The sequence below is a fragment of the Gigantopelta aegis genome, chromosome 10, assembly GCF_016097555.1.
Source record: "Gigantopelta aegis isolate Gae_Host chromosome 10, Gae_host_genome, whole genome shotgun sequence".
NCBI classification, from domain to species: domain Eukaryota; kingdom Metazoa; phylum Mollusca; class Gastropoda; order Neomphalida; family Peltospiridae; genus Gigantopelta; species Gigantopelta aegis.
In genome coordinates this window covers 45,836,626-46,124,983 of record NC_054708.1, presented here as the reverse complement: position 1 = coordinate 46,124,983, position 288,358 = coordinate 45,836,626, and the positions used below count along the sequence as shown (strand labels likewise).

The following is a 288,358-nucleotide window of genomic DNA, read 5'->3' as shown; positions in this document are numbered from 1 at the left end:
ACTAGCTGACGATTCCTATAGAATGAATTGTTTTAATTATATGATTTAAAAACATCTTATTAAATTAACAAAACTACATTTTCGAAATTAAACATTTCAATCCCATAATGTCCTAAAATACATCTCGGAGGTCCCAACCTTTTACACACTAACCTTATTTCCAGCAGGCTATATGTTATTTCTTATCACACACATATTTTTTTTTACCTGCAATTTAAAAAAAAAATCTATATATATATATAGCAGGTCATATTTTACTTCGTTGTTTCAAGCCTTGCCTTTGTCAGATTTGATATTAAACTCTTTTTTTTTTTTTTGCAATGAACAAATTATAATGTTCTTGTAGTGTCATCCTAGTTAATAACATTACAGTCTAGTATTAGACTTGGGTGGTGTTTAAATTACAGATTGTGGTTGAACGAAATTTGAAAATTAGAAAATTATTAATCATTCTGATTAGAATATGTATTGTAACACAAAGAAACGGCTTTTAAAATAATAATCTGTAATACTATTCAGCAAATATTATCTCGAAAATGGGGTGGGTGAGGTTTAAAAAAAAAAAAAAAAGTTTTCTCTTCCTACCTACAGTACCCTATTTTTTAATATTCGTTTATTATTATTATGATTATTATGATTATTATTATGATTTTTTTTTTTTTTTGGAGGGGGGCATGTAACAGGAACCAAACATTTTTTTTCAACTTGGCCTGTATAATATTAATATAACCATTATGATCATCTACATTATTAGTATTACTACTACTATTATTAGCACTTCTAGCATTTAAAGAAGAATTCATTATTATAATTTATGAAACAATAACTAGATCATTGATAAACGTCCACATGAATTATGTCAGTCATCAACTATTTCCCGATAAAATTATCAAAATACATGCATAATTTTAACACACTCAGTCTAGGTATTATGTTTCTTTGTGAACATGTTTTACCAAGTCTATATAATATTATTAGATGCCATATCTGATAACATGTAAATGTTGGCAATCTAATTAAAATTAGCTCCACTATTACATGTGGATCTAACACCAACCAGTTGGAGCTCATGTCCACCAATCAAAACCGTACTTGCAGAATCCTGCCAATGATTTAAAAATAATTTGAAAACATTCCGAATTATCCTGAGGGTATACGATATATGTTTCATGTGAATTACGAATGCCTTATTTAGACCAGTAGAACTAATTTTAATCGGATTGCTAACAACACTGCGTAGTCCCCAATGTCCAGGTAACATTTCGTCTGTAAATAATAATTTAAATATTGACCAATCACACTTCGCCTTTTATAACGTTATTTGGGAGCATACAAATTCAAAAAATATCGGGCGAGTCCATTTTAGTGGCCGCAGTACAGCGAACTATACCAATACGTACGGGGTGGGTTATCAGTCTTCAATTTTACATTAAAATTTATTTATTTATTTATAAAGAAAAACTAACTAAATCAGTCTTCAGTTTTACATTACAAATTATTTATTTTATAAAATAAAACATGTTTTAAGGCATTCGTAATTCACACGAAACATATCGTATACCCTCAGGATAATTCGGAATGTTTTCAAATTATTTTTAAATCACTGGCAGGATTCTGCAAGTAAGGTTTTGATTGGTGGACATGAGCTCCAACTGGCTGGTGTTAGATCCACATGTAATAGTGGAGCTAATTTTAATTAGATTGAAATGTTGGTAGATTTGTTTTAATTTTTGTATCGATAAAAAAATTAAAACAAAACTACCAATATTTACATACATATATATATGGTGTGTGTGTGTGTGTGTGTGTGTGTGTGTGTGTGTGTGTGTGTGTGTGTGTGTGTGTGTGACATTTTATCACAAGGTGGTTTGCACCATCGGATTCCTTGAAAAAACTAAACAATTTAGAATGAACATCAGAAATCAAGTGAACACTTTCCTAAAGAGACCAACTCTGAAACTGACTATTGGACAAGTGGAAAACAATTGGTTGCGTGATTATTATATAGTGGCAACCTATTTAACAGCGACATACACATTTCCAGTAGCTTGTTAGCAAGGTTGTCCACCTAGGTTGTGCTCCTAGATATACTAGTATGTAGATATGAGTTTTGGTGGAAAACCTTTTACAGCACGCCGGGTCAATCTTTCAAGGGAAAAAACGGTTTTTGCTCCTGGGTAATTACTGCCAAATAGTTATAGGCCTATATATGGTTGCAAACGAACCACAACGCATTTTAGCATGGATTAAATTATTACAACTAATATTGTGGGTATGATAGAAATACATGGTAAAAAGGTTTCAGGCAAGCTAAGTTTGCCCGAATATCTCTATATGTTTGCCCTAATATCTCTGTTTGTTTGCCCGAATTTGGGAATTTGCTCCAGCACGGTGTGTGTGTGCGTGCGCGCGTGCGCGTGTGGGTGTGGGTGGGGTTGGTGGGCGGGGTGTCAGATGCCCCCATGCCCCGTTTCGTACGCTTGTACGTCGCCTACTACAAATTAATTAACGTGGTTTGTGATAGAGGAGATAAGTGTGATTCAACGCCAAAGTAGTAATTTTCATAGTAATGTCCCTTAAATTAATTGTCATAAAACATTTGATAAAATGATAATAGTAGTTTTGTTTTTAGCTATTATATAACTTTGGAAAAAACAAGTCTTATTGTTTACTTCATTTGATATTATACATTCTTTCTAATTTCCATGTAGATTGATAGATTGTAATTGTAGATTGTAATTGTAGATTGTAATGTTTTCACACCCGGACCTAATGGTCTGATGACGCATACAATTTGCAATCTGATCTATTTCTTTCAACATTTTTCGACGAATTGATATACAGTGGACTCTGTCTAAACCGGATTCTGTGTAATCCAGATCTCTGCGTAAACCGGTCCATTTCTAAAGCCCCTTCCTGCTAATGTTTATCTCCGGTGTAAACGAAAAAGAAAGAAAGACATGTTTTATTTAACGACGCACTCAACACATTTTATTTACGGTTATATGGCGTCAGACATATGGTTAAGAACCACACAGATATAGAGAGAGGAAACCCGCTGTCGCCACTACATGGGCTACTCTTTCCGATTAGCAGCAAGGGATCTTTTATTTGCGCTTCCCACAGGCAGGATAGCACAAACCATGGCCTTTGTTGAACCAGTTATGGATCACTGGTCGGTGCAAGTGGTTTATACCTACCCATTGAGCCTTGCGGAGCACTCACTCAGGATTTGGAGTCGATATCTGGATTAAAAAGCTCATGCCTCAACTGGGATCCGAACCCAGTACCTACCAGCCTGTAGACCGATGGCCTAACCACGACGCCACCGAGGCCGGTGGTGTAAACGGAATGCAAGTCCGTAGGAACAGTGGTCTGCCCGGACTTAATCTCCTAGGAATGCAGGTCCTAGATCTAATATACCTAGGAATGCAAGTCCTAGGACTTAAGTTCCTTAGGAATACTGGTCTGACTGCCAGGATATCAAGTCAGGGCCGGACTTGCATTCCTGGACATTCAAAATTTAAGTCCAGCCGTACACATAAAAATTAAATTATAAATGTAAACAAAACGATAAAACAGTTTCCTTTTTGGTTGATTTAATTAACTTAGGATACTAGCGCCTCTCTTTGTTTAAATATTTTCTATTTATTCCAACTTAAAAATAAACCAGGAATGAAAGTCCAGGTAGGACTATGGTTCCTAGGCTATGGAGGTCCGATAGGACTACAGTTCCTACGAACCTCGGTTCCTACGGAACTGCGTTCCTTTTACACTGGTCCTCTATGTAAACCGGACTATTTCGATGGTACGAAGCGAGTTTGGTTTAGATAGAGTATACTAAACGACCATGCCTGTCATACCATTTTTATGAAATAAGAGTGAACGGTTTTGGTATCTGACGAGCGAAAGCGAGTTAGATGCCAACACTGTTCACGAGTTTCATAAAAATGGTATAACAGGCAAGCTAGTTTAGTATTTTATTTATTACAAACCAACTGCAAACAAGCCGCAACGCGGAAGTAAGCAGATGTCGGGACCTACTACACGTATTTTTTCTGCGAATTGGGTCAGCAAGTGATCTACGTCACCTCACGTCACGCCTATATTACACTAATTAGATACTGAGTGATTGTTATGACATGAGCAATATCTTACACTGGTGAGTAATAAAATGTACCTTCACATGTTTTGTTTTCTTTAAATAATAAATTATAGCAAAATTGTATTTATCGTATCGATAAATACAATTAGAAGGTAAATGTAAAATATACGTTTGATGTTAATTACGATTATAAGGCGTCGGACCTATGGTTAAGGACCATACAATTAAAAAATATGAAACTCGCTGCCACCACGCAATGGGCAACTATTTGTGATTAGCAGCAAGGTATCGTTTATATGCAACATCCCACAGGTAGTACACACCACGGCCTTTCTTACACCAGTTGTGAAGCACTGGCTAGGGCGAGAAATAACCCAATGAGCCCACCGACGCGGATCGATCCTTGACAGACTGCACATCAGGCGCGCGTTTTATCACTGGGCTGCGTGCCGCCCCTGGGAACCAATAAACTGTTATAACAAAATATAGACATGATAGGTCACTGTAATGTTAAAAGACCGTGATATGTGCTGCCCTGTCTACGGGAGAGTGCATATAAAAATTCCCTTGCTACTAATTGAAACATTTATCAAAAGTTTGAAATCGAATAGCCGATGATTAATAAACAATACAAACTTTAACTTTAACTTTGTAGCAATTATTGGAAGAACTGTTGTCGATGCATTTCCGTGTGGGACCTATGAACGATTTTAATCATAAACTTTTCAGGCCCGTAGGAACGACTTTGGGAGTTGGGGGCACTGACGGATCGGGTACAAACTCTATATCAGATTTTGGTTACAATGGCAAAAATTAATGAGCCGATTGTTTTATAAATGGCACACACAAAAATGGTAATGTTTTGTTATTTTCAAAACATTTTTAAATTTTTTCTTAGTCAAACCAAACTGAAATTATTTACAAAAGACATTTTTGTAGGAGGATGGGGCAGACTATAGTTAATGGTATAAAGTTAAAACCTAAAACGATCTGCCGTTTTACATCTCTGTCATTTCAATACCAACTAATTCCAATGGTTTGTTTATGATTCATTTAATTCAGTTGCAATTGGCGTCAACAAGCATGGACTCTTTAATGTACGATTTACTCTGCTACTGTTTTAGTGTCTCCATCACGTGAGTGTGATTTGGTTATACGTAGAGCTCTCTTGATTTAACAGTTGCTTTTCGGTTTCAAACGGAATTTGTATAAAACTGCATGCACATCACATACACATTATACACATCTGTGACGTTCGTGGTAAAATAATAGTTATTATCTACATAGTTCACGATATACAGGGAAACATAATCAGGATGACACACGTGCATCATACAAATTCCGCAATCAATTTGATGATTTGCAGATGATGCATTGACCTGAATAAATAAGTATGTCATTGTTGGTAGCAATTTGAACATGTCAAAGTAGATATTGAAAGCTATTCATTTTAAATACATCTTATTTTCTATTAAGTTATTGAATTTTAATGTGAAGTTTTATGAATTGTTTTGGTTTATTTTGACTGGCATAATTTATGGAAGAAGAAGAAGAAGATTGTGTTTTGTTTAACGACACCACTAGAATACATTGGTTTATTAATCATCAGCTATTGAATGTCAAACATTTGGTAAGTTTGACATATAATTCTTAGAGAGGAAACCCGCTGCATTGGTAGCAGGGGATCTTTTATATGCACCATCCCATAGATAGCATAGCACATACCACGGCATAATTTATGGAAACATTTACCAAGTGTGAAACATTAATAGAACGGTCTTTCGGTAACCTGTCAACTGATTGACTAAGTTTATTTGAGAGAGAGAGAGAGAGAGAGAGAGAGAGAGAGAGAGAGAGAGAGAGAGAGAGAGAGAGAGAGAGAGAGAGAGAGAGCGCTATTTGTACGTGCCCATATACCACGAAGGTTTCCGGCATGCCTATCTCGGGCTAAACCTTTGACTTTCGCCAATGACTAAGTCCGGGATAGAAGAGGAGGGGTGAAGTTTGAGTTGAGGTGGGCGGAATTTGGGAAATCAATTTAGTAGTAGGTCAAAGACCTAAAGTCAAAATGAGAACTGAAAATTCTACTCATATCTGGAAGAAAAAAAAACCCTTAAGATTTGTATTCATTAGGAGCTGGATGAGAGGGACATCGCACGTGAAGTCTTATCTAAACAGAAATCCACCTAAAGTTGATCTTAGGAGAGTTTTAAACAACTGTTTATATTAGGGTATACTCAGTTTAACATTTTTATTACTAAATTTACAAGGAAAAGTGAAAGTAAAAAATATACAACATTTTAAACATTTATTAATAAAAAAAACAACAACAAACCCACAAAGAAGGATTCATTATTATAATTTCCATATAAAACTTCCACATGAATTATGTCAATCATCAACTATTTTCCGACTCTACTCAAAAGAATTTAAGGGTCAAAAATGTATAACCAAATAAATTTCAGAGTGTATTAGATTGATGATGTAAACTACACCAAAAATTTAATTTATTGTTCCATATTTATAAAAACCCACAAATAAACGTCACAAGAAAGTCACATGACATGCTGTCAAAGTTGAAGGTTGTCAAACATGGATTTTACACATTAGAACATTCGTTTAATAGTGTGTGAATCCACCCCTGGCGCGAATACACTCGACACATCGTTGCCTCGTGCTGTTGATCAGACGTCTGAAGAACTCTTGGGGAATGGCCTGCCACTCTGCCATAAGAAGTTGACCCAGATCATGAAGGTTGGCCGGAGGGGCATGGTTATCCCGAACTCTCCTGCCTAATTCGTCCCAGGCGTGCTCTATTGGGGCCAAGTCAGGCGAATATGCTGGCCAATCCATCCTGGCGATACCTTGTTGTCTGAGAAAATCCGTTACCACCCTGGCGCGGTGGAGTCTGGCATTGTCATCCTGCAGAACTTCCCCGCCGCCAATCTGCTGAAGGCCTGGGAGAACCAACGACCGGATAATCTCATTCAGATAGCGGATTCCATTCAGATTGCCATCCACCACACTGAGGGGGGTCCTGTGGTGGATAGAGATGCCGCCCCACACCATGACGCTGCCACCACCGAACCGGTGACGTTGTCTAACGTTAACGTCAGCGAAGCGCTCCCCAGGACGTCTGTAAACACGAACCCGACCGTCGTTGAACTGGAGACTAAACCTGGACTCATCAGTGAACATCACTCGACCCCACTGAACACGTTGCCACCGCAGATGATGTGTGCACCAGTGACGTCTGGCCGTTCTGTGACGTGGTAGGAGTGGTGGTCGAACAGCCTGGCGACGGCAGCGTAGATTATTGGCTCTCAGACGATTGCGTATGGTTTGATCAGACACTCGAGTTCCAGTCGCAGTCCGCAGATTGTCACGTAATCGGCGTGCAGTGGTTATGCGTTGACGTAGAGCCATATTGGTGATGTAGCGGTCCTCTCTATTTGTAGTGCTTCGGGGTCTTCCCGAACGTGGACGATTTCGAACAGAATTCGTTGCTTGGTACCGTTGCCACAGTCGGCCAACGACACTCTGACTGACACCAAGTCTCAGAGCAACATTTCTTTGCGTATTGCCATCCTGAAGCCAAGCAATAGCCCTTCCTCGATCTTCGATAGTCAGTTGATGTCGTACCATTGTCGAATTTGGAGTGTGCACCGTACACGAACGCAAGCTCCAATTATACAGAAATTCAGCATTGGGAACATGGAATACACATGCAAAGCGTGCAAATGAAGCGCTTTGTGAAAAAGCAAGTTATGGGCACTTAGCAGACCTTTCGCTTTCGCCCTAATTTATGTGCAAATGTAAGCATGTTTTCGCCATTAGAACTAGTCGACAGTGTCAATGACAGTGGATTTTAATTCATTTATGGGTTGCTTAGACCCACTTTCGTCAAAATGGAACAATACCATGCGTAACATTATGGTCTAGCTAATATAATTGACATTCAGAAAATAATGTCGAAAATATCGTCTGACCCTTAAATTCTTTTGAGTAGTATATATATTTTTAACATACTCTGTCTAGGTATCCTGTTTCTGCGCGTGAATAATATTATTAGATGCCATATCTAATAACATTCTTCTATTTGTGACTGCCTTATTGGGTCATTTTCAGCTGGTATATCAAAGGCCAAAATATGTTTTATCCTGTCTGGGGGATAGTGCTTATAAAAGATCCATTACTAATAATGGAAAAGAAGTTTGTTTGTTTTGTTTAATGATACCACTAGAGCCAAAATGGCCGACATGACAATTTCCCCATATAAAGGCATGGGAAAAATAAACCTAAATAATATTTTGTCATTTTATGTTTAACTATTTCCATGAATGAACATCTAGAATTAAAAAAACAAATACATAAATAGAAAATTGACCTTAGATGACATTAGGGGTCGTTTCAGTGTCATAACTGTGACAATTTATACATTCCTAATGATGTTCTATCAAATTTGTTAATGTGATTTCCCACCAAATGTGGGGTTTATTTGATTTAATTTAATTTGTTTTGAAATGTGAATATATTTTATACCTTAATACAAACACATAAAACAGTATAATAAATAATTCATTTACTAGCAAAAAGTATTAACTTTATTAGACCAACAGATCACATAATGTCAGTTATTGGGTAGTACTGTACATATGATCAGTTAATTTTTAATTTTTAATTTGTAAACTGTTACAAATATGTAATTTAAAATTAGTGCAATATGATACTTACAACTGCAATTATACACCATTAATGATTAAAGGGACATTCCTGAGTTTGCTGCATTGTAAGATGTTTCTGACTAATAAAATATTTCTACGATTAAACTTACATATTAAATATATTTTCTTGTTTAGAATATCAGTGTCTGTATATTCAATGTGTTTCTGGTCTTCTTAATATTTGTTAGAAGCCCAAACTGGATTTTATCTACAAATAATTTGAGCAAATAAAATGAAATTTAACCTAGTACAAATAGAACGATCAGAAGCACGTTTATATACAGCCACTAATATTTTATGCAGAAAAAAAATATTTGATACGCAATTACAATCATTAAAACGTATCTGTTAGTCGAAAACATCTTTAAAATTGTAGCAAACTCAGGAATGTCCCTTTAATATATTACTTTTTTATGTAAAAGCCTGTGTTAATGTGCATATTAGATGAAGCGAATTTTACATAAATTTCCCATTAATCACACTCACCACACTAAGTTTTTTTGTGTTACTGTGCTTGTATGCATCTGCAATGTCCTCTGCAGCTGTGTTAATGTTATCCATTTCACCTGCCACTCAACAGTTCTTTCGTGCTATGGCTAGGTATGTTTGGTATACCACACGAAGAACATGTTGTTGGACTAGTCCATCCTGTATTAATATAATATTGTCTATTCCTAATGCCTTTTCGTGTGAACATAACTTTGCTGGCTCTTGTTGCACTATCGTCTGCTCTTCCTTGGTCATACATACCTTTAATGTACCTCTGAACTGATGTTTACAGTCAGTACATCGTTCAGACTATCTGCTGTTTGGCATTCTGTGCTCATACTCCAATATGTAAATGGCTTGAATCACAATTTTATGTAAGGTAGGTTTGACAAGCCTACTTTATGTAAAAAGTGGTGCTGATTCCACAAATGGCAGTCTTAATGACCCTACTAAAGACAAACTTGCCATTTTGGACATTTTCTTTTTGCAAAAATGGCAAACATCATATATTTGTTATATGATTGGTCAGGCGTTACCATATGCTAATAAGCCTCTGAATATTTTATAGTTATATATTGGTGTCTAGAGCTCGCCAGATAATAACAATCTCATCAATCTGGCCAGTTGTTGGCCACATTTAGCCCATGTGTGGCCTAAAATGGTTATTTACCACAGGAAAACTAATTGTATTGTACAGTATAAACAGTATGTAAAAAGTCAACAAAAATCACATTTAAAAAGTGTTGCTGATTCATAAAATAGCAGTTTTAAAACAAAAGTACAATTTTTGCCATTTCTGGATCAAATTTTGCCAAGATCAGCTAACGATACAGACGGTCTAGTGTTGTATTTAATAAGCTTCAGAATATTTTACAGTACAATTTTGTGGTCAAGGTCTGGCCAAAGAATAACAATCTCATCAGTGCAGCCACCTTTTGGCCACATGTGGCTAAAACCATGCAGCTATTTTACATAGGAACAGTCAAGGAATTGTACTCCACATGAAGAATAGCGGTAAAATTCCATGAATAAATCAAATTCATGAAGCCAAATTTATGAAGCCAAATACAAACAGAAACTACAAAATGGCATGTTATGGTTTTTAAAATTATTTTTTTAACCAAAATATTGTGCAAAGAGCACATAGAAAAACGATATGAAATGCATACTCATCATCATGCACATGCCATCATGCTTATCGCCATTATTCTGTTCCATGGTATGAGACAACACGCCAAGCATCTAACTGCTGGTAAACCAGTGGTAAAATAAAAACCTGTATTAGCTAAAACAAATTCTAGCCATGATCTGTGTTTGTTTGTCGAATCATATCTATTAGATGAAAAGAAACACGATTCTTTCTTAAGTGTGAGGAACATTGCATGGCGACGACCTATATATTGACTATGGTCAAGCCAGCTTCTCAACTGCAGGACAATATATAAGCTAAGTATAAGAATATCTCTGTTATATGTTTCACCATCTGTTAGCTGTTTTGGGTACCTCTTAGACAGGTCAGGAACAGCCCTTATTGTCTTTCTGTCAGTCAAATACTAAAACCAGGCAAACTTTCGCTGCCATGAGTATGGTTTTATATCTCAATAATTTGTGCACAACAGGCATTTTGTCTGTTCTGAGAACATTAAGGACTTTTAATGCAGTAATGTTAACAATAGCTGGTAAAGAGTTGTACATACATTCAGAAATGCATTTCAAGTTATTTTTTAATCTAATTACGGCTTAACATTCCATTGATTTTGAGGTAAAATGTGTTGAGGTTGGCTTGTTTGTACATAATTTGGGCTTGCTTATTTTAGGCATACTTATTTTGACACACCCTTCATCGCCTCAGCTTTGGTACAATCTAAAGCACTGTATGAGTGTTGAACATATGGAATCACTCTTGATACTAGAAGTGACAAATGCTAGCTATACGTATGTGGTTTAACCCCTGGATTTTGTCCCAAAATCACTGTCAACAGAGTGGATGAAATATTTGGCATATTTAACATCCATGATGACCTATGAAGGTTTCTGTAATAACAGCAGTGCTGGAAAGCACGACATTAATGCACACCTCTGGGGGACTAAATTGATATGGGTGGTGTCTACGTCGTTTCATTAATAGGGCTGTATCATCAAACATGTGTGGTGGGGTTTCAGCTCTATGCTTGGTAAAACAAATGACATTTTCTTTACTTGAAATCACTACAGTCATGTACACACAGTGTGTGCTTGTACTATTTCAGACATTTTAATCTGGATGTCACCAATGTTGATATTGGTCAACTCTTGTGACCGATACCAATGTACATGAAACTTAAATACATGTATACTTTTTCTGTTACAGTTATATGTGAAAGGCATAGAAACAAATGTTACAATTACACGGGTAGACGCATTATATCCTAAACAATTCAGATATGCCCTAAAATGGTTTATTATTATTATTTAATTAATACGATCAATTCGGTACCTATTGTAACACAAAACGTTATATTTGCCTTCAAGATCTGCGTCTTCTCTATAAAACAGCTGTATTGGGATACGTAGAACGCAATGGGGGACCTGAGTATGTAGTGTCACGTGTAGAGACTGATGCACACCAGGTGTACTATCTCAGTGTGCTGTCAAAACACCAGGACATAATGATGTTGACATTAACGTCATCCTTCTGGATTAGTTCTCGTATCGAAACTTCAGTATGTGAATGGATTTCAAACTTTTGCGATACTATTACAATAGAAAAGTATAGGTAGCTTGGTGCAGTTGTTTCCAATGTATTGCCAGAATTTGATGATCTGACAGGATCTGATTATATGACACTTTCTTCATTCCTCAAAAAGGAAAAGGTCAATAACTCAGCAGTCTTGGAGAGAACACCATCATTGTTGGTAGCAAGCTTAAGAGTGTTGTGGAAAAAAAGATATCTTTTGACTTCTTGCTTTTGTGAATGAGATCAGGTTAAAAAAATATTCCTACAGAAATTTAAACCCAGTCGTGCAAATTTTCAACATACAACAAAGTGCAGATGTTAACACGTGCAATTATATGGTACATCTAAGTGGTCTACAAGAGGACATTCAAACCACATAGCATGGTTAGAAAGAGGCTAATGGAGTTTTTCTACCACCCGGGTTTATAAGTTTTTGACAGCATGGAACCTCAAGATGTTGCGGTTGGGGATGATGATGATGATGGTGGTGGTGGTGGTGGTGATGATGATGATGATGATGATGATGACGATAGCAGTACTGATGTTGATTTAAACATTAAAGATAATACTGATAATGACAGTTCTGCACGACTAAAACCAGTTGTTTTAAGACGCTTTTTAAATATAAGATTTGCTTACTGTATATGTAACTTGTTTTGAATAATCTATGGCTCAAATTTAACACTGATAGTCATACAATGTCAGACTGTAATTTTCATTTGTATTTAGCTGTATAAATGAGATTTTTAAACGATCTTTTACATACTATTCATATCTAGTACAATATAATTAATATCACTATGGCAAATAACCATTTTGGGCCACACGTGGGCCAAATGTATCTAAATACGAGGAGAGAGAGGCGAGTTTTCGCTAATGCAGACTATTTATTTACTTACAACATCACCCATTCCAATCAATGAGTTGGCGACACGCGATAGCGATCGTGGACATTGGGTAGACGCCCACATTGACTGTTTCACTCCGTTATTGGCTGAGGTAGGTGGTGTGTGTGCTCGCGTCTTTTAGACGCACGACGCTTATACTAATAAATGATGTAGAAGTACAAGAAATACCCATTCGTTGTTTGGTTTAAAAACGGAAAAACGCCGATGCGTTTGAAGGAAGAGATATAAGAAGTGCACTGCCAGAAGACCAGTTGTCACATAGTTCTAGTTGTCCCGTTGTTCAAGAACTGTTGGTTCTAGTTGTCACGTTGTTCAAAAACTGTTGGTTCTAGTTGTCACGTAGTTTCAGAACTGTTGGTCTATAAAATAGAAGACATTTCGGTATGGATTCCTTGATTTGCCTTTTCGTTCATCTCGCTCTACTAAGCACGAGTTTCGGTTCACAGGTAACTTCTTACGGTAAACGATAGCCAAGCATGCTAAGTTATATAAAAACTGACGACTGGTTAAATAGTACATGCACATCTGTTATGATGTTAGGTTGTGGATTTTGTGAAATACACTGAATATTAAAAACTGAAGCTTCTTAAAATGTTAGGTTGTTATTTTTCAATTTGTAAAACATACTGAATATTAGAAAACATATACATGTATGTAGATATACGTATGCATGCATTTCACTATGTGTATATAAATATCAAATTAGGACTGTCTGATCCTGGAAGGTGGCGCTGGACCTTTCACTTTATTCTACCTAAGTAGGCCTATGATAGAAAAGCAACCTTAAATGTACCACGATGCGATTTAGAAGCTTAACCACTTTTTCATCATTACAGAACTGTTCCTAGGAGGAGCGAGGGAGGGGGATGGTCAGTTACACACCTAGACAAATATGACAAAGTTTTTTTGTTGTTTTTTGTTTATCGTTCAAGTGTCTTTCATACACCCTCTATTATTGTGTCCCTTTTAACATTATACTGCCACTCTACTTAGTTTAGACTAGGTACTGCCGTGCATTATTTATATGTATGCCCCTTTCCTCCGTCAGGCTTGATTTTAAAAATATGTAAACTGCGAAATATAAAAATATGTACGGACCACAGTTTGCACCTTGATGCATTGTGTCTTATTATGCTGTTGAAATGTCTATTTGTAAATTGTTGTACACATGAAAACAAAAACTGAAGTAAATATGTAACACTGAGAGTGCTGTTATTAGTCGTCTAAATTCTAGAAAGACAAGCACCCATTTAGATCAAACTGCATGATGTAATAGAAAGTCAAATTGTAAACGTTTCGGCCATTTTGTGCTACAGTTTTAAAACTATTATTATAGAACATTTCTTAAATCCAATTAATCATGAATATTATATTATGTTGTATTATTATTATGTATAATCATGGATCAATTTAGACAATTTGGGGGCAAAGGATAGAGACACTACGTCAAAAAATTTACTATTGGCATTATGTCAAATAAGGTTTAGCACTAGGTGGCACTATATCTGAAAATACTCCGGGACTCAAATACTATATGCATGCAAAGTGGCACAATTCTATCACAAAACGCACAATTTTCGTTCTTATCCGCCCCACTAATACTGATGGAAAAAAATTAGGGAACATATGGAATTATCGACCAAATTTAAATTACTACTAGCGGAATAAAGTCCGTATTTCATACACAGATGTCAAATGGTATTGAATGTCAGTAGTATCGAATTAATTTCCTGTAACACAGTCAATGTTTGACATTATATATGTATTGATAGGTTTGGTTGCAGTCGCTATTTGCCGTTACCAATTGTGTGACCCCCTCCCCTTATATTTTTCCATTAGTATATTGATCTATTAATTACTGACTACAGGCCCTATATCTTTAATTTTGCAAATTTGATTTAAAAAAAAAAAAAAAAATTATTATTATTTTTTAATGTTTGCATGTTTTCTAATAACACAAAATTAAACAGTAGTGTGTACCTGTATATAAAGAAGTTTGTTTTGTTTAACGACACCACTAGAGCACATTAATTAATCATCGGCTATTGGATGTCAATCATTTGGTAATTCTGACTCGTAGTCAACAGAGGAAACCCGTTACATTTTTCCTAATGCAGCAAGGGATCTTTTATATGCACTTTTTCACAGACAGGAAAACATATACCACGGCCTTTGATATAACAGTCGTGATGCACTGGCTGAAACGAGAAAGAGCCCAATGTGGATCCCAGACCAACCGCGCATCAAGCGAGCGCTTTACCACTGGGCTACGTCGGTTATATGGCGTCAGACATATGGTTAAGGACCACACAGATTTTGCGAGGAAACCTGCTGTTGCCACTACATGGGCTACTCTTGGACAGCCAAGAGAAATGGTATGTGTTCCCAGGAATACGTGTTTGCAATTTAATTGAATATCAGCACGGATGTATGTGTAACACATGGGCAGAAACGAAGCTGCATAATGACCAAATATATTTATTAATTTTTCATGTCACTGTATATATGTGAAATATACTGATATACTGCAAATCAACTTTGGATAGAATTCCGTATTTTCGTCTCTTTTGTGGTATTGAATTATTGTATTTATCGCACTGTTACATTAACTAAAAGCACTACAAACGACGTGGTGCTACGGTATATAACTAACCCTGACCTAACCCTAACTTAACCTAACTTAACCTAACTCCAACAAATATCTTTCAAATTTGTTTGGGGTGGCAGTATAAGGACGTTTTGCGCCAACGTTCCTATTGTCAGCTCGTCTTGTCACCAAACACACTCAACACTTTCTTGTGTTTCTTCAACTTTTCAAACGCCTGTTTGGAGAGTGGAACGTCATTGTGTAATATATTGGCAATGATGAAGGTCAAGGTTTCTAGTTGATCCGTTATAATGTGTTTCAAAAGAAGATTTAACAGTTTTGTCGGTTTTCTATACAACAGGAACTGAAGAAAATATAGGCTCTCGTTGATACCTTTTGACATGTGATGTGGATTTAAAATGTGGGGAATATCCTAGTTCTCAGTCTCAGCTTCTCGTCGGCATGGGATGACATATCCACCACAAAATAATTAAAAGAGGTCTTCATGGCATCTCTGTATGCCTTCACCATTACACTAGCATGACCAGGAAACAACTGACGGCTCAACGACATAATCTGATATGTATCTTTTTTTAAAAGAACGAGATACCACGTGCTGAGAGCAATGCTTCTAGCAGACTGTCCCTGTCCTTAAAGGTTCTGAATAATGAATGAGAGGCTCAATCTTTTTTTGATAACATCCTGAGGTGCTATCCCTTTGTGATATAATACTTGATACATGAGATCATCCAAGATGATGAGTCCATGTATATTGGCAAAGTCTTCTATTTCCACTTGTGTATGTAACTCCGAATAAAATTTCAGATTGGATAGTCTTTTCCATCTCGTCACAAAGTGTTTGGTACACTCCATAGCAATACATGATTTTCTTTGAAGGATATTTGACATACACCTATTAAGTCTCTTCATCACTCATCGGACCAGACACGAACATACTCGAACAAGATTCAAACTCTGCGTTTTCCACTACTGCCTCTGGACTCCATGAAATAGTACTTTTGGGTAGCATGGACTTTAGTGTTTCAAATGTCTCATTTTTTAACCATGACACTCTTTGTTCCAACTTGTGCAGCAAATACTTCGCCTGACATCCAGACACGAGACAATCTTTTCTAACACAACCCATAGTGATGAATAGTCTGTAATACTAAACAACTTTACACATCACAACTCTTTCTATAGTGTCTGACCGTCAGTATGGCCCTGCGTGACCTTGAGTATGGCCCTGTGGCTCCGAGTATAGCCCTGTGGCTACGAGTATGGCCCTGAATGGCTCTGAGTTTGGATATGAGCGGCTCCGAGTAAGGCCCTAAGTATGACCATGTGACCCTGAGTATGGCCTGAGAGAACATATTTATATTATTTACAGTTTGGAGAGCACGCTCTTCTTTTCCAGCAAACTATACCGAACTTATTTTCTCTTGTCACAATGAGCCAATAACAAAGAGGTCAAAATTATCCCCTTTTTATACTCTGGCCTGAATAGGTCGGGACTACAGTAGGACGAGGTTGGGTCAGTAGGACGAGGCCAACGCTCCCCCCACCCCGTGTCAAACTAGGTCACGGTCACGGGAGAGTAGGTCAAGGTCACAGAATGTAAGTCATGACATCCGGTAGGCCTTTTCAAAAAGAAAATATGTTACAGAGTTGCAACAGAATAATACAGTATTCAGAAATTGCTCTTGTTTTCTTAAATTATTACGTGTCTTTTTTCCCGGGACAACCGGAAATGGAGATAACTAATCATATTATGACATGTTACGATATATTGTATTCAATATCTAAGCCACGAACGAGAGTTATTTTACAATTTATTTGTTAGGCAATATAATAGTATTGAAAGAGTTGTGAAACTTGATTACCCATTTATAATTACCATATCTAATATATGCGATTGATTGTATGCTTGGCATTAACATAAACAACCAGATGGTTATTAATTACCTGTTTGTCTACCCATCTATAATAGACTTGAAAGATTCCGTAATGGGAAACAACAGCAGTCACAGTAATTATTTTTACCATGCGTTAATACAGGATTATTTTAAATTGTGTTTGTCGTTTTTTTAATACTTAGTAAACAGGTAATATGGGATATTTATATGTAAATAATTGTTATGTGTCTTTTTTTTTCGTCTTTTTTTTTAATTATTTTTTTATTATTTTTATTTTTATTATTGGATACTTATTATGCTGGTATCAAATATAATATTCCACATGTAGGACTATCGTTGCATATATATATATATATATATATATATGTATATACGAACAGAAAATCCTTCTGTGTTGCTGGCACCTCTCTTCTAAAGTAGCAAGGGGGCTTGAGATAAAATATGTTATATAAAGAAAAAGTCAAGAAGCCTCCTTTAAAAGTCATATATCCCTCTTTAATTCAAATTTTCGCCTATTCGGGCTTCATCAGGGAAATTTTAAAACTAAACTAAAAGAAGTCAAACCATCCTGCATGAAAACATGGATTGAATAAATGAAATAAACCCAAGTCACCCATTCCTCTCTAACGTATTCGTAGTAAAGATTAAATTGTTAGGCTATACAATATTTCAGTGAATCTGAACAAGACCGTAATACATGGTCAGGGCCGTATCTCTTCACAGTGCAGAGTCGGATGGGCATATGATAAAATAGTCGTTGATTCTATGAATCTGTATCTAGTGCCTCATTAATATATATATAATCTTGAATGAGCTTGCAAAATCATTTTCCGTTTCTGCCTTATTAGCCTGTATTTGTTTTATTGTTTTGTTTCTCACAGGAAACTCAACAGTGTCCATTAGATACGCCATGTGTCATACTGGTTGGAAACAATATTCGAAATGGCAACATCCAACAAAGATACTGGTCGCACGCGTGTACTTGTGGTGATGGTGTGAGGTGCCCGGTGGAGTGGGGTGAGGACCCCGAGAAAACCGTCAGACTGTACCTGCATACTAATAGTAAGTCCTATGACGGAAAGTATGTGATTAGTTATTCAGTATGAAGTGGCCATTGCAGAAGACTCAATTCTTTATTCACCGTAAGCATAGCGGCTCATTGGTATTTAAGGACAGTAATTATACCAATAAATCTGAAAGACAAAACCGCGTAATACATGATCAGGGCCGTATCTGTGCACAATGCAGAGTCGAATAGGCATTTGACAAAATAGTGGTTGATTCCATGAATCTCTATCTAGTTCATTGTCTATAGTCACAAATGTCTTACGATAACCGGAAAAAACATTAACTCAATACATACTAAATCATATGCATATTTGATAAATACCTACTGTCTAATTATAGAACACACAGAAAACTTTATTGCGTCTCTTTTTTTTTCTGTTTCCTTTATTCTTTCTTCTTTTTTCTGTTTCCTTTATTCTTTCTTCTTTTTTTCTGTTTCCTTTATTCTTTCTTCTTTTTCTTTTTTTCAATAATATTTATTTCTGTTCATATTTAAAGTTGTGTAACTTGTACCTAATTCATTTGTACTTTAAAAAGCAATAAAATATGTTTCAATCAATCAACAAATACCGTATACGTAAATAAATGTGACTGAATATTAATTGTTCAAATGTCTTAGCTTTTTTTTGTTGTCATTTCACTGTCAGCAACATCGAATCACTTGTTGGTTGTTGTTTTTGTGTGGTTTTTTGTTCTTCCTTGTACATGCTTTTATTCTATTCAATAATATCCAGTGAATTATAGTTTGTGGTGTATTTCTCCTGTCTGCATTCATTTTCACTATTCGTAGTAGTATTCTAAGTCCCTTCACCGCCAGTTGTAACTAATTACTGGCAATGCAATACTGGTTTGGCTCATTTAAACTTAATACACCAGATATTGCTAGAAAGCTCCATTATTCTTACATTTATTTATTTATGTATTTATTTATATAAATAAATACCCATACATATTACATTATTATACATACGGCCTCCCATTTTTGTAGAGGAAGAATGACTTGCCCGAATTAAACGAAAATGCACGAATATTTATTCATATTAGCATTACGAAAACGAATCACTACGCATTTTAACATCGATTCCAACTAATAATGTTGGTGGAATGATAAAAATTACATGACAAAAAGGTCACAGGCAAGGTAATTCTGTCCGAATTTCTAGGCAAAACGAACGAGCGCTGTACTTTCTTGTAGTGACGTATAGGGGCGTCGAATTCCTTCGTGTAGCATTGGTACTGATTAACAACATGTAAGTTTAATGTCATGATTGGACTCGAGAATAATCAAACTAAAGCTTTGTGGCATCAGATTTAGAAAACAATGTGTATTTTACACACAGTAGCTTGCGGTCATTTGGTTGTCGACGATTGCCAAAGCAATACATATAACAGTTTCCTCTAGGCTTTCCCTACATATCAATATCAGTAATGGGAGGGCTGGAGGTGACTCGGAACTGACCACAACCATACCACCCAATAAGTTAAAGTTACATTCTCTGGTTACCATATTATAACATCATGTACAAATGTGAAATACAAGCTCAAATGCACTTTTAAAAAAGCCGTATGTGTTCGCTTGATTCGTCGCCTGTGCCGCCATAGCTCGGCAAAACACAAACGACAGCCTGTTGTCAGTTTCAGTTAACACGTGCGTTTGCCGATTTCAAATTGTAGGGTTCGTCTCAAAAAATTAAAAGAGAAATCTTCCGCTGTACGAAGAACGTTAGGTTGAGGATACGGTACTAGAGTCTTAAGTTAAAACCGGTTTGATCTTGACAGTCGTATCTTCCTATTTCAGAATTGATATTTTATAAAGTGTTAGTAGAACTTTCAAAGTTTAGTTTGTATACTAGTAACACATTTATCATGTATATATTTTTAAAATAAAATATACTAAAGTAAACAATGAACGTTTTCACTTCTTAATTTCACGTGTTAAAATCGACAAATTCAAATAAATATTATTTCGTTTGGAAAGGGTAAAGTTGGGGGGGGGGGGTTGGTTAACGACATCAAAGATAAAGCATATTGATTTAATAATCATCCGACCCCATACAACCGTAAATAAAATGTGTTGAGTGCGTCGTTAAATAAAACATATCCTATCCTTCCTTCCATCTGCTGTTGGATGTCTAACATTTGGTAATTTTGACATATAATCTTAGAGAGGAATCGGGTGCATGTGCAGGGGGAGGGTATTGGAGGTCGAAACCCTTACTTGCCCAAGCTTAAAAAAAATTGAAATGTATTTTTTTGGGGGGAGCATGGCCCCATATAAACTTCGCTCAACACAGTCTATAACCCCAACCCCGCTGAAATCCCTGCACACGCGCCTTAGAAACCCGCTACATTTTTTTTTAGCAAGGGATCGTTTATATGTACCACCCCACAGACAGGATATCACATACCATGGTCTTTTTGTATACCCGCCGATGGGGATCGATCCTAGACTGACCGCGCATTTAAAAAACCCACCTTTTTAGGTCTAAGTAATCAATAAAAATAGCATGTAGTCTTGAAAAATGTTACGTAAATCGAACACAGTACCCTCTTCCTCTACCCCTAGAGCGTTACGTAATTCGTAACACCCCCTTACGTGTAACGTGTATGCCAACAGCTGGCCACTGTCAAAATTTCAAGGCAAATCCCCCACTCACCGACCCCTGGAAAGACGTTGTACCATACCTCTATGGATATAAATATGTTTTGGAGATATGAGACGACCCCTCAATCAAGACAGTTAAATTTGTTCAAAAATCAAAAAATCTCACGTGATCTCTTGTTGGGGAATTCTATACTTGTGATAAACCAATGAAAACCGAGATCGGTACGAGCCCGTCAAAAGTGTCCCACTTTCAAAATACTGGCTTTGTTTTTGACCTGGATAAGCCAGCGTAGTGAAACCAATGCGGAGTGCGGTGTCATATATGCACTAAACGTAATTGGATTTTCTGTTCTATATGCTTAAATAATAAAAATATTCCAGGGAATGTAGTTTTAAGGACGATTGAAATCGATTACCTGAGACGTGTTTAAACTAACTGATTGCGCTGTGACGTGTACGTTAACTGCCTCTCGAGTGCCGTAAATAACTTTAATTGAAAAAGATGTTTAAATTTATTTTAAACCTGGTTTTATTTTTAGGAATTTGTACAAATATTCTTTATGTCATATGTTTGAGTTGAACAAGAAATGCGAGTATCTAAGATAAACTGATCCTTCTTTGGATTAACTTAATCAATGAACGAAACTAGCAATAAGAAAATGTATTTAATTTGTTTGGTACATCATCGAATATGCTCTATTGTTCGAAAACATTTTACAATGGATGTAAACTCGGGACTGTCCCTTTAAGATGTATTTATGTTTTGTTTTGTTTTTATTTATTTATTTTTATTTTTAATTATTTATTTTAAAGATGCAGTTCGAGCAATAGTAATAGAAATGAAGTTCTGCTACCAAGTGCAGTCCCGGGCGATGTGCAGTCCCAACCAGGTGGCGGTTAGTCTGAAGGGATACTCCGTTCTCCCACACCAGCTCAAAAACATCAACTGCCGCTGTCCGGGAAACGCCCCGCTACACGTCCAGAAAGTCTGGTTCGAGAGATTCATGGAACGACACCAGAACTTTGTCTGCAGCATAGTAAGTTTACTTAGTTCCCTTATAACCCCGTCACACCGCAGCTACGTCAATGACGATCTCGCTGCGTCCATGAAAAAAGGCCAGAACGCAGTGGAAACTCCTAGAACCTACCGAGAAAGCAGTGGGAACTTTTATTGACGTGACATGGTCTCCGTGGTCTCTGGAGACCGATTTTCTGCTACGTGGACTTTGAACATGTTCAAAATCTACGCAGCACCAACGCGATCTGAACAAGACGCAGTAAGGGCCTTCTTAGGACCTACTAACAGCGCCATAGACGTAGCATAAACGTAACGGACACGTCATATTGACGGTTAGAACGTAGCAACAACTCGGTGACAACTCCGTCCATGTCTACTGCGCGTCCACTACGCCTATTCTGTTAAGAAGTGAATTTGAAAGAGAGGCTGTTATCCCTTGACAGGAGAATACGTCGAAGATTAGATGTACCTACTGTGACCCGATTCTTATTTTTTTAAATTACTATTGCACCTAGTCCCCAATTGTTGTAGGCTACAATTATGGACTAATGAACTACATGCAGAGCTACGCCTTTCAATGTTTAATAGGCCATTTATGTATCAGTTATATGTTCTGAGAATGAGAAATGGGTGATTATTTAATTTGAAACATAAAACAAAGAAAAACCCAAGAAAAAACACACAAAACAACAACAGTAACAAAAATTAAACAATAACAAAACAATAAAAATAATGCCATTAATCCATAAAACTCCAGTTTCACAGGTCCACAGATTATTAGTATTTAGATATTACAAAATGTCCCGTCCGTCTGTTCTGTTTAATTAAATAAGTACTACTAGTAATTATTAACCTATATATATTATACTTTTACGATATTTTATTAGTAGCACGTCATATAGTTTGACAAACGTGACTTTTCATTATAAAAACTCCCATCTGGCTACCCCACCAGCTCTGACAACAATGTTCTCGTCCAGTGATCTGCTCTGATACAGTTTAGACGTATCATCTCTAACAAAATATTCCAGCTTCCTTATAGGTTAATTACATTTTGTTTTCTAGCTGTGCATACTAGTGGCAGGATCATGTCTGGGTTCCCTCAGCTCTATGTTCCCTCAGCTAACTCTAACCCTATCCCTAACCCTGAGAGAACATAGAGCTGAGGAATCCTAACCCTAACCCTGAGGGAACAAAGAGCTGAGGAATCCTAACCCTAACTCTGAGGGAATATAGAGCTGAGGAACCCTAACCCTGAGGGAACATAGAGCTGAGGAACCCTAACCCTAACCCTAACTCTAACCCTATCCCTAACCCTGAGAGAACATAGAGCTGAGGAATCCTAACCCTAACCCTGAGGGAACAAAGAGCTGAGGAATCCTAACCCTAACTCTGAGGGAATATAGAGCTGAGGAACCCTAACCCTGAGGGAACATAGAGCTGAGGAACCCTAACCCTAACTCTGAGGGAATATAGAGCTGAGGAACCCTAACCCTGAGGGAACATAGAGCTGAGGAATCCTAACCCTAACTCTGAGGGAATATAGAGCTGAGGAACCCTAACCCTGAGGGAACATAGAGCTGAGGAACCCTAACCCTAACCCTAACCCTAAGGGAACATAGAGCTAAGAAACCCTAACCCTAACCCTGAGGGAACATAGAGCTGAGGAACCCTAACCCTAAACCCTGAGGGAACATAGAGCTAAGGAACCCTAACCCTAACCCTAAGGGAACATAGAGCTAAGGAACCGTAACCCTAACCCTGAGGGAACATAGAGCTGAGGAACCCTAACCCTAACCCTGAGGGAACATAGAGCTGAGTAACCCTAATCCTACGGAAACATAGAGCTGGGGAACCCTAACCCTGGGGGAACATAGAGCTGAGGAACCCTAACCCTAACCCTGGGGGAGCATAGAGCTGAGGAACCCTAACCCTAACCCTGGGGGAACATAGATCTGAGGAACCCTAACCCTAATCCTGGGGGAGCATAGAGCTGAGGAACCCTAACCCTAACCCTGGGGGTAACATAGAGCTGAGGAACCCTAACCCTAACCCTGGGGGAACATAGATCTGAGGAACCCTAACCCTAATCCTGGGGGAGCATAGAGCTGAGGAACCCTAACCCTGGGGGAACATAAGAGCTGAGGAACCCTAACCCTAACCCTGGGGGAACATAGATCTGAGGAACCCTAACCATGGGGGAACATGGAGCTAAGGAACCCTAACCCTAACCCTGAGGGAACATAGAGCTGAAGAACCCTAACCCTGAGGGAACACAGAGCTGACCCCCTAGTGGCCACTTCTTTTGGACAAATGGCAATTACTTTTCAACAAACAACGTCCTATGTTACCCTGACTCTAGAAAATATTTGGGACAGTTTAATGAACTATAATTTTAATATTTTCAGCCAACTTGTGAAGTTAACCAGCGGGTGTCGTGCTCGCATTTGGGACAATACGAGACAACCTACATCTGCGAGTGTCCGGAATCATTCAGATGTGTTATTTCGCCAAGTTCGACGCAAGGTTTCTGTGAACCGATTTCGTCTTGATTCTGCACGTGCACATAGTGCACGGTCTTAATCAATCAGGCATAAAAAGGGACAAAATAAATCTCGAATCGATGTGCTACCTATCAATGTGGATATGATTAAGAATGTTTGTTTTTTGGGGGGTTTTTTAAATATCAACACAAGATATATATAAATATTATATATATATATATATATATATATATATATATATATATATATATACACTAACACATACACACACACATACACATACACACACACATACACACACACACGCACACACACACACAGACCTACATACATACATATATATACATGTATATATTTATCTTGTGTCGACGTTGTCTTTATTATATCTGTTGTATGTTCAGTATAAAATCTCGGGCTCATGGTCTGCGTGAGGATATTTGAAATGGGGAGTGCGGGGAATGGGGCAGATATCCTTGAAAAGAATGTGTTTACATTTAAGGCGATTTCATCACACGGGTTCTGGCTAGTCATTGACTGATTTTACTCTTACTAATGGAGAGTATCACAGAATATTACGGAAACGACTTTTCAATCGTAGCTCATATACATATCTAGCTCGAGGTATCCTCTAGCAGCTGTCAAAGTGTAGACCACAGCTAGAGGACATTCGAGCTAATACATATCTAGACAAGTGCCTTTACAGAGCACTTCGTTCATAACACACACACACGCACGCATGCAAGCAGGCACGCACGCGTACACACAAACTACAAAAAATACTACATGTACTTGTAGTAGTATTTGAAGTACGTGTATGTATATTATCTGTAGCTATATGATGATCTTCCACAAAAATGTCAAGCTGACGAATTACATGTTTGCCACTAAAAACAATGAATGCATTATATTTATCTGCTAAACAATGATAATTTCGAGGGGTGCGCACCACTAACACCCTTCCCTTGCAGTCCCTCGATGACAGTTCGTATGGCTAAATTAATCCAATACACTAAATTGAATTGAACTGAAGTAACCTCCGGAACATTTCTTATACCGTCTTATTAATATGCACTGACATAGCCATTGGCGAGCTGGGAGGGGAGCAATTGTAACACAATTGCTAGGGTGGACATTTGCCTGAGATCCCCCACCCATAAAATCCTGACCCATCCAAGTGTTATAGTAAACATGATAATTTCCCCAAATATGTTGTGGGTATGACCACTAAGCACACTGGCGTAGCCAGTTGGGGCCTGGCCCCTATCCAATGCTTTCCTTTATTCCTGTCGCCTCATAACACAACTCATAGTGTGTCCCACACCCGCCTTCCCACAACATAAAATCCTGGCTCCGCACCTCCACCTGCGACTCCCAGTCTTGATCAATACAACAATCAAACACCTCTATTCACGTACCGGTTTTGCTCATCACCTGTTGAAAGTATTACACAGTAGTTGGCAGTCGTCACAGGGCAGTTTCACAGAAAAGGTGGTACAATTACAGTTATGCCTAACTAGCTCACAATACACAGACCAATAAAGTTTAAGTGTTGGTTATTTGTATCTCTTGTATAAATATAGGTACAGGAACCTTCGTGAAAAAAATTGAGAGCATTTGCTATTATAGTTGTGAATTTATGAGCATATATATGTGTGGACTTTTATAGTTTTTGTAATCTCGTTTTCCTTTTTACGAAAATCAACGATTTGAGAATTAACAACATGATATAAAAATGTAGTGAAACACAGTATTGTATATACCACGTTTGATCAATATTACCAAATATGTTTTGTGTTATGATAATTTGAACAAATTCAGGCACTTTAATGTCCGGAGTACCTCAAGGCTCAGTTTTAGGACCATTATTATTTTTCATTTATATTAATGATATTACGGATAACCCTAAACTGTATAACGAGACTATATATTTGCTGACGATATCAACATAACATCTTCATCTTATGACAACTTTCACTGAAAACAACTGTAACGGAACCTTAATTGTTAAAGTTTCACGAATGGTAAAAAACATGGCGTGTATCCTTGAATCCAAATAAAACTAGCCATGTATTTTTTACAAAAGCAATCATACAGCAAAAACCTAACCTTGTGTTTAGTACTAAAACATTAAACAAAAGAAAAACTCATAAACAATTAGGTTTAACCTTTTCAGCAAATGCCAAGTAGACGATACATATTAATAATATTTGTAAATCGGCTTCGGTAATGATTTCTGTACTTAGGAAATACAAATATTTATTAAATCGACAAACATTATTGAAAATATATGTAACTTTTATCCGCCCGGTATTAGAATATGCATTGAAAGTATTGGATGGGTGTTTTGTAGTAGAGGAAGACAATATTAAAAAAGTACAATTAGAAGCCGCTAGATTAATCACTGGTTTACCTAAATTTGCATCTAGAAATTCTTTGTACTACAAAACTGGATTAGCAACACTTACTTCCAGGCGTAAATTCAAACATTTAAATGTTTAAAATAATGAACGGTACGACTCCTGATTTTATGATACACAATATCCCACAGAAAGTTAAAGAAAGAGCCCCTTACATGCTGAGAAATCGGAATGATATTTCTTCACCCTCTGCTAGAACTAATTTACTTCAATTGCCATTTATCCATTTGACAATAAAACTTTGGAACAACTTCCGAGCTAAAATTCGAAATTGTTAAAACATCTTCATTTCAAAAACCAATAAAACTCGACGTTCCATGTGTTGCACCATACTATTCATTCAGATATGTTTTATTTGCATCGTTACGGAATTACCTTGATATCTTAGGCATTGATCTACTACTATCCGGGTCAATAAACCTACCAATTGAAGAAAATAATTTAATGTTTAACGCAGTACATAAATCTATAGCTGAAAGTAAAGAGATTCGAGTTGAACTAACTTATTATTCTGATCTTACTGCCCCATATAAGGTTAGCTCCAACAATAGGATCATTACTATCATACTTTTTCTTGACTATCCCATTTCTATTCTATCTACTCTCTACCTCTTATTACTATATATTAAAAAATATTAATTACGTTAAATATTTTATGCCATTAGACATTGTTATTATGCTTTAGATATATATGATTATGAATATTGTCTGATGTCCATCTTGTTTAGGAGAGCACTTATATAGGCTCTGCCTGTTGTGCAATCCTTTTGATTCTTTTTTGATCAATAAAATATCTCATAACAAAACAAAACTATTCATTTGGCAACAGAACAGAAAATGTACTGCATACCAAATTAAGACTCTACTTTTAGGTCCAACATTTACTTCATTGGGAACAAATTCCATAAAAAAGGGTGTCCTTTCCTGAATAACTAGATATACATTTGTTTAAATGGTGGCTAGGTTACAAGATTCAGTGGCATAAAATAGACTAAATAAATATGATTTTAGAAACAAATTGGCTCTTGGATTATCTGCTAATGATATTAGAGTTTAATTAGGAAATGTCTTTTCCTAAAGATATGTTTTACAATAACCTCTATATGCTCAAATTTAGTTGAAGTGAATAGTTATGAGCCGTTCAACATTATTTTTCAACATTGTCATAAATATACAAGAAGTATTTTGTAAAAATATTTCATTTTAAATAAGACGCAGACCATTTAAATATGCAAGTTAACTCTTAGTGAATATTAATAACATGTAAAAGCTATCAAGAGTTATAACCGCAATTAAAAACAAAAACAAAGTTTAAAATGACAGACCACACATTTGGGTTAGATCAATCGACCTGGAAAGTGTGCAGTTGAAAAGCTCATTTGCATATATGGTAGCCAATTTTGTAAAGAATCACACCATGAGTTAGAAGAAACATAAACCAAGTTATAAATGAATTACCTTGATAAAATTGTGACGTCAGATTCATTGGTCTAGGGTGTTTGTAGTTAAACGTCTATTACTTGCTGAACATACCACACATGAAAAGGAAGCTGAATTAAAAGCTATTAAATAAACTTTAAACAGAATATCAAATGGCATTGACCTTTCATTTGGGTTATGACTGGTGCCACCCCTATACAACCCCCCCCCCCCCCCAACACCCCGAACAAATCTCCAACCCACCCACCCTCCCACCCCCAAACAAACAAAAAACACTAAAACCCCCAAAACAAAACAAAAAAACAACCAAAACAAAAACAAAACAAATTGTACCCCTCTTTATTGATTAATACTAATAAAAGTATTTACATATTTTGCACCCAATATAAAGTACACAGGTCGAATGGCTTTAAAATAATGATAGAAATTCAGAATCAAAATTGCATGTCAAAAGATGCAATACCGGTGTAACACGGTATGCTTTTAAGAGTGGTGAGGTCTGGTGCAGAGCGAGTACCACGCACTAGCTAGATCAACCTGCCATGACACCTGTTAGCGAAATGCCACCTATCAGAATCAAGTGGTCAATCAGATTGTGTATCGACTTATTTTTACTGAAAAGTCTCGGATAGTTCATACTTCTAGGTTTTCCAAAAACTCGTTCATTGTCGGTGACAAATCTATCATTGAAACTTGTTAATATATTACTGAAAAAGGATGGAGAGCAAAACGAATATTGAACAAATTTCCTGGAAAACATTGGAAGATTAGTTCTGTAAACTATCTTATTAACAAGATTAAAGACACTGGATCAACAAGAGATGGAGGACAGTGTGTGGTGAACAGGACGGGGGGAGCACACGTTGATCAACTATTGAAGTGAACTTACGACATAGGTCAAACTTCTGACGATACATCTTTTCATATGCAGTTTTCATTCTGTCACCATTTAAAAGGCATTCGACCGGCATATTTAAGATTTTTACCATAAATGGGTAAAATCAGGCATGACGGACTGTGTGTGTGTGTGGGGGGGGGGGGGGGGTCTCAATAAAAAATATTATTGGTAGTAAATCTTAAGGCAGAGATGAACTTTACTTGTAGAATGCAGGAAATTGCATTGACATCTACTTTTCAAAATTTTACGGGGAAGCATACCCTTGAATCACCTAGAAACTTTGCTTTTCGCCCTCGATCTCAGTCAGCCCCCCACTAAAATGTCTACTTGCTTCCGTTGGTCCTGATAATACCCATAGGTCATCAGTATGTAATCCAAAATATTATTATCCTTGTGTAAATACAATTGATGATGTTTGGTAAAATAGGCAAAACACATGGACTAAGGTAAAATTTTATTTGTGATCGTTTACAAAAATATGTATACATATAGATACACATGACGTAACAATACATTGATTTCTAATACATGTACATTGCAAAATTTATCAATTTATTTTACGATGTATATTCTGGTCTACATTTATTTTTCAATAAATGATTACCGGGTATCAAATATAAAAATAATGGTACTGTCATAATGTCTCACAGTGCAAATTAAATTCTCTTTACATATAAAACGAGTAAAATATAAAACAAAACAAAAAGCAGAATGTTACAAAATATTATACAATATATTAAAGCCGCATACCCTAGTTTTAGCATTTGAAAATGGACAGTAAGTTTAGTTAATCTACAAACCTGCAAAACATTTGGATACGGTTATAACGGAGAAAAGCTGAAGTTTGTGATGTTTAAACCTGAAAATATCGTCTAAAAATAGACTAGAGCCTGTTTCCATAACCATAACTTCTCAGATGAACGTGCGTTTTTAGAATTATGAAAAATGTATTTTGGGGTATTACAAAAAACTGGATGACCAGAACCACTTCAGGTGTACGAAAATGAATATTTTAAATAATAAAATTAAATAGTCCTAATTTAAATTATTAAAAACGGCTTTAATAGTGAAAATATGTTGTAATGTTTAAAAACCAGAACCTGTTCCTTTAAGTATGCATGTCATGATTGTGTTTTTCTCTTCTTCATTGACAAGAATGAAAACAACACTGAAATATCAACGAAGTACTATTAAATCTAATATAAAAGATACTTTGTATGACAACTGTTTATAAAAGGCACTTCAGATACGTATATAGATTTTAACTTTTATACAGAATGTCACATACATGGCGTAAAAATAGAATCATGTTTAATGCCTTGGAGTGCAAGTACACGTACACACGCATGCATGTACACACACTCACACACACACAGTCACACAGTCACACACACAGCCACATAGTCACACACATGAACACAAACAGTTTGTAACACCACTAGAGCACATTTTATTTTATCATAGGCTATTGGATGTCAAACATTTGGTAATTTTAATAGTTTTAGAGAGGAAACCTGCTACATTTTTCCATTAGTAGCAAGGGATATTTTATATGCACCATCCCACAGATAGGATTGCACATTCCTCAGTCTTTGATATACCAGTCATGGATGCACATAAATATAGCCAAACCTATACACAACAGCCATTGACCTTTTTTAATGAAAAACATTTTTGTGAACTAGTAAATAGTAAAAGTAAATTGTTTTAGTATGTATAAGTGATGCTATTTATTTTTATGTTTTGTATGTTATAATAAAACAATTTATTAATAAAGCATACAAAATGTAATATCTTGATTGCCAATATCTATTGACTTTGTAATGATCAACTAATTTGGCTAATATATACATATTATGAAATCAATCAGTGCTATAAAAAAAGTTTGTTTTGTTTAACGACACCACTGGAGCCCACTGATTAATTAGTCATTGGCTACTGGATGTAAAACATTTGGTAATTCTGACACATAGTCATCAGAGGAAACCCGCTACATTTTTTTCTAATGCAGCAAGGGATCTTTTATAAGTACTTTCCCACAGACAGAAAAGCACATACGACAGCCTTTGTCCAGTTGTGGTGCACTGGTTGGAATGAGGAAAAACCCAATCAGCTGAATGAATCCATCAAGGTGGTTCAATCCTGTGATGCAAGCACCTCAAGCAAGCACTCCACTGACTGAGCTAAATTCCACCCCACATCATATCAGTGCCATAAAGTTACCCTTTTAACTTGCAAAGCCAAAGGTAGAAGAAAAATGGGTCGATCTAAGACAAGACTTCTTAAAAGTGGACTTCTTAAACTCCTGAGATCTATCAAGTCAGTGGAAGGCTTTTTTTTACCTATGTAATCTAAAGCATCCTGGTGTCTTCAGAAATCAAAGGTTGAAATGTCAGTGCTTTAATGAAATGAACTAGGAAACACCAGACAAAATGAGTATCAGAAATCAAAGGTTGAAATGTCAGTGCTTTAATGAAATGAACTAGGAAACGCCAGACAAAATGAGTATCAGAAAAGCTCCACTGATAAATGTTATAATGGAGGTAAAACGTTTATTTTAATCTTTTAAATTTAAAACTCTAGGAGAAAATAGACTTTGAATTTCAATTTTTAACTTTTTATAAAAATACAATAGTTTGTGGAAGACGGCGCCAGAGAATCATAGTACCACATTAAATTTCAGTACCATGTTTTTGAACTATTTGAAGACTTTAAAATTTTCAATGTTTAATTTCTATTTCTATTTTTAACATTTAACGATAGAAAATAATAAATTTCCAAAATGTCTATTTGTTTGTGAAGACTACCTCTGAGAATACTTATACTAAGTTTCAGAACTATCCACCAAACATTTTAGGAGATGATAGACTTTTAATTTTTCAATGTTAAATTTCTATTTAAAATGTTTAAAATTTAATTTTTAAAAATTACAAATGCAAAATATCTATCTATTAGTTTGTAAAGACTGCTCCAGAGAATCATAATATCAAGTTTCACAGCTATTTGATCAAAACTCTCTACTTGAGGGGAAGATAGACTTTCATATTTTCAATTAAATTTTTAATAACATTTATTAAAAATCATAAATTTCCAAAATCTCTCTCTATTAGTTTGTGAAGGGTGCCTCAGAGGATCATTGTACCAAGTTTCAGACCAATTCAATCAAAACTGTAGAAGACGATAGACTTCAAAGGAAAAGTTGAATGATGCCAGACGATTCAGTATTAATAAAAAGCTCATCATAGTGCAGGGGAGGGACCAGATTCCCATGCCCCACCCCACCCCTTAGATCTGACCCTGACAGATCATAATGCAGCTGTTATAATGTCAAGTATGTACCAAATATGGTAAATGACTTCATCCACATGATGTTATGTTAAAATTAGCAGAGGCATAGGGAGATACTGATATCAAATCCACCATGTTTTGGTTAGTACAGTTATATTTAGAGAGCTTCTGAACGGCACAGTCAATCTTGTCTTTATAAAACCTAAAAAAAAAGACGAAAAACAAATTAGAAAAGATTCATTTACTGGCGTTTAGGATAATTGGTCATTCAATTACGGTAATGTGCAGCACACACACATATGCATATATACAATGTATATATATATATATATATATATATATACATATATATATATATAAATACATCGTAATAACTCGTAATAATCCGTAATAAACCGTAAATAGCTCGTAATAACTCGTAACAACTCTTAAATCGGTTGTAAAAGTGGCCAAATCGTAAGGATCCGTGAATTTGTGTGATCCGTAAGGACTTGTAAGAAAAATCCGTGTATGTGAAGGGGGCATTAAAAAGTTGAATTAGATACATATTATTTTGATAACTGCAAACTTAAAAATTTCATCAATGTGTTATATAGCAAATTATCAGAGTGAAAGGATTTATTACAAATTACACCGATTGTGTGATTCAGTTAAATGTGTGGCTGCTGAAGTGATGACAGCTGAGTAACTCGCCCATTGTTTTATTTAAAACTGGTCTTGTAGACGTGTTCAGAGTAACGCTTCACGCCGAGGCCATTTTTTGCACTAATTGTTTGATTGGTATCACGGTTCATCGAACAGGTACGGTAACACTAGCTGTACTTGAAAGATCATTACCGATAGCCGCTTAACACACAACATGACAGGTATGGTAAAGAAAGGATTGCATGGCTATTGTTGCAATTCTCCAATTCATCTGTAGCTCGTTCTGCCTAAATAATTATAATCCGAAGGTTGTAATAACCAACTGCGCAAGCGTGGCAATTGTTGGTCCTTTTCAGTGGTTTTCCATTTGATATTTGATGGATCACCAGTTCGAGGGAAATATAGCTAATATCACAGACAGGACCGATAATTTAGTTCGAGCGAAGGCTTATAGTTGACCCTGGATGTGTTCAACCTATCATCAGTTAATATATGGGTTTACCGAACAAAAAACTTGGGACTTCGTTTTTGGTTCGAGCGTTGTGGTGTGATCGACCCTGCCGAGGTCGAGCCAACAAGATTCTACTGTATATATCAGGGTGGGGGGAAATAAAATTGTCAATCGGTCCCACGTGATGTCATCACTACAGGGGAGGAATATATTTTTTTTCTAAGAACATTTAAAAGGCGACATTTGCCAAATAGTGTTTTACAAAATCATAGTGGCATTTGTTAATTTTATCTTGAATCATGAACGTGTTATGATTAAACATGAAAGAAATTTCTTTGTATCTCATCAGTGAAAACAAAAACACAAATTGTATAGGCCTATATTTTACATGATGGAATAAATAATATAAAAAAAAGGAATAAAAGTTAAGAATTTAAACTCCCATATACATGTATGTATAAAAAGTATGAGTATTCAGTACTGTCCTGAAAATTAATAAAAGAGGACACTGTTGAAGGGTCTGACAGCCTGAGCTAGCACATGTTTAGACAAAACGATTAATAACGCTATCACTGATTGGATGAACTTTGACCTATACTGGCTCTAGAGATAACCAGAGTAGCTGTTCTGCTCACTCCCACTTGTGACAAAAAAGGTTGGAACCTTTTGTTACAGGGGCGACACAGTGTAAAAAATAGTGGTACAGCTCGTGTTTGCCAGACTCACCTTTCAAATTACTTTTAAGGACATTTTCACAGATATAACAAAGATACCCCCACCCACACACAAAAGTGGTACAGCCATGGCCGTACCGGACATACCGTCTGCATCACCGACTGTGTTAATTTTAAAATCCTTTATAATTATTGGATACACAACATTAAACAGTCAACAATAAATAGGCCTACATTAATAGATTATTTCAGAATATTTTATGCTATTTCAAGCAAAACTGTCAAAAGCCTTTTGCCTCGGATAGGCCTAAGGCAAACACTCGACCCGACAAGGCTACGTAAATAGGTGTTGACAGGACAATGATTGTAACCAGTTGCAAGCTCTGAGTCCTTCTGTTTTAATTGGAGTGTAATAGTTTGATAGCTTTCTCACCAAGAATTGTGTTATTGTTAACATCTGTTTAATCTCGTGACCAGCTCAGTGACTTTGACAAATGTCTAGCCTAGTCACAGTGGACTGATACTACTGTAGGTCCGACTTCAGTGACTGGCTATATATACTTATGGCAGACTTTAAAATAACAGACGTCTGAAACACCAACCATACTAACCACTATTTATTTATTAATTTAAATCGTGTACAAGACACCGATGTCTGTGAAGGCCAGTCCACTTCATGATAGGAATTTGTTCCAATAATAGAAACGGAAAAGTGGGACCGGCAAACACACGTTTTTAAAAAATAATTTCCGTCTCAGAGATTGAGAATCGGTCCCAGACTGGGAAAAAAGGGCTTTTACCCCACCCCTGCATAATATATATCATGCATTTATAACATTATTGTTCCTGTAGGTAATTAACAGGTTGATGTACAGTTACTCACTTGCAGTTAACGTCTGTTTCTGTGGTAGGACACCCAGCTTCCAGACATATGTAGGTGTTAACATCGCTACATGGATTCACAAACACTAAGTCTGAAAGAGAACACACAGTGAAATACAGTATATACCATTCGGTATTGGTATCATGTCAATACCATTTACTGTACTGAGCAAATTTCAAAATACAGAAATTTCAGCATTGAAAAATGTTTCCCACCATTTAGTAAAGCATTAACAACGCAAAAAAGGTTGGGTATAAATCTGATGAGAGCATTGTGTATGAAATTTAATTTTATATATGTAAAATTAGTGGGTGAGCCTCAACTCAAGCATGCATTTATAGCCGAGTATACTGAAAATACCACTTGATATCGGTATCAGTATTGTCAATACTAAATACTGTACTGATACCAAGGTAAATCACCCCAAAAATACCAATATCAATACCGAACCTCAAATATCAAAACCCCCAGCTCTGATACATATGCAGTTGTAATTAGCAGCTGGCTACTACTCGTGTGATTAATCTAGGACCATATTTTCTAATCTATCTTGGCAATATGATGTAATAAGGGACTTTGACGTGCCGCAGTGACATCATAGCCTTGTATGGTTTTACAATATCATAGCACTAAGTTAAGGCTCCTATAGACTGGATGCAGCACATGCCTGCTGTCCGACTGTTGCGTCTGCAGCTTGCATTTTGGCCATACACACAATACACAATTATTTTATTGCCTCTGGCCACGTGTTTTTTAAACGCATGCACTGTATTGTATGTATCCAGTTTAGACGCTCTCATTGAAAGTAATCTAGTTATATATATTTTTAGCCAGACTGCATGCATGAGCCTTGAAAATATGTCACCTGGTCGGAGTTGCATAGTGTTCTTCTGAGGACGTTGAAATTTGCTCTCGAATATTGAAAGTAATGGTAGTTATACTTATAATTTTTTACATACCCAGACTGATGCATGAGCTTGTGAAAAATTTTTACATCACCTGTGTTATTGAAGGATCAGGCCACCTTACTATCAGGGATGGGTGCAAAATCCTTCTTGGGAATAGGTGTGACTTTAAAAAAGACACCAGCAGAATTTACAAAAATACACTAACATGCATTATATATACATAAATGTAGCAATCTTTCCCAGAAACACTCAACAAACCAAGATAGTATATTTCCCCTCCTAAAAAGAAATAAATTCATTGTTAGCATCATGGTACTTTAATATTACTTCATACACTGGCTGGAAAACACTGCTCTAAGCAACAAATACTCCAAAGTCTGATATTACCGGTGAAACTAAAAGTACTACAAATAGCTCATACCATCACAGCTGTCAACATTCAGTTTCAATAACCACTCAATCTGGACTTTGTTTTCTTTAAACAAACTGAAGAAACCAGCAGTAGCGCAGTACACACCAGATGAACACAGAGAATTGGAAACACAGTTGAATAAACCTTGGAGAAGCCTGAAAGATTAATTGTTACAAATCTGCATTAAAAAAATTATCTATAAAAAACAAACAAAAAATACAAACAAACAAAACAAAGCAAAAACAAAAAATAAACTAAAAGGCTTACTTTATTATGTTAAACAAAATACTGGAAGCAGTACGTTTAATTTTAGGCAGTTCTGAGAAGTGATTGTGTAAAAATGTTTTCAGATAATAACCAAGTAGCCTACATGAATCATTAAAAATGTTTTCAGATAATAACCAAGTAGCCTACATGAATCATTAAAAATGTTTTCAGATAATAACCAAGTAGCCTACATGAATCATTAAAACCTCAACAACTCATTTGAAAACTGGTTCATGGAGGGTGTGCAGTGAAATGGAATGGGGTGGGGATACATATGCAGATATTTTAGATGGGGGGTTCTAGACTGGCAAGCAAAAATTATGGGGGAAGGTCAAGATATCCTTCTTTAGAAAATATATTGGGGGGGAAAAAAAGGAAAATTTGATTCATCAGAGGTGGGTTCCAACCTCCTCCCCTGCACTTGCACCTATACATTTATACAAATGGTGGATATTTACGCCTGGTGGATTTGAATCATAGGTTTTCTTAGGTTTACTCTGGGGCACTAAATTAGTTTTTTCTACTTTTTTAAAAATGAAGTCAGATATAGGTGGGAAAGCTAGGCCACTACAATATGAGCTTTATCTTCGTAGTAGACTAGCATGTTTTGGCAATTAAATCAAATTTGGGATACCAGATTGTCAGAACTGATAGTCTAGTGAGCTGACTGCAAACTATAATACTAATGACTCCACACTGTGTAAGACACAAAAGTTTCGATAATTAATTTAATTTGGTTGAATGAACATTGGTAAAGCACTCCTTGATAATTATCACAATGTTCAACAATGTTAAATGTATTTCACATAAATAATTAATCTATTTTTAAGTTGCAGACATTATTATTATATTTAATTTTTCATTTCAATTTATTACCATTTACCATTAATTGAGTATTACCAATTTATGGAATCTTTTTTTTTTTGTTTGTGATAAAATACATTTGGTGAACTAAATGTCAACTGGAATGAATGGTCACAGGGCTTCTAGAATTTTTATAAAATCCACTAGCCATGGGATCAGTGATTTTTAAAATTTACTAGCCACAATTAAAAATTCACTAGCCCTACTTCTCGTTAAGTTGATAAAATTTTACTAAATAATAGTAATAATCAAATATGTCACATAAACAGGGAGATAGAGCTTAAAAACACTAACATTGGGGGATTACTAGAAGCCCTGAATGGAGCATAATTACTTACATGCATGATGGCGAAGTTATCATTTGCATAACTGTGGAAATACATGCACTTTGGGCAACTTGTGAAAGCTTGGTGAAATTTGAGCATACGTTATGTGTTGTATTTCCTACTACAGGTCCATCAGCTGTGAAATGTGAAGATCAAAACAAATAAAATATGCAGTAAATATACAACATCTTGTAAGTTTCAGGCCAAATGAAACTTGAAATAATATATGTTTGGTAAATATTAACAATATTACAATTACATAGAGTAAATGCAAAAAAGCTATTTGCAAACTACAACAATGGTGTGTAATAATTAATTCACGGAAATCAAACAATAAACATTTTCAGTACACTTACAGTCCATCCCATCCTCCTACAAAAATGTTTTTTGTAAATAATTTCAGTTTTGTTTGATGTAGGAAGAAAAGTCATTAGTGTTTTGGAAATAATAAACAAAAATACTATTTTTGTGTCCAGTTTAGAAAACAGTCGGCTCAGAAATAAATAATTTGTAGTCATAATAAAAGGTGTTCCCTGTTGGATGGACTACAGATACAACTATAAACCAAGTTTCAGTGACCTAAGACTTATAGTTTGTAAGAAACTGATCTAAAAGTTGATGCTGCGGCCTCCATTGAAAAAGTAATATCTACCGTATATCTCAACCGTTTTACATTGAGTCATGATTATTTGCAACATGTTGATTATGCGGCCTCCATGTTCTGATGTTTAATATCTATATCTGATTCTGTTTTACTTTGATGAATTTAAGTTATTCTCATCATATGTTATACAAACCAGTGTGCGATTTTGAGGAGAGTCTGGGAGCCCTGGCTCGCAAAAATCATATATGACTCTCTGACTTGCCTAGCATATGAGTCCGATTGGCTCGTAAAATTATTTGTACAAATTATATTGATTCTTCTAAATGACACAGTCAACATATTATATCTTAAAATCTTGGAAACCACTGTCTTGAATAGCTATCTTTTCCATGGTTTATGTTAAAAAAAAATTAATCAGTTTATAGACTAAATGTAATAAAACAAAAGGATTGTTTGTACATGACACTCCAGCATATTGTTTAACATTCAGCAGAATATCATGGCACCTGAGCATTAAACAAGTAACCGATTTGCTTGTCATGGCCTACTCTGACTGAGTAGGCTACCGGATGGCAGCAGCAGGGTCTCTGCTCTTTAATTCTCTGTTTTTGTCTAAATATCTTATCTTGAAAACACCTAGCATGTGAATTTTGAAAAACATTTAAGTGTTAAGGAGTGTCAGAATACAAAAATCCTTTAGAGCTTTATTACCCAGCGAGTCCTATGTGACTCCATAAACAGCTGTCTTATCAAAAGTACAATAAAAAATAATATCTACAGATAAACACTTGAATAATGTAGGCTAATACATGTATATAAAATTAATGTAGAGTGTGTTTGAACTGAATTATCTGGAGATCTATGTCTTGTCAATAAAATCAGCAATAAATTGGATATTATAATTTATCATATAATATCTTACATTTTCAGTGCAATCAAAGTATGTAATATTTTTCAGATCACATACTTTAAGATTTGTAACTTTGCAAATTAGATGTAAATTCATGGCATTAGGTTTATTGACATTTGAACAAACATACTAGGGTGACACACTATAATTGACGTATGCATTCATGGTCATCAAATAAAAAACATTTCAATAGCAATTTTAAGCTGAAAGCTGTCCAGCGTTCATAAAATAGAAAACGTTATGCACTAGTTTATTTTGATGTAAGGACATCCAAAATGACGTCATTCAAGTTTGACATCAATTCCATTCAAAATGACAGTGACCACATACATGTATTCTTACGTCATTTAAATGTCTAGTAATGGTGGACTGGAATTAAAGTTGTGTGTACAGTTTACAAAAACATGTTGTATTAAGCTTGAGATTATATGATAAAGAGATTATTACCCTCGTGTGTTTCAGTATCATCAATATCATATATTAGGAATAAAAATTATGTATTATGCTCGCATAATATAATTTTTATTCGTAATATATGATATTGACAACGATACCAAAAAACACTCTGGTAATAACCTCTGTATAACTACATAATATTATGCTTGACTTAATTTACTTGGCATTGATATTGAAGTATGCAATAAATTAGATAATATACATTATAAATGTACAATACATGTATTATGTTTAACTTAAAATTACCTGAACATGTGTTGATATCGAAATCAGTGGGAAGAATGCCTGTTGATGACTTGAGAGATGTCAGCATGTCTGTAGAAGTACAGTTATGGTATCCATGGCTACCAAGTTTAGTGGCAGTGCAGTTCAGAGTGTCTTTGTAAAACCTGGAAGTTAATATGCCGTGTGGTCATATAGTGTCTTGTGGTATATCTTCTTCATATTTTATAACATACCAAACCTTAGAACAACACCCGAGATGCAAATTTAGTCTCAGCAGGCAACAACTTTCAAACAGTATATACTATATAGCCTACAGAAACAACTTTACTTTGTACTACTTATATAGGCTCCTGTGCAGGGGGTGGTTTTCAGGGATTGAACCACCAACCCCCATCCTGCTCATTTGCTTTTACTATTACATCAGAAATCTTTCTGTTAATAATGTAAGGGAGGAGCCCTGATGTCATATTTTTTTATCAAAAATCCTCCTTTTTTCTTTTCAACAACATTATTTTCAGTGAAACCCCTTAAAACGGACACCCTTTTTCAATTAAGGTTTAAAGCATCCATAAAATATCTGTAAATATCCTCCTTTCTGCTTCACCAAAACCTGGAAACAAAAAAATATATATATTTGTTGTGTAATTTCTAAATCAAAGTTTACTCAATAAATCACATACTTGCAGCTGTGAGGATCTGTTGATGGGGAAGTAGCACTGCACTTGCTTTCAAGACAGTTATAAATATTGACCTCAGAACAAGCAGATGAAAATACCATCTCTGAAAAACATTTAATACATTTTATGTATTATATTATGGACAATTTATTTTTTATCACCCTTCTACTAAATGGACATTAAAATCTAGCTGAAAACCAAAATGTTTAAGCCTATTGGTTCATGGAAAAAAAGAGAAGCTCCTAACAGTCTTTTAATGGATTTTTCAGATTCGTAAAAAAAAAACTGTAATGTACTATCAGTCATAGGATATGACATTGTATGACCAACAACCATTAAAAAATCTAGAAAACGGATAGGCTTAAATATGTCAACCTGAAAGAAAATATGTACCTTACGAGCTACTTAAGAAGGTCCTGGGTATAAGACAGCATAATCAATTAAGTTGATCTTAAAGTAATGTTAATGACATTTTAATACCATACACTGTGCCAATAATGTTCAAAAGAAACAACACATTTCAATAAAATATCTTAAATTATAAAGATTAAATTACTACTTCAAATAAAAATTATTAAAAATAGTCCTGCTGTAAGAAGAGAACTAATGTAGAAAATAAAATTAGACTGCAACATGTAATTACAAATTAGTAACATATACCTCAGTTTCAATGAATTTTTGGCTATATGCCCTTAACGTATTTAAAATACACCAGCATAGAATTCATAACATGGTAAGAACCCACCATTGCAAGTATTAACATCCAGTTTCAGTAGTATCTGGATGATTTCTTTGTTTTTTAACAGGACGTTGTACAAGTCCTGAGATCCACAATAGACATCTTGACTACAAAGGTAGTTTATTACACAGCTAAACAAATTTGGTAGCAGACTGAAAATAAAAGAATGAATAAATAAAAACACAACACAAAGAATGAAAGAAAGAAAGAAAGGAAAAAACAGTGTAAAATCATGAAAGATAAGAGATAAAGCAATTTTAACCAAAATATGTAATAGAAAGGATATTGTAAGACTGGTCGGAATTTGGCTTTTAGTAATTTTATAAATAGTGTATTTAAGCAAATGTGTAGAAAATAAATACATGTCCCCCTACTGGGCCGAAAAAGTTTCATATCTCCTAAATTCAAAGGCCATAAATATGTGAAAAAAGAGTAAATTTTCCATGAAAGTTGAATTTGCTTTTTAACAGTATGTCATAAAGATAATACAGAGTTTCATCTCAATATCTTCAGGCATTGCAAAAAAGATGTGTGGAAAACATCTTTTCATATATCCTAAGTTCAAGGGCTATAACTCTGTCAAAAATAGGTAAATTGATGTGAAAGTCAAACGTGATCGGCAACAGAACATAATAAAGCTATACACAAAATTACAGCTCAATATCTTGAGGCATTGCAAAACAAAGTTCGGAAAACATATTTTCATATGTCCTAAGTTCAAAGGTAAATCACAACAGTACATGATAAAGCTATGCACAAATTTTTAGTTCAGTATCTCAAGGCAGTGCAGGGCTTAGTGGTATCCTGGGGTGTTTTGGCTACCGGTTTCTTTGTGATAAAAACATCCGGAAAACTATATGTGAGACACAAGGATGGACAGACAGAAGGACAGACAGACAGAAGAACAGACAGACAGAAGGACGGAGATGAAACCTATAGTCCTCTCCTGTTGGACCACTAGGGGATTAATAAAAGATTGCAGGCAACATAAATGCATTAAATATTGTCAAAATTCAAACTGGCAAAACAGTGCAACTTACTGAATTATAGAACAAATATTAACATGTATACCTGCAAGATGGCTGTGTTGTAATTTGTGCTGTTTCAGCCTGACAAACGCCTCGTGTCATCAACTCAATCAGTTTGCTTTCATTAGAGCAAACATCTGCATCCATGATCGGTGCGCAAATCATTGATTTTTAAGCAATCTAAATGATTTTTTTGGATGAATGTGCAAAAAAAATTTGGTAGTATAACTTCACGTTGAATTAAACAAATACCATTGAGTATTTTGGAGATAAGCATTATATCTAAATGAGGATTGATATTTTTTAATATGAAATATCAACCGAGTCTATACATGGCAGAGCCTGTACCGACACTACATATTTTACATATTAAAAAACACAATAGCGAAATATTTAATATTCTAAAATATATCAAGGTAAAACAGCTTTCGCCGCCATTGGTAATTTGGTAGCGATTAGGTGCAGATCATTTGACGTCACGCATTTTAAAGACATCTTTGAAAATTACGCTCAGGTACGGTAAGCCATGACCCATCTCAAAATAACCTACCAAATTTGCATACCATTATTATTTTGGAGTAAAAAGAACATATCATGGGTAAGTTATAGGATAAATATTTTTTAATGGTGACAAGACACCAGCACAAGATTTGACATCATTTCCAATAATTCTGATATGCTTTCATCACTGGTCTTTCTAAACATGTTTGAATAAGACAATGGATGGATGGATGGATGAATAGATGGATGGATGGATGGATGGATGGATGGATGGATGAAATGAATTAACGAATTAATGAGATCCAAGTGCAAATGAAAACATTAGCTACTGATTTCAAAAAAGGTTGTATATATCCAAATTATCGAACATAATATGTAAAATATTATTACCATTTAGAAGAGACACTAGCTTACTTACGACCTTTTTTTATTTAACAGAGTTCCGACATACTTTGTTTCTTATGTATTTGAGAACATATAAACTATCAAACTCAAACATTTAGACAAGTGCAGGACATATTCCCATTGAAAAAAACCCCAAAGAAAACAAGCTGGCTATCATTTTCTGTAAGTCAAATGAAGTAAATAAAACAAAAATTACCTACCACATTGTGGAAATTTTGAAAAAAGTTCCTTGGTATAATTTAGAGCTTTGGTTCTCTCTGATTCATCACACTGTCCTGCTTTAGACTCAAGACATGAAATATGGCTTGACAGTGGACTGGAAAAAAACTAAAATGCATGTAAACTAAACAACATGCTGTTATTAACAAAAAACAATCCAAATGAACTAAGAATATTTTCTGTCAAATGTCTATCTAATGAAAGTTATTTTTGAATGATGTAACGAGTCAAAGATAGTTGTAAGTTACCTGGGAAAGTCAGACTAAAGTGTGCTCAAGTTCTATTGTGGATGTTCTGTTTCAACTTTTTCAGTTTGTAACTGCATGTATTTTAAAATTCTATTTTTAGACATATATTCAGATTATATTGTAAGATACAATTTCAAGATAATTTAAATTCTGATTCTGCATAGACATGTATAATATGAAGTAAGCAGAATACAGTGGAACAGCAGAAGATCACAGGACTAAAATTCATTAGTTCCCCACAACTGGGTTGTATATCAAAGGCTGAAGTATATAATGTTCTGGGGGAAAAAATCCTTTTTAGTGTCAACTGAAAAAATTGGCTTTAGATCTTACTAATTTGGGCATAAATGTTTATTGTCTCCGTTTTGAGTGGCTTTATGGTGAACTGTTTAAAGGTCCACATGTTTGTACTTAATTTGGGCATGTTTATTTTGTACTATATTATTTATTTTAGGTACAGCATTTATCGCCTTGACTTTGGTGAATCTAAAGCCCTGATAATATGGTCATAATTTTCTGCTTTTCTTAACAGCCAGATATTAAACAATATATAATAACAGCCACCAAGTAGGATACTTGACTTGAACTGTTTTTACGTGTTCATATACACACCTGCCTCGGGCTTAACCTCTGACATCGCCAGTGACTAAGTCTGGGACAGAGGTGGGGGAAAGAGGTAGTAGGATACAAATTGAGTTGAAGGTGTAGTAGCCTTCATTAATGACATGTTTGTTTCCTTTATAAAAGAAGATAAGAGTAAAGTTAGAAACAAGAATTATATTACAAACCTGCATATATCCATATCACTGGTCAAGTCCCCTATTGTGTTAGAACATGTACAGACATTTAACATACCTGAATAAAAAGAAAGGAAAAAAAAAAATGTTAGCAAGAAGTATCTAATTAGTGGTTAGCAAATAATCTTTTCAAAACTGAAATAACAAGGTATAAGTAAAACATTTCTCAATTATTATTTTATAGAATGTATTGAATAAATTGGATTCTGACTGAATATTTAAAAACACTACAAAAAACCCAAACCCTGATGACCTTGACTTTTGAGCAACTGATTCAGGGGAAAACAATTCACTACATCCTTTTTTTCTGCATGAGTCAGTTCTATGAATGGCCTTTTAAGTTAAAAGTGATGGAAATTGTTTAATGAATATATGAAAGAAGTCTCCTAATTTTAATAACAGTAACCTTAAAAGCAATCTCATGCATCCTCTTTACATGGACGATCTAACATACACATATAGGGTCGAATTAAAGAAGGAATTAAGCATTGTAAATGTAGTTAAATGCATATAAGACCTGGTCTGATCCACGGACACTAACGACCGCCGGTAGCAGGGGAGCATAGTAGGTAGTTACAAGTGCCTCTTAACAATGCCAGAAGTAACTACTGAACACTCTCCAAAAAGGTTAGACTAAGCCCACAGCTAAAAGCTGATGGGGAATGATAGGTGTGTGGCACTGATAGCCACAAGAGACAAGCACCTGTCACGGTTGGAAAGACCAGGACTGTGATGTGGAGGTGGACAGTGAAAGAAGTTGAAAGATAGGAGTTGCCAGATTGGGAAGAAAAGAGATGGAATTCAAAGGAGAGAAAGGAAAGGGGGCAGTGGAATAAAAAAAATGCATACAAGAAAACAGGTTTTGTAAATTCGACCCATAGAGACGATTTGTTAAATAATTTAGTCTAAAATACACAAATATTAAACTGTAGATATGTGCATGCTTACTTTTATATGACTATAGGTTTTACAATATACACTTTAGTGTTTACAATAACAAAAGCTTGGATTTTGGAAAGAAAATACGTCTCACCCATGCACACACTTATATCTGGTATGGTTTTAGGGATCTTCAAGTATCCAATGTAACTTGCTAGAGCTTTGTGCAACTCATGAATAGTGCAGGATTCACCGACTAGCTCAAAATTCTTCTTGATGCAAAGAAAGGATTCCAGATAAACACTGTGAATTAATGTAAAATATAATGATTATTACTGTGAAATAAATGGATTAATGTTTTATGGTGTTTCAACACCATCACTGTAATGTGTTGTTCCACTAGAGAAGCACGAATCAAGTCGAAAACAGTTTAATTTGCTGAATAAAAATATCATCTGAGTATACATGTATGTCAGCAAAAAAGTATATTGTAGAATGTTCATAATAAATTCAGAAATTAAGGCATCAGTCTATCACATTATTCATCAGATGAATTTATTGCTTTATATAATATGTTTAGGCCACATTCCATCAGTGTGTAATTTAATACCAATAATCCAAACATACAAAACTAATATGAATAAAGTTCATTTCAGGCCAAGAAAAATGGAACATCTGGCATACCAGTAATCAGAATTCGGATTTTTTTTTAAGCCAAATAATGGATCACTGGTTTACAGAAATAACTTTTAATCACAAATGAATTATATTTTATGACTTGCATTCCCCCCCAAAAGAAACAACGTGAAAGACAAAAAACATGCATGCAGTGATAAAATAACAATTTAGTGTAATAAGAAGATTATATACCAACATGTACTTGCCTGCAAATTTCTTCATCAGATGCCAATATCATGCTAAATACACTTTCAGAACTGAGGCATGGTGAAACTCCTGTTGTCATTATTGGACACACTTTAATATTTCCATTTTTATCTGAAACGACACAAAACTGATTTGAATAATTTTGAAAACTGGTTAAGTGCAAAGCATCTTTACAACATCTAACTAATTCAATGCATGTATCTGTACCATTATGTGCCTAGGATTATAACACTTTAAAAGTCGAGACTAGACTTGGTCAAAGTCTTCAGACTTTCACTACATACTATCAGTATGGGAGAAGCCTTATTAATGCTCAGTCTAGATTTTAAAGATTTAAATAAGTGAGATATCATGGTCATACAAAGTACAAGAACAAGTTATTTCTCCCCTATTTCAAACCGCTGGCCATGCCAGGGGTAGGCCTCAGGGGAGACATGCCTGAACCCTAGTGGATAGAGGCATGTAAGAATAAGTTTCTATGATTCTATGGCAAGATATGTTCCACTGGTGTAGCCAGGGAGAGGGACCATGACCCCCTAATCACACCTGTCTCCCCGTAACACAACTCATAGCTAGTATAGTTGCCACCCATAAAAACCTAGCTACATCATTATTTACTCAATTGTAGACTATTCATGAAACATATCTCCAGTCGTATGTAATTTGCCACAAAAGCATAACATAATGTAGTTATGTTTTTGTCTATGGATATGCATTATGTCCATGGTGTTTAATGACTTTTTCCAGGCACAATTTTAATACAAGAATGTAATTCAGGCAAGTAGGTACCTATTTTTGAGAATGTTATCTTAGAAAGTCGTCTTCTACAATAATGACATATTTTGGAGTACCCTAGAGACCAATCATGTTGTGGAATCCCAAGTTATGTTTTGAGGCACTAGGTTATTTATGACAGATGTTATCTTCACAAATATTAGTATCTAAATTTTAAAAAAATGTATTTAGTATCAATGGAGAATCTAAGGGGGGCTACAGGGGCCCAGACCTCTCTTAAAGTTTGCAACAGTTATATTTTTATTGTTTACATTGGAGAATCCAAGGAATCCCTTTGGCAATGTTTGTGGCCTTCTACCACATGTCATTGGGACACCCCCAACCCCATAATGGATTTTCCGGATCCACCGTGAGTGTACATACACTGACATTGCAAAGATAGGGCACAATGAAATAAAATTAACTGATTTGATGTTACATAACCTTCAAGAAAAAAATAAAGATGCCATTACCTGCACATTGGGAGAAATCGCCATTTGGCTGAGCTGCTGTAATCTCATTGCTGTGCTGTACAATAGTGGACATGACCAAGTCAGAGTGACAAGTTTCTCCAAAACTACTCAAAGTATCCGTGACAAAACTTTTCAAATATGGCAATTGTATACTAAAACAAAAATAAATACATCTATTATAGAGCCAGAATTGCATGATAATTTTATAAAACACTTATTTTGCTCAATGAAAGCTTAAATATTTCACCAATACATATTTTGCAATAAGGTTAAAGCAAATGTTTTCTTTATATGGATTAAAGTAGTCAAAGTATACTATTTTAACTCAGTAGCAATTATATTCATGTAGGGCCTACTTCAGTTTTAAAGATTTCTGTGTTATTAAATATGAACTGATAAACATAATCTCAAGTCATGGCTTAAACTGGACAATGGAGCAAAGTGACAAAGTTGTTTTAAGTTGTGAAGCCTAATGTGTGTGAAGCCTAATGTGTCTAAGTATTTACAAATTGATATTTAACATACTAGCATGTTTCAAAATAGGATGAAGACGCAATCTGTAGACCAGCAACAGCATTGGCAGCAATGTTGACAATACTTGTCGTGCTGTTACACACCGACTGAATCTTTGAGATGTCAATACTACCAGACATCAACTGGGCTGAAACAATAATAAAGAAAATATATCATTAAACCATCAAAAAATGTAAAACCTTTGATTTTTCTTTCTTTCTTTCTTTAACTTATGTTCATGCTTATATCCAATTAAGGTTCAAGCATGCTGTCCTGGGCACACATCTCAGATATCTGGGCTGTCTGTCCAGGACAGTTGGTTAGCTGTTAGTGGTTAGTGATAGAGAAGAGGGTGTAGTGGTCTTACACCTACCCATTGAATCATTAAAACTTGCTATGGGTGAGAGCTGGTACCGGGCTGCGAACCCAGTATCTACCAGCCTTATGTCTGATGGCTTAACCACGACACCACCGAGACCGGTCGTTTTTTATTTCTTAAGTATTTCTTATATCCACTATTCATGCGCATCCAACACCATTATGCTAAATTAAATGCAAGTTAAATGCTGAGCTAATTAGATGTCAATACAAACAGTGAGCACAGTTTGTTGAATACATCAAGATGGGACTTAATTTATCTCACCTAATTTGTAATCAGTAGCAGAAACATGATGAACGTTTAGAATTTTTAGAAAAAAACAACTGCCCTTTGACACAAGCAAAACATTTTGGCTGAAGATATTTGACACATTGTATGTATTTTTTCAAAAACGTTATACCATAAAATAATTATTTGAGTGGATCACAAATGAAATAGGTTTCAGTAGATCATATGAATTACGGTATATTGCCGGTAGTTAGATTTTAGTGATTACCGAAATCTCACATAAGCAACATGTGCAGAAACATTCCACTGAAATTTTAAAATATCACTGTGATTAAAAAAATTTTTTTTTTAAATTCACCATGGCAATGCTTTATTCCTTTCAACTTTCCACCTGTGTATGGTGGAAGGAATCCAACAGCTAAGTCTAAATATTGCTCAATGAGACCACTCAGATATTTCACACTGCAGTTGAGAGAAGGATCCTGTCCTCTTTGAAAACACCTCAGACTGGCAACATAGATGTCAAGACTCCTGTAAAAAATATTCTGTATGAATAAAAAGTCTCAACAAACCACAAGGTGTGAATAAATATTACAGCTGGTACAATACAGATAGTATCATTACTAATGGCAGTCAAAATCAGTTGAACCATTTATAAAGAACATGTGTATAACAACTATGGGATCTTCCGCGATATCTTTTCTGCATACAGATGTATATTAGCCTTCATAAAAAGCCGACCAGTGACCTTGTTATGTCATTACATGGGGAATGTACCCATTTCCTAAATTTACATTAGATTTTAATAATAAATGGCATCTGCATAAAGACTATACAAAAATGTCAAGCAATGGTTATTTTACAAATGAAATCATCACTTTATTATTGTAACTGGGGTTTTCATTATCAGTATAGTAAATTTATATAAAGTAACATTTGCTGGTGAACTTACCCACAAGTTTCAACATTAGGCTTTGACACAGAAAACAACAGTCCTTGGAAACAACTGCTTACATTTGTAAAGGATGAGGATAATGCATTCAAACATTTGTCATTTACCACAGAGAAAAAATGCTCTGAAAAACAAAAACAAAATAAATGATTCTCTTGCAAAACTTTATCAAGGATTAAAATAGCTAGAGCAACTGTAAAATTTACAAACTATTTTTATGCATTCATGTGTGCATTCAAAACTTCAAGTACATTTAGCCTATCATAAGTAAAATAAAGAACCAGCCTCAATAGTATAGTGGTTAAGCCATTGGTCTTGAAGCTGGTAGGCACTGGGTTTGCCTTCCAGTTCTCGTTCCCACCCAGAGCAAGTTTAAGGGCTCAGTGGGTAAATGTAAGTCACTACACTGACTTCTCTCTCACTAACAACTAACCACTAACCCTCAGTCCTGGACAGATAGTCCAGATAGCTGAGGTGTGTGTCCAGGACAGCAAGTTTAACGGCTCAGTGGGTAGATGTAAGTCACTACACTGACTTCTCTCTCACTAACAACTAACCACTAACCCTCAGTCCTGGACAGATAGTCCAGATAGCTGAGGTGTGTGTCCAGAACAGCATGCTTGAACTTTACTTGGATATATTATAAGTATGAAAATAAGTCGAAATGAATGAATACAATAAAGAATTACAAGCCATTATTGCAGAAAAAAGGTAAAACAAAACATAAAACAGCATTCAGTATACTGGTTTATAATAAGCATATTCAGCAGAAATATGCTACAGCATTAGATTTGCTGTGATGATGAATAAAAGAAATCATACTGAATATCCAGGGTGAAAAATATACTGATGACCAACAAGTAAGGGCCTAATTCACTAAACTCTTGCAACTTTTGTGCAATGCAAAGAAGATTTGCAAAGATGATATGATGTTGCTTTAGAGACCTTTGTGAATGAGGAACCAGAACTCTTTGCAAAAATGAATTTTTTTCCGTTTTTAATTAATGTTTTTTAAAAAAAAAATGGGGGGGGGGGGGTTGTGGGGGGTTGTGGGACATGCATGTAACAGGAATTTTAAAGTCTGTTTTGTTTAACAACACCACTGGAGCACAATGATTAATTAATCATCAGCTACTGGATGTCAAACAAGTGGTAATTCTGACACATAGTCATCAGTGGAAACCCGCTACAATTTTCCTAATGCAGAATAGGATATTTTATATGCACTTTCTCACAGACAGGAAAGCACATACCACAGATGGTTGAAACAAGAAAAAACCACAATCAGCTGAATGGATCCACCGAGGTGGTTTGATCCTACAATGCACGCACCTCAAGCAAGCACTCAACCAACTGAGCTAAATCCCGCCCTGTAATAGGAACGAAGGAAGGAAATGGTTTATTTAATGACGCACTCAACACATTTTATTTATGGTTATATGGTGTCAGACATATGGTTAGGACCACACAGATATTGAGGAAGGAAACCCACTGTCGCCACTTCATTGGCTACTCATTTCGATTAGCAGCAAGGGATCTTTTATATGCACCATCCCATAGACAGGATAGCACATACCACAGCCTTTGATGTAACAGTCGTGGTGCACTGGCTGGAGCGAGAAATAGCCCAATGAGCCCACTGACGGGGTTCGATCCCAAAACCGACCGGCACATCAAGCGAATGCTTTACCACTGGGCTACATCCCGCCCCTGTACCGGTAATAGCAATGATGCAAATTTAACAAATAATATTGTTGGTTTTTTTAAGTTTTCTGAATGACTGAAATGTTAAAACATTTGTTTCTGAATTTGGACATAACTATGCACTTCTAGTTGACAGCCCTCAATATATTCTACCTGAATACTTGACCAGTTCTTGTGAGAAAACGTCTGGTCTTTTGGGGACCGTTTTGAGAAAATCCAGATGTCCACAGTATGTGTTCATGCTGAAGGAGACGTTATTCACACATGATGCCAGCAACGAAAAGTCACTGAAATGAAAATGGTAATCTTCAGTTAAATATTGTATGCCAGGGTAAAATATTTACACATTTAAAAACACTTTACTGGCTTTCTTGGCTCTCACACAGAAAAGAGGTTAATATGAATACCTGACAGTAAGATTTCCTCCTTGCTTGCAGTGGTACTTCAAGATGAGATTATAGTAGGATGAAGACTCACATACATTTGTTTCAGTCAAAGCATGGATATCTGAAATAAAATTGTCACTCTTATTTTAATAGTTATGTCGCTATAATAACTGTAATATCAGCTTACTCCACTGGTGACACGGCTAGAACAAGATCATTCGATTTACCTGCATCATAATATTAATATAGACAGAGCATTTGTAAAGGACACATGATTTTACAGGGATTATCCAGAGTTTTTAAAAGGTTGTCGGCAACTAAACTATTTACATATATTTTTTGGTCAAAACAATTTCATACATACAAATGTATTATTTCTTTCCACAGCCAAATGTAATTTGAAATAATTCTGCCAAAGGGCATTTCAAATGTATGTATCCGTATAATGCTTTACACTAGAAAATATTACAGTAAGATAGAAGTCTTGCTAGCTAGGGCTGAAAATCCAGGACAGTCTCTTTAAACTGTCTGATTAGATGCCAATACCATTTGCATGATGGGTGGGCCAGTAGTGGCACAGTGAAAAACCAAAACCTGCAGTGCCTGGCCACCTGCAGTGAACCAAGATGGGCTGCCAACAAAATGATGGCGAGCGACCGGCCTCGGTGGCATCGTTGTTAAGCCATGGGACATAAGGCTGGTAAGTACTGGGTTCACATCCCAGTATCGGCTCCCACACAGGGCGAGCTTTAACGACTCATTGGGTAGGTGTAAGACCACTACACCCTCTTCTTTCTTACTAACCACTAACAACTAATCCACTGTCCTGGACAGACAGCCCAGATATCTGAGGTGTGTGCCCAGGACAGCGTGCTTAAACCTTAATTGTATATAAGCACGAAAATAAGTTGAAATCAAATGATGGTGAGCTATCGATGGTCCACCACTGGTGCACCAGAAGCATCAGATTTGAAAATACATTGTATCATTATAGTAATACAGGCATAGCATTTTTATTGACAAATGTATTTATAAAGTAAAATTAAACTGTCTGAATAGATGGAAACATAAACAATATAAGCCAAGCACATGAAGACTACTTTGATTACGAAAAAGGTCCAACTAATTGAAAAAAAACTCCAGCCTTGATGGCACAGTTCTAAACTAGATATAACTATATCAATAACTTGAAATGAATGATTGTAAAATTTAACAGGTATATCAGAGGCAAAAACAAATGGTATCATACCACATGTAGACGGATCATTCTGTTGGAATGTGTTTTTGAAGTCACTGAGATTGGCTATAGTAAGCTGATGTATGTCATTTGTAGAACAGTCACTGTTTTCATACCATATGGAATACTTAACACAATGGATCAAATCGGTGTAGAAACTGAAAAGGAAACAGTTTTAATAATGATACAAAGTATATAGTGTACACATAGTTACTTCTGTTGAACAGCCAACTATCTTTAGAGGCTATCTTTGATACTCCGATACTGGCCTTGGTGGTGTCGTGGTTAAGCCATCGGACATAAGGCTGGTAGGTACAGGGATTGCAGCCCAGCTAGTACAGGCTCCCACCCAGAGCGAGTATTAATGACTCAGTGGGTAGGTGTAAGGCCACTACACCCTCTTCTCTCTCACTAACAATTAACAACTAACCCCCTGTCTTGGACAGACAGCCCAGATAGCTGAGGTGTGTACCCAGGACAGCATGCCTGAACTTTAACTGGATATAAGCATGAAAATAAGTTGAAATAAAAAAAAATTAAATGATAATCCAATGTCTGCTTAAAGGAAGAATAAACTTAACCATGAGGCTTATGTGTTGGAAAGATGCATACTCGGACCACCAACACATACTGACACTTTAACAAATGAAAAACATTTAATTTTAGTGTTAATAAATAAACAAGATTATTCCTGTGGGCAGCCATTTTCTTTTCTTTTTTGAGGCGTCCAGTACTCTAGCTTAGGGCGAAGTGACGTCAGCTCCTGACTAACTCCTGTATGCACAGTGTAAACAAAGCAGTAATTTATGACAAGGCGTTACTCTTTGATCAACCTGACTTGTAAAACAACATAAATGACATGATAATATAATAAATTATTTAACTAAATATATTTCAAGTTGCATTAACGGAACAAAATGGGGTTATAGTGTTTTTCTCTGTTAAATAATCCATAGGAAAAATGTACCCTATTAGGCCTATTGGTATGCTAAGTTAGAGCAAAAACGACAACCCATGATACCCAAGTAATAATTTTCTTTTCTTTGGGATTACATGGTTCATACAGAAATTTCAAACCAAAATTTAGGGGCTTTTTGGGGAGTTTTTAGGGTCAATGTAAGTAGGAACTACAACTTTGCTGTCCGTCATTTGCAATGACCTTTGAACTCGACAAAATAATGGGAGTGTTTGAGCAGGCCGTCGGAATCGACAGAGAACTGTCCTACATATTTTCAGAAACATACATGTAAATATGTAGATCCACATAGGCATAAATGTCTGATTCAGTTCAGATAATTTTAGAATATTCCATTTTATTTAAGTTGCTCTGAGATTAAGACTCTTGATTAGTATTTTAGTAGTTTAGTTATGAATGAATCCTTCTACGAACAATACCGAACATTGACAATGTTTTACGAACGAATCATTGGTATAATTTTGGCATTATTTACACACCAACATTCGAGCGAGCACAGAGATCAACAAATGAAAGTAGATATCTATGTATTTTGACAATTTATTTAATGTTTCCGGAAGAAGAAAAAAGTATATCGATTTTAGGGCTTACAGGGCCCAATTTAGGGTCTTTTATGAACTTGCGTGTAAAATATTGGGCTTTTTAGGGCTAGATCATCAAAATAGCGACTTTTAACCATTTAAATTAAATATAATGGTATACTTGTTGATATTAAGCAATAATGTGCATTATATATCACTGAATATGCATACCAGTACAAAAGCCTTGCTTAAGCATTCCTTTAACAAAGCATCATTAATAGTTTACCTGCATCTTTGATCCAAAGAAATTCTGGAGTTGTTAAAAGTGTCCATTGGGCCTCTACAATTCTTAACAGCGATCTCTTTAACTGTCTCCCATGATGGACAAACTGAGATGGTTGGTGTTTCTGTAAGTAAACAAAACATTGATGTAAATAATGAGGATCAAATTTTTGAAGGGATTAAAGAAACCTATAGAACTTTAAAATGTTGAGATCTACCCCAGGCTTTTTAATGTAAATGTAGTCTTGAAAATCATGTTTTTCACAGTCAAATTTAAAAATGTCTAGAACTATGTATCCTCATAAAAAACATTCTAGTATATTTTTACAGTGATTTCAAGGGGGTAGGACATAGCCCAGTGGTAAAGTGCTCGCTTTAAATGTGATCGGTCTGAGATCAATCCCTGCCCATTTGGCCATTTCTCATTTCTGCCAGTGCACAACAACTGGTATACCAAAGGCTGTGGTATGTGGTATTCTGTCTGCTGGGATTATGCCGAGGGTATACAAAATGATTCGGGTGAATTATGAAGTATGCCAGAAACTAATTTCAATATAAAATTTTGTATAAAATTCGTTTCAAGACGAAAAAACCCAAACCATACTGGTATAGCCATAAAATCTGTTTATACTAGTATACAATCCAGAGTTTATTACTGCACTTTTTCCCCTGTTTTCTAATGTTGAAATAGACCAACAAGTTCGCCCATTGCATAAATAGTTTCGCCTGATATTTTTAGAATTTATATACTCCCGAATAACGCTATAAAAGGCGAAGTGTAATTGATCGATATTTAAATTGTTATTTACAGATGAAATGTCACCTGGACATGGGAGTCCATGCAATGCTGTTAGATCTACTGGTAGACCAGTAAAGCTATTTTTAATCTGATTGTCGTTAAACAAAACAAACAAACTGATTTCTAAATACTACAAGCCATTTAATTATCATTTTATCTGAGTGAAATGAATGAAATCATGATATTTAAAATACAGTACATACCACACTGTGGAAATGCTGCAAGCAGTTTGTTTGTATAGTACAGAGCATTCATTCTCTCTGATTCAACACACTGTCCTGCTTTAGACTCAAGACATGAAATATGGCTTGACAGTGGACTGGAAGAAAACAAATCTGCTTGTCAACAAACAATGTATTATAAAAAAAAAAACATTAAAAAGAAACGAGGAATACTTTTAAGTTACCGTAAATATTTATTCAACTGGAACCATTGTTTGCAAGTGGTGTAAATTGTTAAAAGTTGACAGACTGCACACAGTCACAGTAAGATAAGTAAATTCCCTGAGATACATGGTCTAAAAATACTAAAATTTAATTATAGTTATGTTAGTTTCTAACTGGATTTTTAAAATGCTGTCTTCAAATATATATTATATTAACAGATTCAACTCAATTCAAATCATGTTGTTTTTTAAAGGAAGTGGGCAGGGTGTTACCAAGTGGAAAAGCACTCATCTGGTGTGTAAAATGGGGTCAGCTCATGTTCCCTCAGTTTTGTGTTCCCTCAGGGTTAGGGTTAGGGTTAGTCCAGGGAACACAGAGCTCAGAGAACATAGACATGATCCCATGTAAAACATCATGGGATCATGCAAATTTACCCAGTGCTCCATAACTGAAAAGTGTATCAACTTGTTTTTTAATTGACATCCAAAAGACATGATTAATAAATAAATTAATGTGCTCTAGTGTATCAAAGACTGTAATATACACAAGCTGTCTGTCTATGATACAACAGCCAGATGACATCCAAAAGACATGATTAATAAATAAATTAATGTGTTCTAGTGTATCAAAGGCTGCAATATACACGAGCTGCCCTGTCTATGATACAACAGCCAGATGACATCCAAAAGACATGATTAATAAATAAATTAATGTGCTCTAGTGTATCAAAGGCTGCAATATACATGAGCTGTCTGTCTATGATACAACAGCCAGATGACATCCAAAAGACGATTAATAAATAAATTAATGTGCTCTAGTGTATCAAAGGCTGCAATATACACAAGCTGTCTGTCTATGATACAACAGCCAGATGACATCCAAAAGACTATTAATAAATAAATTAATATGCTCTAGTGTATCAAAGGCTGCAATATACACAAGCTGCCCTGTCTTTTATCACTTTTTTTTTCATTTCAACTTATTTTCGTGCTTATATCCAATTAAGGTTCAAGCACATTGTCCTGAGCACACACCTCAGCTATCTGGGCTGTCTGTCTATGATACAACAGGCAAATAACAGCACTTTACAGCCAGTGATTAACCAATGAGATGGAACTAGATGTGGTTAATAAATTAGTCCTTTTCTTTGTTACAAACCTGCATATATCCATGTCACTGGTCAAGTCCCCTATTGTGCTAGAACACATACAGACATTTAACATACCTGAATAAAAAAAATAAAAAATTAGTATTAAAAATTTAGTAAAAAACAAATTACAAAAAGGAGTTATAAAACAACAACATGCAAGCAAAAAATCATTGTGAATTATTTATTAATAATATGTTTGATCCTTTCAAAACTGCATGAGAGTCTAAGTGACACATAATATAAATATTACTTTACTGTTGATCGCAGTGGAGTTTTTTAACAAATTAAACTTTGGCTTCTTCGTCCTTTGACATAAGGACCTAGAAAACAATTCTTTACATAATGCACCACTGCTTGACGGTCGTACACTATAAGTTTAGTTGAATATACTGACAAGTTCAGATTATTCAGCAAACGATAAATTTATGTAGTTACTATCTATTAGACCCTCTGATGTTTAGGGCAGCTAATTGAAAAAGAAAAAAAATCTCAGGCATCCTATTTACATTACAGTACTATTGAAAAAGTTTCAGGTAGACGTGATAACAGGATTGGAGTAAAATAAACAAATCAGCATTTTTTTAATAGCAGTGATCTTGACTAAGAGCAAGTAAATCTCAAGATAATCCCATGTATAATGTTTACAAGAAATTCTAGGTAGACAGAAGTTAATGTTTTTTAACAGTTCAGTCTAAACAATCAGGCACGGCGGAGCAGGGTGATTGGGGAAAGCCAACCCCCACAAAACATTCTGAATCAAAATTATTATTGGTAGTAAATCTTAAGGCAGAGATGAATTTTACTTATAGAATGGAAATTGCATTTCAGGACAGATAGATTTCAAAATTTTACAGGGGAGCATACCTTGAAACCCCTTAGAAACTTTGATTGGTGTCCTTGATATCAGTCAGCCTCTCCAATTGTCTACTTGATTCCACCGTGCCTGACAATTACTTACTTGGATCTTAACAAGAAAATACATCTCACCCATGCACACACTTATATCTGGTATGGTTTTAGGGATCTTCAAGTATCCAATGTAACTTGTTAGAGCATTGTGCAACTCATGAATAGTGCAGGATTCACTGACTAGCTCAAAATTCTTCTTGATGCAAAGAAAGGATTCCAAGTAAACACTGTGAAGTAATGTAAAATAAAAAAACATAATTTAGCTATAAGACATAACTAGCTATATAAAACAAAAACAAAACAAATGAATGGTACTGGGTAATAAAAATTGAGCATCAAAATAATTTAGCTGTAAGTTATATAACTAGCTATACAAAACAACAAAACAAGTGAATGGTCCATAAATTCAGCAACAAAAATCTACTTATTTAATTGACTGATCAAGTCAGGTATCCATCTATTATTAATGCAACAAACCAGTGAAGAATAATGCGGAATGAGTGAAAACATTATGGAATGGAATGCTCATTAAAAAAACCCCCATCTGATTTGTCAGTTCAAAAGTACTACTGACAATGGCCATCATTAATTAGAAACATTAATGAAGAAGTTGGTAAACAGCATAATACAATAATCTGGATAGGCAGTAAAAAATATTCAAAAGATGTTTTTCATCATCCAAAATGGAAGTTAGAATGGGGTGCAGAAACCTTTTCCTTACTAGGAGTATATTTTTCAGTTAATATTGAAGAAATGATTCAAACTAACTTTGAACCGAAGTTAATGGAGATGAAAAGACTGTTAAAACAATAGTCCACTAGAAAATTAACTCCACTGGGTCGCGTCGTTGTTATCAAGACCTTAATAATTTCAAAAATAACACATTTATTAATTGCATTACCAAATGTACCAGATCAAGTAACAAAACAAATAACTAAAATGTTTTTTAATTTTATTTGGCAAAACAAACCAGAAAAAGTCAAAAGAGAAGTACTAATGCAAGACTATGTAAATGGAGGCATCAAAATGCTAAACATTAGAAATTTTACAACTGCGTTAAAAGCTACTTGGTTAAGAAGACTTCTAATATCAAACTCGAAATGGACACATCTTTTCCAAGCTGTAACAGGTTTAACGACAGCAAATATGATTAAATATGGAGATTATTATATTCAGCTAAAAATAACAACAATTAAAAATAATTTTTGGAAAGATGTGTTACAAAGCTGGCTTACCATTCAACAGAAAGAAACGCCTGATAATAATGAAGATGTAATGAGCCTAAACATTTGGTACAATAGCAAAATTAAAAAAAACCCCGGCAAACCTTTTATTTATATGAAGTATTTGCAAAAAGGCATAATATTTATTCAAGATCTAATGGACGAAAATGGGACATTAACGAATTACAATACTTTCATAACAAAATATCAAGTACAGTCCAATTTTTTAGAATATGCTTCTTTAATCAGAGCCATTAAACTATATATTTGTAAAACAACAAAATCAAACAACCAAAGTTTTAACACTGTTTGCAACCCGATTCTTCCGTTTAAAATAAAACTATTTTTAAAAGATACAAACCTAAGTAAGCAAATATACGCAATATTAAATCGCACTACAATAGTCCCTACGTCCCAAAAACAATATTCAGTATTGGGGTTTGACTTCACTTCACAAGTATGGGGAAAGTATTATGCTCTACCATTCAAAACTATTAAAGACCCATCTTTATTATGGTTTCAGTATAAAATTTTACACAGGATAATAGCTACAAATATATTTCTAAATAAAATAAAATATGTTGATTCTAATATTTGCGATTTTTGCCATCTTATGCCAGAAACACTGGAACACTTATTTTATGAGTGCTCTAAAGTTACTGTCCTATGGAAAGCAGTAGAAGAATGGGCATTAAAAAAGGTGACAATTTTCAGTTGGATAAAAACATGGTTTTATTTGGTATCATGAAAAAAAAGCATTGTTTTATTAATTGGTTCATTATTAATATTAAGTATTATATATATAGAACGAAATTACAAAAGATCAGATTAAATAAAAACGCAATGCTAAGATTCATTATTGATAAAATACAGATTGAAAAATATATATTTTATAAAAATTGATTGTATAAAGACTTTGATGATCAGTGGGAACCGTGGCAGCAGTTCCTCAAACAAATTGTATAAATTCATGTATAAACTTATTAATAGCAAAATATACGAATAAGCTAATAAACATACTTTTATGCAAAATATCGCCAGTTCGGAAAACGTATATTGACTTTCTATAATTTCTTTTTTTAAAAGATCGCATTGATCTTATTTATCTTTCAAGAAAGTTTTTTTTTTTTTTTTTTTTTTTTTTTTTTTTTTTTTTTTTTCTTTTCTTTTTCTCTCACTCTTTGTTTCTATTTCTAGTACTCTTCTTCCTAGTCTCCAGAATATTTCCTCTTCAGTTATGTAAGGCTTTTGCATTGCTAATATCCTGTTTTACAATATCATGTTAAGCCTATCTGTTTCATCTTAATATTGAATACTATGTATGTGTGCATACGGCTCGTGCCGTTTCTGTTTCCTTTTGTCTATCTTCGGCTTCCTCCCTGTTACTCCACACATCCGTGTCTGTCTGTCTGTCCCCCCCGCTCTCTCTCTCTCTCTCTCTATCCCTCTCACACACACGCATGCATATGTATACACATATTGTTTAATAAGTGCTTTATATACGAGTGTATAGCTTTAATTATGTATCGTTTATGTATATACAATAATACCATGTACAGCAATGATTCAAGGCCCCAACCTTGACCTTGCTTATGTTTCTGGGGACAATAAAAAAAAAAGCCAAAAAAAGCAACAAAAAAAAGCATAATACATGTATGAACAAAATGGTAGCTTATATGACAATTTGTGCAATGCATTTCAGTTAGAGAACTAATTATATCTGCACTCATAAAAATATGGTTCTCTGTGATAAAGAAAGTCACAAATGCCAACATGTACTTGCCTGCAAATTTCTTCATCAGAGGCTGACATTATGCTCAACATAATGTCAGAAAAGGAGCATGGTGAAGTTCCTGTTGTCATTATTGGACACGTTTTAATGTTTCCATTTTCATCTGAGAAAAATATAAAATAGTAATATGTGTCATTCTCCAACAGTTTTATCTCCTGGAATAATTTTATTTTTAAAATAATACATAGTAAGTCTAAGTTTTGTAACTTGTTCTGCCTAACTACATAACTGATTATAATTTTTTTTTAAATAAACACCAAAACCTTTGATTTATTTTATTTTGTATTATTTCTGCATGTTACATCATGCATGTGCATACAAATTTGTCTTTAGCATCCTGAAATTTAAAATGCATTTAAACAATATGGCTTTTCTAATTATTTAAAAGAATTTAATCGAGTAAGAATAGCATTTGGTTGGTTGGTTGGCTGAAACATATTTTATTGTATTTATAGATTAGGCTCATGTTTTCTCCACATAGAATAATAATATAAAAGGTGATAACACTTGACAGAAATATCTATGCCCAATAAACTTTTGTTTTTATATTTAGTGTACACGCACTGACAATTGACACCAGTATAGGATACATTAAAGAATGTGATTGGAAATTTTCTTTTAAATAAGGATGAAAAGTTTAAATATTTTTCCTGAAGGAATATTAAATGCAAGACATCAGCATTTAATGCCTTAATATTGGGTTACACTAAAACATGTTCATCCACAACAAATTACATGGCATTTAATGCATGCTTCATTAAAAGAAATTATATATTTCCTTACCTGCACATTGAGAGAAATCAAATGCTGCTTTAATTTCATTACTGTGTTGTATAATAGTGGATGTGATGGAGTCAGAATTACATGCTTCTCCAAAAACTTTCAAAGTACTTGTGACAAAACTCTTCAAATATGGCAAGTGCACACTGTAATGGAATCCAAAATATCTATAGAACTTGTACTAATTTCAAAAAATATTTTCACCAACTGATTTGAAACATGTATATTTGTTTTATTATTTTACACACGTATGTTACTTGTTAATGAAATTCTGTGGTAATTTCCTTTTATCTTTCAGTCTTTTTCAACATTAAAGTTTACTATACATTATATTAGAACTGTCATATAAAATTAACTGAAATGTATAAGTCTAAATTAATATTCAAATTAAAAAAAGGTTAATAAACATCACAATAGCTATAATAAATAAATGCTGTATATTTGTGAATGGGCGAAATGTGCTTCTAAATTTTATTCGACTGATAAACATACTAGCATGTTTCAAAATAGGATGAAGACTGAATCTGTAGACCAGCAACAGCATTGGCAGCAATGTTGACAATACTTGTCGTGCTGTTACACACCGACTGAATCTTTGAGATGTTAGCACCACCAGCCATTAACTGGGCTGAAACAATAATAAAGAAATATCATTATAAAAAGATTCTTTTGTACACAAAAACTATTGGAAATTTGGACTTAAATAATTTGGACATATTTCAGACAAAACACATGATAAATAATTTGTACTTGGGCTAAAACCATCGAACAGTTTCGACACAATTATTTTTTAGCTCAAAACTATTTGACACAATATTGTGCCTGACCATACCAATTCAAAATATTACAGAACACAAGAGATAATTCAAGTTGATTACATAATGAATCAGGTTACAGTACATAATTCGAATTACATTACATATATTTTATTAATTCAGCAGTGATGATCTGAAATATATGTATGTACTCTTTAGTAATGAAATGAAAGTGTTCTGCTAAAGCTGATGCAATTAAAAAAACCCACTATTTACATTATGACACTACTATTAAGACATAAATATTAAATAAGAATGCCACTAAAGATCTATTCACCATAGCAATGCTTTATTCCTTTTAAGCTTCCGCCTGCATGCGGTGGAAGGAATCCAGCACTGAAGTTTAAATACTTCTCAATGAGACCACTCAGATATTTCACACTGCAGTTGAGAGACGGATCCTGTCCTCTTTGAAAACACCTCAAACTGGCAACATAGATATCAAGACTCCTGCAAGAATGTTTGGGGAAAATCAACAACCTTAACCAACCACTTGGCTCCTGATTTTCAATATCAAACTGAATACATCACAGTTGGTACAATACATTTATTACTTAAATTCAGTCAAACCACTAATGAAGGAATTAATTATGGATAGGCCTATATGATGTTGGACATATGGTTAAGGACCACACAGATAAATAGAGAGGAAACCTGCTGCTGCTGCTGCTGCCACAAAATGAGCTACTTTTTCTGATTAGCAGCAAAGGATCTTTTATGTGCAGCATCCCACACAGGATAGTACATACCACAGCATTTGTTACACCAGTTTTGGAGCATTGACTGGAATGATAAATAGCCCAATAGGCCCACAGACAGGGATCGATCCTAGACCAACTGTATATTTGGAGAGCTCTTTACCATTGGGTTACATCTCACCCAAACCATTAATGAAGGTCAGCAATTATAGAAACCATTTCTATACACAAGGCACTTCAGTGTATTTCAACATGTAGTAGGTATATAATGACCACTTGCTCAAAGAAATCAATGTTTGCACCTCTCATATACATGCTCCTTTTAAAATGTCTGCTCATACTGCTTAAAAATGTTTTAGGCAAGCAAATATATTATAGAACAATGAAGACAAATCCAAGATGGATGCAACTGCAGACACACTGGACTTCAAATCTACCATAATATATTATAAACTTGTGCTAAAAATAAAATAATAAATATTTCTTGCACACACATGGTTCTTATTCATTATCCCAATGAAGTAATTACACTTTATCAATGTCACCGGGTTTTTTCTTTTTTTATCAGTATAATAAATATTTAAAGTTAAATTTGCTGATGAACTTACCCACAAGTTTCAACATTAGGATTTGTCACAGAAAACAACAGTCCTTGGAAACAACTGCTTACATTTGTGAAGGATGAGGATAATGCATTCAAACATTTGTCATTTACCAGAGAGAAAAAATGCTCTGAAAAACAAAAACAAAATAAATTATTCTCTCATGCCATAATTTATCAAGTATTTAAAACAACATATTTTCAAATGATTTTACTGAATAAAATTTGTTCACTCAAATCATGTTAGGGTAAAGTGAATGTGAGTCAGACATCCTCAGTGTTTTAAATTAGATCATCACTACATGTATTACCTTTGATCCATTAAAACAATTACTATAACACAATAGTTGATATTTCTCAGACTTTATTTTGTGTATTTTGTTTTAAATATGCATTTATTAACAGAAACATGTTAATTTCAAGATTTTACTGTATCTCAGACACATTCACTTGTAAGTCGGACAATGTGGTTGGTAGTTGGACACACCTATATTCTCAGAGATCTTTTTCACCTTTAGAGTAAACAAATGCCCACATTTTTAATCAAAACTTAAATAGATAATTAAATCAACTGCAGAGTAGTTGTAGACAATGAGTCTTCATTTCATTTAAAGTTTCCATTATATTCCCTTTCTCTTTTGTCGCATTCAAAACTCCCAATGTGGTTGCTTTCTTTTAGTGTTAAATGAAAAGACTGTAATCAGTAAACATTGGAATGAATAACAATAAATGTGGATGTTTAATTTATTTATGATTTAGTCCCTATTATAGTGTAAAGCTTTAGAAATACAGCTTCAAAGTTGTCTGACTCATGACTGTGTTTGAATTAAGATCAATTTACCAGATTTTTTTTTATAAATACATCAGTATTAAAAGAGAGAAAAGCAATTATTGTACATTCACATATTACAGGTAGTGATGATAGTTTAGCTGGATAGTGCAATTACATCTAAATCAGTGTAATAAATACAGTCAAACTTTGTTATTTCAACCCCAGTAATCTCAAGAACTCACAATATCTTGAGGCTGAGAAATTATTTCAGTGCATAAGTTTAACCAACAACTAGTATACCAGTATATATGAAAATCTGCTCTCAGACATATATTTGTAGTTTGCGGTATTAAAGAAGAAAAAAACATAAATCTACCTGAATACTTGACCAGTTCTTGTGAGAAAACGTCTGGTCTTTTGGAGACCGTTTTGAGAAAATCCAGATGTCCACAGTATGTGTTCATGCTGAAGGAGACTTTATTCACACATGATGCCAGCAACGAAAAGTCACTGAAATGAAAATAGTAATCAACAATTATATACTGTATGCCAGGGTCAATATATTTGCATATTTAAAACCAGGGGCGAGATTTAGCTCAGTTGGTTGAGTACTCGCTTGAGGTGTTTGCATCGCAGGATCGAACCACCTCGGTGGATCCATTTAGTTGATTGTTTTTTTCCTCGTTCCAACCAGTGCACCACAACTGGACAAAGGATGTGGTATGTACTTTCCTGTCTGTGGGGAAGTGCATATAAATGATCCCTTTCTGCGTTAGGAAAAATGTAGCAGGTTTCCTCTGATGACTACGAGTCATAATTACCAAATGTTTGACATCCAATAGCCGATGATTAATTAATTAATGTGCTCTAGTGGTGTCGTTAAACAAAACAAACTTCTTCTTATTATTATTTAAAAACACTTTACTGGCTTTCTTGACTCTCACACAGAAAAGAGGTTAATATGAATACCTGACAGTAAGATTTCCTCCTTGCTTGCAGTGGTACTTCAAGATGAGATTATAGTAGGATGAAGACTCGCATACATTTCTTTCTGTCAAAGCATGGATATCTGAAATTAAAAACAGGATAACGTAATCATTCAAAGTTTACTGAATAATAATAGTAATAATAATATACAGCAAACTTATATAAACCCAGTCAAATGAATGTAACACATTAAAAAACAGGCCATTAAAACAATACTAAAAACAGACTACTGAACGATCAAGACAAATCGCCAGAACATGCACACAATGTTTCACTGCGCCAATATATAACATAGCACAGCCAATGGACAAACTTGATTTTACAGTAACATTAAACAGCCTGAATTGATCACATACCGGTATAAAGATTTAGAAATCAAACAGATAAGTCATGAAGACATATCAAACAATAATCAAAGTTATAAAATCAAACATCAAAAATGATTCCATTAACCTGAAAAATAACAATCAACTGCACCATAGGTGCACGGGTTCCCAATTTTGTAGGGGGTGGAGGGGTGGGGGCAGGTTGAGTTTTTTACTGAATTAAATGAAAATGCCTGAATCTGAATATAACAGTAGTTACTAATATTTGCATTAATATCTAACAGCTATGTAGTGTTCCAAATGAATTACTGAGCTTTTTTTTGTTGCTTTTTTTTTACATCAATTACAATTACCGGTAATATTATGAGTAGAATGATAAAAATACAAGGTGAAAACACACCAGGTCAGCTCATTTTGCCCAAACATCTCCATTATTTTTGTTGGAATGCAAGGATTTGCTCCAGCATTGACACCCCTTACTCCCCCCACTCCACATCTCCTATGCCTATGGATTGCACTGGTTCATGATTGCTTGGTCCCAGATTTGTATCTCAGTGTTAGGTACAGGAATGAAAAGAGGCAAGGACACAAACTAATGACTGAACATTAATTAGACATAACTATTAAAATAAATTGAAATAAATAACAGAAAAATAACAGGTAAATACTATTAAAAATGGTATCATACCACATGTAGACGGATCATTCTGTTGGTACATGTTTTTGAAGTAATTGAGATTGGCTACAGTAATCTGATGTAAGTCGTGTGTAGAACAATCACTGTTTTCATACCATATGGAATACTTAACACAATGGATCAAATCGGTGTAGAAACTGAAACGGAATAATGTATGTTTTGTTAAAGTACATGTAGGTTTGGACCACAGATATTAGGCAATTATGGAATAGTGGTACTTTTAAAAAACAAAGTTCTGAACTATATATACTAGTATATAGACAAAGTGATTCAAACATACTGTAAAACTGTATTCTATTCACATACTGATATTAGGTGACCAGCTAATGAAGTGCAAATTATCATTATATTTTTTCTTTATTGAAAACTATATAAAGTTGACATGGTTAGACAAGTTGACCTTTTTGGACAAGTTGATCTGTATGAACCAGTCATCTATCTTAAGACTAAATTTTGATGGCCTTTCCAGGGTTCGGGAGGAAGAGGTGCAAGGGGGGATGGTGCATGGGGGGGGGGGGGATGGTGCAATGGTTGTACGTCCCAGTTTCAAAGTTATCCCCCAAAATTGGAGCTTAGTAAATGAATACAGTGATAATACTTAATACTAGATGTGCTCTCTTAAATGTTTTTACTATTCCCTGAATACTATAATATTATGTGCCATTTTTAAATGGTGCATCCCCTCCCTGAATATTGTAGGTGCCCTTTTTAATCATTACACCCCCTTCTGAGAAAAACTGCATAACACCTATTTGACTGTAGGAACTGAGCAGCTAATAGTTTACCTGCATCTTTGATCCAAGGAAATTCTGGAGTTGTTAAAAAGGTCCATTGGGCCTCTACAGTTCTTAACAGCGATCTCTTTAATTGTCTCCCATGATGGACAAACTGGGATGGTTGGTGTTTCTGTGAGTAAACAAAACATTGATGTAAATAATGAGGATTAAATTTTTGAAGGGAATAAAAAAACCTATAGAACTTTAAAATGTTGAGATCTACCCCAGGCTTTTTAATGTAAATGTAGTCTTGAAAATCATGTTTTTCACAGTCAAATTTGAAATATCTAGAACTATGTATCCTCATAAAAAACATTCTAGTATATTTTTACAGTGATTTCAAGGGGGTAGGACATAGCCCAGTGGTAAAGTGCTCTCTTGAAGTGCGATCGGTCTGAGATCAATCCCTGCCCATTTGGCCATTTCTCATTTCTGCCAGTGCACAACAACTGGTTTACCAAAGGCTGTGGTATGTGGTATTCTGTCTGCTGGGATTATGCCGAGGGTATCCAAAATTATTCGGGTGAATTACGAAGTATGCCAGAAACTAATTTCAATATAATTTTTTTTATAAACTTCGTTTCAAGACGGAAAAAAAAAACCCCATACTGGTATAGCCATAAAATCTGTTTATACTAGTATACAATCCAGTTTATTACTGCACTTTTTCCCCTGTTTTCTAATGTTGAAATAGACCAACAAGTTCGCCTATTGCATAAATAGTTTTGCCTGATATTTTTAGAATTTGTATGCTCCCGAATAACGCTATAATAGGCGAAGTGTAATTGGTCGATATTTAAATTGTTATTTACAGATGAAATGTCACCTGTTAGATCTACTGGTGGACCAGTAAAGCTATTTTTAATCAGATTTTCGTTAAACAAAACACACTTGAACTTTAACTGTGATTTCTAAATACTACAAGCCATTTAATTGTCATTTTATCTGAGTGAAATAAATGAAATCATGATGTTTAAAATACGGTACATACCACATTGTGGAAATGCTGAAAGCAGTTTGTTTGTATAGTACAGAGCATTCATTCTCTCTGATGCAACACACTGTCCTGCTTTAGACTCAAGACATGAAATATGGCTTGACAGTGGACTGGAAGAAAACAAATCTGCTTGTCAACAATGTATTATAAAAAACACATTAAAAAGAAACGAGGAATACTTTTCTGTTACCGTAAATATTTATTCAACTGGAACCATTGTTGACAGACTGCACACAGTCACAGTAAGATAAGTAAATTCCCTGAGATACATGGTCTAAAAATACTAAAATTTAATTATCATTGTTAAAAAAAAAAAGAGAAAAAAGGACAGTGTGTTTATTACATTACTGTCCTTTTTATGGTAGTTCTGTTAGTTTCTGACTGGATTTTTAAAATGCTGTCTTCAAATATATATATATATATATTAACAGATTCAACTCAGTTCAAATCATGTTGTTTTGTAAAGGAAGTGGGCAGGGTGTTACCAAGTGGAAAAGCACTCATCTGGTGTGTAAAATGGGGTCAGCTAAAGTTCCCTCAGTTCTGTGTTCCCTCAGGGTTAGGGTTAGGGTTAGTTGAGGGAACACAGAGCTCAGGGAACATAGACATGATCCCATGTAAAACATCATGGGAACATGCAAATTTACCCAGTGCTCCATAACTGAAAAGTGTATCAACTTGTTTTTTAATTGACATCCAAAAGCCATGATTAATAAATAAAAGAATGATTTCTAGTGTATTAAAGGCTGTAATATACACAAGCTGCCCTGTCTATGATACAACAGCCAGATGACATCCAAAAGACACGATTAATAAATAAATGAATGATTTCTAGTGTATCAAAGACTGTAATATACACAAGCTGTCTGCCTATGATACAACAGCCAGATGACATCCAAAAAACATGATTAATAAATAAATTAATGTGCTCTAGTGTATCAAAGGCTGCAATATACACGAGCTGCCTGTCTAAGATACAACAGCCAGATGACATCCAAAAGACATGATTAATAAATTAATTAATGTTCTCTAGTGTATCAAAGGCTGCAATATACACGAGCTGCCTGTCTATGATACAACAGCCAGATGACATCCAAAAGACATGATTAATAAATAAATTAATGTGCTCTAGTGTATCAAAGGCTGCAATATACACGAGCTGCCTGTCTATGATACAACAGCCAGATGACATCCAAAAGACACGATTAATAAATAAATTAATGTGCTCTAGTGTATCAAAGGCTGCAATATACACGAGCTGCCTGTCTATGATACAACAGCCAGATGACATCCAAAAGACACGATTAATAAATAAATTAATGTGCTCTAGTGTATCAAAGGCTGCAATATACACGAGCTGTCTGTCTATGATACAACAGCCAGATGACATCCAAAAGACATGATTAATAAATAAATTAATGTGCTCTAGTGTATCAAAGGCTGCAATATACACGAGCTGTCTGTCTATGATACAACAGCCAGATGACATCCAAAAGACACGATTAATAAATAAATTAATGATTTCTAGTGTATCAAAGGCTGCAATATACACGAGCTGTCTGTCTATGATACAACAGCCAGATGACATCCAAAAGACACGATTAATAAATAAATTAATGTGCTCTAGTGTATCAAAGGCTGCAATATACACGAGCTGCCTGTCTATGATACAACAGCCAGATGACATCCAAAAGACACGATTAATAAATAAATTAATGTGCTCTAGTGTATCAAAGGCTGCAATATACACAAGCTGCCTGTCTATGATACAACAGCCAGATGACATCCAAAAGACACGATTAATAAATAAATTAATGTGCTCTAGTGTATCAAAGGCTGCAATATACACGAGCTGCCTGTCTATGATACAACAGCCAGATGACATCCAAAAGACATGATTAATAAATAAATTAATGTGCTCTAGTGTATCAAAGGCTGCAATATACACGAGCTGTCTGTCTATGATACAACAGCCAGATGACATCCAAAAGACATGATTAATAAATAAATTAATGTGCTCTAGTGTATCAAAGGCTGCAATATACACGAGCTGTCTGTCTATGATACAACAGCCAGATGACATCCAAAAGACATGATTAATAAATAAATTAATGTGCTCTAGTGTATCAAAGGCTGCAATATACACGAGCTGTCTGTCTATGATACAACAGCCAGATGACATCCAAAAGACACGATTAATAAATAAATTAATGTGCTCTAGTGTATCAAAGGCTGCAATATACACAAGCTGCCTGTCTATGATACAACAGCCAGATGACATCCAAAAGACACGATTAATAAATAAATTAATGTGCTCTAGTGTATCAAAGGCTGCAATATACACGAGCTGCCTGTCTATGATACAACAGCCAGATGACATCCAAAAGACACGATTAATAAATAAATTAATGTGCTCTAGTGTATCAAAGGCTGCAATATACACGAGCTGCCTGTCTATGATACAACAGCCAGATGACATCCAAAAGACATGATTAATAAATAAATTAATGTTCTCTAGTGTATCAAAGGCTGCAATATACACGAGCTGCCTGTCTATGATACAACAGCCAGATGACATCCAAAAGACATGATTAATAAATAAATTAATGTGCTCTAGTGTATCAAAGGCTGCAATATACACGAGCTGTCTGTCTATGATACAACAGCCAGATGACATCCAAAAGACACGATTAATAAATAAATTAATGTGCTCTAGTGTATCAAAGGCTGCAATATACACGAGCTGCCCTGCCTATGATACAACAGCCAGATGACATCTAAAAGACACGATTAATAAATAAATTAATGTGTTCTAGTGTATCAAAGGCTGCAATATACACGAGCTGTCTGTCTATGATACAACAGCCAGATGACATCCAAAAGACACGATTAATAAATAAATTAATGTGCTCTAGTGTATCAAAGGCTGCAATATACACGAGCTGCCTGTCTATGATACAACAGCCAGATGACATCCAAAAGACATGATTAATAAATAAATTAATGTGCTCTAGTGTATCAAAGGCTGCAATATACACGAGCTGTCTGTCTATGATACAACAGCCAGATGACATCCAAAAGACACGATTAATAAATAAATTAATGTGCTCTAGTGTATCAAAGGCTGCAATATACACGAGCTGTCTGTCTATGATACAACAGCCAGATGACATCCAAAAGACACGATTAATAAATAAATTAATGTGCTCTAGTGTATCAAAGGCTGCAATATACACGAGCTGCCTGTCTATGATACAACAGCCAGATGACATCCAAAAGACATGATTAATAAATAAATTAATGTGCTCTAGTGTATCAAAGGCTGCAATATACACGAGCTGTCTGTCTATGATACAACAGCCAGATGACATCCAAAAGACACGATTAATAAATAAATTAATGTGCTCTAGTGTATCAAAGGCTGCAATATACACGAGCTGCCTGTCTATGATACAACAGCCAGATGACATCCAAAAGACACGATTAATAAATAAATTAATGTGCTCTAGTGTATCAAAGGCTGCAATATACACGAGCTGTCTGTCTATGATACAACAGCCAGATGACATCCAAAAGACACGATTAATAAATAAATTAATGTGCTCTAGTGTATCAAAGGCTGCAATATACACGAGCTGCCTGTCTATGATACAACAGCCAGATGACATCTAAAAGACATGATTAATAAATAAATTAATGTGCTCTAGTGTATCAAAGGCTGCAATATACACGAGCTGTCTGTCTATGATACAACAGCCAGATGACATCCAAAAGACACGATTAATAAATAAATGAATGTGCTCTAGTGTATCAAAGGCTGCAATACAACAGCCAGATGACATCCAAAAGACACGATTAATAAATAAATTAATGTGCTCTTATACACGAGCTGCCTGTCTATGATACAACAGCCAGATGACAGGTCAAGTCCCCTATTCAAAGGCTGCTATGATACACGTAGCCAGAAAGACATGATTAATAAATAAATTAATGTGCTCTAGTGTATCAAAGGCTGCAATATACACGAGCTGTCTGTCTATGATACAACAGCCAGATGACATCCAAAAGACACGATTAATAAATAAATTAATGTGCTCTAGTGTATCAAAGGCTGCAATATACACGAGCTGTCTGTCTATGATACAACAGCCAGATGACATCCAAAAGTTTGATTAATAAATAAATTAATGTGCTCTAGTGTATCAAAGGCTGCAATATACACGTGACCTGTCTATGATACAACAGCCAGATGATTAAAAGACACGATTAATAAATAAATTAATGTTCTAGTGTATCAAAGGCTGCAATATACACGAGCTGTCTGTCTATGATACAACAGCCAGATGACATCCAAAAGACACGATTAATAAATAAATTAATGTGCTCTAGTGTATCAAAGGCTGCAATATACACGAGTCTGTACACTATAAGTTTAGTTGAATATACTGACAAGTTCAGATTATTCAGCAAACGATAAATTTATGTAGTTACTAGTCTATTAGACCCTCTGTTTAGGGCAGCTAAATGAAAAAAAAAAAAAATCCCAGGCGTCCTATTTACATTACGGTACCATTAAAAAAAGTTTCAGGTAGACGTGATAACATAAATTGGATGTAAAATAGTGTAACAAATCAGCATTTTTTTAGTAGCAGTGATCTTGACCCAGAGCAAGTAAATTTTAAGATAATCCCATGTATAACGTTTACAAAAAATTCTAGGTAGAAAGAAGTTAATGTTTTTTAACAGTTCATTCTAAACAATCAGGCAAGGCGGAGCAGGGGGATTGGGGAAAGCCAACCCCCACAAAACATTCTGAATCAAAATTATTATTGGTAGTAAATCTTAAGGCAGAGATGAATTTTACTTATAGCATGCAGGAAATTGCATTTCAGGACATCTAGATTTCAAAATTTTACAGGGGAGCATACCTTGAAACCCCTTAGAAACTTTGCTTGGTGTCCTCGATATCAGTCAGCCTCCCCAATTGTCTACTTGATTCCACCGTGCCTGACAATTACTTATTTGGATCTTAACAAGAAAATACATCTCACCCATGCACACACTTATATCTGGTATGGTTTTAGGGATCTTCAAGTATCCAATGTAACTTGTTAGAGCTTTGTGCAACTCAGGAATGGTGCAGAATTCACTGACTAGCTCAAAATTCTTCTTGATGCAAAGAAAGGATTCCAAGTAAACACTGTGAAGTAATGTAAAATAATGGCCATCATTAATTAGAAACATTAATGAAGAAGTTGGTAAACAGCATAATACATGTATGAACAAAATGGTAGCTTATATGACAATTTGTACAATGCATTTCAGTTAGAAAACTAATTATATTTGCACTCATAAAAATATGGTTCTCTGTGTTAAAGAAAGTCAAAAATGCCAACATGTACTTGCCTGCAAATTTCTTCATCAGAGGCTGACATTATGCTCAACATAATGTCAGAAAAGGAGCATGGTGAATTTCCTGTTGTCATTATTGGACACGTTTTAATGTTTCCATTTTTATCTGAGAAAAATATAAAATAGTAATATGTGTCATTCTCCAACAGTTTTATCTCCTGGAATAATTTTATTTTAAAATAATACATAGTAAGTCTAAGTTTTGTAACTTGTTCTGCCTAACTACATAACTGATTATAATTTTTTTTTAAATAAACACCAAAACATTTGATTTATTTTATTTTGTATTATTTCTGCATTTTACATCATGCATGTGCATACAAATTTGTCTTTAGCATCCTGAAAATTAAAAGGCATTTAAAATGTTGCTTTTCTAAAAAAATTTAAAGAACTTAACTAAGAATAACATTTGGTTTGTTGGTTGATTGAAATATATTTTATTGCATTTAAAAAAAATGGATTAGGCTCATGTTTCCTATTTCCATCTCCACATAGGTATATATCAAAATATGACATAAAAGGTGAAAACAATTGACAGAAATATCTATACACAATAAACTTTTGTTTTTATATTTAGTGTACACACACTGACAACTGATACCAGTATAGGATATAATACAGAATGTGATTGCAAATTTTCTTTTAAATAAGGATGAAAAGTTTAAATAATTTTTCTAAAGGAATATTAAATGAACGATATCAGCATTTAATGCCTTAATGACTTAATATTGGGTTATACTAAAACATGTTCATCCACAACAAATTACATGGCATTTAATGCCTTAATATTGGGTTACACTAAAACATGTTCATCTACAACAAATTACACGGCATTTAATGCCTTAATATTGGGTTATACTAAAACATGTTCATCCACAACAAATTACATTGCATTTAATGCCTTAATATTGGGTTACACTAAAACATGTTCATCTACAACAAATTACATTGCATTTAATGCCTTAATATTGGGTTATACTAAAACATGTTCATCTACAACAAATTACATGGCATTTAATGCCTTAATATTGGGTTATACTAAAACATGTTCATCCACAACAAATTACATTGCATTTAATGCCTTAATATTGGGTTATACTAAAACATGTTCATCTACAACAAATTAACGGCATTTAATGCCTTAATATTGGGTTATACTAAAACATGTTCATCCACAACAAATTACATGGCATTTAATGCCTTAATATTGGGTTATACTAAAACATGTTCATCTACAACAAATTACATTGCATTTAATGCCTTAATATTGGGTTATACTAAAACATGTTCATCCACAACAAATTACATTGCATTTAATGCCTTAATATTGGGTTATACTAAAACATGTTCATCCACAACAAATTACATGGCATTTAATGCCTTAATATTGGGTTATACTAAAACATGTTCATCCACAACAAATTACATGGCATTTAATGCCTTAGGCTAGTCGTTTTTGATTAATAGGTTTATGGATCCGCCGAAGTTCATTAAAAAATCCCGCTGGAAAAATAAAAATGCAAACCTACATTTAAAAAAAAATATTTACCGCCATTCTGAAAAAAAAAAAAAAAAAAAAGTAATTCAAGGGTATTTTTCCCAAAATTATACTTGTCAAATCATATTCTGTCTTTGTTAAATTATTTATTCAGAAGTACGTTGCGTTTTGACTTTGCCGTGTACTGTGTGGGTGCACAGGTGCATGGCCACCATCTTGTTGTTGTTGTTATTGATACTTGCGGAAAGTGGCTATATGTCGAAATCAGAATTTCAAGTAGCAGAATTGAACAGTTTATCGTAGTATGTCTGTATTAACTAATTCAACATCATAAATACATAACAAAAGTATAAATCAATAAGCATCTATGTATAATACAGTATTTATATGCCTGAATGCCAAAGCAGTAAAATTACGACATGTGCAGACCAATTTCTGTTGAATCCGGGTCGTTTCGCCCTAAAACCATTTCGAACCCTGTGTTGTTTCGCCCTTAGACCCGTTCACCCAGGGTTGGTTCGTTCTAAAATCTTATTCGTACGGAGTCGTTTCGCCCCAAAAGTGAGTCGAATGCCCCGATTATATATTTATTGTGTAATTGTTTTGAAATACATGAACTATCCACATAGTTATTTACAACAGATTAAATGGCATTTAAACCCGGGAAGCAGAATGGTAGTGAATAAGAAAGTACATGCAACCACAAAATACATTTGCAACATATTTGTGTGTGTGTGTGTGTGTGTGGGTTACACTGTGTGTGTGTTCATGATGAATAATCTGGATTTGAAACTTAATTTTTTTTTTCCTCCGACAGTTCAAAACAATTGGTCAGAAAAAAGAAAGAAAAAAAAGAATCCAAAACTTTAATTTTTATTTTTATTTCGACCACCTACATATATTTTGTGGAAAAAAATCTGTAAACCATTTAATAAAAAATAGGTGGCCTTAATGACTTAATATTGGGTTATACTAAAACATGTTCATCCACAACAAATTACATGGCATTTAATGCATGCTTCATTAAAAGAAATTATATATTTCCTTACCTGCACATTGAGAGAAATCAAATGCTGCTTTAATTTCATTACTGTGTTGTATAATAGTGGATGTGATCGAGTCAGAATTACATGTTTCTCCAAACACTTTCAAAGTACTTGTGACAAAACTCTTCAAATATGGCAAGTGCACACTGTAATGGAATCCAAAATATCTATAGAACTTGTACTGATTTCAAAAACTTTCAAAGTACTTGTGACAAAACTCTTCAAATATGGCAAGTGCACACTGTAATGGAATCCAAAATATCTATAGAACTTGTACTGATTTCAAAAAATACTTTCATCAACTGATTTGAAATAAATGTATATTTGTTTTATTATTTTACACACGTATGTTACTTGTTAATGAAATTCTGTCGTAATTGCCTTTTATCTTTCAGTCTTTTTCAACATTAAAGTTTACTATACATTATATTAGAACTGTTATATAAATGTAACTGAAATGTATAAGTCTAAATTAATATTCAAATTAAAAAAAGGTTAATAAACATCACAATAGCTATAATAAATAAATGCTGTATATTTGTGAATGGGAGAAATGTGCTTCTAAATTTTATTCGACTGATAAACGTACTAGCATGTTTCAAAATAGGATGAAGACTGAATCTGTAGACCAGCAACAGCATTGGCAGCAATGTTGACAATACTTGTCGTGCTGTTACACACCGACTGAATCTTTGAGATGTTAGCACCACCAGCCATTAACTGGGCTGAAACAATAATAAAGAAATATCATTATAAAAAGATTCTTTTGTACACAAAAACTATTGGAAATTTGGACTTAAATAATTTGGACATATTTCAGACAAAACACATGATAAATAATTTGTACTTGGGCTAAAACCATCGAACAGTTTCGACACAATTATTTTTTAGCTCAAAACTATTTGACACAATATTGTGCCTGACCATACCAATTCAAAATATTACAGAACACAAGAGATAATTCAAGTTGATTACATAATGAATCAGGTTACAGTACATAATTTGAATTACATTACATATATTTTATTAATTCAGCAGTGATGATCTGAAATATATGTATGTACTCTTTAGTAATGAAATGAAAGTGTTCTGCTAAAGCTGATGCAATTAAAAAAACCCACTATTTACATTATGACACTACTATTAAGACATAAATATTAAATAAGAATGCCACTAAAGATCTATTCACCATAGCAATGCTTTATTCCTTTTAAGCTTCCGCCTGCATGCGGTGGAAGGAATCCAGCACTGAAGTTTAAATACTTCTCAATGAGACCACTCAGATATTTCACACTGCAGTTGAGAGACGGATCCTGTCCTCTTTGAAAACACCTCAAACTGGCAACATAGATATCAAGACTCCTGCAAGAATGTTTTGGAAAAATCAACAACCTTAACCAACCACTTGGCTCCTGATTTTCAATATCAAACTGAATACATCACAGTTGGTACAATACATCTATTACTTAAATTCAGTCAAACCATTAATGAAGGAATTAATTATGGATAGGCCTATATGATGTTGGACATATGGTTAAGGACCACACAGATAAATAGAGAGGAAACCTGCTGCTGCTGCTGCCACAAAATGAGCTACTTTTTCTGATTAGCAGCAAAGGATCTTTTATGTGCAGCATCCCACAGACAGGATAGTACATACCACAGCCTTTGTTACACCAGTTTTGGAGCATTGGCTGGAATGATAAATAGCCCAATAGGCCCACAGACAGGGATCGATCCTAGACCAACTGTATATTTGGAGAGCTCTTTACCATTGGGTTACATCTCACTCGAACCATTAATGAAGGTCAGCAATTATAGAAACCATTTCTATACACAAGGCACTTCAGTGTATTTCAACATGTAGTAGGTATATAATGACCACTTGCTCAAAGAAATCAATGTTTGCACCTCTCATATACATGCTCCTTTTAAAATGTCTGCTCATACTGCTTAAAAATGTTTTAGGCAAGCAAATATATTATAGAACAATGAAGACAAATCCAAGATGGATGCAACTGCAGACACACTGGACTTCAAATCTACCATAATATATTATAAACTTGTGCTAAAAATAAAATAATAAATATTTCTTGCACACACATGGTTCTTATTCATTATCCCAATGAAGTAATTACACTTTATCAATGTAACCGTTTTTTCTCTTTTTTATCAGTATAATAAATATTTAAAGTTACATTTGCTGGTGAACTTACCCACAAGTTTCAACATTAGACTTTGTCACAGAAAGCAACAGTCCTTGGAAACAACTGCTTACATGTGTAAAGGATGAGGATAATACATTCAAACATTTGTCATTTACCACAGAGAAAAAATGCTCTGAAAAACAAAAATAAAATAAATGATTCTCTCATGTCATAATTCATCAAGTATTTAAAACAACATATTTTCAAATGATTTTACTGAATAAATTTTTTCACTCAAAACCATGTTAGGGTAAAGTGAATGTGAGTCAGACATCCTCTGTGTTTTTGATTAGATCATAACTACATGTATTACCTTTGATCCATTAAACGATTACTTATAACACAATAGCTGATATTCCTCAGACTTTATTTTGTGTATTTAAATAAGCATTTATTAGCAGAAACATGTTAATTTCAAGATTTGACTGTATCTCAGACACATTAATTTCGCTTGTAAGTCAGACAATGTGGTTGGTAGTCAGACACACCTATATTCACAGATATCTTTTTTTCACCTTTAGTGTAAACAAATACCCACATTTTTAATCAAAACCTAATAGATAATTAAATCAACTGCAGAGTAGTTGTAGACAATGAGTCTTCATTTCATTTAAAGTTTCCATTATATTCCCTTTATCTTTCGTCGCATTCAAAACTCCCAATGTGGTTGCTTTCTTTTAGCGTTAATGAAAAGACTGTAATCAGTAAACACTGGAATGAATAACAATAAATGTGGATGATCTACAACTATTTTTCATACTTTATTTGTTATTTAATCCCTATTATAGTGTGAAACCTCTAGAAATACAACTTCAAAGTTGTCCAACTCATGACCATGTTTGACTAGAATCAACTTACTGTAACATTTTTTATAAATACAGTGAAACTCCTCTAAACCAGACACCCTCAGGACCAAGTAAAAAGTCGAGTTTTAAGAGGCATCCGGTTTAGAGAGGTTCTCTTGTGTACAAATATTTAAAAAGGGGCTGCAAAACATGTCTAGTTTTGAGGGAATTTCCGTTTACAGAGTGTTGGGTTTTAAGAGGTTTCACTATACATCAGTATTAAATGAGAGAAAAACAATTATTGTACATTCACATATTACATGTAGTGATGATAGTTTAGCTGGATAGTGCAGTTAGACTTATTGTACATTCACATATTACATGTAGTGATGATAGTTTAGCCGGATAGTGGATAGTGCAGTTAGACTTATTGTACATTCACATATTACATGTAGTGATGATAGTTTAGCTGGATAGTGCAGTTAGACTTATTGTACATTCACATATTACATGTAGTGATGATAGTTTAGCCGGATAGTGCAGTTAGACTTATTGTACATTCACATATTACATGTAGTGATGATAGTTTAGCTGGATAGTGCGGTTAGACTTATTGTACATTCACATATTACATGTAGTGATGATAGTTTAGCCGGATAGTGCGGTTAGACTCATTGTACATTCACATATTACATGTAGTGATGATAGTTTAGCCGGATAGTGCGGTTAGACTCATTGTACATTCACATATTACATGTAGTGATGATAGTTTAGCCGGATAGTGCGGTTAGACTCATTGTACATTCACATATTACAGGTAGTGATGATAGTTTAGCCGGATAGTGCGGTTAGACTCATTGTACATTCACATATTACATGTAGTGATGATAGTTTAGCCGGATAGTGCGGTTAGACTCATTGTACATTCACATATTACATGTAGTGATGATAGTTTAGCCGGATAGTGCGGTTAGACTCATTGTACATTCACATATTACATGTAGTGATGATAGTTTAGCCGGATAGTGCGGTTAGACTTATTGTACATTCACATATTACATGTAGTGATGATAGTTTAGCCGGATAGTGCGGTTAGACTCATTGTACATTCACATATTACATGTAGTGATGATAGTTTAGCCGGATAGTGCGGTTAGACTCATTGTACATTCACATATTACATGTAGTGATGATAGTTTAGCCGGATAGTGCGGTTAGACTCATTGTACATTCACATATTACATGTAGTGATGATAGTTTAGCCGGATAGTGCGGTTAGACTCATTGTACATTCACATATTACATGTAGTGATGATAGTTTAGCCGGATAGTGCGGTTAGACTTATTGTACATTCACATATTACATGTAGTGATGATAGTTTAGCCGGATAGTGCGGTTAGACTTAATGTACATTCACATATTACATGTAGTGATGATAGTTTAGCCGGATAGTGTGGTTAGACTTAATGTACATTCACATATTACATGTAGTGATGATAGTTTAGCCGGATAGTGTGGTTAGACTCATTGTACATTCACATATTACATGTAGTGATGATAGTTTAGCCGGATAGTGCGGTTAGACTTAATGTACATTCACATATTACATGTAGTGATGATAGTTTAGCCGGATAGTGTGGTTAGACTCATTGTACATTCACATATTACATGTAGTGATGATAGTTTAGCCGGATAGTGCGGTTAGACTTATTGTACATTCACATATTACATGTAGTGATGATAGTTTAGCCGGATAGTGTGGTTAGACTCATTGTACATTCACATATTACATGTAGTGATGATAGTTTAGCCGGATAGTGCGGTTAGACTCATTGTACATTCACATATTACATGTAGTGATGATAGTTTAGCCGGATAGTGTGGTTAGACTCATTGTACATTCACATATTACATGTAGTGATGATAGTTTAGCCGGATAGTGCGGTTAGACTTAATGTACATTCACATATTACATGTAGTGATGATAGTTTAGCCGGATAGTGTGGTTAGACTCATTGTACATTCACATATTACATGTAGTGATGATAGTTTAGCCGGATAGTGCGGTTAGACTTATTGTACATTCACATATTACATGTAGTGATGATAGTTTAGCCGGATAGTGCGGTTAGACTCATTGTACATTCACATATTACATGTAGTGATGATAGTTTAGCCGGATAGTGCAGTTAGACTTAATGTACATTCACATATTACATGTAGTGATGATAGTTTAGCCGGATAGTGCGGTTAGACTTAATGTACATTCACATATTACATGTAGTGATGATAGTTTAGCCGGATAGTGCGGTTAGACTTAATGTACATTCACATATTACATGTAGTGATGATAGTTTAGCCGGATAGTGCGGTTAGACTTATTGTACATTCACATATTACATGTAGTGATGATAGTTTAGCCGGATAGTGGATAGTGCAGTTAGACTTATTGTACATTCACATATTACATGTAGTGATGATAGTTTAGCCGGATAGTGCGGTTAGACTTATTGTACATTCACATATTACATGTAGTGATGATAGTTTAGCCGGATAGTGCGGTTAGACTTAATGAACATTCACATATTACATGTAGTGATGATAGTTTAGCCGGATAGTGCGGTTAGACTCATTGTACATTCACATATTACAGGTAGTGATGATAGTTTAGCCGGATAGTGCGGTTAGACTCATTGTACATTCACATATTACAGGTAGTGATGATAGTTTAGCCGGATAGTGCGGTTAGACTCATTGTACATTCACATATTACATGTAGTGATGATAGTTTAGCCGGATAGTGCGGTTAGACTCATTGTACATTCACATATTACATGTAGTGATGATAGTTTAGCCGGATAGTGCGGTTAGACTCATTGTACATTCACATATTACATGTAGTGATGATAGTTTAGCCGGATAGTGCGGTTAGACATATTACATGTATGATGATACATTCACATATTATGTATGATAGTTTAGCCGGATAGTGCAGTTAGACTCATTGTACATTCACATATTACATGTAGTAATGATAGTTTAGCCGGATAGTGCAGTTAGACTTATTGTACATTCACATATTACATGTAGTGATGATAGTTTAGCCGGATAGTGCGGTTAGACTTATTGTACATTCACATATTACATGTAGTGATGATAGTTTAGCCGGATAGTGCAGTTAGACTCATTGTACATTCACATATTACAGGTAGTGATGATAGTTTAGCCGGATAGTGCAGTTAGACTCATTGTACATTCACATATTACATGTAGTGATGATAGTTTAGCCGGATAGTGCAGTTAGACTCATTGTACATTCACATATTACATGTAGTGATGATAGTTTAGCCGGATAGTGCAGTTAGACTCATTGTACATTCACATATTACAGGTAGTGATGATAGTTTAGCCGGATAGTGCGGTTAGACTCATTGTACATTCACATATTACAGGTAGTGATGATAGTTTAGCCGGATAGTGCGGTTAGACTCATTGTACATTCACATATTACATGTAGTGATGATAGTTTAGCCGGATAGTGCGGTTAGACTCATTGTACATTCACATATTACATGTAGTGATGATAGTTTAGCCGGATAGTGCAGTTAGACTCATTGTACATTCACATATTACATGTAGTGATGATAGTTTAGCCGGATAGTGCAGTTAGACTTATTGTACATTCACATATTACAGGTAGTGATGATAGTTTAGCCGGATAGTGCGGTTAGACTCATTGTACATTCACATATTACAGGTAGTGATGATAGTTTAGCCGGATAGTGCGGTTAGACTCATTGTACATTCACATATTACATGTAGTGATGATAGTTTAGCTGGATATACATTCACATATTACATGTAGTGATGATAGTTTAGCCGGATAGTGCGGTTAGACTCATTGTACATTCACATATTACATGTAGTGATGATAGTTTAGCTGGATATACATTCACATATTACATGTAGTGATGATAGTTTAGCTGGATAGTGCAGTTAGACTCATTGTACATTCACATATTACATGTAGTGATGATAGTTTAGCCGGATAGTGCGGTTAGACTTACTGTACATTCACATATTACATGTAGTGATGATAGTTTAGCCGGATATACATTCACATATTACATGTAGTGATGATAGTTTAGCCGGATATACATTCACATATTACATGTAGTGATGATAGTTTAGCCGGATATACATTCACATATTACATGTAGTGATGATAGTTTAGCCGGATATACATTCACATATTACATGTAGTGATGATAGTTTAGCCGGATAGTGCGGTTAGACTCATTGTACATTCACATATTACATGTAGTGATGATAGTTTAGCTGGATATACATTCACATATTACATGTAGTGATGATAGTTTAGCTGGATAGTGCAGTTAGACTCATTGTACATTCACATATTACATGTAGTGATGATAGTTTAGCCGGATAGTGCGGTTAGACTTACTGTACATTCACATATTACATGTAGTGATGATAGTTTAGCCGGATATACATTCACATATTACATGTAGTGATGATAGTTTAGCCGGATATACATTCACATATTACATGTAGTGATGATAGTTTAGCCGGATATACATTCACATATTACATGTAGTGATGATAGTTTAGCCGGATATACATTCACATATTACATGTAGTGATGATAGTTTAGCCGGATATACATTCACATATTACATGTAGTGATGATAGTTTAGCTGGATATACATTCACATATTACATGTAGTGATGATAGTTTAGCCGGATAGTGCAGTTAGACTTAGGGCCACCACAAGTCCAAAATATGGGAACTCGAGTACTCGAGGGTCAAACTCGACCCAGACCCAAGTACCCGACACCTACACTAGATGATAATGAGACTAAGGAATAAAGTAAAATACCATTATGCATCTTAATCACAGCGTTGGACATGGATGCCGTCAAATGATGCCACTATATTGCATTCCGTACATTCGACTTGTGTTCCATGTCTCATATAGCCCTATAATGTAACCGGCTGTAAGCATGTGGCAAAATTACATAAACATATAATTAAATGAGTGTTCTTCCTTGCACGGATACTTGAGTCATGTGAAGAGACTCGAGTATTGCTAGACTCGGCCCGTGCTCGAGTACTCGTGGAGACCCTAGTTAGACTTAAATCAGTATAATAAATAAACCCCAGTAATCTCGAGAAAACACAATATCTTGAGGCTGAGAAATTATTTCAATGCATAAGTTTGACAAACAACTAGTATACCAGTATATGTGAAAATCTGCTTTAAGACTTATGTTTGTAGTTTGTGGTATTAAAGAAGAAGACAAAAAGATAATTCTACCTGAATACTTGACCAGTTCTTGTGAGAAAACGTCTGGTCTTTTGGAGACCGTTTTGAGAAAATCCAGATGTCCACAGTATGTGTTCATGCTGAAGGAGACGTTATTCACACATGATGCCAGCAACGAAAAGTCACTGAAATGAAAATGGTAATCTTCAGTTAAATATTGTATGCTAGGGTAAAATATTTACACATTTAAAAACACTTTACTTTCTTTCTTGGCTCTCACACACAAAAGAGGTTAATATGAATACCTGACAGTAAGATTTCCTCCTTGCTTGCAGTGGTACTTCAAGATGAGATTATAGTAGGATGAAGACTCACATACATTTGTTTCAGTCAAAGCATGGATATCTGAAATAAAAATAAAGAGGAGAATGTAATCATTCAAAGTTTACTGAATAATAATAATAATAGTATACAGCAAACTTATATAAACCCAGTCAGATGAATGTAACACATTAAAAAACAGGCCAATAAAACAATACTGAAAATAGAATACTGAAAGATCAAGACTGTCAATCCAAGGAAAACACCCAGGACATGTGCACAAGGTGTCACTGCACCAATATATGACAATACAGCATAGCCAATGGACAAACGTCAGTTTACAGTAACATTAAACAGTCGATCACATATAAAGAATTAGAAGTCAAACAGATAAGTCATGAAGACATATCAAACAATAATCAAAGTTATAAAATCAAACATCAAAAATGATTCCATTAACCTGAAAAATAACAATCGACTGCACCATAGGTGCACGGGTTCCCAATTTTGTAGGGGTTGGGGGGTGGGGGGGGGGGGGGCATGTTAAGTTTTAGCCTGAATTAAATGAAAATGCCTGAATCTCAATATAACATTATTTACTAATATTTGCATTAATATCGAACAGCTATGTAGGGTTCCAAATGAATTACTAAGCATTTTTTACATCAATTACCAGTATAATTATGGGTAGAATGATGAAAATACATGGTGAAAACACTTCTGGGCCCATATTTTCGAAGCTCTCTTAGTACTACAAAATAGTAAAACCATCGTAGGGTGTGACTATAGCACACGCCATAGTGACGTCATAGCTTATGATAATTTTACGATTTCGTAGGCTAAGACTGCTTCGAAAATATGGGCCCAGGTCCACTCATTTTGCCCAAACATCTCCATTGTATTTCTTGAAATGCGAGGATTTGCTACAGTACTGAATCCCCACCCCAATCCATCGCCTGCTGCATACGTTTATGGACTGCACTGGTTCATCGTGATTTGGTACCAGATTTCTATGTCAGTGTTAGGTACAAGAATGAAAAGAGGCAAGGATCAACCTAACAAAACTAGGGTCTCCACGAGCACAGGACTCAAGTACCCTTACAAGGTGGAATATAATGAGCAACTACAATACAATGGATAATGTAGGACAATAATTTCAGCAGTAGATAACGATATAAGTTGCACAATCATTACATGATCATGCGCTTGTTTTTCTTTTTAAACTGGCTGTCCATCCGTCACAACACTCCTAGATGCATAGTGCTATTTTTCTTTATTCCTTAATATTATCATCTAGTGTAAGTATCGGGTACTCGGGTCCGGGTCAAGTTTGACCTTCGAGTACTCAAGTCCAATATTTTGGACTCATAGAGACCCTAAACAAAACCAACTTGTCTCTCACTAATCACTAACCATTAACCTCTGTCGTGGATCAGCAGCTCAGGATCGAATAACTGAACATTAATTAGACATAACTATTAAATTAAACTAAAATAAATAACTGAACAATAACAGATATATCAAAGGCTATAATAAATGGTATCATACCACATGTAGACGGATCATTCTGATGGAACGTGTTCTTGAAGTCATTGAGATTGGCTATAGTAATCTGATGTAAGTCGTGTGTAGAACAGTCACTGTTTTCATGCCATATGGAATACTTAACACAATGGTTCAAATCGGTGTAGAAACTGAAAAGGAATAATATATGTTTTGTTAAAGTACATGTATTAGCAAACACATGTATAAAGGAAATGTTTTATTTAACAATACACTCAACACATTTTATTTATGGTTATATGGTGTTGGACATATGGTTACGGACCACACAGATATTGAGGGAGGAAACCTGCTGTCACCACTTCATGGGCTACACTTTTCGATTAGCAGCAAGGGATCTTTTATATGCACCATCCCATAGACAGGATAGCACATACCACAGCCTTTGATGTACCAGTCATGGTGCACTGGCTAGAGTGAGAAATAGCCCAATGGGCCCAGATACACCAGTAAATACACAAAGTGATGTCCCATTTTATTCAGACATTCTGTAAAACTGTATCCAATTCATATATTGACCAGCTAATGAAGTGCAGATTATGCATTATATTTCTTCTTTATTGAAACAAATATCAAGTTGACCTGTATGAAGCAGTCAGCTATCTTGTTTTGATGCTCTCTTCAGGGTTCAGGGGGTGCATGCCCCAATTTCAAAGTTACCCCCCAAAAATTGGGACTTAGCAAATGAATACAATGATAGTTTTTAATACTGTAGGTGCTCTCTTAAATGTTTTTACTATTCTCTGAATACTATGTCCCCATTTTAAGTGATGCATCCCCTTCCTAAATATTGTAGGTGCCATTTTTAATCATTGCACCCTGTTCACTGGCGTAGGAAGTGGGGGGGGGGGGGGGGGGGGGGGGGGGCGCAAGGGGGTTCAGAGATTTTGCTTTATATTTGCTTTATAATAGTGTAAAAGTGTAAATATAAAAGTGTGCCCCCCCCCCTTTTTGGCACCTTCCTACACCACTGCTGTTGCACTATGTATCCGCCCCTGATTTAAATGGCTGTCGGAACTACAGTTAATAGTTTACCTGCATCTTTGATCCAAGGAAATTCTGGAGTTGTTAAAAAAGTCCATTGGGCCTCTACAGTTCTTAACAGTGATCTCTTTAACTGTCTCCCATGAAGGACAAGCTGGGATGGTTGGTGTTTCTATCAGTAAACAAAACATTGATGTAAATAATGAGGATAAAACATTTTAAGGGAATACAGAAACCTATAGTACTTTAAAATATTGAGATCTACCCTGGTGGGGTTAATGTAAATGTAGACTTGAATGTCAGCACAAATCATATTTGTGAAGTTACATAGTCATATTTAAATATCTACCACTATGTACCGGTATTCCCATAAAAAACCCCACTCTAGTATATATATTTTTACTGTGATTTCTAAATACTAGTAAATACTAGTTATCAATTATCATAGTGAAATAAATGAAATCAAGATGTTTAAGTAAACAAAACATTGCATAACTAGTAATCATAAAAGTGAGTTATTTATAAATCACAAACAAACCCACCCTAAAATGTTTAAGTAGTGATGATAATGATAAATGATATCAGCAGTTACATCTTAACTGTTAATAACATGAATATATCTATTTTTTAACGAGAATAAGTAGGCAATAAAAGGGACAGAACATTTATAAAGAGACTGATAGATAATTACCAGTAACACCACATTCAGTATTTGCTGTTGAAAGTAGGGATGGATAACGCTTGACAACTTCCCATACTGATGTTTCAAAGCATTCATGTCCCAAGGTCCTCAACTTGTTTGTCGCACAAAGTGTAATATTTGGAATAACACTGAGAAAAGAAAAAAAAGAAGAAAAAACTTTTAAATTATTCCACAAGATACAGTGTTTATAGCTCTCTGGAATCAGTTTTCTTTAGTTTGAGGCCTATAAAGTACAAATTCTTTCAATAATTGGTAAAAACGTTAGACATAATCACTGAAAATCAACACAAGCATTGTACACTTACCCCAAAAGTTGGAGCTGGTACAGATATACAGTTTGAAAATTGATTAGCAACTAGTGGTTAATATTACAGAATTATGCATGTAGCAATCTTTAAAACTTGTGTAGCATATCCCTACACAATAGCTGATACTGAACAAAATGTTTCCATCTACAAGCTTTAAACCAAATAGCATAACCACTTAGCCACTGAACGTACATGTATATAAATCTTCAAATGCTACTAACCTGCAGACATCAACAGTGTTTTTTGAGTGTATAATACTGTAGCAGCTGTATGCAAAGACGTAGGCATAAACATTGGGATCAGTGCAGATGTTGCCACTTGAGGGATATGACAAATTTACATGAAATACCCCATTACCTGAAAAGAAACAGTTACGTGAATGTGTTTGATATTCATCTTGATCATGATAGTGTTGGTGATAACGATGATGATGATGATGATGATGATGATAATGACAATAATTATGATTAGGCTGCAGGACTGATTAATGGGTTAGTGAAAAACTGCTACAACATAAATTATTTGATACATATATTTATTACAACACAAATACATCTCATATCTCCTAACTTCAAGGGCCATAACTCTGTCAAAAATAGATAATGAAAATCAAACTTAATAGTACATCATAAAGCTATATATACACAATTTTAGCTTAGTAACTTGTGAAAAAAAAGTCAGGAAAACAAAGTTTTATATCTTCTAAGTTCAAATGTCATAACTCTTTCAAAAATGGGTAAATCACCATGAAAGTGAAACTTGATCTATAGGAGTACATAATAAAGCTGTACACAAAATTTCAACTTAATATCTTGAGGCATTGCAAAAACAAAGTCCAGAAAACTATATGGGGGACAGAAGGAAATACATGCACAGAAAGACAGACAGAAGGATGGAGAAGAAACCGAGTTGCCTCCAGTTGGACTGGTTGGGGACTAACTGGCAGCATAGAATCCTTTTCTTCTTCTTTTTGCTCTTTTACCTCAACAGGCTGGTAGGTACTGGGTTCAGATCCCAGTCGAGGCATGGGATTTTTAATCCAGATACCAACTCCAAACCCTGAGTGAGTGCTCTGCAAGGCTCAATAGGTAGGTGTAAACCACTTGCACCAACCAGTGATCCATAACTGGTTCAACAAAAGCCATGGTTTGTGCTATCCTGCCTGTGGGAAGCGCAAATAAAAGATCCCTTGCTGCCTGTCGTAAAAGAGTAGACTATGTGGCGACAGTGGGTTTCCTCTAAAAAACAGTGTCAGAATGACCATATGTTTGACGTCCAATAGATATATACATTTATTACTTACACTTTCACACACACACACACACACACACACACACACACACACGCACACACAAGCATGCACATGCGCGCACACACACACACGCATGCACACACACACAAGCACGCACATGTGCACACACACACGCACACACACACAAGCACGCACATGCGCACACGCATGCACACACACACACCTCTTCACAACAAGGCATCCTTTATACATACACACACTATCCAACAGGGCCGACTGGGATGGGAAATAATCACTGATTTAAAAAAAAAAAATCTTAATTTTTTACTTTAACTTAGTGGAATAGACTATGTTTTCTGGTACAAGCTTAACAATTTAAAATTTCAATAGGGCATGACACTGTGATTTACATTTCATTTAAGAACACTACTTTTATGACAAATATTCTAAGTTCTGTGGAATAAAGCTAATGGTCTTGACTACAATTAACACATGTCATATAATTTCATGTCTAGAAAATAAAATAGAAAATCATAGAAAGAGAACTTACTAGCACATACGCTTGGATCAAAACGATTTGCATATGAACTGAAATACTGTTTATTTTGTACAGCCAAGTCATGAAGTTGTTGTGCTGAACATTGTTTGTGTTTGGCAGCGAACACCATCTGAATACAACCCACCAATCCCTTGTAGTGTCTGGAAATAAACAAAAACAACACACAATATTACAAATGATACAGTAATGTTGGATCTAGTCAACTATGTGCGTTTTGGAGTGACGTAATAGGGAACAGTGTTCAGTGTATAGTGGAAGATCATTTATGTACAGTATAAAGAGAAGAGGTCCTAGTATTGAACCCTGTGGAACACCATAAATAATGGATTTAGGTTCTGATGTTGCCATTCCTATAGTGACTTGCTATGTCCTGTTACTTAAAGAAGATTGGAACAAGTTAAGAAAATTCCCTTTGCAGCCATAAATGTTTAACTTTTGAATCAGAATTGAATGGTCCATAACATCAAAAGCTTTTTTGAAATCAAGAAATATGACTCCATTTAGATTTCCTTCATTCATTTCATGTAACCATTTATCAGTTATATCAATAAGTGCTGAAAAAATGTAGCAGGTTTCCTCTCTACGACTATATGTCAAAATTACCAAATGTTTGACATCCAATAGCTGATGATGAATAAATCAATGTGCTCTAGTGGTGTCAAACAAAACAAACTTTTTAACTCCAAACACAGAACAGTCCATACTATGGCCTTTAATATAGCAGTCATGGAACACATATGTATTTATTAGATAAGCAAAAAAATCAGGGTCTGGCAAGGTAAACAGGTTAGCTGCACAGGGCTCTCAAGTTGCCCAGTTTCTCCTCCCAAAATGTTAAAACAGATTGCATACTATATGTAAATTATAAAAGGGCCAAAAGGGCATCTAAAATTAACCATTACTAAGTTGTGCCCTGTGAATGACCAATTGAATATATACTGAGTGAAATAAATAATATAGAACACTTGTTATTGTAGATAAAATTTAATTCACTACAAGCGATGTATTATCTGTATAAAATTTTTAAAATGTAATCTAGGACTGAATACCAGTAACATGGGTTAACTTCCTGATATCAAGGGTGAGAGTATTGGTTGCAGCCGTTCTCTGCTGTTAGTCTTTCTATTTTCACATTTTTCTTTACATCAGTACATATATCACTGGTGCATGCAAACAAAGCTACCTGTATACATTGTTATACAGTAGCAATCCATATTAAGCTCTCTTAGAAAGAAACGATTTCTGGACTTACAAGCAAGCAGTCTTTTCATCAAATAACGTGAGAGCATTAAGCGGCTCAAAACAGACTTCTTCAACCTTTTCTCTGACAAACTGCCAGTTCAAACATGATTCTGACACAGCTGTAAAGGAATAAAGGAAACATTTCACCAATACTATTTGAAACATACACACATCAATGACTCTTACATGCTACTTCCATGCTCCTTGTTGTATACATGAGGTTAGTTTACACACTGCCCTTGCATGACATGCAAGAATTAATCATTATGGAACTGTATTTTACTAAATAAACAAATCATTTTACAATCTTTAATATTTTTTTGCAGACAAACATTAAGATATAACATAAAGGTCATAGCTGTTTCATATACATTTCTATCCACTACTCTATAAAAAGCAGGGGTGGGAGTTGGTGAACTGTAAAAAAAAAGAGAAGAAATCTAGAGGGGTCCCGGAAATTCTTGAAATCCTAGGTTAAAATCTGTGCCATCTGACACATTTTGGAGGAAAGGACGATTAAAATGCGAGGAAACAGAATGTTCCATCAGAGGAAAACAGCTGATACGAGGAGAATTCCCACCCCTGAAAAAGTTAACATTTCAATTCTTAGTAGGCTGTAATGACAAATAATACATCTGTAAAGAACCAACCATCACATTTATAAGGGTTCAGGTTTGGGAAGAGATTCATCAACTCCAGTGCATTCTGCTTAATCACTGCTTGGATTGTCTCTACAGAGCAAGTGTAACCAATAAACTCAACAATCTCTTCAACACACTTTATAGTCAACCTATAAATTTAAATAGAAACAAAATATTATCAGGAATTCCACGCATTGATGCTTTAAAAACAAAAACAAAACACACACAAATAACCACATGAATATCAGATCACATTATGGCTGTTTGAGGGGCCAAAATAATCATCACAAAAATAGTGATTTTACACAAGTAACTAACAACTAGTAATGCTCAGTATTTTCTGTAATTATAGGTATTTCATATTATTTTGTAAATGCAAGAAACAACCATCCATCCATCTATCCAATAATCCATCCAAACATCCACCCATCCAACTACACACCCATCTATTCATCCATCTAACCTAAAATGCAAATACCCATCCCATCCCATCCCATCCCATCCCATCCCATCCAATGAGAAGATTTACATAGTCATCCATCTAGTGTACATCATATCAGATTTACATAAAGTCATCCATCCAGTGTACATCATATGAGATTTACATAAAGTCATCCATCCAGTGTACATCATATGAGATTTACATAAAGTCATCCATCCAGTGTACATCATATGAGATTTACATAAAGTCATCCATCCAGTGTACATCATATGAGATTTACATAAAGTCATCCATCCAGTGTACACTATATGAGATTTACATAGTCATCCATCCAGTGTACATCATATGAGATTTACATAAAGTCATCCATCCAGTGTACACTATATGAGATTTACATAGTCATCCATCCAGTGTACATCATATGAGATTTACATAAAGTCATCCATCCAGTGTATATCATATGAGATTTACATAAAGTCATCCATCCAGTGTACATCATATGAGATTTACATAAAGTCATCCATCCAGTGTATATCATATGAGATTTACATAAAGTCATCCATCCAGTGTATATCATATGAGATTTACATAAAGTCATCCATCCAGTGTACATCATATGAGATTTACATAAAGTCATCCATCCAGTGTATATCATATGAGATTTACATAAAGTCATCCATCCAGTGTACATCATATGAGATTTACATAAAGTCATCCATCCAGTGTATATCATATGAGATTTACATAAAGTCATCCATCCAGTGTACATCATATGAGATTTACATAAAGTCATCCATCCAGTGTATATCATATGAGATTTACATAAAGTCATCCATCCAGTGTATATCATATGAGATTTACATAAAGTCATCCATCCAGTGTACATCATATGAGATTTACATAAAGTCATCCATCCAGTGTATATCATATGAGATTTACATAAAGTCATCCATCCAGTGTACATCATATGAGATTTACATAAAGTCATCCATCCAGTGTATATCATATGAGATTTACATAAAGTCATCCATCCAGTGTATATCATATGAGATTTACATAAAGTCATCCATCCAGTGTACATCATATGAGATTTACATAAAGTCATCCATCCAGTGTATATCATATGAGATTTACATAAAGTCATCCATCCAGTGTACATCATATGAGATTTACATAAAGTCATCCATCCAGTGTATATCATATGAGATTTACATAAAGTCATCCATCCAGTGTATATCATATGAGATTTACATAAAGTCATCCATCCAGTGTACATCATATGAGATTTACATAAAGTCATCCATCCAGTGTATATCATATGAGATTTACATAAAGTCATCCATCCAGTGTACATCATATGAGATTTACATAAAGTCATCCATCCAGTGTATATCATATGAGATTTACATAAAGTCATCCATCCAGTGTATATCATATGAGATTTACATAAAGTCATCCATCCAGTGTACATCATATGAGATTTACATAAAGTCATCCATCCAGTGTATATCATATGAGATTTACATAAAGTCATCCATCCAGTGTACATCATATGAGATTTACATAAAGTCATCCATCCAGTGTATATCATATGAGATTTACATAAAGTCATCCATCCAGTGTACATCATATAAGAAGATTTACATAAAGTCATCCATCCAGTGTACATCATATGAGATTTACATAAAGTCATCCATCCAGTGTACATCATATGAGATTTACATAAAGTCATCCATCCAGTGTACATCATATGAGATTTACATAAAGTCATCCATCCAGTGTACATCACATGAGAAGATTTACATAAAGCCATCCATCCAGTGTACACCATATGAGAAGATTTATTTAAAGCCGTCGATCCTGTGTACATCATATGAGATTTACATAAAGCCATCCATCCAGTGTACACCATATGAGAAGATTTACATAAAGCCATCCATCCAGAGTATATCATATGAGATTTACATAAAGCCATCCATCCAGTGTACATCATATGAGATTTACTTAAAGCCATCCATCCATTGTACATCATATGAGATTTATATAAAGCCATCCATCCAGTGTACACCATATGAGAAGATTTACATAAAGCCATCCATCCAGAGTATATCATATGAGATTTACATAAAGACATCCATCCAGTGTACATCATATGAGATTTACATAAAGCCATCCATCTGGTGTACACTATATGAGATTTACATAAAGCCATCCATCCAGTGTACATCATATGAGATTTACATAAAGACATCCATCCAGTGTACATCATATGAGATTTACGTAAAGAAATCCATCCAGTGTACACTATATGAGATTTACATAGTCATCCATCCAGTGTACATCATATGAGATTTACATAAAGTCATCCATCCAGTGTACATCATATGAGATTTACATAAAACCACCCATCCAGTGTACATCATATGAGATTTACATAAAGTCATCCATCTAGTGTACATCACATGAGAAGATTTACATAAAGTCATCCATCCAGTGTACATCATATAAGAAGATTTACATAAAGTCATCCATCCAGTGTACATCATATGAGATTTACATAAAGTCATCCATCTAGTGTACATCACATGAGAAGATTTACATAAAGTCATCCATCCAGTGTACATCATATAAGAAGATTTACATAAAGTCATCCATCTAGTGTACATCACATGAGAAGATTTACATAAAGTCATCCATCCAGTGTACATCATATAAGAAGATTTACATAAAGTCATCCATCTAGTGTACATCACATGAGAAGATTTACATAAAGTCATCCATCCAGTGTACATCATATAAGAAGATTTACATAAAGTCATCCATCCAGTGTACATCATATAAGAAGATTTACATAAAGTCATCCATCTAGTGTACATCACATGAGAAGATTTACATAAAGTCATCCATCCAGTGTACATCATATAAGAAGATTTACATAAAGTCATCCATCCAGTGTACATCATATGAGATTTACATAAAGTCATCCATCTAGTGTACATCACATGAGAAGATTTACATAAAGTCATCCATCCAGTGTACATCATATAAGAAGATTTACATAGTCATCCATCCAGTGTACATCATATGAGATTTACATAAAGTCATCCATCCAGTGTACATCATATGAGATTTACATAAAGTCATCCATCCAGTGTACATCATATGAGATTTACATAAAGTCATCCATCCAGTGTACATCACATGAGAAGATTTACATAAAGCCATCCATCCAGTGTACACCATATGAGAAGATTTATTTAAAGCCGTCGATCCTGTGTACATCATATGAGATTTACATAAAGCCATCCATCCAGTGTACACCATATGAGAAGATTTACATAAAGCCATCCATCCAGAGTATATCATATGAGATTTACATAAAGCCATCCATCCAGTGTACATCATATGAGATTTACTTAAAGCCATCCATCCATTGTACATCATATGAGATTTATATAAAGCCATCCATCCAGTGTACACCATATGAGAAGATTTACATAAAGCCATCCATCCAGAGTATATCATATGAGATTTACATAAAGACATCCATCCAGTGTACATCATATGAGATTTACATAAAGCCATCCATCTGGTGTACACTATATGAGATTTACATAAAGCCATCCATCCAGTGTACATCATATGAGATTTACATAAAGACATCCATCCAGTGTACATCATATGAGATTTACGTAAAGAAATCCATCCAGTGTACACTATATGAGATTTACATAGTCATCCATCCAGTGTACATCATATGAGATTTACATAAAGTCATCCATCCAGTGTACATCATATGAGATTTACATAAAGTCATCCATCCAGTGTACATCATATGAGAACATTTACATAAAGTCATTGATCCCATGTACATCATATGAGAAGATTTACATAAAACCATCCATCCAGAGTATATCATATGAGATTTACATAAAGCCATCCATCCAGTGTACACCATATGAGAAGATTTACATAAAGCCATCCATCCAGAGTATATCATATGAGATTTACATAAAGCCATCCATCCAGTGTACATCATATGAGATTTACATAAAGCCATCCATCCAGTGTACATCATATGAGATTTACATAAAACCATCCATCCAGTGTACATCATATGAGAAGATTTACATAAAGCCATCCATCCAGTGTACATCATATGAGATTTACATAAAGTCATCCATCCAGTGTACATCATATGAGATTTACATAAAGTCATCCATCCAGTGTACATCATATGAGATTTACATAAAGTCATCCATCCAGTGTACATCATATGAGATTTACATAAAGACATTAATACATTATAACATGATTCATCCAACTATGCATCCAATAAACTACACATTATTCCACCCACCCACAGACGCATCCATCTACACACATATGAAGGGTCCACGGGAATAACCTATGATGTCCAAACAGATAGTCATAACAGTCATGTATGTCAAGGTCACAATGACACACTAAATGAAAAAGATATAATTATGGTAGGCCATTAAAAGTAGTTGGTAAATTATGCTTTCTCAGGCATAAATATTCCATGACTGCAGAGTTGTAAACGATAAAATTCAAACATATCACCTTACTAAAAATGTGACATCACAGGTTATTCCTGTTGACCCTTCATGTACATTGTACATATTTTAAATAACCAAATATTGTGATGCAAGTGCAATATCTGTTTAATAATGGAAACAATTTCATACCTGCACACCAATAACTCATCAGTGAGGTTTGTGAGCTGCCCAGCTGTAGACTTCAGATCATGTTGGCACAGTCTGCCAATGACATACTTTGTCATGAATGTGGCATCAGCACACACAGATGGCGCATCCCCATCTCCAGGAACAGCCCCTGCAAGTATGTCCATGTTAGAACTTGAATGACAGGTTCAAATCCCTTGACAGGAAACCTCTAATGAAATATTAAATTAAGGAAGGTATTTCATGTTATAGAAACATGTCATTGTATGGGTTTTTAAAAAATTTGAGTATTAACTAATAATTTGGAATACTGTCTAAAGTTAAAAAAAAAAATACTATAAAATATTTTTCATATTAATTTTATGTTAAGGTCAAAATGTGTAGATTTTATCAGAATTTCTCTTTCACTCATTAAAATCAGAAAATGTATCATTAAAATATGATAAATATTTATGTACATATCCATTTTAACTTGCATCTAATAATCAATAGTTAGGCCAAGCCACAGAGTCAGTTGATGAAAAAACCCATTTTATTCAGGTAGCAAATGTCAGTCAGATTATCCTCACAAACAGTAATAATGTACATTAAATTGGAAACTGGCATTGAAAACTGATAATAAGACGTTCAAATTAAGTCTGAGAATGAATTAATATTAAGTTAACAAAAAGGTTTGTTTTGTTTAATGACATCACTAAAGCACACCACATTGATTCATCAATCATCGGCTATTGAATGTCAGAAATTTGGTAATTTTAACATATAGTCTTAGAGAGGAAATCCGCTACATTTTTCCAGTAGTAGCAAGGGATCTTTTATATGCACCATCTCACAGACAGAATAGCACATACCACGGCCCTTGATATACCAGTCGTGGTGCACTGGCTGGAACTAGAAATAGCCCAATCGGCCAACTGATGGAGATCGATCCCAAACCGACCTGCGCACCAAGCAAGCATTTTACCACTGGGCTACGACTCGCTGTCTAAGTTAACAAATGAAATGTTGAGTTTTGTGGTTTCTCCATTAATAGCAAATACATGATTGCTGTAACAATACACATTCATCAGTTAAAGATAAACCTTGTTAATTAATACTATTATAGTAGTGTCAGGTTTGAAGTCTTTTTTTTTTTAGAGTCTAGGACATAAGTGTCTGTCACAATTACTTAGTTGTGACAGCAGTACAAATTACTAGTGGCAGCAAGTCCACATCAAGGAGAACACAGAGTGGGTCATAAAGCAAGGTATGACAAATCCACTAGACTGGGTAGTTCATTTGTGGTCTAGGCTAGTGGAAATTATCAACTGTATTACTACAATAGATAAGGAACTAGCCAAAGTTTCTGTGAGGGCTAGTGACATTCTCAAACCAGTGTCAAATACTGATTAGAGGGGTCAGACCTCAGTATTCTTTCATTACACAATATTAGGGCAATATAATTATTATACATATTTTACCTTTACAGTTTGCAATGTCACTGAACGCAGGATTATAGGTGCTTGGCAGTCTCTCTGGAACAACAAGATCCATGATGGATATAAAGCTGGCCACTTCACCATTCAGCTGGGCCACAGTACATGTGTCATTGCTGTGCTTGTTTGACATGCATCGCAGAGTTTCATGGTAGGCTCTGTAATATAAAAAAAAGCAGAAATCTACAATTCAAAGAAGCATTCATTCATTCTCCTCTCAGTAAGTGAGACTTTTAAGTAAAAAATCCTCTCAGTAAATTAGAATTTCAAGTAAAAAATCCTCTCAGTAAGTTAGAATTTCAAGTAAAAAATCTTAACTTATTAACATAACAGGTCTAAATAATATACTGTATACAGTTGTGTTTTAGGCCAAATTTGAATATCAGTAGTTAGATGTTCTCAGTGGTAAAATATTCATCTGAGGTGTGATGGGATGTCAGATCAATCCCCTTCCTTGAATTAGTTCCAACTTCAGCCAGTGCTCCACTGTCAGTAGTGATGGGAATCGGTTGGAATTTCATCATGGATCATCGGTTATAATCAGTTGGCACCAACCGATCAACTTTAGATTACATGTACCTATTGCTGTGTTCACCGGGATCTGGACCCTACAAATGCTACTTTTTACCTTTAATAACTATTTAATATATTATTTAATATTTTATTTATGTAGACATGAAAATAAACACTAACCCCAACATATTTAAATCAATTCTAGCATCTAAATTGGGGTACAATTATAGTTAACATTTCCCCACACATATGCATAATTTAATACTAATTTTTTGTCAAGTTCAAAATAAGATAGGTAAAAATATACATAGCTGAATATATTCTGCAGTTAGGTATACATGTATTAGTAACTTAAATTGAAAGAGTGTTGTGGAATTTATGATCAGATTTATGTACATTAAAACAAATCTTGAAAAAGTCAAGTCATCAGTTGGCTTACCTACAAATTGTGCTGTCAGGAATTTCGGCTGTAACAGCACTCAAGATCATGAAGCAAGCATACATTTCTGGGAAATGTGGACTGGACAAGCCAAAACATGTTTGTGTGCTAACGTCTGTGATGAAGTCTGCAATGATAAAGTAAATCAAGTCTAGTTTATGGTAAAGTATGTAGGACAGGAGGAGCAAGAGGAGCTAAATAGGTCATATATTTCATTGGCAGATCCAGAGGCAGTCAAAAGGGTTTAAAATGTCCTTTTTATGGCTTTTGGGCTTTTGGGCTTTTATGGCTTTTGGGCTTTTGGGCTGAAAACACTAAATTGTCCTGACCATGTGCCTCTGAGCGTCTTTATTTCACAAGTTTCTAGGGATCATATCCTGAACTCCCCCTACAGATCTTGCTAATTTGCCTTTGATGAATTTAAAGTGCCCTTTTAAGAAATCTGTGCACCCCCCCCCCCACACCCCCACCCTCCATTCACCACCCTGCAAAATCCTGGATCTGCCCCTGTACTCTCTAGGAAGCCAAAACAGCATAATATCACAAGACAAGACTGAGAAATACTAATCAAATGATGATGACTGAAACTGGGTGGGCATATTTGTTAAAGAAAAAGCATCATTAATGGCCAATCTGATTAAAATTACCTCTACTGGTCTACCAGTAGATCTAACAGCATTGCGTGGACTCCCATGTCCAGGTGACATTTCATGTATAAATAACCATTTAAATATTGACCAATTACACTTCGCCTTTTATAGTGTTATGCGGGAGCATAACAATTTTGAAAATATTGGGCGAGAGACTATTTATGCAATAGGCGAACTTGTTGGTCTATTTCAACATTAAGAAACAGGTGAAAAAGTGCAGTAATAAACTCTGGATTGTATACTAGTATAAACAGATTTTATGGCTATACCATCATGGTTTGTTTTTTTCGTCTTGAAACAAATTTTATATTAAATTTTATATTGAAATTAGTTTCCGGCATACTTCATAATTCACCCTAATCATTTTGTATACCCTTTGCATAGTCCCGAATGTTTTCAAATTCTTTTCAAATCACTGACATGATTTTGCAAGTAAGGTTTTGATTGGTTGAATGAAAGGTCAACTGGATGTGAACTCCAATGGGGTACTGTTAGATCCACAGGTAATAGTAATTAACCAGTGGAGCTAATTTTAATTAGATTGGTTTAACGACATCACTAGAGCACATTGATTTATTAATCAACGTCAGTTGGATGTCAAACATTTGGTAATTTTGACATATAGTCTTAGAGAGGAAATCTGCTACATTTTTCCATTAGTAGCAAGGGATCTTTTATATGTGAGTGAAGGAGTGAAAATGCTTAATTAAGAAATATACGTATTAAAGACATATTGAGTATGTTTCTCATACTCCATTATTCAGCAGGATTTGACCAAATATATTAAGGGATTTTAAGCAAAAATAAAACCATGAACCAACATTAAATCCTTCATCATTTATATTGTTTTAATCTGTGTACCTTCACAAGACTGGCCGACAGTTTCTCCAAACAGAGATCTCATGTACATCTTAACAACATCTGTTACATCCTGGCGACTGCACCCGAAACCCAGTCTGGAAAGTGTGTCATAAACACAACGTGTCTTCTTGGCAACATCACTGTAAGATTGTTTTTTTAAATAATTAAATTATGTATATAAGGTGTAGTGAAAAGAAATAAAATAATCACATATATATATATATTATTCATGACAAATCGACATACTAAGATACTGTTCTTATCATTATAAATTGAATCAAATTTTCTAAAATAAAATACCATTTTCATAAAAGATAGCTGCTCTCAAGGCAAATTATATGAGTGAAACATGGTACAGCGAAACCTCTCAAGACCGGACCCTCTGTAAACCGGAATTCCCTCAATACCGTACGTTTTACAGAGTCCCTTTTTAAAAATCAGTACAGAAGTTAACCTGTCTAAAGCGAATCCCTCTTAAAACCGGACATTTATATTGGCCCCAAGGGTGTCTGGTTTAGATGGGTTTCACTGTATTAACAGTGACTTGAATAGGAATTACCTTGTTCTTTCTACATTACTTTTAAATATGTATATAAAGATGTTCATAATCAGGTTTTACCATTGATGATAATAATCACAATGTCATATTGCAACAATTTTGCATGAAAAGGTGGCTAAATAGTTTATAATTTTGATTTTAAATCTTTTAATATTTGCCTGAATATTATTTTTTGTCAATTGGACTAAGCTATCATACTCTGCCTCCCCATGAACTTGCAATGTCAGCTACATGTACATGTCATGAATTATTATTAATAACAATTTAGAATATTTTGTTTAGCAAAACAGATAAAACATTTGCATCACTAACCTGCAATGATTTTGTTGTGTCTGGCGGTTTTTTCGATCTGGCTGATAGTCACAGACGTAAGTCAGAAGATATTTATATGCTGAAGGATCCTTGCAAGGTGATGCATCTGGAAATGGTGCCACTGTTGGCAGAGTGACATCTTCTCCTTTAAAAATAAAAATTAAACATTAATTCTTTTTAAACAATTACCACAGACCAATTAAACAGACACAATTGATACCAATGGTTTCCATTGACTTCATTCCACATACTATACAACATTAAGAGTGGTTAATCATTCATTTAAATTTAACAAAAAATATGTTGAAGTGTTGTTAACAAACAGTCCTTTTTTTTCTTTTCTAAATCTAGTATAGGCATACAACACATACTATTTTCAAAAATATGTATCCACCTCTGTGTATTTGAAAACTGACATGTAGTTACATGAGCTTAAGAGCTAATAGCCGAAATATTATCATTTGTTTGACATATGATGTACCCTTAGCAGTCATGCCATTTAATAGTTCAGTAATACACATTAAAATATTCTGTTTGATTAAATCATGGTCTTGACACTTGCCAAAACATAAGGAGAAGTCCCATCCTGACATGGCTTTCTGTATTGTCTTCTTGTGACTCTGCAGAAGTCTGGTAACTATGGAAACTGGACATCTGTATGGTGTTGCTGCATTCAATATATATGTCACGCAACCCACAAACCACTCAAAATGACTGAAATAAATAATAATTTTAATAGTTACTAAATTCGTACAAAAATTATAATTAAAAATGTTTTCTTTTCATATGTACATGTGTGTTATAAGATTGTCTTTTAATTTGTGTAATTGTCAGTAAAAATAAAATTAAAAATTTAAAACAATTTTCATTAGATCTGCATGTTGACATAATTTACCATTTTAAAAATAATGTTTGGGTTGTTGTAACCCATAACCTATTTTAGTTGAGGGTGGAATAATTGGGTATATATTTTATTTTTAATATGCCATAATTCCAAAAAGAAGAGAAAACTTAAGAAATTATGACTCAAAAATAGAAGGCAAACTTGGACAACTTTTATCACAAAGATTTGTATCAAATAGCTTACTGACTAATGTATTATTCAATTAAATTAAAATAAACATATGTAAGTACATATCTTAAAACTAACCTGCATTTGTCCGCCATTTCGCTTGATCTAAGTTTCTGCAGTGATTCAGAGCAATGCTTTTGTCCAACACCCCAGATGAAATCACGATCTGGGCAAGTATTTTCTTGAAAGCCTAAAAAGAAAAGTTTTCTTTTGTTTAACACCACTAGAGCACCTTGATTAATTAATCATCAATTAATGGATGTCAAACATTTGTTAATTATGATTCGTAGTCATCAGAGGAAACCCACTAATTTTTCCATTAGCAGCAAGGGATCTTTTATATGCACTTTCCCACAGACAGAAAAGCACATACCACGGCCTTTGTCCAGTTGTGGTGCACTGATTGAAATGATAAAAACCCAATCAGCTGAATGGATCCACAAGGTGGTTTGATCCTGCGACTCAAGCACCTCAGGCGAGCACTCAACCAACTGAGCTAAATCCCACCCCCAGCAGAACGAATTAAATATATACCGGTATGTACAAGATATTTCCCAATCCAGACTTGTTAATACTCTATGGTTTGAGTTTGTTGACTGTAATATAAAACAAAAATCCATTGGTTATGTGGGAAAAAGGGCTATGAACAAGCAGTGGCATAGCCAGGGTGGGGTGGGGGCATCGGGGCCATACCCCCCTTAATCAAACATATTTTTAAAACTATTAAATTTTATAAAGTCATACTCCAGTACGGAAACATCAAACCTTATCATGTAAGAGGAGTCATTATACTTTCAGTCCTCGTCACTCCCCTCAGAATAGTTCTAGAATAATTTTTTGCTGCTCTTAGCAAGTGGATTTAAAAACAAAGTACTACAAAAGAATTAATTTCAGTTCAACTTATTTTCGTGCTTACCGTATATCCAATTAAGGTTCAAGCATGCTGTCCTGGGCACAAACTTCAGCTATCTGGGCTGTCTGTTCAAGACAGTGGGTTAGTTGTTAGTGGTTAGTGAGAGAGAAGAGGGTGTAGTGGCCTTACACCTACCCACTGAGTTGTTAAAACTCACTCTGGGTGGGAGCCAGTACCAGATATGGATATGGCAACTCTATTAACGTGCCCATATCCTGAAGGTTCAGGCACGCCCACCCTAGACTTAGCCTCTGACTTTGTCAGTGACCAATTCAGGGGCAGGAAGTACCGGGCTGCAAACTCTGTACCTACCAGCCTTATGTCCGATAGCTTAACCACGACACCACCAAGGCCGATAAAAGGATTAAGTATCAATGCTCAGTATGGTAATACATGTATCTTAAATGGCTCCCCATAATCTCATTAGAGGACCACTTAATCACTCCCTCAAATTTGATTATGACGAGATGTGAAATATCATCCAAGAAATATATGCAAGATATTACCTAGGCATGATGGAGGTACTCCGGAAGGAAGCAGTCTGTGATTATAAGTGTGAACAGTTTCTACAAGGTCAGATTCAGAGCAATTAACGTCTTTGCCAACAGCTGCCCCAAACATGGAATAAGACTTCTGCAGACATGTCATCAAGTTTCTCATTGGTCTGTAACAGAATAAAAATAAACAAAGAAAACAAGTTAATTGGGGTGAGCGTCGAACCCAACCTGCTCCAATAAATATTTCTCTTTTTTTTTCTTCAGTATTTTCCAGGGGAGCATGACCTGCATAACTTAAAATAAGATTGTATTAAAAAGATGAATTTTCAAGTTTCAAAATTTTTATTTTACTTTTAAAGTAAATGGTGTTAAGACAACTTTATCTTCAGACTTTTGTCAAACATTTACAAAACCAGTGATGGCTGCTCTGTAAACTGGATTCTTTTAATAAATAAATGTGTCTCATTTTTCCTTTTTTTTTTAAATACATGAATTTGAATGGACAAAAAATTAACTTGTCATATTTATGTGTCTTTTCTATTATTAAAAAGAAATACAGTTGTTAAGAACATTAAAATCATGAAAAACTGTCTTATTATTACTTTATACAAAAAAGAAAAAAAATCTACTTAATGAATTTGAATGGACAAAAAAGTAACTTGTCATGGGACACCTATTTGTCATTTCCATTATTAAAAAGAAATAGTTGTTAAGAAAATTGATACCAGGAAGAACTTACCTACATCCGTCTGAAGTAGTTTGTAATTTAACTGCACTCAGATCACTTTTGCAATCAAACATGGACTTATATAGGATGACGTTTGGATCTTGACAGACATTTTCATAATTGGGTGGACCCACAAATGAATCCATTGACAAACCTACAACACAAATTTAACAGATAAATTTGACCATCATTATCTGAAGTAATACATTTATGTCTAACAAAATTTCCATCTTCAAATTACAAAGATGTTTAACACACCACCGAACTACATCATACTCATTGTTTTGGGCGGTGCTTAACACATCTGTCTACTCCAGATAGGTAGCTTCCTGGTTCGTAGCCAAACAGAAACCTTACGGATGAATATAAGGTGTGGAGGAACAAAACTAAACAAATTACAGACAAAGCCAAACAAAACTACTATTCTGCTGTGGTGAATGACTCTAGGGATCCAAAATCATTATGGAAATGTATCCATGAGCTAAATCCTTCACATGTATCAAGTCCAGCAGAGCTGAAATCTGACAATGGAACAACACTTAAGGATAAAACAGACATAGAAAACAAATTTAATGATTTTTTTATTTATTGAAAATTTGAGAAATAATTCTGGATATGATATGCCAAATCTCGAGAAAGTGGAACGTTTTGTAAAGGAGAGGAAAAGTTTAAGATAGCTCCTGTACAAATAAATGAGCTTTATAATGAGCTTAAGAACTTAAATGTCAATAAATCATCCGGAGATGACAACTTAGGTCCACAAATACTTAAGTTAGGTGCCTTGGCAATTGCGTCTTCGTTAACATTTATTTTTAACAAAATAATAGACAGTGGTATTTATCCACAATGTTTTAAAAAGGTTAAAGTTACCCAAATTTTCAAGTCTGGTGACAAAACTGAAGCTACTTATCATAGGCCAATATCTGTATTGCCAACGCTGTCCAAATTAATAGAAAAACATATTTCCAAGCAATTTTATGATTACTTAACTAAATTTGCCCTTTTACACTCATCTCAATCAGGTTTTAGACTAAAACACTCATGCCAAACAGCACTTATTGATATAACTGATAAATGGTTACATGAAATGAATGAAGGAAATCTAAATGGAGTCATATTTCTTGATTTCAAAAAAGCTTTTGACGTTATGGACCATTCAATTCTGATTCAAAAGTTAAACATTTATGGCTGCAAAGGGAATTCTCTTAACTTGTTCCAATCTTATTTAAGTAACAAGACACAGCAAATCATTATAGGAATGGCAACATCAGAACCTAAATCCATTATTTATGGTGTTCCACAGAGTTCCATACTAGGACCTTTTCTCTTTATACTGTACATAAATGATCTTCCACTATACATTGAACATTGTACCACAAGTATGTATGCAGATGATTCAACAATGTTCATGTCAGGGAAAACTGTTACTCAAATTCAAGATAAACTACAGCAAGATCTGAATAGTGTAGAAAAATGGTGTTCCTATAATAAAATGTTCATAAACACAAAAAAGACCAAATACATGACTATAGGAACAAGACAAAAAGTTACAATCCAAAATGATATTTCTCTTATAATAAATTCAGAACGTCTGCAACACACTGATTGTGAAAAACTTTTAGGAAAAAATTTAAAATGGACAAATCAGGTTAAACATGTGTGTTCCTTGATCTCTAAACGTCTGTATCTTTTATTGAAAATCATTAGATATTTAAAGTTAGATGCAAGAAAGCTTTTCTACAATGGGTATATTTTACCACTCATCGATTATTGCTGAGTAATTTGGGGAAACTGTAATCAGGATGGATTAGAACGTTTACTAAAACTGCAAAAGAGAGCTGCAAGGATGATATTAGATGTATATTCTATTACTCCATCTGCTCCACTATTTAAACAGTTAAAATGGATGACAATGGCAACACGAATCCACTAACACAAATGTTTACAAATTTATAAATGTCTATACAATGAAGCCCCAAACTATCTTTCAAACTTATTAATATATGTTGGAGAAAACAATCCCTACAACCTTCGAAATGTAGAGGATGGAAATCCATTAATTCCAAAACCTAAAATGTCTATTTAAACATGCTTTCAGTTACTCTGGACCAGTACTTTGGAATCAATTACCTAAAGCTATCCGATCATTGCCAAATACTGCTGTTTTTAAATATAGACTCAAGAAATAGTTTTCTAAAATAATATCATTTGTACATATGTTTATTGCCATATATGTATTTTCTATTTGTTCATAAATGTATGTATTGTAATTCTGTATTGTTTGTACCTGAGGGCCTCAGGGAAGATTAGCTTTTGCTAACTGTGTTACTCTCACTAAATAAAGAATTTATTATTATTATTATTATTATTATTATTATTACAAATATACAGACTTGCCAAGTTCTTTTGGCAGCTTGTTTACTGGTATTTTTTAGGATGTCTGTTCACTGTTGTTGTTTGTATGTTTTTTGTTTTCGTTGTTTTGGGGCAGGGGGGGGGGGGGGGGGGGTTGGGGGGATGTGTATCTGGTTTTTTTTAAAGAAAGCTGCTAATCTTAGTATTCAAAGGTAAATGAAATTCATATTAGAATAAATAATGCCAGATTTTAAAAACTTCTTATTGATCAAAAGATAACGATATCCTTCAGATTAGGATCGGTGTGTGGAAGTTAGTACATATTATCTATTATTATCTGTATACAGTACAGATGATTCTTCTATTCCAAAATTCCTCTTTATGTAAAACGTAATACATACACACCTGTGCAACTCTCCACATCCCATTGTTTTCCTGTGATCCTCTTCACAAAATACTTTCTGGCAGCTTTGGGTACAAAATACGGATGGCAATCTGTGTTTAAATAATGCACCATAAACTGCACACAGGAAACAAAATATGAATATGTCCTGAAATGCAAAAATACACTTTACTAATAACATTAAAGACCTTTTTCAGTGCACATACCTGTAGTAGGGATGGATCAATGACAAAAAAAATGCACATATGGTGGGCACATCTTAGTCCCTATAAGTAGCTTGTGGTCTTCTGTTATCAGTATTTATTATAAATATTAAAAGCATTCCATTCAAAACATGTTCTGATGGGCCTGTCAAGCAGTGGTCTGAGAGCTTAGTAACTGAACCTCTAGAAGAACTTAAAGTGAACATGGTAAGGGATAGAAGAGGGTTCCTATGCACTCAGTAGCAATTAGCAAGTATTTACAAGAATTGCATTTAATTAATGCAGATATTTATGTTCAAGCAGCAGTTTTTCGCTAAACATTTACAAAGTACTTTGACTGGTTCCCAAAGTGGTTATTAGTTTAATGTACAGAGTGAAAACCAGTATAGCAAGCACTAGTAACAAACAGCTGTCTGGACTTGACCCTGGATACTTACTGACAAGCCATGTTATTGTCTTTGCCTATGAATGCATCCAAAACTTCTAGTGAACTCGAACAATACATGTAGACATCTTCAAAAGCAAGGTCACATTTGGTAGGTTTTGGTTTTTGCCTGATGACGACAGCAGTCAGGTCAATCTTGATCACCAAGGCTGCCTCATCTTCACTCATTTTCCCCACAACGCTGGTGATCCCTTCAGACAGAAATCTCTGGCATTCTTTTTCTGGATTTGCCATTATAAGTTGAACTATGACATTCACTTCAGTTGTTGTATCCTTTGGTTTGTCAATAAATAAAATAATGATGTCTATAACAAGGCTTCCAGCACTAAAAGAAATTGAAAATAAAATATCAGATTAATTTTATATATTTAAGTATTTGTTTATCTGCACATTTTTCCAACATGCATGTATTGTCTAAACCCACCCACAGCCCACCCACCCACAACACAACCCACCCACCCACCCATCCACAACACAACCCACCCACAGCCCACCCACCCACCCATCCACAATACAACCCACCCACAGCCCACCCACCCACAACACAACCCACCCACCCACCCATCCACAACACAACCCACCCACAGCCCACCCACCCACAACACAACCCACCCACCCACCCATCCACTCATCCATCCATCCATCCAATAAATCCATCCATCCATCACCCACCCACAACACAACCCACCCACCCATCCACTCATCTATCCATCCATCCGATAAATCCATCCATCCAATAAATCCATCCATCCATCCATCCATCCACTCACCCATCCATCCATCCATCCACCCACCCATCCATCCATCCATCACCCACCCACCCACCCACTCATCCATCCATCCATCCATCCATCCATCCATCCACCCACCCACTCATCCATCCATCCATCCATCCATAACTTAGCTAAAACAAATTCAGAGGGAATTAGAATGACCTACCCGGTACCTAATATGTCAAACAGTTATCATCACAAGCTTTATATTATCAGTAACTTGGAAAACGTTTCAATCATCATGTTATGACATATATTTCCAATTGTAACTTCATATAATCTGTATATATACATTAAATGTACCTGAACCCAATAACTTGGCTTCCGTTGTAAATACTGGCTGCATCACTATTCATGTAAAACTCATCCATCTGAAAAGTATTGTGACCATATCATAAAGTGTATTAAACAGCATATTAATTACTATCATCTTTTGCAAAAACAATAAAATTTCACATGAACTGAGGAAAATATTTTGTATAATGGGCATATGTAACTTAATGTACACCGTATTGTAAGAAAATGCAATAGAAATGAAACTCAGATTATTTATTTATTTATAAAAAAGTTGTATGATACTTATCATAATTATTTTGTAATAACTCAGTCTATCCACCAAGAAAGATGAATCCTATGACTTATTGCACATCACGAAATCACCCTACCAAAAGTCTACATTATGTATAAACCTTTTACAGTCTAGACCCAAGTCTCAAATTTTAGCATCATGGCAATGCCGTACAAATTGCATGTGTATGACATATTAAAGATTTTAGTCTTAGACTCTAAAGTTTTCTAAGTAACAGCGAAGAAAATATCATTGGCCTATACCACACCTGATTCTGAACTTTGAGTGCTGTTTCCGCAAACTCTGTACTGTTAGAGTCATTCAGTGCTGGTGTGTAGTTCTGATTTGTTACTCTTAATGACACTTCAAAGTCAGGAACTATAATGCAAAAAGAAAACCCCAATCAATTTTTTTTTCTTACCACTATCTCAAAGTTCTGAGGGTGGGACTGAATCAGCATTTTATTTGCGAGAAATCATTTGAATATGTATAATGCAAAACTATTTTATTTTAATTTATAGATGATAAGGGTACGAAAAGAACCTCCCATCTCCATCTACCGCTCATGTTATCATTGTAACAGTTCTTAATTCATAAATATGCATGATGACAAGATAAAATTGTTTTTCTTTCCTTTTAAACAATATTGTTTTTGGTTCTTTCTGGGGGTTTTTGTTGTAATTACACATATCTGTAGATAACTATACTTTTCAATCATATTCAACTCTTTTTAACTTTAATATATATTTATGACCTTGAAAAAACAATGACATTACATGACACTGCAAATCAATCACATTGATATACTTCATGTTTAATTCATCAAAAAATGAACCCACTTGGAATTTCTTCAGGTGGTGGTGTTGTAGTTGGCAAAGATGCTGGTGTTGTAATGGTAGTTGTCCCAGTAGTTATTGATGTCAGTTCCATGGAAGTAGTTGTGTCTGATGAGGAGGTGGTGGATGTTTCCTTTGTAGTTTTAGATGTTGCATTTTTGGTGGTTAATAATAAAGTTGCAGCTGTTGTGTCTGTAGCTACAGATATAGTTGATTCCACAGTAGTTGGTGGAGATGTGGTAGTGGTTGATTTTATTGTAAAAGTTACTGTTTTTGTGGAAGTAGTTGTTGCCTTTTTAGTAGGTGGGTCTTCAGTTGTTGTAGATGTGGTAGTAGTTGGTACTGAGAAAGCAGATTGATCTGCAGTAATTGTCGATGTAGTAGCAGTTGGTACTGTGGTAGTAGTTGTTGTTTCTGTTTTTGTGGCTGTAGATGTAGATGTACTTGGTTCTGTAGTAGACTTAGTTGGTTTTGTAGTCACAGATGTACTGGTAGTCAGTTTTGTAGGAAGATTTGTAGCTGTCTGCATGGTTGTTGACGGTGTAGTAGTTGGTTCTGTAGTTGTTGATGACGTAGTAGTCGGTTCTGTAGTTGTTGATGAAGTAGTAGTGGGTTCTGTAGTTGCTGATGAAGTAGTAGTTGGTTCTGTAGTTGCTGATGAAGTAGTAGTTGGTTCTGTAGTTGCTGATGAAGTAGTAGTTGGTTTTGTAGTTGTTGATGGTGTAGTAGCTGATTCTGTAGTTGCTGATGATGTAGTAGTTGTTTCGGTAGTTGCTGATGGTGTAGTAGTTGGTTCTGTAGATGCTGATGGTGTAGTAGTTGGTTCTGTAGTTGCTGATGGTGTAGTTGTTGGTTCTGTAGTTGCTGATGGTGTAGTTGTTGGTTCTGTAGTTGTTGATGAAGTAGTAATTGGTTCTGTAGTTGCTGATGGTGTAGTAGTTGGTTCTGTAGTTGCTGATGGAGTAGTAGTTGGTTCTGTAGTTGTTGATGAAGTAGTAGTTGGTTCTGTGGTTGCTGATGAAGTAGTAGTTGGTTCTGTGGTTGTTGATGATGTAGTAGTTGGTTCTGTGGCTGTTGATGAAGTAGTAGTTGGTTCTGTAGTTGTTGATGAAGTAGTAGTTGGTTCTGTAGTTGATGGTGTAGTAGCTGGTTCTGTAGTTGCTGATGAAGTAGTAGTTGGTTCTGTAGTTGTTGATGAAGTAGTAGTTGGTTCTGTGGTTGCTGATGAAGTAGTAGTTGGTTCTGTGGTTGTTGATGATGTAGTAGTTGGTTCTGTGGCTGTTGATGAAGTAGTAGTTGGTTCTGTAGTTGTTGATGAAGTAGTAGTTGGTTCTGTGGTTGCTGATGAAGTAGTAGTTGGTTCTGTGGTTGTTGATGATGTAGTAGTTGGTTCTGTGGCTGTTGATGAAGTAGTAGTTGGTTCTGTAGTTGCTGACGGTGTAGTAGTTGGTTCTGTAGTTGCTGATGAAGTAGTAGTTGGTTCTGTAGTTGTTGATGAAGTAGTAGTTGGTTCTGTGGTTGCTGATGAAGTAGTAGTTGGTTCTGTGGTTGCTGATGAAGTAGTAGTTGGTTCTGTGGTTGCTGATGAAGTAGTAGTTGGTTCTGTGGTTGTTGATGGTGTAGTAGTTGGTTCTGTGGTTGTTGATGGTGTAGTAGTTGGTTCTGTAGTTATTGATGAAGTAGTAGTTGGTTCTGTAGTTGTTGATGAAGTAGTAGTTGGTTCTGTGGTTGTTGATGGTGTAGTAGTTGGTTCTGTAGTTGTTGATGAAGTAGTAGTTGGTTCTGTAGTTGTTGATGAAGTAGTAGTTTGTTCTGTAGTTGATGATGTAGCAGTTGCTTCTGTGGCAGTAGTCACTGTTTTTGCAGTTGCTGATGTAGTAGTAATTGATGAAGTAGTAGTTAATTCTGTAGTTGGTTCTGTAGTAGTAGTAGTTGGTGGTGATGTAGTAGTTGTTGTTTCTATAGTAGTAGTCATTGTTTCTTTAGTCGCTGATGTAGTAGTTGTTGGTTCTGTAGTAGTAGTTAATTCTGCAGTCGCTGATGTAGTAGTAGTTGGTTCTGTAGTAGTAGTAAATTCTGTAGTTGCTGATGTAGTAGTAGTAGTTGGTTCTGTGGTAGAAGTTGGTTCTGTAGTTGCTGATGTAGTAGTAGTTGGTTCTGTTCTAGTAATTAATGTTGCTGTAGTTGCCGATGTTGTACTAGAGAGTTTCATAATAGTTATTTCTTCTGTTGTTGGAGATGTGGTGGTAGTTGTTGCTTCTGTAGTTGCCATTGTGGTAATAGCTGGCTTTGTGGTAGTAGCCGTAATGTCTGTAGTTGCTGATGTGGTAGCAGTCGGCTCTGTGGTGGTAGATGCTACCTCTGTGGTGGTAGTTGTTGCTTCAGTACTTGTTGTAGGAGTGGTAGTACTTTCTGTCATAGTAGTGGAGGTTTTTATCGTGGTAGACGCAGTAGTAGATTCCTCAGTCGTGGCCACAGTAGCTACTGTTTGTGGTGTTGTTGTTGCTGTTGTAGATGTGGTTACTGTAGTAGTAGTAGTTGGCTCCTCCACTGGTGTTGCTATGATAGTAGTTCTGTCAAAGACTGGCAAGTTAGGGGCGTTAGGGACTGTCCCAGCATTTATTGCTTTCTGTCTTTCAACCATAGCCACCTGTACGGCTGACACAAATCTGTCCGGGTTTTCTTTTAAAGTCTGAATGATTTGCTTCATAGAATCTGTTTCTGCCTTAAATACCGTCGAAATGTTCACTACCACACTACCCTTTCTGAAATAAAAAAGGTTAAAGTTTGCTTTGTGTAACAACAGTGGTCATTAGAACACATTGATTTATAAATCATCAGGCACAGCAGAAGCGAGCAGACATTGGGGGTGCAGACTGAGATCGAGGGCACAAAGCAAATTTTCTAGGGTGTTTGGGGGAATGCTTCCCTGTAAATTTTAAAAACTAGATGTTCTAAAATGCAATTTCCTGCATTCTACAAGTAAAATTCATCTCTGCCTTACGATTTACTACTGGATGTCAAACATTTGGTAATTTCTACACATAGTCTAAGAGAGGAAACCAACTACAGGGGCGAATCTAGGGGGTCCCCAGGGGCCCGGCCCCCCCCTAAATTTTGCGATAGTTATAATTTTATTATATATTAATTCTCTTTTTTTTACGATCCCCCTCCAAACCTCCCCCAAAGTTCCCTTGGCATTCCACCTCATGTCACTGGGCCCCCCTAAATAGATTTTCTGGATCCACCACTGAACTACATTTATCAATTAATAGCAAAGGATCTTTTACATGCACTTTCCCACAGACAGGACAGCACATACCATGGTCTTTGATATGTATACCAGTCTTGGTACACAGGTTAGGATGGGAAAAAACTAAGTTGGAGATTGGGTCCACTGAGGTAATTCATTCCTACAGCGCAAGCACTTCAATCAAGTGCTCTACCGACTAGGCTAGATCCAGCCTTGATATGAAAAAGGAAACAATATGACTTGATTAATTAATTAATTTAAATTTTAACTATTAACATTCTTAACAATATATCATAATGATATCACACTGTCTCATGTGTCATAACTATGTCAACCATAAAGCATAATTATACATAACATTTTAAAATAAGTCTATAGAGTTTGTTCAAAAGTAACTTACTGATGTACGCAAAGAACAATTTTGCTAAATCTTATGTGAATAATTAACAAATATCTTTAAAAACAAACTGTGAAAGTCAGGCCTTTAAAATTAAATGAAAAGAATAAAATATACGCACCTGAAATTGTTCACAACTGAGTAATTATAAATATTTTTCAAGGAACTCAGCATCATTGTAGCATCCATCTGCATTGTAAAGAACATATTTAAAATATTTTGCAATATGTCTGATGCTATGGCTCTGATGGAGCTGTTTGTAAATCATGCTTATAACCAATTAAGGTTCAAGTACTATGACCTGGACATGCATCTCAGGTATCTGGTTAGTGATTAGCAAGGGAGTAGTCGATGTATAATGGCCTTGCACCTACTAGTTGTGTCATTAACCTTGCTCTGGGTGGGAGCCAGTACCAGGATGTGAACCCAGTACCAGGATGTGAACCCAGTACCTACCAACCTTAAATCCAATGACTTAACCACTGTACCACCGAGGTCTAAATGCTGGAGCAGTTTATTGACCCCAGACACAAGTATGGTAGTGTCAGGGTTGGGGGCCCTGATTTCACTACCTTACATCCATGTTATAAGTACATATGAACATTATACATATAATATAAGTGGTTATGATCTTAGTAATTGGCTTCCAGTATATCCAAACCTACTATGAAGTGCATCATGACTATAAAAGAGCTCTTTGTGTACGTTTCTTTTCTTATACACATAAGTATATTTACCGTAATATTCTGCATTATAAAGACCAGGCTCTGGTCTATATGGCCACTTTTTATAGGTTTCTAGGAATGTTGTATGTTTGACTGCATTTCTACTAACCTCTTTCTCAACTCCATAAGCCAACAACTGGTACTCATTTGTATTCTTGTTAAGCAAAGCAGGATTCCAATCTTGGTTGCTGATTGTTATTTGTGACAAAAAATCTGCAGCTGTAAAATATCCACAACATATAATACTGACAATAAAAGTAATAAAATATTCATCACAGGCAGATCCAGGGGTGCCTCTTTTTCTGGTTGTAATTGTTTTGTTTTGTTTTTGTGGGTTTTTTTTTTTTTTGGGGGGGGGGGGGGGTGTTGAGGGTTTTAAACTGTTTTATTGGGTTGCCTTTTTCACATTTTGTCCATGTGCCCTTTTTCCTTTAGTCTCCTTGATATTATTTCTTGGATTTGCCCCTTTTCACGATATTTTCCAATATTCAGGGCTTTTAGATTATGGTAGCCCCACTCCCATGGCTAGTGATATTCAATGTTGGGCTAGTAAATAACTACTATCGCCATGCCAGACAGGGCTTCTAGATTATGGTAGCCCCACTCCCATGGCTAGTGATATTCAATGTTGGGCTAGTAAATAACTACCATTGCCATGACCGACGGCTAGTGAATTTTTTGGGTCAAATGTTGCACTTAAGTCTTATTTTGTAAATATGAATATCCTGCACCCCCCAGCCCCCCCCCCCCCCCCCCCAATGTTAGTGTTTTTAAACTATCTTCCTCTTTAGGTAACATATTTGACTGTTAATACAATTTTACTAAAATGTATTAACTTTTAAGTAAAGTAGGGCTAGTGAATTTTTAATCGTGGCTAGTAAATTTTTAAAATTGCTGATCCCATGGCTAGTGGGTTTTATGAAAATTCTAGAAGCCCTGAATATTGTACACATGTATTATATTTGATATTAAACATATATAAGAGATTTTAAAATATTTCATAAATTTAATATTATTTGGGACACAAAACAAAACGGACCGCATTAATAAAAACGTAATAAGTACTTGTGGAAGAACGTTCCTGTGCTCCAAATAAAATGTGCACCTAAAACCAAGTGCAATGTTTGTAAATGGTTGAAATTTAACCAATATGAAATAAATAAATAAATGTTTTATTTAACGATGCACTCAACACATTTTATTTACGGTTATATGGCATCAGACATATGGTTAAGGACCACACAGATATTGAGGGAGGAAACCCGCTGTCGCCACTTCATAGGCTTCTCTTTTCGATTAGCAGCAAAGGGTCTTTTATATGCACCATCCCACAGACAGGGTAGTACATACCACAGCCTTTGATATACCAGTCGTGGTGCACTGGCTGGAACAAGAAATAGCCCAATGGGCCCACCTACGTTGACCAAGATGATAACCTCAACTTAGCCATGCAAATCACCTAATGTTTATGAATGATCATAAATAATTTTATGAAAACGATTTCATTTTCTTTACCGTTAAACATTTACCGTGTGCAAAGATGCACAGGAACCTTTTCCCCATGAGTATTTATATAATATTTCACTACTTGTTCCAAATTATTTTTGTCTGTGTGTGTCAATCAGTCCATAAGCATTGCAGGTAGTGGGCTGGGGCAGTGCTCCTTCAACTTTGAAGCTAGGGTGACCAGAATATGCATTGCCCTCCCCTACTAGTTGCCGATATTCAGATGATTATGAATAGTTATTATTCTCTGTCCACCGGGGGGGGGGGGGGGGGGGGTTGTCGACGGGATATAATCATGTGGTAAAGTGATCACTTGATGCGCGATCGGTTTGGGATCGATCCCTGTCAGTAGTCCCATTGGGCTATTTCTCATTCCAGCCAATGCACCACAACTGGTATATCAAAGGCCCTGGTATGTGCTATCCTGTCTATGGGATGGTGCATATAAAAGATCCCTTGCTACTAATGGAAAAATGTAGCGGGTTTCTTCTCTTAGACTATTACCAAATGTTTGACATCTAATAACACGATGATTAATAAATGAGTGTGTTCTAGCGGTGTCTTTAAAAAAAAAAATGTCCTACGGTATGTCGGTTACTCTCAACAAAGAATGGTTAAACTGTGTCTTACCTAGGTCACCTGCTACATTGGGTGTTGCCAATTTTCTACTGTTCTCCCACATTTGGTTAACTATAAAAACAAAAGTATAAATATTCACTTCCAAAATTTGTATTAAAAAAAAGAGAACAAAAAGACCATGCAAAACACATTACTCTGACTGTAAGAGAGCTAGACGGACACTGAGAGGTATTTATGTCCAAATGTCCGTCTAGCTCTCTTACAGTCAGAGTACTCGGGCTAATAGAGAGTATCGTTAATAAATGTGGATATTTAAGTTTGTGACAATCCAAACAAACGCATATAATTATGTTATAACAATCATTACTTCATCACGATAAGCATCGAACAAACGTCGACATATGTCGAGGTATAGCTTGATCCAGACGTGTTTGGCCGGTGTATCTGACTACCATTACAACCAATCAAATGTCCGTTTATTTGTGACTTTTACTAAACGCTTTCTTTGATGGAAATATATGGTAAAAAGGTCTCAGGTTAGCACATTTTGCCCGAATATCTGTATCGTGTTTGCCCAAATTTAATGTTTTGCTACTGTCCCCGTCACGTACGCTTATGGTTGTTCTATCAAACGTTGATATAATTCAAATATATCAAACATGAGCTAAACTGTGATTTGCATACGAACAAGACGTTCTAGTGTACGTCACACTTATTACTTATGTGACTTTTACATAGCCTTAAAGGGACAGTCCTGAGTTTGCTGCATTGTAAGATGTTTCCGACAAATAAAATATTTCTACGATTAAGCTTACATATTAAATATATTTTCTTATTTAGAATATCAGTGTCTGTATATTCAATGAGTTTCTGGTCGTCTTAATATTTGTAAAAAGCCCAAACTGGATTTTATCTTCAAATAATTTCGTACGTACGAAAAAAACAATATTTTTGGAAATACGATGAAATTTAAATTAGAACAAATATTAGAACGATCAGAAACACTTTTAATATACAGCCACTAATCTTTTATGCAGAAAAATATATTTGATATGTAATTACAATCGTTAAACGTCTCTGTTAGTCGATAACATCTTAAAACTTGCAGCAAACTCAGGAATGTCCCTTTAAATTGTTTTCAAATAAAAACAACAATATTCTATTATGGATATTAGATACGGTTAATTGTTATTATTTAAAACGTTGATATAACCCAAATATAATAAAACATAATTTAATATATACGTGAACAATTGTTAATTCAATTTTATTTATTGATGGAATAATAAAAATATACACACTTCCAAAATATACACCTATAGAGATCGCAATAGCTATGGCCACAAGCAGAGCAACAATGGCGGCGGCCCCTATGAGGTGCCGTCGTTTTCTCACACTCTCGTCCCTCTCACTGGACGAACCTGAAATGACACATTAGAAATGACAAATGCATTTTACAATTATTTTTAAAAACTAAAGTAATGTAGAAAAACTAAACAGTAAATGGTTTTGTAAATAGGCTAACAGTGAGGATTAGACTTTTATGAAAACTTTTGAGGCAAAAAAAACTACATTTAAGTGTAAGCGGGTCTTTTTGCCTTCTTTACATTTTGTATGTGCTACTTTTGTTATTATGGCAACTACGTAAGAATCTTTCAGTGTTTACTGTCCTAATAATTTAATGTAATACATAAATTATTAACCTGTATTAAACAGTCATTGGTCTCATTTGTAGAACACTAGACCTGTACTATATATAAAATTTGCTGATATAATACATGTTCCAGTGAGTTATCAGAACAAAGGCCCCTTCCCTAAAGTAAGTGGCATTCAAAAATTCATAATGACTTGGCTACATATTGTAATTAATTATAATAATAATATAAAAGCAAAAATGCAATGCTTCATTCAAAAGTCTGGAGAAAACAAAATCGAGCCAATTTTTACAATATCACCAGCCATGGTAGCCTGGTGAAAAATAAATCTATGTCTTCAGAGAGAGAGAGAGAGAGAGAGAGAGAGAGAGAGAGAGAGAGAGAGAGAGAGAGAGAGAGAGAGAGAGAGAGAGAGAGAGAGAGAGAGAGAGAGAGAGTGTGTGTGTGTGTGTGTGTGTGTATGTGTTGTGTGGGGGGGGGGGGGGCGAAGAAGAGAAAAGGTATTTATTAATTAGCATGTAGGTGCCAGGGTAGGAGACAAATGAACATGTTTTAAGATGATTAACTTAATATAGTCTACGAAATGGTAACAAATTTAATATCATTCATAGCTCAATAGGCTTTTTAAACAATGGTGCCAAGTAGATCTATTACGCTTGTTAAGAATGGAAGTTCCTACGGTACAGTACTAATCTAACCTGTAGGGCCTTCACGAGTCCAAAATATAAGACTCGAGTACTCGAGGGTCAAATTCGGCCCGGATCCAAATCATGCTATTGTATTGCATTCCACATATTCGGCTTTTGTTTTCCCTCCGTCTTATAGCCCTATAACGTAACCTGCGGCAAGTATATGGCAAAGTGACGTAAACAATATAATTAAATGAGAGTGTTCTTCTTTGCACGGGTACTGGAGTCCTGTAATCCGTAGCTAAACCCGGGGTTGTCGTACATAAACTGTCCAAACTAACCTGATAATGAAGACTTTCCAAAGCCCTTCAGTTCTGATCCGTAGCTAAACCCGGGGTTGTCGTACATAAACTGTCCAAACTAACCTGATAATGAAGACTTTCCAAAGCCCTTCAGTTCTGATCCGTAGCTAAACCCGGGGTTGTCGTACATAAACTGTCCAAACTAACCTGATAATGAAGACTTTCCAAAGCCCTTCAGTTCTGATCCGTAGCTAAACCCGGGGTTGTCGTACATAAACTGTCCAAACTAACCTGATAATGAAGACTTTCCAAAGCCCTTCAGTTCTGATCCGTAGCTAAACCCGGGGTTGTCGTACATAAACTGTCCAAACTAACCTGATAATGAAGACTTTCCAAAGCCCTTCAGTTCTGATCCGTAGCTAAACCCGGGGTTGTCGTACATAAACTGTCCAAACTAACCTGATAATGAAGACTTTCCAAAGCCCTTCAGTTCTGATCCGTAGCTAAACCCGGGGTTGTCGTACATAAACTGTCCAAACTAACCTGATAATGAAGACTTTCCAAAGCCCTTCAGTTCTGATCCGTAGCTAAACCCGGGGTTGTCGTACATAAACTGTCCAAACTAACCTGATAATGAAGACTTTCCAAAGCCCTTCAGTTCTGATCCGTAGCTAAACCCGGGTTGTCGTACATAAACTGTCCAAAACTAACCTGATAATGAAGACTTTCCAAAGCCCTTCAGTTCTGATCCGTAGCTAAACCCGTGGTTGTCGTACATAAACTGTCCAAACTAACCTGATAATGAAGACTTTCCAAAGCCCTTCAGTTCTGATCCGTAGCTAAACCCGGGGTTGTCGTACATAAACTGTCCAAACTAACCTGATAATGAAGACTTTCCAAAGCCCTTCAGTTCTGATCCGTAGCTAAACCCGGGGTTGTCGTACATAAACTGTCCAAACTAACCTGATAATGAAGACTTTCCAAAGCCCTTCAGTTCTGATCCGTAGCTAAACCCGGGGTTGTCGTACATAAACTGTCCAAACTAACCTGATAATGAAGACTTTCCAAAGCCCTTCAGTTCTGATCCGTAGCTAAACCCGGGGTTGTCGTACATAAACTGTCCAAACTAACCTGATAATGAAGACTTTCCAAAGCCCTTCAGTTCTGATCCGTAGCTAAACCCGGGGTTGTCGTACATAAACTTTCCGTAATGAGACAGCTGGACGCGGGTCGGGGTGTCAGTGTGACCACCAAAGGGCACGCCTGTGTACTTCTTCCACGACGACATGACGTTGGCGTTGTCGTGACGTGAGTTCGACTGCCAGGCTCCTGGATTCCAACGTCTAGGCACCCGACTTTCGGGATCAAGATAACTTTTTTCTGTCAACGGATCACGGATGCGGTCGATCTTTTGCCACCTGTCCTGTTAACAAAATTTTATTTAGGATTTTGACTTCTTATTTATTGAAATAATAATATATTAGTAATATGTGACAGGCATGGGTTGTACCATAAATAAATAAAGTTAAATTTCGTTTTGTTTAACGAAACCACTGGAGATATTTGATTTATTTATCATCGGCCACTGGATGTGAAACATTTGGTAATCTTGACTTATCGTCTTAGAGAGGAAACCCGCTAAATCTTTCCATTCGTAGCAAGGGATTTATTGCACTATTGCATAGACAGGATAGAACATATCACGGCCTTTGATATACCAGTCGTGGTACCATAAATAAATAATGATATGATATCAATATTGATTTCTTTTTTAGCTGGAAAAACCGACAAACATCCAGACTCATTTTGTTTCTTTTGATGACGACGGTGATGACGCCGACAATGACTATACAAATAGTACATGCAAGTTTTATTTTAATGAATGGTATATTATGATTCCAGTACTTCTCTCCCACTCCAACCCCCTCGCTCTAGTGGTGTCGTTAAACAAAAACAAACTTTAATTTTAGTTCCAACCGCCTTAGTGGACCCATTCTCTTTGTAAAACAGAAGGCTGCTACACTCTTTGAACAATAAACTAATCGTCACTGCTTCTTCGACACGGGCCGTCTTTGTTTTGTTTAACGACACCACTAGAGCACATTGATTTATTAAACATTGGTAATTTTGACATATAGTCTTAGGAAATCCGCTACATTTTCCCGTTAATATCAAGGTACTTTTTTATGCACCATCCCACAGACAGGGTAGCACATACCACGGCCTTTGATAAAGCAGTCGTGGTGCACTGGCTGGAACGAGAAATAGCCCAATGGGCCCACCGACGTTAGAGTAACAGCTTGTGAAGGTTATGATGGAGAACTCTTCAAAAACATAGAGTCCTTGTTCGTCGACGCCATCGGCCTTTAGACTGGTAGGTACTGGGGTCAAATCCCAGTTCAGGAGCAGATGCAAGATTTAAAAACGACACCTCCAGTATTCAGGAAGGGGATTACTAGAGGTGCCCTTTTTAAACGTTGCCTAGAGAGTTGGATACGTTTTTAAACATCGAGTTGTAAGATAAATGATATGTAACGGACACGAATATAGTATTCTATTTCTTACATATCCTCTAAAACAGGTTAAAAATAAATTTAAACGTCTGTTCCAACAGAGAAATCAATTTTAAGTTAACTTATACGCCACAAAGTAATCGATTTCGATTGTGCTTGTTTTTATACTGAATGGTATGACAGTGGCGATTTGGTAATCACCTAAGAGCAACCAGTTGTATGACTGTAAATTGTTATCACACATATACTGTGTTAATAGTGTGTGATAAAAATAATTAATTATGTTTTTACAAACGAGTGTAAGAATTATGTTTGCCTTTATTTTGACGTGCACTGGTGCGTACATGTACGTGTGTGTACCGAATGTGTACGTGTGTGTAAGTATGTGCTGGCGCGTGTGTGCGTGTATGTGATAGTTGCCAATAACTAGATTTCATTAATGGTGAACACTGAGCCATTTTCCTTATGTATTGGTTGAGTGATTCTATAGTTTCCATTCGCTATGGTGATATTAATGAGTATTGTTAACATTTGCTACATAACTGATATTACTAAAGAAAAACGTTCCTGAAATTACTCATAAATACAATAACAAATGTACATGTATAATATAATTATATGAACATAAATCACTTCTAGTTAAAATATGTTTAACTATCTGTCTTCTGCAAAAACTTCACGTTAGCATTTACCACAGTTTGACACCCAATATCCGATGTATTTTTCGTGCTGGGGTGTCGTTAAACATACATTCATTCATTCATTCATTCATTCGGTGCGGGACGTAGCCCAGTGGTACAGCGCTCGCTCGATGCGCGGTCGGTGTGAGAGTGATCCCCGTCGGTGGCCCCATTGCGCTATTTCTCGTTCCAGCCAGTGCACCACGACTGGTATATCAAAGGCCGTGGTATGTACTACCCTGTCTGTGGGATGATGCATATAAAAGATCCCTTGCTGCTAATCGAAAAAAGAGTAGCCTATGAAGTGGCGACAGCGGGTTTCCTCTCTTAATATCTGTATGGTCCTTAACCATATGTCTGACGTCATATAACCGTAAATAAAATGTGTTGAGTGCGTCGTTAAACAAAACATTTCTTTCATGCATTCATTCTACAAAAACTATACTTTGGCATCGTCGTAATATTTAAACCAAATAAATAATTTACAATAACAAGAAGCGTAAAAATGTCACATAATATATACTGGTACAGTTTGTAATAATCACACATACTCACGGTATTATAAAAATAATAGAAATTTTCTCGTCTGTTTAGCTGTTCAGTTCATACTACATACTGGTAATCCTCATTGCATATATGATTTCCTCAAAACATTGCACTACTCAGTACTGATGAGGACTGATGCTGCATGCACAAAATGTACCGTGTAGTGATCACTTATCAACAAAAAAAGCTAATCATGTTTTTGACGCCGAAGCTACAGTTGGTTGGAAGCTACATTGTTTACGAACGCGTTCCATTTGACCGCCGTCGAACAAGCCCGGGAGGTTTAATGCGGGTGTATTTGGTGAGAATGCAAATCCACTTGAATGCGAATTTTACCCTTCGAGTAACACGCTGTTAGCTCGTAGCAGTATGCTTAGAAGTGGTGTGTTATAAAAAGTAGCGTGTTCGTGTGATTTACGATCGATCGATCGGATAGATGATCGAATGATTGAGTGAATGATTGAGTGAATGAGTGAATGATTGAGTGATTGATTGTTTGATTGATCGATCGATCGATCAATTGATTGATTGGTTGATTGATTTGTTGATTGATTTGTTGATTGAATTTGTTTGTTTTTTTCAGGTATATTTTAATTTTTGTTATTGTTCTGGGGTAATTTACATAGTTATTACTGATAATGTAACTCGCATCCGAGCTTATATTCAATTATGATTCAAGCACGATATCCCTGGTGTGCAACTGAACATATATGACAGCTTGAATGAAATAGAATGAAATTCCAGTCGTGGAGCAGTAGTATTGTTTACTGTAACTGGTGTTGCAGATGCTCAAGACGGCCCATTCATGAAGTAACCAGTCTTTCAACGTCAACCACAAGGTGTATATATATATATATATATATATATATATATATATATATATATATATATATATATATATATATATATATATATATGTTGTTGGTTTTTCTTTTCGTTGCTTCTTTTTAATCCTTTAAAAGGCGATTTACAGTGCAGGGTATAATAATAGCCTGTATTGAAGATTACCGCGATAAAACCTCGCCTGGACCGCCTTCAGGGCATAGCGAATTGAGGCAACTGTCACAGTTTTCGTGCTTTTTCAAGTACAGTTACAAACAATTACAATAGTATACTAGATCCTCCAGTTTAACCCGTTTCCAGTTATGTGCCATTCTTTGCGATTAGCCTCTCATTCTCAAATGTATTATAAATAGGGGCGACACCAGGCGCGTGTGCAGTGTATTGTGTCGGGGGAGAGGGTCTAAACTGGCAAGCGAAGTTTTTAGACGGTTTAAAGTTGGGTTTTTTTTTTTAACGACACCACTAGAGCACACTGATTTGGGGGGGACCTATGGGTCCGCTGAAACCTTTTGTTAGCGTTAGTTACATTGCATTGTAGTTATTATAGGATGAGAAGGCGAAATTGTCATTTAATTATATTTCATTTCAACTTATTTTCGTGCTTATATCCAATTAAGGTTCAAGCACGCTGCCCTGGACACACACCTCAGCTATCTGGGCTGTCTGTCCAGGACAGTGGGTTAGTTGTTAGTAGTTAGTGAGAGAGAAGAGAGTGTAGTGGTCGATCTGAGTTGGAGCCTGTACCGGGCTGCGAACCCTATACCTACCAGCCTGTAGTCCGATTGCTTAACCACTGCGCTACTGAGGCCTGTATTTAATTATATGCTTTGATTGCAGGATCGATCCCTCTCGTAGAACTCATTATTTGATTAGGTGTGGGGGGGGGGGGGGGTGTTTCATCTCAACCAGTCTCACGACTGGTATATCAGAGGCCGGTGGGCCTATTTCTCATTTCACCCAGTAAACCACGCCTGAAATTTCAAAGACCGTGGTATGTGTTGCCATCTCTGAGACACTGAATATAACAAAATCCCTTGCTATTAATTATAAATGGAAAAATGTAACAGCTTTTGTCTGAATATTGCATGGCACAATTACCTAATGTTTGACACCCAACAGCCGATGATTAATAAATCGACGTGTTCCCGTTAAACCAAACAAAATTTATCTGTATTGGTCAAACAAGCGTAGGCCTAATAACAGATAAAGGCATTAGCATCGGGCTACCCCGTAATTGTAGGTTACGAACAAACAAACAAACAAACAAACAAACAAACAAAACACTTTATTACTCCATCGGTCATATTATATGACATAACGGAGAAGACATTTGTCATAGAAAAAACAAATGTAACATTCGAGGGATATGGTAGTTTCCTACCCCGTAAGTTACGGATTTACATGATATTTCGATTTAATTTTTTTTAAATTTTAAGTAATATGGAAATTCGAGCCAGTATTTTTCTGTATGCAAGCCACTACCATCAACTTAAAATACCAACATTAAGTCCCTGTCTAGATAAAAAAAAAAAATAATAATAATAATTTAAAAAATAAAAATCTTATCGGATGACCATAGCTTGAGTGACCTCTGGTCCTTGCCTGTTTATATGTAGGGCTAGAGCCGGACACGCGAGCTAGGATGACCACTGGGCAGATGGACAATTACTCTGAACGGTCGTTTACTGTTAAGAGCAAATTGTCTCACACGATCGTTACAGACATGATTAAATATAACAACATACCGAAGATGGTTTCCGTTTGCCCGACCCTCCGGTCCTCCCCGCCTCCGCCATAGTGCTGTTTTCAGAACACTAAACTAAACCTGGCGACCACGCCCTGATTTTCTTCTTCATCACATTATCAGGATCACATTATATATATATGAGAATCTCGAGATATACAGTAACTGTAGAGCATTTATTGATCGGATACCTGAATGGCATATGGCAGCACCACTCGCTAAGACATCAGTCAGTTATCCTCACAATACACAGTGCGTATATCATATAATAAACACCTAGAGTATGTGTATTTGTAGGCCTATATGTGCAAAACACGCACGCACCTATGTAGTTATGTGTGTCTGTGTATGTTATGCGTGTGTACTACTTCTACTATGTCGAATTTTTTAGTTCATGTATATATACGGATGTATACCGAACTGGTTCAGGGGATAAACTTTCTTTCTGCCCTCACAGGATTTGTTTCGCGCCGTTACTAGGTATTCGTACCTATGGCACAGTTTCGCGCGCATTTCCTAGACCACCACAATAACCATTCGAATATTGAGACATTGTTAAGCCTATAATTAACTTGAAGGATAGGTAACGAATAACGCTGTTTTTAATGGAATTGAATACCTATCTGAGAAAAAAAGCAGCATTGATTTATTAATCATCGGCTATAGTCTTAGAAAGGAAAAGAAAGGAAAAGAAATGGTTTATTTAACGACGCACTCGACACATTTTATTTTACGGTTATATGGCGTCGGACATATGGTTAAGGACCACACAGATATTGAGAAGAAACCCGCTGTCGCCACTTCATGGACTACTCTTTTCGATTAGCAGCAAAGGATATTTTATATGCACAATCCGACAGACATGATAACACATACCACGGCCTTTGATATACCAGTCGTGGTGCACTGGCTGAAACGAGAAATAGCCCAATGGGCCCACTGACGGGGAATCGATCTTAGACCAACTGCTCACCAGGCGATCGCTTTACCACTCATGTTCGAAACCCTAGTGGTATATGAGCACGTTAGTTACCTACTTACCTTACCACTCATAATGTCCTTGACCCTCATTACATTGTTAGCCCTGCAGAGTAGCTCAGTCGGTAGCGCGCTCGCCTAAGGTGCTTGCATCGTAGGATCGAACCACCTCAGTGGACCCATTCTCTGACTGGGGTTTTTCTAGGCCCAACCAGTGCCCCATGACTGATGTATTAAGTCCGTGGTAAGTGCTGTCCTGTCTGTGGGGAAGTGCATATAAAAGATCCCTTGCTGGTAATTAAAAAATATAGCGGGTTTCCTCTAAGATTTCGTTTAAAAAATTAAAATGTTTGACATCCAATAGTCAACATCAATATGAAGAGTAGATCATCGTTGAACGCTTCTTCTTCTAAACCTTTATTTCTACTTATTCTGTTAAAAACAAAACTATGATGAATTATATTAAAATATAATTTTATTACAAAATTACAAAACTTAATAATTAAAACAGAGAGCATAAAGACAAAGATTTTATATTACGTGACGTCATTGTGAAACATTTTATTTGGCAAATCGTGATGTAATGAGTCATACATTAGTAGTGACAATATCATTGGTTTGTAAGCGCCAAATCGTCCAATAATATTGTACGTTACACCAATGCATGATAATTTCTAAGTGAGAAATTAAGAATTGTATTTTCCTGTTTATAAACACCCGCTGGGGTAATAAAATAAATTATAATGCTAATTCGTATGTTATGTGTTAACATTTAAAAAAAAAAACAAAAAAAAACAATAGCCGATGTATTTTTCGTGCTGGAGTGTCGATAAACGTTCATTCATTCATTCATTTTTTTAAAGCACGATCTCGAGTCCGTGAGATACTAACCTAGTAACCTGATGCATGTTCGACAGGGCGAGCTCTAGCGGTCGATCCAGGGTTGAACAAAATCATTTTTTAAAATTTAAATCAGATTTATTTTATTTATTTTATTTTTACTTTAATTTGGAGCTTCTGAATTGAATACTTGCTCCCTAATAAATACACGATTTGGAAGCTTCACTGCATTCTGAAAGGAAATACCTCGAACATCTAGAAATGAGGCAACAAAATGCATTTTGGGGATTATTGAGTTAATGTTTAAGTACTTGGTGTTTAGCCAGGATGGCTATATACGGTGATTTGACATGTGAAGTCAGTGACTTCAAGTCACATCTGTTAGATCTGACTCTAGAGCATCCCCAAATTCGTCCAATTTACCACATTGAAGCAGAGTGGCTTCACTTGACACCTTCTATTGTGTTGATCTACCAGGATCATCCCAACCATAGATCTGGGGGAATTGTCACTGATCAGTATGACTTGTTAGACTACATGGTGTTGAAATCTAATTGCAATTCAATTATAAATATTTTAAATAACACTTCATTTTTTGTACTGCAAGTTAATTGATAAATCACATGTTTACAAAATAATCAATAAAAATAAATGCAATAATCATAAAAATCAAATGAAACATAATAAATAAATAAAAAATCGAAATGTATGATTTTTTTATTTTTTTGCAGTGATTTAAATCAAACAACTCTGGTTCGATCGCTAGACTAGTTTTTGCTAATGACTTTAAACGAATGTGAGTTGATAGAACACAATAGTACCAGTCAAATTGTCCAGGTGCGCTTGCCCTCCTGAACACGCCACTAGCAACACGTTGTCCAGAATACAGCCAAGCGCACCACCAACAAACACGGGTATCCCCAGCAGCACCACAATAATCTGGTCTTCCTCACCTATTAGCCCCGGTCACACTGTCAAGGATCGCCTGGCCAGATCCTCGACGGATGAAAACCTTACTGATGACCCCGGATCGTGCTCTATCCGCGGTCCCCTACGGATGCACCACGGTTTAACTACGGTTTTCGACGGATAAACCAAGGATTATTAAGGATAGGGGTAAGTTGACAACGGGAAGCGCTACGCGTCGCTAAGGATCGGTACAGTTTAGTACGGACCACAAGGGATTGTCACGAATGACGCCGGATCGTATCCGTGGCTAACCCGGCGTCCTGATCCTTGACAGTGTGACCGAGGCTTTCCCTTTGAATATTAAGTTAAAAACAGAAATGAACAAATGAATGTATATATGTATGTATGTATGTATGTATGTGTGCATTGATGTACTAATATCTATATAGTGTATATAAGTATGTTGAGTTTGACTATTACATACATAGATATAAACGCACTGGCGCAGGGGATACTTAAATCCTTTCTGGCCTCAAAAATTGCCTCATGCCATTACTGGGACTCGAACCTGTGGCACCGAATCGCCCGCTACTTGCAGACTTGTCACGATACGTTTTGAGCTATCGAGTCATTCTTGAAAAGAATGCACTTTAACTCAACCATATGCATGGGGCCTACAAGCTACACGGCCGATCCCGCTTTTACGTGCATGAAACAGTGGGAAAACTTGGCAGTGGCTAGTATGTATTGATGTATGAATATGTATGTATGTATGTATGTATGTATGTATGTGTGTGGGGGGAGGGGGAGGGTGGATGGATGGATGGATAGATGGATATCTATACATTGTAAGTGTGTCGCTTTTGACTTGTACATACATAGATAATCGCACTGGCACAGGGGATAAGAATCCTTTTTGGCCTCACAAATGTATTGTCTCTTATGCCGTTAATGGGACTCGAACCTATGGTACCAATACGCTCGCAGATAACCACGATAACCAATCGGCTACTGAGACCTTCACCACACAAAAAAGAACCCTCTACATACAAATGTCTACTAAAAATTGCAAGACAATAGTATGGACAACAAATTAGTTTGAAGACAGATTATAGATATGTGTCTGCTATGTTGACCAAAGCAGCACTTATAAATGTTGTGGGGCGAGACGTATACGGCCCAGTGGTAATGCGCTCGCTTGATGCGCGGTCGGTTTGGGATCGATCCCTGTCCGTGGGCCCATTAGGCTATTTCTCGCTCAAGCCAGTGCACCACGACTGGTATATCAAAGGCCGTGGTATGTGCTATCCTGTCTATGGGATAGTGCATATAAAAGATCCCTTGCTGCTAATCGAAAAGAGTAGTCCATGAAGTGGCGACAGCGGGTTTCCTCCCTCAATATCTGTGTGGTCCTTAACCATATGTCCGACGCCATATAACCATAAATAAAATGTGTCGAGTGCATCGTTAAAACCCCCCCCAAAAACCCCCATTTATTTCTAAATATTGTAGCCTGTAGATCGGACTAATACAGCCATATCAGATCATGGCTGTTAAAAGCTAATATATTTGCTCTTTTTTTTTTGTGGTACTGTATGCATGGGAAAAGATAAACTGATTAACATATGACATAAGAGACAAGTATTTGAATCTGCTTGGGATATCTTATCTCTCTCATGCATTTAAAACAGACAGACTACGTCTCCGACGGACTTAACGTGAAACAAAAACCAACATGCTGTTTCCAGTTTTGGTGATACTGGGAATCTGTGTTACTGGCAGCCACTCACAGTTTCAAACCCTCCGTCCAGTAACAATTGCTCCACCGCTCCCTGGGCAGGCTACAGTTGCACCACCGCTGCCTGGACACAATACAGTTGCACCACCATTACCTGGACACAATACAGTTGCACCACTATTACCTGGTGGATTTGATCCAAGTAAGTAATTGGCGCATAAAATCCCGGATCGTGCACGTGCCTAGGGATTTGCCAGTACACGTGCTTAAAGGAGTTTGTGTCCGTCATTTATATTAGTTTTAAAATCTTTTCTTAAAAAAACCAACAACAAAAACCCGGTATCCTTAAGCCTGTAGCTTTTGAAGTTATACTGAAAATAGCGTCAAATATTATTATCTCGCCTTCATGTAAAATCCCTTTTCCCCCTGTGGGCGGAGCCAAATTCCCCGTCTGTAATTTCCAACAGTTTCCAGCCGCCCCAGTTAATGCTAAAGCAATAATTAGATTATAAATAACATTGATAATCAATCAAGTATACATAATTAATTTTATTTTTACTATAAAATACACTATTTCAATACTTTTAAAAGCTGCAATGTTGAACTCGGCCACCTAATTGACCCAGTTAACCACCCCTTCGGCTCGGGGTAAAAGAACACACAGAGGGTACATAAAAAGCCATATACCCCTCGTGATGCTTCTACAACTTATAATGTACATTTAAATATAAAATAAACATTCATTGTTGTTTACTTATGAAGAATAGACATATTATATTATTCACTGAAAAGCAAAGTATTAAAACGCAATCATAAGTGATATGAATGGTGTTGCTAACAGTCTAGTTTGATAGTTAAGCTTGACAGCAAATATTTAAAAGCCAATGTAAGCATAGATCCATGATTCAAGTCTATTGCATGCTATTTATATGGATTTAGAATCTAGACACTAAAGTGACTGAGACCGAATGTGGTGTGTGCATTATGAAACGAAGATAGTTTATCTGGCCGTCTCCTCCCGTAGGATTGCTTTGACAATTTGTTTAATGGAATCTTCAAGGTTTCTGTTTTTCAGCTGACCGCGCTGAATTATGGCTAGGCCTATTTATTGTATGCAAAACATGAAGGTTACACTGTGACGTTACGATTTACGCTTCTGTCATTCTTTATAGACCGTCCATTAAAATAAATCTTTACTAATAAATGAAATTACGAATACTTGTAATTTTAATAGGTAGTTACAGGCACAAGTTGACGTTACGATTTACGCGTCTGTGATTCTTTATAGACCGTCCATTAAAATAAATCTTTACTAATAAATGAAATTACGAATACATGTAATTTTAATAGGTAGTTAGTTAGAGGCACAATTTGACGTTGCGATTTACGCGTCTGTGATTCTTTATAGACCGTCCATTAAAACAAATCTTTACTAATAAATGAAATTACGAATACATGTAATTTTAATAGGTAGTTACAGGCACAAGTTGACGTTACGATTTACGCGTCTGTGATTCTTTATAGACCGTCCATTAAAATAAATCTTTACTAATAAATGAAATTACGAATACATGTAATTTTAATAGGTAGTTAGTTAGAGGCACAATTTGACGTTGCGATTTACGCGTCTGTGATTCTTTATAGACCGTCCATTAAAACAAATCTTTACTAATAAATGAAATTACGAATACATGTAATTTTAATAGGTAGTTAGTTACAGGCACAATTTGACGTTGCGATTTACGCGTCTGTGATTCTTTATAGACTGTCCATTAAAAAATAAATCTTTACTAATAAATGAAATTACAAATACATGTACAGTCAAACTTCGATAACTCGTTCTTGAAGGGGACGATGAAATAGTTCGAGTTTCAGGGAGTTCGATTTTTCGAAATTAATATATAAGAGTTCAAATTTGAAACTGCATTGCAGCTGATTGCAGCTGGTTGATTTCGCTTAATATTGCAAGAAGCGTGCGCTTCTCTGCCTAACTCTGAACTGCAGATTCTTTCTATAAATATTTTGTTAATAATTTGAAAATTGTACTTTTGTCCCATGTTTTGTTATTGTGTGCAGCATGTGTTGACAAACTTCATAACTGCGACCAGTTTCCCGAAGTATCGTGCAAACCGCCGTACGAAGCCTGGGCCAAGGATAACTGTAAAAACAGATGCAAGTTTTGTCATGGTACGTCAAAAGTAGATAAATAGCAAATTATAACTGTTGTGTTCATTCAAATGTGTGTTCGTGTGTTATGTGTATGGTGTAGTGTGCGCATATGTAGTTTGTAGTGTGGTGCTGCGTTTACGTGTGTTTGTGTGTTTACGTGTTTACGTATATCTGTATGTATGTGTGTATGTATGTATATATGTGTGTGTGTGTGTGTGTGCGTGTTTGTGCGTTTGTGTGTGTGTGTGTGTGTGTGTCTCTGTGTGTGTGTGTGTGTTTTTTTTTGTTTACGTGTGTGTGTATGTGTGTGTGTACGTGTTTACGTGTGTGTGTGTGTGTGTGTGTGTGTGGTTTAACGTCGTGTTTACGTGTGTGTGTGTGTGTGTGTGGTTTAACGTCGTGTTTACGTGTGTGTGTCTGTGTGTGCGTGCGTGTGTGTGTGTGTATGTGTTTACGCGTTTACTTGTGTGGGTTTTGTTTGTGTGTGTGTGTGTGTGTGTGTGTGTGTGTGTGTGTGTTTAGAAATATTCGTATTATTAATTAACGTAGCCTAAATTAGACACTTTTGTTTATTAAGTGGCATGGAAAGAAAATAAAACGTATACAAAGAGAATACGGACTGAATGCAGACTGTCTATGTTTGAGGCAAACACCTTAATCTCACTTCTATTCAAACAGTCAAACGTGTTGGTCAAATGAATGTCAAAACAGAATAGTCTTCTTACTGGTTATGGTAATTATTGTAATCATATTATTTAGATTATCTCAATTAGAGAAAATCGGCATTCCCTGCAAGTAAGCTTTTTCTTCTAAGGGATGTTCTAGAATGTATTACATGGGGTGGGGGGGGATTTTTTTTCTAGTAGTATCATGTCTTCTGTTTTCTGGGTGATGGGCATATGAAGTCTGATCAAAAGGTTCTAAGACGTATGTCGAAGAATAATGCATATTCATATTTTGATGTACCGGTATGCGCATTATAAATCTGAAATATGTAGATGCTAAGTTTTATACTTAGACCGCATATACCCACCACCCACAAATATATATCAAGTATTAATTCTGTTGAAGGATAAAGTTAGGAGAAATCTCCGCAAGCGGGGGCAATGGTCATTTGTTTCTGCACAATTACAAGCATATTTGGCAAAAACAAATTCATGTCATACCACACCATCCGTATTCATCCAATGTCGCCCGTGTGTGATTGTTGTTTGTTCCCCAAAATCTAAGGTCGAAAGGAAAGATAGTTGAAGACATTCCAACCATCCATAATAATGTGACTGTATAATTCAATAGCATATATAACAGTTTAAAACGTGCAGCAGTGCTTCTGAAAGTAGCATGAGCATTGGGACAAGGAAGGAGGGAGATGTTTTATTTAACGACGCACTCAACACATTTTATTTATGGTTACATGGCGTCATACATTCATAAGGACCACACTCATTTTGAGAGAGGAAACCCGCTGTCGCAACTTCATGGGCAGCAAGGGATCTTTTATATGCATCATCCCACAGACAGGATAGTACATACCACGGCCTTTGCATTGGGAAAAATGCATATCATCTGGTGGGGGGGGGGGGGGGGGGTACTTTGAAGGAGACAGCACATAATAACGATGTATGTGCATTATTCTTTGAAATAAATGCTACGTATTAAGTCCTTTTTGTTTTATCAGACCTCGAATAATAAAATTACACGCCTCCTTCCACCCTCGTAATTAGTGCTGGAAACCGGCCTCGGTGGCGTTGTGGTTAGGCCATCGGTCAACAGGCTGGTAGGTACTGGGTTCGGATCCCAGTCGAGGCATGGGATTTTTAATCCAGATACCGACTCCAAACCCTGAGTAAGTGCTCCGCAAGGCTCAATGGGTAGGTGTAAACCACTTGCACCCACCAGTGATCCATAACTGGTTCAACAAAGGCCATGGTTTGTGCTATCCTGCCTATGGGAAGCGCAAATAAAAGATCCCTTGCTGCTAATCGGAAAGAGTAGCCCATGTAGTGGCGACAGCGGATTTCCTCTCAAAATCTGTGTGGTCCTTAACCATGTGTCTGACGCCATATAACCGTAAATAAAATGTGTTGAGTGCGTCGTTAAATAAAACATTTCTTTCTTTCTTTTTCTTTCAGTGCTGGAATAGTCCTTTAAAATGCTTTTGTTTGTTTGTTTAAGTACGGCTTGAATTCAGGTAGAAAGGTGAAATTAAGCATCTGCTTGGCTTTATAAGGACATTAGCTTGCTTGTCACATTGTGCCTGCTTCATCACGTGCAGATCTGCTTCTCTGTAGGACCTAGTGCTCCTTGCGCCGACAAGCTGCCAGACTGTGCTAAATACCCAGAGACGTCATGTAAGGCTCCCTTTCAAGCATGGGCACACGAAAACTGCAAAAATACTTGCAAGTTCTGCCAAGGTAAGGCTGACGCATGCATGCCATCCATTTTACTGAAATTAAGAGAATATTAAACTATTTGTTTCTTAAACGCAAGTTTATATTCTTCTCCTCCTTACACTCTTAAAGGGTATAATTGTAATGACTGGCAAGAATTTTACAGAAAAAAAAAAACCCAAAACATGTGAGGTATGTTGTACTATAACAAGTTCCAGGTAGAAAAGTATGTTTTTGTTTAATGACACCACAAGAACACATTGATTTATTAATCATCGGCTATTAGATGTCAAACATTTGGTAATTTTGATTTATAGTCTTAGAGCGGAAACCCGCAACATTTTTCCATTAGTAGCAAGGGATCTTGTATATGCACCATCCCACAGACATGATAGCACGTATCACGGCCTTTGATATACCGATATACCAGTCGTGGTGCACTGGCTAGAGTGAGAAATAGTCCACGGGAATCGATCCTAAACCGACCGCGTATCAGGCGAGCGCTTTAACCACTGGGCTACGTCCCGCCCTTCGAGGTAGCCGACCAAATTTCATTGATAATAACAGTTCTTTAAAAGTATATTAATACCCTATCAGTGGCTGTTCCATTTGACAGTCACGGGAACCCAAGCTTCGCTTTCAGAGTTTACTGAATGCTTATGCTTATTAAGAAGGTATCAACACATTTCTCATTGGTGGAGCATAGCTTGTGACCATGGCTTGTGGCGTGGCTGAACATTAAGTGGAAGAAAGAATGTGCCAAAAGATTAGACTAAATTTAACCTGTTTTGACAAATTAGAAATTGCGTATATGATAGTAGCATGCTAAATCCTCGCCGTCACTGCTGCTGATCATTAAACGACAGCAATGCATGTGGTTAATAGATAAGGTAACTAACCATCTAACATATAAAATAACATGTTTAACTTAAATTTAAAGTGTGTGTTCGCGCGTGCATGCGTAGGTACGTACGTTCGTGGAGACAAAAAACTATATCCACCAATGGTTCAAGCACGCCCGTCTAGCGCGCGAGTTCCGAATGTCATCAGAACTAGCTCAGATTTCATTCCTCGGCCTCATTCATGTGATATTTTTAACAAATGAAATAATTCGTTACAATGCAAATAACGTAGAACTAATTTTGTGCTCTATTCCTTCCAGGACCTACAGTTCCACCTCCTGAGTGTAAAAACAACTTGAGAGACTGCGAGACGTATCCCAAGGACGTGTGTAACGATCCCAAGTACAAACAATGGTCGGAGACTCAGTGTCGATATTACTGCCGCAAATGTTCACGTACGTTCTTAATTATAGTCTGTTTGAATCTGTTATACTAAAACACTGGACAATTAAAGACAGTATAGGTAGATATTACTGCCGCAAATGTTCACGTACGTTCTTAATTATAGTCTGTTTGAATCTGTTATACTAAAACACTGGACAATTAAAGACAGTATAGGTAGATATTACTGCCGCAAATATTCACGTACCAGTGTTCGAGATTAATGGTATCCCGATATCCCTGGGATACCAGAATTTAATTTTGGATACCAGACTTCAAGAACCCAGTATCCCACCCGGATACCATATAATACTAAATTCTCAGGTGGGATACCAGATTTTGAAATGTTAGTATCCAACTGGGATACTGCCCAAAAAATTCAATCTCGAACACTGCGTACGTTGTTAATTATAGTCTATTTGAGTCTGTTATACCAAAAGACTGGACAATTAAAGACAGTATAGGTAGATATTACTGCCGCAAATGTTCACGTACGTTGTTAATTATAGTCTGTTTGACTCTCTAATACCGAAACACTGGACTATCAAAGACAGTATAGATAATATTGCCGAAAATGTGCACGTACGTTGTTAATTATAGTTTGTTTGACTCTCTAATACCGAAACACTGGACTATTAAAGACAGTATAGATAATATTGCCGAAAATGTTCACGTAAGTAATTAATTATAGTCTGTTTGACTCTCTAATACCGAAACACTGGACTATTAAAGACAGTATAGATAATATTGCGTACACACGTACACACACAAACACACACACACACACACACACACACACACACACACAAAACACTAGTAAAAACTGGTATTTAACAAAAACGTTTGTGCGATGAGCGATATAAACTATTTTTCTGTCCACCCATCCATTCATTCATTAAACCATTCACCCATCTATCCATACATGCTTGCAACCATCCATTCATACGTCCCTCTGTTCGTCCGTCCGTCAACCCATCTATTAATCTAATAGTTTAATCATTTAAGAAAGTGTCGCAAAGGGTAGAAGTTGGAGAGGGTTTTTTAAAATTGGTCTGTTTATTTCTAATTTTATTTTTGTGAGTTTCTTCATGTTTATTCATTTGTTTCTAAATTGATTTATGCTGTTGTTGTTCATAAATATATAATTAATTTTGATAAATATTTGTTTTGATTTTAGTAGACATGAGTAACTTCATTTTGTGTCCAGGCGATCTACTATAGTGAACAATGATTTCCCGAAGCATTACGCTGTTAGCAGGTATATACCAGCGTTGATTTGATTGGTGGAACGAGATACCATCTGGACACGGTACATCACTGGCTTTACTCGGATCTCTAATACGGAAGGAAGGAAGGAAATGTTTTATTTAACGACGCACTTAACACATTTTATTTACGGTTATATGGCGTCAGCTGTAATACGGAGTGTAATATCTGATTTCAATCAGACTGCACTGCTGTTCTTTGTTGTTGTTTTATCAGTAGGCTGTAATACTTTCCATATTTCTTTACAGCTACCGAGTTAGCGTTGAAGGATGCAATAACAACCACTATGAGCCCAACACGTGTGTAATTTAAAAAAATCAACCATTACTAATTATATTTCTGTCTATCTGTGTGTATCACCCCCATCTCTCTTTCCCACCCCTCTTCCCCACACACCCTCTCTCCCCCTCCACACTTTCTCTCTCCCCCACCCCTCTCACTCTCTCCACACCCTCCCTTCTCTCTCTCTCCCTCCCCAACCCATCTCTCTCTCCCCCACCCCCTCTCTCCCTCTCCTCCCACCCTCTTTATCTTTCTATGTTCCTCTCACACCCTTCTGTCTATCCGTTCGTCCGTATGTATACATGCGTGAATATCTATATATTGTATGTAGCCTATATCTGGTTTCATTAGTATACAAATATATATTAATATTCTGGGAATAATATAATGATGGAAATAATCACACCAATACTAGCAACAAAGAGTGACAGCAAACCTTAGCCATAGTGTCAGGAAGCTAACCGTGTTATAGACAGTCAATCTTACATTAATGACATCCAATCCTACGTTACATGTTTGTACTAATATAAAGTAAACAGAGGATATTTCATGGGTTTTTTGTTTGTCAAATATGATTTGTATCTCATCGAATGAAGTTTGCAATCATATCTCACGAAGCGCGACGAGTGTGACATGAGTGCAAACTTCAAGAGATGAGATATACATCATATTTGACAAAAAACATGAAATTTTCTATTTATTATATACCTTTTGGTAGTTTACCTTTATTTTTTAAATGCCAGCAGAAAAATAGTTCCGGCTTTCTTACAGTAAAGACAACACTTTCTACAGTGACGATAACACATTTTAGAGTGAAATAGTGAAATTTTCACTCTAAAATGTGTTATCGTCACTGAGTGACTGATAACACTTTTATTTCACTGATATTTTAAGATATTTCACTAAATGTTATATAATAAAAACGTATAATGGTTACTCTACTGTTAAGATTTTATTTTGTTTTATTTATTTTATTTTATTTTATTTTAATTTTATTTTAATGTTTTTACTCAGAATGTGTGGACAAACTCCAATGTGGACTATACGGAAAAGCATCGTGCTGTGGAAATTACAGAAAGTGGGCTGAAGACAACTGTCCAGTATACTGTGGAATCTGCAAAGGTTAGCAAACATGAGGACGATATCGTTTATATAAGTATTTTTTCTCACTATAGACCCTTGTTTTTAAACACCACAGCATTTTTTTTTTCACTATTAGAGCCGTTTATGATCACTAAAATGAAACATTATTTACTTATATTTTATTCTTCAGATTATCCATTTCCGTAGAACCGAAGTGTTTCTGGTCATCCTGGTGTTTCTAAATACCAAAACAAAATTCATTTTTCATGTTTTTAAAAACGCACGTGCGTCTAAGAAGTAGCGGTTATTGATTGAGTTCTAGTCTATTTTTAAAGATATTTCCAGGCATCAACGTCACAGACTCTTTTCTCACTCTTATTGTAACTTTATCCAAATGAGTTACAGGTTTGTGAATTAATTAAACTTAAGTGTCCATTTTCTACGGATTAAAAGTAGAGTCTGCGCCTTTAACAGGATAACATCTTTCTTCTACAAATTGTCTTTAAAACTTATCCCTTAAACTGAACCGCAGTAGCTAGTGCGATTTTGATGCTGTCCAGTTCATCAATGTATTTCACAGTTTGAAAGTGATAAAACTGGGTTGTCATGGTGCATAGTGTCAGAAAGAATAAATATAGCTTCAACGTATAAATTCTTGTCACAGATTGAAAAGATCAGAGAATAATATATTCTTACTTCTGACATTCAACCATTCATTGACTCTTTGGTGTATCCATCTACCATATCAGGTCTGTCCTACCTTTATTTTATATATGTTAACCGTCATCCATGTTTATTTCTTTACTACCCTTTGACATTAGCAGACGCGTGTTCGGAAATTTTAGCAGGGGAGGGGGAGGGGTCCACACTGTGGCGAGCGAAATTTATGGGGGGGGGGGAGGGGTCGAGTCATGCTCTCCCTGAAAATATGTTGTCTACCTCGACCTTGAGCAGGGAGCTGTTTCGACCTCTAAAACCATTCTCTTGCACGCGCGCTCATTTTTCATTTCAAGTTATTTTAGTGCTTATATCCAATTAAGGTTCAAGCACGCTGTCCTGGGCACAGGCATCAGCTTTCTGGGCTGTCTGTCCAGGACAGAGGGTTAGTTATTAGTTGTTAGTGGCTAGTGAGAGAGAAGATGATGTAGTGGTCTTACTTACGCCTACCCACTGAGTCGTTAAAACTTGCTTTGGGTGGGAGCCGGTACCGGCCTGCGAACTCAGTACCTACCAGCCTTATGTCCGATGGCTTAACCACTGCACCACCGAGGCCGGTGGTAACATTGCTGGGGTTTAAGTGCGTTTTGTATTGCAGGAACGCCTGGTCCACCAACCCCGTGTGCTGACAAACTTCCCAACTGTTCTCGGTACAAGAAAGACAGCTGCACAAACCCTAGCTTTAAACAATGGGCCGAGGTTAACTGCATGAAGTACTGCAATCTATGTCATCGTAAGTAAATACGTTTGTTTTGTTTAACAACACCACTAAAGTACATTGATTTATTAATCGTCTGCCACTGGATGTCAAACTTTTGGTAATTCTGACATATAATCTTGGAGAGGAAACCCGTTAGATTCAATGGCATAGCGAAGGGACCAGGAGGTCCATGCCCCCCCCTCCCTCCCCCCCCCCCCCCCACCCCCCCCACCCCAAATCAAACGTTTTGCTTTTACTGTATTAAATTTTATAAAATCATCCATACATACAATGTGGTCTCCCTCCCCCCTCCCACCCCCCACCCCCAATATAAAATCCTGGCTACGCCAGTGGTTACATTTTTCCATTAGTAGCGAGTAATATTTTATATACACTACCCCACAGACAGAATAGTACATACAACGGTCTTTGATATACCAGTTGTGGTGCACTGGCTAGAACGAAAAATAGCATAACGTACCCACAGACGGGGTCTGCGCACCAGGCTACGCCTCGTCCTATCACTGTAAGTATATAATAGCGTATTCAGGGGGCCGAGCGATCACGAACAATTTGACTGGTACCATCGTCTTCTATCACATCAAATTCTTCTATAACATCAGGCGCAAAAACCAGTGTAGCGAGTGACCGCGATCGCTTTCCCTCCTGAACAAGTCTGGGGCGGGACGTAGCCCAGTGGTACAGCGCTCGCTCGATGCGCGGTCGGTGTGGAATCGATCCCCGTCGGTGGGCCCATTGGGCTATTTCTCGTTCCAGCCAGTGCACCACAACTGGTATATCAAAGGTCGTGGTATGTGCTACCCTGTCTGTGGGATGGTGCATATAAAAGATCCCTTGCTGCTTATCAAAAAGAGTAGCCCATGAAGTGGCGACAGCGGGTTTCCTCTCTCAATATCTGTGTGGTTCTTAACCATATGTCTGACGCCATATAACCCTAAATAAAATGTGTTGAGTGCGTCGTTAAATAAAACATTTCCTTCCTTCCTAAACAAGTCTCTAATATCAAATAGCACGTAATACGATTTTACATTTCCCAGTTAAATGATATGTGGTAAGCAAATCCTTGCAAAGAACTCTATGTATCCCAAACAGGTCTTTCACTTACCGAAGTTGCGTTGAGAAAACTACCAAGACTAGTTAAAGACATTAAAAACACACTTAACTAAACGGCGTGACAGTTTGTTTTATTTGTTTTGGGTATTGTTAAATTGGTTGTTGTGATTTTTTCTTGAACAGTGCTTAATACTAACAACGGGGACCCTTGTGCTAACAGCCCTGGTTTTCCGCACCCTCCATTACCGGTATCCGGGTAAATATAGAAAGAAATGTATACGCACTCGTGTTGAATAATTATCGGATATTAAAGCAGTAATTTTGAATTTTTATCAGCGTATTTGTTTTGTTTTATTTGCGTGTGTCTGTGTGAGTATTTGCGTGCAGGCGTGTTCTCTCTGTGCCCCCCCCCCCCCCCCCCGCCATCTCTCTCTCTGTCATCTACTTCCTTAACTTCTTCATCTCTTCGCCTGATGCCCGTCGGTGGGCCCATTTCTCGTTCCAGTCAATGTTCCACAACTGGTGTAACAAAGGTCGTGGTATGTACTATCCTGTCTGTGAGATGGTGCATATAAAAGATCTCTTGCTGCTAATCGAAAAGAGTAGCTCATTAAGTGGCGACATTGATTTTTTTCTCTCAATATCTGTGTGGTCCTTAACCATATGTCTGACACCATATACCCGTAAAAAATGTGTTGAGTGCGTCATTAAATAAAACATTTCCTTCCTTCTTTTCTGCATTTCACCTCCATCCCCATCTCTGTGAGCTCTTTCCTTAAATTCTCCTCTCTAGTTCTTTATCTCAATTTCCCTCATTGGATGATTCAGAAGGTCCAGTGACCCCGCCCGTATGGATTTCCCTTTTTAATGACTTTTTGTTTGTTTGTTATTGTTGTTATTTTTCATCTACAATATTGCCTTGACAACGCGTCTCTGAGCAATTTTTCAAGTACATGTATTCACAAATTTTCCCAGGGGGCATGCATGAATCAGTCCCGGGTGAGACATGTATGATCATGAAGGGGAACACATTTCGAGGGATTTATATGTCATGGTCTGATGTTGTATCCTAATTTAACCATGTGCATGCATACGATTTCATTATTCGTGAAAACTTTGGACAAAATTAATTCTCATCGTTTGAGAGACAGCTAAATATACAGACTGCATACTACAGTATACTCATAATAGGTTTCAGCGATTGGAAGGAAGTGCTGGACATCGTGTTTCAGAGTCTGTGTTATGGTATACCCATAACAGTAATTTGTGGCTTTGCAGGAATTGATGTATGGGGGGGGGGGGGGGGGGGTCTAGATTGTAGCGAGCGAAGATTCTAGGGGGTCGATTCATGCTCCCAAGAAAATATATTTATAAAAATAAAAAGAATTCGCCATGAGCAAAAGGGCTTCGATCCCCGACCCACTCCCTCCTCGCCTGCTTTGTTAAAGCACTCTTTGAACGTTACGCAGAAACACGAGCTTATATATTTTCCGTTTAACAACTAATCAGATCCAAAAGAAAGATATAAGTGAATGGAGGGGTACACGATATAGTGCGGGGGGGGGGGGGGGGGGCACAAGAGGCGAGACTGGTTCCACATACGCCCTATTTACTGCTTCCTAATTCAAAACAGAAATAGCCTATAACGTAGTCGCTCCAACTCCGACGTGTGTGTGTGTGTGTGTGTGTGTGTGTGTATGTGTGTGTGTGTGTGTTTGTGTGTGTGTGTGTGTGTGTGTATGTGTGTGTGTGTGTGTGTGTGTGTGTGTGTTTGAAAGCAATGACAAAATGCCCTATGAAACAAGGCTTATAGCATATTGTGATGATAAAAATGGTGTGTGTGTGTGTGTGTGTGTGTGTGTGTGTGTGTGTCTGTGTGTGTGTGAAAGCAGTGACAAAATGCCCTATGAAACTAGGTGTATAGCATATTGTGATGATAAAAATGGTGTGTGTATGTGTGCGTGTGTGTGTGCGTGCATGCGTGCGTGCGTAAATTCCACGTAAACGTAGACCGAACAGTCAAAAATAAAATATTGTTAAATGTCTTCAAATCGGACTTTATCAAATGCATTAATATCTCAAATTATTTTACATCTGCTTTTTAAAATTATCTATGTGCATATTTTTTTTTTTCTGTGGGGTATGATATATAATATCCAGAATAAAACTCAAATAGTTTATTGTTTCCGATTTTAAGCTTTGGGCCATTCTGAACATCAAGCCTATGGACATCATTTTGATAGGTATACATGGTTGTGCTCTTTGTGATCGTGGAACAATAGTACACATTTTGAGGTATAGAGTATGAGGTAGGCCTATTATTTAAGGGTCATTAAGTGTTTGTTCCTTCAATGACGAGATAATTCTCTCTCTCTCTCTCTCTCTCTCTCTCTCTCTCTCTCTCTCTCTCCACACACTCTCTCTCCCCACCATCTTTCTCTCCCACCCTCTCATTCCCGCCTCTCTCTCTCTCTCTCTCTCTCTCTCTCTTTCACTTAACCCTCTCTCCACCAATCTATCTCCACCCCCCTCTCTCCCCCTCTCTCTCTCCCCCCCCCCACACACACACTCTCTCTCCCCACCATTTTTCTCTCCCACCCTCTCATTCCCGCCTCTCTCTCTCTCTCTCTCTCTCTTTCACTTAACCCTCTCTCCACCAATCTATCTCCGCCCCCCTCTCTCCCCCCCCCTCTCTCCCCCCCTCTCTCTCTCTCTCTCTCTCTCTCGTTCTATTTTCCTCTCACACCCTTCTGTCTGTCCGTCCGTCCGTATGTATACATGCGTGAATATATATATATATATATATATATATATATATATATATATATATATATATATATATATATATATATATATATATATTGTATGTAGCCTATATCTGGTTTCATTAGTATACAAATATATATTAATATTCTGGGAATAATATAATGATGGAAATAATCACACCAATACTAACAACAAAGAGTGACAGCAAACCTTAGCCGTAGAAAGAAAAGAAAGAAATGTTTTATTTAACGACGCACTCAACACATTTTACTTACGGTTATACGGCGTCAGACATATGGTTAAGGACCACACAGATTTTGAGAGCAAACCCGCTGTCGCCACTACATGGGCTAATCTTTCCGATTAGCAGCAAGGGATCTTTTATTATTGCTTCCCACAGGCAGGATAGTACAAACCATGGCCTTTGTTGAACCAGTTATAGATCACTGGTCGGTGCAAGTGGTTTACACCTACCCATTGAGCCTTGCGGAGCACTCACTCAGGGTTTGGAGTCGGTATCTGGATTAAAAATCCCATGCCTCGACTGGGATCCGAACCCAGTACCTACCAGCCTGTAGACCGATGGCCTAACCACGACGCCACCGAGGCCGGTCTTTCATTAATGATATCCAATCCTACATTACATCCTGGTGATACCTTGTTGTCTGAGAAAGTCTGTTACCACCCTGGCGCGGTGGGGTCTGGCATTGTCATCCTGCAGAACTGCCCCGTCGCCAATCTGCTGAAGGCCTGGGAGAACCAACGGCCGGATAATCTCATTCAGATAGCGGATTCCATTCAGATTGCCATCCACCACATAGAGGGGGGTCCTGTGGTGGATAGAGATGCCGCCCCACACCATGACGCTGCCACCACCGAAACGGTGACGTTGTCTAACGTTAACGTCAGCGAAGCACTCCCCAGGACGTCTGTAGACACGAACCCGACCGTCGTTGAACTGGAGACTAAACCTGGACTCGTCAGTAAACATCACTCGACCCCACTGAACACGTTGCCACCACAGATGAAGCGTGCACCAGTGACGTCTGGCCGTTCTGTGACGTAGTAGGAGTGGTGGTCGAACAGCCTGGCGACGGCAGCGTAGATTATTGGCTCTCAGACGATTGCGTATGGTTTGATCAGACACTCGAGTTCCAGTCGCAGTCCGCAGATTGTCACGTAATCGGCGTGCAGTGGTTGTGCGTTGACGTAGAGCCATATTGGTGATGTAGCGGTCCTCTCTATTTGTAGTGCTTCGGGGTCTTCCCGAACGTGGACGATTTCGAACAGAATTCGTTGCTTGGTACCGTTGCCACAGTCGGCCAACGACACTCTGACTGACACCAAGTCTCAGAGCAACATTTCTTTGCGTATTGCCATCCTGAAGCCAAGCAATAGCCCTTCCTCGATCTTCGATAGTCAGTTGAAGTCGTACCATTGTCGAATTTGGAGTGTGCACCGTACACGAACGCAAGCTCCAATTATACGGAAATTCAGCATTGGGAACATGGAATACACGTGCAAAGCGTGCAAATGAAGTGCTTTGTGAAAAAGCAAGTTATGGGCACTTAGCAGACCTTTATCTTTCGCCCTAATTTACGTGCAAATGTAAGCATGTTTTCGCCATTAGAACTAGTCGACAGTGTCAATGACAGTGGATTTTAATTCATTTATGGGTTGCTTAGACCCACTTTCGTCAAAATGGAACAATACCATGCGTGACATTATGGTGTAGCTAATATAATTGACATTCAGAAAATAATGTCGAAAATATCGTCTGACCCTTAAATTCTTTTGAGTAGTATATATACTGAACAAAATAAGAAACTTCCGGCTAACTTTGCTTGAACATAACTTGATGAAAACAAATCGGGGGAATAATTGTTATATATGCGTCTAAAGAGTGTTCCATGATGCATCGTTTGGTGCAAAAATCATGGCCATAGGTTAACAGAAACTGGGAGAAATTTTGACCATGTGTGGTAGGGGTTAAAAAAAACAACACTTAATAACGGGTATGACCACCTCTTGAATTGACCACTGCAGTGCATCGCAGGCGCATAGAATTGACTAAAGTGTTGATTTCTGCCTGTGGAATATTGTTCCATTCCTGAATGAGCGCTTGACGAAGTTCGTTGACGTTAGCGGGTGGGTTGGGACGACGCCTCTATCGTCTGTCCAGACTATCCCAGACATGCTCGATGGGGTTGAGATCAGGACTTTTAGCGGGCCAGTCATCAATGAAATCAATGTTATTTGTCCTAAGAAAATTTACAGTGTCTCTAGCTGTATGAGAGGTGGCATTATCATGCTGAAAAATCGAGATGTTGGCGTTGTTATGGAACAGAAGAATGACGTGATGAGCGAGAATGTCATCGCGGTAACGTTGAGCATTTAAATAGCCATCAATGACGACTAGTGGTGAACGATAACCACGGGCAATGGCTGCCCAGACCATGACAGAACCCCCACCCTTGAAACGATCTCGTTCAAGAACACAACAGTCAGCATAGCGTTCATTTCTCCTACGGCAGATTTGATTTTGAACTTATTTTCGTGCTTATATCCAATTAAGGTTCAAGCACGCTGTCCTGGGCACACACCTCAGCTATCTGGGCTGTCTGTCCAGGTTAGTTGTTAGTTGGTTAGTCGTTAGTGAGAGAGAATAGGGTGTAGTGGCCTTACACCTACCCATTGAGCCCTTAAGAACTCGCTCTGGGTTGGAGCCGGTACCGGGCTGCGAACCCTGTACCTACCAGCCTGTAGTCCGATGGCTTAACCACTGCGCCACCGAGGCCGACGCGCATCCTGCCATCACCACGTTGTAAAGAAAATCTGGATTCATCCGAAAAAAGAACGGTATTCCAGCGTCGCCGTATCCAACGAGTGTGTACACGTGCCTAATTAAGACGATTTAGACGACGACGTTGCGTTAAAACGCATCCGACGTAAGGACGTCGTGCATGTAAACCGTTCTCCCGCAGACGATTACGAACAGTTTGCCCACTGATTCGGTTATTATGAACCCAGGTGTGTTAGCAGCAGTAGCAGTGGCAGTTTGGAATCGATTGCGCAAATGCGTGTTCATGATATAGCGGTCTTGACCACGCGTTGTAATACGCGGACGTCCACGACGTGGCAAGTCGTTGGTGCTTCCTGTCGTTCGAAATCTTACGCGAAGATTTCGTATCGCTCGACTAGAACTCCCAACATGCCTTGCAACGTCTTCTGTCGACATGCCAGCATCAAGCATGCCAATCGCCCGTTCGCGTAAATTATTGGGTATTCTTGGCATACTAAAAATGCTACAATGTAAAAAAAACGTTAATTTTTATACAAATTTTGAAACGTTTTCGTTCACTTGACAACAATGTCAGTAAGACAAGTAAAACAAATTGACCGAATACTACACGGGACATGTCGAACCATGCATGCACATGCAAATTGAATTTCACGTTGTCGACGATTAACTGCAAAAATAATCGATAAAATTCATGAATCCTGATAATACAGCTCAAGGCTAATGCTACCTATATAATTTCATTACACAATGAATTCTTTAACACAACAAATACTATATGTACAAATCGGAAGTTTTTTTTTTTGTTCAGTATAGAGGATATTTCATGTTTTTGTCAAATATGATTTATATTTCATCTCGTAAAGTTTGCAGTCAGATGAGATATAAATCATATTTGACAAAAAACATGAAATTTTCTATTTATTATATAACTTTTGACAATTTACCTTTATTTTTAAAATGCCAGCAGAAAAATAGTTCCGGCTTTCTTAGAGTGAAGACAACACTTTCTACAGTGACGATAACACATTTGAGAGTGAAATAGTGAAATTTTCATTCTAAGATGTGTTATCGTCACCGAGTGACTGATAACACTTTTATTTCACTGATATTTTAAGATATTTTACTAAATGTTATACAATAAAAACGTATAATGGTTACTAAACTGTTAATGTTTTATTTTATTTTATTTTATTTTATTTTATTTTAATGTTTTTACTCAGAATGTGTGGACAAACTCCAATGTGGACTATACGGAAAAGCATCGTGCTGTAGAAATTACAGAAAGTGAGCTAAAGACAACTGTCCGGTGTACCGTGGAATCTGCAAAGGTTAGCAAACATGAGGACGATATCGTTTATATAAGTATTTAAAAAGGGACAGACACAAGTTTTTAAACACTACAGCATTTTTGTTTTCACTGTTAGAGCCGTTTATGATCACTGAAATCAAACATTACTTGTATTTTATTCTTTAGATTATCCATTTCCGTAGAACCGAAGTGTTTCTAATCATCCTGGAGTTTCTAAATACCGTCAGCGGGCGATTGTTTTGATTCCGTCACAATTTATATCGTTATTTCATATGAAGATCGTGATATCTATGGTAATTAAATGTATACATGAAAACTAATAATAAATTTAGGTGTTCTATCTAGGAATAATACAGACTTTTGTCATAATATCCCAGATGCAGGCTGACGACTGTGACAGAATCATATTTTTAATGTGATGAAATCACAAAAATGTGACGGAATCACCAAATGAGTCATTGACACGGATAACAGTGACGACTAAAGTAATGAAATTATTGCTTTCTTGTTCACGATTCCCCAGAAGGTTGATGACGAAAGATTCCGTCAGTGTCGTGATAAAGTAAAACGGTTGACCCAACGTCGTCAGGCGCGGATTTAGTGGGGGCCCAAGGACCTATTTTTGGGGTCAAGTTATTTTTTTTTATTAACTATAGCATACACTAGAGTGGAATTACACAAAAATGCACTTATTTCCAAAGAGTCTTTAAATTATATTTTGTTCATGAAAATCGTCTTAAAGGGACATTCCTGAGTTTGCTGCAATTTTTAAGATGGTATCGACCAACAGAGACTTTTTAATGATTGTAATTACATAACAAATATATGTTTCTGCATAAAATGTTACTGACTGTATATTAAACATGTTTCTGACTGCTTTAATATTTGTACTAACAATATACTCAACACATTTTATTTACGTTTATATAGCGTCAGAAATATGGTTAAGGACCACAAAACAATGAGAAAGGAAACTCGCTGCCGCGACTCCAGGGGCTACTCTTTCAGATTAGCAGCAAGATATTACATACCATGGCTGTTGATACACATTGGCCTAGTTGTTCAAAGCAATGTATATTACTGAAACAACTGTTTCGATATTTCTTCCCATTTTCCGGCAGCCGCAGTCAACGGAAAACCAGCCTAATATGGGAAGGAGAGATGACCACTTTAACTTTAAAAAAAAGAAGAGACCAGAGTGTATGAAATTTTCAAGATAACAAAAACAGTATGACAATACCAAAAACATACGTTAATATAGCTATTTTGTTACTCAGATGCGAGGAAATCGCGTTTCAGGCCACTTAAATTTCAAAATTTCGCGGGGAAGCATGTCCCCGGACCCCCTTAGGAATCTCGGGCGCTTCGCGCCCTCGGGCACCCCCCTATTTAAAAATCATGAATCCGCGCCTGGTCGTGCACCACATACGTCCATAAAGACTTTGGAATCAGGTCCCAAGATAACATAAAGAACGTAGTCACTTTCAGCATGGGCGTCAATCCGGCTTTAAAAGTGGAGGGGACGTGCTAGTGTTTGTGTTTGCGCGCACACGTGTGTGTGTGATAAAGGAATGTCAATGAAAATCATAAAGCTGCACATTAGTGGTTAAATGTTTTATTTTTGTTTGTTTTTGTTTATTTTTTGTTGTTGCTGTTGTTGTTTTTGTTGGTGGTGGTATTGTTGTTGTTTTTGCTAAACGAAAAAGTGGAGGGGGGGGGAGGGAGGAACACCTATATAGATTGTCCCCCGGCGTTGAAAAGTGAGGGGGACACGTCCCCCCTGTCCCCCACCGATCGACGCCCATGACTTTCAGTAACGACAACAATTGTTGTGATCGACAGCTTAATCTCCGGCACAGTCTACCCACATTTACTAGAATGATCAACACACGTGATGTACTAAAAACAACACACATGCCAACGAACAAAATGGAACTATATATCACATTTAGAGGGAACCAGATGTCATTTGTATAATAACCAGTTTGGACCGTTCTGTTGTATAATGCCACCATTTCCCGCTTTGTTTGACAACAACCTCCGCATGTTTTAAAGCTGTAACCGTACACACACACACACACACACACACAAACACACACACACAGCGACACACACACACACACACACAGCGACACACACACACACAGCGACACACACGCACACACACAGACACCACACACAGCGACACACACACACACAGCGACACACACACACACATCGACACACACACGCACACACACACGCATATACATATATAGCTTGTCAATTAATTTTTAAAAATTCCTCAATAACATTGATGTTGCTTTATTAGTATATGAAGTTAAATGTTGTAAACTAGATGTCCTGAAATGCAATTTTCTGCATTCTGCAAGTAAAATCTGCCTTAAGATTTACTATAAATAATATTTTTTATTCAGAATTATTGTGTGTGTGGGGGGGGGGGGGGTAAAGCCCCGAAGCCCCCTCAGCCTACTCCGTCGTGCCTTTTACCCTCAATCCTAGACAGTCCACATAGCTGAAGTGTGTGCCCAGGACAGCGTGCTTCAACCTCAATTGGATATAGGAGCAACAATAAGTATAAACAAACGAACAGAGCTAATTAGCTTAAAAGGTACTCAGTCACGGATTTAATATCCTTATTTTATTTTTAGTTCTCTAAATATGGATTACAACTGAAACTTACATTTATTTGAAATAGGCTCTAGGCCTACTAAACCTTACTTTTGTATCATCCAAGACGTTTTAATTAAAGCCGCACACCCTAGTTCCATCCAGCGAAAATAAATTATAATTTGGTTAATCTACAAACCTGTAACACACTTAAATCACGTTTTTATCAAATGGAGTGAAAAAGCAGGTTTTATATCGATAAATACCATGGGAATCCCCATGTCCCAATTGCTTGAAATAATTTTGAAAGTTAGTATTCTGATGTCACCGGTAGATGTCACTCGAAGCACAACAATGCCTACGTCACGACAAATTTCACAGACTTGGGGTGCGTTCCTTTTCACCTCTCCTGGACATGTTCCAACTGTTCTGTCCTGGTTGTATCCCCTCTCCAGATATCGTAAGACTTAGCAAAATTATTGGTTTTAAGGGTTTTGTAACGTTTTGTATTGAGACACTTACTTGTCTGAACTTTATTGTTACTGAAAATGTTCACGAACTGTGAAGGAAAATCTTACAAATGAACAACAACAAATCGGATGTTGATTGCTCGAACCGTGCACGAGAAAACAAACCGAACCAAAATGATAACGGTCACGTGGTATATACCAACGTCTGTGACATTGAAATGGAAATATCCCCTCTAAAAATAGATTAGACCTTGTCTCCTCAACGGTTTTTTCTCAGAGGCCCGTGCCATTTTATGAAATACGAAAAATGCATTTTGTGGTATTACAAAAACCAGGATTACCAGGATTACCAAAAAATACTTCAGGTGAATGGAAATGTATATTCTAAATAATAAACGGTAAGTAAAGTGGACCATCTAGGCTTTCCGGGTGAGTGTGTATCGTCTGAACGAGTTCCTAGTGGCGCTGCGGGCCTGTTCCCCAATTTACTAATATAATTAAGACCACCAAATGACCTTGTATTTGAAAAGACCTATAGACCGATCTTTGATACCGTCATGATCAACACATATCCTTATTTTGAAGGACGCATCAAGACTCTCCTGCATTTCTCGACACTTGTGTAGATGAAATACATTTTTAAAGTATGGCCGTCTTGACTTTTTTCAAGGGCCGTTATGACTTTAACTTTGGCCGTTTTGACTTTTTTAGGGCCGTTTTGACCAATTATTGTTAAACCCGTTTAGTACTGGGGCCGTTATGACTACGATCTGTCGTAACTAGGGTGTGTCCCTTTAACCAGTTTGGTTAACGTTATACCATCCAGCTTCCCCTTTTTCCCTCGTACAACTATGCAAATGTAGGCTTGGCCCTAGTTTCAGTATTCTTTATTTCTTTATAATATTTAAGGTTTGTTTGTGTTGTTTTTTGTATATGATTTTATATTTGTTCTATGCTTTTTCTTTTTATTTAAGCGATCCCCATACGAACCCCAATTTTATCTCTTAATCATTTATTGAGCCTCGTAGCATTTTCCGGTTAAGAGAGAAAGAAGTTAGTCCCAATGTCTTTTTGGACTTATGCCCTGTCTGATATTGAAAATTAAGTATAATTTAGATTTTTTGTAAGATTTATAAATATTTATTCGTTGTCTTATGACAAATTTCATACAGTTTATTTGTTTCTATAAATATTCAACAGGTGCGTGAATTCCTCCGCTTCCCGTTTTTCAATGGCGCGAGAAAGTCAATTTTAACTTGTTATGCAAGTGCCTGAAGATTGATTTTGTGTATATTAGACACTGTGTTGTGTAAATACTTATTCTGTATGTGTATGAAATTTAGTTTATGTTAGTTTACATCCGTATATCATGTTAGCTTCTGTGATCTTAGCATTCTGAATTTTGTAGCCGATACCCCAATACAAAACTAAAACTGCGATCGTAAACATGGACATTCTTTAACTTTTAAATATGGGCCCATAGTGGGTTTAGTGTTTTACATTATACGAGAAATATCAAATGATTAAAATACTGAGTACAAGTTTAGTATAATAAGCGATGGAAATGTGTAAAATTGCCTGTCCATTATCGGTTTCTCCATTCTTGGGACCTTTGGTGTCACAAGAGATGCATCACCAGAGCAGAGGGAATTTTGTGAAGTGGGTGTTGGGGGTAGTTTGGGTCAAACAAACTACATTTTTTCCAAGTTTATAATATTTCTCCATATGATAACAGTGACAGTCAAAAAGTGGGTGACAGATTTTAGTATTCTGGTAATCGCACAACATTGTTAATAAGTTCACATTTAGCATCATTCTCACAAATTGGGAATTTAGATTATAAAATTTTGCAAGTATATCCTCGGGTAACCATGAACCGGCCTATTAATGATAAATGGTTTCTGCACATGTGCATTGTAATGTACCATCAATTTGATGAAATAATGTTTGACCGTGTTCACTTTATTGGAAAAATCAACCAACAAATGTTAATATCCATGCCATTTTCTGTTGTGAAGAGATTAATTAAATAAATGTCGACATTCTTCAGTTACTCCCGTATATTGGGCTATTGTTTTCAAGAGTGACGTGTCACGTAACGTCACCAAAACTCTTATGCAATGAATCTGCAAAGCAGACTAGACTTTGACAATGATAGCGGTGTAAAACCTTTGTTGATTTAGGTTTGTTTAATATTACACGCCATTTAATATAGTGCACACTGTGCAAAATGGCGGTCATGTATTCATTTCTCCATTCTCCATTGTCTTTTCCTCATTTGTGCACTTTGTTTTTTTGGAAGGTTTTCTTAATTCAACAAAAGTATTTTGATGTCAAGGTTCAGTCGTATGCAGATTTCTTAAAAACAAGTCACGTAAATTTTGGAAATTAAAGCGGTTTATGAGTATTTATTAAAACGTGACATCACCGTAGCCAGGTATTTAGTTATAGAGTTGTAAAATGTCAGGACCTAGTGCGAAAAAACACCGTTAGTGAAAAAACCTTTTAAGAAATGGTGGTTTTCCGATGATTTCGCAGTTAATACAAATGTATGTAAAGTTATATGCAAGGTATGTACGGACAATTTTGTGGCTATCCGTAGTGAAGCTAGGTCTCGTGGTTTATATTCTTGCGCACAATAAACTTGTCCAATAAATAGGAAGCAAAAAAACCGTATGTGAAGTTCTGTGTATTTATTTACTTTTTGACACCTGTGTGGTTACCTTGAAATATATGCATTAATTCTGAAACATGTATTGTAATGAAAACAAGTACAACCCTTGCTAAATCAATTTATTAAAATATGACATACACAGTGAAGAAAATAGTACGTTTAATAAGGGACTTTAAAATAATGAAGTGGAAATTAGAACATGATGAAACAGTGAGTTGAAGCATCGATTGGATCAATCGAGGATTTACAGAACCTCGGGTCTTTCCGTTCAGATCCGGAAGCTCAAAGCTTCCGGGTAATCCCCGTTTCGTTCAGACTATTGTTTGGCGCCAGCAAGTACTCCCCTGTAACAGAACCGATGGGGTAGTGTGCTGAAATGTAAATGGCAGTTTTCAAGTTAGTCCCAGCATACCAAATAATAATAATTTAGTATTTATGATAAGAATTTGGAGAAAAGCTACGAAAATTGCCCATCTTAGATTCTCATTTGATTACCATTGCCGGTTAACCTTTTCATTTGTATCTGAACCACTCTAGAAAATCGTTCGTGCAAACACTAAAAACACACGAACGACATATCGTTTGTCTGAAATTTTTATTTTTTTTATGCCCTGATGCCAAAAGAATAGTGTCCTGCTATAGTGCTAAGGAAAAGTATGGCCTGCTGGAAATATGATAGCATTTGTAAGATCGTGGTATGTGCTATCCTGTCTGGGATAGTGCATATAAAAGATCCCTTGCTGCTAATCGAAAAAGAGTAGCCCATAAAGTGACGACGGAGGGTTTCCTCCCTCAATATCTGGGTGGTCCTTAAGCATATGTCCGACGCCATATAACCGTAAGTAAAATGTGTTGAATGCGTCGTTAAATAAAACATTTCCTTCTTTCTTTGCAGACTGCTATTTTAAGTCCTTTGTTTCTTACAATATCAAATAAAACCATCGCATTTTAATGAAATAGTGTACATAAAATTAAGTTTTGTCTACTTTCTCTATTTTATCATAGTTTGTGAATGCCAAAGAGGAGTGGAAGCACAATGAGTGATGAGGAATCAAAATGTGGCGATGAGTACACCGTCAACCAGGAAGTGCTTGTACGGTGGAGTGATGGTTTGTTCTACCTTGGCCACATCACAAAGGTAATTATTGTCTTAAGAGTAGTCGCATTAGCTCTTGATGTATGGTGTTAAAGATAGTCATATTAAGAGTATGACTTGCGACCCAGTATATCTGAGTTACGTAATAATAATCTAGACTACAGGGCTCGAACATCCGAATTTGTCTCCCACGGCACTTTTTAATAGAATTGTCATGGGTAAAACGGCCCACCGACGGCAATTTTGAGTCCGCGTATGTCAATATATTTTTTAATGTGACATTTGCAGCAAATAAAAATGACTGAAAGGTTATATTGTTGTATGTAGACATTTCAAACGTGCAAATGTTAAATATTGGCAGTTAATGTACACCATGTGTAGACATTTTGCCATTGTTGAGGAACTTTACTGATGGTACAACAGCACCGTCGCTGATGGTCTGTACCTACGGCAATTCATATTGCAACAGCAGCCCTTAGACTACCCTTTGACCAATCTAGAAAGCAGTGTTCGAAATAAGCACTTGTCCGTTTGTCCCGACAATTGAAAATGTATTTAGACAAACAAATTTTACCTCAATGGTTGTCCTATGGACAAGTAAAACATTTTCAATGCAGTTTAATTTTAAGCAGTTAAAAACATTTTCCTTGCACTTGAATGAAACAAACCATTTATTTGGACAAGTAAAAATATTGGCAGACGAGTAGATTTCTAGATGTACTTGTCCGGTGGACTAGTGAAAACTTCTGCTTATTTCTATCGCTGGAAAGGTGCCCGTGATCGAAGCTGAAGTTCCCGCTGGTATAGCTCTCTGGGTCACTGAGACATGTATGCAAGTTGTCTTGTTCTGATGAAGTTTGTTTTGTTTAATGACACTACTGGAGCACATTGATTAATTAATCATTGGCTAATGGATGTTAAACATTTGGTAATTCTGACACATAGTCGGTCATCAGATGAAACCCGCCACATTTTTCCTAATACAGCAAGGGACCTTTTATATTCACCATCCAGCTGACAAGATAGCACATACCACAGCCATTGATATACCAGTCGTAGTGCAATGGCTGGAACGAGAAATCACAATGGGCCCACTGACGGGGACTGATCCCAAACCGACTGCATCAAGCAAGCACTTTACCACTGGGCTACATCTCACCCCTTGTTCTTATGACAAGTGGGATTGGCAAGCCATATTGATCAACTTTCGATTATAGTTGGTCATTGGAAGATCTTTATGCAGCAAGGGATTTTTGTATAGACCCGTCAGCAGACAGCAAGAACACATTGGTCACATGTACATATCCTCATGACACTTAAAAATTGTGAGTGATGTGTGTTCACACCAGGGGAAATTTTGTTTTCAAAATCTCAATTAACAATATTTCTAGTCGATTAAAAATTGATTAGTGATAACTGTTTAAAGTTGTGTTGCGATCTTTGAAACTTGTGTAGAGAATTGTGATGCAATACTGAACAAAACGTTGCTTGCACACTTATTTGTTTTGCTTCCTATTAGCTATAGATTAGGTGTGTCATGAGACACCTACGTCACAATACGTATCGAAATGCCCGATTCACAATGTTTTCCCCGTAAAACAAGAAGTGATTTGAAAATAAGAAATAAACCCGATAAAAGTAAAACACAGTTTAATGTAGAAATACCACGTCATAGATGTATTAACAAAACCAGACACATATTCACTGTCCGCTTTATTTTAAAGGAAATAATAAGTACATACCAGTACAAATTGGTGTTGGTAAATGAATACGGAATTAGTATAGGAATCGATACATAGTCAACTTAGGAATCGATACACAAGCAAGGGTATCATGTATCCTATCGTCAGCAGTAGTATCGTGATGCATCGATGTATTGGTGTATCGTAACACCCCTACTATAGATTGTATTTACAAATTAGGAATCGATACACAAGCAAGGGTATCGTATCGTCGTCGGCAGTAGTATCTTGATGTATTGGTGTATCGTAACACCCCTACTATAGATTATATTTACAAATTTTCAATTTAGGAATCTATGTACAGATCTGATCATGTTTGAAAATAACTACTATAGAGGCCATGCGTTTTATCATTTGTTATTTGCTTTATAGGTGAAAACTGAGAAATGTTTGGTGAAATTTGAAGACAATTCAGAATTCTGGATTTTATACAAGGACATTCAACGAGGTGATTTTTATCTAGCCTGTATTTGAAAAAAGTTCATAGATCTGTAGTCGCACCTTTGTTAGCTATTGAAATACGTGTGGTTAATCCATACATGCATATGGTTAATCCATCTGTACCCATGTTTGATCCATATATGCCCATTTTTAACAAAGTATTCACAACTCATGAATTGATTCAAATCATAACATGTCTATGTTAGCCTCCTGGTTTTGCAATGTTTTTACAACTAATGTTTTTCCTACAAATGTTTTTGATCAAATTACTTAAGTTGCTATAAATTAGTGACGTATTTTCCGCAATGATGATGACAGCAGCAGTAAATATTTTGTTTACGGTGAACATATTTTTGTTTACGGTGAACATATTTTTGTTTACGTTTACCTCCATTTCTCTAAAACAGTCGGTACTGGAATGCAAATCCAGCACATACTTCATTGTCAGTTCCAATGGCTTAACCTATTACATAAGACATTATAATTTAACCAATAAAATATATTAGAGTTTTTAACTTCATTTGAACAAATTTGTTTTAACTGTGCTATGCTGATAATTAATACATATATAATTGAAGGGTCCACGGTAATATCCTATGATGTCCGAACAGATAGTCGGTATTATAACGGTGGTGCACATCAAGGTCACAATGACACACTAAATTAAAAACCTTTAATAATGATAGGCCATTAAAAGTTGTTGGCAAGTTACGCTTTCTTAAGTATAAATATTCCATGATTGCAAGGTTGTAAACTTTAAAATGAAAAATATCACCTTACCAAAAGTGTGACATCACAGGTTATTCCTGTGGACCCTTCAATTGTTATGAAAACAAGCCGGAAACTTTAGGGACACCCCTCATATTACTCTTGATGGCCATGTTACTTTTATATGTGAGGAAAGAAAAATAACAACATCTCCTTGGTCATAGTGTATAGTCCGGTGTATAATTTCAGGTGTGTTATAATTGTTATTTCCAGGTGCTCACAATGGTGATATTATGTGCTGCATCTGCCAAGGTGGAACATCAGATTGCCCTAATGAAATCGTTCTATGTGACAACTGTGGATTAGGTTTGTCTATTACGTGAAACTTGCCAAGTTCAAGACTTAACCTTAATATCAAATGTTGGTATTTATTGTTTGAAAATATACAGCTAAAATGAGTGCCTCGACTCCAAAATACCCCAATAAAATAAAGGCTCACTGAACTTTGGTTCCTGGCAGATTTAGTGTGGGATGAATGATCCAAATTTAGTTCAAATTCTGTTTGGCTGCTCAGGACTCTAGAATTGAAAATTTACAAAAACAAATTCAGGTAACCAATTTAATTTTTGCATAACCCATCATGATCATGTAAATGATGTTCTAAATTTAATGCGTGAACCAAAAAATTAGTTGCTCAAAACTCAATTGCATTGAAGAAACTTATCATTCTTAGAGGTCTGCTGCTAATTTTTAAAATCATGTAACATATAGCTGAATGGCACTTTGTGGTCAGAACAGGCCTTCAGATTTTACTGAAACGTTTGTTTCCGGTAGCGTGTTGGTAAATCACAGAACTGAAATTTGTTTCCCATGAATATTATATTGAGTACGATTATTCAACGTAACCTAAAAACAGTTTCCAGTCGGTTCCCATGATCACAACGCACAGAACCGAAAAGGTGTTTCCCATGAAATTTGAAATCCTAAGCCCTGCATAACTAAGAAATTTAGTCCTTGGAAAATGCCAAAAAAGCCATTTTAATTTTTAAATCACATTTCTTTTGAACCTGTAGGAAATATCCGTGTTTGTGTACTGTGAATGATTTAATGTAGATAATTCTATATTTGTTACTTGATCACTGTGATCTGTTAAAATCCAATTGTTTTCTGTTTGGCAATTACTGTTGAAAACTTGTCAAACTCATATCTGTACATTGTAGCTATGAAAAATGATTTGTGTTTTAAGGTTATCACCAGCAGTGCCACAATCCAATAATTGACAAAGAAGTTCTGCAGCCAGAGGTTGAGTTCCTGTGTAGACTTTGTGTCTTTGCTACCACAGTCAAGGTTAGTCTTTGAAGTTGCAAGGTATTAAATTTCATGCAAATCATTTTTATTTTCATCTGCCAGTTATGTCATTGTAAAATCATGCAAACTGCCAATTGGTTATATGGTGAACCATAATGTTCTAAAATTAAAAGTAACATACCAGTAGTCAAACTAATAAGTACTACCTCATTGTAAAATCAGTTTGTTTAAATACATTTGGACTGTCAATGTAGTATAATACCATAGTCAAGTGTTTTAGGATTAATTAACTCATCAGATACTCATGTATTGTTCACATAGTAAAAATCATCTGAACCAGTTTCTGGTTAACTAAAATGTTTAAATATTGTCCTCATATTTAGTTGTGATGATGTAACTTTCATGCTTATATCACAGCTGATGTTCAAACATGCCATCTTGAGGATACAACTCATCTTCATAGGCTGTCAGAGATAGACTAGACATGACTTTAGTTTCTGATCGTCTTCATAATATTGAATTCACTTACTCTGTTTATTAACAAGCATTTACAAAAGGTGAAGGACAGACTTTCGTTTTTGAAAAACCCAGGAGTGCTAAAAATCGCACTCCTCAAAATGCTTACGAAGGTGGTGGAAATCACACTCTTCAAAATGCACAGAATTAGAAGCAAATGACCAAGAGGAATTGCACCCATGAACATGATTAAATTTTAGGAGTAATAGTTTCTAAATTAAATATTTTAAGGGTTAATGTTTTGTGTTTTCAAACTAAATATCCTAATTTAACTAATATGATGGTTGTTCTCAAAGATGGAAAGAATGGATCATTGCAGTCTTACACAAGAAAAAGAAACACCATGAACACAACATTTGTCGATTTCTTATGTATTATATGCATATCATGTTGCATTAAAATTCTGAATCATGATAATGAATAAGGAATTGAAACTGATTTGTTTGTGCTTATTCTGTTTTATTTAAACAAGTTTTACACCGGCGTCGTGGTAGGCCATCGGTCTACAAGCTGGTAGGTACTGGGTTCGGATCCCAGTCGAGGCATGGGTTTTTAATCCAGATACCGACTCCAAACCCTGAGAGTGCTCCGCAAGGCTCAATGGGTAGGTGTAAACCACTTGCACCGACCAGTGATCCATAACTGGTTCAACAAAGGCCATGGTTTGTGCTATCCTGCCTGTGGGAAGTGCAAATAAAAGATCCCTTGCTGCTAATCGGAAGAGTAGCCCATATAGTGGCGACAGCGGGTTTCCTCTCAAAATCTGTGTGGTCCTTAACCATATGTCTGACGCCATATAACCGTAAATAAAATGTGTTGAGTGCGTCGTTAAATAAAACATTTCTTTCTTTATTTAAACAAGTTTTCATTGCAGAATGATATGATTTCTCCATAGACACAAGCCTGTGAACTGAATGTAAAAGTGTAACAACCACATGGCACAGGGTTATCACATTTATCATATCATAATTATATATATATTTTTTTTATATTAATATACGTTATGTACCTGCAAATTCTCTATTTAAAAAATAAATAAATAATGTCAACAGAAAATGTCAACATCTATTGTTTTCTACCCAAATATATTTTACTACATTTTTTATAAATATATATTTTTACAAACGATTAACTTTGATTATCGGTGTACTGTAGTTAACACGTCATTTATTATACTACTAACTCGAATTATAGCAACCCATCAAAAAAACACAACAAAACCAACCTAATGTAAATTTAATTTTAAAATATACATGCTTTACACTCGGTAAATTCGAATTACTGAGTTGAAATTAAATCGGTGTAGGTTTGTTTCAGGTGCCCGTCAACCGATTACATGTCCTAGAAATCTGACTCTAGCAAGGTCAATGTCCTTGGCTTTAAATCACGTGGCAGTATTATGAAACAGAAAATAGAAATGTCTGGATTACGTCGCTATGCTATTAACAAAAACAAAACCTGCTTTACTAAATTTGTTTTTTGTTGGTGTACGCATTTAATGTGATATCAACATGTATAAACATTATACACATCATAGAATTATTGGACAACGCACCTACTGTATTATGTTTTCTGCACGTGATCAAAACAATGACAGTGTAAAATATATTTTTCGATGTTACCTGCATTGTACGAAATTAAACAACAAAACTGACGAGATCTTGATAATAAGTGAACTCCTAGCAGATTGGTTCAGTGTAAAGATAACCAACCAATCGTGTTTCAATTTATAAAAAGTATTCTAGGAAGTTCATTTGAACAGAATGGAAAAGTTTGTAGCGTTGTGGATTGGATTCAATAAACAATTAAAATGGCAGAGTTCAAAAGAAAAAAATACAAGCGTGATTTGTTCAATTTAGGGGCGCGCATTATTTTGCGCCCATCAGATTGAGTTGATGTGGGTTCACGGGCGTGATGGCGCTCGCACCCGTCAAAAACGAAAGTCTGGAAGGATATTATTTGTTTCATAATCAAATTACCTGTTATTGTTTAGATGGTCATCAGATACTAATTACTGTATAAACAGTTACTTTGTTTTTAAGATCATATCAGCAATCAAAATAAGCACTTGTCCATTTGTCCTGACAGGTGAAAAGCTGTTCAGACAAACAAAATGGACCTCGGTGGTTGTCCAGTGGACAAGTATAAATATGATGCTGTTTCATTTTGAGCAACCCAAAACATTGTCCTTGCACTTAAATGAAACTAACAACTCATTTGGACAAGTGAAACTTGGTGGATTTCTAGATACACTTGTCTGGTGGACTGATGACAAATTCTACTTAACTTCTATCACTGACATATTGAATAAACAGCATTCAGTTTTTAATACATCGCAAGTTAACTTTCACTGGATGAGACGTTACTTAGCAATCTGGATTACACTGCTGCTGATGTGGGCATTTCAAGAAGGTAACAGATTGAAAGTAAATTCATATATTTTGGACAGTAATGATATTCAGTCTATGAATACACTTACAGCACTTTGTTTATATTTCAGAAAGGAGGTGCTTTGAAGAAGGGTCCACACGGTGAGTGTATACTATGTTTAACAGACGATACCTTTAAATATATTGTGTTTATTTTTGTTTAAATATATGAAGAGTAACATTCTGTGTTCATAAACTGAAAGCTGTTTTAGCTAAATATTTCCAAGTTTTGGTTATACTAAAATGAAATAATTAAAAAAATACAGTCAAACCTGTGTTAGCGGTAACCTGCCATAAGCGGCCACATTTTCCCCCAATGATTTTTATTTTTGATAAGCGGTCACCTGTCTTAATGCAGCTAGCCGCCATATAAATTGGATCCCAAATTGCTAAAATACCTGTATGAAGTGGCCACAGTTTAAATGTTTATTGTTATGTAAAAGGGATATTTTTTTAACAACAATGACATGGTGCAGCAAATAAGGGATGTTCACACCTTCAGGAATACTAGTACCCATTTAGTTCCGACATCTCTAACAGTTGCCATGGACCACACATCCATTAATTAGTAGTACAGACGGAAAAAGAAAGAAACAACAACATACATTTTAAAGACTGTGTGTGGCAACGTGTAATCAATGGCCACTGGTCTTAAGCTGTCACTTTTCTCTTCTCCCTTGTGTGACTGCTTAAGACAGGTTTGACTATTTAAATATATATATTTATATGCTCTTCTGAATCACTGCTGTCATTGACTACTTTGGGTATTTTGGTAAATCAAAATGCTGACAGATAATGTCAGTTCATGCATTAATGTTAAATATTCTGGGTTTTTTGCAGATAAAGCTTTTCAAGCCATGCGACAGTCATTCCCTTATACGGTAATTGGAATACAAATTCATTAAAAAGTGAATGGTGATGTAAATCTCTAACACTTGGCTCATAAAAATTTGCCATAAGGATTGATATTTTATAAATGTTTTTTGAAGTTTCATAGATAATTTGCCAGACATTTCTGCTCATCCAGAGCTAGCCGTTTAAAGTCAAACAAAATGTTTTAGATATTAGGAATTAAATAAAAATAATTTACACCTGGTGGTTTTTCCCCCAGGCATTTTAATTAGCTGGCATGAGTTTACTATTATATTGTTAATATTGTCTTATTGTAACAGTAGAAATAGTATGCTAGAAATTATGATTTATGAAATGGTACAATTTATTTAGCAATAATTTTAGAAAAGTTAATTTGTTGAGATTTGTTTGTTTTTATTTTCAGCTTGAAAACTTAACCTGGGATGCAAAGCATAAGATGAATGTTGAACAGTGTTATTGCTACTGTGGAGGGCCTGGGGAGTAAGTCTTGTTTCTTAATTGTTTTTTTTTATTAATGTAGGTTGAAGAAGAACTTAAATAGCCCCCTACATTTCTAAGATCTAAAAAATGTGTTGGTCTATGGTCATTATCACATTTGATTACATTTTTTTAATGCATGACTGACTTTTTGAAGAATGTAAGAAATGAAATATACCTGTCAGTGTTTCTAGCAGAAAGAAATTTTTGGGTATGGCGCTATGAAACTGAATGTAACCACAGTCAATAGGGGGTATGGAGGGCCTCCCCCAGAATGAAAATGGGTTAGGTTTAGGGTTAGGTTTAAGAAAATCATACATTACTGATAAGAATAATTAATTTTGTGAAAAAGTTAACTTTAAAAAAAATAAAATTTGGGTATGGTGCCATACCCGTTTTACCTTCTGGCAGAAACCCTGCATGTCACTAGGGGTGTAATGATACACTCGACTATTCGGTGCAGCAATCTGTATTGTAGTTGCATTGGTATTCATCACTAGCTGAACTTATATGTAATGCTAACTGTACAATTTATGTATATAATTTACGCTAACCAAAAGGCAATACCGTTTCGATTGTTTTGATAATGTCCGTACCAGTTTTGTAGTAGGTCAAGTGCATAGACCAATCCTTTTTTATTCAACGCATTGGACTGGTATTCTATGTGTACCTTGATTTCGCTTCTGTCAAAAAAAACCCACCCATTATTAATAAAAAAATTACTTTAATCCCCCCTCCTCCCCCCCCCCCCACCCCCCCAAAAAAAAACCCACCTGTTTTTTCTTTCTGCAAAACCTTTTCACTTTTGTTTTCATGGGCATGAATACATATTCATATTCGTTACCTCATAATCATGATATGTACCATATTCACCACCATGTGTATTCGTTAAACCTCTAAATGTCATCAATAACACCATATAAGTCAGCAAATCAGAAAGTACAGTAGGGTTATCCCTAAAGTATTAATATGATATTAAAAGTAGCTTTACTGGGGACGACAACATTTGAATTTAAAATATTTTTTCGGTTATTTAAAAATTATTTTTTTTGATTCGAGTGACATATTTATGAATAATGCAAAGAACTTGTTAATTTCAGCTGGTACATGAAGATGATTCAATGCTGCAGGTGCAGGCAGTGGTTCCATGAAGGTAATTTGTGCACCTAGTTCTTTCTTTGATCTCAACATTTCTACAGGTTCATGTAGTTACACTTATGTTATGTGGTAAATGAAAATTTACAGCAATGGTAATAATACAGTAATAAGGATCTCTCAAAAATTTCCTAAAGGTAGGGTCAACTCAAACAAGAGCCTTGTGTGTTGGAAAGATGCATACCCGGACCACCAACACATACTGGCACTTTAGCAAATGAAAAAAGTGTAATTTTAGAGTTAATAAAAAAACATGATTATTCCTGCTAACTGGGGGCAGCCGTTTTGTTTCGTTTTTGTGACGTCCGGTGGGATAGCTTGGGGCGAAGTGACGTCAGCTCCTGACCATCTCCTGTATGTACAGTGTAAACAAAAGCAGTAATTTTTCGACAAGGCGCTTCTCTTTGATCAACCTTACTTGTAAAACAGCATAAATGACGTAATAATATAATAAACTATTTAACTAAATATATTTCAAGTTGCATTAACGGAACAAAATGGGGTTATAGTATTTTTCTCTGTTAAATAATCCAAAGGAAAAATGTACACTATTGGGCCTATTGATATGCTACATTGAAGCAAAAACGACAACCCACGATACCCAAGTGATAATTTTCTTTTCTTTGGGACTACGTAATTGGTTAGTTCTGTGGTTTTAGATGGAAAAGTCTACTTAATCAATAGTTTTATAGAACTATTTACAGTAATAAACCATGTCCATTACAATTTTAGGGGCGACAGGTAATATTCCACAATACCGGTATGTATTTTTGTGTCTAGACAGCGTCAATTAATTGGCTCGTCTGGTTATCAATCAAATACACACCTGCCAATCAGGAATCACAGGTAGAAGCAACTAACAGTATAGACCAATTAACTAAGAAAACACTCCGTGTATCATTTCAGTACGTAGGTTCATGCATGGGCAAAACATTGTTAATTGTTTCGACTTGTTGTATAGCCACTTTGACAATGGTATTTTATTTTGTATTGAAAACTAATATATATAGTGCTGGATATACTTATTGCTGGCTTACTGGGATGTGTATTATTACAGAACATTGCAATGTATGACTATTTATCATCCTGCAAAAACCAGGTAGATTGTGTTTCTCTAGTTCTAAGGCTCATTCCTGACGTTACGTGTTAAGTATTACGTAGCCACCAGCTCGCCAGAGGGCGTACTCACTGAGATGGTTAAAAATGGCTGCGCCCGTTATATATAATAGCCATCACATTTAACCGTTTTATTAATTAACTATAAAATTATACGTGTTGATATTAAGCAATAATGTGCATTATATATCATTGAATATGCATACCAGGCCAAATGCCTTAATAGACTTTTCACATTCCACTGCGCATGTGCCCGTTGCGGAGTTACTCGAGGACGCAAACCGCGAGATCTCGCCAAAATAGACCTATCTGCAAATTGGGGGGCAAAAGCAATGGGAGGCCACGACCATTGTTCAATTATTAACTGTTCCATTCGCATATGTCTGGGAAATTCGTTATCCTTCCATCGATATCCAGCCAATGGATATCGGAAACGATTGTGGGTAATCGTTTCACGTAGAAAACGATTTTAATGTTACTCTAAGTACGAGGGTTTGTTCGGCACATTTTGTAGGAGGGAAGCCAGTGAACGCATAAGGGACCAAAACCTTACTGGTTCTGTACAGGACGTTCCTACACAGGGCTGTCTAGTATACTTAGATATGGTGGAAAACACATTAACAGTAAAGAAAATAAATATATATTTTGTATATAAAGAAAATATATGTATATTTCGGATTATACTCAATAAAATATATAACGTGTGCGTGTGTAAATATAAAAAAAATATATGTAGTCAGGACAGCTCTGTACAGAACGTTCCTATACAGGGCGGTTTAGTATTCTCTACTTAGATATGGTAGTAAACAGTAAATAAAATAAAATAAAATAAATATCTATTTTGTATATACAGAAAATATATGTATATTTCGGACAATACTCAACAGAATATATATATATATATATATATATATATATATATATATATATATATATATATATATATATATATATATATATGAACTTTTAATGTTATTATTACTCAGTATGTTTCAAATTTAATTGTAAGTATTGTCTGTTATTACTTTACGTTCATCTAGGTATGAAAAAAAAAATCATCCGCAAACTTATGTGAGAACGGCTTCGCCGATTCACAAAATTTACGGATGATTTATTTTGTTCATACCCCGATGAAAATAAAAGAAATAACAGACACTCCTTAAATAATAATAATAATAATGATATATAAATATATATAGAGTGATGACGGCTCTGTACAGGACGTTCCTACACAGGTCCGTCTAGTATTTTATATACTTAGATATGGTGGAAAACACATTAACAGTAAAGAAAATAAATATATTTTGTATAATACTCAATGCGTTCATGTTGACACTGTATAAAAACGTGTGTATGGGTAAACAGAACGGCACCTACCTTCAACCCCCCCCCCCCCCCAAATCCCCCTTTTTTAAATTCCCACTGTATGGATATACATGTAACAGCATAAAAAATCTCTTCTTTTTTTTAACTTTTCCCAATTAGATAGACACTAAGAAAAATGCAACAAAAAACACCTTGTGATATATATATATATATATATATATATATATATATATATATATATATATATATATATATATATATATATATATATATATATATATATATACACAGTCAAACCTGTCCTAGCGGCCACCTGTACTCAGCGGTTACCTGCCTTAAGCGGCCACTTTTTTCCTCCCAAACGATTTATAATGTAAATGCACCTGTAATAAGCGGTCACCTGTCTAACGCGGCCAGTGGCCACCTAAATCTGATCTCAAATCGCTAAAATACCTGCATTAAGCAGCCACAGGAAAGTTTTACTCTTATATAAAAGGGATATTTTAACAACAGCGATAGGTGCAGCAAATAACCGATCTTCACACCTTCAGGAATAATAGTACCCATTCAGTCCCGACATCTCCACTGTGTATCAATTAAGGAAGTATGAATCTGACATGCATCTAATTGCCTCTGGGCAGGCTACGCTTGACATTTGTAGATTCATTTACTATAACAATACATCGCATGAAGTCGGAATTAAATAATTAAATGGAAAAAGAAAACAAACTTGTGGAAACGGTTAATTTAATATATTCTATTTGCATTATTTTTGAAGGAGACAACATGTCAAAAGTTGATTTATAGTCAACTATGAAGCACACATCCGTTAATTAGCAGTACAGACGGTAAAACAAGAAACAACAACAAATGTTTTAAAGACTATATATGTGGCAACCTGTACTCAGCGGCCACCTGTCTTAAGCGGCCACGTTTATCTACTCCCTTGTGTGGCCGCTTAAGACAGGTTTGACTATATATATATATATATATATATATATATATATATGTGTGTGTGTGTGTGTGTGTGTGTGTGTGTGTATGTGTATATATATGTATATATATATACACTCTCTCTCTCTCTCTCTCTCTCTCTCTCTCTCTCTCTCTCTCTCTCTCTCTCTCTCTCTCTCTCTCTCTCAAATATATATATCGATCAATGCCATAACCTGTCGATGTCATAACCTATGGAATCTGTCAAATGTTTTGTTTATACTTTTTACGACATAGTCTTTTAATCTGGCGTTATCAAAACCCTCGGATACAAGTCGCAGAGACTTTGTCCAAGTTGTTGTACTGCTTTTTGATTTGAACCATTCCGCTGTAAATTTCAGCGGACCGTTTTCTACGGCCATTATACCATCTAATTCGAAATATGTACATGTTAGTTGCCAAAGTTTAAAAGTCTCCTACGAAGCTACTCAAGTCGCCCATAACAACCTGTCTGTCACGCCCCCCAATTTGTAAATAGACTAGTTTCAGTCTATTTTGTCACGGGACGTTACTCTTCGCGCGCATGCGCAATAGGAATGTGAAATACCTCTATTATCCTTTCCTTTAAAACAGATGGGATTATTATTATTTTATTTTTTTCAAAACCATCCTACGATAGTTATTGCACACTTTTTATGTCTTGATAACTGGTACATGGGTGTTGTTGGGTTTTTTTTTTGCTTGTACTATCTTGAAATTACCATCAGTTTTAGCCTTATCGATCATCTAAAACTGAGAGAGTGATAAAGAGAATAATACATGAGTGGCCGTTAGATACCATTTATCTCACAGTGAGTTGTTTTAAAATGTATCTAACAAGCGAAAGTGAGTTTGATACGTTTTTAAATGAGTTGTGAGATAAATAGTATCTAACGGATGTGAACATATTATTCTTCTTTTTTTCATATCCTCAAAAACCAGGTTTTAAGCAAATTTTAACATCTTTTTCGACTAAAAGTTATTTACAGCCGTTGCACTGGTAGCTGATAAGCGCATCACAGACACATGATTGTCAGGTTAACTATACGTCATAGTCTAATCGATTTCCATTGTGTAGTTTTTGATTGGATATATGACATCGGTGACCTGGTCATCACCTAGGAGCAGACAGTCATATGTCTTGAACTTGTTAACACATGTACGTGCAGTAAATTTTGCTTAGCCTAAAAAATCGAGAACCATGTAAATTTTACATTAAAAAAATTTCTGAAGAAATATTTTATTTTGTAACTGAAATAAAATGACCAAATAACTTGTACAATACTAAGATTGTTTTTCCCATTAACAAAGTCTGCAATAAATATACAGAGCTTCACATATGTTGTTTTCACTTCCTATTTATTGCACTTGTTTATTTCGCACAAGAACATACCACTCCGTCTCATGGTATATACTCTTGCGCAAAATAAACTTGTGCAATAAATAGGAAGCGAAAACAATGTATTTATTACATACCTTCTTTTATTTTTTATAACAATGGTTTTTAATTTAACTTCATAACTACATTTTCTTAAATGTATTAATCAATGATCCTTTCATGGATTTTCTTAACATTAAGAATCATACTCTGCAGTGTAATGTTTGAATTACGATGTGACGTAATTTGTAAATCATACATGACTTGAATAACAAAAAGGCGCCAATGCCAGTAAAAATAAAAAGGGAATTCCCCATTTACAAGGTCCGGTCCAGATCGCACATATGTGTGATGCAAGTATAATTTATCACACGGTTTGAAAATGTCTTTATTACTGTATTAAGATTGAATAGGTATGTAATAAAAGTTGGTTACCACATAAACTTACAAATGGTCTGCTGTTATTGCACACTTTTTATGTCTTGGTAACTGATAGTATCTTGTGCTATCACACTTTGGGACTGTCAGTGAGAACATCAAACATGTTCACTGACCATGCATACCACTCATAAGTTTATGTAGTAACTTTAACTTGGTACACTTGTGATATATTTTTGTCTTGCTTCTTGTTTCAGCATGTGTGCAATGCTTGAATCGACCCTTGTTGTTTGGTGACAAGTTCTACATGTTTGTGTGTTCCCACTGCAACCATGGCCCGGAATACATCAAGAGGCTTGATCTCAAATGGTAATAGCTCTGTACCTATGATCTGGTTTTATTCATCTTTGTTGAGCTCAAACTGTACAAAACATGTGGCTAATTTTGTTTGAAAAAATGTAGCATACTTCAGTTTTGTCTCAGCCAAACAGAAGATTACAATATCCATCTTTTTGGTGGATGTATAGTGAATGTTTATAGATAATTGAAATTTCTGTTTGTTTTTAGTGAACGACAGTTTGCATGTACAACATTTATTGAACAATCAGTTGACTTACATGTAGCTAACTTGTGGACTGTCCGTCTCCGATGCAATTGATGAAAAAGATTCAAGGGATGGTATTGTAATAGATAAATTAACTTCTCTCGGGGGATTTGAACCACAGAGAGTCCAGAGCTGTACAAACTGAGTTAATAAATTCCAACTAAAATGTAGCATCCTGGAGCTTTGGGCTGCGGACGGTTAAACTGTTATAGATCATGCCTGGGATATTATAATACTCGGTCCCTATGTAGGCTCCAGTTGATGAATCAACTTCCTCTGAGATGATTCGAACCACAGATCCTCTGTATGAGAGTTCACTGCTCTACCAAGTGAGCTAATAAGGAAATTCTCACCAGCTACCAGTGGCATGAACACTTTTACCAATGTTACTACAATATTCTAAATGCATACCTTCTGATGAGAGAGGCAGAGTCAAAGAGAGAGAATCTATTTCTTGAAGTGTTTTTGAGGATGTGAAAAAAAAAAAATTCCCAATAACTTGAATGCATGAAAATTTTAATACCTGTTTTGTGTCTCTCTTTTTTTTAGGACAGACTTGACACAAATAGCTATTTTCAACATGACAGTTATAAACGGCAGGAAATATTACGACCTCTACGAAGAGTTACTTCCTTGGATACATGACAACTGGGATGCATTGGTGTGTCCTGAGGTAAATGAACAAGCAATTATTTTTTTTTTTAATCTAGTTTTTGTCAGTTTACGTTTTTATACCAAAGCAGAAAAAGTATGCATGAGTCAGTCATGATCATTAGCAAAAACTAATAAAAAGTAACATTGCTTATATTGGACATTTAGTGTTAGTTCCAAGGATTATTGTTTTCCCTTACATATAACTGTAATGTGACATGATACACAATTGATAATATTTGTTGAAATAAAAAAAATTAGGAATTTATTAAAACTACAAAAACAAATTCAGGTAACCCATTTCATTTTCCATATAACCGTGAATAAAATGTGTTGAGTGCGTCATTAAATTAAACATTTCCTTCCTTCCTTCCCATTTCATTTTACGTAACCCAACCTGGCTAAGTAAATGAGGCCCTAAATGTAATTTGCCAGTGAAAAATGGCTTTTGCAAAAGTGGACTTAAGTGAGCAACAAGCAAACAAAACAACCATTCTCGCATTTCTTATCACACTTTTTGTTTATTTGTTATTTTTTCTTTCACCAAAGTAATTAACTGTTTTAACGATAAACATGTCAAGAGTGCTAGTATTAGTCTGGGCCCATATTTTCGAAGCTGTCTTAGCCTACGAAATCGTGAAATCATCGTAAGCTTTGACGTCACTATGGCGTGCGCTGTAGTGACGTCACAACCTACGACGGTTTTACGATTTCGTAGCGCTAAAATGGCTTCGAAAATAGGGCCCCTGGTTCCTTTTTCATTTGTGAGCTTTTATTTCATGTTTTGGTCAATTCTTTTTAGCTGCAGTTTGCTACAGAGAAGGAAATAGAGGCAAATGTGTTTGAAGCTCTACAGAATCACAAGACCAGGTATAATTAATTTATACCAGGATCAGGGTTTTACCAGAGGGTACGGAGGTGAAAATTATGTCCCCTAAAAAATTTTTTATTTTTTATTTTGAGTTAGATAATAGTAAGAGAACTGCTGTTTAAAATTTCTCAAAGGACTTAGATACAGTTTCAATTTCAAAATAATTTTTAAGAAACCCTAACCGGCTAGTAGACATAATTGTTTTCTGGCAGAAAGCCTGAGGATTAAATTTATGTTTCAAGTAATGGCAGTTTAACTAATCAAGCTGTAGTTTTCAATAAATATAGGTATCACCATAACCACCACATCAGGCGTCTTTCTTTTTGATGTGTTAATTGTGTTTAACTGTTGGAATGGTTTATTTTTCTGTATGATATCCTGTGTTGTGAAGAAAAATATGTGCTGACTTGTATGCAAGTGGTTTATTAATCTCATAATTTTGAAAGAAATAGACAAATGAATTGATTGCTAATCATGTGCAAAATACATACGATTTGTTCACTTGGTTTATACAAGTAGAAAACACAGTACACTGCCTTTTGAAAATGTCCATGAGATACAAGATTATCCTGGTTTCTGCACTCATTTTCTTAAGAAATTTGTTGATTTGATTTCGTTTAACAAAAGGTATGTGTTTCAGGTTTTCTTGTGGCTATGAAATCAAAAAGAAAAGAACGTGGTGGGGTTTGCGTGTTCGTGTTGCACCTAGCGCACCAAACGTCATTTTGCCAACGGACGGTGAAATTACAGATGAAGTTATGAGTAATCTGCAGATGAAAGGGAGACGAACCAAAACATTTATCCCTTTACAGTGGTAAGAACATCCATTTTGTTCTGTCCTTTCCCACAGTTAATAAACAGCAATAGACCTTTTTTTAAATTATTTTTTAAATTGTAATAATTTTAAACATTTTAAAATTAAAACTAGTACTTAATAACCATCCTGCACATTGTCACTGCAGTTTAAACATGTTATTTTATTATAAGAATGGTCTAGAGATTTGAAAAATGGAGAACGTGTTGTAGTTTTATATGGCATTTGAAATCAATGGGGACAGTGAGTTGATGGGAAAACAATCTTTCAACTTCTGACTTGTAGGTGAGCCCCACATTGGAACTAATTTCTAATTCAGTCCGTTAAATAGGGTTAATAATTATTGTGTTTTATGTTCACATATGTGATTATTTTCCATTATAAAACTATTTCCGCTTTTTAAATATTCCGTTACCGATTTTTATTTTCCACTTATGATTTTTAACGAGTGGCCATCTCTTAGTCTGCATTAACATCACTATATGTTTGAGTTAAATCAGTTTTATTTTTTTCCGGTCTGGGTTCATCAGGAAAATTTATTTCACCTTATCCTGTGTAGATTATCACTGAATCTTATCTGTTTTTATGTGACCTTAAATTGTGCATATATTTTCAGTAATTCACCCATTCCTAACAGACACCGGGCAAGAGGATTGGGAATAGATGATTCCATTGCTTTCAAAACCACAAGAGTAAGGAAACTTCTCTTTGAAGCAACAGGAATAAAAGAAATGGTATTTAATTGGATCTTATCCACTTATCTTTTCAAGTGCTGTTAGATGTTTTATAATGAATGTAAATTTTAGCCTGCTGAAATATAAAATGCCACTTCATCTAAATTGGGAGACCAATTTTTTTTTTAAACTAATTTAAACATCTTATGTGTCATTTCCTAGGAGCAGTTAGGTATATGTCTTTAAAATAATATTGTGTGTTTTAGTCGGCAGCTAGGGTTATTTTATGATCCTAATCATTCACATTTGTTTTTAGTTTTCAACAAAGCATTGTTCGTATTTTATTTTTGTTTATATTTCAGAATGGACAGAACAATCTAATCAGTTTGAACAAAGACTTCATGTTTAACTCGCAACGATCAAACGGATACTGTTACGAACTTAAAAGAAAAAGAACAAAGAGACATTTTTCTCTGAATAAAATGATTCCACTTGAGAACAGCTTTGATGGCCACAACCATCCTTTTAAGACTGACCTCGAGAGAAGGGAGGAAATAGAGCGACACAACCAGCTTCAGCAAAGACTTCTCGACATGTACCAGAGTGCATCAGAGACATCATCGCAGTGTTCGGACGGTGGAGAATCCACCACCGTGGACACACAGGATAATGCCAGCGAAGATTCCCTCGAGTCGTCACCTTATTTCAGACTGAGGAGTCGAAAACAGATGAGAAAGAAGCGCCAGAGCTCTCCACCGCCCTTGATTATGCCCCTGCAGCCGAAGCGAAAACGATCCCCTATACCGCCACATCCGCCAGTGTTAAATGTCATCAGTCCGGTTGCCATCCATGCTGCTGGTAAACAGAAGGTGGATATACAACATTTAAAATCAAGTGTTAAAAACTACTTTGGTGCGGCCGGTCGTCTTTCGGATGGAGAAAACTTCACCGTGCTGGCTCGTCGAACATTAGCTGATGGAAGTATATCGCATCTAGTTGAGTGGGAAGGATTTTTGCTTTAGGATCATTATATAATAATTGTTTAGTTATGACAAGGGAACATTTTGTTTTAAAAAATTTGATTAGCAACATTTCTAGTCCTTTTAAAATTTATTAGCAACTACTGTTTAATGTTTGTGGAGCTATCTCTGAAACTTTTGTAGCAAATCTCGATGCTATACTGAACAAAATGTTCCCTGTATGATACATTAAAACATCCAATATTTTTGTGGGATCACTCTGAAATTTGATGTGTATTGGAAGTGTTAAAACATTACAACAATTACGTTTTTTTCCACTCGTGACTAACTCCTATTTTAAAAAAGTAATAATATTGAATATATATCATATGTTTAGACTACTTTGAAAGAATAGAAAACCGATGGAAATCTAATTGTACATATGTCAGTACATCTGACATATGCCAATGTGTTTCAGGTACATTGTTACCAACAGTCATTTGGAATTCATTAAACACGGGTCAGTTTATGACTGTAGTGTTTTAATTAAAGAGGTCATCAGGACATGCAATGAAATTGTCTTTTGTTAGATCTAGTGTTTTCCCTAGCTTGTTTTGGGAATAGTCTAGCGTCATCTTGCTTTAATCAGTGCCAGCAATTTTCCAATAAATAATTCTAAAATTGCCTAAAGTTATAAAACATTGAGAAATGCATTATTAATCAATGATACATATATATACAAATTTTATTTTTGTCATTCATTTATTGAAGCAATCGCATTAATTACATTTACTTTTATTTCAATTATTTCTTTTTATGTCTTTAATGAAAAAATAAATTGCCCTATGTGAAAATGGTGAAAATACCCCAAAAGGGTTTAGTCTACCATATCTTGCCAAATTTCTAGAGAAAAACACTAAGATCTGTTGACAGACAACTCAGTGGTGTAGTGAAATTAGGAACTGATTTGAGTTTGTTGGATCTGTTTAATATTCTAAATGCCGTTTTGGCTGTGAGCAAAATCAAGGGGAGCTGAAGATGGTTCCCATAAAATAGTGCTAGTAGAGCAATCATACGCAGTTTGAAGTAAAATGTTTTGAAAATCTATTACATGGCAATCAATTTGCCAATCCTAAAACTTTCCAGGTGAGTGGAGAGAAGCTAGAGTCATCGCTTGCCTCTCCTTGTGAAAGCTGAAATATAGTCGGGACTTTTCAAAGTGATGGATGGAAATTCTGTGATGCTGTATATAGAATTAGTATGATAGGAATATATCTAGATTGTGAAAATTGGAACAATTAAATTTTCACAGTGTATTTTGAGATTTTTTTAATGGAGTATTCAGTAATGTGATTTACTCTTTCATCAGCTCCATAAAAAATATAAACAGTCAAACTTTGTTATCACTTTGATGTTGGAAGGATTGCAGGGGCCAATATTTCAAAATCTTAGGTAACAGTAAATACATTCAAGTGAATTTGACCTGTGTAACGGATTGTTTGGTTGTGAGAGAATAATATTTGTGTATAGCCGAGTTACAAAAAGATATGTGAAACACGTTCTGGTGCTTCTGAAGTATTCAAATTTAATTTTAGAACATAATGTTCACACCATAACTGATTGTTGTTTCACGTGAAGTTTAAACCCAGGGATTTTCCGTTTCATGTTTTGGGTCAATTCAGAATTTCAGAATACAATATGTAATTAACAATTTATTAACTAACACACGTTCAGACAAATTAATGGAGAAAATGTTATTCATTCATGATTCTTCTGGTGCATATTATAATTGTAATGACTTGAACAACCAGCCAACTTCATAGAAAGCGATATGGTAACAATGCATTGCTATTTGTTGTTAAATCAAAGTACATGTTAGTAGCGAAAATTGCACGAGGGGCAAAGGTCACAAACTATATTAATTAAGCATAATTGTCCTACAGCTACGTACACTGTTTAATTCCGTTTCCAAATGTAAATTCCGTTTCACAATGGGAATTCCACAAATTACGTCTATTTTCCATGATCGCAGAAAATCACTGGGTCTGGACGTTGCACATTAAATATACAGATACTTATGTTATAAATGTAATCAGTATGTAATTTTAATTGTTAAAATGACTGAGTCGGGAATGTTCTATAACTGATTAAAATCCGTCCATTCTTCTACCTCACCAGTCAGTTGTTACGTTTACATTATTTGAATACATTCTGATAATTGTAACCCATTTACTTCTGTCAGTTTATTCTGCGAACATATAAACTACAGTTCTTACATAAAGATATGTTTTGGACATACATTTTTTTTGCATTTATCATTTTCTAATCCTTATATATTCACTATTGCATTACAAGCTAAGGTAGAAATAAGAAAATGGCAAACGGTTTTAAAGTGATTTATATTAATATAGTACAGTAACAAAATTTACAAATATTTGTTTCAGTAATATTTTTATAGTTTCATTATATACATTTATTTGAAATTGTGTTTCTTAGTATTTAAATACAGTACATATCTACATAATTATATTAATAATAAGAACCAACTTTGCATAAAGCATGAATAATGAAGACATCCGATTATGAATATTATGTGTATCTGTTGCTTGTGTTCAGTAACTTGACTGATTTGTATTATATTAGTTCAGTTAACTTGATTTATTAAAATACTGTATTCATGGCCATGACAAGATGTTTTAAACATACTAGTATATTACTTTATTTCTGTGAATAATATTCTTTCAAACTTTTCAACAACAGGCTCTTAAGCATTCCTTTTTATTGTAACTTGAGACTTTGTGAATGAAACTGTAACTGGCCAAATTATTTTTAAGTAACAAAGCTAACCTTTCAAAAATGTTTTAAAAAATTCTTTAACCGGATTGCTAAAAATGTCACAACAAACAGTTCATCATTTTCCAGCAATAATTGTTATTTTCTCTTTTGTTAATATATTCCAAACATGTATCCAGTTAGAGTTGAAGTATATTGTCGTGGGTACACCCCCCAGCTGTGTGGACTGTCTGTCAAGGACAGTGGGTTAATAGGTGGTGGTTGGTCACAGAGAAGTCAGCGTAGTGATCTTATTCATCCTAACTGAATTGTTGACACATCCTATCTGATAGAGCTGGCCAGTATTGAAATTTTAGGTTCAGTATCAGTATTTTGGGGGTGATTTACCTTTGTATCAGTACGGCATTCTCTATTGATACAATACCGGTATTAGTATACTCAGCTTTAAATGCATGCCCAAGTTAAGTCTCACCCGCTAATTTCATCTGAATAAAATTAAATTCCATACACAAGGCCCTCATCTCTCTTCTTTTCAGCTATTTTGTGTTCGTCAGATATATTGTTAGTGCTTTACTAAGTGGTGTAAAATATTTTTCAATACAAAATTTCAGTATTCTTAGATTTGCTTGGTAGGGTAAATGGCTATTGACATGATACCAATAACGAACAGTATATACTGTATACTGCCCAGCTCTACTAACTGAGCTGTTGAATAAAGTAAAGTTAAAACAGACAAAAGCAATGTTTGCCAAGTTGTAGTCAAAATCAGGAGATAATGTGAAGTTTGTTTTCATTTTCAATAAATTAGTCAATTTTATGAACATTATTGAAAATCTTGTATTGAAATTACTTTCATTGGTAATTGAAAAAAAAGAGAAGACAATTGAGTTAACTCCCTTGAATAGTGATATAGTTTGTGCGATTTTCCTGTGCAGCTGGGTAGAGTACATGCAGAAAATTATCAGGCATGGCGTCATATATGAATAATGATATCCTTGTTTTTTAATAAAGTTTGGAACATATTTTTCAAGATGTTTGGCAGCACTTACATGAAAACAAAATTCATAGTTTTTATGAAAACATTTCTTTGTAAATAAACTACGATCGCAGAATATAAATTAAATCTCCTTTTTAATACAGGAGTAAAAACAAAATGGTGGAACATCTAATGTATGCCGCTTCACTTGCCTTGTCAGTAAAGTAATAGAAACTAAAGGTAGAAATGTGCATGCTTTAGTTTGGCTGTTCCGTTAGTTGACTTCATACCTGTGTCAGAAAAGATTTATCCTGGGTATGCAAACTTTTATTTAGAATTAATATATATATATTTTTAATGTTACTTGAGTTTGTATGGGTTTAAAACAACAATTGGGTTGTATATCCATTTTAACTTTATTTGTTATAAAATTACATGCCAATTCATCGGTTCCCTTTTGATGCAAACAGACAGTACAGTGAAATAGATTTAAGCCATGTTGGTAACAGTTAACATATTTATTTTAAAGTTAACCTATAAAATGCATTTGGGTGAGAACCACAAGTAGGGTGTGAATCCAGCACTAAAGTCCAAACTACATTGTTAACAAGTTAAGAAATTATTCTCCTAGCTTTACTCACATTTTGTCCAGACAGAAATCGTGAAAAAACCATTACAATGATGCAAATTCCTCAAACAAGAAGATAAACATCTTCGCCGAGATCTCCTAGGACAAAAAGCATGCATTTTTTTGCCGTCAGCCATTTTACTTTTTTTATGTAATACTCTTGAAGAGGAGTGGAACCTCCAAAGTATTTGACGTAATTAATACAATGTCGTCACGATTGCTTTTATATCATAACACATTCTGACATAGTTAGATTACATCACATCCTTTCACCCTCTTGGAGAATATTCCATAAAAAGGCAAAATTGCAGCCTGCACAAAATTACATGCCTTTTGCCCTGGGTGATCTCGGCGAAGTTGATACAGGTGACATGTTTATCATCTAGTATGTGGAATCTGTGTCATTGTAATTGTATTTTTTCCAAGATTTTTGTCTGTACAAAATGATGGAAATCTATTGGTAATGAAAGGTAGGAGTTAACAATGTGCTTTGGACTTTAGGATGTTATTTTTTTTCCAGAAGGCAAATTCACTGCTCATATTATTGGGCAGTCATATAGTTGTGTAAATAAAATTATTAGATTACATGAACATTTTAGTGTGCCAATTATTTTTTAAAAGAACAAATGATTATATTTTCATATACATGTACATATCTTAAGAGAATATATTTCTAATCATGTTTTTTTGGTGTTGAATGTTTTCTAAAGAAAGTATAGATTTGTTTTATCCATTTCATTAAAAAATGTACATAATTATGTATTCCTTTGGTTAAATAAATTAATTCATAAATGGACCTTTTAACATTTATTGTGATTAATATGGATGTTAGTTTGCATCCAGACTGTGTTTGGGTTAGCAGTGGGTTATGGAAACCTGTGTGTTACAACATGGGTCATATGTATTGTGTATTTTACATGTTGCTTTCGGTAACTCTATTTTTGTGTTTAACACTGGGTTACAGTTGTATTGCTTGTTAAACAAATCCACTATCCCTTGGTCCCGGCTAGTCAATGTTTGGACAGGGCTAGTGTAAATTATCAAATGTATTAGCATAATAGTGCACTAGCCAAATCTTCTGTGAGGACTAGTGACTTTCTCAAACATCTGTCCAAAACTCTTTTAAAGCTGCCCTTGAGGTGTTTTTCGCTTGGTTTGCTCAAAGTATCTTTTTGAGTAGCCCATGAAGTGGCGAAAGCGGGTTTCCACTCTCAATATCTGTGTGGTCCTTAACCATATGTTTGACAACATATAACCGTAAATAAAATGTGTTCAGTGTGTCATTAAATAAAACATTTCTTTCTAGTTTAGTCCATAATGTATAATTTTTGGCATGCAAATCATGTTATGTTAGTGTCACAGAGCCAAGAGCTGTGAACATGTTTTTTTAAGAGACCATTTGAACTCACTAGATAGTTACAACGATGTGGAGTCTATGATTAACGCCTCCATATTACAAAACTAAAACATAATGAGTTGTAAAAGGCGTCTTGTATTTCATCATGATACTAAAATATTTTGTTAACCAGCCTGCGATTATGTTCTCAGACTTATTGTGAAACCGGTAAATATTATAGTACGTGTATACTTTATCCACAGAGATTATGTAATATGCAAGTTATAGAAAATTTATATCACTTTTTACTATGCCCAGTGTATAGAGAATTTTTATGACAAATTTATTTGAATAAAAGTTACGATAGATTGCCAAATACCAAAACGTTTTGTTGATCAATGCTTGGTATTAATACTAAAGTTGTATAAATTATTTTGCCTATTTGTATATCTTGGTATACAAAGACACCGTTCAAATATATTACATATAGCTGTTTTTGTCAAAATAAAGACTCACTCCCTCTCCCCCCCCCCCCAAAAAAAAAGCGCAGATACACATTTCAACTATTAATAATCTTTATTAGGTCTTGACATCTAGCTATAAAGTTAGTTTTGTTTAACAACACCACTAGAGCAGATTTATTAATCATCGGCTATTGGATGTAAAACATTTGGTAATTTTGACATGTAGTCTTAGAGGAACACAGCTGCATTTTTTCCATTACTAGCAAGGGGTCTTTTATATACACCATACCACAGACAGGATAGCACATACCAGTCGTGGTGCACTGGCTTAAACGAGAAGTAGCCCAATGGCTTCACTGACTGGGATTGATCCCAGACTGACTGCTCCTAACTACATACGTTAAACAGTGACAGGACGGAAATGTTTTATAGAACAATGTGCTCAACATTTTATTTATGGTTATATGGCATTGGCATTAAGGACCACACAGATATTGAGATAGGAAACCCGCTGTCACCACTTCATGGGCTACACTTTTTTCTGATTAGCAGCAAGGGATCTTTTTATATGCACCATACCAGACAGGATAGTACATACCACAGCCTTTGTTACACCAGTTGTGGAGCACTGGCTGGGACGAGAAATAGCCAAATGGGCCCACCAACGGGAATCCTAGAACGATCGTGCATCAGGCAAGCACTGTATCACTGTTCTGTGTGTTAAATTATAGAACAACATTACACAGAAGGCATCGGCAACCGATTACACACTGCAGCAATTGCCCATAAGTATGCTATCTGGGTAGCTAAATGAAATTTTCATGAATATTTATCATAATCTCAATTAGTAGCTATTGGCAATAAAAGAAATTGGAAGCCACACCACCATTTTGTTTAATAATAGTCCTAGGAGATGATTTTCCATTTCAGATTTTAACAAATCAAGTTTTCCATTTTTCTAAATCCTGGGGTTTACGTTTTTATTTGACAATGAGCGATAATTTTAGTTTTTTCTACAAATGATAAATTCTGCCAAAAAATGTATTATTTAATAGGAACTACCCATCAAAATGACTTGGAAATAAACTATTGTGTAATCAAATGTGTAGCCAAACATCTCGTTAATAATGGTTTGTACATTTACATGTATATCATGTTCAGTATCTACAGGCTTGGCAAGTTCACGTCTTTCCTTAGATGCATAAAATAAAACTCGTGTTGTAAAAATAATACCAAAAACATTACACAATTAGATTTATCCGCATCATGGAAAATTATCCCCTCTAGAACAGTGGCAAAGATCTTTATTTTTATATATCCTTCCCGAAACAACATGCACCGTAGCCTGCAACTCGGGTTGTAGAGCTGGTTAGAATACAAAATAGTTAAACCATAAATCAATATGCCCAATGCTTCACCAATACTCTGTGGGGGGGTGACCAGGGAACATTTTTTCAAAATCTTGATTAGCGACATTTCTAGTCCATTGAAAATGGTTTTAGAACTGTAGTAATCTCTGAAATTTGCGTAGAGAATCGCAATGCAACACTGAACAAAATGTTCCCGGAAAACTGTTCTCCAAAAAGATTATGTGAGCCACTTAACAAGGTTCACAGACTTAAAGACCTTTCACCTGCCATTTTCAAAGACTTACACCGTGGTCAAAGACAATGGAATGTGATAAAAATACCAAATCAGTTTGATTACGTTGCCGTCAGTGGCAAACAAATTTAGCTTTTTTTACATGCATCATGATCGATTAAAACCCAAATGGAAAATATCAACTGCATTCAGCTGTAAAAAATATCACCATTGCTTTGGCTATGATTTGTAAGAATTTAAACACTTATTACAATTGAAAGACCGCTAGGAACCCTGTTTAACACATTACGATAATGAACATCAATACTTGATCTTCATTATATATATATTTTTTATTTATGTTAAAGAGGGGAGCTAAAAATTACTCTTAGAGTTAAGTCTCAAGGGAGTAATTAATGACTCCCCCTTAACCGGCAAGGTCTACGACAGACGGTCAACAGTCTGTGTTTCCCCATTTAAAAACCTCCAGTGACACACCAACGAACAGCATGACGGTAATCTTGAAAACGAAGCTCCATCATTCCTCTCTTACTCGTGTTGTCTTGATATTGTTGGGCAACTTCCATAACACTCCCGACATAAAAGCACAAACAATCATGTACTTCTGGCATTTTATTCTTGTCAGACAGATACAAGCTCTGGATATAATTTAATCGTCACTTTCCAGTTTTTTCAAAAATGCTGCTTTCTTTTGCTTCACGCGCGCTCTGCGTTGAGCTAAGGACAACTTGGCGTGATTCCATCTACAAAAAGAGGAAAAGCACAATTTAAAAATAATTCAAACATAAAAATAACTTTTAGTAAGTTGCATGAAGGAATGTTTGATGACACCCCAGCACAAAAAAAACCCAACCCACATTGGCTATTGGGTATCAAAGGTGAGTATATAAATATAAAAACATTAAATTAAAACTTAAGGAACTAGTGAAAAGGAATTTATACAAGATAAAATTCTTCAAATATATTAAAAGTTGGAAAGAAAAGGAACACCTCAGAACATTTAATAATGGCTATGTTATATTCTGACCAATTTCACTTAATGTGATGGCCGTCATCAAAGTACATACCACCCTTCAGATTTGGTATAGCCACAATATATACTCCCAAATTATCTCCATAATTTCTATAAAGAAATCAACACCACTAGCAGCAGCATTATTCAAACAGTGTATTAATTTTTTTTTTTAAATTAAGTTTCGATCATCTCTCTGGAGCCCATAAACATGTTAATTTTTCACTACATAAAAAAACAAAAAAAACCAATTAAATTGGAGTTACTAAACTTACCTCTTTTTGGTGACTTTCTTTTCTGGTCCTGGTTTACGTTCAGGATCCTCTCGGATGGCAGTGTGACATTTTTTGTACATGTTCTCCAACTAAAAATGACAATTATAGCAGTCAGTAAATATCACTTACGAGTTAATGTTATGGTAGCCAGCAAGGACACTTTATTATTGTTTCTAAATGCAAACAGCAACTTACAGGGAACTGTTTTTATACCTGCCCATTTCAGGCTCAAAATAGGATGTAAAAGATGGTTTGCTGTCATTATTATTTTTATTATCCCACTACCCCCTTTCCATTTTCTCCTTTGAATCCATCTCATTTCTTCCCAATCTAGCAAAAACTCCTATCTTTCAACTTCTTTCGCTGTCCACCTCCACATCCCAGTCCTCGTCTCTCCAACCGCGACAGGTGCTTGTCTCTTGTGGCTATCTGTGCCACACGCTTGCCATTCCCCATCAGGTTTTAGCTGTGGGCTTAGTCTGACCACTTCGGGGAATGTTCAGTAGTTACCTTCTGGCATTGTTAAGACACACTTGTAAGGTCCACTGTTATTCTTTTTAAATAATAGCAGGCCAAAAAAATTGATCGTTTTCCAACAAAAAATATGGCCCGTTTGAAACAGACAGCATGGGGAAAGTAGAGGGTTGGGGAAAGTAGAGGGTTGGGGACAGTATTTAGAACTCTGAGATGCATTTTAGAACATTATCATATTAAAATATTGCATCTTCCATCAAGATACATGTTTCAAATAAAATAAAATTTCTCCTGGTCAAGTTCCCTTTAGATGCAGACAAACCATCTCAGACCTTAAAAGACTTGTGTTGTAAACAAACTTCTTTCAAATGTACCATTCACAGCTGACATCAAATATAGCTACATAAAACAGAACACCTACTACTCCAAAAATAAATGCTATTATACAGGTTAAAAAAAGAAAAACAAAAGAAGCTAGCTTTGGGTGAGAAGAATATTTCATCAATTATCTGTTAAAAATAAAAATATCAATAATTACCAGAAATTATTTTGTCAAATTAAAATAAATTTTGCCAATTATTTTTTAAATATTGAACGGGTGAATTTGGCAAGTGGCCAAGCTGAGCCAGAATTTATAGTTTTAAAAATGTACACCATGCCTAATCATCTAGAAAACATGAAGTTTAATAACTTCACTACAGCACATCGATTTATATATCATCGGCTATTGGATATCAAACATTTTGTAATTTTTTAAATATAGTCCGACAGGAAACTTGCTACATTTTTCCATTAGCAGTAAGAGATTTTTTATGTGCACCATCTAGGGTTCATACAGGTGTGAGAAAATAAAATTCAAGGACTTTCAAAAGTAATTAAATTCATTTTTTAAGGACACAAAAACATGTTTTAAACAAATTTACCTGGTAATAAAAAGTCGACTGTCATTGCACATATAATTATACACTGCTTCAAGTGTCAACTGGTTAAGTGCAATTCGTCACCGAGAAAGGGAACCATCGGTTTATCAGTCTGCATATGCAACAGGTAGGGCTGGACTTCCTTAGCAACCAAAACGATAAAGTACACTTTGGAAAATTCAGTAGGTCATTACAAGCATCTTTTACAACAGTAAATACTTTGCTAGATGGAGTTGACGCGTAAATAAACCTACGGAAGCGATTCAATTTTTTTTTACTAAAGCTAGAAAAGGCTGGTTTCCAATTTTTTCAGGAGGCAACAGTAAAATTCAAGAACTTTCCAGACTTTTTCACAAAAATATGATTTTTCAAGGTTTTCAAGGCCTTGAAAATACCTTAACAAAATTTAAGTACTTTCAAGCACTTCAAGCACCTGTGCGAACCCTGACCATCCCACAAACAGGACAGCACATGCCACAGCCTTTGATGCAAGTCATAGTGCACTGGCAGGAATGAGAAATAGTCCAATGGGTCCACAGACAGGTATCGATCCCAAACCTACCACACATGAGGCAAGCTTTTTACCACTGGACTACGTCTCACCCCTAATCATCTAGAAAAAAATAACGTACACTTTCAGATGTTATTCCATTCTTGATGAAATGTCCGAACTGTTTCTTGTAGGCATCATCATCTTCACCCTGGAGCAGTTTCATGTAGTCTGCAACATGCTGACCATAGATGTGTTTGCGGTGGACTTCTGCATTGTATTGCTTTGTTTCAGCATCATATCCAGGAAATCGTTTTGAGCTGTTTAAATAATAAAACTTACATTTTGAAAAACAAACAAAACGAAAAAAAGATATCATGAATGTTTTTCTGTATGTGCCAATGTATTTGTCACAATAACGTGCCAAAAGTAGGTGTGCAATGCATTTTATCTTTTTTGATTCACATAATTCTTGGTACTTCAATATTTTTTAACATGAAATCTGTTACAAAGTGACGAAACACTACTAGAACTAATGAGAACAAAGTAACATATTCCAAATGAAACTGAATCATGACTGTCTAGACGGCCAAGAAACGTATGGTTACACAGTAATAAAACACGCATTCCGAGAGAACTGCTAAAGCAATACATGACCCAATAATTTTTGTTATCTCCTAAATTCAAGGGTAATAACTGTGTAAAAAATTAAATCTACAAATATACATGGCTCAAACTTAAGAATTTGTCTTCCAAATGTTATTTTGCTGTATGAAGACATATTTTAAATGTATCAATGTTATATACTGGCAGCTAATGTATAATCAGATGTAAACATTTTGCCATTATCAAGCTTTACAGACGGCACTTTTTTGCCATCAGTGATGCTCCCAACCTATGGCAATTTATATCTGAATGATGGCAATTGCCGTCAGTTCAAACCCTGCAGTATATGATTAAAGCTATACACAAATGTCCACTCAATATCTCAAGGTATTGTGGTAAAAAACATCTGGAAAACTATGTGGGACAGACAAACGGACAGACAGACATGAAACCTATAGTCCCCTCCAGTTGGACCAGTAGGAGACTAATAATAAAATCCAGTGACAACCAAGTGACAATGACCTGTGTGGGATGTCCAATCCTCCATCTACAGCGCCCTTCAGAGCTCCAAATACTCTCGCTCCTGTCGTCGTCCTTGCCAGACCAACGTCAAGGTAACACCGGAAAGCCCCGGGACCTTTATCAGCATCTTCAACGTAGTATTCCTCCCCGTTAGCTTCTTCACATCCCTTGTATAGGTTGTCTAGACCAAACTTCTTCAGAAGCTGTTATAAAATTATAATACACACATATATATATACTGAACAAAAAACATAAACTTCCGATTTGTACATATAGTATTTGTTGTGTTAAAGAATTCATTGTGTAATGAAATTATATAGGTAGTATTAGCCGTGAGCTGTATTATCAGGATTCATGAATTTTATCGATTATTTTTGCAGTTAATCGTCGACGTGAAATTCAATTTGCACGTGCATGCATGGTTCGAAATGTCCCGTATAGTATTCGGTCAATTTGTTTTACTTATCTTACTGACATTGTTGTCAAGTGAACGAAAACGCTTCAAAATTTGTAAAAAAATTAACATTTTTTACATTGTAGCATGCAATACCCAATAATTTATGTGAACGGGCGATTGGCATGCTTGATGCTGGCATGTAGACAGAAAACGTTGCAAGGCAGTAAGATTTCAAACAACAGGAAGCACCAACGACTTGCCACGTCGTGGACGTCCGATGTTACAACGTGTGGTCAAGACCGCTATATCATCATGAACACGCATTTGCACAATCGATTCCAAACTGCCACTGCTACTGCTGCTAACACACCTTGGCTTCATAATAACCGAATCAGTGGGCAAACTGTTCGTAATCATCTGCAGGAGAACGGTTTACATGCACGACATCCTTACGTCGGATGCGTTTTAACGCAACGTCATCGTCTAAGTCGTCTTAATTGGGCACGTGTACACACTCGTTGGATACGGCGACGCTGTAATACCGTTCTTTTTTCGGATGAATCCAGATTTTATTTACGTGGTGATGGCAGGGTGCGCGTCTACCGTAGGAGAAATGAACGCTATGCTGACTGTTGTGTTCTTGAACGAGATCATTTCAGGGGTGGGGGTTGTGTCATGGTCTGGGCAGCCATTGCCCATGGTTATCGTTCACCACTAGTCGTCATTGATGGCAATTTAAATGTTCAACGTTACCGCGATGACATTCTCGCTCATCACGTCATTCCTCTGTTCCATAAAAACGCAATCATCTCAATTTTTCAGCATGATAATACCACCTCTCATACAGCTAGAGACCCTGTAAATTTTCTTAGGACAAATAACATTGATTTCATTGACGACTGGCCCGCTAAAAGTCCTGATCTCAACCCCATCGAGCATGTCTGGGATAGTCTGGACAGACGATTGAGGCGTCGTCCCAACCCACCCGCTAACATCAACGAACTTCGTCAAGCGCTCATTCAGGAATGGAACAATATTCCACAGGCAGAAATCAACACTTTAGTCAATTCTATGCGCCTGCGGTGCACTACAGTGGTCAATTCAAGAGGTGGTCATACCCGTTATTAAGTGGGTGGAGTGTTTTTTTAACCCCTACCACACTTGGTCAAAATTTCTCCCAGTTTCTGTTAACCTATAGCCATGATTTTTCCACCAAACGATGCATCATGGAACACTCTTTAAACGCATATATAACAATTATTCCCCCAGTTTGTTTTCATCAAGTTATGTTCAAGCAAAGTTAGCCGGAAGTTTCTTATTTTGTTCAGTATATATACTACTCAAAAGAATTTAAGGTTCAGACGATATTTTCGACATTATTTTCTGAATGTCAATTATATTAGCTACACCATAATGTCACGCATGGTATTGTTCCATTTTGACGAAAGTGGGTCTAAGCAACCCATAAATGAATTAAAATCCACTGTCATTGACACTGTCGACTAGTTCTAATGGCGAAAACATGCTTACATTTGCACGTAAATTAGGGCGAAAGATAAAGGTCTGCTAAGTGCCCATAACTTGCTTTTTCACAAAGCACTTCATTTGCACGCTTTGCACATGTATTCCATGTTCCCAATGCTGAATTTCCGTATAATTGGAGCTTGCGTTCGTGTACGGTGCACACTCCAAATTCGACAATGGTACGACTTCAACTGACTATCGAAGATCGAGGAAGGGCTATTGCTTGGCTTCAGGATGGCAATACGCAAAGAAATGTTGCTCTGAGACTTGGTGTCAGTCAGAGTGTCGTTGGCCGACTGTGGCAATGGTACCAAGCAACGAACTCTGTTCGAAATCGTCCACGTTCGGGAAGACCCCGAAGCACTACAAATAGAGAGGACCGCTACATCACCAATATGGCTCTACTTCAACGCACAACCACTGCACGCCGATTACGTGACAATCTACGGACTGCGACTGGAACTCGAGTGTCTGATCAAACCATACGCAATCGTCTGAGAGCCAATAATCTACGCTGCCATCGCCAGGCTGTTCGACCACCACTCCTACCACGTCACAGAACGGCCAGACGTCACTGGTGCACGCTTCATCTGTGGTGGCAACGTGTTCAGTGGGGTCGAGTGATGTTTACTGACGAGTCCAGGTTTAGTCTCCAGTTCAACGACGGTCGGGTTCGTGTCTACAGACGTCCTGGGGAGTGCTTCGCTGACGTTAACGTTAGACAACGTCACCGGTTCGGTGGTGGCAGCGTCATGGTGTGGGGCGGCATCTCTATCCACCACAGGACCCCCCTCTATGTGGTGGATGGCAATCTGAATGGAATCCGCTATCTGAATGAGATTATCCGGCCGTTGGTTCTCCCAGGCCTTCAGCAGATTGGCGACGGGGCAGTTCTGCAGGATGACAATGCCAGACCCCACCGCGCCAGGGTGGTAACGGACTTTCTCAGACAACAAGCTATCGCCAGGATGGATTGGCCAGCATATTTGCCTGACTTGGCCCCAATAGAGCACGCCTGGGACGAATTAGGCAGGAGAGTTCGGGATAACCATGCCCCTCCGGCCAACCTTCATGATCTGGGTCAACTTCTTATGGCAGAGTGGCAGGCCATTCCCCAAGAGTTCTTCAGACGTCTGATCAACAGCATGAGGCAACGATGTGTCGAGTGTATTTGCGCCAGGGGTGGATTCACACACTATTAAACGAATGTTCTAATGTGTAAAATCCATGTTTGACAACCTTCAACTTTGACAGCATGTCATGTGACTTTCTTGTATACAGTGACATTTATTTGTGTTTTTTTGTAAATATGGAACAATAAATAAAAAATTTGGTGTAGTTTACATCATCAATCTAATACACTCTTAAACTTATTTGGTTATAAATTTTTGACCCTTAAATTCTTTTGAGCAGTATATATATATATATAGAATCTTGGGAAAACCCCCAAAACAACTCTAGACCTTTACATGTATGAAGACTATTCATCACAGCATTTCTGGAAGTCGACCTGTCTCGGTGGCGTCGTGGTTAGGCCATCGGTCAACAGGCTGGTAGGTACTGGATTCGGATTCCAGTCGAGGCATGGGATTTTTAATCCAGATACTGACTCCAAACCCTGAGTGAGTGCTCCGCAAGGTTCAATGGGTAGATGTAAACCACTTGCACTGACCAGTGATCCATAACTGGTTCAACAAACGCCATGGTTTGTGCTATCCTGCCTGTGGGAAGCGCAAATAAAAGATCCCTTGCTGCTAATCGGAAAGAGTAGCCCACGAAGTGGCGACAGAGGGTTTCCTCTCAAAATCTGTGTGGTCCTTAACCATATAACCGTAAATAAACTGTGTTGAGTGTGTTGTTAAATAAAACATTTCTTTCTTTCTGGAAGTCGAGAAGATGATTTAAAAACAAATTGTCTTGACATACCCGTCTGGCCAGAAGTAATCCTGTACAGTATGCAGCAGCATAGTTTGTCAACCCGACCTTGACACCATAGTGAGAAAGTTCATGTGCATATGCCGCCATTACGACGACATCTCCCTCTATTCTGGCATACGCTATCTACAATTCAAAATGTATAAATACACACACACAAAGGCAGGGCTTTAATCTGTAATAGATACAATTCAAAAGTAGTTTTTACAAACAGTTATTTTCCAATTTATTATTATAAACTATTTCATAACCCTTGAATAATAGTATTTACAAGTTCTTATTGACATCAAATTCTCCAATAAAACGAGTTTCTTTTTCACATCATGGGGTTGAAATTTGTTAGAGGGACACTGCAAATACAGCTTGGGGAAGGGCATTGGGTCAGGATGGCACAATTGCAATTTTGAGAGAACACAATGGTGAATGCAAAAAGTCTTTATGGGGTATGAAGGCAAAAACCCCTCAAAGACTGCGAATCAAATTTGCTGCAATTGGAAGCTTTTCTTATACAAGTATATGCAACAGCATTTATTGAGATTCATTGGTATTCAAGATAGTCTGGATAAGAAAAGTTAATGGATGTATGGACATAGATGTATGGACTATGTCGTACCACAGGGTTCGAAATGGCCTGTGGCCAGGTTGCCAAATGTGACCAATGGGTGTTTGGCAGACTTAAATATTAAAAAAGTAATGGCATCAGTCATCCAAATAATATTATTTGGGTATCTTCTTTTGAGTTATAACATATGAGCCACTATTAATATGAATTTGTATTGCATATATTAATTTCATATTAAAATCTTGCTTGTGGTTCGTGGTTCACTTACGATAATTTGCTAACATCGATTATTATTTTTTGGGCCACCATATTTTGTGGCGAGTTACTAGCCCCGATACCATAATACAATATAAAAAATGGGCATACAATTGTTTTTTAAACTTACCTGGCATGTGATGTCCTTGTTGGTGAATCGGACAATCAAGCGATACTTTGGGGTGTTGTATTTGTTTTTTTCTTGAAACACAAGACGCTTGCGCGCAAAATAGTCGGTGCGACCCTCTGAAAAGAAAAACCCAAACTGTAAATATCAATGTTCGTTAATTTGCTAGAATTGTGAGTACTGCTATAGCAATACACATCCTTTACCGGGCTATACACTTTTGTTTTTTTTAAATTGGTAAATTTCCATTAAAGTAACTGTACACAAAATTTCAGCTCAGTATCTGTACAAAAGTAAGTCTGAAAAACTATGCAGAAAACAAATGGAGACAAAATCTATAGTGCCGTCGGAAATAGAATAAAAATGGATTTCTTACATATTAAACAGATAAGTAAATATTTTGTAAATATTTATTTAATTATAGTCTACCTAATTTAGCATTTACTTGTTTTGGCTCTCATTGATGTTGTACAAGGTGGTGTTTACTCTTGAAATTAAAAGAAATACGTCAGTAAACAGGTGATTTTTGCACTTTATTGGAACAGACTATAACAAATTTTTGTCAACATATGTCAATTTCATTGCTGTTACTGTATGTGAAGAACCGTTTTTGATGGTTTACCCCTATCCCTATCCAAAACAAAATATTTGTAGACATTTATAAGTAACTTTTGAGCAAAACTGTCAAGAACCATTTTGTGCTTGTGATCTATTATACCGGTATTAAAGGTGCTATCTCAAAGTTGCATAATGACAGCTATTGCAAATAATGCTTTATTAAATTTTGCTTTAACATTTAAAGACTACACCTTTAACTATATGCCCATAAATGATTATAGGAAATGATTTTATCTACCAGTAGAAAATACATTTTCATTGGAGAATCTTTATCACAAACAGATGCTCACATATAACTTCTGATGTAGCACCTTTAAGTGGTTGTACGATTGTATAAATTTGAAATTTCTACTGTACTTATATTGAATTTATATTCACTAAATATGCTGGTCATAATTAATAATTTATGCTGCAATTCAAAATTAACTTGCAGTTTTAAATTAAAAGTTTTGTTTACAGGTAATGAAATTGACACATATGGATCAAAATGTGTTATAGTCTGTTCCAATGAAGATCACAAATCTCCTGTTTACTGACATTTTTATTTTAATTTCAAGAGTAAACACCACCTTGTACATCAACGAGAGCCCAAACAAGTAAATGCTAAATTAGGTAGAGTATCATTAAATAGGTATTTACAAAATATTTACTTGTCAGTTTAATATGAACGAAATAATTGACAAAAAATAACATCCACCTGAACAGGTATAGGTGACTAAGTAATGTTACAAGAACATTAAGTCCACCAAAAGTTCATTGCATTATGGTTGCCACAATTCTAGTGATAATATTCAATTTTAATAAGTTTCAAGATTTAATTAAACGTGATTTGTCTAGAATATTTTTATTATTTAACCTTTAGACTACTGGATTAATTTTTAACAAAAACCACGTTGAGTGGGTACAAGTTTATAATTTTTACTCACATATATTCACTTAAATGTTTCATAAATACATGAAATAAAGTTCATATATGAATCGGTAAGTATTATTTTCGTGTCTTTTTTTGTAATTTTTATTATTTTAGATCGGCTAATGGTGATTAAAATTAGGCAAAAAATCGAAAAAGTTGTGTTTACTTACGGGCATTTGTGGCCAGCTGTCCAGTATTTATGTCCATTATTCCCGATAACAGTGGTTTTCTGACCAGAATTTTTTTTTAAACCCGAACTACGATTCATATTGCAATATTTGGTAATTTTCGTTTTTGGTAAAACGATCAAATTTATTATCAAATTAGCTGTTACAATCAGCTATCGATCCCTGAAAATTACTGCGACGTGCCGCCATTGTTGTCAAGCGAAAATACTTGCCGAAAACCACTTTTTGAACTCAAAATTTCAAGGTATTTTCAATTGAAAAAATCAAAACAAAAACCACCATTTTGAAAAAAAATCTTTTTTCTTTAATTATATTTCCGTTTCCGGTGAGTGTCGTGTGCACTGTATACTGTGTACAGTATATCGACTGACGTGACGTCGGGCGAGATATCTCGCCTGCAGTAGTCAGAAGGTTAAGCATTTAGAACAGAAAATGTCATTACATTTGGTGCATATAAGACGCCGCACTCCGAATTGGTTTCACTACGCTGGCTTTTCTAAGTTAAAAATAAACCCACTATTTTGAAAGTGGGACACTTTTGCCGGGCTCCCTCTGGGCTAAAAATAGTACGGTTCAGCTATTGTTGCATTACAAAAACCTAGCAGATTCTAGCAGCCAATTTCAACAGACCCTCATGGCAACGTTCTAAACACCGGACTCATACGCCTTTCGATTGTTACCTGTATTTCACACACTTTTAAACGAACTGTTATGCTAATTTTTATTTTTAGAGTTTTAAAGAGTATCTTTATATAATAACAACACAAAAACAAAATAACAACCAAGACTCATTTTCAGTCTTATTGTTACTAATATCCGTATAAATACAACTTAACCGTTTTATTAAGCACTTTTATAATATCTGAAGTATCACTTTAAAAATCAGTCTGTACTACGGTAATGTAGGATGTCCAACTAGTTTCGTATAGCCCACACCACAACACACATTATAAAAGGCGTACGAGTCCGGTGTTTAGAACGTCGCCATGTGTGTCTGCTGAAATTGGCTGCTAGGAAGTGGCTGCTAGAATCCGCTCGGTATTACAAAATGGCGAGAATTGTTCTAACTGGCTAGTAAGCATTTGACGATATGCATTAATGACGACAACTCGCAAGTGAATTAAACGTGTAGTTATGCTTGTATTTGAACTTAGAACTAGATTATATACGATTGAAACCAGACATTGCAGCTTTAAGTGACTTACCTCGCCTTCTTCGAAACTTTACTTGAAATCTCTTGAAGTAAGCCTTATTCTTCACGACTTTAACAAACCCCTGTAAACAATAAGACCAACATATTCCTTTATCATTCAAAGCATAAATAAGCTGCAAATTGTGGTACAGTAGTCATTTTGTACCATTACAAAAAGTCATTTCGTACAATCTTTGAAAGTTGTTCGATTTTTAACATTAACCGATTGGAATATATTATTTTTATAACATGTTCCATATTGTGAAGTAATCAATAGTCGCGCACGTCACATTTTGTTAAGTGATTTACGGAAATAGTTCAACCTATACCTCTTTATATCAAGTTCTACGACCGTCACTTGTTTTGGCTTCGTACACAATAAATAAAACACATCCAACGATAATTTTTTGATACGATATATTTGACAAAAGGTACTTTTTATTTCTTTCATCGTTTAAAACTTAAACTTAATATTTTGTCCAGAATTATGAAATATAAAAATATACCAACCTGTAAACAGCGTTGTCCACTTGTTATAGAATTTTGACAGGGGTTACGGTTAATAGACCATTTATTTTAAAGTGGTGAAGCATTGTAATATAGCTAATTTTTAATGTCCAGTTCAAGATCATATTACATCTTAAAATAATATCTATTCAACATGAAATGTGTAGTGGACATTGTTTTGAATAATAGTAATAATCAGCAAACAAACAAAAATACTCTAAGGGTTGTCAAATTTACCCTACCCTATCAATGTACAAATAGTGATTAGGTTTGCACTGGGCTATATGGTTTACATGTGACGATAGGGTTAAAATTTATTATTAATATGGAATTTATGGACCACCACACATCGTTTCCAGTTGTTTGGGATTATTTATCTTGAATATTGGTCAATCAGAAGTTATCTGGATGTTCCGCTTCAAAAAGGTTAGAATATTACAGTATACACAAGTAAACTAAAACTTTCACTCTACATGTATTGAATTTAAGGTTTTTATTTTAATGATATATATATACATTAGATGGGTTATAGCGAAAACGGAACCATGCCAAAACGGCCCCAGGCGAAAACGGAACCAAATTGGACAAAACGGAACCTGTGTTGGCTAAAACGGCACCAAAATCTGTGGACAAAATGCAACCTGCGTTGGCTAAAACGGTACCAAAATCTGTGGACAAAACGGAACCCGTCTTGGCTAAAACTGCACCAAAATCGATGGCTAAAACACAAAACCAAAATTAAGGCATATAAGTTTTAATGAACTTTGTTAGTTGCCTTTGATGACAACTTTATATAACTTGATAAGAAGTCCAAGCCTCCAAACCATTGTATTTTGAGTTTAATTGTAGGCTATTATATAAGGAAAAAAAAGATCTATAACCACCGGATCCCCTTACTTGTTTACTTAACACACAGCCTCCCAATGTGGAGAGCTGCTATCCACTGAGAACTAATTAGCAATATATGCTCACTAAGGTTTGTCTATGTTTAATCAAATTGGTATTAAAGCAGAATTCTATTTCTAGTAACTTAAATGCTTGACAATCAACAGTCTACAGTAATAACAACTAAAAAGATTTGGTAAGGTAAGTGTTAATTCCTATCGTAGCACAATCCACGGTTTCACATGTTGAATAATACGATTTTGACCGGCTTTATTCGGCAACAAATTAAGTCATGATTTTTAGTTTTTCTCTCTCTCTCCGTCTGTCTGTGTCTCTCTCTATATATAGCCACAATCAGTTCCATTTTCGCCAACAAAAATGGTTCCGTTTTGGTAGTGGTTCCGTTTTAGCCTGATCCCCATTAGATTATATCTGTCAATAATAACAAGAAAAACAGTCATTTTCACCCTACGCAAGATCTTTGCTCATCCATGCCAAAACCCATACCATGAGGATACATTTCCGTTTTAAGAACGTTGGACAAATTCCAGTGCAAAATTGCTACCCAATTTTTTGTTTTAATATAACTGAATGCGTTTCAAGAAAATAGTGTGATTTTTTGTAAAAAAATTTTTTTAGAGTTTACAAAATATGGATTTCAAGTGAAATTACAGTAAGATATGTTATATTTATTGTGTACGAAGCTAAAACAAAGTGCGAAAAGTGACAGTCTTCAACCATAATGATCCTAAAACTAACCCCAACCCAAACCATTGGGGGGGGGGGGGGGGGGGGGGGGGGTACAGTTCGAACTCATGCTGCAGAATAACCTTTCAGTCTTGTTTATTTGACATAAGCAAACTCAAATTTGCCATCGTTGGGCCGTTTCACCCATGCCAATTCTTTTTAAAATGGCTGTGAGAAACAAATTCTCAAGTTCGAGCCCTGCAGGCTGCAGGATAACATATTTTTGTAGTTTGCCGAGCGCAGTTTGAGACGTCGATGGAACACCTTTTTTTTCGTTTTTGTTTAAATAAACAAATATGACATTAAAATTCTTTTTTGCTATGCAATTACTTTTAAATATATAAATTAATTAATCTCGTCGGTTTACGAGTTGAAAATGAGCATGTGACTTCCATTACACGACGGATTGAACGGCAAACTTATCCAGTTATTATCTATTTTATATGTCAGCATCTGTCTCATTTATTCATGGAAATTTGTTAAATGTTGCATCAATACAAAGAACAATTTATTTTCACATCTGTATGTCTCACCATAGTGGTGACAATCGAAGTTAAACTTCGACACCCACAGGTAGCTTCGGCTTGAGGTTGAAGTTTTGGTGGAAAAGGAAGTTACATGGCTGTCATGCGCATCACCAAAGACGGGCACATGATTTGGACTGGAATTTTATTTCTAGCAAGGACCGGATCGGACTATTTCATTCAATAATATTTTGTCTTTTAAAAGAACATACCCTAGTTTTTAAACACTAAGGAATATCTTTTACTATTAGAGACGTTTCTGATAATTGAAATCATACTTTACTTATATTTTATTGTTTAGATTATTCATTTCCGTACATTCGAAGTGTTATTGGTCATCCAGGTGTTTTTAATGTCACAAAATGCATTTCTCATATTTTTAAAAACGCATATGCATCTGAGAAGTAACAGTTATGGAGTCGAGTCGATATTTTACCATTTCAAAGTCACAGATTCATGTTTCACTCAATTGTAACTATCCCAAATGTCTTACAGGTAATTGTAGATTAGCCAAACTTAGTGTGCATTTTCATTGGCTGAAACTTGGGTCTGTCCCTTTTATTGTATTGCGACCTTTAGCTTAGTTTAGTAACTTGTTTAACGTGTCCATATACCACTAGGGTTTCGAACACGCCTATACCGAGTCCGGCCTCCGATAGGATCGGGGGTCTGACTCGGGACAGGGATAACCTAACAAATAGGGGAAATTCTGAATATTAACGCCAAAAATATAAAAAGGGGAAAATTGGGGTTAAAAAGTTTTGACTGCGCCCTTAAAGAAAAATATCAACATTCCTAACCTAGCCTATATAAATTATTAATATAATATATTTTCGGCGCAAATTTAGATGGGCTGGTCTAAAATTAATAATAATTCTTAAACAATATTCATTAAGCCCATGGGAGGTTAAGAGGAAAGGGGCTGCCAGCCATATTTTAAACATTGGTGTGACCAGGTGAGGGTCGGGAGGGAGGGGAGGCCGGCCCTACATAAAACCTAAGGCCGAACCGCCTACGCATATGGCCCCAAAGAAGGCCCTAACTCCCGGCATCCCATCACCCCCACCCCCATCGTGTCCAACCGCAGTTCAGTCCAATCCTGGCAGCCTACTAGTTGTTTAGGAAGTTATTATAACTTCCGAAACCGGCGTGACTTGAAGAGTGACGCCAAAGGGTTGGTTGTAAGAGTTTAATCGCTGGTGCCACTAGGGGAGTGGCGCAAAAAATCCAGCGATGGTTAATTTTTGCGACCTTTAAGATACGTTAACTGTGCTTAAAACAACAATAACAAAAACGCACCAGAAATGTCCGTGTGTAGGCCTACCCCTGTGCATGCATGCGTGCTGTATATGCGCGAACGCGCATGAGTATGTGTGTATATGTTTGAATACGATCTAATTCTATATTTAATTGTTCTTCGTATGACGTTGTGGAAGGGTCTCCAGATGTGAATAGAGTCGAATTCTGGTCTGAACTTTTCCGACAAGCTCTTGCATACTCAACAAAGGACCGATAGTAAAAAATTTCACAGGACGGTATATTTTAAATTAGATAGGTTTACACATAAATACTTAAAAACCAGGCAGGGAGCGGAAGAGAGATAGGGATCGAACCATCCTGTTCAATACGAATTGAATGGGGATGCATGACCCGATCCCTTGCTGCTAATCAAAAAGAGTAGCCCATGAAGTGGAGACAGCGGGTTTTCTCTCGCAGTATCTGTGGTCCTTAACCATGTCTGACGCCATATAATCGTAAATAAAATGTGTGTTGAGTGCGTTGTTAAATAAAATATTTCCTTCCTTCCTAATACTGCACTGTAAAATTACTTTAGCCGACACTCCAAACCCGCCACAGCCTATGCCCATGTCTTAGGGTGACCCAGTATGTTTAGTTCACTGGTTTTTCCACGGATGTGTTTTGATTTCAACCATACTGGTTGTTTCGTCACATGAACGAAACCAACAACCACGCCCACGACGACGACTACTACTACTGATCTATACAGAGGAAAAAAGGTCATTATAAATTACAATGTGAATAAACAACCCCCAACTCCAAAAGCTTTGATTTAAAAAAAAAACCCAAAACCCCCAAACACTGCTGTGTTTCAAAACATGTTTATTACAGCAATATTATTGTCCAATAGACATCGCTATAAAACTATATATTGTTTTTTTTTTATGTTGTCGACGGACATATTTATTTCTCTGACAAGTTTGTAACTCGTCACTTATAAAAGCATAGTTATTTCAAAATTTTACTTATTTTTAAAAGTCCTGGCAATATTGATTAAAAAAACAAACAACAACAATGTTCTGCAATTACAAAATGAAGAACAAGCTCACATAATTTAAATACTGAAACCGGAAGATATAAAAATCACCAAATTCCAAGACAAGAAAGATATTGCCCCTTTTGTCCAAACATGATTGAGACAGAAATGCACTTTTTACTTTATTAATGTGAAAAATTTCTTGATTAAGAAACATAATAATATTTAAAATAATTAATGATTAAATATAACCATACACAAAAGATTGCCATATATGATGAACTTCAATTATGTTTAATAATGCTAAACCCTTTAAATATACACGATTGTTCTAACTTAAATAAATGTGTATTTATGTATATATATGCATTGTACATATAATGTGTGGAACACGCTGTGAAATGGGCGGCAATCCAAATAAACATATTCGTATTTGTTGATCTGTGTGGTCCTTAACCAAATGTTCACGCCATATAACCGTAAATAAAATGTGTCGAGTGTGTCGTTAAATAAAACATTTCCTTCCTTCCTTCGTATTTGTTGATGTTGAATGTTTTGGGAGGTGCGCACCATCGTTTGCTTATTCATACTGAATGGTCTTTTTTTAATGGGTGCGTACCATCCTTTGCTTGTTGATGTTGAATGTGTTTTTGGTGCGTACTATCCATTAATTGTTATGTTGAACGTTTATGAAGTGCACCCCATCGTTTTCGTACTGATACTGAATATTTTTTATAGGTACGCACCATACTTTGATTGTTGATTTTGAATATGTTTTGGGTGCACAATATCCTTTGATTGTTGATGTTGAATGTTTATGGAGTACACCCATCGTTTTCTTATTGATATTGAATAAAAAAAATTACAGGTGCGCACCATGCTTTGATTGCTAATTTTGAATGTTTTTGTGGTGCAAACAATCCTTTAATTGGTGGTGTGCACTATCCTTTGATTGTTGTTGTTGAATGTTTTAGGGCGCACACTATCCTTTGCTTATTGATATTGAATATTTGTCTGTTGGTGCATACCATTCTTTTATAAATAATAGATATTGCATATATTTGTGGGTGCACACCATCGTTTGTTGATGTTAAATGTTTTTTGGGTGTGCACCATCGTTTATCTTTGGGGTGCGAACCATCCTTTGCTGATGTGGAATGTTTATGGAGTGCACCCCATAGTTTATATATGTTGAATACTTTTTGTTATTGAATCTTTTTTGTGGATGTGCATCATTCTGTTATAATTAATATATATAACATATATTTGGGGGTGCACACCATCGTTTGATTGTTGATGTTAAATTATTTTTTGGGTGTGCACCACCCTTTGATTGTTGATGTCTTTTGGGTGCGTACCATCAATTGCTTATTGATATTGAAAACAAATTCACACGGGCGCTCCATACTTTGATTGTCAATGTTGAATGTGTTTGGGGTGCGCACCAATCCTTTTGATTGTTGATGTTGAATGTTTATGGAGTACACCATATCGTTTGCTTATTGCTATTGAATATATATATTGATGTTTTGGGGATGCATACCATCCTTTGTTGATCTTGAATGTTTATGGATTGCACCCCATCGTTTGCTTATTGATATTGAATAAAAAGTTTTAGGTGCACACCATGCTTTGATTGTTGATTTTGAATGTTTTTGGGGTGTGCACAATCCTTTGTTGATGTTCATGTTTATGGGATGCGCACCATCCTTTGTTGCTATTGAATATATATATATTGATGTTTTGGGGATGCGTACCATCCTTTGTTGATCTTGAATGTTTATGAATTTACACCCTATCGTTTGCTTATTGATACTGAATAAAAAAATTTTAGGTACGCACCATGCTTTGATTGTTGATTTTGAATGTTTTTGGGGTGCAAAATCCTTTGTTGATGTTTTTGGGATGCGCACCATCCTTTGTTGATGTTGAATGTTTATGGATTGCACCCCATCATGCTATTGAATATTGTTTTTAGGTGTGCACCATGCTTTGATTGTTGATTTTGCATGTTTTTGGGATGCGCACCATACTTTGTTGATGTTGAATGTTTATGGATTGCACCCCATCGTCCTATTAAATATTGGGGTTTTTTAGGGTCACACCATGCTTTGATTGTTGATTTTGCATGTTTTTGGGATGCGCACCATCCTTTGTTGATGTTGAATGTTTATGGATTGCATCCCATTATTTAATTGCTTATTTGATATTGAATATTTTTTAGGTGCGAACCATGCTTTGATTGTTGATTTTGCATGTTTTTGGGATGCGCACCATCCTTTGTTGATGTTGAATGTTTATGGATTGCACCCCATCGTTTAATTGCTTATTTGATATTGAATACTTTTTTTAAGTGCGCACCATGCTTTGATTGTTGAAGTTGATGTTTTTGAGATGCGCACCATCCTTTGTTGATGTTGAATGTTTATGGATTGCACCCCCATCGTTTAATTGCTTATTTAATATTGAATACTTTTTTAAGGTGCGCACCAACCTTTGTTGATGTTTTTGGGTTGTGCTTAATCCTTTAATTGGTGGTGCATACCATCCTTTGATTGTTGAGGTTGAATTTTTGTTTTGGGGGTGCACACCATCCTTTGACATTTTCTTTAGTAGTTTTGAATTCACACCGTCCATTGACTTCTTTTGCTGAATGATACACCAAAACGGTTTCTTGTCTCTGAAACACAAAAGAATAAAATATTTTAAACAGTAATTTGAAACAATATAAAAAGAAGAAACATGTATACATATATTAAATAATAAATTAATGACAAACACAAACGATAATAACTATATAGATTTAAAACTAACCCTGATGATGGGCTAACGGTCCGTACATTTTCTATGACGTCACAATGCTAAACCTTCCCGCAACCCCAAGCCCACAAAATCGGGGGGGGGGGGGGGGGGGGGGGGATGGGATAAAAATAGACTGATTTTTGGTCATGATTTTCATGTGCGTAAGCGAGAGGGTGTTGTTGTTTTGGGGTGGGGTTTTTCTTATCACAAACTGAAAACCCACGTACCCAGAAGTAGTTACGTGAAAAAAACCCACATGGAAAATAAAATACGATACCACTAACTTACGACTCCCTCCTTTTCCTTTCCCAAGGGGCGGGACGTAGCCAGCGTTCGCTTGATGCGCGGTCGGTCTAGGATCGATCCCCGTCGGTGGACCTATTGAGCTATTTCTCGTTCCAGCCAGTGATCCACAACTGGTGTAATAAAGGCCGTGGTATGTATTATCCTGCCAGTGGGTGCATATAAAAGATCCCTTGCTGCTAATCGAAAAGAGTAGCCCATGAAGTGGTAACAACGGATTTCCTCTTACACAATTTCTGTGTGGTCCTGAACCATATTATGTCTGACGCTATATATAACCATAAATAAAATGTGTTGGAGTGCGTCGTTAAATAAAACATTTCCTTCCTTTTCCTTCCCAATAACGTAAAACTGATGCTGTGGCGAGTGATGCTTGACTGTGGCGAGCGACGTTTACTGGTTGACATGCTGTCTGGAAATTATATATTGAAAAAAACCCGAAAAAAAACCCAGAGATGGATTTCGACCCCAAAAAACCCTCCCCTGTGAACGCGCCTAGCTACTACCAAACATAAAGCTTTCAGGGCCGTACCCTCCGGGAGGTGGAGGAGGGGGGGGGGAGGGGAGGGGAGCAGGTGCCCCCTTGTGAATCTCACTTTTTTCTTCTTTTTGTTTTCTCCAGAAAATGGCATACACATCTCAGGGTTTAATTTGTATAGTGTTTCAGTTGTTTATAAAAAGTAGTGTCCCCCCCCCCCCCATAGGATTTTGATCAGGGTACGGCCCTGGCTTTTCCTGTAATAAAGAGAGAATAATAAGAAATAAGAATACAGGCCTGTGTACATCGATTATACATTTGTCCAAAAACATTGGTGGAGAACTTTCTGTCCGCACGATGCAACATTCTTGGACGTCTGTCCACATTTGTTGCAGGTTGTTGACGTTTTTTCTAAAGAATTAAAATGTTTTTTTTTAATCATATGCATAGATTGCAATGAGACCTCATTTTTAAAAGTTTAAACAACTATTGACAGACACATTAAGAAAAGGCAAGAATGCGTCAATTTGAATTTGACCATGAGTCTGTTTCACTGCGTACCGTACTCTAAACTTATTTCTAGTTTGCTATATAGCTGGCTTTTATCATGCCTTTGTCTTTGTATTCATGTGTGCAAATGTTATAAAGGCAGGAAAATGTTAGGCTAATAGGGTTGAGTCCAGCATTTTGTAAAGAGGGGTGACAAAATTCTAAAAATGGAAGTTTGAGTTTGTCTAAGGCCAATGAGCCGAGCTCCCAAGGTGGGTGAGATCTATAAAGTGTTCAGAGGCATGTCCCCCCCAAAAAACGACAAAAAAAAAACAACAAAACAAAACCGCACTCGGTGGCGTTGTGGTTAAAGGTAGGGTCAACTCAAACAAGAGCCTTATGTGTTGGAAAGATGCATACCCGGACCACCAACACATACTGACACTTTAGCAAATGAAAAACGCATAATTTTAGAGTTAATAAAAAAACATGATTATTCCTGCTAACTGGGGGCAGCCATTTTGTTTCGTTTTTGTGACGTCCGGTGGGATAGTTTGGGGCGAAGTGACGCCAGCTCCCGACCGTCTCCTGTATGTACAGTAAACAAAAGCAGAAATTTTCGACAAGGCGCTTCTCTTTGATCAACCTGACTTGTAAAACAGCATAAATGACGTAATATTATAATAAACTATTTAACTAAATATATTTCAAGTTGCATTAACGAAACAAAATGGGGTTATAGTATTTTTCTCTGTTAAATAATCCAAAGGAAAAATGTACAAATTTAGGTCTATTGATATGCTACGTTGGAGCAAAAACACCAACCCACGATACCCAAGTGATAATTTTCTTTTCTTTGGGAATACGTAATTGATCAGTTCTGTGCTTTTAGATGGAAAACTCTACTTGATCAATAGTTTTACAGAACTATTTACAGTAATAAACCATGTCCATTACAATTTTAGGGACGACAGGTAATATTCCACAATACCGGTATGTATTTTTGTGTCTAGACAGCGTCAATTAATTGGTTCGTCTGGTTACCAATCAAATACACACCTGCCAATCAGGAATCACAGGTAGAAGCAACTAACGGCATGGACCAATTAACTAAGAAAACACTCCGTGTATCATTTCAGTACGTAGGTTAATGCATGGGCAAAACATTGTCAATTGTTTCGACTTGTGTAGCCACTTTGACAATGGTATTTTATTTTGTATTGAAAACTAATATATATAGTGCTGGATATACTTATTGCTCGCTTACTGGGGTGTGTATTATTACAGTCCATTGCAATGCATGACTATTTATCATCCCGCAAAAAACAGGTAGATTGTGTTTCTCTAGTTCTAAGGCTCATTCCTGACGTTACGCGTTAAGTATTACGTAACCACCAGCTCGCCAGAGGGCGTACTCACTGAGATGGTACAAAATGGCTGCGCCCGTTATATATGATAGCCGTCACGTTTAACTATACGATTATACGTGTTGATATTAAGCAATAATGTGCATTATATATCGTTGAATATGCATACCAGGCCAAATGCCTTAATTGTCCTCTCTTTTAAGCCATCGGACCTAAGGTTGCTAGGTACAGGGTTCGCAGTCCGGTACCGGCTCCCACCTAGAGCGAGTTTTAACGACTCAATGGATAGGTCTTCTCTCTCACTAACCACTAACAAACTAACCCCTAACTCACTGTCCTGGACGGACAGCCCAGAGAGCTGTGTGTGCCCAGGACAGCGTGCTTGAACCTTAATTGGATATAAGCACGAAAAAAGTTAAAAGGAAAGAAGGCCAATTTGGCTTAAGTAAAAAAAAAAGAGAGTAAAAGTGTTTTACAATTTAGAAGACAATCGGCTTAGAATTAAATAACTTGTAAATTCCGGGTGGTGGGACGTAGCTCAGTAATAATGTGATCGCCTGATCTAGGAACAATTCCCGTCGGTGGGTCCATTGGGCTATTTCTCGTTCCAGGCAGTGGTGTAACAAAGGCCGTGCTATCCTGTCTGTAGGATGATGCATATAAAATATCCCTTGTTGCTAATAAAAAAGAGTAGTCCATGAAGTGGCGACAGCGAGTTTCCTCTCTCATTATCTGTGTGGTCCTTAACCATATGTCCGACGCCATATAACCGTAAATAAACTGAGTGCGTCGTTAAATAAAACATTTCCGTCCTAAGTGCAAAAATTGTTTGCACGGTCATGAAATTTGTTGTGCAACAAGTGAGGACATTTGTCCTGGCTTTTCCAATAATGTTTTAGACAAATATACGATCGTGTGGATGGGACTTAGAAAAAAACACCAACTCAACAACAACCATAAAAAAAACACAACAACAACAAAACATCGTGTTTTTTTGTCCAGTTCGGTTTTCTAGCATTTAACCTTACAAAAAAAGGAAACGGAAGTACATGTTGTTAACCAATCAAATTTGTTTGTTTTTCTATGGCGGCTTTTGTGCTTGATATTTTAGATATTAATATTGTGACATACTGATATTCGATTAAATAGATGATACATGCTGCCTTTTGCTGTTTCTTTTCGTGGGTTTTAAAGTTTTGTGATTTTAGTTGTAGTTAATGGTTTTTACTGATATAAAACCGAAGTCATAAATCCTTGTCTTTTGGACATGTTCGAGCTTGCCAATTTTGTTGACAGATTCAGATTGCCATAGCCTAGGCATATCTAACATTGTAGTATCAGACTGTTGTAAGTGTATGACATACTGCTTCTAGGTAAAATCCTTAATTGTGAAAGACACAGCACATGTGTGAATTATGGCAAATGCACCATCATCATCATATCTCATGAAAAATGTTCAAGATTTAAGAAAAAGACTGATAGATACAGAGAAAAATTTGAGAACTTTAACAGATCTAGAGTCAGCAGAAATTGAAGGATCAAGAGGACTGAGGTGCATTTTTATAACAGACTTGTATGAGTAAAATTAAGCTATGGAATGTTTGAATATTATAATTTCTTAATTATAAGCTGTTATTTGAAACAGAATATATTATTATAGGTAGTCTATATACTTCCTGAAAAAGTACATTATGATTAACAATTTAGTCGCTATTCACGCTTTCCAGATGGTTCGTCCTCTGGACGGTTCATCCACGGACCATTTTTCCATACAATTCGTCCACCCACCTCGGACAATTTGTCCACTTGATTACATTACAACAGACCAATAAATCTAAAATATTATTTCTTAGCCATTGAAAGGGTTAATTATTTTCGTTTTGTGGTAAACTACTAGTATATGAAATAAACTAACTTTTAGTGGCACTATCAACTTGTTATTGTCTGTCTGTGTCCATTATAGTACTTTATTGATATGTTATTATTGTTGAATGATCAGCTATACTCTCCACAAACTATGTATATTTTATTATTATTATTAATTTTAAATTATAAAATAGCGTCATAATAAATTTGTAAATTTTTACAATTATCATAAATTTACTTTAATTGTCCCATTCCCTATTATAATTATAATATTATAACTACAATAGACTATGTCCATCAAATTGCCCCATCATACTTGGCGATGTCAGAGATACAGGCATGGCAAAGCTGTTAGGTTAGGTTACAATATGCACTTCTCTGGCAATTCTCTCTGTCGATATTCCACTAAAATAAAAAGTGTCTGTACCTTTATTTAGTCTGTGGATGTAATATACGGTAATTAAATTTTAAAAAAAATATAGTGGACAAATTGTCCAAGAACAATTTTTGGTTGTGGACGAATCATCTCGAGTTCAACAGAGAAAACCTGCTGTCGCCACTTCATGGGCTACTCTTTTCAATTAGCAGCAAGGGATCTTTTATATGCACCATCCCACAGACAGGATAACACATAGCAAGGCCTTTGATATACCAGTTGTGGTGCACTGGCTGGAGCGAGAAATAGCCCAATGGGCCCACTGACGGGGTAAGATAAATGGATGCCTGAAGCCAGTGGTTTTCAGACTTGGACCACCAAATAATTAGTTTGGGTGAGCCCGATGACAAGTGAATAATTTTTTTCTAAAACTATGATTTATGATAGAAAGTAAAACATGCTTGTGAAATTGATTATTGTATATTTTGAGTGGTATTTGCCTCTTGGTCCTAATCGAAATAATGTTTGCACATTGTACTGTAGTGACTGTTTAAAGCAATATAAACTGTTAGCATTGTAGAATTTTATTGCTTGTTATGTGACTAGAACATGTGACTTATTTGCTTCGACTAGATATTCAAATTGCTCATGTACTTTACATCATTAATTTCAGCTGAAATAAAATTTTAGTTTTAACAAATATAATAATAACTACATATACATTTAGGAATTTAATGAGTTTAAAAACTATTTTTGGATGTGACAAATAAAACATTGCAAGAATGAAGTCATGAATTTTGGATGTTATACTACATGTACTTGCTGTTTATACTGCTTAAAGTAAGTTAATATAAAGCTTGCTTCTAAATTAGCTTTAGTATATTTAAAGTTTAAAATTAAAATAATTTACCCAGTCTATCTATAATATTTAATGCAATGTTATTTTAAACCATGGTTTTTAATTAATGTTTATTTCAGTGGTGGTAAAAACTTTGAAAATGCAAACTTACTTATGTATTGTGAATTTCAGGACTGCTAATTCTTCGAGACGACTACCATCACATGATCCCCAGCCTGCAACTGAGACCATGTCATACAGACGTGACAACACTGACGATTTTGTAGACCGAGAGAGCATCAGATCAGGGTTGAGTACTTTGCCAGATTCTTATACTGGCTTTCTGGAACGACCCTTCCCAGCTAGCACACCAAATAGGCATGAGGTAATGTGTACATGGATAGCAGTACATTATTTGTTTATTTAATTACATGTGTAGGACAACAAATATGTGTGTTTGTGTTAAATAATAAATGCTGTTTCGTGTGTGCTTTTATGTAGAAATAAAAAATATGTTTGTTTAATATGATTTTAAAAGGATTATTTTTTTTAACAAACCCTGTATACTTCACAGGATTTCAGGATAAAATCTATTTTCACTTCCGGAAATTTGCAACAGTGAAATTGGGAATTTACAATAATTTTTAGCAAAGATCCTTTCTGATTTATTGTTAAATGTTGATTTGGAATAAAATGTGACTTTTGCAGAGTTCGACAAATCCGGTAGCCTGACACTCACGGCTAGTGCTTTTTAACACAGGGCTAGTGACAAATGCAAAACGAGAAGCCTGATGGGCTAGTGGCTTTAAAATAAACAAAAAACAAACCACCGCTAGCTCACAATGTCTTTCCTCCACTGACGTACGTTTAATAAACATTATTCTGACATTGGTCATCGCATAATGTCAATAAATCCATAAGTAGATATATATATTAATATTCAATTTGAACTAGATTTCTATAAAATGCAGTACAAGAAGTTGACAGTAAACAACCTTAATAAAACGCATGTATTGATTGGTTGTACAAGTCACGTGGTAGTAAAATCTTGCACATGTCAACAAGGTAACAAAGGTGTGAATCGCACGATAAATAGTCTTGTACTCACTGAATTATGCACTATAGAAGTAGGCTGAGACTAAACTGAGACAGTTCTTGATACTGCACAAACATTATTTCTGAAGGGCACAATGGCAAACCAGTTAAGGTATCGAGGCATTTTTCTTGTCGATGCCGTAACATTTTCGGGGCATAACGGCAAGGAAGGATTGCCGTCAGTGCCTTGGTGAAATTCGAACCCTGCCAGGGGAAGAAGCTACACATTCACATAATCAATCTCAAAGCAATTTGTGTATTTTATTTATTTTAATTTTCATTTGTGGATGGTATTAAATGGTATAAATACTACAAACAATGTAAAACAAAAATTAATAGTGATCAGACAGATAATTATTGATTAGGGGCTTAGTTCTATATTTTAAATATATTTTACATATTGATACAATTATACCTATGGTTATGGATGTACTTTTTCATCAATGATCCAAATATAAGAATAATAAATCTGGTTTTGGAAACTGATACCCCCTAATAATAATTTGTCCTCCTGTATACATACATTTAAAAAAATTTGAAATGATTTAATAAATAATCCAAAATAATTAATTATGTCTTTCAATGAATGAAATTGGTTATGGTTGTGAAATAAAATGTGACATCATTTCACTACTGGTGCATATTTGTTGAAATGTAATCATGATTGTAATCATAATTACAGGACAATATATTCGCAATTGTAATCGATTACTTTCAATTTTCTTGTAATTGTAATCATGACATTCTTAAGAAATCATAATCGATTACTTTTGTCAAGTAATCGCCCCATCTCTATAGTATATATATGTATAAAGCAGCATACCGTAATATTTAAAAATATTAATGTAAATTTTCGTCATCATTTCAGACATATTCAAGACGGTATCATGAAGAGGATTTGCAGTCTGATGTACAATCTGGTGAAATGAACAGTTCACACCATAGAAGCAGAAATCACCAGGACACAAGTTCCAAGGTCATGAGGCAGAATCATAGACTGCTGTCAGAAGTTGAGAGATTGGCCTACGAACTACAGACTGCTAACAGAAAGGTTTATCCTTGATATCTTTTTATGATCATATGGAGCCGTGATGATGAAAGAAACAAGCGTTTTATTTAACGACGCACTCGACACATTTTATTTACGGTTATATGGCGTCAGACATATGGTTAAGGACGACCACAGATTTTTTTAGAGGAAACCCGCTGTCGCCACATATGCTACTCTTTTACGACAGGCAGCAAGGGATCTTTTATTTGCGCTTCCCACATGCAGGATAGCACAAACCATGGCCTTTGTTGAACCAGTTATGGATCACTGGTCGGTGCAAGTGGTTTACACCTACCCACTGAGCCTTGTGGAGCACTCACTCAGGGTTTGGAGTCGATATCTGGATTAAAAATCCCATGCCTCGACTGAGATCCGAACCCAGTACCTACCAGCCTGTAGACCGATGGCCTGCCACGACGCCACCGAGGCCGATCCGTGATGATGAATCCAACAATTAGTTATTCAGTTAGTTATCTACTTACTTACTTACTTACCTACTAAGTCTAACTTATTTTTGTTTGATTTGTTTTATGAGTGTTGTTTTTCTTCTTTCTCCTTGCCTGATGTGCAGTCGGTTTGGGATCAATCCCTGTTGATGGGCCCATTGGGCTATTTCTCGTTCCAGCCAGTGCACCACGACTGGTATATCAAAGGCCATGGTATGTGCTATTCTGCCTGTCGAATGGTGCATATAAAAGATCCTTTGCTACTAATCCTTTGCTACTAATGGAAAAACATACTGGGTTTTCTCTCTAAGACTGTATGTCAGAATTACAGAATGTTTGATACCCAATAGCCCAATGATTAATAAATCAGTTTGCTCTAGTGGTGATATTGAACAAAACAAACTTTCTTGTTTCTCACAGTGGATTATTTCTAATTAATTATTAAATAAACCAGGGGAAAGTTACATGTGATTAATGAATAAATACCATGCATAAATTTGGTTCTATCCTTTCAAGATGAGCACTAGTAAGTTGGTCATCCTTCATTTGTACTGAATTGTTGGGTTTTTTAGTGTGGGTTTTTGTGTTTATTTTTATGATTTTTGTTTGTTAGATTCGTGAACTTACAGAAGAATTTGACGGTAACGGTGACATTATAGCTGAGCTTGAGGATAAAATAGAGGGACTACAGTCGGAGACTGATGCTCAAGACACAGCATTACGGTATAACAATGTTAAATACACAGTATCAGTCATGGACAAAATCTTGGTATACCATTTCAGAAACTCCAGTCAAAAAATGTTTAAGCCATTGCTGTCAAACAAATGAGTAATGTAAACTGTAGCTAAAGACTTGATATTCCCCAATTTATTTTTCTTAGTAGCCATTGCCAGGTTAGTGCTTTCATAAATATGTGCTTGACAAATAAAACAGGTTCTTGGATAATTTCACTTTTTGTCCAGTACTTCAAGACTGGTATCACGGATGCTATGTTTTGTTCTGTCCTGTTAACTGGTATCAGGGATGCTGTGTTTTGTTCTGTCCTGTTAACTGGTATCACGGATGCTGTGTTTTGTTCTGTCCTGTTAACTGGTATCACGGATGCTGTGTTTTGTTCTGTCCTGTTAACTGGTATCACGGATGCTGTGTTTTGTTCTGTCCTGTTAACTGGTATCACGGATGCTGTGTTTTGTTCTGTCCTGTTAACTGGTATCACGGATGCTGTGTTTTGTTCTGTCCTGTTAACTGGTATCACAGATGCTATGTTTTGTTGTGTCCTGTTAACTGGTATCAGGGATGCTGTGTTTTGTTCTGTCCTGTTAACTGGTATCACGGATGCTGTATTTTGTTCTGTCCTGTTAACTGGTATCAGGGATGCTGTGTTTTGTTCTGTCCTGTTAACTGGTATCACGGATGCTGTGTTTTGTTCTGTCCTGTTAACTGGTATCACAGATGCTATGTTTTGTTGTGTCCTGTTAACTGGTATCAGGGATGCTGTGTTTTGTTCTGTCCTGTTAACTGGTATCACGGATGCTGTGTTTTGTTCTGTCCTGTTAACTGGTATCACGGATGCTGTGTTTTGTTCTGTCCTGTTAACTGGTATCATGGATGCTGTGTTTTGTTCTGTCCTGTTAACTGGTATCAGGGATGCTGTGTTTTGTTCTGTCCTGTTAACTGGTATCACGGATGCTATGTTTTGTTCTGTCCTGTTAACTGGTATCAGGGATGCTGTGTTTTGTTCTGTCCTGTTAACTGGTATCACGGATGCTGTGTTTTGTTCTGTCCTGTTAACTGGTATCAGGGATGCTGTGTTTTGTTCTGTCCTGTTAACTGGTATCACTGATGCTGTGTTTTGTTCTGTCCTGTTAACTGGTATCACGTATGCTATGTTTTGTTGTGTCCTGTTAACTGGAATCACGGATGCAATGTTTTGTTCTGTCCTGTTAACTGGTATGAAGTGCCTGTGTGACGGCAGTAGTGCCTTTTTCAACCTGTGTAATAGTAATAACCAATGTAATATTAAACTTGGAGATTGATTGGAGTGAAGAGTGTATTGTAAAGTTGATGTTTATTGTATATTTTAAACATTCATTTTTGTTTCTTTAGAACCGCTGAAGAACGATATGAGGAGTGCCAGCGGACAGTTTCTCACTTACAAAGTAAAACAGAGGAACTTGAGCAGGACGTGGCTGATCTTAGAACAGAACTGAATGCTGAAAAGAAACTGAGGAGAAGGTATGTGCTTTAATAATTTCACTTAAAAAGTGACACCACTAGAGCACATTGATTTATTATTCATTGACTGCTGGATGTCAAAATTTGGAAATTCTGACATGGTCTTAGAGGAAAGCCACTCTGTTTGGTCTTAGCAACAAGGGATCATTTATATGCAGTTTCCCTCAGACATACCATGACCTTTGATATACCTGGGCCTGGGGCATCAGTCAGATAATGGATCCATCAAGGGGTGGAGGGGGTGGGGTGGGGGGGTTCAACCCTGTGATCTAGGCACCTCAGGTAAGCGCTCTACTGACTGAGATAGATTCCGCCGCTAATATGATTTCAGATGTAATATTATACCTTTTTAACAGAGGTACTGTTAAGCTTTGTAAAATGTAAAAAACGGGTGGGACTATTTCATAATCATTTTCTTTTCCTAAAAATTAATTAATTAGATAAATATATATATTTACCAGAAATGTACTACATAATCATACTTTGATCACCTTTTAAATTTGATTTCTATCATATGGTCATTGCAACATTAGTCTAGATGGCAAGATATTTTTTAGACTGAAATGCAGTTATGAGATAATCCATGGGTAGTATTTTCTAATGTTTAAATGGTTTTGTATTCAATGAACAACTGATTCTTTTTTAATTATTATTATTTTTTTAATGATTGTTTTAGGCACTTCTGTTTCTTATAAATAAAGTATTGACTCGTGCAGTGTACAAAATTTAAAAGATGTGTGAGAATTGTGTTATAAAACAGTTGACAAACATCTTCATAAAGTATGACCATCATGCTTGAATAATAATTTGTTTGTAATTTAGTTTTATTTATCTTTTCAGTGTGGAAAAACAGAGGGACGAAGCACTACAGAACTTTTTAGAGTCACAAGAATCCTTGTCAGCTTACCAGAAACGAATGAAGGATAAAGTTAAAATGGTGTGTGTTTTGTGATTGTGTTAATAATATATTGTTTCCCAATTTTATCATTTACAGAACACGCTTTAAAGTTATTTTTGTTTCTATGACATTTATTAAAAGCTGTGTTATTCATTCATTGAATTAACTGAATAGTTAAAAGTTTGTTTAACGACACCACTAGAGCACATTGATTTACTAATCTTCGGCTATTGGGTGTCAAACATTTGGTAATTTTGAGTCTTACAGAGGGAACCTGCTACATTTTTCCATTAGTAGCAAGGGATATTCTATGTGCACCACCCAGCAGACAGGATAGTACATACCACAGCCGTTGATAAACCAGTTGTGGTGCACTGGCTAAAACGAGAAATAGCCCAGTGGTCCTACCGACAGGGATCGGTCCTAGACCGACCGTGCTTCAGGTGGACGCTTTACCACTGGGCTACGTCCTGCTCTTCATTGAATAAATGAAAAAACCCCGATTTGTTACAAAGTTTACACCATGTATATGTTTAAGGATGTATTTACTGTTACAAGAGCCTTTGAAATTGGCAACAGTTTAAAATTGTGTAAGTTGTAGAATATTGGCTATCAGATTACTATTACTTGCAGTTACAAATGTTCTCCACATTTTTCATTATTGTTTCTTTTTAGATGGAACAAAGTGAAGACCATCTGAGAGATATGTTGTCCCATATCAGCCACGAGAGAGATGAACTTGGCAGGCGTCTTGCTGCATTTGAAGATAAGTTTGAGAATCAGGATAAAGAGCTACAGTAAGATTTTTTTTCTTTCTTTCTGTAATGACTCAGCATTCTCAATACGAAAAGGTAGCCTGCAAAATTAATTGATCATTTTAATAAACTTGCTCGTTAATTTTGACAGTAATTGGGTTAATTCAGTTTGTTATTTAATAAATAAGAAATTGGTGAGATCTGTTTTTTAATTTCTTATAATTTTACATTTGCCTCTAGGAGTATATATATAATTTCATCTCCTAGCCTAAGGGTATTGTGGCTTTGCCACATTAGTCGAGCCTTCAGCGCTGTTGAGATCGGGATGTAGCTCAATGGTACAACGCTCACTTGATGTGAGGTCTGTGTGGGATCGATCCCCATCAGTTGGGCCATTGGGCTATTTCTCGTTCCAGCCAGTGCACCACGACTGGTATATCAAAGGCCATGGTAAGTACTATCCTGTCTGTGGGATGATGCATATAAAAGATCCCTTGCTGTAAATCGAAAAGAGTAGACCATGAAGTGGTGACAGCAGGTTTCCTCTCTCAGTATCTGTGTGGTCCTTAACCATATGTCTGATGCCATACAACCGTAAATAAAATGTGTTGAGTGTGTCGTTAAATAAAACATTTCTTTCTTTCAGCGCTGTTAATCTTTTTATAATTGTCTTCTTACTTTCATTGTTATTGAAAACACTGCACCATTAATTAATCTTACTTTGAAAATTCATTTATAATTATGTACTTTATATTTGATTAAATGTGTAGTTCATATTATGTTTTAAGAACAAATATATTGTATAAGGTGTTTCGTTTGCTAGGTTATTTCAGTCATTACATTACACTTACCACTCTTAATCTGCAGTTTAAATGTTAACAGATACCATTAGATATACTTATACAGTTGTCACCTTGTTAGTGATATATTTTTGTTTCTATCCAATCCACCCCCTACTCCAAACAGACGACTACAGAGTCTGGAAGCTGTTGAACTGGAAACCCAGAATGATATGGAACAACAAAATATGGAAATGCGAGAAGAACTCAGAATAATGAAGGCTGCTCTTAGTATGTTTATGTTTCTTTGGCGATTTCTTATGCTAGGCAACTGTAATGAATTATTTTTGGCATAATAAATAGTATGGTTTTAAATCACTTAAGTTACTGAATTTTGAAGCAATATATTTAAGGTACACATACTGCCCAACTAATTAAAGAAGTCAGGCATATGGCCTAGAATATTCATATGTCATGGACAAAATTAATTGTTTTGCCCATTATATTTATCAGTAGTTATGCAAACTTTTGTGATTTAGTTATGGTAATACATTATAGGCTTTGTGTACATAATTAGCTCTTTGATAATAAAGTGGGATGTAACTCACTAACTACTAGAGAATTTGCTCATTGTATATTGCTGTTTTTTCTATGGGAAGCACAAAAAAAAGATATCCTCAGGCCTTCGGATTTCACAGTAACAATCGTTTACCGAGTCGGTAAAATTACGGAACCGAAATTTTGTTTCCCATGATTACAACTATTCAACGAAAATATATATCTAATATTTATATGTATAAAATATATCTGATTTTTGGAGGTATTTTTTAATTATGTCTCTGATATCACACTACTAAAGAGTGTGTTGACACAATCTCAAGACCCGATTCGGATTGTTATGTTAACCAAACATTCTCAGTGTTCCGGTTCAGGTAAACCTGAATCAGAATTCCAACATGCTCTCAAATCAAACACGTTACACGATAGAACCAAAATCACTAAAAGCACTAAGGTAATGTATCTCTTAAATATAGGGGTCAAGAACTAGTATTTAAATTCAAATATAATTTTGTAGAAAATATTTAACGTCTTGACAACTGTTACTTAAGTCGACAAATTAAAGTCGACTTCACGCATCTTCTTAAGTACAGAAGGTGCCAATCGAATAGACCCCACTATTTTCTGTGGTTTCCTTATGGGAGGAAATGTCGAAGGCCTAATCTATAATTTTCATTTAGCTGTCAAAATCACAACGTCATTTGTGTATAATGGAAAGGGTGTGTCAAAAATAAACTTTATATTGAGTTTGAAAACATGTCTTTGCACATATTTTTGCGATAATTTAAACCTAAACACAGTTTCAGATCGGTTCTTATGATCCCAAGGCACAGAACTGAAAAAAGTGTTTCCCATGAAATTTGAAATCCTATGGCCTAATCTTGTAGCTAATTGATTGCCAATTAATATGGTAGAAATGGATTTCATATTTCATTCTTTGAATAAAATGTTTCGCTGGTCAACGAGTATTGTTAAACAAAACTCTGTATGTCGTTGTTTGATCAGTAAAACTGCAGGCGGAATCGGACGACAAGGAGACCGTGAGACGGGAGAACGCCCGCCTGCAGACAGAGAACCAGAAGCAGCAGCAGGAACTGAACGTCTGCCAGCAGGAGGTGGAAGAATCCCGCACGCTGCTCGTTCAGCTGGAGCTGCTGGCCCATCAGCTTCATCGCAACAGTCAGGCCAGCATTGTGAGTACAAGTGACTGAATCACCACCGAGTACATTGTGGTGAAATCACCAGTGAGACCACTCAGTGTTTTATTGTGGCTGAATCGCTGGTAAGTACATTGTCGGTGGTTGAATCGCTGGTAAGTACATTTCGGTAGGTGAATCTCTGGTAAGTACATTGTCGATAGGTGAATCACTGGTAAGTACATTGTCAGTAGGTAAATTGCTGGTAAGTACATTGTCAGAGACTGAATACCTGGTAAGTACATTGTCAGTGACTGAATCGCTGGTAAGTACATTGTCGATAATTGAATCGCTGGTAAGTACATTGTTGGTGACTGAATTGCTGATAAGTACATTGTCGGTAGGTAAATCACTAGTAAGTACATTATCGGTGACTGAATCACTAGTAAGTACATTGTCGGTAGGTGAATCACTAGTAAGTACATTATCGGTGACTGAATCACTAGTAAGTACATTGTCGGTAGGTGAATCACTAGTAAGTACATTGTCGGTAGGTGTATCACTAGTAATTACATTGTTGGTGACTGAATCACTAGTAAGTACATTGTCGGTGGGTGAATCACTAGTAAGTACATTGTCGGTGACTGAATCACTAGTAAGTACATTGTCGGTGACTGAATCACTAGTAAGTACATTGTCAGTGGGTGAATCACTAGTAAGTACATTGTCGGTGACTGAATCACTAGTAAGTACATTGTCGGTGACTGAATCACTAGTAAGTACATTGTTGGTGACTGAATCACTAGTAAGTACATTGTCGGTGACTGAATCACTAGTAAGTACATTGTCAGTGACTGAATCACTAGTAAGTACATTGTTGGTGACTGAATGACTAGTAAGTACATTGTTGGTGACTGAATCGCTGGTAAGTACATTGTTGGTGACTGAATCGCTGGTAAGTACATTGTCGGTGACTGAATCACTAGTAAGTACATTGTTGGTGACTGAATCACTAGTAAGTACATTGTCGGTAGGTGAATCACTAGTAAGTACATTGTTGGTGACTGAATCACTAGTAAGTACATTGTCGGTAGGTGAATCACTAGTAAGTACATTGTTGGTGACTATCACTAGTGAGTACATTGTCGGTAGGTGAATCACTAGTAAGTACATTGTCGGTGACTGAATCACTAGTAAGTACATTGTTGGTGACTGAATCACTAGTAAGTACATTGTCGGTGACTGAATCACTAGTAAGTACATTGTCAGTGACTGAATCACTAGTAAGTACATTGTTGGTGACTGAATGACTAGTAAGTACATTGTTGGTGACTGAATCGCTGGTAAGTACATTGTTGGTGACTGAATCGCTGGTAAGTACATTGTCGGTGACTGAATCACTAGTAAGTACATTGTTGGTGACTGAATCACTAGTAAGTACATTATCGGTAGGTGAATCACTAGTAAGTACATTGTTGGTGACTGAATCACTAGTAAGTACATTGTCGGTAGGTGAATCACTAGTAAGTACATTGTTGGTGACTATCACTAGTGAGTACATTGCAGGCATCGAAATAAGTCGAGAATGGTCATTCAGGTTACCGGGAGGTTACCACATGTAAGACAAATTTCAACATTTTAGTTTCGTTTCCGAGCGTAAACCAGGCAATACATTCCAGACTTCCGTGTTTCATTTTCTCATCAGGAACTGCATCGATGTTTGGGTGCACTTGTGCAATTGCAAGCAATTATAGTTGATCCGCATTTAGGCAGTGTCCATTAGATGAATTTATATCCGCGTTCCGTTTTTTCGTACGAAATTGCACCAATGTTCGTGTGCACTTGTGCAATTGCAAGCAATTTCGGCAATCCACATTTAAGCAGTGCTCACTAGATAAATTTACTTCCGGATTTTGTTTCACATACCAATGTTTGCACGCACCGATACACTTTCAGAACGTCTGCTTTAAAAGTAGTAGTAACAGGAATTCCATTCTAACTTTCATTTTGTTGTGGTAACCTATAGGTTACCAGGCTATATTTTGTGGTAACCGGTAAATGGGTTACCAGACACAGTGCTTATTTCGATGCCTGCATTGTCTGTTGCTGAATCACTAGTGAGTACATTGTTTGTTGCTGAATCACTAGTGAGTACATTGTCGCTGAATCACTAGTGAGTACATTGTCGCTGAATCACTAGTACATTGTCTATGGCTGAATCACTAGTTAGTATATTTTCTGTGGTTAATCTATTTGTGAAGGTGTAGGTTCCATGAGGAATTACACATCAGTATTGACAGAAATTCATTACAAAGTAGGGCCTTGGCCAATCAAAAACAAATTGTAACGATTGCATAAAAGTTGCCTCATCTCAATGTTTTTTCTTCATAATGTTTGTTTTTTAATATAATTCGAACTGACATACCTGACTCCCTCTGACCTGGGTTTTTGGCATATTTATAGATAAAATTTAAACCTTCAAGGTTTTCTAAATGAATACATTAACTGGCATGTAATGAATTAAAACTGTATTTATCACACCTGGTGTTTCAGACAGGAAATGATTCTGGGGTCAGTGGTATGCTTGGTGTACACGGTCAGAGTTCGTCCAGCTTTAATAAAGACAGTTCCAATTGTGCCGACGAAGTCGAATCGCATTCCACAGGTGCTACGAAGGGAAGTGGAGCTAGAAGCATAGTTTCTGATCTCAGGTAGTTCTCGCTATAGATTAATTGATTATAATTTTAAAAATTGATCGGTTCGGTTCTAGCTAGGTGATGACAGATTATGAAATACATAATTGACTGTTGTCAAAAATGCATTTAATTATTTCTGTGTTCTTGATGTGAAAGGGGTTTCCTTTGAAGACTGTGTCAGTCAGATGATTAACATTCAATAGCCTGCAACCCCTGCAGTTATGCACAGCAACTGGCAATGCCGTGGAGTTTTTCATTCTCCACAGCACTTTTTTTTGCTGTAGATTATATTACAAATTTTTTTCCACAGCATGTTTTTTTGCCATATACATTTTCTTAATTGTAGGGATTGAGCCTGTGATGAAATAATCAATGTTCTCTAGTGATGTCGTGAAACAAAAAAAACCCCAAAACTTAACTATCAAACATTTGTTAGTAGATTAAGATAATTAACCACATGCTAGATTTGTGTCATATGCTAGGACGTAGGAAATTGGTCAGCTTCATTTGTGTTCATAGATGTTTACAAATTGAATTAATGAATGTTTGTTTAACGACACCCCAGCATAAAAATAGACGTCGGCTATTGGGTGTCAAACAAAGGTCAGTACAATGTTTACAAAAACAATAGACTATATTTCCCCCTGCCCCACCATCCCTATCTAGCTTTAAAATTGTTTTTATTTGATTGAGGGTTTTTTTTGTGTGGTTTTTTAGGCTTCAGCTGCATTCGAAAGATGCTGAGATTCAACGACTACGATCAAGTCTTGAATCCCGTGAAAATGACCCCTCATCTGCTGTCTGTGAATCCTTACGTGCAGAACTCAGCTCTCTGATGGACAGGCACAAACATGGTGAGGGAAAAAGTATTTTAGATTTAGTTAACAAAATGACCCCTCGTCTGCTGTCTGTGAATCCTTACTGCAGAACTCAGCTCTCTGATGGACAGGCACAAACATAGTGAGGGAAAAAGTATTTTAGATTTAGTTAACAAAATGAGGGGGCGAGTTGTAGCCCAGTGGTAAAGTGCTCTCTTCATGCGCGGTCAGTTTGGGATCAGTCCCCATCGGTGGGCCCATTGGGCTATTTCTCGTTCCAGCCAGTGCACCACGACTGGCATATCAAAGGCTATGGTATGTGCCATCCTGTCTCTGGGATGGTGCATATAAAAAAAATCCCTTACAACTAATGAAAACATTTAGCGGGTTTCCTCTCTTAAGACTATATGTCAGAATAACCAAATGTTTGACATCCAATAGCCGATGATTAATAATCAATATGCTCTAGTGGTGTCGTTAAACAAAACAAACTTTTTTAACAAAATGTTTCCTTCTGTACTTAATTTTGCTTGTTTTTTGTTTGCTGCTGTGAAAAGATAATTACACTTCTTAATTATTACTGTAGACGAAAGATCAAAGAATGAAACGGTAAAGAATTTAATCATCAAAAGGTCATGTCTGTGCTAGTAGATTTCAAATAAAAAATTATGGTATTTGGTTACATTATAGTACAAAAAATATGTACTTTTATATTTAAAATGACTATTATACGATTTAATGTATTGTTTTGTTGTCTGTTTATTATCTTTCATGGCGAAATAATAGTTTGGCTATGTACCTCATTACACCCTGACTGCTGTTCCATATATATGATGTATTGAGCTATATCAATCAACATACTGTTTAATATGATAAGAAAATAAAAAAATAAAAAATTATATACCGGTATATATTTCCGATTAAAAAATATTCCCCTGAAAAACAGAACCAGCTGAATTCGTTTCGGGAATTTCCGTAAGATTTGACCCATGACGTAACGAAAGGAACTCCTTTTGATAGGCATTGCTTCTTTTGTGTTTATTATGGTTAAACGATGTGTTGTTGGTGGCTGTAGCAATACAAAAGCCGATGAATTTAGTCTTCTCACATTTCCTAGTAATGTTACTGTGAGAAAGCTGTTTGTGAATGCGATTAAAACAACGTGGAAAGACTGGACAGGAAGAAATGTCTGAGACTGTTGCTACAGTACCCAGCAGTGGACACTTCAGTTTCGATTCGTTTGAACTGGCTTGTCGGCTTAAGCGAGACATGGGAATACCATGTGTTATGGTTTTTAAAAACGATGCTGTACCAACAGTTTTTCTGTGACACAAAACAATGAATGTTGAATGCAAAAAAGTTAACCTTTAGTTATATTTTTTATTAATTTTTGTTTGTATTCAGAAAGTGAAAAAAGTCAAGAACTGGAGGTTGTTATTGGGCAATTAGAAATGGACAAATCCAGGTTGGCCACTCAGCTGATGGATTTGCAGCGGAACTTGTCGGACCGAGATTCGCAGAATGTTGCGCTGGATTCTCGCATTACCCAGAGGAACAGTCAGATAATTGAATTTCAAGAAGAGATCAACAGAAAATGCACTGAAAATAACAATCTAGAAAGAGAGGTAGCTGTAGCAACATTTTACTGATCTTGTTAATACTTCAGTTTTATATTAATTCCTTTGGCACTCTTTTTTCTTCTTCTTCTTTTCCTGTTATTTTCATGCGTTTATCTAATTAAGGTTCTCTCTCTTTTGTTGTTATATATTTTTAGAAATGATTGAATATCAAATACATGTTTCATATGAATTCACTACTGAAATAATTATACTTCTGTGAAATTCTTTATTCTTACAGGCATAAATTTACATGGTCTTGCCAAAAATAAACCCCACACATTTAGTCGGGTCCTTAAATTCATAGATGAAAAAGGCAATATCATAAATTTGTATTATATGTTTGCATATATACTGACATCTAAAAGAAACTTTACAATTCTTAAAATTGTATAATATAAAAAAATGGTATGGTAGAATATGATATAAAGTTGAACATCTAAACGTAACAATGCACTTTGAGATGCATTCAAAGTAAAGTGGTTTCTAAATTGATTCTTTTCGATTAGCAATACTGTTTATCATTTAATGTATGTATTAAAGTTTCTTTTTGACGTCAGTAAATAACATTTTCATTGTGTTCTTAAATTTGTTGACTGCACTAGTTCCCTAATGACACAAAAATTTGACCACCACGAACAAAAGTGATTTCACAGTACTCTTAGTATGTTGTAGTTAAGAAAGAAATCTTTGCGCCTGTCCATTGTGGAGGATCAGTGTGTGTTTTATGTTGTAGTTACAAAAGAAATCTTTGCTCCTGTCCAGCGTGGAGGATCAGTGTCTGTTTTATGTTGTAGTTAAGAAAGAAATCTTTGTGCCTGTCCAGTGTGGAGGATCAGTGTGTGTTTTATGTTGTAGTTACAAAAGAAATCTTTGCTCCTGTCCAGCGTGGAGGATCAGTGTCTGTTTTATGTTGTAGTTAAGAAAGAAATCTTTGCGCCTGTCCAGTGTGGAGGATCAGTGTGTGTTTTATGTTGTAGTTACAAAAGAAATCTTTGCGCCTGTCCAGCGTGGAGGATCAGTGTGTATTTTATGTTGTAGTTAAGAAAGAAATCTTTGCACCTGTCCAGTGTGGAGGATCAGTGTCTGTTTTATGTTGTAGTTAAGAAAGAAATCTTTGCGCCTGTCCAGCGTGGAGGATCAGCTTGATGAGAAGATGCGCGAGTTCTCTACGCACATCGCGCGCATGAAGCAGCTGGAGGAGGAGGTGATCGGGCGGGGGGAGGAGAACCGGGGGCTGCAGGACCAGCTTGACCACATGCACGGCGAGCTGAGGAATGTGCAGCAGGCTCACGACAAACTGCAGCATGTGCACAACAACCAGTGTGACGATTACTGCAAACAGATCGACAGGGTCAGTTTCGGACAAGACCAAGTTGTTCTAGAATAAGTAGACTTTCTACTTTTGGTAGCTGGATTTGCACTAGGACAAAGTTCAGCTGACCGTTTGTTGCTAACACTTGCTAGACTTGGTTTTATACCGAATGACCACTTCAGAAACTGGTCAAAATAGTTTGCAAATGTTTAGTGAAAGACAGCTGACCGAAAGGTTAGGGAATATTTTGTATTCCAGATTTGAAAATTGATTAGCAACTACTGTAATGTTTTAGAATAGTGTAATGATCTCTGAAATTTGTGTAGTGAATCATGTCACGATACTGAACATAAGGTTCCCTGTATACAGTTCTCAAAAATCACAGCAGCAGTCAACAATGCTATCGCAATAACAGTTGCAAAATCAATTTGCGACAGCAGTTGTTTTAAAATTAATGAGTACTTTGACATTGTTATATTCAATTTGGTACTAAATTGTTGTTTGACTTTCATGGACTGTTGATAAATACAGTTTAACTCTTCTGAACAGGATACCGAAGGAACCAAGAAAAATGTCTGGTTTTAAGGGATATCTGGGAGGGTTTATTCTGTACTGATGTTTAAAAACTATAAAGGGACCGTGAAAAATGTCTGGTTTTAAGGGATATCTGGGAGGGTTTATTCTGTACTGATGTTTAAAAACTATAAAGGGACCGTGAAAAATGTGTGATATCTGGGAGGGTTTATTCTGTACTGATGTTTAAAAACTATAAAGGGACCGTGAAAAATGTCTGGTTTTAAGGGATATCTGGGAGGGTTTATTCTGTATTGATGTTTAAAAACTATAAAAGGACCATGAAAAATGTCTGGTTTTAAGGGAATTCCAGTTTACAGAGGGTCTGGGCCCAACTTCACTAAACATCGTAAACCTAGTTTTGCACGTAAATGTAAATATACGACTAAACCGCGATTTTTATTATTGTTATAGTACAACAAATATAGTTAAAAGTACACATATTTCATTTCATTTTGTCCTTAAAATGCTCCATTTTCCGTAATGATGTAATTTTCTCCGAGAAATAGATGCTGAATACGTGTAAATATATTCCTGGTATAACTGCTAGTCGCAGACGTAGACTTGCGATGTTTTGTGAAATTGACTCCTGGTTTTGAGAGGTGCTGTACAGCTATTTGTTTTGCTAACTTAATGGTTGTAATAATGATCATTTAACTAAATAAATATATGAGGTTTTATATGAAATTATGCTTTATTAGTTGATACTGTCACACATTAATACTCATGAGCAGCTCCTTATTTACTATAGTGTATGGAGAAACTGTTTGAAATTAGGTCTCTGTGTACTGATATATGCTTATTTTGTTATATACCGTAGGTAATTGATTTTTAGTGTTAGTGTGAGCATAAAATAGATTGTCTTTTAGAGTTCATGTTGTGATGTTTGTTTTTAGCTTCAAGAACAGGTGGAGAGGAAAACAAATTTCTTAAAAGAGTACGAGAAAGATCTGATTTCCTTGAAAGGAGAGTTAGCAGAAAAATCCTCAAAACTGGATCACATCGAGCAGGCACTTAAAGAAGCAAAAGAGGTATTAACACTTTACATTTGGCTATTTACGCAGGGCTTCTAGGTTATGGTAGCCCCACTCCCATGGCTAGTGATATTCAATGTTGGGCTTGTAAATAACTACTAATGCCATGCCTGACAGCTAGTGAAAAAAACAAGTCAAATGCTGCAGTTAAGTCTATTTTGTAAATATGAATATCCTGCCCAGCCCCCTCCACCACCCAAGGTTAGTGTTTTTAAGCTCTATCTAGCTTTTTAGGTGACATATCCAATTATTACTATTAATTAGTAAAATTTTATTAATTTAAAATAAAGTATTGCTAGTGAATTTTTCATTGTGGCTAGTACATTTTTTAAATCGCTGATCCCATGGCTAGTGGATTTTATCAAAATTCTAGAAGCCCTGAAATTTTACGGATGTATCTGGTGGCTAAAACATGTAATATATTGTCTTAAAAACACCCATCATTTCAACTATGAACATTTAATTTCACATGTAGGCCCCCTCTTTTTAAAACAGACTAGATTGTAGGTTGCATATGTTGTTTAGGTACAGTAATACTACAGTAATTTGATTGTTTAATCAGCTAATTGCCCAGATTGTACCCTTATTGAGTAAATATGGAACAAGATGGATCTCTGTTTTTGACATCTATGTACACTTTAGTCATTAATAGTAATATACAGGAAATTATACTGAAAGGGTAGATTTGAAAGCAAATTCATTGCATTATTTTCTGTATAACATTACATTGTTATATTTAAATCATACACTTTTCAGTGACTTGTTTGGAAAACCTACATGAAAATCATACCTCAATTATAAAACCAACACGAATAATTTGAAGTTACATTTTCAGGAACTAAAGTTACGAAGCCAGCAAAACCAGTCTTTACATGCGCAACTTGAACACCTGTCTGTTGAAGGGAAGTCCCAGATGAAACACCTCGAGTCCTCGTTGTTGATGTGTAAAGAAGAGATTCGAACCTGCGTGTCCAATCTTAACCTGTCTAGAGATCAGTTCAACAGAGAGGTCAAGCAGAAAGATGAACAGGTACAATGACACACAGTGTGCAGTTTTGGTTTAAAAAGTTTAAATGTCATAGGGATTCCCTGTTTGCAAATATTGAGAGCCTGCCACCAACCCAGCGAGCCCTACCAGGTGTCTTCAGTAGAACAGAAGATACACTAAATGTTTTGCATAAAACCATGTAGGTTGACTATATCATTTCAAAGAATCAATGTAATTTGTACAAATACGTTTAAGAGCCATGTGGGCTCATATGCTAGCCAAGCTAGAGAGTCCTATATGATTTTTGCATGCCTCGGACTCCCGAACTCTCCTCAAAATTGTACACTGACACAATAGTGGTTTAATTCCAAGCACAGTTTGTTATAGTTGTGTTTTGTAAAAGTGCCAGAGTAATATTAAACTGAAACCTTTCCCGAGTATACGTGGTCCAAACATCTGGTGCGATGTTTATAAACTTTTTAAAAGTCTTACTCATACAGATAAATAGCATGTAGTCAAAGTTGACCGACTTTGTAAAAGTAAGTCTGGACTTAAAAACAGTTTTAACAGCATGTGCATAGATTTGGGGGACAAGATCTCGCTTAGTCGGTAGAGTGGTTTGCTGAAGTGCTTCGGTCGAAGGGTTGAACCCCCTTGGTAAACCTATTTCTTTTATTATTATTAGTCCCCACCGGTCCAACCGGAGGGGACTATAGGTTTTATCTCTGTCGGTCTGTTGGTCGGTCTGTCGGTCTGTCTGTCCGTTAGTCTGACCGTTAGTCTGACCCACATATAATTTTCCAGATGTTTTGTTTTAGAATGCCTTGCGATATTGTATATAGCTTTATCATGTACTGTTACAGATCAAGTTTGACTTTCATGTTGATTCATCCATTTTTGACAGAGTTATGGCTCTTGAACTCAGGAGAGATGAAAATTTGTTTTCCTGACTTTTTTTTTAGAAAACCTTGAGATAGTGAGCTGAAATTGTGTATATAGCTTTATCATGTACTGTTACAGATCAAGTTTGACTTTCATGGCAATTTAACCATTTGTGAAGGAGTTATGGCCCTTGAACTTAAAAAACATTTTTACAGGCCTCGGTGGTGTCGTGGTTAAGTCGAGGCATGGGATTTTTAATCCAGATACCGACTCCAAACCCTGAGTGAGTGCTCCGCAAGGCTCAATGGGTAGGTGTAAACCACTTGCACCGACCAGTGATCCATAACTGGTTCAACAAAGACTATGGTTTGTGCTATCCTGCCTGTGGGAATCGCAAATAAAAGATCCCTTGCTGCCTGTCATAAAAGAGTAGCCTATGTGGCAACAGCGGGTTTCCTCTAAAAACAAATGTGTCAGAATAACCATATGTTTGACGTCCAATAGCCGATGATAAGATAAAAAAATCAATGTGCTCCAGTGGCGTCGTTAAATAAAACAAACTTTTATTTTTTTACAAAACATTTTTAGGTTCAGTAGGGGACATGTAGTGCTCTTGCAGAACTCTCAAAATGCTTGTTTTTATTTCATTCCAACCAGTTCACCACAACTGGTCATAGTATGTGCTGTTCTGTGTGCAGAACTACATATAAAAGATACCTGGCTGCTAATGGAAAAATTAGTTTGTTTTCTCTGAAGACTGTGTAAGAATTGTACAATGTTTGACAACCAATAGCTGATGATTATTTAATCAATGTGCTCTAGTGGTGTCATTGAACAGAAATCAACTTGTAAAAATAATTTAAGACCTTTTCTTAAACCGATCAACATGTTTCTCATGGATGATTGTTTGTTTGTTACAGCTATCCCGGTTGAACAGTGAGTTTAAAGAGATGAGACAGGAACTGGACGAGAAGACCCAGGAGAACAGGAGCCTGGAGAAGTCTTTGCTGGAACGTCAGTCCATGTTACAACAGTCGACACGCAGAATCTCCGAACTGGAGGAGAACCAGCTCGACTTGAACAGACAGGTATGATATGAATTGTACACCCTTGTATTATAGCAGACCAACAAATACAGCAGGAATCATGCATCCTTGTCTTATGTGTTTATTAGGAAAAACCACGAAAATTTAAGCCCTCGCAAATAAAAGATGTCACAGTACTACACAATGTAATATGAATCGGAGGGGAAAAAATCTGTCCTTCTTTCTGTCTGTCTATCTGTCTGTTCCACATATAGTTTTCTGGATTTTTTTTTTTTCACAATGCCTCAAGATGTGGAGTTAAAAAATTTAATATAGCTTTATCATGTACTGTTACATATCAAGTTTGACTTTCACAGCTATTTACAATTTTTTACAGTGTTATGGTTCTTGAACTTAGAAGATACGATAGGAAAATGCTGCATCCCCTCCTGCACAATGTTTCATGATATTGAGCTGATTTAAGTTTGATTTTCATGGTGATTTACTAAACATTTTTTACAAAGTTGTGATCCTTGAACTAAGATGGTTTAGAGAAGTTCTGTTCTGAACTGATATTTAAAAAGTTACCATGAAAAACGTGAGGGAATTCTGGTTTACAGAGGGTCTGGTTTTGAGGGATTGCATTGTATTTATGGTATTGTACCAAGTGTATAACATTTGTTTACTGGCAGGTATCCTATTTGGAGCAGCAGCTGTTACGAGATAAAGCTCAGTTAAGTGGACAGTGCGACACTGCTGAGAGAAAGCTGCGTCAGGCATGTAATGACCTGGAGCACAAAACTGCTGAAGTATCAGATCTCAATCAGACCGTGAGGTGAATAACACAATGTCGTCCTAATGTTAATGTATTTTGTGTTCCTAATAACACATACTTTTGTTGATAACAAATAATCTGTTAATATTATTATAAATAACAGTTCATATGATCAGGGGTGGGAATTCTCCTCGGATCAGAGGTTTTCCTGTCATGGAATATTGCATTGCCTCGAATTTTAATCGGACCACTCTAGATTTCCTCTTTTTTGCAGTTCACCACCCCGTACCCCTCTAGATTTCTTCTTTTTCACGGTTCACCAATTCCCACCCCTGTATGATATGTGTTAATTATAAATAACCCATACTCACATTAATTTACTAAAATATTCTGTGTCAATAGTCCAAGTGCAGAAAATAGCTTCTGTTATGCGAGTGTCTGTGCTCCCTCTAAATTTATTAGACCAGCTATATTATATGATAAAGTGTAAAAATATATATGACACTGCCATTTCTAAGTATGTTAAGATTCCTTTTAGAACCTGTTAATTTGGGTTGTATGTTTTTCTCCATTTTCTGCTTATAGTTTTAATAAGTTACATGTTACAAGTAGAATATATGTTAAGTAAATTATAACAATTTGATAACGTCTCAGTAAGAAATGTGAAAATCTGTTCGTTGTTTCTGTGAACTTTCAATTAATTTCATGTAAATAAATTTATTTTGACAATTAAATAGTTCATAAATTATAAGAGTTAAATGGTATCATATTAAGATAAATAAATAATATATTGTGATAAAAACAAAATGTAGTATAATGAGAATGAATGTTTCTATTATAAATTAGGCTCACCCTGTCCATTGCCAAATTAGTCAATTGCTAATTTTTATACAAAATGGCTACAACATTTAGTCTTTAGCTAATAAAATATTCCTTAAATTTTAATGATTTTTGTAGGAAATACTCTATATCTTAAAATTGATTTAACCAAAATTTGTTCTAGTGCGAGCCTGGTATTATAATTAAATGTGACATTTTTTATAATTAAATGTTATTGTATTTATTATAATAATAAAATGTTTATTATAATTAAATTATTTTGCATTTATTTTGATGATTCTCACTCCAGCCAGTGCACTACGACTGGTTTATCAAAGGACGTGGTATGTGCTATCCTGTCTGTGGGATGGTGCATATAAAAGATCCCTTGCTGCTAATTGAAAAGAGTAGCCCATGAAGTGGCGACAGCGGGTTTCCTGCCTCAATATCTGTGTGGTCCTTAACCATATGTCTGATACCATATAACCGTAAATAAAATATGTTGAGTGTGTCGTTAAATAAGACATTTCTTTCCTTGTTTTGATGATTAATTAATCACGTATTACGATGATTCTGTGTTTCTGAGTAGATCCCTGCAGGAAGAGAAGCGTCGCCTGCTGTCCGATCTGACGTCTGCCGAGGAGCAGCTGCAGGAGGAGAGGGAGGACCAGGACAACAAGTCTGACCGACTCAGCAGACTGGAGAAAGACGTCCGCGACCTCCGCGTTCAGCTCGAACAGAAGATTGAGTTAGGTGAGACCACTCAATGTTCTTCAAACCATGCATTTAACAGATAAAGTTTGTTTTCTTTAACGACACCATTATAGCACATTATTAATCATTGGCTATTGGAGGTTAAACATTTGGTAATTCCTTTTGACATATAGTCCTAGAGAGGAAACCTATTACATTTTTCCATTAAAAGCAAGGGATCTTTTTATGTGCATCATCCCACAGACAGGATAGCACATGCCACAGCCTTTGATATACCAGCCGTGCTGCACTGGCTGGAATGAGATGTAGCCCAGTGGGAATCGATGCTAGACAGACCACACATCAAGCGAGGTCTTTACCACTGGGCTACCTCCCGCCCTGCATTTAACAGATAAAAGTTAAAATGGGTTTTTTGTTGAGTTTTAGATAATTGATTCAGTCTCCAAAATATTTTTCACTTGATAAATATTTTAACATTTTTATAACATGCTGTAATTTGATAAATATTTTAACATTTTTATAACATGCTGTAATTTGATAAATATTTTAACATTTTTATAACATGCTGTAATTTGATAAATATTTTAACATTTTTATAACATGCTGTAATTTGATAAATATTTTAACATTTTTATAACATGCTGTAATTTGATAAATATTTTAACATTTTTATAACATGCTGTAATTTGATAAATATTTTTGCATTTTTGTGACATGCTGGAATGTATATTATTTTTTTGTGCTAACATGTGCAGTTTTTAAGTCATAGAATAGATTGTAGATGAACAAAACACATTGTTCGCGATTTGGTTTGTTTAAAATGTGTAGCCAACATCAATACCTGTTATCCAAACAAAACTGCATAAATTATAATTATGCTGATTAGTTTAATTATAAAGTTAACAGCAGGGTTTTAGTTTGATTATTGTTTTGTTTAATGTGAGATATTTATAGTGTGTGGTTATCATAAATGCATGTTTTCTGTGTTCCAGTCAATGATCTTGAGGACCAGGTAGCAAATAAGGAAGAAGACATGCGTCAGCAGCTGCAGTTAGTCAATGAGATGGATGCTGAAGTAAAACGTCTCAAGGTGAACTTATTGAAGTCGATCATTATACTCAGACTTTTCACAATGATCCATATCTATTGCCTTCTCTTCATAATGGTCGTTATGCAGTTGAGTTGCTTGGGTGATTGTCATATACAGGTTCACCAGTATCTGCCATATATCCATGGCTTTTGCCAGCATTAGTTAACCTTAGCTGTAAGTTGAACCATTAATTTCAATCCCTGAAGGTAAGACTATACCAAATAAAATCCAATAAGCGACCATGTTAACGTTTGTGTTTAAAAACACTATATGCAATATATCAACCAAACTATGACCCATAAATATCAGTACTACTACCCATACCTCAAAGTATTAACTGAAGAAAATGGTACCTTTCATGGCTCATTTTCGATATAACCAGATGTTTTGACAACATCCCTAGTTTTGCACAACATTTATGTACTTTTTTTTTACAGGTACCCCATGCATGTTTTAAGCACAAGGCTACTTGACACAGTTGTACTAGATGAAATAAAATTGCATACATTTTTAGCCCAGATGAAACTAATTTTTATTACAACCAATACACTCACATTTATAACCAATCAAGGAACTTTTGGTGTTAACTTCTCATATCAAAAGTTGGGTGCACCTCAAACTTTGACCTAGCCGGAAGTTATCTGGTTTAGTGCTACCTGAAATATATTTTGTTTTCTTTATTATCTGTTTATAAGTTGATCCATAACAAAAGCTTAAAATAATTGGAGCCAATGAAGATAAGGTTACGTTTGTGGAATATTTATCAATTATTGCCCATCAGTGAGGGCAATATCAAATTCTATGGGCCCAACAATGTTTGCTTAAATAAAATAATATTGCTAGTCAAAAGGAAGATATATCTTCTTACGTTATATACTATATTCACTTGACTTAAGTTAATTCACAGTTTTTATGACCTAAGAAATAACCAATTAGTTTTAAAATCCATTTGTAGCTGAGTAAAGAAAAACTCAAGTTTCCTTTTTGAACAGGATAGTCTAAAGGAAGCGAAACAAGAGGCCGCTAAGACTGATGATGATCTGCAACGAGCGCTGTTTGATGTGAAGGCCAAGGAAGACATGCTGAATGACCTCAGAGATGCTCTCAGGTGATTAACGATGGGTTTTGTGCTAGTAGTGTGAAAACACAGTGAGTTGCAGCCTTTTATTGCGGTCTAGGATTGATCCCCGTTGGTGAACCCATTGGGCTATTTCTCATTCCAGCCAGCGCTCCACAACTGGTGTAACAAAGTCGGTGGTATGTACTATCCTCTCTGTGGGATGGTGCATATAAAATTTCGCCAAATTATTTATCAAACATAAGAAACTGCAAAAAGTTAGTTATTTTCTAGCAAACTATCGATTATTTCATGAAATTATTTTGCCAAATTAAATAAAATTCGCCAATTGTTTCTGAAATTTGCAATTGGCGAATTTGGCGAGTGCCAGAGCTAGCCCTGTCACTGAGCATGGGGAAGTAGTGGACAACAGGTTATTATATAAAATATGCAATGAGCTTACTAATCATACACAAATGAATTCCTTTAGTGGTGTATTTTTCTGTATTAAAGTGAATGTTCAGTTTTGCTTTTAACATGTTTGACATCTAACATTTAGACCGGCCTCGGTGGCGTCGTGGCAGGCCATCGGTCTACAGGCTGGTAGGTACTGGGTTCGGATCCCAGTCGAGGCATGGAATTTTTAATCCAGATACCGACTCCAAACCCTGAGTGAGTGCTCCGCAAGGCTCAATGGGTAGGTGTAAACTACTTGCACCGACAAGTGATCCATAACTGGTTCAACAAAGGCCATGGTTTGTGCTATCCTGCCTGTGGGAAGCGCAAATAAAAGATCCCTTGCTGCCTGTCGTAAAAGAGTAGCCTATGTGGCGACAGCGGGTTTCCTCTAAAAAAAATCTGTGTGGTCCTTAACCATATGTCTGACGCCATATAACCGTAAATAAAATGTGTTGAGTGCGTCGTTAAATAAAACACTTCTTTCTTTCTTTCTAAAATTTAGATACCATTATAAAAAACCCATTAAGACTCAGTAGTTTCTGTATAATATTTATCACTACACTTTTGGTATGTAACCAAAAAAATTATTGTTTAGCTAAAGCACACAAAAAATTAATTAAGGTATTGTTTTAAGTGCTACTAAATAATTTTCATGCACTATGCCTAATGCAGTATCAGATTTACTAAAAATATTTTGTTTTCAGAAAAACGCAGGAAGAATTAGATTCTAAATGTGATGAACTGTATGAGATGCAACGAGCTTTGGATGATAGACAGAGAGAACTACAAGAGAGAATGTCTCAGGTAATAAACTGCATCTTTAGTAATAATAGTTTACCAGTACAAGCCTTAAGCTGGCCGCACACTGCCCTTGCAGGCTACGTTTTTTTATCGGCGCCACGAATTGCAGAGCCGGAAGCTTTGGTGTGCAGATAACACCGTAGCCATGTCGCAGTGATTTCATGCCGGCAGTCCTTGGCGCAGCAATGACTGCAGAAATCAAAATAATTTGATATTTGCCCGCGAATAAGGCGCCGGTCAAAAACCATAGCCCACAAGGGCAGTGTGCGGCCAACTTTAGTGGTATGGAGTCGTTTACCAAATGTGTGTCATAAAATAAAACAATCAAGAAGCCCTTAAAGGTCAAGTTCATATGGTGTCCTTAATTAATTTTAAACAGTTCTGGCATCATATTTTCATATTAAACTTGAAACCGATCAGGCCTGGTGCTTATAAAACATTTTAGAGTCTAGACCCGAGACTCTAATAGAGTCTGAGACAGTAATGCCATGGCAAACACCATAAACTTGTATGTGTGTGACGTCATTAGAGATTGAGTCTGGACTCTTAAAGTTTTATAAGCACGGGCCCTGATTTTTTCAAGCTACAATGAAACCTACTCAAGTCCTCACCTTAGTTGTCCTTCTTCTTTGTCTTAAGAAGATAGAAGCCATCTTTTTTTCTTTTATTTTGATAATTGAGGGAGAAAATGACCCGTATTAAGCAGCCATGTCAGATTTTGACACTCTTTTTGGCTACTTGGCTACTTAACACAGTTTTTACTAATTATAGATCTAATGTGAAAGAAATAACTAATCCTTTTTCATCACGGGGACAGGATTTAGCTCAGTTGGTTGAGTGCTCGCCTGACATGCTTGTGTTGGAGGATCAAACCACCTCGATGGATCCATTCAACTGAATGGGGTTTTCCTCATTCCAACCAGTGCACCACAACTGGTCAACGGCCGTGGTGTGTGCTTTCCTGTCTGTAGGAAAGTGCACATAAAAGATACCTTGCTGCTAATGGAAAAATGTAGCGGGTTTCCTCTGATGACTACGTGTCAAAAGTACCAAATGTTTGACATCCAATAGCCGATGAATAATTAATCAATGTGCTCTAGTGGTGTCGTTAAACAAAACAAATTCATGAAATGTGAACCTACACGATGACTACCACTGGTGGTGGAATGCCCACTGATTAAGGTTCAGCTTAAATTATTATTCTAATACAACTTTCATATAAGCCTTTTTTCCGTTGGTTAATTTTTGTGATAAATTGGATGATAGATGTACGCTGTCATGGGCAACCAGAATTTATCACAAAGACAAAATTCCAAGAACTTGCTCGATATTCTGTCACTTAGCCTCATGTGTGGTGTTTTCGTTAGTATATTAATTCCGCGTCTTCCATTATATTTAAACGTCGATATAAATAATTTTCACAAAAATTACTAAGTTCAGATGAAATTGATGTTATTGTTACTATTTTGTTATTATTTCGTGCCATTGTAACTTTTAACACTTCGTTAGCAGCAATGAACATGCACCCACCCACCCCAAGTACGGTCCGGTCACTGATTGATCGCAGCAGTCACCAGCATGTGTCTTGTGGACTGCTCTTCTAGTTTGTGTTCTCAAAAGGGTGTAAGCAGGTTCATCAGAAATAATTATATCACAACCTGAAGTACCTTATTTAGAAATTGGGTACCGTACTCTATAATTTAGCAATAATATAGAATAATAATAGGAAATGTGATAATTTATTACCTTCATTACTTGAATGATGCATACAGAATAATTGCCTTGCAGGTTGCCCAGCTGGATCATACAATTAAAGACACTCACTCGGAGATGGAGAAGAGGATGCACAAGTTGGACACCCAGCTGCAGAAATACGAGACTGAGATTGATGAGAGAACAAAACAGGTTGGTTTACTTCACCACTGGTTTTGAAAGTAACTTACATAAAAAATATATATATATATATATATATAATTGCACCACTTGACATGATAGAAGAGTTATAGGTTATATTAATGCTTGTTATATTAATATGTGAAAAACTATTTGTTAATTTTAAATCTGTCTGTCTGTCTGTCTGTCTGTCTCTCTCTCTCTCTCTCTCTCTCTCTCTCTCTCTCTCTCTCTCTCTCTCTCTCTCTCTCTCTCTCTCTCTCTCTCTCTCTGTTTAGCTTTATCGAGATGAAATTTAGTATATAGGTTTATAATACACAGTTACAGATCAAGTTTAACTTTCATGGTGATTTATCCATTTTTCACAGAGTTATGGTCCTTGAACTTAGGAGATATGAAAATTTGATACAGTATTGCTTTAGCAGTACTCAGAATGCTTGCTTTTTGTAATTCTATATCTGGTGACAATTTATTAAAAAGTGTGAAATAGCAGGCTGCCACCTATTAACTTGCTTACTTGCTAACTCACTCACTCATTCACTCACTGACCTATTTGATTCAGGGGGTGGGATTTAGCTCGGTCGGTTGAGTGCTCGCTTGAGGTGGATGCGTCGCAGGATCGAACCACCTCAGTGGATCCATTTAACTTATTAGGTATTTCTCATTCCAACCAGTGCACCACAACTGGTCAAAGCCTGTGGTATGTGCTTTCCTGTCTGTGGGAAAGTGCATATAAAAGATCCCTTGCTGCATTAGGAAAAAATGTAGCAAGTTTCCTCTGATGACTATGTGTCAGAATTACCGTATGTTTGACATCCAATAGCTGATGATTAAATTAATCAGTGTGCTCTAGTGGTATCGTTAAACAAAACAAACTTTTTTTAAATTTGATTCAGATAGCAAACCTTGATGACAGCTTGCAGCAGACGCAGACTCAGCTGCGAGAGAAGATGTTACAGCTCCAGCAGACGGAGCAGCTCGCTCAGAGACAGCAGCTGGAACTCCAGGCCACCTCGGCCAAACTCGACGAGCTCGAGAAAGTAAGAGTTCCGAGATGTGGGCAGTTTTAAAGTTGCACACCTGTGAAAATTCTTATAATTACAAACAACACAACTTGTTTTGTTACAAGTACACAAAAACCAGCTGCTAAAATCCTTTTCATAACCAGTTTTATGTAATGACGTCACATTTGATGTAATGATGTCATTTTCTGAGGTTTATTGAAAGATAACATTAGTTTTTTTAAGCCACAGCATCCAATCAGAATAGAGTAAATTGTACAACAGCAGGAAGTTTGTTACAAGTTACAATAAAATGAAACAAGTTATTAACCCTGAAACAGGGAAATACCTAAAAAAAATAGACTAAAGCTCGTCTACATAACCCATATACCTGTAGATGTATAAAAACAACATAATAAAAAACCTTTTCCAGTCTGATCTAAGTAACTGTGCCCAAACAATAAAATCTTACAAGTGTCTGAATTCAATTATCAAAAATGGCTCTAATAGTGAAAAATATGTTATAGTGTTCAAAAACTAGCTTCTCACTTTAAGAGCTTGTTTGATTAAGGAAGAGGGGAGTTTTGATTTGGGCTTTTCTAGAATTAATAACAATGGCGGTGGGGGGGAAAGCACATCCCATGTGATCAGTTCTGTGAAAATCTAAACATTTCCATTGTTTTATGATATTTGTCAAAAATGTGTGTACATGTAAACCTTTCATTCATCTGTTCATTTATTCATTCCATTGGATAATTGTGTATTAAAGCTACAGAGCAAATACTTAGTTCATAACTTGAATATAAATTTTATAGGCAATATTCTGCACTTTTTTATGCCATATTTTTCTTATTTAAGACTGTTATTGTGCCTGACAGTTTCTCTCTACTGCTTGTTATACCACAATCATGTGTTTCAGGTCAGTGAAAGACAGAGACAGAAGATTGAGGAACAAAGGGAAGAAAACGTCGAGATTACTCAGGAGCTCAGGCTGACTAGGTAGGTGAGACTTTAGGTTTTGAAAAACAAATGAAAGAAACCAAGCAATCACACACCTAACCTTGATTGAGTGTCTCTAATTATATTTAGGGAATAACTATGTTCTATTGACCATTCATGCTGATTTTACAGTCGCAAATTCAGTTGTTAAAAATAAATTAAGTAAATTTATTTTTAAAATTTGAATGTCTTTGGTGAGTCAGTCTGTATAGAGTGTGTGTTTTTGATACAGGGAACAGTTGCAGCAGCTGCATGGTGACTTCATGACGACACGCCGTGAGCTGGCTCAGGCTCACCGAGAACGAGATCGTCTCACTAGAGAACTAGAAGAAACGCTGGCTTTTACTCAGGTTGGTGGTTTTAATAAAACATTTCATCCACGCTACAACCAAAGATCCAATCCATCATCTGGAGAGATACTAAGAGACAAACATCTTCAGGCTAAGAACCGGTCACTGCCATCTCAAATCCCATATGTACCGCCTGAAACTGGCAGACACTGATGAATGTCCATGTAAAACAGGACCACAGTCCCCAGAGCACATCCTGCAATTCTGCCCCGTCTACAATGAAGCCAGGATAAAGCACTGGCCGAATGGAGCAACACTGGCTGTCAAGCTTTGGGGTTCCAAAGAAGACTTGACAGAAACAGTGTTTTTTTATCACCACAACTGGACTCCAGATCTAAAGCATGATCAGCTATAGCTTGAACGCAGAAGGAGAATAAGAATAAAATATTTTACTCTGAAAAGCAAACAGTTCAGTTACAGTACGTCTCTAATACAATGATAGGGTGTAGAGAGAAACTACGTATAGAATGAGAGTGATCGTGGTCGGCATAGATGGGTATCAATTCTAAAATGAGAGAATTTTCTGAATTTGTGTTTTGCATTGTGTTACAGAGTAAAGACACGGACACTGCTCGTCTTGCTGAGGAAGTCGTTGCACTGCAGGCCCAGGAAGCCCAGGCAGAGGCCAGACACAAGGGTGAACTCGATCTCCTCAAGTCAGAAATAGACAGTATTAAAGAGAAACACAGAAATGGGGTACAGTATACTGATCCTGTTTAAATGAAACATGGAAAAGTATATTATACTGATCCTGTTTAAATGAAATGTGAAACAGGAACTAGGTACATTATACTGATCCTGTTTAAATGAAATGTGAAACACAGGAATGAGGTACATTATACTGATCTGTTTAAATGAAATGTGAAACACAGGAACTCGGTACATTATGCTGATCCTGTTTAAATGAATGTGAAAAACAGGAATAAGGTACATTACACTGATCCTGTTAAAATGAAACGTAAAAACACAGGAACCATCTCCGTCCTTCTGTTTGTTTATCCGTCCATCTGTCTGTCCCACATAGTTTTCCGTATGTTATTTTTTCACAATGCATCAGGTTACCGAATTGAATTTTGTGTATAGCTTTATCATATGATATACTATTACAGATCAAGATTGACTTTCATGATGAGTTACCTATTTTTTGACAGAGTTATGGCCCTTAAACTTAGGAGATATGAAGAAAACAAAATCTGATTTTTTTTTTTGCCCCTCAATGCCTTTAGATATTGAGCTGAAAGTTTATGTATAGCTTTATCATGTACTATTAGAGATCTGATGATTTACCCATTTTTGACAGTTATGGCTTTTGAACTTGAAGAGTTTTTTCAATGCCTGAAGATATTGAGATACAATTTTACATACAGTATATATTTATCATGTACTGTTACAGATCAAGTTTAACTTTCATGGCAATTTACACATTTTTCACAGAGTTATGGCCCTTGAACTTAGGAGATACAGAAATTTGTTGAGCCCGGTAAGGGACATGCATTACTTTAGCAGTACTCTCAAAATGTTTGTTAAACTGACCACGTTCAACTGAAACTGAAAAACGTATCTTGTGTTAATGTAGTGCAATCAATATGTCGTTTGCAGATTGAACACTTAAATGACTCCCTGACTACACTACAGTCTACCAATGAGGAACTGATGAGTGAGCTGGCGGCCACGCTTAAAGAGATGGAGGTGTTGGAATCACGTTACAAACAACAGCTAGACAAGGCGAGAGATGACCTGGAGATACTTCACAATGAACTCATGTCGAGGAAGGAGGTCATCGACACAGCCAATGAGACCATTGTACTGAAGGTGCGTACTTTGTATAACAGCATTTTCATTGTACTGGTAGTACTAAACCAAATAACTTCCGGCTGGGTCAAACTTTCAAGGTGCACCTAACTTTTGATAGAGAAGTGAACACCACAAGTCCTGTGATTGGTGATAAATGTGAATGTGTTGGTTGTAAAAATAAAATAGTTTCATCTGGGCAGAAAATGTATGCAATTTTATTTCATCTAGTACCACTGTGTCAAGTAGCCTTGTGCTTGAAACATGTATGGGGTACCTTTAAAAAAAAGTACTCGAATTTTGTGCGGAACTAGGGTAGTTATAAATGCTACCCGTTATCTCAGAAATGAGCAGCTTGACCCCCAATTTTTTCTGATTCACTTGAAGGGTGAGGGGTGGTAGTATTTATATCAGTGGCGTTTATATCAATTGATACGCTGCAGGTAGGAGTTTTAGCCACATATGTTACTATTGTCGTCTATGGGATTTGATTTGGTAGTATACACCCTACAGAAGGTGCATACTTTGTATAACTGGGTTATCATTGTACTGAAGGTGCGTACTTTGTATAACTGGGTTTTCATTGTACTGAAGGTGCGTACTTTGTATAACTGGGTTTTCATTGTACTGAAGGTGCGTACTTTGTATAACTGGGTTTTCATTGTACTGAAGGTGCATGTACTTTGTGTAACTGGGTTTTCATTGTACTGAAAGTGCATACTTTGTATAACTGGGTTTTCATTGTACTGAAGGTGCATACTTTGTATAACTCTGTTTTCATTGTACTGAAGGTGGCTACTTTGTATAACTGGGTTTTCATTGTACTGAAGGTGCGTACTTTGTATAACTGGGTTTTCATTGTACTGAAGGTGTGTACTTTGTATAACTGGGTTTTCATTGTACTGAAGGTGCATACTTTGTATAACTGGGTTTTCATTGTACTGAAGGTGCATACTTTGTATAACTGTTTTCATTGTACTGAAGGTGGCTACTTTGTATAACTGGGTTTTCATTGTACTGAAGGTGCGTACTTTGTATAACTGGGTTTTCATTGTACTGAAGGTGCATACTTTGTATAACTGGGTTTTCACTGTACTGAAGGTGCATACTTTGTATAACTCGGTTTTCATTGTACTAAAGATGCATGTACTTTGTGTAACTCTGTTTTTATTGTACTAAAGGTGTGTGTACTTTGCATAGCTTGGTTTTCATTGTACTAAAAGAGAGTGTACTTTTTGTATGATTTGGTTTTCATTGTACTAAAGTGTGCATGTACTTTATATAACTGGATTTTTAAACAGTCTCATACTTTGTATAATAAAGGTTTTTAAAACTGTTGTTATATACTTTGTATAAGACACAAAAACAAATTCAGGTAACCTATTTAATTTTGGTACTGTTTAAAGCACAAAAGGTTATCCAAAACTACTTTTGTAAGTGACACACGAACAAAGTTATTGGTCTCACAATTTTCAGGTCTCAAAAGAACCTTGTACTTTGACTGACGAATGTTTTCAAAAACAAGTGTTATATACTTCATTTACATGTTTTTAAACAGTTTTATACTTCATGTAACACGTTTTTGAGTGTATAGCATATATTGGTTAATTACTAACTTAGTCATTCTTTCTGTGCATTGAAACGAATGGAGGTGGATGATTATCCCTTTCATATCTACAGCTGATTTGAATCCTGACTTTATTCTTTTAGTTGTTATCAATATGATTGAATGGTTTTTATTATTATTTTAAATATACAATGAATATAGACATAGTAAACTTGGACAAGCTTTTAAAAAAGTAGCCAGTGAGCCAATTGTTAAGATTTTTTAAAAGAAGAATACATATATTAAGTCAATGCTGTATGCAATTAATATATATATATATATATATATATATATATTGAAAATTAATGCAGATTATTCAGTGTGCAAGTGCACACATGGTTATTTCATTATTAATTGGCATACTTTGTAGTTTGCTCCTGACATTAAATTCACTTTTGAAAGTTATATTATTGCTTTCCAGTTTTTGTATGATTTAAAACATTATTATAGTGTTTTTCTGTTTTATATCCATCTTGGAGATTATGACATTTTTTGTTTCTTTCTTTATTTTAAATTTAAAGTATTGAATACTTTTTTCGTTTTCTTTTTTAAAAACTGGTTCTAATATATACGGTAGTCATCAACCCTCAGCCGTGATGTGATAAAGCAGCATTGTAAACTGCATTATTTGAATAATGGAATATCTGCATTAACATTTCAGGAAGCTGAAATTGCCCGCCTGCAAGCCAGGTTGTCGGGTTACGAGCGTGCGGCCATTTCGCAGCTGTGTTTGGCACAGATGGCACAAGAAGAGAATCGTGGTGTGGCCCCAGGTGTTATGCTGCAGACCGTTCCTCATAATGTCCTTCATAACAGACAAAATATCCATTCCAGTTCCCAGTTACCTGAATCAGACACCCGTTATGTGAATGGAACAGCTCAAATGTTTGACGCAGAAGTTCAGCCTTCTCGGACAGGCAGTGAACACATTTTTCAAGAAATGTTGCTGGAAGCCTCGAAAAATGGGCAGCCAGATTTGCATCCCTCTAAGCCTAGCGATGTTAGGAAGGCTCTCAATTTTGACAGTGTCTCTGAAAGTGATGTGCATTTGCCTGTTGGTGTCAAAGGCAGTAGTCAAGTTTGTAATGAGACTGATGCTCATTTGTTACAAGACATGGATATTTCTTGTATATCACAAGACACTGATACCGCTCGTGTGCCACAAGACACTGATACCGCTCGTGTGACACAAGACACAAATACGTCACGTTCAGTATATGTTAGGACCCAGAGACAGCCAAAGAGACGAGGAGACTTCCCTATATTACATGATGGTATGTCAAATTGAATTATGTTTGTCTGCGTGTTGCAGATTTTAATAATTTAATTAAAAATACATGTAACTTATATGGTTCTTTGTAAGCAACATTTTTAGTTGTTCTTAGGTATTGTTAAACATTTGTTCATTTGTTCGTTTATTTGTTCATTCGTTCGTTCAGTCATTGTTAATATCAGTGGTATTAATATCACAACAACAATTCCAATTTCTACACCCATCTTTTGTTAAGCCATCACTGTTAAAATTTTAATTTCATCTTTGTGATAAAAATTAACATTTGATAATAACAACAGCTTAAAACAATGTGCTGGGGTGATGTGTATAATAAACATAAAAAAAAAAAAAAAGCCTTTCTTTTCATACATCATTGATTCAAACTTTTTTCATCATTTTTTTTTTAATTTTAATAATTCTTAATGTTTTATTCCTTGTAGATCCCCATACAGCCGTTGGAATATATGAAAATCACTCGAGTGTACAATCATCTGATTCTGGTAGTATGGACAAAATATCAGGTGTGAATAGTGAGCAGAGGTGAGTTACCTGGATTTACTCTGAGTCTTGATAGAACTCAACTAAAAACTTGTACCTTGTAGTAAAAAATGTTTGTTTTAAAAGTTTGTTTTCTTTAACGACACCACGAGAGCACATTGATTTATTAATCATTGTCTGTTGGATGTTAAACAAATGGTTATTTTTACACAGTCATAGAGAAGAAACCAAAACATTTTTTCATTAGTAGCAAGGGATCTTTTATATGCACCATCCCTCAGACAGGATAGCACATATCACAGCCTTTGATGTACCAGTTATGGTGCACTGGCTGGAACGAGAAATAGCCCAATGGGCCCACAGATGGGGATCAATCCTAGACTGACTGTACATCGAACGAGCGCTTTACACTGGGCTACGTTCCACTCTACCTTGTAGTAAGGCCAATAGCTGATGTCTTTTTCATGCTGGAGTGTCGTTAAACATCTATCATATTCTATTGTAGTAAGGTTTGTCTGTTCTATGATTCCTTTTGTTGAATCACAACATTGATATGTATTACTAGAATTACAAAACAGTATATTCAGCTGCAAAAAGTTATTATTATTAGTAGTATTTTATTAAGATGATGGCAATTTAAGTAAATAAATAACAATCACATCATATGCCATACATTTGTTTTTTTATTAAATTCATTTCAAATTTGTAAACCCATTTCATACATTTTTGTATAGTACACAGACTCATAAAATAATAAAATACTTATATACATATTTGGATGTGTTTTATAAAAGTATCACTCAGATTATATGCGATGGATGCACTTTTCATGGTCGATAGTATTCTACAGTCCTCAAATAGCTAACAGTATTATAGTTTTTACTGACGTGTATACATTGGAATATTTCAAATATTCTGTTGTTTAATTGGGGAAAAATGACATAAATATATTTTTTGTTGTGGATTAAACAGTACCAGTATTTATACATATTTTTAGATCTGATTGATTTTGACTTCTGTTATTTCCTGGCATGTGTGGGTTTTTTTTTAAAGCTTTTATTTTTAGGTGTGTCATGTGTTTCCGGCTTCTAAACAATAACCAGTAAAGAATGTTTGATTTCTTTCAGTTTGGTGGATTTGCATGAACGCCTCCGATCAAACCAATTACAGCAGCAGGAGATAGAACGACAGTTACAATCGTTGAATGCCGATGACAGTACCGATGCTGAAGTAGCAGCTTTAACATGACATCCAGCACCCAGCTTGTTTGACTGAGAGCATTTAAACATTCTGTGTGATTCTTTCTGAGAGAATGTCTCTCCACAGTATTTATCAGACCACAGTGTAAACCCAAAATGCAGTACTGTTTACACTACTGACTGACTGACCACACATTCCAGTGGATGTTTATTAAAAAAAAGTGTCTGTGATATATTTCTGGCAAGAGTTGGCCAAGTGAGTCCAGCTCTTGTGTATTCACTTTCTTTGGATGGTGTCATGATCGTCATGGTGAATGTTAAATTGGATCAGCTGACATTATTTGTGCTTGTAAATGAAATCTTGAATCATGATTTTCTAAACCACATTCCCGTGAATGGTCCACTGTTTTCAAGATGATGTAACTGTATACACTCATCATGGATCCTGACTCTTGATTTACTGCATTTAGCCTAAGACAATACAATGACATTGGTCCTATTCGTTTTTCTTTTGGTGCCATAAGTTTACACATTCCAGTTAATGCCAGCTGTTGCGCATATATGACTGAGACAAAGACATAAATACTGAATTTAGTACTTGAAGTTGAGGACAGTGGAATGGAGAGGGGGGATAGGGGTTGGGTAACACAGTAGTGGAATACTTATCTGAGGTATGATAACCTTCGATAGGTTATGGTGTGTGTCGTAATATCATAGCCTACGATGGTTTTATGATATTGTAGCTTTAAGATGGCTTCAAAAATCTGTAGCCTGTACGAGAAAGTTTATAAAGATATCTTATTGCTTTTGGGTAGGAGCAACACTATCTGGCAGCAGTGAATTACCTGCCCTCCCCCCCCCCCTCCCCCTCCCCCTCTCTCTCTCTCTCTCTCTCTGTCTCTGTCTCTCTGTCTCTCTCTCTGTCTCTGTCTCTCTCTGTCTCTGTCTCTGTCTCTGTCAACTACATGTTGAAATAACCATATATTAGACACCATATAGCTATAGTTTAAAATTTGCTGAAGCATCAATAAACCAATATTCCCTGGGGCAATGTTTCTGTTTGTTTTGAATCAGGGGATTGGCTTGCTTCTTTACACAGATGTGGGCTACCGTTAAAATTGTGGCCATCTGTTATGCTTCGCTAGATTTGTCTTTAAGGTAATCTCACCCATTCTTTGATGGGGGTTTTTCCTGTCCCAACCATAGCCTGAGTACTCTGGCTGACGGACATGTAAACAACCCCTGCAATTGTAATCGGCAATGCTGTAGAAATTACCGTGGAGGTTTTAATTCTCGACAGCACTTTTTTGCCTTGGACTATATTCAGGTTTTTCTTTTCAATGGCATGGTTTTTGCCGTGGACATTTTCTTAATTGCAGGGGTTGGTAGATATTGGGTTTGCAAACCCAGTACTGGATCCCACCCAGAGTGAGTTTATAAGGGCTCATTGGGGAGGTGCAAGGCCTCCAGACTAAGTTATGTCTCATTAACCATTAACATATTCTATTGGGCAGACTATCCACATAGCTGACACGGGCGTATGAAGGTGCCAAAAGGTGGGAGGGGGGACACACACATATATACATGTATAAATATATTTTAAAAAAACATCTCTGTTACTACCTGTTTGAACCTTAAATTATTAGCATGAAAATTAATGAAGAAAGCAATACATATTTCATAACTATGGCAAATTATAGCTTCTATTTATATTACAAAACCGTTTACTGTTTGTTTATTTTGATGTAATTTCTTTTGTTATAACTTTTAAAAGCCTAATTGTGTGTTGTTATTTTAATTAAATGCCTATTTGTTACATTGAATGTAACATTGAAGCTTTTAAAAAATAATTATTAAAGTAATAGTAATTAACTGATTACCACACTTGGCTTTTCTAAAACATTTCCTTATCCACTGAGGCTATTTCTCACTCCAGCCAGTGCACCACGACTGGTATATCAAAGGCTGTGGTATGTGTTATCCTGTCTGTGGGATGGTACATATAAAAGATCCCTTGCTGCTAATCGAAAAGAGTAGCTCATAAAGTGGCGACAGCGGGTTTCCTCCCTCAGTATCTCTGTGGTCCTTAACCATAATTATGTCTGACGCCATATAACAGTAAATAAAATGTGTTGAGTGCGTCGTTAAATAAAATATTTCCTTCTTCCTTCTTCATCCACTGAATACAAGTCCAATGGCTATAAGGTAAACTTGTAGACATACCTGTAATAAATTCCATGAATTTTATTTAACAGTATTAAATTTATGTTCAGTATGTTATACACAGTTTTGTTTTCTCTTAATAAATCTAGCAAGTTTTCTTGTTATAATTGTGCTAATAACAAATACTAGTTTTAACCATGTGGTCACATGTAAATACATTCATGTACATAACTTATTTATATTTATTTTTAAATATCTGTGGATCATGTTGTTATTGTATATTTTATGTACTTTTATAATAAATGCTATTTTTAATAATGTCTTTGTGTTGTCAGTTTTATGTAGAATGTCAAGTATGAAAATTTTATTAATTTGAATTTCATTTGTCATGACTATTTTATTAACACAATTTTATAATACATTTATAATGTTGTGGTAAAAAATAAATAAATTAAACAAAACAAACAACAGAGTCCTCTGGGACTGGAGGACAGGATCCAGAATTTTATATTGGGATTAAAAAGAGGAAGAGGTGTGCTCACTTTTCAAAAGAAAAAAAAACGAAAATCTCAATTGTCAATTGTGGTGGACAGGACAAAAATATGGTGGGTAATATATTATCCACTCTTGCTACACTTTGAGTATCCGTTTAATTTAGTACGTAACATACTTTAATGGCAGCAGTATATGTTCAATATTTACTTTGATGCAGTAATTTTAGGTGTCAAGAATATGTAACTGACATTGGGCTTGTTGAATGAGATTAAACTCGCTAAGAATGACTCCTGCCTAGCCTTCATCAGCATCAAGTGTCCCGTTGACTGAGTGTTGCCCATTTCAACTATTGATCCATAATATCTGGGTAAATTTACCCATGTTCCTAATCAATAATATTAAGAAAGCAGAATTTTGTTTTTTTTCGTTATCTTAGACAAGTGTCGTTGCATATATTCTAAAAAAAATCCTTTCTTTTTCGTTGTATGTTGTTAATTGATGCTTTTCAAACATTGAAGGAAATTAAACCAAAATATACATTTACGTAAATTGGCGATCATTGACGAAGAATGATATTTCCCATTTGAAACTGCTCCCTTGAATCTACGTAATTGGCCGAGGTGTTCCGAATGTGTGGTTTTTTTTATCGGCAGTCGTCGAGAAGTTTCTGAAAGGGTTTCCAAGTTAAAATAATAATTATTATAAATTATTTAGACTAAATGATCTAGTATGACTAAATTATCGTCTCATGCATGAAATCCGAAGCATATGTTATACTTTTAATGTTTGTTGGATGAACGTTAAATACGCGTATGTAAAAACTTTGCATTTGTGTCGATTTGTTGTAGCTCGCCTGTAAACCAGTTGACCTTTGGCACCGTTACTTGCAACCTTAAAGGTGCAATTTCTTTAAAAAAAGAAGACACCCGCACCCCATGTTTTACATTAATTTGTGACAAATCACATGATCCAATACATAATCTTTGCATAAGGAACTTAAAGGAATGCTAAAGCAAGGCTTTTGGGTTGGTATGCATATTCAACAATATATAATGCACATTATTGCTTAGCCTAATATCAACAAGTATCATATTACCATCGACGTCCCAAACTGCGTTCACCTAACGACGAAAATACGAATATGATATTTACAGAAATATTATTCTACATTTTTCAGCTACGATAACGTAAAAAATCAACACTGTGGATGTAAAACAAATCCATTCTAGTAAACAAAAGTGAAACACCCTCCGGTAAACAGGAAAGAGTGCGACGTTTCTAACTGCATTCAGGTGCATGTAGTGTAGTGTAGGCACCGAGGTGGAAGGTTGTGTTTCTGTGAGCTCTGAGATTAGAGCCAGGATAAGAGGATTATGTCCTTCCTGGAAAGCTCAGTAACACTGTTAAAGTCGGTCTTTTTTTCTACTGATGATTCTCAATTAAATCAAAATGAGGAACTTTCAAATAACTCAAATGAAGAAGTTTCAGAGGATAATAATATGTCAGCCAAGGATGTGCCTGTATTTTTGGATATTTCCCCGAAGAAACAGAGTATCATTGTACGAATATCACCATATATGTACAAACAAGTGGAAAATATTCTGGACAAGGATTTGAGTTTAATTAAAAAGAATGTGCAGAATGGTGCAGTATACAAGACAGAAGATGCATCGGTGACAGCCACTCTATACTGTACCACACACAAGCACACATACAAGGTAAGAAGATCTACTCTTGGTTAGACAACTTTGTATGCCACTGTGAACAGTTAGAGCCAGGATATCCAAACGTGCATGTAGTAGAAACACCCACCACAGTTTTTCTACAACCGTACAAAAGCCCACAATCGTTGCTGGAAAGCATGTCTCCTTTTCAAAAAGATATGGACTTTTTAGTGTTACAGATGTAAACTATGAAGAAAACTGTCCATATGCAGGAAAGAGCAGAGAAGAACTGATCAACATGATCACGGAACTCTCGAGGTCTTTTGAATATGAACATATTATATTAATACATGTCCCTCCAACGCAAAGAAGACTGATGCTGGGTGTCAAACCGATGTTGTGCAAACTGACATGCAATGCCAGACAGAGCCATCTGTGTTAACTGATAAATGCTGTCAAACTACATCACTAACTTCTATGGATGTACATGTACAAACCACACCAACTTTTTCAACTTCAATGGATGAAATACAAACGACACAACCATCTCCACCTTCCATGGATGTTGTAATACAAAAGGAACAAACTAAACATATTCCAGTAGTTGTAGAGAGCAGTAATGTCAGTGTGTTGCATACAGACAAAAAACAAATCAACAGATACTGAACACAACATTAACAATGATTTGGACACAAAGTCTACAACTTCTAACAAGGATTATAAAAAGGAAAGGCAAAAACACTTTGATAATAGGATCCTCCATTTTTAAAAGGAATAAAACCTAGAGGCCTGAGTGATACCGACGTGTTAACCATCAGGGGTGCAACAATTGACAGAATAGCTGGTGAGTTAATGAAACGGGACCTGTCAAGCTACAAGAACATCATCCTCCAGGTAGGAGGAAATGATATTGCAAGATACAGAAGTCTACAGAACTTTGAAGAAGACTACGAGAGTTTATTGTATGCAGCTAGGGCATTTGCAAACAAGGATGCCAATATCATTGTATCAGGACTCTTACCAAGGTCAGACATTTGTGTTCATGATGCAAATATTGTACTAGAAAATCTGTGCAACTTTTTGTGTATAATGTTCATTCCCCAATTTGTAAGTATTGCAGAGAGTGAGTACAGCATGTATTTTGTAAGAGATGGAATACATCTGAATAGAAAGGGCACATCGAGGTATCAGAAGAACATCATTAACATTATTGGAATTATGAAAACTGCTACTGCAACAAAGACCTGCATGAACTTTAATGTTTTTGCCTTGTTAATCTGGCACGTGTGAGGTCATGTGACACGCACCGAATGTTAATTCATCTTTCTCCATTTTAAGTCAATTTCTGTGAGTCATGTGGACCGATATCGGTAATTTTAAGGAATAAACAAAAACGACTTAGTAAAATTAATTGTTTCAGGGGTTTGTAAAGTTTTGTATTTAGATACTTACTTGTCTGAACTTTATTGTTTATGAAAATGTTCCTGAAATATGAAGAAAAATTTCATAAATGAACAACATGCCGATGACAACAAATCGGATTTTGATTGCGCGAACTGTGCACAAGAAAACAAAGTGAACGGAATTGAAAGCATAACGTAGTTAGGGATGTTGACAATATAGTTATTAATAAAACATTTAAATGTGACAGCTATTATATATTACGGGCGCAGCCATTTTGTACCATCCCAGTGAATACGCCTGTTTCACGTCAGGAATTAGTCTTAGAACTGAAGAAACAAAACGTACCTGATTTTTGCGGATGCTTTGCAATGTTCAGTAATAATGTCCATCCCAGTAAGCCAGCAATAAGTATATATTATTTTTTAATACAAAATAAACCACCACTGTCAAAGTGTCGAAATAACTGTATTATGTTTCGTCCATACATTAACCCATGTACTGAGTGTTTTCTTAGTTAATTGGTCCTTTCTTTCCGTGGCCTGCACATGTGATTCCTGATTGGCAAGTGTCTGCTGCATGGTATCCAGTCAGGGTAAATGATTGCCACCGTCTAGACACACATGCAAAAATACTTGACAGTTTTTTTTTTTTATTACGGGGTATTATGGGATAACCTGCTGCCTCTACAATGTTAATGGATATTATCAGCCGTCCTGCTTTATTACTGTGAATAATTCTGTAAAACCCTTGATTAAGTATACTTTCCCATCTAAAATAACAAAACTGACCAATTACGTAGTCACAAAGAAAAGAAAATTATCACTTAATTGAGTACTGTATCATGAATGGTCGTTTTTGCTCCAACATACCAATAGGCCTAATAATATGCTGCTTTATTTTTTTTTTTTGGGGGGGGGGATGTTTTAAGAGAGAAAAATACTATATAACTCCATTTCGTTCTGTTGATGCAAATTGAAATATATTTAGTTAAATAGTTTATTATACTATCAAGTCATTTATGTTGTTTTACATGTCTGGTTGCTTAAAGCGAAGCACCTTGTCATAAATTACTGCTTTTGTTTACACTGTGCATACAGGAGTTGGTCGGAGCTGATGTCACTTTGCCCTAAGCTATAGTACCGGACGCCACGGAAACGAAACAAAATGGCTGCCCCCAGTTAGCAGGAATAATATTTTTTTATTTATTAACTCTAAAATTACGCTTTTTTCATTTCTTTCTGTATGTGTTGGCAGTGGTTCGGGTATGCATCTTTCCAACACATAAGGCTCATGTTGGAGTTTAGTCTCCCTTTAAGAACGGTCAAATTTATTATCAAATTAGCTGTCACAATTGGCAAAAACTTAAGCAGCAATGATCAAGATTAATATTGATCAGTGTTCTGTTATTTCTGGTCAGCACTGTGTGCTGGGGGTGGGGTAGGGTGGGGTGGGGTGGTGAATATAAAATCCAAGAAACAAAATTTTTGAGGTTTTATGCGGCGGGGGGGGGGGGGGGGGTTAGGTCATAACACTTGCTCAAGCAAATTTTCGTTTTTTTTTTGAATACTTTTCCCAGGGTGGTGGTGGTGGTCATATCTTGACACCCCCTAATGAAATCTTTGTTCACCACACAACCCCCCCCCCCCCCCCCCCCCCCCCCCCCCCCCCAGCTAAAATTCCTGCACACATGCATGTTTTTATTATAACTAATTAAAAAGCAAAATTATTAATACATGTACCACATTTTACATGCCCCATTTTATATTTCAGGGCTTCAACTGCTAGAACAGGATGTCCATTGTTTTAATCATATCAATAGCTGTAGCTGTTGTTAGTGTGATTGTTTGTGTCTACCTCAAGCTGACTCGAACAAGATGTACCTGCAAAGCAGATTTGACGGGAAAGACTGTCATCGTGACAGGGGCTAATTCAGGTTAATATGATGATTATATTAGTATTGTTGGGAGTGGGAAATATATATAGTACTATACCATATAGTATAAATTGAGTTTTCGCTAGATATCATTTTTACAAAATTAGGGAACTTCCCATGGTATTTGACCAAACAAAAGTGAGGTCAGATACCATGCGAAATTCGTGAGTCTTGTAAAAGTTATATCTAGTGAAAACAAGTGTGGTATTTTATTTATTACCCACCTTCAAATAATGTAAAATCTGACAATTACTTCCAACATCACTCGACGCAGAGTAAAGACCAGGGAAGATTATATCACTTACTGAAATGATGTCATTTTAGCAACTAATACGCATGTGATGGTGCATATTGAATTTGTATGACACAGCCAGACATTCACCAAGTGGGTAATAAAACTCTGTCTGAGATCTGATAAGTTATAGGATCAATAGACAGAGAACCAGTGGAGTGGGTTTTTTTTTCTTTTTAATGACACCACTGGAGTACATTGATTAATTAATCATCGGCTATTGGATGTGAAACATTTGGTAATTCTGACACGTAATCATCGGAGGAAACCCGCTACATTTTTCCTGATGTAGCAAGGGACTTTTTATATGCACTTTCACACAGACAGGAAAGCACATACCACAGCCTTTGATCAGTTCTGGTGCACTTGTTGGAACGATAGTATATCAAAGACAGTTCTAGGTACTGTCTGTAAGATTAAAGCAAGTTATGGTTTCTTGTGTAACACTGTATACCAAGCGGCCTGTATTAAAGTAACCATATGTCAGGTATGTGTGTAGGACATTGTGCAGAAGGCAGAATTCCCAATGACTGATGATGTGTGAAATCACAAATTTGACGCAGTGTAGGAATGGAGCGGAGTCTTGCTGACGCATCAAAATAAAAGTACCTTTATTTAAGTTGTCCTAAAAAAGGGGCTTGAAATTCTCAGTGAAAAATTATTAAATGCAACATAATTTATGGTTTCAATTGTCTGAAATTATTTACCAACATTTTATGAAAGTTCAAAAATATGCAACAGTCGGAAACACTTGATGTGATAAATATTGAATAATTGAATATGGCTTAAATCTCCATATTTAGGTGCGTGGGTTGAATTTATCACAGATCATTGGCACTCGTGACAATGAAAAAATAATACTTACAAATAAGTCCAAATGGGGACATGTTTTGATGAGAAGGTGATAATAAAATGGTTTAAAAAAATATACCAACACCATTACAGAATCTTGGAGCTGAAAACAATGTCTCACCTACATGATCGTCCTTCGTACACTCTGTTTTGTAGAAAAGTAACCTGTATTTCAGTATGTGAATGAAATATAATTAACTTTAATCAAACAATTTTAAATTCTTCAAAACCAGTAACATATATGTTTTAAATCTGATATGCATGTTGATGTTTTAATATAACTTTATCCAGGTATTGGATACTTCACTGCTCTAGACTTTGCCACTCGCAACGCACGAGTCATTCTTGCCTGCCGCAATATGGACAAGGCAACAGAGGCCTGCAGTAAGATCAAAGAGGAGACCGGGAACAAAAACATTATTGCAAAACATCTTGAACTTAGCAGCTTGAAGTCTGTCAGGAAGTTTGCTGATGAAATAAAGAAAGAAGAGAAAAGGCTGCATATTTTGGTCAACAATGCTGGTGTGTTAGGTGAGAAAATCTGAAAAACGTTATCAATGTGAATATCTGAACTTTATTTTTAGTCTAACTCAGACTGTGGATGAGAACCGTGTTAAGGATCCGCGGGGCCTGTAGCACAAATAACAGCAGGGTCCCCTTCCCAGGATATATATTTTGCAAACCCCTCGGAGAGGGGGGAAAAATGACCTGGGGAAAATAAATATACACATCACCATGGGGACCCCTGAAGCACTGGTCCCGTAGCACATGCTACATGTGCTACTAGGATAAACCGACTTTGCTATGGATTTTCGTGATTGGAGGCAACCTGACTTATACAATATTTCTTGAATGCATACATGTAGTTACCAATCCAAGTTTTAAAAAGCTATTCCTGTTGGCTGTATAACTTCCATGACAGGGTTTTAAATAATAGATTAAAAAAAAGAATTATGCCAAAACTTGTTGCTAGTTTGAGTGTAAACCACAATTTAGTGTGTATATTCCACACCAAGTTGATCGCCAATCACAATGTACACGATTTTGGGAATATTATGTACAGTGGCTGTCAGTTGTCTATATTTTATGAGAATTTTATGCACCTATTATCCATTAACGTTTTTATATGTAAAAAAAACACCAGTCATACAACAGCGACGCTATGACAACGGTTCCATGTGACGTCATAATACTTAACCTAGAACGTATATACACGTCTGCAACAGTCTACGGGTTAAAACAAATTTCACTTGCATACTTTTTATAGCCCTAAGATCAACTTAAGTGCATTGGGTAGCTATGCGCTTACGGTAATCTTACGGCTAAGATCGCTTCGTGGAACGGGGCCCTGGGGCCTGATTCACAAAGCTCTCTTAGCCTCTGCTAGACAACAAAGCATCCTCTTTGCACGTCTTTTAGCATTGCACTGCGAGATTCGCAAAGTTGTGAGAATTTAGTGAATTAGGACCCAGACCACTATGTGGAGTTATACAGTCTGCACTGAATGATATATATGGGTTTTTTTTATTTTAAAGGTTTGCCTCAAATAATGACAGACGAAGGGCTGGAATATATGTATGCCACTAATCATTTTGGTCCATTTCTGCTGACAAATCTGTTACTTGGTGAGAAAAAAAGATTTTGTTTTTAATATTTATTTTTCACACATTTGTAATACTAATAATACAGTCTTTTTTGTTTGTTTGGTGCTACATTTTATGGACTTAATGTATCATTAAACCATAATAAAACACTTTTTTTAAATCTAGGTCAAAGCATAAATGCATTACTTGATGTTGTTCAAATGCTTTATACATTATTATATTTATAGGATATTAAAGAAGCTTCCATTTCTTATCATGTTTATGTCCTGAGTGAAATAAGTTTCATTTGTCACGAGCTTTAGCGAGTGACAATGAAAATGATTTCACGAAGAACATAAACATGATACGAAATGGTAGCGAGTTTAATATCCTGTTTATTACCCATAGTTGGTCTTAAAGTATATCACTCCAACTCATTTGGCTGACGTTCCTATAAGGTTATAGTGTGCAAATTGATGACATCACAAAGTGTTACATCCCACTTGACGTTCTAGTGGGATGTATCACTTTGATATGTACCAAGATATTTGTAACCATATGGGTAATAAATATAGATATTAAAGACTGTTCAACAATTATGTAATGTTTAAGCTGGGGAGGGGGGTATCTTGGGATTTTTATTTCCTCTGTTATTAGTGCCTGCTGCGAGGATAAATAATACATGTCTATACATTTATTATCCACGTAGATATTCAGGGAAGTATAACCAGTACTACACACGTGTCATAATGATTTCGCATGACTAATGAATGACGTAAGTTTGGGAAGCGACGTAACATAATGTGGCTTCCCCAGTCTTAACTCTGTGTAATCTCCTTCTGGTTACGTTTGAATAATTTTGACACTGTCCTTGTTAGGCTGTTCATAAAAAATAATATTATGGGTAATAAAGAAATTATTACACTCGCGTGTGAATCGTACTGATTTTACGAAATTCTGTATTCTGAAATACAAGTATCCCGACACTCATTTCGTAAAATCAGTATAACGCACAAGCTCGTATAATACTCTCTCTATATATTTGGTGTTACACAGTGACAGATACATATACCGTATTACTTTTCTGTAGACTTACTAAAGGCATCGGCTCCCAGTCGGATTGTGAATGTGTCATCAGTTGTGAACAAAATGGGAAGAATAGACTTTGGCAATTTAAGAGCAGAAAGGGCATTCAACAGACAGGCAATCTATTTCAACAGCAAGCTGGCCAACATCCTATTTACCAAAGAATTAGCTAGAATACTTAAAGGAACAGGTAACATAATTATATAGATCGAATGTCAAATAGATCAAGACCCATCAAGACTCTTTGAAGTCAAATCATATCTGTTCTATAAAGCATTGAACAATTATTGAAGGACTTGTTCTTATTGTCATTTTAAAACGTATATCTGTAATATTATTTGCCACAGCTCTTAAGTCAGTGTTTTAATAATTTAATCATAAACAAATATAACATGTAACTGATACAGTGTTAATTTTCACCCAGCACCTGGCTATAATGGCATCTACTGTAGCCTGAGCTTGGCCATCTACATTTTCTATGTTTGAGAACAAATCTTAGGAAGGGGTGGGATGGGACGTAGCCCAGTGGTAAAGCCCATTGGGTTATTTCTCATTCTATCCGGTGCACCATGACTGGTATATCAAAGACCATGGTATGTGCTATCCTGTCTATGGGATGTCACATATAAAAGATCCCTTGCTACTAATGGAAAAATTAAGCAGATTTCCTCTCTAAGACTATATGTAAAAATTACCAAATGTTTGACATCCAATAGCCGATGATTAATAAATCAATGTGCTCTAGTGGTGTTGTTAAACAAAACAAACTTTTCTTTCTTTTAAATCTGACTTTTAGATGATAGTCATTATACCTTTTACTGGTTTATCTTGTATAAGTATTTCATTTTAAAATTAATAGGCAGATATATACATTTAATGTTTTGTTCATTTTTATCTGCATATATTCATTTCTTTAATCAACACATTCCAAACACTAACTGTTACAGCGGTTACAATTTTCAGGTGTTTCGGCAAACTGCTTACATCCTGGCTCTGTAAACTCAGGACTTCTGCGGAACCTACCAGCCGTAGTGAGGGAACCGCTTAGACTACTTGCTCATTTCTATTTTATGGTAACTACGGTAACACAGTTCCAGTTATTTGCTAAACATACTCTAAGACGTTATACAATTTGGCCAGGGGTACCGTATTTCATATAGGGATAGGTGTAAAAGCTGAGTATCCCCTCCCCACCTTAACCGCAACTAACAAATATAAAATAATGGGCAGGGCTTCTAGATTATGGTAGCCCCACTCCCATGGCTAGTGATATTCAATGTTGGGCTAGTAAATAACTACTATTGCCATGCCCGACGACTGGTAAATGTTTTGGGTCAAATGTTGCAGTTAAGTCTGTTTTGTAAATATAAATACCCTGCCCACACCCAACCCCACAATGTTAATGGTTTAAGCTGTATCTCCCTCTATGTTTAGATAACATATTTGATTATTACTAGTATTTAGTAAAATTGCATTAACTTTAAGTAAAGTAGGGCTAGTGAATTTTTAATCATGGCTAGTAAATGTTTAAAATTACTAGTGGTTTTTAGGAAAATTCTAGAAGCCCTGAATGGAGACCCCACCTGACTGATTGTCACACACCCTGAGCTAATAGCCATAATGTAAACCTATGGATACTTTATTTCATAATTCAGAGATGGGAGAAATTCTGATTTTTAATTCCACTCAAAAACTGTTCTTGTTTTTGTTCTGTGATAAAAAGGGTACATTATGTTTCAAGACACTGCCCACTTTTTTGAATTTTGTTTGTCCAGTGCCATTTTGGTCTGTGATTATTACTTGGTACTTTAATAGTATTTCTTTACTGTTTTTCTAATTTGTGCGCTATTTTGGTGTGCGTTTTTCAGTTTGTTAGTCTTTGAGAGGGCTGGGGTGTGGCTCATCAGTAAAAACACTCCTTGAAGTCTGATAGATCAGAGTATCAATCCCACTCAGTCGATAGATATATTTGGGTTTTCCAATTCCAACCAGTGTCCCACAAGTTGTTTATAAAGGTAAAGTCCCATGAGCATGATCCAGCCAGTGTGAAAATGTTACTCACTTGCCGGGTTGCAGAAGTGCGTTTTTTTTGTCGCACTCTCTAGGTCATGTGTCTCTGCATTAACTAGCAACATCTGCTTGCCATATAGAACAAATGGCCTTCCATCTTACTTGTCTTGTCTAAACTGTCCATCGGAGGGGACTATAGGTTTCGTCTCGGTCATTCTGTCTGTCTGTCTGTCCATCGCTCTGTGTGTCGGACAGTTTTTTTTTTTTTTTTTTTTTTTTTTAGCAATGTCTTTAGATACTAAGATGAAATTTTGTGTATATAGCTTTATCAGGTACGGTTACAGTTCAAGTTTGACTTTCATGGCGATTTACCCATTTTTGACAAGAGTTATGTCCCTTGGGGCACATGTATTGCTTTAGCACTACTCTCAGAATGCCTGTTTTCATTGATTTGTTGCTGTTGTTTTTGTTGAAGACTGCTGAGGAAGGTGCACAGACTACGATCCACTGTGCTGTCAGTGAGAAGGTTGAGGGGATCAGTGGGATATACTTCATGGGGTGTAAGGAGGCCGATAGCAGTGCTAACCGTGTATCGCAGGACGAGGGCGTGGCCAGGAAACTCTGGGAGATCAGTGAAACGTATACTGGTCTCACACAGTGATCACCATGATGACATTGATTCTTAGTTAGAGCTCTCGTCTTTCAAATGAGGTGGATTATGCAATAAAACAAAGTAGTGTCACACATAGAGGAGTTAACGGTTATTAATCAATGTTATGTACTGAGTGAAATAATTTTCAGTTCGAGTGACAAATGAAAATTATATCACGAGGGACATAAATTTGATAATAACTGGTACCAAGTGTGTAATTCTATTTATTACCTCATTTATTTTTCTCTATAAAAACCTTTTATTTTTCTACATGGACATGTATTTGTATGTATAGAGAACCAGTGTTGTACACAACTTTACACACTATTCTGAGTATTCCTGTAACTTTGTATTTTATTCATGATGACATCATTTTCAAAAACTGAAGTCCCGTTTATTCTGTTTAAAACAATAACGATTAATTGTATTAAAATAACATTTTATTATAAATTTAACAATAAAAACGTAGAAGCGTAAAGCTAAGGGAAAAAGTTTGTTTTGTTTAATAACACCACTAGAGCACATTGATTTATTAATCGTCGGCTTTTGGATGTCAGGCATTTGGTAATTTTGACATAGTCAAAGACAGGAAACCTGCTACATTTTTCCATTAGTAATAATTTTGTATGTTACATGAATGCATGATAATTTCTTAGTGAGAATGGAAACTCATTTTTTTTGCCCAGTTATGAGTGTCCGCTGGAGTAATAAATATTTACAATCTGTATATCCTTAAAATGGATTTGCAGGATTCATGTTCAAGTGTTTATAAATACTAGAGTGACATTTTTAATATTTTATAGTATTGATCTTATCTACTCTTATATGCCGTACACCTGACACATATTATTGTCAGTTACTGTTATGTAAATTGTTCTCAAACATTTCAAAATGAAAAACAGCAGACTTTGGCTAATGTTAACTGATCAGTGTTAGAAAATAAATTTCATTGGTATATATTTACTTTATATGACATATGAATGTTCATTTTGTACAACTATTTAAAATATTTTGAGGTAGAATAATAATAGAAGCCACAAGATGAATTTTACATTATATGTGTGTTTGTCTCTGTGTGTGTGTGTGTGTGTGTGTGTATGTTTGTCTATGTGTGTGTCTGTGTGTGTGTCTGTATGTTTGTCTGTGTGTGTGTGTGTGTGTCTGTGTGTGCACTTTTCTCTCTATTAGTGTAATATATGAATGCATGCAACATTTATGTGTATGCATAAAAGTATGATACTTGTAACAATTTAAAATGATATGTGCCAATACTGTGCTTTCACAATTAAATTTTATTTAGGTACAAGCTCAATTTTGCCTTCAAATAAGAAATGAAACAAAAATGTAATTATGTTGGGGGTTTTTTAGCAGTCAATGTCCAAATGATTCACTGGTTTGAAAATTAAATTAAAGTAATTTTAATCTTTTTGATTTCATGATTTGATTTGTGTTATATGTTGCTGTCAACAGTTTTACCCACAATTCCAAATTAAAAACCAAAGACAAAAAACACACAAAAACACATGTAAGCATATAAAATGTTTATTACATTAATTTTTTATTTTTGCGTGGAGTGGGAGATGGGGGCAGATTAATTTTTTTTTTTTTACAAATATAAATTCAACTCATGCCAACAGATGGAAATGCCACCTTTGGTTGGTAGGAAGGAGACCGGTTTAACAACCAGTTTACCTGTTCAGCTAAAGACAACATATTTATGATAATTTAATGAGGTGTAGTATTGTGGTAGATAAGGGTTGCAACATAAGAATATTAAAGGTGGTATGAGTGTCTTGTGTGAAAAAAAGAATATGGGGCAAATGTCCTGGATTCATCCATTATACCACTGTTCGTGTGTTGCATTCAGATTTGTGTGCAGCATAATTAATAGTTGTGCATATTTAAGGACAATAATGTACAGTGTTTAGTACATGTATATATACTAGCGGAAAACAGTTTCTGTGCATCATTAACTTCTCAGTAATATTCAGTCCCCACGCGAAGTCAAAATCATAGTGTGATTTCGCTTTACGGTGACTGGCACAGCGCAGTGTAGCTAGTCAAGGCGAAGTTTGGGCTCACGTGTGCCCTGATTTTTTATTATTACTTATTTAAAAATAAATCAAAACCTTTTGTTTGCCATACATGTATTATTTATCTATTAAAAGTACGGTGAACCAGTCCTGACTTCTGAACCTAAAGTGGTCTACACCATGCTTGGTGCGTCAGCGGTGACCTAACAAAACAACGTATTGCTGAAAAGTCGTGGTCGATTTTTGTAAGGATGTAACCGGTTGCGGACATTTCTTCCACTAGTTGGCCTGAACTCAGGAATGTTTAGAGATGTCAGACTTGTCGTTTCCAAATGATTCCGTAGGTGTACTAATCTGGTATAGGCATTTTTTGCAAACGTGACGTCACACGTAGGCTCCCTAAATACAGATCTCTAGTACTCATATTTGTTGATAACAGCTCCGCAGACACTGTATGGTGTTCTGATGAACACAACGTCAAACGCATGACCACGTTCATGACAATCAGATACCACTAAAAGTGTTTCCCTGAGTGACGAGAAGCCATACAATCATGTTGCAGTCCAGTGATAAGACAAATGACGTCAAACAGGAGCATGTGAATCGAAATGTGCACAATGCATAAACCATAATGCATGTATAGTACGTGCAAATGACAACACCGATGGAATATCGACGGGAATGGTTACACATCGCAAGTCGCATCTGAAACACCTTTCTTGCACACGCACACATACATACAGACATACATACACACGCATACAGAGAGAGAGAGAGAGAGAATCAGACAAAGACCGACACAATCACACGCATACACGCCAGGTTAGAGGGCAGAGGGCCTGCTCTTGAATAAAGTTTTGAATCATGAATTCCATTATGAGGATTCTGACACATTTTAAATGTGATTTTTAATTAATACTAAGATGACGAGGCTTGTTCCGACTGCATGGCATGAACTCGTGTTATTATTTTTTTTTTTTATTATTATTTTTTTAACCACAACTAAAACTGTTATAACATTCCTTTTATCCGATTTGAAGTGTGAACTAATTATTCTTGTAGAATGCAAGAAATTGCAATTGCTTCTAAGCAAAAGCTTTTTTTTTTCTTTTTTTTAATTTCACAATGGAACATGCTTCTAGACTTCTAGCATTGACGTAGCCAAGATTTTATAATGGGTGCAACTACTCTGGGGGAGGGGGCGCCTTCGCTGTCTACGAGATATACTATTGGGTGACAAAAAAATATACATGGTGGTGGGCAAACAAAAGAGGTCTGGTGGCCGTTACCTCCCCCCCCCCTCCCCTTAACTACGCTAGTGACTTTTAATGGGTGGAGGGTGGTAGAAGGCGTTAACTTAAGTGATATTATTAGTTAACATTTCAAAATTCTAGCTAAGCCCCTAAAAACTGTATGAAGCACTTGATATAACTTATCTCTAGAATAAGAATACCAAATTCTTTCTAGACTAGCTAAGCTAGATAGAATACACTTATCAAGGAAATGTTATATTTAACAACGCCCTCAACACATTTTATTTACGGTTATATGACGTCGGACATATGGTTAAGGACCACACAGGTATTGTGAGAGGAAACCCGATGTCGCCACTTCATAGGCTACTCGTTTTCGATTAACAGCAAGGGGTCTGTTACATGCACCATCCCACAGACAGGATGACACATACCATGGCCTTTGATATACCAGTCGTGGTACACTGGCTGGAGCTAGAAATAGCCCACTGGGCCCACCGACGGGGATCGATCCCAGACCGACCGCGCATCAACTGAACGCTTTACCACTAGGTTACATACCGCCCCCAGTTTATCAAATGAATCGCAAGCAAAGTGCAGATGGACTTGCAGGTTACACGATAGTTAAGTTGCGTGAAAAGGGAACCAACGAATTGGGATATAACCCTGTAATTAATTTAAAAAAATGAAAACATGTTATTGAGTTTTAAACCCATACCAACTCAAATTACATTTTTTACTAAAATTTTCTATGTAACTAAAAACCGTTTTTTAACAAATTACCATCAGATTATATATACTTGGCCAAAAAAGTTTAGCAATTTGGTAAATGTGCTTAAATACAAGAAAACTCGTGACTTACAAAATAAAATCAGACACTGGATTTAATTGAGACAGCATTTGTCAGTATAAGTAACAGGAGATTTTGAATACAAAATGAAATATTTGACTGTCACACCGTTAAATGGTGCTTGGGGGTCCATACACGAAAATCTGTCACGCTAAGGCATTAATTAGGCTGTTGTGATTTTATTTCAACGTTTTCTTGTTCTGGTAATGAGATAAAAAGTAGTGGTTTTAAGGTTTTCATTTCATTCTTCACCGTTTTGTGCGTGAAGACATCAAAAATCATGTTCAAATATTTCGATGAATCCATAAATGACACCTACAGTATATCGGAGCACACTAGCATGCAGTAAATATAGAGTTTTCCCCAGAAAGACCTAGCCGACCAATATATTACACTTCCCGTCTCTAAAAAGAAAGAAAACTTGTAATATCCGTTAAACACTGAATTTACGAATTTTGGAGTGATTCGATGGCTTGATGTCTCTCCTAATTCACAAGTCTGATACTACTTATAGAGCTTTATGCAAAGGTCTTTCTTTGTCTGGAACCATGATCAGATCGGTCCCTCAATTCACAATTCTGTCACTACTAGTAGAGCTTTATGCAAAGGTCTTTCTTTGTCTGGAACCATGATCAGATCGGTCCCTCAATTCACAATTCTGTCACTACTAGTAGAGCTTTATGCAAAGGTTTTTCTTTGTCTGGAACCATGATCAGATCGGTCCCTCAATTCACAATTCTGTCACTACTAGTAGAGCTTTATGCAAAGACCTTTCTTCATCTGGAACCATGATCAGATTGGTCTCTCAATTCACAATTCTACCACTACTAGTAGAGCTTTATGCAAAGGCCTTTCTTTATCTGGTACCATGAACATCAAGGCTGATCACCTGAACTGTCAAGGCGCTCCAGTTCATGTGTGTGATCCACACTCTCCTCTATATCGCGTTTCCTTGATTTTAGACGCCTCAAACAGTTTGAAATACTAGGTTGTTTGCTAAACGTCGGCGATACGGGCACGTGTACACAACAGCCGATACGGCGCAGGTAGGGGGTCACAAGGGGTAGGTCGTAGACAGCGGCTGACATATCAGTTTTATTTCTTGTATTTAAATGTCCTGTCAGATCTGCTCTCCATGCCTTCATCCCTCTTTCTTCGTCTGTGCCTAGTAAAATAAAGTTATTTACTATTATTTACACACACACACACACACACACACGTACATACATACATACATACATGCATACACATATATAGATACATGCATACATTTTATTTTATTGTTTTTAACTACATCATCGAATGACCCTCCCTTGACTAACCCATTAGGTTATTTCCCGTTCCAACCAGTCCTTCACAACTGGTATATCAAATATTTGAGGATGGGCTCTCCTATTTGCGGGAAAGAATATCAAATCCCTTGCTGATACTTTTCAGGATTAGCCTGTGTAGCGACATACACGAATATGCAATAATTGCTTACTTATGTTATACGAGTACAAGTCTTTGTCCCTAAATTTCTTCAACTGGCTAACCCGACTTATCAAGCGCACTATTGTATGTAGAACACGTTTAGAAGTGGTGAACTCTACAGTAGGTACGCCGTCATCAAGTTGTTCCACCGGCCTCGGTGGCGTCGTGGCAGGCCATCGGTCTACAGGCTGGTAGGTACTGGGTTCGGATCCCAGTCGAGGCATGGGATTTTTAATCCAGATACCGACTCCAAACCCTGAGTGAGTGCTCCGCAAGGCTCAATGGGTAGGTGTAAACCACTTGCACCGTCCAGTGATCCATAACTGGTTCAACAAAGGCCATGGTTTGTGCTATCCTGCCTGTGGGAAGCGCAAATAAAAGATCCCTTGCTGCCTATCGGAAGAGTAGCCCATGTAGTGGCGACAGCGGGTTTCCTCTCAAAATCTGTGTGGTCCTGAACCATATGTCTGACGCCATATAACCGTAAATAAAATGTGTTGAGTGCGTCGTTAAATAAACCACTTCTTTCTTTCTTTCAAGTTGTTCCCGCTTCGCATGTTTTCAGGCTCTGATAATACATTATAATGCACATTTGTGACCTCTGACAAAACCCATTATATATTTTAATAAGTGAGTTATTGGCATGTAAAACTGATGGGCAAACCAACAACAATAATCATGCTTAGTGAAATCGCCAACAATAGTTTCTACATAGCAATCAAAACAGATTTAAAATTAGTAGCCTGCTACACCAGAATAAAGCATTTATTATTTTAAGTTGCATTTCTGAATGAAATATCACATAAAAATTTGAAGTCTTTACAACCTATTAAAAGGTTGCCTAAGTAACGAATTACGTCTCTAGTTTCAGAGGTACATACCTTTTCTGTTGATTACAAAATGAATTTTTAGCTACTATAGCCACCAAGTTGTACAAGTAGTGTGAGAAAACAAATATAATTGTAAATAGACTGCAATAGTTGAACATATTTTACTCTGCCTTAAAACTACCTTTAAGTCTCAGACCCTAGTTTCAACCCGTAAAAATGGATACTAAGTGTAGTTAATCTACAAACCTGTAACACATTTGGATAAAGTTACAACAGCGTGAAAAAGTGTATGTGACGTTGAAATGGGGAAATACCCTTGAAATAGACTAAAACTCTACTCCATAACCGTTACTTCTCGGACGCACGTGCGTTTTTAATATATGAAACAAATGCATTTAAAAACACCAGGATGACCAGAAACTTTTCGGATGTACGAAACTGGATATTCTAAACAATAAAGTCTAAGTATTTAAGTATGATTTTAGTTATTAAAAAGTGCTCTTATATTAATAGTGAAACATATGCCTTAGTTTTTAACAACTATGGCCCATCACTTTAAAGTTGCCGTCTGTAGAATATTTAAATATTTAAGCATTTAGAACATATAGTCCAGCGGCCAGCTGTTCAAACGTTAGTTAGCTTAACCAGGGTTAACAGAAATGTTCAAAACCAAGGACTAAATCAATACAAATAATAATTAAAAAAACATGACGTTCAGATTTGATTTACATCAGCCAAAGGGATCGATTCATTAATAAATCTAAAAGTTTATTTTGTGTTTGTGCAAAGATAATTAGAAGGAATATATTAGACTAACCCAGGGTTAATTTAACTAAGTTCTGAACAACTGGACCCTGTAGTGTTTCATGCCTATGACGTGTTATATTTCAGTGTTCTGTTCCTTACGATCGCTTATTTAAATCTAATGTGGGTCTGGCGAATGTAGCAAAGACACCATAGCGGCGTTCAGCCAGACCGAGCGGGGAAAAACCCCGTCCACTACAATGCAATTCACAGAAAACAAATGGCCACGTTAGGAACCAATCAAATAGTTCGCGAACGTTAGCGAAACCTTTGCTGGCTTAACTTGCTGCAGATGCTGCAGTTATGGGTTTTTTTCAATGTACATTGTAACTACGCTCATATTTCTATTTATAGCTTGTTCTATGAGAATTTCACATTGATTAATATACACTTTTCCTGTTGTTCCCGTTTGTTATTTTTTGGTGGTTTTTTCAAAACGTAAGGTTCAGTATATCGTTGGGCATCTGCCAGTCTGGCAGTTTGAAAACACAGTGCATGCCCTGTGTGTCGTCTGTTACCAGATAATTAGTTGGCGCAAGCACAAACGGTGTTTTGTCATATTCGAGTCAGAGCTTTTGTTATTCGATTGGTACCATACTCGCCGGGACAGACGTAGCGCTCATCTGATGCGCTGTCGGTCTAGGATCGATCCCTGTCGGTGGGCGCATTGGGCTATTTCTCGCACTAGCCAGTGCACCACGACTGGTATATCAAAGGGCGTGGTATGTGTTATCCTGTCTGTGGGATGGTGCATATAAAAGATCCCTTACTACTAATGGAAAAACGTATCGGGTTTCCTCTTTAAGGCTATATGTAAAAATTATAAAATGTTTGACATCCAATAGCCGATGATTAATAAATCATTGTACTCTAGTGGTGTTGTTAAACAAAACAAACTTTAACTAACCTGGCAACACGTTGTCTAGAATACAGCCAAGCGCACCACCAACAAACGTGGGCATCCCCAACAGCACCACAAGAATCTGGTCTGCCTCGCTGTTTCCTTTGAAATTAAGTTAAAAACAGAAATAAACGAATGAATGAATATATGAGTTTATGTATGTATGTATTGATGTATGAATATCTATATATTGTATGTATGTCGACTGTTACATACATAGATATTAACGCACTGGCGCAGGGGATAATTAAATCCTTTCTGGCCTCACAAATTGTCCCGTACCGTTGCTGGGACTCGAACCTATGGCACCTTTTGAGCTATTGAGGCATCCATAAAAAGGATGCTCTTTAACTCAACTATATGCATGGGGTCTACAAGTTACGCGGTCGATCCCGCTTACGTGCATGAAAAAGTAGGCGGACCTGGCACTGGCTAGTATGTATTGATATATGAATATCTGTATAATGTACATATGGAGAGAGAGAGAGAGAGAGAGAGAGAGAGAGAGAGAGAGAGAGAGAGAGAGAGAGAGAGAGAGACAGAGAGAGACAGAGAGAGACAGAGACAGAGACAGAGAGAGGTGATGTGATGTATTGTGTATGCTCTTCTGTGGTTAAAGATCCATTGCTGTTAATGGAAAAATTCTGAGGGGTTCATTTGCATTAGTAGCCATTGATTAATTAATCTTTTTGGCTACATTTGCACCCTTCGGATTCTCGATCGGTACCAACAATGTGGGTTTGGCAAACACTCAATACTCTAACAGAGTCCGAGACTCTATCATGATATTAATGCCATACAAATTATATGCACCATTAGATCTTTGAGACTAGACTAAGCTTCCATAAGGACCCGTGGGGCCAAATGGTTTTCTACACGCCATCCTACCAGGTTGATATTTTGTGTACGTACCAGTGTCGATGACGTTCGGGTTGCTCTGGATCCACCGCGGTACGGAGATGCCCATGATAATGGCGATTCCCATCACGGTCAGGTTCCGTGCTGAGCCGAGATCCACGAACTTGAGCGTCGACAGGCCAATGACAGTCACCATCCCGATGGTCAGTGCCTGGACACCGCCCACTACTGGGTCTGGGATCAGCGACAGAACAGCACCTACCTTCCCGACTATGCCACAGAGGACAAGCAGCAGCCCGGCCGTTTCGAACACTCGTCTGCTCGCCATCTGCAATTTTAAATTATTATTCGTGTTCTGTTGTGTAATAACCAGGACTGAACATTATTTAATCATTGTTCTATTGAAGGCCAGAAACGAAAACGAAAATGAATTTTGCCCTATTATATTATTCAGTCCCCCGCTCTAAAAAAAAAGTTGTATATACTTTTTTCGAGGGATATTGACTCGGACCCCCATCAATAAACCTCGCTCGCCACAGTCTAGACCCCCCCCTGTTAAAATGCCCCCAACACACACCACCACCACACCACCGACCCCCGCTATGAACGGTCCTGACACAATTACTGAAATGAAAGTGCCACCACCCGAGACCGATCGATGTTTCAGATATATCAATAATTTTAAAGTAAGTTTTAATAAGACTTAATAATGAATTGCGACGTATATTAGCAATACCTTTGTGATCGCTATTGCCCCGATATTTTCACAGTAAGAAGTAGTTCCATGACCGTTTCCCATCATTCCACATAAAACACTAGCCACGCCCTCGATTGCAATCCCGCGATTGACAGCGTGTGGTGGAGGCGGCGGAACACCACATATGCGTGCTGCGGCAAAATAGTCTCCAAGAGATTCGATCACCGATGCTATGGTTGCCATGAGCATACCAAAGAAGCCGGCAGCACTAAACGTCGGCATTCCAAACTGAACTGAAACGAAATGGTAAATAAAACTTCCAGATTAAAGGAGCTTTAAATATCTAAAAGTTGTTACTGTGTACACAAGTTTTTTTTTATTTTTAATGTAAATATACTCTTCAAAAAAGTAGGGGTTTATGAAATGCAAATGTCATTACCAATGATTGGAACAAAGATCAGCTTTGAAAAAAAAATTACTGCCTAGGAAAGAACATTCATGGCTACATAACCTTACACCTAAACACAGCCGAACATGCGCACGTGCAACACGCAGTAGCCCCAGACACGTGGGTAGGGAGTCATTCGCGATTTTGCCACATCAAAGAGTAGTCGATAAATCTGTTTGAGTGATTACTACTGTTAATTTTTTTCTGAATCTCATGATCAATTAACCTTTGTTCTTTGGATGTTATGAATTTGTTTTTTGTCTTTGAATTGATGATGCGGCGTCTACGACGTGAAAAAAGCCTTAGGGCCTGCTTCAAACTGATAGAACTCAGAGTGATGTAGCCAATATGTTCAATGTTTCGCCGTCTGTGATCTGCAAACTATGGAACAAATACCAGGAGACTCAAAATATTAATAATCGACCCCATTTAGGTCGTCCCAGGTCAACCACACGAGTCCAGGATCGATTCATCAGAACCCAGGTTCTACGAAATCGAGTTCAAACAGTGACTAAAATCGCTGCACAGTTATACCAGGCTACTGTGATTCGGGCGACGGGTCAGACGATTAGAAATCGTCCACATGCAGCTCATCTGCATGCCCTGCGATCACGTGTTGTGCCACTGTTAACGAATTGCCACATGGTAAACAGGCGCCAATCGTGTACACAGCGTAGACTTTGGGGAAACGTCGATGGTCTTATGTAATGTTTTCTGACGAGTCACGTTGGACTTCTTGGATAGGCGTGGTCGCGTTTGGCGACGTCGAAATGAACGCCAAGCAAACGTCCACCTCAGGCCACATGACAGATTTGATGATGGTTCTGTTATTATGTGGGGTGGCATCACTTTGACTGACAGAACACCACTCCATATTGTTCAAGGGAGGGTCACTAGTCAGTACTACCGGGATAACATACTGGCACCGATTATCCCGTTTGCTCGCCATGCTGATCGACGGTTTGTGTTTCAAGATGACAGTGCTCGGGCCCACCGTGCACATGTCGTAAATGACTACCGCCAGCAGTCAACCGTTACCAGAATGCCATGGCCAGCAATGAGCCCTGACGTTTCCCCCATACAGCACATGTTCGGGAGACGTGTACAGCGACGTCAACGGCCGCCGGTTACTTTAGATAAACTTGACCATGCGCTGTAGGAGCAATGGGATAGACTTCCTGGAATCACCATTGGGAGATTGGTAAGTAGTAGGCCACGTCGAATAAACGAATGTTTTCGAATCGTCGGGGTATTGCCCATTGTTGACCAAAAGACGAAAACGTTCAATTTTCAAATGACATCCCTATCTTGTTTCAATGTCGTGTGCAGCCATAAAATCTGCTGCCAACATGAACTGTAGGTTGTCATTTCTTCACAATTTCTTCATTATTATCATGCATCGATTCCTAGACAGTGATACCTCTTGATACGTCTTTAATTGGCTGTTATTTTCTACATTCCCCTACCTTTTTTGAAGAGTATATTATACCTTTTTGAACTAGCTCGCCATCAAAAGAATTAATATTAACTTTTAATACAAATATTATCCTTTTTTCCAACTGCATGTCCATAATAAACAACAACATTTAAACAAACAATATTATTTACAATAAAGTTGGCATCTCAAAATGCATTTGTATGCAAATCAGAAAAGGTTAATACTTTGGGTGCTTGGATTAGTTACTTTAATAAGAACATTTACTTAAACTACTACATCACATTTTGTAATACTACACAATGTATGTTGTACTACTGTTTTAAAATTAGTTTGAAAATATACTATGAGAAAATAGTTATCTTACATGGATATGGAAAATAGAAATACGGAGCGTCACTAACGATAAACAGTCTTGTATCTGTTCTGGCTTCATATCCAACCACGGTTGAGTTGGTCGGAAACACGTCTGATGCCGTTAAAATGAAACAAAACATCCATGTAATGCATATTGAAAGAAGAACCTGAAAAAAAAAGAGATGAGAATATTGCTCAGTTTAACGGTCGTAGAAATGTATGGACAATAACGAAATGGCTGGTCATTTTGCTGAACTGCAGTTTCACAACAGCCAATGCCATTTACGTCCATGTTACCTTAAGTTTGTGAGTAATAATTAAAATATAAGCCAAAGAGTTGATACCCCAAAATGGCGTCAAAATTGGTCAAGTATTGCATTTAAAAGTGTTTAGCTTAAAGCTGCACACCCTAGTTCCATCCAGCAAAAATAAATTATAATTTGGTTAATCGACAAACCTGTAACACACTTAAATCACGTTTTTATCAAATGTAGTGAAAAAGCAGGTTTTATATCGATAAATACCATGGGAATCCCCATGTCCCAATTGCTTGAAATAATTTTGAAAGTTAGTATTCTGATGTCACCAGTAGATGTCGCTCGAAGCACAACAATGCCTACGTCACGACAAATTTCACAGACTTGGGGTACGTTTCTTTCACCTCTCCTGGACATGTTCCAACTGTTCTGTCCTGGTTGTATCCCCTCTCCAGATATCGTAAGACTTAGCAAAATTATTGGTTTTAAGGGTTTGTAACGTTTTGTATTGAGACACTTAACTTTATTGTTACTGAAATGTTCACGAACTGTGAAGAAAAATCTCACAAATGAACAACAACAAAATATTGCGCGAACCGTGCACGAGAAAACAAACCGAACCAAATTAATGGTCACGTGATATACAAACGTCTGTGACATTGAAATGGAAATATCCCCTCTAAAAATAGATTAGACCTTGTCTGCTCAACGGTTTTTTCTCAAACGTGCGTGCGATTTATGAAATACGAAAAATGCATTTTGTGGTATTACAAAAACCAGGATTACCAAAAAACACTTCAGGTGAATGGAAATGTATATTCTAAATAATAAACGGTAAGTAAAGTGCAATTTTATTTGTGAAAAAAATGGGTTTAATAGCGAAAAACAACGCCGTAATGGTTAACAACTAGCCGTAACTAGGGTGTGTCCCTTTAAAGGGACATTCCTGAGACAAATATAATATTTCTACGATTAGACTTACATATTAAATATATTTTCTTGTTTAGAATATCAGTGTCTGTATATTCAATGTGTAAGAAGCCCAAACTGAATATATTTTAGGTAATAAAATGAAATTTAACCTAGTACAAATGGTAGAACGATCGGAAACACGTTTTTGATATGCAGCCATTAATATTTTATGCAGAAATATATTTGATATATAATTACAATCGTTAAAAAGTCTCTGTTAGTCGATAACATCTTTAAAATTGCAGCAAACTCAGGAATGTCCCTTTAAAACTTGTGATGGCAGTACAACACGAACCAAGGCACAGTTATGGAGTATCTTTTTCAGGTGAGGCCTCCACGAGTCGAAAAATATTGGACTCGAGTACTTGAAAGTCAAACTCCACCCGGACTCGAATACCCACCACTTACTAGACGATAATGAGACTAAGGAATAAAGTAAAATAGCATTCGGCATCTCAATTCCAGCGCTGAACATGGATGCAAAATTATACCATGCCACACATTTAATTTTTGTTTTTCTCCCATTGCGTCATAGCAGTGAAACAGATAATTAAATGAGAGTGCTCTTCCTTGCACGGGTACTCGAGTCCTGTGGACGGACTCAAACCTTGCTAGACTCAGCTCGCGCCCGAGTACTCGAGTACTCGTGGAGACCCTATTTTCAGGTAGATTAAAATAACACTGTTTACTTCGAAGAGGAACTTTTTTGTATTTTCTGGGGCAATAAATAAAAAATTGTTTTGTTTAACGACACCACATTGAAATATCAATCATTTGTCAAACATTTGGTAATTCTGACTCGTAGTCAATAGAGGAAACCCGCGACATTTTTCTTAATGCAGCAAGTGATATTTTATATGCACTTTCCCACAGACAGGAAAGCTAATACCACGGTCTTTGATCAGTTGTGGTGCACTGGTTGGAAAGAGAAAAACCCCAATCAGTTTAATGGATCCACTGAGGTGGTTCGAGCCTGCGACGTAAGCACCTCAAGCGAGCGCTCAACCGACTGAGCTAAATCCCGCCCCCAGGGCCAATAAAACTGCCATCTTATAAAAGAAACGTTATAGACATACGTGTAGGTATAAACTATTTAAATAGTTCAGATAAACTCACAGGAGCCAATTGGAAAACAGGGTACCGGATCACGTGACATTTTTTTTTCCTGTTGCAGATCGGAAATGGAACAGTATACTTGCCCAGTACTAGAGAGGAAAGGACCACAAGAAGCAAAGACCTGCAAAATAATGTTTCACATTCTGACTACTTAGAAACTGTTTAATCCAGTATTGGTACAATAATTATCAAATATAGACGCATTTGATTACCAAAAAAAAAAAAAAAATCGGTTTAGTCTTTAAGATAAAATTAAAATACTAGTTGTTAAATAGAGTCCAGAAATTATACAACATTATATAAATATTCATCCATAATACAACCACAGACTGACATGTATAGCGTTTGTTTTCTCTAGATATTCAAGGAGAATGGAATTAGCAACTTAGCAAGCAAATCAGCAAAAAAGTTTATTGTTTAACGACACCACTGGAGCACATTCATTTATTAATCATCGGCTATTGGATATCAAACGTATGGTCATTTTGAAAGTCATAAAGAAGAAACCCGCTACATTTTTCCATTAGCAAGATATCTTTTATATGCACCATCCTACAGACAGGATACCACATACCACAGCCTTTGATATACCAGTCGTGGTGTACTGGGTGGAACGAGAAATAACCCAATGGGCCTACCGACGGGGATCGATCCCAAATCGACCGCGCATCAGGCGAGCGCTTTACCACTGGGCTACGTCCTGCCTCCAGCAAATCAGCAAAGGAAAAGAAACAAAATATAAATTTACGAAGGGTCATTCTTAGAATATACGTCCATAGAGTCTACATGAAGGGTCTTTCTTAGAATATACGTCCATAGAGTCTACACGAAGGGTCATTCTTAGAATATACGTCTATAGAGTCTACACGAAGGGTCATTCTTGGAATATACGTCTATAGAGTCTACACGAAGGGTCATTCTTAGAATATACGTCCATAGAGTCTACACGAAGGGTCTTTCTTAGAATATACGTCCATAGAGTCTACACGAAGGGTCTTTCTTAGAATATACGTCCATAGAGTCTACACGAAGGGTCTTTCTTAGAATATACGTCCATAGAGTCTACACGAAGGGTCATTCTTAGAATATACGTCCATAGAGTCTACATGAAGGGTCATTCTTAGAATATACGTCCATAGAGTCTACACGAAGGGTCATTCATAGAATATACGTCCATAGAGTCTACATGAATGTTTGGTAAAGATATTATTTGAACAGTATGGTCTACGTTTATTTTTACACTTTGTTAGGATAAATAGCTCATATCAATGTATTTCTACATGATGAATGAATAATATATGGTGGATATATAAATAAAGAAACAGACTGACAGACATGCAGAAACTATGAAATATAGAAGAAAAAAATTCTTTTCAATAGAAGTTTATAATAATATTTAAATGATGTATAATGCGTACATGGCGGAAATTCCCCACTGTAGAGCACACATATCGATTATAATAGGCGCCAGGCTGAGTCCAATTAACGACACGGTGGGGGCAATGGTCAGGGGACCGATAAACCTGAGGAGAAACCCTACCAGACCTGTGGCTCCCAAGAAAACTTGCGTTAGAGAAGCAAGCATCAGGTTGCCTTGGATCTGTCAAAATATACATACAAATAATGTCATTTGGATCTTTATGCATTAAAATATACATACATAGTATAGTTATTTGCATCTATAGTCCATCCCATCCTCCTACAAAAATGTTTTTTTTTTTTTTTTTTTTTTTTTTTTTAATAATATCAGTTTGGTTTGACGTAAGAAAAAGAGTAAAGTGTTTTGGAAATAACAACACAAAACTATTATTGTGTGTAATTTAGAAAACAATCGACTCAGAAATAAATAACTTGTAGTAAATTCCATAATATGAAAAAGGCATTCCCTGTTGGAAAGACTATATATGTATTACAATGTACATGTACATAAACATACATAAATATATTTCCTTTTGGATCCATCAAACTACATGTTCACACAAAAGTAATGCAATGAAATTATTATATACAATTATAATATCAATTAAAGGGACATTCCCGAGTTTGCTGCACTGTAAGATGTTTTCGACTATTAAAATATTTCTACGATTAAACTTACATATTAAATATATTTTCTGGTTTAGAATATCAGTGTCTGTATATTCAATGTGTTTCTGGTTGTCTTAATATTTGTAAGAAGCCCAAACCGGATTTTGTCTTCAAATAATTTCAAATATTTTAGGAAACAAAAATGAAATTTAACCTAGAACAAATACTAGAACGATCCTAAACACGTTTAATATACAGCCAGTAATATTTTAGGCTGAAAAATATATTTGATATGTAATTAAAATCGTTAAAAAGTCTCTGTTAGTCGATAACATCTTAAAAATTTGCAGTTCTTCTATTACATATATTTAACAGAAAGTAAGAATTGTTAACATTATTTTACTCTTACCTCTCTCATTTTCTCCATCCATTGGAAGTCTTGGGTTGACGTAGAATTGCTACTCAGTATAACTGAAAGTAGCCATGTATATATATCAGATGTAAAACTAGAATAATTTGTAACAATACTACCTTCAGACCGTGAATAGCCACTGGGTTTTTTCATAATCAACTAAATGTGTACTGTGGTATGGAAGGGCAAGCGCGTAAGAAACGGGAGGACCTTCCTATTTTTCTTATTCAACTACACAGCCCGAGTACTCTGCCGTTCGAGAGCTAGACGGACATTTGGACGGTTATAATCGGTCTCTCAGCCAGAGATAACTCTACGGCAAAAACACGGAATTGTTGCCTCACCGGGTAGGGGGCACTGTTTGGTTTCTTTCTGTAGTGTGTGTGTGTTATTGGTTAATATGTGAAATATTTGTTATTAGCGGGAACTCATAAAGTATCATTGTAACGGCATGTAACGTCAAACACAACATTATTGTTGTATTGTAAACTGATGGTAAGGACCGGCCTCGGTGGCGTCGTGGTTAGCCATCGGTCTACAGGCTGGTAGGTAGTGGGTTCGGATCCCAGTCGAGGCATGGGTTTTTTAATCCAGATACCGACTTCAAACCCTGAGTGAGTGCTCCGCAAAGCTCAATGGGTAGGTGTAAACCACTTGCACCGACCAGTGATCCATAACTGGTTCAACAAAGGTAATTTTTTGTGCTATCCTGCCTGTGGGAAGCGCAAATAAAAGATCCCTTGCTGCCTGTCGTAAAAGAGTAGCCTATGTGGCGACAGCGGGTTTCCTCTCCAAATCTGTGTGGTCCTTAACCATATGTCTGACGCCATATAACCGTAAATAAAATGTGTTGAGTGCGTCGTTAAATAAAACATTTCTTTCTTTCTTTCTTTCTGATGGTAAAGATGTTCTGTAATATGACTGGCTAATAAACATTGTCGAATGGCATTCGATACCCTCAAATTAGTAAGTTAATCACTGCTCATGAATACACTGTTACTATTTCGAACAACAAAATGGCAGCCAACCGAAGTGGATCACCTCTTCAAACGGATAAGCCAAATTTTAAGCTATTTGACGACGATACAAACTGGCAGACTGATGACGTTCTGATAGATATGTTGATGAAAGATGACGGTAAGTAATTTAAATACAAGTTTTACTTAGATATAATTTTGTGTGGGTCATTTAAATTCAAGTTTTGTTGATATATAATTTTGTGACATTTTAAAAATATTTTCATTATTTTCTTCTTCAAAATTTAAATTTCTTTTGAAATGGAAAATGATGGTTTAACTATCTTCTGAATAGGACTCCTCTCTCTATTTCAGTTCTTGATGACACAAATGAAGCAAGTGCAAACGTCCTCGACAAGCGCCAGTGACAACAGAGGTCAGGATGACCTTGATCAACTTGCTCAACAAGTTGCAACAGACACCAAGCACCAGAGCTTTGTCAATGTGAGTGAAAAAAAGATAATTAGGGATTCTTTGTCAAAAGCCACAGGACGGAATACAATATATTGAAACGTAAGCCCCCCCCCCCCCCCCCCCCCCCAAATCCGCCGCGTGACCGAGAGAGCAAACATAACCGTCGAAATATCCGTCTAGCTTTCGAACGGCAAAGTACTCAGCCTACCTACTACATAATGAGAGAGAAAAATAACATTTAAAATAGTAAACAGATGTAACCTAAAACATTACTATTTTGTTCATCATATTCTAGGAAATAGCATTTGAAGCCACAAGAGATAAACAAATAGGCGGGGTGCCACACTCAAAATATCTCGCCACCATCACATTCAAATATCCTTCGTACAGATATGAAAGGTAAATACTATAAAGTAGATCATGTCTTCTGTAAAGAGAACGTAGAACACATTTTTTAATAGGTAACAAAAATATAATTATTTTCATTAAAAAAGAAATGAAAATACATTTTATTGTGAATACGACAGTCATTCCATATCCTTGTGTCGTTGTATATTAAATATTACGTTCCCTGACACACCATATTAAGGTACTCCAGATTTTTATGTCTAAAGCTAGCCCCAACCCTAATCCCAGTTACGTTATATCTAAGAATATAAGATACACGCATTTCATTTTTTTTTTTTTCTAAGTCTAACCCTAACCCTAATGACGTTATATCCAAGAATAGTAGGTTCTCTAGAAAAAAATCTAAATCTAGAAAACCTTAACCCTAATGTTGAAATTGAACAAACAATCGTGATCCAGTATTTCGGCTGTAGTGGGGGAAAAAGTTTATTTTGTTTAACGACACCATTAGAGCTCCTTGATTTATTCATCTTCGGCTATTGAATGTCAAACATTTGATAATTCTGACATATAGTCTTAGAAAGAAAACCCGCGACATTCTTCCATTAGGAGCAAGCGATCTTTTATATGCGGGGCCGGACGTAGCCCAGTGGTACAGCGTTCGCTCGATGCGCGGTCGATCTGGAATCGATCCCCGTCGGTGGGCCAATTGGGTTATTTCTCGTTTCAGCCAGTGCACCACGAATGATATATCAAAGGCCGTGGTATGTACTACCCTGTCTATGGGATGGTGCATATAAAAGATCCCTTGCTGCTAATCGGAAAGAGTAGCCCTTGAAGTGGCGACAGCGGATTTCCATATGCCTGACGCCATATAACCGTAAAAGAAATGTATTAAGTGCGTCGTTAAATAAAACATTTCCTTCTTCCTTCCTTCTTTTATATGCACCATACCATAGACAGAATTGCACACACCACGGTTTTTGATATACCAGTCGTGGTGCACTGATTGGAACGAGAAATAGCCCAGTGGGTCCACCTACGGGGGTTGCAGTGAAAATACATTGCCTCCGGAATATTGTATGAATGGATCAATCACACTTACACGAGAAAGCTCACCTCTAGGTCTGCATTTCCATTGGTCCAAATTCATCATCGTCATGATCGGGATTAAAAACGCCATCGAACCTCCTTGAATAATGGGTAACCTCATCAAAGAAAACAAAAGAAAGATATTTTGACCGATCTTGGTGGCCCCATGAATAAATAGTCTATGAATAAATGTAGTTTATTAACAAAATAAACATTAGGCCGAATCCATGGGCGAAAGGCTGGCAAGTGTGAGGTTCGCATCCCAGCACCGCCAGCTTAACCCAAAGTAAGTTTTAACTACAAAGTTTAAAAGTTTGATTTGTTTAACACCACTGTAGCACATTAATTAATTAATCAGTCATCGGCTATTGGAAGGAAGGAAATGGTTTATTTAACGATGCAATCAACACATTTTATTTACGGTTATATGGCGTCAGACATATAGTTACGGATCACGCAGATATTGAAAGAAGAAACACGCTGTCGCCACTTCATGGGCTACTCTTTTCACGTGCAAAACTGTCTATGGCATGATGCGTATAAAAGATCCCTTGCTGCTAATCGAAAAAAAGTAGCCCATTGGGACTCAGTTGCGACAGCGGGTTTCCTCCCTCAATATCTTTGTGGTCCTTAACCATATGTCCAAATGTGTTGAGTGCGTCGTTAAATAAACCATTTCCTTCCTTCTCTCTCATTAACCATTAACAACTAACCGTTAACCCATGTATAAGACAGATAAGCTATATAACTTAGGTGTTTGCATGGGACAGCATGCTTGAATTTTAAGTGGATCTAAACTCGAAATAAAAATACAAGTAAAATGGAAAACATATATACATGTACAGTCAAACTTTATTATCTCGACGTTGAAGGACTGAACCAATCGATAAACGAAGGACTGAATTGGTTATTCGAGATATTGCTTTGTAATTCAGGGGTGTAGGCTGGGGCGGGGGTGTTTCGGGTGTTTCGGACGACCCCCCCCCCCCCCCCCCCCCCCCCCTGAAGCAAATGGTCCGCTTTCAGAACTAAAACATACAGGTTTATACATATGGAGTTTCTGGTGGTGCAAAAACAAAATAGAAAAGGTCCACTTGGTTCATATTCGAAACCCCCCCCCCCCCCCAGGTCCAGCTCACGCTACGCTCCTGTAATTGTCTTTCACTAATTACAGTTGATGATGATGATGATGATGATATATATATATATATATATATATATATATATATATAGTATATATTAAAATAAATAACTCAATCAAAGAAACTGTCCTGAGAATGCTGCCATTGTAACATGAGATGAAGTTACCCGTCACACCCTGTGTCGTACGTTTATGGTTGCAAACTCAGGATAGTTCCTTTAACAAAGTTCTAGTCACTCTTAATATAGTACTGTAGAAAGATGTATAGCAGGCCGCACAAACTTAAACTCATCGAATAAAAATCTTGAGTGGGAGCATAGCTGAATAGGATTACTGAATGCATAAACGAGAGTTAATATATATATATATATGTGTGTGTGTGTGTGTGTGTGTGTGTGTGTGCAGTCAAACCTGTCTTAAGCGGTCATACAAGGGAGTAGATATAGGTGGCCGCTAAAGACAGGTGGCCGCTGATTACAGTTTGCGACATATAGTCTTTAAAAGATATGTTGTTGTTTCTTGTTTTAGCGTCTTTACTGCTAATTAATGGATGTGTGCTTCACAGTTTACTATAAATACATTTTTCACATGTAGCCTCCTTCAGGAAAAATTGCAACTGGAATGTATTAAATTAAACGTTCTCAACAAGTTTGTTTTCTCTTTCCATTTAATTATTTAATTTCTACTTCGTGCGGTGTATTGCCATAGTAAGTGAATCTACAAATGTCAAGCGTAGCCTGCCCAGAGGCAATTAGATACTTTCCATAGTCATACTTTCTTAATTGACACACAGTACAGATGTCGGGACTGAATGGGTACTAGTATTCCTGAAGGTGTGAAGATCGGTTATTTGCCGCGCCTTATCGCTGTTGTTAAATATCCCTTTTATATCCCATTTAGTATGGCCGCTTAATACTGTTATTTTAGCGATTTGGGATCCGATTTGGGTGGCCGTTGGCCGCGGTAGACAGGTGACCGCTTATTACAGGTGCATTTACGTTATAAATCTTTTGGGAGGGGAAAAAGTGGCCTCTTAAGGCAGGTGACCGCTGAATACAGGTGGCCGCTAGGACAGGTTTGACTGTATATATATATATTAAAAGTAAAGTCTCTGTTTAAAAATCACAAGTTTAAAATCTCAAGTTGAGGAAACGTCTTTCCTTTTTTTATGTATAAAATGATATGTATCTTCCTGTCAAATACATACCTAATGCCTATGACATTTTGTAGTAAAGTTGCGATTCCGCACATAAAGAAGGAAATACTTAGAAGCTGGGAACGAACTTCCGGCATGTCATGTGCGCATATCTGATTGGCTATCAGAAACGGAAGTGACAGTGTTCCAGTGATGCACATCAAAGCTTGCTGCAAAATAATTGACATACAAGGATAGATAGAGTCTTACATATTATAATAAACGGTGACTTAAAATCAGAACACAAAGTGTTGTTTCATTTATAAGAAATCATCATTGACAACAATAACAGTCATATCCATTTAAACTGAAAGTAATGCTTGTTTAATGATACCCTAGTGCATTGCATAATCAGCAGCTAGGCTTATCAGGTGTCAAACATATGGTATTATGTCTAGAATGTGTGAGAGAAAAAAAAAAGAATCCGGGTCGTTTCGCCCTGTAAATATAAACACGCACTGTATGATATCTAAAAATCAATGGATACCTATATCTATGAATAAATGTAGTTTATTAACAAAATAAACATCGACTGGCATTGCACTGTCTATTCTTTTAGTTGACAATGTGAAGTATTTTATATGCATTTCCACCAGGCGGGAGAGTTACATACTCAGATTTTGATATTATTGTGGTGGTGCATTGGGCGATGTGACAACCAGCAGTTTTAGTGATGAGGATTCGACCCTACGACAACTTGCATGTTTCGGGCATGTAATTCACACCAATGGATCCTCAGTGGACGGAGGAGCCTTTGTCTAGAACTCAACAACTGGTTTAACAAAGACAGTGTATATATGACATTCTCTCGGTGCTGGGAGGTGCAGCACAGTGCGAAAGTGCTCGCTTGACGTATCATGGGTCGCAAGATCAAATTGCTTCGATGGATCTGGTGGGGGTTTTTTTTGGTCCCCCCCCCCCCATCTTAATCAGTGCCCCACGACTGATATCAAAAACCAGTGGTATACACTATCCTGTCTGTGGTTATAAAAGACCACTAGCTATTTTTCAGTAGAAGAAGACAGCGGCCTATCCTACTCTCGGAATAACCTTATGTTAGATACTAAACAGCCGTAGTTCAAACTATACCGAGATGTCAGAGAAATATCCCTTTCCTTTGTGTGGTAGACTGCTCACCAAATATTATTCGCTTTTAACCAATTATAGTTGTCATTTGAAGGGCAGCGAGTTTGCTCGAGACCAAATCTTGCAATTGTTAATAAATAATATAATATATAATAACTGATAACATGCTGGTGTGCTGTTAAAACAAACTATTTATTCACAGTTGTGTTTTTTCTCTTCTTTGTTTTTCTCTTCTTTTTTTTCTTCTCTAAAACTACATATATATATATGAAATGTTTACTGTTTTCTGAATATGTGACAGGGAAGGACCGTGGAGGGAGGAGGGGAGGGCACACAGCCAATTGGGGATATGAGCACTAACATATATAAACGTACGCCCCCCAACCCCAAACATATGAGTTCTACTATATTAACACACACGCGCGCGCGCGCACACACACACACACACACACACACACACACATATATATATATACATACACAGACACACACACATACACACACATACACACACACACACACATACATACATACACACACACACACATACACACACACATACATACACACATACACACACACGCACACACACACATAGGCCTACACACACGCACGCACGCACACACACACACACCTACACGTCTACACACACACACCTACACGTCTACACACACACACACACACGTCTACAGACGCACACACACACACACACACACACACACACACACACACACACACACACACACACACATTAATATAGTAGAACTCATGTGTTTGGGGTTGAGGGCCTACGATCCCACGGCACTTTGGTTCATACAGCACTGCGGGGCAGATTCACACCGTCCGAAGCTTTCCAAGTATTTTTATTTAACCTACACAGTGTACGAGGAATTTATTACCACTTCATCAAAAATTTACAACACGCCAAAGCCTCGATTTATTTGCACCCCTCACTAGAAAACTCATGGATCGGCCCCTGTGTGTAGGTAAATAATCTTACGCGTCTCTCAACGCATTCTGCGATTAGGTGTCATTCCTCGCGTCTTTGTCACCAAACTGCACTGAACTGTAGAGTACAAGTGTACCGAGAAGTCATTATTTAAAAACGTATACCTTTGTGAGCCATAAGATGCAAATCTTACTGCATAGCATTAACACCAACCTGATGTTTATCTTTAATTTAAAAAGAAGAGAAAAGAAAAGAAGGGCGATCAGTTTACGTTGCAAACATACAATCATGACATTGCATTGATTTACATACTGAACCTCAAAGGTCTGTCTCAAGTTCGCTATGCATACTGTAAATATGCCCTTGCCTCATGGATCAAGAAAGAAAGAAAGAAATGTTTTATTTAACGACGCACTCAGCACATTTTATTTACGGTTATTTGGCGTCAGACATGACCATACCGATATTGAGAGAGGAAACCCGCTGTCGCCACTTCATGGGCTACTCTTTTCGATTAGCAGCAAGGGATCTTTTATATGCACCATCCCACAGACAGGGTAGTACATACCACGGCATTTGATATACCAGTCGTGGTGCACTGGCTGGAACGAGAAATAGCGCAATGGGGCCACAGACGAGGATCGATCTCACACCGACCGCGCATCGAGCGAGCGCTGTACCACTGGGCTACGTCCCGCCCCTCGTGGATCGAAGACGTTTGTGTTAAGAGGATTGAGAAGTTGGTCGATGGCGGTTCTCCGAGGACCAGGGACGTTGGAGCTGGCTGGGTAGGCAGGGGGGTAGGGTGTGGTCAGGGGTCCACTTACCACGCATGCAGCCCACTTCTCTTTGAAAATAAAAGATAAGGTGATTATGAATGTCCGTCAGTATAAATAAGTGGGCGTGATTATAACAGAAACACGTCCTAAAATTCATTAAACAATTTTTGGTTTGTTTAACGACACCACTAGAGCACATTAATTTATTAATGATCGGCTATTGGATGTCAAGCATTTGGTAATTTGACATATAGTCTCAGAGAGGAAGCCCGCTACATTTTTTTCAATTAGTAGGCCTAGTAAGGGATCTTTTTTATACAGCCAGGATAGCACATACCACGGCCTTTGATATACTAGTCGTGGTGCACTGGGTGGAACGAGAAATAGCTCAATGGGCAACATCCATTCGAAAATAACTCTTAACTCGTTGACTTTTGTTACCAGAATCAGTCAATATGTACCCCTTCGGGTCCCCTGATCTAGGCACGGTGAGAACCCTTGAACATTGGAGTTGGAGGGTTAACCGAGTGAAATCGACGACACGAAGCGCCCAAGTTTCTAGGGGGCATCATGCGCGTGTGCAGGAATGTTAGCAGGGGAAGGGGGAGTGTCTAGACTGGCGGGCAAAATTTATAGGAGGTGGGGGTCGAGTTATGCTCCTCTGGAAAATATATTGAAAAAAAATGAGAAAATGTGCTTAAGCAGAAGAGGGCTTCGATCAGCCTGGGCATGCTTCCCCAAAATATTTGTGAAAATTAGATGTCCTAATTTGCAATTCTCTGCATTTATTCAAAAATATACCGGCCTCGGTGGCGTCGTGGTTAGGCCATCGGTCTACAGGCTGGTAGGTATTGGGTTCGGATCCCAGTCGAGACATGGGATTTGTAATCCAGATACCGACTCCAAACCCTGAGTGAGTGTTCCGCAAGGCTCAATGGGTAGGTGTAAACCACTTGCACCGACCAGTGATCCATAACTGGTTTAACAAAGGCCATGGTTTGTGCTATCCTGCCTGTGGGAAGCGCAAATAAAAGATCCCTTGCTGCTAATCGGAAAGAGTAGCCCATGAAGTGGCGACAGCGGGTTTCCTCTCAAAATCTGTGTGGTCCTTAACCATATGTCTGACGCCATATAACCGTAAATAAAATGTGTTGAGTGCGTCGTTAAATAAAGCATTTCTTTCTTTCTTTTTTTATTCAGAAATATGATACGCGGTCGGTTTGGGATCGATCCCCGTCAATGGGCCCATTGGGCTATTTCTCGTTCCAGCCAGTGCACCACGACTAGTACATCAAAGGCCGTGGTATGTGCTATCTTGTCTATGGGATGGTGCATAAAAAACATCCTTTGCTGCTAATCGAAAAAAGTAGCCATAAAGTGGCGACAGCGAGTTTCCTCTCTCAATATATATGTGGTCCTTAACCTATGTCCGACGCCATATAACCTTAAATAAAATGTGTTGAGTGCGTCGTTAAATAAGCCATTTCTTAACTTTATTCAAAAATAAAACTCTAACACTGCAAATGCTGATTTATAAATAGAACATTTTTTAAAATGCATTTTTATGATGTGATTTTTGTATATATTCATATATATATATATATAACAAATGTCATGAATATTAATAACACAAATCAATCATTTTACAATGTATTATTTTCAAGTTACTGTGTAGGTCAGGTCAGGTCATAGGGTTTTACGTGCACATTCAGAGCAAGCTGTTGTAGCGCACGCCTGTCTTGGGCACAAGAGCTGGCCTTGGCCAGCTCCTCCGTCCAGGACAGGATACCGTGTAGGACTTCATTTAAAAATGTATAGTGGGAAGGATTTAGCTCAGTCGACTGAGCGCTCGCTTGAGAAAGAAAGAAAGAAATGTTTTATTTAACGACGCACTCAACACATTATTTTACGGTTATATGGCGTCAGACATATGATTAAGGACCACACAGATTTTGAGAGGAAACCCGCTGTCGTCACTACATGGGCTACTCTTCCGATTAGCAGCAAGGGATCTTTTATTTGCGCTTCCCACAGGCAGGATAGCACAAACCATGGCCTTTGTTGAACCAGTTATGGATCACTGGTCGGTGCAAGTGGTTTACACCTACCCATTGAGCCTTGCGGAGCACTCACTCAGGGTTTGGAGTCGGTATCTGGAATAAAAATCCCATGCCTCGAGTGGGATCCGAACCTAGTACCTACCAGCCTGTATACCGATGGCCTGCCACGACGCCACCGATGCCGGTCTTGCTTGAGATGCTTGCATCGGAGAATCGAATCACCTCGGTGGATCCATTCAACTGAATGGGTTTATTCTCGTTCCAACCTGTGCACCACAACTGGTCAAAGGCCGTGATATGTGCTTTCCTGTCTGTGGGGAAAGTGCATATAAAAGATCGCTTGCTGTATTAGAAACAACAATGTAGCGGGTTTCCTCTGATGACTACGAGTCAGAATTACCAAATGTTTGACATCCAACAGCCGATGATTAATTAATTAATGTGATCTAAAAAAGTTTTTTTTTTTAACCCACAGGCCATGCTTATGAAACAATATTATGCAGTGGCGTAGGAAGGTGCACAAAAGTGGGTGGGGGGCACACAAACGCGCGCGCGCACAAAAGTGGGTGGGGGGCACACAAACGCGCGCGCCCACACACACACACACACACACACACACACACACACATATATATATATATATATATATATATATATATATATATATATACATACACACACATACACACATACATACATATACACACACACACACGTGTGTATATATAAATATATATAAACCATTGCTGCTGCTACTGGATCAAGAAAGGGGGCACATGCACCTCCCCCCCCCTACCCCGCCCCGCTTCCTACGCCAGTGTTATGCATTTACCTGAAGTCCAAACACAGGCCACAGTAGAGGGTGGGGTGACTGGTGAATGCCATACACGATGTGTTTCCGCGTGGTACTTGGATCCGTGGATCCCGTGTCCACATTTTGTTCCAGAAACTCCTTCTCCTCCATGTCTTACTGTTTGGATTGCCCTGCACTGTGTGCACTTCTTCCTTGCAATTACTCGTACTTGGGATATGCGTCTTTGAACGTGAATTCTGTAAATTTACTCAACAACCTGCAGTCATTGTGATGTTATCGAGGAAATGGTACTGCATAATAATACACATTGACCCCTTGCTTCGTTATCAGCACCGGCTAGCTAGCTCGACATTACGTCTGACCCAGAAACAGGTGGGTATAGCCTGCCACTTCACTGTTCACCACATGTAAATGGAGACATAGGCATACATATACGAATCTATAAAATTCTTGCATGCTTTTCAACTTTCCTGACCGAGTTTTACTGCCTCGCAGCTGAGTTCTATTTGCAATGTCGGTGGCGCAACCATGTTCTCGTAGTTTTTTTTCCTTTTTAATTCCAGATACGTATCTCACTGCATTTACTATGTACGTGAAAAAACCCGTTAAAGTTTGGTGAAAAGTCCATTATAAATATTTAAAATTTAATCGTCACCACGTCGTACCCAATTATTTCGACGTTAGGGAGAGAGAGAGAGAGAGAGAGAGAGAGGAGAGAGAGAGAGAGAGAGAGAGAGAGAGAGAGAGAGAGAGAGAGAGACGGACGGACGGACGGACGGACAGACAGACAAAGACAAAAATAGCCAGAGAGCTAGATAGAGACGACAAACACAACACATTTAATTTACGGTGATATGGCGTCGAACATATGGACAAAAAGAGAGAGAGACAGACAGACACACAGACAGGCAGAGAAAAATAGCGAGAGAGAGAGAGAGAGAGAGAGAGAGAGAGAGAGAGAGAGAGAGAGAGAGAGAGAGAGAGAGAGAGAGAGAGAGAGAGAAAGACAGACAGACAGACAGACAGAGACAAAAATAGCCAGTGAGAGAGGAAGGAAGGAAGGAAATGTTTTATTTAACGACGAACACAACACATTTAATTTACGGTTATATGGCGTCGAACATATGGACAAAAAGAGAGACAGACAGACACACAGACAGGCAGAGAAAAATAGCCAGAGAGAGAGAGAGAGAGAGAGAGAGAGAGAGAGAGAGAGAGAGAGAGAGAGAGAGAGAGAGAGAGAGAGAGAGAGAGAGAGAGAGAGAGAGAGAGAGAAAATAGCCAGTAAGAGAGGAAGGAAGGAAGGAAATGTTTTATTTAACGACGAACACAACACATTTAATTTACGGTTATATGGCGTCGAACATATGGACAAAAAGAGAGAGAGACAGACAGACACACAGACAGGCAGAGAAAAATAGCCAGAGAGAGAGAGAGAGAGAGAGAGAGAGAGAGAGAGAGAGAGAGAGAGAGAGAGAGAGAGAGAGAGAGAGAGAGAGAGAGAGAGAAGAGAGAGAGAGAGAGAGAAAAACCAGCTACCACTACTTAGGCCACTCTTACAGAAAAGCAGCAAGATATATATGCACTTTCACTAATATAGACAGGACAGTACAAACCACAACCTCTAATATAGAACTGTTGAGACGGGGGGAAATGAGTTCATTGAGTGCGATCGATCACGTACGACTCGTCACACTTCAGGCGGACGCCCTTCCAATACACGACATCACACCACTATATCTGCAGTAGTCTGTCAATACATATATATACCTTTTGTTTTCTTCACAGATACCATGTTTATAATTAACTGCCCCA

The 288,358-nt window shown here is 36.3% G+C and overlaps 9 protein-coding genes and 1 long non-coding RNA gene across 15 annotated transcripts; 5 read left to right on the top strand and 5 right to left on the bottom strand.

The window, feature by feature from the left end:
• The first annotated feature begins 3,610 nt into the window (after positions 1-3,610).
• LOC121384180 lies at positions 3,611-24,818 on the top strand. Of its 2 annotated transcripts, none has more exons than XR_005959357.1 (4): positions 3,611-4,162; positions 18,327-18,507; positions 21,932-22,155; positions 24,545-24,818. XR_005959357.1 is itself a non-coding variant. In XM_041514448.1 (4 exons), exons 1-4 carry the CDS (start codon positions 13,326-13,328, stop codon positions 24,686-24,688), a joined length of 612 nt encoding a protein of 203 aa, XP_041370382.1. In that variant the 5' UTR covers positions 13,035-13,325; the 3' UTR covers positions 24,689-24,818. The 2 variants fall into 2 exon arrangements, 1 of the variants encoding a protein (XP_041370382.1); XM_041514448.1 differs by lacking the exon at positions 3,611-4,162 and adding an exon at positions 13,035-13,388.
• Positions 24,819-31,481: 6,663 nt separating this feature from the next.
• On the bottom strand, positions 31,482-38,238 carry LOC121384743. The gene is made up of 4 exons (XM_041515278.1): positions 38,126-38,238; positions 36,666-36,811; positions 35,337-35,427; positions 31,482-32,885 (listed from the first exon to the last, which is right to left on the bottom strand). The coding sequence occupies exons 1-4, from the start codon at positions 38,152-38,154 to the stop codon at positions 32,753-32,755; spliced, it is 399 nt and encodes a 132-aa protein (XP_041371212.1). The 5' UTR covers positions 38,155-38,238; the 3' UTR covers positions 31,482-32,752.
• A 1,041-nt stretch (positions 38,239-39,279) lies between these two features.
• LOC121383650 lies at positions 39,280-42,899 on the bottom strand. Its single transcript, XM_041513744.1, has 5 exons — positions 42,796-42,899; positions 41,731-41,876; positions 40,989-41,088; positions 40,330-40,472; positions 39,280-39,353 (listed from the first exon to the last, which is right to left on the bottom strand). Exons 1-5 carry the CDS (start codon positions 42,897-42,899, stop codon positions 39,280-39,282), a joined length of 567 nt encoding a protein of 188 aa, XP_041369678.1.
• A 956-nt stretch (positions 42,900-43,855) lies between these two features.
• Positions 43,856-46,090, bottom strand: LOC121383281. Its single transcript, XR_005959277.1, has 3 exons — positions 45,956-46,090; positions 44,914-44,980; positions 43,856-43,974 (listed from the first exon to the last, which is right to left on the bottom strand). It is a non-coding gene; the product is annotated as an uncharacterized LOC121383281 (long non-coding RNA).
• An 85,095-nt stretch (positions 46,091-131,185) lies between these two features.
• LOC121382689 (putative tyrosinase-like protein tyr-3) lies at positions 131,186-142,509 on the top strand. Of its 2 annotated transcripts, XM_041512229.1 has the most exons (8): positions 131,186-131,417; positions 133,292-133,402; positions 135,676-135,798; positions 136,937-137,071; positions 138,572-138,622; positions 139,620-139,727; positions 141,004-141,138; positions 142,363-142,509. In XM_041512229.1, the coding sequence occupies exons 1-8, from the start codon at positions 131,213-131,215 to the stop codon at positions 142,437-142,439; spliced, it is 945 nt and encodes a 314-aa protein (XP_041368163.1). In that variant the 5' UTR covers positions 131,186-131,212; the 3' UTR covers positions 142,440-142,509. The 2 variants fall into 2 exon arrangements, with proteins under 2 accessions (XP_041368163.1, XP_041368164.1); XM_041512230.1 differs by lacking the exon at positions 135,676-135,798.
• Positions 142,510-153,363: 10,854 nt separating this feature from the next.
• Positions 153,364-178,858, top strand: LOC121383141 (metal-response element-binding transcription factor 2-like). Of its 3 annotated transcripts, none has more exons than XM_041512967.1 (15): positions 153,364-153,461; positions 155,817-155,949; positions 158,022-158,097; positions 159,072-159,164; positions 160,045-160,145; positions 163,123-163,153; positions 163,892-163,932; positions 164,328-164,404; positions 165,502-165,554; positions 170,984-171,095; positions 171,880-172,003; positions 172,784-172,851; positions 173,493-173,666; positions 174,283-174,358; positions 174,703-178,858. In XM_041512967.1, the coding sequence occupies exons 2-15, from the start codon at positions 155,824-155,826 to the stop codon at positions 175,360-175,362; spliced, it is 1,812 nt and encodes a 603-aa protein (XP_041368901.1). In that variant the 5' UTR covers positions 153,364-153,461; positions 155,817-155,823; the 3' UTR covers positions 175,363-178,858. The 3 variants fall into 3 exon arrangements, with proteins under 3 accessions (XP_041368901.1, XP_041368899.1, XP_041368900.1); XM_041512965.1 differs by having other exon boundaries at positions 174,283-174,400; XM_041512966.1 differs by having other exon boundaries at positions 153,376-153,446; positions 174,283-174,400.
• Positions 178,859-183,697: 4,839 nt separating this feature from the next.
• Positions 183,698-197,870, bottom strand: LOC121383060 (60S ribosomal protein L5-A-like). Its single transcript, XM_041512825.1, has 8 exons — positions 197,781-197,870; positions 195,122-195,191; positions 192,201-192,316; positions 191,245-191,379; positions 187,398-187,600; positions 186,412-186,589; positions 184,386-184,474; positions 183,698-183,841 (listed from the first exon to the last, which is right to left on the bottom strand). The coding sequence occupies exons 1-8, from the start codon at positions 197,781-197,783 to the stop codon at positions 183,748-183,750; spliced, it is 888 nt and encodes a 295-aa protein (XP_041368759.1). The 5' UTR covers positions 197,784-197,870; the 3' UTR covers positions 183,698-183,747.
• Positions 197,871-206,578: 8,708 nt separating this feature from the next.
• LOC121382976 (coiled-coil domain-containing protein 18-like) lies at positions 206,579-246,750 on the top strand. The gene is made up of 30 exons (XM_041512679.1): positions 206,579-207,037; positions 208,758-208,950; positions 210,529-210,711; positions 211,771-211,880; positions 213,265-213,393; positions 214,234-214,330; positions 214,967-215,088; positions 216,013-216,116; positions 217,389-217,576; positions 220,073-220,230; positions 220,933-221,069; positions 222,438-222,658; positions 223,752-224,003; positions 225,434-225,568; positions 226,407-226,601; positions 228,362-228,529; positions 229,159-229,301; positions 230,650-230,813; positions 231,767-231,864; positions 232,857-232,972; positions 234,085-234,184; positions 235,970-236,086; positions 236,971-237,114; positions 237,995-238,074; positions 238,307-238,424; positions 238,977-239,120; positions 240,024-240,236; positions 242,483-243,095; positions 243,535-243,634; positions 244,720-246,750. The coding sequence occupies exons 1-30, from the start codon at positions 206,901-206,903 to the stop codon at positions 244,838-244,840; spliced, it is 4,800 nt and encodes a 1,599-aa protein (XP_041368613.1). The 5' UTR covers positions 206,579-206,900; the 3' UTR covers positions 244,841-246,750.
• Positions 246,751-248,088: 1,338 nt separating this feature from the next.
• On the top strand, positions 248,089-261,065 carry LOC121382977 (retinol dehydrogenase 14-like). Of its 2 annotated transcripts, none has more exons than XM_041512682.1 (7): positions 248,089-248,132; positions 252,288-252,450; positions 253,886-254,125; positions 255,130-255,219; positions 256,268-256,453; positions 257,227-257,336; positions 258,749-261,065. In XM_041512682.1, the coding sequence occupies exons 2-7, from the start codon at positions 252,309-252,311 to the stop codon at positions 258,932-258,934; spliced, it is 954 nt and encodes a 317-aa protein (XP_041368616.1). In that variant the 5' UTR covers positions 248,089-248,132; positions 252,288-252,308; the 3' UTR covers positions 258,935-261,065. The 2 variants fall into 2 exon arrangements, with proteins under 2 accessions (XP_041368616.1, XP_041368615.1); XM_041512681.1 differs by having other exon boundaries at positions 248,097-248,259.
• Positions 261,066-262,647: 1,582 nt separating this feature from the next.
• On the bottom strand, positions 262,648-286,883 carry LOC121382643 (solute carrier family 23 member 2-like). Its single transcript, XM_041512174.1, has 11 exons — positions 286,562-286,883; positions 280,868-281,025; positions 278,547-278,635; positions 275,647-275,708; positions 274,628-274,809; positions 273,210-273,330; positions 270,875-271,031; positions 268,664-268,917; positions 267,982-268,255; positions 267,076-267,171; positions 262,648-264,226 (listed from the first exon to the last, which is right to left on the bottom strand). Exons 1-11 carry the CDS (start codon positions 286,691-286,693, stop codon positions 263,937-263,939), a joined length of 1,815 nt encoding a protein of 604 aa, XP_041368108.1. The 5' UTR covers positions 286,694-286,883; the 3' UTR covers positions 262,648-263,936.
• Positions 286,884-288,358: the final 1,475 nt, after the last annotated feature.

Bases quoted from the DNA above. Each gene is read 5' to 3' on its own strand.
- LOC121384180 (XM_041514448.1), top strand. From the start codon at position 13,326: ATGGATTCCTTGATTTGCCTTTTCGTTCATCTCGCTCTACTAAGCACG. The intron at 13,389-18,326 runs GTAACTTCTTAC...TGTTTCTCACAG, and splicing joins GCACGAGTTTCGGTTCACAG to GAAACTCAACAGTGTCCATT. The intron at 18,508-21,931 runs GTAAGTCCTATG...TTTATTTTAAAG, and splicing joins ACTGTACCTGCATACTAATA to ATGCAGTTCGAGCAATAGTA.
- LOC121384743 (XM_041515278.1), bottom strand. From the start codon at position 38,154: ATGCAAATGATAACTTCGCCATCATGCAT. The intron at 35,428-36,665 runs GTATGAGCTATT...GTTCTCTTTCAG, and splicing joins GAATGTTGACAGCTGTGATG to ACTTAGTGTTTGTGAATCCA. The intron at 32,886-35,336 runs GTGAGTAACTGT...CTTTTTTTTTAG, and splicing joins GAAACAGACGTTAACTGCAA to GTTTTATAAAGACAAGATTG.
- LOC121383650 (XM_041513744.1), bottom strand. From the start codon at position 42,899: ATGGATGCAGATGTTTGCTCTAATGAAAGCAAACTGATTGAGTTGATG. The intron at 41,877-42,795 runs GTATACATGTTA...TTTTATTTTCAG, and splicing joins ACAACACAGCCATCTTGCAG to TCTGCTACCAAATTTGTTTA. The intron at 40,473-40,988 runs GTATGTGATTTA...ATTAACTTCCAG, and splicing joins ACAGATCCTCACAGCTGCAA to GTTTTACAAAGACACTCTGA.
- LOC121382689 (XM_041512229.1), top strand. From the start codon at position 131,213: ATGCTGTTTCCAGTTTTGGTGATACTGGGAATCTGTGTTACTGGCAGC. The intron at 131,418-133,291 runs GTAAGTAATTGG...TATTGTGTGCAG, and splicing joins ACCTGGTGGATTTGATCCAA to CATGTGTTGACAAACTTCAT. The intron at 138,623-139,619 runs GTGTGTAATTTA...GTTTTTACTCAG, and splicing joins AACCACTATGAGCCCAACAC to AATGTGTGGACAAACTCCAA.
- LOC121383141 (XM_041512965.1), top strand. From the start codon at position 155,824: ATGCCAAAGAGGAGTGGAAGCACAATGAGTGATGAGGAATCAAAATGT. The intron at 165,555-170,983 runs GTAATTTGTGCA...TTCTTGTTTCAG, and splicing joins CAGGCAGTGGTTCCATGAAG to CATGTGTGCAATGCTTGAAT. The intron at 171,096-171,879 runs GTAATAGCTCTG...TCTTTTTTTTAG, and splicing joins AAGAGGCTTGATCTCAAATG to GACAGACTTGACACAAATAG.
- LOC121383060 (XM_041512825.1), bottom strand. The intron at 192,317-195,121 runs GTAAGTCACTTA...TTTTCTTTTCAG, and splicing joins AAAGTTTCGAAGAAGGCGAG to AGGGTCGCACCGACTATTTT. The intron at 186,590-187,397 runs GTCATTGTCACT...TTATTTAAACAG, and splicing joins GGATTGGACATCCCACACAG to CTCAAAACGATTTCCTGGAT.
- LOC121382976 (XM_041512679.1), top strand. From the start codon at position 206,901: ATGGCAAATGCACCATCATCATCATATCTCATGAAAAATGTTCAAGAT. The intron at 231,865-232,856 runs GTGAACTTATTG...CTTTTTGAACAG, and splicing joins CTGAAGTAAAACGTCTCAAG to GATAGTCTAAAGGAAGCGAA. The intron at 243,096-243,534 runs GTATGTCAAATT...TATTCCTTGTAG, and splicing joins CTTCCCTATATTACATGATG to ATCCCCATACAGCCGTTGGA.
- LOC121382977 (XM_041512682.1), top strand. From the start codon at position 252,309: ATGTCCATTGTTTTAATCATATCAATAGCTGTAGCTGTTGTTAGTGTG. The intron at 252,451-253,885 runs GTTAATATGATG...AACTTTATCCAG, and splicing joins CGTGACAGGGGCTAATTCAG to GTATTGGATACTTCACTGCT. The intron at 257,337-258,748 runs GTAACTACGGTA...TTTTTGTTGAAG, and splicing joins TTGCTCATTTCTATTTTATG to ACTGCTGAGGAAGGTGCACA.
- LOC121382643 (XM_041512174.1), bottom strand. From the start codon at position 286,693: ATGGAGGAGAAGGAGTTTCTGGAACAAAATGTGGACACGGGATCCACG. The intron at 278,636-280,867 runs GTATGTATTTGA...TTCTTTGATGAG, and splicing joins CAAAATGTCATAGGCATTAG to GTTACCCATTATTCAAGGAG. The intron at 273,331-274,627 runs GTACGCATTATA...ATTATTTTGCAG, and splicing joins CAGTGGGGAATTTCCGCCAT to GTCTTTGCTTCTTGTGGTCC.